Source organism: Agelaius tricolor, unplaced genomic scaffold, assembly GCF_023055355.1.
Source record: "Agelaius tricolor isolate 1412-34295 unplaced genomic scaffold, bAgeTri1.0.p SCAF_17, whole genome shotgun sequence".
NCBI classification, from domain to species: domain Eukaryota; kingdom Metazoa; phylum Chordata; class Aves; order Passeriformes; family Icteridae; genus Agelaius; species Agelaius tricolor.
In genome coordinates this window covers 794,432-1,025,044 of record NW_027269277.1, presented here as the reverse complement: position 1 = coordinate 1,025,044, position 230,613 = coordinate 794,432, and the positions used below count along the sequence as shown (strand labels likewise).

At 55.1% G+C, this 230,613-nt stretch overlaps 12 protein-coding genes across 33 annotated transcripts; 6 read left to right on the top strand and 6 right to left on the bottom strand.

The window, feature by feature from the left end:
* The first annotated feature begins 23,070 nt into the window (after positions 1-23,070).
* On the top strand, positions 23,071-31,769 carry TNMD (tenomodulin). The gene is made up of 7 exons (XM_071442952.1): positions 23,071-23,118; positions 23,239-23,373; positions 26,789-26,929; positions 27,724-27,825; positions 29,588-29,741; positions 30,958-31,130; positions 31,560-31,769. The coding sequence occupies exons 1-7, from the start codon at positions 23,071-23,073 to the stop codon at positions 31,767-31,769; spliced, it is 963 nt and encodes a 320-aa protein (XP_071299053.1).
* Positions 31,770-33,652: 1,883 nt separating this feature from the next.
* Positions 33,653-38,939, bottom strand: TSPAN6 (tetraspanin 6). Of its 2 annotated transcripts, XM_071442158.1 has the most exons (8): positions 38,806-38,939; positions 38,523-38,711; positions 38,102-38,176; positions 37,445-37,543; positions 37,011-37,166; positions 36,292-36,375; positions 34,548-34,647; positions 33,653-34,339 (listed from the first exon to the last, which is right to left on the bottom strand). In XM_071442158.1, the coding sequence occupies exons 1-7, from the start codon at positions 38,890-38,892 to the stop codon at positions 34,579-34,581; spliced, it is 759 nt and encodes a 252-aa protein (XP_071298259.1). In that variant the 5' UTR covers positions 38,893-38,939; the 3' UTR covers positions 33,653-34,339; positions 34,548-34,578. The 2 variants fall into 2 exon arrangements, with proteins under 2 accessions (XP_071298259.1, XP_071298260.1); XM_071442159.1 differs by lacking the exon at positions 38,102-38,176.
* A 2,088-nt stretch (positions 38,940-41,027) lies between these two features.
* SRPX2 (sushi repeat containing protein X-linked 2) lies at positions 41,028-46,113 on the top strand. The gene is made up of 10 exons (XM_071442951.1): positions 41,028-41,329; positions 42,992-43,075; positions 43,162-43,353; positions 43,468-43,644; positions 44,053-44,179; positions 44,277-44,398; positions 44,505-44,684; positions 44,802-44,935; positions 45,006-45,127; positions 45,442-46,113. Exons 1-10 carry the CDS (start codon positions 41,269-41,271, stop codon positions 45,620-45,622), a joined length of 1,380 nt encoding a protein of 459 aa, XP_071299052.1. The 5' UTR covers positions 41,028-41,268; the 3' UTR covers positions 45,623-46,113.
* Positions 46,114-46,560: 447 nt separating this feature from the next.
* SYTL4 (synaptotagmin like 4) lies at positions 46,561-54,167 on the bottom strand. Its single transcript, XM_071442157.1, has 17 exons — positions 54,037-54,167; positions 53,208-53,355; positions 52,866-53,081; positions 52,242-52,351; positions 51,958-52,072; positions 51,690-51,797; positions 51,336-51,450; positions 51,139-51,229; positions 50,884-50,987; positions 50,706-50,792; positions 50,203-50,381; positions 49,913-50,015; positions 48,933-49,094; positions 48,408-48,513; positions 47,945-48,044; positions 47,499-47,707; positions 46,561-46,818 (listed from the first exon to the last, which is right to left on the bottom strand). Exons 2-17 carry the CDS (start codon positions 53,315-53,317, stop codon positions 46,676-46,678), a joined length of 2,058 nt encoding a protein of 685 aa, XP_071298258.1. The 5' UTR covers positions 53,318-53,355; positions 54,037-54,167; the 3' UTR covers positions 46,561-46,675.
* A 706-nt stretch (positions 54,168-54,873) lies between these two features.
* On the bottom strand, positions 54,874-57,939 carry TRMT12 (tRNA methyltransferase 12 homolog). 2 transcript variants are annotated; one of them, XM_071442156.1, is made up of 7 exons: positions 57,637-57,939; positions 57,391-57,538; positions 57,127-57,316; positions 56,898-57,018; positions 56,688-56,797; positions 55,937-56,094; positions 54,874-55,784 (listed from the first exon to the last, which is right to left on the bottom strand). In XM_071442156.1, the coding sequence occupies exons 1-7, from the start codon at positions 57,720-57,722 to the stop codon at positions 55,338-55,340; spliced, it is 1,260 nt and encodes a 419-aa protein (XP_071298257.1). In that variant the 5' UTR covers positions 57,723-57,939; the 3' UTR covers positions 54,874-55,337. The 2 variants fall into 2 exon arrangements, with proteins under 2 accessions (XP_071298257.1, XP_071298256.1); XM_071442155.1 differs by having other exon boundaries at positions 56,868-57,018; positions 57,637-57,937.
* Positions 57,929-65,356, top strand: CSTF2 (cleavage stimulation factor subunit 2). 4 transcript variants are annotated; one of them, XM_071442150.1, is made up of 15 exons: positions 57,929-58,069; positions 58,214-58,292; positions 59,378-59,547; positions 60,034-60,170; positions 60,285-60,404; positions 60,529-60,684; positions 60,799-60,922; positions 61,225-61,287; positions 62,384-62,443; positions 63,057-63,198; positions 63,564-63,715; positions 64,013-64,275; positions 64,639-64,764; positions 64,907-65,032; positions 65,158-65,356. In XM_071442150.1, the coding sequence occupies exons 1-14, from the start codon at positions 58,012-58,014 to the stop codon at positions 65,027-65,029; spliced, it is 1,773 nt and encodes a 590-aa protein (XP_071298251.1). In that variant the 5' UTR covers positions 57,929-58,011; the 3' UTR covers positions 65,030-65,032; positions 65,158-65,356. The 4 variants fall into 4 exon arrangements, with proteins under 4 accessions (XP_071298251.1, XP_071298252.1, XP_071298254.1 ...); XM_071442151.1 differs by lacking the exon at positions 62,384-62,443; XM_071442153.1 differs by lacking the exons at positions 62,384-62,443; positions 63,057-63,198; positions 63,564-63,715.
* Positions 65,357-65,860: 504 nt separating this feature from the next.
* On the bottom strand, positions 65,861-71,501 carry NOX1 (NADPH oxidase 1). The gene is made up of 13 exons (XM_071442147.1): positions 70,542-71,501; positions 69,429-69,524; positions 68,929-69,039; positions 68,761-68,845; positions 68,544-68,686; positions 68,286-68,467; positions 67,960-68,098; positions 67,782-67,874; positions 67,396-67,622; positions 67,154-67,316; positions 66,921-67,067; positions 66,585-66,709; positions 65,861-66,395 (listed from the first exon to the last, which is right to left on the bottom strand). The coding sequence occupies exons 1-13, from the start codon at positions 70,584-70,586 to the stop codon at positions 66,269-66,271; spliced, it is 1,683 nt and encodes a 560-aa protein (XP_071298248.1). The 5' UTR covers positions 70,587-71,501; the 3' UTR covers positions 65,861-66,268.
* Positions 71,502-71,652: 151 nt separating this feature from the next.
* XKRX (XK related X-linked) lies at positions 71,653-83,092 on the bottom strand. 2 transcript variants are annotated; one of them, XM_071442149.1, is made up of 4 exons: positions 82,799-83,092; positions 76,783-77,137; positions 74,427-74,686; positions 71,653-72,988 (listed from the first exon to the last, which is right to left on the bottom strand). In XM_071442149.1, the coding sequence occupies exons 2-4, from the start codon at positions 77,073-77,075 to the stop codon at positions 72,243-72,245; spliced, it is 1,299 nt and encodes a 432-aa protein (XP_071298250.1). In that variant the 5' UTR covers positions 77,076-77,137; positions 82,799-83,092; the 3' UTR covers positions 71,653-72,242. The 2 variants fall into 2 exon arrangements, with proteins under 2 accessions (XP_071298250.1, XP_071298249.1); XM_071442148.1 differs by lacking the exon at positions 82,799-83,092 and having other exon boundaries at positions 76,783-77,690.
* A 2,029-nt stretch (positions 83,093-85,121) lies between these two features.
* ARL13A (ARF like GTPase 13A) lies at positions 85,122-90,050 on the top strand. The gene is made up of 9 exons (XM_071442950.1): positions 85,122-85,284; positions 86,297-86,417; positions 86,688-86,896; positions 87,200-87,305; positions 87,656-87,819; positions 87,901-87,982; positions 88,074-88,260; positions 88,532-88,633; positions 89,070-90,050. Exons 1-9 carry the CDS (start codon positions 85,226-85,228, stop codon positions 89,144-89,146), a joined length of 1,107 nt encoding a protein of 368 aa, XP_071299051.1. The 5' UTR covers positions 85,122-85,225; the 3' UTR covers positions 89,147-90,050.
* Positions 90,051-98,923: 8,873 nt separating this feature from the next.
* Positions 98,924-154,215, top strand: ATP11C (ATPase phospholipid transporting 11C). Of its 10 annotated transcripts, none has more exons than XM_071442139.1 (30): positions 98,924-99,163; positions 117,143-117,262; positions 119,594-119,683; positions 122,800-122,880; positions 123,846-123,953; positions 124,540-124,668; positions 127,045-127,148; positions 127,710-127,760; positions 128,596-128,660; positions 129,192-129,273; positions 129,647-129,797; positions 130,578-130,775; positions 131,643-131,804; positions 131,902-132,059; positions 132,916-132,987; positions 133,839-133,912; positions 134,565-134,668; positions 135,208-135,389; positions 135,935-136,198; positions 136,526-136,700; positions 137,330-137,432; positions 138,641-138,786; positions 139,148-139,207; positions 140,239-140,366; positions 142,714-142,849; positions 144,634-144,699; positions 145,481-145,584; positions 146,990-147,143; positions 149,676-149,771; positions 150,919-154,215. In XM_071442139.1, exons 1-29 carry the CDS (start codon positions 99,137-99,139, stop codon positions 149,766-149,768), a joined length of 3,387 nt encoding a protein of 1,128 aa, XP_071298240.1. In that variant the 5' UTR covers positions 98,924-99,136; the 3' UTR covers positions 149,769-149,771; positions 150,919-154,215. The 10 variants fall into 10 exon arrangements, 9 of the variants coding, with proteins under 9 accessions (XP_071298240.1, XP_071298241.1, XP_071298242.1 ...); XM_071442140.1 differs by lacking the exon at positions 149,676-149,771 and adding an exon at positions 148,736-148,826; XM_071442141.1 differs by lacking the exon at positions 150,919-154,215 and adding an exon at positions 148,736-148,826 and having other exon boundaries at positions 149,676-149,697.
* Positions 154,216-159,017: 4,802 nt separating this feature from the next.
* On the top strand, positions 159,018-212,881 carry MCF2 (MCF.2 cell line derived transforming sequence). Of its 7 annotated transcripts, none has more exons than XM_071442132.1 (30): positions 159,018-159,215; positions 168,950-169,018; positions 169,527-169,641; positions 175,807-175,897; positions 182,358-182,477; positions 183,251-183,367; positions 184,045-184,194; positions 187,658-187,782; positions 188,244-188,358; positions 188,716-188,835; positions 190,473-190,664; positions 191,871-192,062; positions 192,713-192,884; positions 195,398-195,486; positions 196,076-196,164; positions 196,382-196,448; positions 197,070-197,185; positions 197,289-197,358; positions 197,654-197,746; positions 198,044-198,136; positions 199,109-199,234; positions 199,979-200,200; positions 201,898-201,990; positions 202,277-202,355; positions 202,864-202,930; positions 203,836-203,927; positions 204,003-204,115; positions 204,368-204,480; positions 205,865-205,965; positions 206,207-212,881. In XM_071442132.1, exons 1-30 carry the CDS (start codon positions 159,095-159,097, stop codon positions 206,257-206,259), a joined length of 3,375 nt encoding a protein of 1,124 aa, XP_071298233.1. In that variant the 5' UTR covers positions 159,018-159,094; the 3' UTR covers positions 206,260-212,881. The 7 variants fall into 7 exon arrangements, with proteins under 7 accessions (XP_071298233.1, XP_071298236.1, XP_071298235.1 ...); XM_071442135.1 differs by having other exon boundaries at positions 159,019-159,215; positions 211,025-212,881; XM_071442134.1 differs by lacking the exons at positions 159,018-159,215; positions 169,527-169,641 and having other exon boundaries at positions 169,001-169,018.
* A 932-nt stretch (positions 212,882-213,813) lies between these two features.
* Positions 213,814-226,178, bottom strand: F9 (coagulation factor IX). Its single transcript, XM_071442136.1, has 8 exons — positions 226,112-226,178; positions 224,048-224,211; positions 223,683-223,707; positions 221,908-222,021; positions 219,153-219,281; positions 216,791-217,029; positions 216,361-216,484; positions 213,814-214,361 (listed from the first exon to the last, which is right to left on the bottom strand). The coding sequence occupies exons 1-8, from the start codon at positions 226,176-226,178 to the stop codon at positions 213,814-213,816; spliced, it is 1,410 nt and encodes a 469-aa protein (XP_071298237.1).
* Positions 226,179-230,613: the final 4,435 nt, after the last annotated feature.

Here is a 230,613-nt window from a genome sequence, read left to right as displayed (position 1 = left end):
GGATTGAAAACCTGGCTGAGGGATCATAAACAAAGGGTAATTAGAAGCAGGGGGAGGTGTTTATGGGGTACTGCAGGGATCTAGGTTAGGGCTGCTCTCATTTAATACCCTCATTAATGACCTGGAAAGAGGGAGTAAACTACACATTAATGAATTTGGCAGATGATGCTATACTGGGAGGTGCTGTGAGCTCCAGCAAGCATAGAAAATTAACACAAAAAGGGCCTGGTGAGATTAGAAATGCGGGCAGGAAGCAGCGAAAGGAGCTGTGCCGTGCACAGATGTGAGCGAGCGCGGCTGGGACGCAAAGGCGAGTCGGAGCGACAGCAGGACAGGCAGTGATGGCTGAGCCGAGCCAAGCCAAGCCAAGCCAAGCCAAGCCACGGTGCAGAGCGACGCCCCAGAGAAAAGCCTGGGGCCAGGGGTCAGCAGGGGGACGCTGCTGTGCCCGAGGGCAGCAGGGACCGGGCGGCCCCCGGCGCTGCGGGGCTCAGGTGCGGCCGCAGCCCCAGCGCCGCTCCCTCGGCACAGACGGACTGGCGGCCGTTCACAGGGAAGCCGCACAAATGATCAAAGGCACGGAGAGACTGATTTCCGAAAGAAGATTAAAAGGCTTAAATATATATATTGCTTGGTTAAGAGCTGTCCGTGGGGAGACAAACTAAGAGCCTTACAGATCTGGTTGGAGTAAATAGAGAGGGAGGGAAGGAATTATTTAATAGAGTACAAGGGCCATCACCAGAAGGGATGACAGGAAATGAAGAAATGGAGCATTTAGGTTGAATGTCACAGGGGAAAAAATCCCCTCTGCTGACAGCGAAAATTATGAGACTGCAACGTGGTTCCCTGGAGGGAGAAAGTTCTGTGGCTTGAGATATTTAAAACCAGACAGGATCAGTCTGAATATAAAAGCGCCTGGGATCAGCTACTGGCAGGGGCTGGGCAAAGGAGCAAGAGCTGGGCAGGGATGCACCTCATTTCCCAGCTCTTTTCCTACTGAACTATTTCTTTATAGATCATACCTATGAAAGACCTGCATTTCTTTATTTATTGCATTGTATTTCTGCTGCTGTAAAGGAAATCATGGACAATGGATGCTGTGCCAGTCACCTCATAGCCAGGCAGGGCTGAAAAGGCCCTGGGATTAGAGGAACTTCACCTCTGTGTGGGTATGAAGGGGGATGAGAAGTGGGTCAATAACTGATAGGAGGTTGCTGAGTGTAGAACCTGAGCAGTTGATGTGCCCTGGAGCACAAGGTCTCCAGGTGTGCCCCCTGTAGAACATTTCATCTCTCGGTGCTTTCCTGCAGGGGCTCTCCAGCTGAGCACAGCTGTGGCCATCACCCGTGGCCTTGGTCACCCTCCTGCTGTTCACCTGCAGCTCCCGCTCGCTGTGTCAGAGGGATCCCTTGGAACCAAACAAGCATCGATTGCAGCCCCACCTCTTCCCCATCTCCTGCCTCACTGGAGGTCTGTGTGTGCTGTCAGCAGAATGGATTAATAGTCCTGTTATCAGTTCAGATGGATGGCCAGGGTGAGGAGAAAACATCGCGTCCCAGGGAACTCAAGTAGGCACATTAATAAAGATGCCACACGTTGGCTCTGGAATCTAAAAGCTTTGCTCCACTCCTTGCAACACAATTAGCTCATGCCAAGCCCAGCGCTCCTGTTGCAGTGCACCTGGTGATGCCCTTGGCATCACTCCTGGTGGCCTGGCTGGGAAGGAGCTGGTGACAGGGTGGTGCCCACGTTTCCCTTGGCCAAACTCCCTGCAGCAGCTGGCCCTGCAAGCCCCTTCTGTAGGAGCACCTCCTGCTGCTGCTGGGGAGCCCAGGGGCCACAGGAGGAGGCTGAGGAGCAGGATGGCACCAGACCTGTCTCTCACCCACCTCACTGCTGGGGCTGGGCAGCATGGAACAGAGATCCTGATCTGCCCACCCTGTAGAACAGGGAAAGCTTTGAATTACAAGCAAGAGGTGCAGCTTGCAGCCCTTTGTTTGAGCATTAATGTGACGACTCCCTTCCAGCCCTCATCCCTGTCAAAAAGTAAATCTCAGCATCTGAAAGATGTATATTTAAAACTATGGTATCAGGGGTTTTATTAAGCATTCCTTGTGCAGGGATCAGCTCACAGAAATCTGCTCCTGCTCACATCACTGCCTCCCCTGGGCTGTGGGGCTGCACAGCAGGGTGGGCTGGGGGATTCAGTGCCTGCCCTCATCCCTGCCAGCCCAGGCTCCCTCAGGTCCTGCACCAGCCCCCCTCATCCTCTGCTGGGGCCAGGGGGAGCCAAGGCAGCACCTCAGCACCCCAGCTCTCTGCACAACTGGGGAGAGAACACACAAAATAGTTTGAAAATTTGAAATCTGTTTTAAACATCAAAGAGGAACTTTATCTTTTTAATTTTTCAGAACCTTTCTTTTAGTTTCTCAGTTCTGAAGTGTTGTTTTTCCCCTTTCCAGCACCTTTTCTTTTAGCTACTAGGTGAAGTAAAATAAATGATGTAGGTTTATTTTTTCCTTTCTTTGCTTATCCAGTTCTGCACAACTTGAAAGCTTTTCAAAGTATCGGGTGTCAGGAGTTACACTTTAGGTTTGTGGTTTTTCTTCCCCTTGAAATGTTTCTAATATCACAGTGAAGTAGAAAAAGAAAAAACTTGTGGCATAGAAAAAGGAAGTGAAGAAATAGGAAGACTCAGAGCAAAATCCTCAGACCATTCAGCCATGAAACATCTACTGTGTGATGAGAAAGAGAAGCCCTAAACGGAGAAAAATACAAGTTTTTATATTCAGGGGGTGTTTGGAAAATGAGACAAAGTATTCAGCTTAGATTTAAAGACTTTTTTCTTTTCATCTCAAGGGAATTCAGCGCCCATTCTCAAGAGGGTTTGGAGTAAGGAGATCCTGGCCAGCTCTGCCCATCAGAGAGCCAAACCTCCTTGAGCATCTGCAGGACTTGCAGACATCTGTCTGTGTAACTCTGTTAGCAGTTTGCACATAATGCAGATAAGAGACTGCTGCTGTAAAATATTGAGTCTTTGGACTATAAAAAACTGTCTTTCTAAGCTGAAATCTAACTTTATTTGTACTCCTGCAATTCCACCCAAGTCAGCAGGGTTTCCTGGCTGTTAGCAAGGGCAGAGTCTGGCACACTCCTTGCACTGAAGAGGTTAAAGTGCCAAAGAGAGGACAACATCACTCTAAGGAATTCGATAAACTCCTATCACTCAATAGTTTAATTCACTTTTACTGATGCAGCATCTTTTATCAAAGATTACATAATGCTGAATAATCATGAAGAACATAATGTAGAGCCAGACAGGCAGCCATAATCAGATTTAAAGCCTATATTATAAAAGTGACAGGTGCAGGGCTAATTCTCTGCTCTGACACTGGTGTCAGTCTAGAGGAAGCCCGCTGGACCCACTCCCAATTTACACAGCCTGCCTGGCAGCACAGCGTGGGGAAAGAGGAGAAATAACCGTGGGCAAAGAGGAGAAATAATCGTGGGGAAAGAGGAGAAATAATCGGCTGGGGCTTTCTGAAGGTGCCTGAGGAGCCAGGCAGGCCCATCCTGTGTGAACAGAAGCAGCACAGGGCATAGCCAGGAGCTGGGAGGGAGCTGCCTCTCACCAGCCTGCACGGGGCAAGAGCAAGGCAAGGGCAGCCAGCATCACAGAACGGTGTGGGTTGGAAGGGGCCTGAAGGAGCTTCCAGTTCCAAACCTTCCCACAGCCAGGGACACCTTCCATCATCCCAGGCTGCTCCAAGCCCTGTCCAATCTGTCCTTGAGCACTCACAGACATGGGGTATCCATGGCTTCTCTGGGCACCCTGTGCCAGGGCCTCCCCACTCTCACAGGGAAGAATTTCTTTCTAATATCTCGCCTAAATCTATCCTCTGCCAGTGTAAAGTCATTTCCCCTTGCTCTGTCATTCCATGCCCTTGTTCAAATCCCTCTCCAGCTCTCCTGCAGCCCCTTTAGGTACTGCAGGGGGCTCCAAGGTCTCCCTGTACCCGAGACACGAAGCAAAGCATGCTGCATGGTTCAGGGGGCTGCCATAAGTGACACAGCCTTTTCCCCCACCTCACTGGGCTGTGTCCCGCTGGCTGCTGCAGGATCACACAAAAAACTGCAGCTTGCTCGATTCAATCCCATATCCTGCAAGGAAAGATGACCTGAAGGTCTGGAGGGGGCTGCTGATCACCCCCTGAGTGGCTCCCCACAGTGCAGTAGCTCACCTGCACCTGGCAGCCTGTGGGGAGACACACATTCCAGCCATGCTGGCTAAATATTTCCCATGCAATCAATTCCAGGGTATAAAACCATCAAACAGGATAACCTTGTGATCAAATGGCCAACAGAGAGAAGTGCTTAATATTCCCCACTCCAGGTAATGAGCCGTATTTCCAGCCCGGGCCCCAAACACACATCACCGCGCGCTAACTGCCCTGCGCTCGCCTGCACAACAAGTTAAGCAAAGATTAAAAGCGAGGAGGAGAGAGGAGGGAGGGCAGAAGGCGAAGCTCAGGGAGGTTGGGATGTGCGCCGCTGGCACGTGCAGGGGGCGGGACAGGAGCAGTCCCCGGGGCAGGGGCGGCTCCCGGGGCAGGGGCAGGAGCGGGAGCCGCTCCCGGGGCAGGGGCAGGAGCGGCCCCGCACAGCACACGGGCTCGGCCGCCTGCCTGCGGGCCAGAGCCGCTGCTGGCCCCGCAGGTGAGCAGCAGACGGCCCCGGGCTCCGCAGGTGAGCAGCAGACGGCCCCGGGCTCCGCAGGGCAGCCGTGCCACGGATGGATTAAGAGGCAGCCAAAGCTCTCCCTGCAGGAGATCCGCCTGCTGGTGAAGGTTATCCCAGGTGATGGGACAATCTCTGCTCTTTCTGCCCTGCTTACAAACAGCACATCTTAATTCAGGCTCCGGGTCCCCGCATGGACAAACAGATTGTGAAGGTCGGGGAATAAAGACACCTGGGGAAAGACAGTGATTTAGTGGAACAGAGCAGCGCAGTGTCTCGAGTCTGAACGGCTCCACAGATAACACAGAGAGCTCAGCCAACTCCGCACCGCCGCTCCAGCAACACCCAGCCCATCTTTCAAAACACTCGTGAACAGAGCTAAATCACTTGTTCTGCATTTCTCTTTCTGCTTTTCTCCCCCTTTATTCCTGCATGCTGCTTAGTCTGCTGCTGACCCCATGCAAGGGGTCAGAGACACTGCACATCTTCCATCTTCCAGCACAAACCAGATACCTGGCACTGGCAGAACGTTGAGAGCTCCCAAACGTTCATCTGCCTTTACCCCTGAGCCACAAGGCTCCTTCCCAGCACGCCAACAGGCAGGATTCATTTCTGGGATGTGCAGCCTCCTGCTGCAGCCCTGAGCATCAGCTGGGGCATTTCAGCAGCATTCCTCAGCCCGTGCAATTTGTCCTGGCTCCAGAGCTGCCGACAGAGATCCAGCACCAGCTGAGAAGCAGCCACAGGGCTGAGAGCAGGCTCCAGCTCCATCCCACCAAGGTGCCCACATCAGGGAATCTGGCTCTGGTTCCTCCCTGGTTTTGACTTTGGCATTTCAACGCTGCCTGCCCACATCCCACACCCAGCAACTGGCAGCCCAGGCACCAGTCCCGGTGCACTTCCCTCCTCCCTGGCATCCCCCACCACTCCTGCAACTGCAGACACAGGAGACTGCAGAACGCACCCATCAAAGCCCCAGCTCTCCCCCAGCATTGCCACATGGGTCATTTTCACCCATCAAACTGAGATTGGCAGGTTGTGGCTCCCCACCTGCACTGTCTGCAGTGAGCCTGATGTTCCTGCACCAAAGCACAGCCGGGTGAGCAGTGGTGTTTGAGCTGAGGATGTCAGGGAAAGGGATTCCTCACATAACATTACCTGGGAGAGAAGGCAGGAAAAGCTAGAAAAATGCCTAACAATTGCTGTAATTATGTCCTCTTGAAATGGCTACACGATGTCAGACAAGGGCTGGCATATCTTAGCACAACTGAACCTGGGTGGATGCTGTTCCAAGCCAGTGATTAATAGTCTGCAAGGATTTGTTTTGGCATGGTAGAAAAAAGGAGTACAGTGTCTCAAAAAGATGCCAGATGGATGGCCTGGAGCAGAGCCCCCCAGCCTGCCACCAGCACGCTGCAGAGCAAGGCCTTGCTTGCTTATTTGTGGGGTAAGGGCATCCTGGCAGGGACCAGCTCCTGCTGCTGTCCCAGCACTCCTCGAGCTGTTCCCAGTGCCTGGCACAGCAGGTGGGATGCTGAATACAAGGGGCAGCATGCAGGCAGGGGGCTGGCTCCACCCTCCTGCAGCTCAGGCATGGGGAGGCAGCTGTGTCACCATCCCTGCAGCAGCTGCACCTCCACAACAGCTTCCTGGGCCCCATTTCCACCAGCAGTGCCCTGACCAAGCCTTCCTTCCACAGCCCAGGCTGCTCTTCCTCCCCTTCCCCAGCAGGCAGCACTCATTTGCCCTGGGATGATGAGACATCCCCAAGTGTGCACCCAAAGCAGCAGCTGCTGCTCCAGCAGGCAAAAGGAAAAAGCACTGTCCCCTCGAGGCCACCCAGCTGCCCTGGAGCAGGGGAACAGGGTGCCCAGCCTGGGGAGGATCTGCCCTCTCCCCAGAGCCCTGGGACAAGGTGCCAGCACAGACCCTGTCCTTCAGAGAAGGACGTGCTGGGGAGGTGGCAGCAGAACCCATCCAGCAGCACTCATCCCTTTGGAAAGGAAGAGGCAGATCTTGGCTGCCGGTGCCATCAGGTACCAATCTCTCAGTGTCTGCTGATGCCAACATATCCTGATTGTGAGGCTCAGGATAAAAGTGAGCCCAGCTGGGCCACAAGATATATTGTTTGGATCAGGCTGAGAATCACTTATGCAGTGTTTTATTAACCATAATGGATAGCTGTGCCTGGTAAAATGAGTAATAATCTTGTTTAAGGGCTCGCTCCTGAATCACACAGTGTTGTTGCCAATGCTACAAACTTTCCTCTCTGCTCTGCAGGCCAAATCCTGTCCTGGAGCAAGCAATACCCTGGACAGAAGACCACAAATCAGACAGAAACAGCTTTCTGCCTTTTTTTCATAAGAAATAGAGATAATATGACATGCAGCATCTTCCATCTCCCAGTCCCTCTGATTTTCACACTCCATCTCATCACAGTCCATCAGCAGTGCTATCTTATCCAGCACTTACCCAGCCTGCTGCTCCACATCCAGCTTGGTGTTTCCCTGGCACAGAGCTCTGCCTGGGGTAAATGGCTGGTGGCTAATGGAAGGAAATAGAGGAAAAGATAATTTACATCAGCTAAGCATTCTGCACGCTGTTATTTTGTGATCATCTATAATTTTGATCTATTAACAGTAAAAGGTGCATCTGTTCCCTGGGTTCATCTTGTTTACAGGTGATGTAAACAAGACCCAGAGACTGGGTGTGCTGCTTGAGGGAGATTTTGTATTTCTGCAGGCAGGAGTCACCCCTGAAAGCCAGGGTGGCACGTGGGGAGGCTCAGCACCCACCTGATGGAGGAGCTGCCTTGAGAGCAAGACCTGCTGCAGTGGGTGACACCTCAGGAGTGCCACGTGGAGCCAGGAGGAGCAAGGAGACATCACAGCCATCACCCAGCTCTGGGGAAGGAGCAGCAGCAGGGACAGACACCCAGGCACTGGGCAGAGCTGGCACCAGAGACCCAGGCCTGGCACCAAAGGGGGACGCTGCAGGATCCCAGAGAAGGCCTGGCACCAAAGGGGGACACTGCAGGATCCCAGAGAAGGCCTGGCACCAAAGGGGGACGCTGCAGGAGCCCAGAGAAGGCCTGGCACCAAAGGGGGACGCTGCAGGAGCCCAGAGAAGGCCTGGCACCAAAGGGGGACACTGCAGGATCCCAGAGAAGGCTGTTGCCTGTAGCTCTCCCTCTACACCCTCCTGACATTTCTCTTCCCCAGGCAGATAGTGATGAAAAACAAGGGGAAATGGTTTTAAACTGAGAGGACAGATTTAGATCAGATGTAAGGAGGAATTTCTTTACTCAGAGGGTGGGGAGGCCCTGGCACAGGCTGCCCAGAGAAGCTGTGGCTGCTCCATCCCTGGAAGCATCCAAGACCTGGCTGGAAGTGGCTGTGGGCAGCGTGGAGCAGGGGAGGGTGTCCCTGCCCATGGCAGGGGGTTGGGTGACAGCAGCTTTAAGGTCCTTTCCAACCTTTCAAGCCATTCTGTGATTCCCTGGCTCTCTGCCACAGCCAGGACCCTCCTGTGGCTGTCACCCAGGGCACCGAGCTCTCCTGCAGCCGGGCAGCAAAGAACCATTGAAGTTCAGAGGGAAAACAGCAATTACAGCCGAGAGCCTGCGTCAGAGCTGCGAGTTACGCTGAAAACACACCCTTCATGCAGGGCTAACCATACCCTACCCGCCATCAGCATTTACCCTAATTAGCCAGCTAATCACCTGTCGGCGCCGTGCAGCCAGGGGTGGCCCTGGGGGACAGCTGAGGGTCCCATAAGGGACAGCCCCAGCCAGAGACCCCCGCAGGGCACCCCCAGCCGGGGCCAGGCTCAGCCCAGAGGGTGCAGGTGGGGCTCAGCTGTCCGTCCCTGTCCGTCTGTCCGTTGGGGAAGGCCTGAGCAGCCAGCCCGTGACCAGGATCAGGTTTCCAGCGCTGAGGGATGGAAAGGCAGCCGGCTGCAATGCCGCAGAGCAGAGCGCGGGTGTCCCCTGCACAGCGGGTGCCGGCTGGAGCGCACACAGCCGGGAGCGCGGCTCAGCCTCGGGGACAGCCAGGGACACGAACACCCACCGGCTGTCCTGCAGCAAGCGCCAGGGGCACCGCTCTCCTTAATGCGAGCTGGCTGCCCACCCCTCCGGGAGCCTCCTTTAAGCTGTTTTGTCCCATGCCCAGGAGCGCATCTCCCCTTTCCTGGCACAGGCGCTGTCCCCTGCTGTCCGCCCCGAGGGACGTTCCTGCCTGTCCCAGGTGTGGAACAGTCTCCCTGGGATGGTGAATTAAACCCCTGTCTCCAGAAATCACAGCCACCAGCTGCAGCTCTGGCTGCTCCTGTCATCCCAGCCCTCAGAATTTCATGGCTTTGGGCTCTGCAGAACCTGAGCTGGAATGGACAGTGCTGGTTTTGGTATTCAGCAAATTTGCAGCAAACAGCTTATTGGAAACATTTAGCCCTCTTTCTGTTCATTAACGAAGTTCAAACATACTTTGATTTTCTTCATATTTGCTCATTATTGGGAATTGCAGAGGGATGCTTTAATGGGGACGCTCCGGAGGGGGACAGGCTGCCCGTTGTTCCAAGGCAGGCAGCAGCCCCAGCACGTCCCTGCTCACCCTGACACACTCTGCAGGATGGAAACCTGGCAGGGATTCAGGCTCCTTCCACCACCCCAGCCCTCCCTTCCACAGGCTCTGCTGCGAGCAGACTTTGCTCCAGACGCTGAGAGCAATTTGAAAGGGTTTGCAAACAGCAGCACGGCTCTTATTGAAACAAATCTCCACCAGCCTGCGTCAGCACCCGACAGCAGCAGCCCTGGGAACCATCCTGTGCCCCCAGCTGCCTCGGACACGGTGCCACAGCAGCAGCCTTGGAGCATCCTGGCCACAGGCAGCCTCCGGCAGCCCTGCCATGCCACAGGGGACACCTCATGGCCAAAACGCTCCCTGTGGTGGGAGCACCCCAGCCCAGGCAGAAGGCCAAGCACACATTCTCCACCCCCACAACAATTCCTGCATGGATAACAGAGCTCCGTGAGCATGAGGCTCCCACATGGGTGAGGAAAGGCACAGCAGGGCCATGAGATATCTCCTTCCCCTGCTCCTTCAGCCCCTCTGACCTGGGCCAGGAGGTCTGGGTGACCCTGGCTGGGGTAATCAGAGGGCAGGGCTGTGGGTAAGGCACAAACCCCTCATTTATCCTCTTACACCAAGAAGTGTTGGAGCCACTGCCACATCTCCAGACTCAGCAGAGCTGTCCTGCCCCAGCTGTGGGACCAGCAGCCACCACAGGGACTTTCCAAACAAGAAGCCCACACTGACCACCAAAAGGGTTTTGTGTGAGTGCTCCCAGCCACCACCAAACCTCCTGCAGGCCAAATATTCCAAACCTGCTGTGACATCCGGGTTACTTCACATATTGTATTGCACAATCCCAGTTTATTTTGGGAATTACATGGTGATGGATAGCTAGATGGAAGGAAAGGCCATTATATGCTATAAAAAGCTGCAGAGTCTTCCTGACTGCTCTGTGACAAACCATCTGCTTCTCCTGCACCTCCCTTTGTTTATCCTGCTCAGCTCAGCTGAAATTAAAATTGACAAAAGCAATTTCTCCCGATCAAGTTAGGAAGATAAGGAGAGAGGCTGCTGCACACAGTGCCATAGAAACCTGGGCCACTCCAGTACTTCCTCCTCCTCCTCCCTGTGCAGCAGCTCAGGCTCTGAGGGAAGTGCCCAGCTGCAGGGGGAAGATCCCCCCACTCCTGCCAAAGGAGAAACACAGATGGATTTAGCCACGGGAGATCCATCTCACAAAGGCAGCGCTGAGAAGGAGTTTTGTTTTAGCCCTGCTCCCATCCCCTCCCCTTGGATTCAGATGTACAAAGTGGCCCCTTTGATTAGAAAAGCACATTTGGATGAAGTTGGAATTATTTCCCCTTCAAGGGAAAGGAAGGGGAGAGGCAACATATTTTCTTGGAGAATGTTTCTGGGGCATTTGAGAACCTTCTAGGTTATATTTGCACTGCTAAAGCACTTTTCAGATCAAAGCACTCTGAAAAATATGGGTCCAGGCTGCAGACACAGCTGTAGCTCAGCTCTGGCACCAAGCCCCCAGGACTCAGTAGCACAATCTCTCACAACACACCTGGCAGGGGGGTTCAAAAGCTGTGGGATGGAAGGGAGCCCCTCATCACCTCCTGGCAGCTCTCCTCAGAGGGCTGGGGTTCAGCACTGCCCCTTTCAGCCCAGCAGGGTCATCTCCTGGAACCCATTTGCATCCCACAGCTCTGCTCAGGCAGAAGCCAGGAGCCCGAGGCAGGGAGTGCAGCTCTTAAAGGATGAGGGACCTTCATATTTCTACATCCAATTTCTTTAGACATGTTAATAGCACGAGGCCTTTTTTCTCTGAGATGCAGGAGCAGCTGCTCAAGTCTCCACTGAATTAAGCTAAGGGCAAGTTTTACGTTTTGAAGAGAGATTTTTTTTGGGTCTGGTATTTTTCTTTCAAACCTGAGAGCAAAGAAAGACATCACAAAAACATCAAGCTGCAAGACATGCCATTCTCCCTGTGCTGGTATAAGTCAGGAATCGCTGAACAAAACCACAGTCCATGTTCCTGACAAATTCCCCAGTGGGCTCCGTAAAGGCTGGAGAAATTCCACCCCAGAAGGTAATTACTTGCTTTTTTTTTTCCTTCCTGAAGTTATTAGAGTGCAGGAAGGCATTGCAACAGAAGCACCTTGGATCACAGGAGCAGCAGCCCAGTGTGTGTGGAGCTCTCTGCGTGGGCTGCAGGTTCCAGCCTTTGCAGGGCAGCGCAGCAAAGTAACAGGACTGTCAGGTGTCACAACCCTTCTATTAACTAAATTTGGAGGTGGAAACCTGCAGGGCCAAGGAGGAGGCCAGAGAGCACTCTAGTGGGAGCAGGAGCCTCGCTGACACAGACTGCACCTTCTGCAGGCACCCCCGGTCACCTCTCAGAGCACAGGAAACCTGCCCAGCTCGGGTGAGAGGGAGCAGGGGAGCCCTGGTTCCCAGCCAGCACTGACCTCCTCCTCTATGGCACTGCACTGATGGAGGGAGTGCTCACACAGCTGCAGCAGGCACCACAGCCCTGCAGCCAGGGCTGCTGGCACTCTCTGCCAGCACTTCATCAAGATTCATCCACGGCTTTGATTGCATTACACATCAAGGGGCAGATAATGCTGATAAACCCCTCTGCAGAGGCCACAGCCAGCACATCAATAGAGCCACTCTGGATTTGCATGGGATGCATTACCCTGGGATCTGGATCTGCTCCTGGGCTTGTCCAGGATAAGCAAGATTAGATCTGGATCAATCCCAGCCTTAGTGGGGCTAAGCAAGATTAGACTACAATTAGCCTGGGTATTGATCCCATAATTTGTCACTCCTGTGCTTGGGGAAAGCATTCCCCCTGCAGGGGACAGAGGCTGCCCTGGCACAAGGGGGTGGCAGTGCCAGCCCCACTCCCCTTGCTGTGCTCATTAGATGTGTCACTCACTCAGCACTGCCATTGTTCCCTGTGACAACGTGCTTAAAATTCAGCACTGCACTCTTCCCCACATTTAAATGGAAACAGGGATTTACTCCAGGACATATATTTTGAATTAAAACAGTATTTTAAGAGTTGGAGTAAGGATTCACCTGGCTCCTCATTTATCTGCAGCTAATGAATCTCCACCAAGCAGCAGCCCTGGAGTGCTCAGGCCAGAGCGTGGCACAGGCAGAGGAGCAGCATGAAGCCAGGGGAGAAGGCACACAAAGAGAATGGGGAATGACCCACAGCACCACAGCCTGACAGCCTGTGCTGGCACCAGCCAGTGCCAGGTGACGTTTTGGTGCCTGGGAAAGGGACCTGACTTCATCCAGACCTTGCTAAATTCCCAGGGATTTTGAAGGGTCTGATGATTATAATAACTGATTGGGGTTTTTTTTGGTTTCTTTTTTTTTGCATCAGCTGCTTTTTATGCATCCCTGACTGTAGGAGTTAGAAGGATTCAAAGACTTTCAAACCTTCTGTCAGCTCTGGGGCCCACTGCAAGCAGGGGGGAGAGGGAAGAGCTCTCCTGGCCTCTGAAGTCTGCTGCTCCTCAGGGAGCAGTGGGAAGTTATTTCTGCAATATTGCAGCTGGATCAACCAAGGAGGAGATGACACGAGATGAATGAAATAATCGTGCTCTGTGGGCTGAGCAGAGAGCAGGGCAGGATATTGCCCTGGCAATGCTCCTGGCAGCAAGCTGAGCAAGGCAGGGCAGCTACAGGCACAAACCTTCTGCCCCTAGCAGCAAAAACTTCTTCTGTCGGCACCTTTCCTCTGCCTTGTCCCCTCCTGTGCAAGGGAGGGTCATTCCCAGGTGCAGAGACAAGTTACTCTGATCAGGAGCACTGAACCCTGCCTGATTTGTTCAGTGTGACCAGCCCAGTGCCTGGTTTTTATCTACCCAAGTGCACACCTCCTAAGGCGTCCCTGTCCTGGTCTTTTGGAAGGGTCACCTGCTAAAGACAAGCATTTTTCTGAGTGTGGCAGGTGACACCAATAAATCACTGGGTCCCACTGCTGCCAGGGAGACCCTGATGGGCCACCTCGTTTGTGGCCCTCTCAACCCCCATTGTCCTTTTCCACACACCAGGGTCTTGCTTTGTTGTGTGCTGGGAGTCCCTGGAGGGTTCAGCCACATCTGCAGACACCAGTTTCTGCAAACCACCCCTGTGCAGGTTTTTTCCCCCCTGCTTATCCCAGTAAATATGTTTCAGTTAATCCAATTTGCTCTTGCATTGAGTCACATCAAACACAGTGGCTGCCAAAGAAATATTCAAAAAAGCAGCTCCAGGCCCTTGCTCATGGTTTGGGAGAGGAGGCTCCGTGTGGGCATCGCCCATGGAGAGGGCAAACAGCTCTCATGGCCCTGAGACACAGCTGGGGTGCACCAGTGACCAGCAGCGAGTAACACGGGGGCAAAGGACCAAATCACATTTGTACAGCCTCCTCCACCATGTTTCCCTGCATTATTGAAGAGAAAACATGTTCTCTTCTAGTCTTTATTCTCTTTTGCACTCAATCCCCGCTGTGGGGGAGTGAATTAAATCAAGCGCTCCAAGCCCAGGTTTCATGAAGACTCTCTGATCACACTCTGGGTGTAGTGTAGGGCTAGAAAGGCATCCCTGTTCCTGCAGCAGGACAGAGCCAGCCCTGGGATCAGCCACACCTGGAGCTGAGCACACCTGGGCTTGGAGCTCTTGATTTAATTCCATGGCCAATCCCAGTCCAGCTGTCCGGACTGTCTCAGTCAGTCACAAGCCTTTGTTATCATTCTTTCTCTATTCTTAGCCAGCCTTCTGATGAAATCCTTTCTTCTATTCTTTTAGTATAGTTTTAATATAAGATATATCATAAAATAATAAATCAAGCCTTCCAAAACATGGAGTCAGATCCTCATCTCGTCCATGTTGGGGGTGCCTGCAAAACTCCCTCATCCCACAAATCCCCCACCCTCCAGCACCCTAGACCCTGCAGGAGCAGCAGGAAATTTCACCTGCAGGGCCCCCAGAGCCACCACGGGCAGGAAGGGCTGGGGGACAGAGGGCAGCCCCTCCACAGCCCAGTAAAGGCTGGGGGCTGCTCCCCCTGCTTGGCAGGAGGGGACTCTGGCCCCTAAGGGCACCCATGAGGCTGGAGCAGGCACCAGCATCTCCATGGATAACCCATCCCCTGCAGGGCAAAACTGATTTTTTGGAATTAATTTATTTACAGAGCTGGAGTTGAGCTACCTTTAGGTGCTGTTTAAGCTGCTTTCCCTGTGCCTCACGTTCAGCATTTGCATGGTGGGATTAAATGAGATGGGGGGAGCAGGAGCAGAGGTAACAAGCACCTCTGGGTGCCTGCAATCTGCACACCCAGAGCAGGGTCTGAACCTCCTCAGAGGCCTCCATCCTGCATGCCTAAAGCATCCCCCATGGGGCAGCAGCAAAGGAGCCCCAAAAGCTTCAGGATGCAGCATTGGAGGGTCAGACCCCACCAGCCTGAGGTGCTGCAGCCCAGCAGGACCCCCAGCACCCTCCAACAGAGATCCTTCATGCTTTGGAAAAAAAGCTTAGCGAGGAGGATTTCTCCTCTCTGTCATTAACCTGACATAATGTCTTTCCTGCTGGCAGCTTTCAGGCTCAGCAGGTTTGTTATAAAATTCATTATCAGATATTGCAATCACAGTCACCTTTATTGGGCTCTGCATTTACAATAATTAGGCCAATAAACACTGATTTATAAAAATGACAAACAGGAACTCCCAGTAAGCAAGAAAAATGTGCTTTCTTTAGCGAGCAGTTTCTCACAGGATGAAAAAAATTGTAGAAAGGTAGGAACCAATCACTGTAGGTGACAGCAAAGTAAAGCAGATTCTCCTGGGAATTTCCACATCCCAGCCAAGCCATCAGCAGGGACAGAGGCAGGGTCCCTTCCCAAGGGCTGCAGAACCAGGGAGCAGGGGAGATGCTGGAGGTGCAATGGGAAGAGAAGATCACAGCAGGCGGCACAGAGAGGGACAGAACAAGGGGGAAGCAGCAGGAACCAGGAGGGAGAGTGGGAACAAAGCAACAGCAGAGAGAGAAATCCAACAGAAGGGAAGAACCTTGGCAGGGAGGGAGGGAAAAAAATAAAAAAGAACCTGCCAGGTATAGCAAGGGAGAGCAGAGCAGTAGAAGAGAAAGAGCGTGAGATGGAGCTTCAAGCCTTAATGTCAAGGAAAAAATGAAAGAGGGAGGTGTTATCTGAGAGAGGGCACTGCAGATGCTCTCTGCATTGCCAGCCTGCTCCAAAGGCACAGGGGCTGCCTCTGTGGGCTTTCTGAGGCATAGCCAGGCTGGGACAGTGAGCTGGGCCCCCAGGGCCAGGCTGGGACAGTGAGCTGGGCCCCAGAGCAGGGCCACAGCCAGGCTGGGACAGTGAGCTGGGCCCCCAGGGCCAGGCTGGGACAGTGAGCTGGGCCCCAGAACAGAGTCAGAGCCAGGCTGGGACAGCGAGCTGGGCCCCCAGAGCAGGGCCACAGCCAGGCTGGGACAGTGAGCTGGGCCCCCAGAGCAGAGCCATGGCCACAGCCAGGCTGGGACAGTGAGCTGGGCCCCCAGAACAGGGCCACAGCCAGGCTGGGACAGTGAGCTGGGGCCCAGAACAGAGCCACAGCCAGGCTGGGACAGTGAGCTGGGCCCCAGAACAGAGCCACAGCCAGGCTGGGACAGTGAGCTGGGCCCCCAGAGCAGGGCCACAGCCAGGCTGGGACAGTGAGCTGGGCCCCAGAACAGAGCCACAGCCAGGCTGGGACAGTGAGCTGGGCCCCAGAACAGAGCCAGAGCCACAGCCAGGCTGGGACAGTGAGCTGGGCCCCCAGAACAGATCCTCAGGAATGGAAGGTGAGGGCTGACACACCATACAAATGCTGAACATGAGGCACAGGGAAAGCAGCTTAAACAGCACCCAAGCTAGCTCAACTCCTGCTCTGTAAATAGATTAATTTCAAAAAATCAGTTTTGCCCTGCAGGGGATGGGTTATCCATGGAGATGCTGGTTCCTCCTGCCCCCTCTGCAGCCCTTCTGCCACCACACATGGCCAAGGCAGAGAGAAAGCAGAGCAGGAGGAGGAGGAGGAAGGGACCAGCCCCTGCCATCACTGCCCTGTGGGCACACAGCCCAGCCTGGTGCAGTGCCCCACAGCAGCAGGGCTGGTCAGTGCCCACCTCACTGCTCCACGGCTCCCACCTCCCCTGTGTGCCCCAGGGCCTCCTCCCATCTCCCTTTCCTACCTTTTTGGTCTGTTTCCTCTAGCTGATGCTCAGCACACACTGCTGCTAGGAACCCTGCAGCCCCACTCTGCAGCCAAGGGCACAGCCCAGAGCCATCCCATCCCCTATATACCCTCCCAGGCAGCTGAGCAGCGTTGGCTCCAACCACCTCTGCTCATGAGGAGCACCTGATGGCCCAGGAAGGAGCTGGGCTGTCAGGAGTGCCCCCCATCTGGATCTGGGCACCCCCAGGCCCCCCCAGCTGCCAGCGAACATCCAGAGGGGAGCCAGCATCAGCTGATGAACCCCAAAAGCCAGGGGGATACAGAGCCCTCCAGCACTTTGTTCTGTTCGAGGCAGACGTGGGCAATCATGCTGACTTTGTTTCGTTTCATTTATTTTATTGATTTTTAAAATAGCTGGTTTTTTCCAAAAGCGCCCTGGGGCTGTGAACAGCTTGATGTGCATGGGAGAGCAGGGAAAGAGGCAGAGCTGGAGGTGCAGGGAAACAGGTGAGGCTGCATGGAGACTCCACGGAGAAGAACCAGGCAAAGCCCATCTCCTGAGCCTCAGAATCTCACCAGGAACCTTGGTGCACCCAGGAGAGCTGGGGAATTCACCCTCCCAGCACTGGGCTGCAGCTGCCTGTGCTCTCAAAGGACCAGGGAAAATGGTGTTTGCATCATCACTGGGCAATTAATGGCAAAAGCCGTCAATGGGAGAGTTAATGACATTCAAAGAAAAACTAACTGTGTTGAAATTCTTCAGTTTAATGGATCCTTTCTTGATTAGTAGCATGTGGGAGTAATCTCAACTCTTTCTTTACTTGCTTTAGAGTAAACAACATTAATGCATGTATCAGGTGACAGTAAAATAAGGCAGGAGACATTGTGGTGCTTCACGATTCAGTAGGAAATGTTCAATATGTTAACATTAAACACTTTAGGTTTGCTAAGCAGTGATAAAATGCTGGTTATTCTCCTCACACAATCCCAGAGCAATGCAGTCCCTTTCACCAAATTTTTTCTTCTCCCTGTGGGTTTCCCCCTGCCAAGTTCTCAGTTGAGGTAAGAGACTGACCTGGCAGTTCCTCAGAAGGGACCTGGTGCCTCTCCACGTGCTGATGAGTTCATTGCTGGTACCCAGAGCATCCCTGCATCCTGCACGGCACCCCACACCTGCACCCCACACCTGCACCCCACACCTGCACCCCACACCTGCACCCCATCCCTGCACCCCACACCTGCACCCCACACCTGCAGCCCATATCTGCATCCCACACCTGCACCCCACACCTGCACCCCACACCTGCATCCCCACACCTGCACCCCGTACCTGCAGCCCCACATCTGCACCCCACACCTGCACCCCATCCCTGCAGCCCACACCTGCAGCCCCATACCTGCACCCCACACCTGCACCCCACACCTGCAGCCCTACACCTGCACCCCACACCTGCACCCCACACCTGCACCCCACACCTGCACCCCATATCTGCATCCCACACCTGCACCCCACACCTGCAGCCCCACACCTGCACCCCACACCTGCAGCCCCAAACCTGCAGCCCCACACCTGCAGCCCCACACCTGCACCCCACACCTGCAGCCCACACCTGCATCCCCACACCTGCAGCCCTACACCTGCAGCCCACACCTGCACCCCACACCTGCAGCCCCACACCTGCACCCCACACCTGCATCCCCACACCTGCACCCCATACCTCCACCCCACACCTGCCCCTCTGTAGGTGACCAGGGCAGCCTCACCCAGCTCCCGCCCCTCAGACACAGCCATCCCCAAGCTGCCTGCTGCTAATGAAGCAGGCTGGCAATTAACTGCAGCCAGCAGAGCGCTGGCATCACTCCGAGCATCCGTGAGCAGGGAACCAGTGACAGCCCTGGTGGTTCTGAGGGGCAGATCCCTGCAGGGCAGGGGGACACACCAACCCATCGCCCCCAGGGCATCCTCTTCTTGCTCTCCTTTCCTGCACATCCCAGAGGAGCTGCAGACTCTTCCTCAACAACCCTCAAACTATTTTTTAATAAAAGGCTTTTCGATGTGGCACCAAAACACATGGAGCTCTCAATTACATTTTAGCTGTCCCAGAAGGAAGCAGCTCTTTATTGGGAAAAGTGACTGACGCTGGTGCAGGATTATGGGTTTGCTCTTTGCATTACAGGTATTCAAAGCCCGCTGAAAATAAAAACTGCTCAGCACACATTCCGTAGCTGAGCTAAGCCTCGTGCATGGGGAAGCATTTCGGGAGAAGTTAAGTGTTTGAAGTAAAACTGTGCAGTCATCTGGTAGAACAGAGACATGAAATTGTTATTTATCAAGATGAAACTGGCATTTGGATAAAATTCTCCGGCGCTGTTAATAACTTCTGTTGACGAGGGAGCTGCGAGAGCAGCGCTGAGGCAGCTGTCCCCAGAGCTCACAGGAGTGAGATTTTTCATGGGCTGTGAGCAAGGCAAGCGTGTGCCTGCTGTAATAACTTTCTGGGCGCCTCCGTCACAACGGCCACCACGAATTCATCTTTTTCTGCTCTCTCCCAAAGCTTTGTCAGTTTTGAGTAATTTGCTGTGAGTAGCAGCTGCTGGAGTGCCACATGGAGGCACGTGCGCCTCCGACATGAACTCCAGCTCCCTGAGCAGTTTTATCATCATGATTAAGTTTCTTAACTTGAATCAAGGATGTCTCTGGAGTTCCCTACGACGATGTGAACTTAAGATAAACAATGAATGATGAATAGGCCAATTACTGAAGCCTCCCTCACTGAAACCCTCGGCTGAGGCTGGCTGATAAGAGGAGGCACACGTCCTCTCATCTGGCAAATGTTACCGAAAATTGCACAGTTTGAAGCGAAGACAGTCCTGGGTAATCAGGCGCTGGCTAATGAGCACCTTTCTTTTATATGTGATTCTTCCCTTTCTCTGTTTGCTGCCCATAATGCTGGAAGTGGAGAGGGAGCCCTCAGCCTGCGCCATGTGCTGCCAATGCTGCACCTTGGTACAAATCCCTGCCCTCGGCCCCACATGCATCCCAGCACAAGGCACAAAAGCAGCAGCAGACTGTCGAGGGCTGTCTGGTGGTCCTGCACTTCCTCTGGGCTAAGGAAGCCTTTCCTGAGAGACCCACCCAAAGAGAGGAGCAGCCATTCCCAAAGCAAAGGGATACAGAGAGCACAGCTGAGGACGGAGGGAAAAGCACCTTGGAGCAGGGCTGCAGCTCTTCAGCCATGCAGCCAGCCAGCATTCATCATTTTGGGGCTGAAGCACCAAAAAGAGCAAAGCAAGAGCATTTTCCCTACTGAGAGATCTGCCAGTGGCAGACAAGGCCAAGGGCTGCTGTGGAGGGGGGCACAGAGGGTCCCTGGGGTGCTGTGGCTCTGTGCTGCCCCTCTGGCCCCATCCAGGAGCAGGTGTCACCACTGCCAGCACTGAGAGCTGCCCGGCACCACGTGCCACAGCAAATGATATGATTTACTTACTACCTATGGAATTGCCCAATTAATTCACTATCCACATTAATATTATGGCTCATTTTTAACTTTACTGTCTCCATCGTTCCAATTTAGTGCTGCTCAGAGATGCTGCCACTGACCTTAATGGGTTTTTCATTATAACAAAGAGCACGATATTAATCACGAGGGGCTTTCAGCTGGAGGCTGCTGCCCAAGCCCCACTGCTTTGAGGAGCTGCTTTTTAGTGGTTTGGGGACCTGTTTTATTTCTGCCAGGCTGCTCACCCCTGCTCACAGCGTGTACAATCCTTTGTGCTGTCCAGGAGGAATTTCTTGGTGTAACATTTCCAGGCACAGAGATTTTATGCGGCAGTCAAGCTACACTGCAGATATGATAGATTTTTCTGGGCAAATTGGAACACGGAGTAGAAAACTGAAAGGATGCACCAGTCATAGCCAATGAGCCTCTTATTGTCCTGAATAAAAATCAAATGCCTTTTAATCATTTCAAATGTTCTTCTGGGTATCAATTAGTCACACATTAATATCAGTATTGCTTCTCTTCCTCAGTTCACATCAGATTAAATTCTCCCCTGTCATATACACTCGCTCTCATTAGCTTCATGGAAAATTAGTAATTGTTCCCTCTCCATTGGCATTGATGGGAGATTTTCATCAGAACTGCTTTTTATACAGAGGACCTGCTTGTCATCCTAAGGACACTAAGAGGTTTTTCCCCAAAATTATTGTCTTTTCATAAAAAATACTTTTTTTTTTTTTTTTTTCCTCTCTGAAACTCTGAAGCCTGAGCCAGAGCATTAGGGAATGGGAAAAAAACCCAACATTTCACAAGTGTCATCCTGCAGTTTCTGCCCCTCTCTGCATCCCAGCCATGTGTCTCCTTGCCAGGATCCAGTGGCTGGAGCACAGCCTCAGGTGCAGATGGGGGGACACCAGGGCTTGCACAGGGGTTTGCTGCTCTCAAAGCCCCAGAGCAAGGCTGGATATTCAGAACACTCTGTGTGCAGAGCAGCAGTGTGGAGGGCTCTGATCCTGCTCCCTGCCCTCCTGGGGCCAGCCATCCCCAGCACTGCCAGTGCTGCAAGGGGCCTGTGATATTTATTGAGTTTTATTAACTCCCAGCCCTGGGAGCTCCTCACCTCTTGCAGCTAATTCAGACACCCGACTCCTGATGGAGTTACAGTGATTGCCATTAAAAGGCTTGACATTTACCTTACAACAGTAATAAAATAATAATGCCTAATTTGGTTTATGAGTGGTATTTGCAGTGTTTCCTGTGCCTTGAGTGGGGGATATGGTGAAGATCTGCTGATCAATTATGTCTGCTAAGCAGCACTGCTGTAATTCTTTCCTGTAATCAGAACCATCTTTCAGTAGAGCTGCTCCAAAGTTTTCCTCTGAAACTCTAATTTTGACAAGAAAAGAAAATGTTTTCAAATACTTGAGTTTCCAGTGAATAACAAAAGCTTCCGAGATGGAACTTTCTGGTGGGAAGTGGAGACAGACAAGGCTGGTGGCTGCACAGATTTGCTGCATTTAGATTTCCAGAACCCCTCAGATGTTTTCAAAGGCTGCCTGTGATTGCTTTCCATTAAAAAGGGTTTTTTTTTTTCTCCTCCAAATAACCTTGTCAGTACGATTCCCTTCTCTTACAGCCACCTCAATTATTAACCCCCCCCCCAGTGTGTTTTACACCCCTGCACTGCTGAGGGGCTGTGGGGTGAGGAGCTCCTGCTGCTCTGGGGCCAGGGAGCCCAAACCCCTTTGCAGGGAGCAGATACACACCAGGGCACACCCCCAGCACACACATGTGCACAGTGCTCTCCCCAGGCTATTCAGAATCTCCACTCCTGTCCCTCCAGGATTTACCCCTGGTTGCAGGCAGCAACATCCCAATGCTCACAAAGCCAGTGCCAGACCTGCTAAAAGCAATTTCTTTCTCCATTTCTCATCCTGAGCAAAATTCAATGTGGATTTTCTTTTTTCAGTGCAATTTTAATTAGTGCATGATGCACTTTGGGTTTTTATTAGAGTAAACAGCTTGGAAAAAAAGTCCATGCCAGCTCTTCTACACCAGGAAGCCTCATCCTGTTCAGACCAGAAACCTCACGCTGGATTTCTGAAAGCCTTTCTTAAGATGGGTTCATTTCCATGAAGGAACGCTACGATTTCAACAAATGGAAATTTTTGAACGTAGAAAAAAGAAAAAAAAAAAATTAGTCAGGAAATTCCTGGCTAGGCCAACATTGGGGTAGGGCTGTGCACGAGAGGGAGCTGAGGCCTCACCCCACACACAGCTGCACACATGGCAGACATGGGCACACTGCATGGCCAGGCACAGCCTGCTCACCTGGTGGCACATATTACACACACACACCTGTGTGTCACACTGTCCCCTGCCATGTCTGTGTCCCCTGCCATCCCGTGTCCCCTGCCATGTCTGTGTCCCCTGCTATTTCTGTGTCCCCTGTGTCCCCTGCCATACCCACGTCCCCCTGCCATCCCATATCCCCTGCCATCCCATGTCCCCCTGCCATGCCCATGTCCCCTGCCATCCCGTGTCCCCCTGCCATGCCGTGTCCCTGCCATCCTGTGTCCCCTGCCATCCCGTGTCCCCTGCCATACCCATGTCCCCTGCCATCCCGTGTCCCCTGCCATACCCATGTCCCCTGCCATCCCATGTGCCCTGCCATACCCATGTCCCCTGCCATCCCGTGTCCCTGCCATGCAGGGACCCCACTGGCAGCTCCCAGGCTGTTCCCACGCCCTCAAGGACAGTGCAGCAGTGTCCCTGTCCCCAGGCTCATGGGGCACCTGCAGTGTGGGCATGTCCAGCCATTGGCACAAGGGCCCGAGCTGGAGCAGAAGCACCGATCAGAGAGAAGCGTGGCCCTGGCCGTGTGACAGCCATCACACCGTGGGGCCAGCAGCGCTGGGGACAGCCGGCTGTCCCTGCGAGGGGGTGGCCGTGGCCCTGCCTTCCCCCCGCGTGTGCAGCCCGAGCTCGGTGACTCCACCTCGGAGCGGGCTGGCTGCTCGCACACGGAGCGCACAGACCATGGGAGGGACGGCGGGGCGCAGCCCGGAGCGCTGCCGCTTTCTGGACGTGAGTTCACGGCTGGCCTGCCCCCCGATCCCCGCGGGGCCAGCAGGGTCCGAGCTGTGCTGTCCCCTCCTGCTGGGACCCTCGGCACAGCCCGGCCATTGCCGCTTTCTCCTTCACCAGGCAGAAGCAGCCAAGCCGCGGGAGAAGGGCTGCCCCAGGTACCAGCTCTGCGGACTGCTCTTCAGCCTGCTGCTCCTTTCCCTTATCCTGATATTTTTTGGTGTCAGATACCTCTGGAACCCGGCACCCAGAAAAGTAAGTAAAAACTCTTTGATCCGGCATTTCAGAGCGCTGCTTCCCCAGACAGAGCTGTCCCTCTCCCCTTGACTCGCTGAAACTTTTAACAACTCCCCAAAACCCAGGCAACTTCACAAGATGCATTTTCTCAGACCACAGGTACTCCTGGGACTTTTAAAAATCTTTGTATTATTCATAACTAGCTTTTGCTTTATGCAGGCTGGTTTTCTCCCCCGTCACTGCGCTCTTTCCCCAGTTGACAATTACAGGGGATGGGAGCTACACCATGAAGAGTTAAAGTTTCTCTTATTTCACCAGCAGCAAATTTTATGACAAGTAAGAAAATATTTTCCATTTCATTTCAATTATCTTGCCAGAAACCGGTGGAAAAGTCATTATGCCACCGCATAAAGAGGAGAGAAAGCCAGGACGCAGCGGTGATTGATTGTCATGGATTATATTTCTTACTTTAATGTGTCTGCAATGTGAGGGACGGTGAGACGGATTAGCTTCTGCAGGAGCCTGTGCTAACAGGATTGGGCTCCTTTATTCCCAGCTGCAGCCCAGCACTGCTGTGAGTGCCGTGTCGGGGCGGCAGCGGGACTGTGCCTCCCCAGCCGTCTCTGCCCGCTGCTGCCCAGCGTCCTGACACTGCTGCCAAAACCCTTTTATCTCACACCCCCAGGGCATCGTTTAACCTTGAAACCCACAGCCTGCCTGCTGCCCCTCGTCCTCCCTTCCTTCGAATTTCCATGCTCATCCAGGAGGCCCCGCTTTGCACCCCATCACCAGTGGGGTTTGCTGGCTCTCAAGAGCATCTCCAAATTCCTGTGCACAGCCAAGGCAGCCTCTTTCCCACGCTGGCATCTCCAGTCTGCTCCCTGCACTGTCCTGGAGCCGCTCCAGCCGGCCAGGCCGCCCTCCTGCCGGGCAGAGGAAGCACCTTGCTCACTGGAAACTTTATCTTCTTATCAGCAAATAGAAATAAATACCCCCTGAAATAAAAGGAAAAACAATAAAAGCCATATGTTCCTCCAGAATCCTGCCAAGACGATTATAAAGTCTCTACTGTTCCTAGAAAAACAGGGGTCATGCCAGCCATGAGAGGAAGAGGCTGTTAACCCCTGGAGGGGCAGTTTTCTCCAAGAAGACAGTGCAGAGACAATGCACAGCTTCAGGAGGGACAACCAGAGCCCTTGGTGTCCTCACTGGTGGAGGATGGAGTCCATGCAGCACTCCCCAACACCTGATGGGCAGGCAAGCAGGGTGTGAGGCCAGGAGAAAGCAGAGCTGCTCCTGCAGCAGAGATGAACCCAGACACTCCCAGAGCCCAGCACTGCCCCATCCCTGTGGCTTCTCCAGCTGGCCCAGGAATCCTCAGGACAAACAGGCTGGAGGGGGCTGGAAGTTAGTAACGCTCAAAAATATCAGCCAAGGGGAATTAAACTCTTTAAAGAACATGAAACCCTTCAAGCTTCCTTCGTGTAACTGGAGAGTGGAAAAAAAAACTTGAAAGAAGAGTTGTTCCTCTGAGGGGTGGCCTTGGACACGGCTCTGCCCTCTGCACAGCAGCCTCCTCGCCAGCCAGCACAGCTGATGATTCAGCTAACGAGGGGCTCATCACAGCCTTGCAGAGGGACATATTTCAACCATTCCCCAGCAAGTGTCATTTTTAGCCCTATAAAACATCTCATAGCTCTCTGAGCAGCACAGAGCTGGCAAAGCCCAAGTGGGTTGGCTGGCTGCTGTGCTGGCCAAAGTCATTCTCTGTAAATGGAGAGGCACTTGAAGGTAAGGTGCCACCTGGGATCCTGCCCTCCTTGAAATGATTTATGGCACTGTGTGCATTTTGTCAGTCAAAACCAGCAGCCTTCCACCCATTTTAGGCTTCAGACTGTTTTACCATATCATGAAATCCATGGAGAGCTGTATATCTTCACAAAGTCTTCCTGCAGACCATCAGGAGATGTCCATGGCTGCCAAGGCACACATCACTCCTCTAACCTTTGAGCAGGGGTGAATGTTCCTATCAGTTCCCATCTGCACAGGCAGTTCTGCACCCAGTTGGGTGCCAAACAGGGGATACCAATGCTGGGAGCACTGCTGAGAGGCTCTGAACCCCCAAGGGGAGGGATGTGCAGCAACCAGGGGACTGTGAATGGGGGTTTGGGCTGGCACTAAGGGCAGAGCTCCTGCCCCTCACCAGTGGGGCCAACATGCTCCTGCCCTGGCTCATGGCCATGCCATGGGATAAACAGGGCTCTCCCATCGCTGTGCCTCCATCTCTGCTCCATGGCCATGCCGTGGGCTGAGCAGGGCTCTCCCATTGCTGTGCTTCCATCTCTGCTCCATGGCCATGCCGTGGGCTGAACAGGGCTCTCCCATCGCTGCGCCTCCATCTCTGCTCCATGGCCATGCCATGGGCTGAACAGGGCTCTCCCATCGCTGTGCTTCCATCTCTGCTCCATCTCCTGCCCTGGCTCATGGCCATGCCATGGGCTGAACAGGGCTCTCCCATCGCTGTGCCTCCATCTCTGCTCCCTGCCCCACTGGCTTGAGGGGATTTGCAGAATCGCTTTTACTTCCACGCGGCCCCGTTCGATCTGGGAAAGGAGGCTCCCCAGAGCCAGCAGGATCGTTTTTGTGCTTCAAAGAGCATCTGCCACTACTCACCCAGGAAGGGTCAGGCATCCGCAGGGACCGAGGGCTGCCGAGTGCGAGCGGGAGAGGGAGAGCACTGATGCTGCTGCTGCTGCTGCCGCTGCCGGCGCCGCGCCCCGGGGATGGGCCCGCCGGGAAGCGGCTGCTAACGCCCCGGAGCTCTGCAGCAGCCCTCCAGGAGGTCTTTGATCCGCAGGCAATCCTTGATCTCCTCCAGGCAGAGAGAGGCTCTTCCCTCTGCCTTTGGGGAGAAACAGAGGGTGCAGAGATGGAGCGAGTAAGCTGGGGGGGACACGGTGCAGCAGGTGAGCCGGGGACACCGTGATGGAGCAGAGCAGCCAGGGATGCAGTGGGCAACAAGCAGACCAGGCAGAAGGAGAGTAAAGTACCTGTGGATTCAGGAATTCAGTCCAGCCTGGGCTGTAACCAGGCTCAGGCCACAGAAAGCACCAGCAAAGGCTGAGCTGGGGCAAAGCTCCTGCTGCAGGTGTGTGAGGAGCATCTTCTCCCAGGTTTGACACACGTCCCAGGCTTGACAAACATTACCCCTCACCCCGGCTGCAGCTGCCCTTTCACCCAGCCCAGGCTCCTGCCTCCCCTCGGGCTGTCCTGGTGATTGCTCTGGCTCACAGCTGGGCTTGAGGGAGCAGCCAGAGCCATGGCAAGGTCCCCAGCAGTGCTGGTCACACACCCAGCACAGCCTGTCCACCCACTGGACAGCCTCTGAAACCAGAGGGTGTGAGCTGACCCCTGTGTGACTGTGGCCTCCCAGGTTTATGACATGGAGCACACGTTCTTCAGCAATGGTGAGAAGAAGAAGATTGTGATGGAGATTGACCCCCTGGCCAGGACAGAGACCTTCAGCAGCGGGAATGGCAGTGAGGAGATCCTGGAGATCCATGACTTCAAAAACGTGAGTGTGGCAGCTTGTCCCTGAGACCCTGCAGTCCTGCAGAAGGACTGATGGGCCCTGCAGGACACTGTGAAGCCCCCAGAGCAAGTCCCAGGACTATTTATTCCTGCATCAGGGAGAGCAAGACCCAGACACGCTGGGGATGCTCTCAAAGGAAAGGAGATGTGCTATCTACATGAGCTTCCACCTGTATTTAATAGTGGTGTGGTTGAGTTCCAATGAAATACATCTTGGAAGCCAGAGATAGCTATTGGATTTACCCTTGCAAAGGAAGGCAATGATCATCAGTCTATCTGAGCCCAGTGCATTTGTCTGTCTGGAGAGCATTAAAACCTCATGACACTGAAGAAAGCTCTCTATGAAACCTAATTAAAATTTGTAGGGAAATACCCTGTGCAGTGACATATGGCAAAAGTTTGAGCTAATAACCTAGCAGGAACTGGGGGCTGAATGTTCATATAACCATAACGGTCAGATGCTATTCTGCATATTTTTATTTATTATAATGAGAGCTCGTGATAGTTATCAGGAGAAGAGGAGCAGAGTAAAATTTTATGACTACCTGCCTTAAAATATTTGTAAAAAGCCCAGTTCTCCCAAACCATAAAATGCAATATCCCTTATGAGAACCTGTTAGTACGTGTTAGCACCGCTGCTGAACGGAACTGGCACAAAAATAGCAACAGGAAAAATATGACTGAACCTTCCTCGTCCAGCTGTACCCTGCCTCCAATGGGTTATTCATCCTACTCTCTGCCCTGACTGCTTTTTGGGTGTTTGCTTTGATCCTGTAGGGAATAACTGGCATCTTCTTTGTGGGACTTCAAAAATGTTTCATCAAAAGTCAGACCAAAGTCCTGCCTGAGACGACAGAGGCCAAGATCCCTGAGCTTGAGGTAGGTGAATAGAGCAGGGCCCCCCTCTGCCCTGTGAAACCCACTGATCTCCCTGACATAGGGGCTGCCATTCCTGCTGCCTTCCCATCTGCTCCAGCCTTCCCAGAGATGTGCAATAAAGAAATAATGAGTTGTGATCGCTTCATAAACTGATCTTATTTCAGAGGATTGCTTATGAAAACAAGTGAAAAGAGACGGGATTAGAAAGCAACAGACAAAAGCCTCTCAGCACAATACCAGAGATCAAGAACAATAATCCTGTTGTAGTCAAAAGGTCGTAAGGCAGCTCAGGATTAGCAGGCACCAAAAAGTCAATCAATTGTTTTCTCCAAGATTTGAGCCTCGTGTTTTCAAACAGAATGAGGCAGAAATAAGGGATTTAAAAGAGCAGCCACGTTTAAGAAATGCAAATTGAGAACACCCTTGGCATGCAGACCTGAGAGATAGGAAACACCAGGCTGGGGCCACTTCCTTGTCCCACATGGACCTTCATCCCACTGGTGTGCCTGATTGCTTCCTGCACCTGTTTAACTGCCCTGCATCCTGCTGCAAGGAGCCTTGCATGCTGCATGGAAAAGAGCATGGCCTCCATGACTGACCCCGTCCCTGACAGTGTGACCTGCAGTGACAGCAGTGGTCCTTTGTCCCTGTCCCCATCCCCAGGTCCTGGTGGTGGCACAGGGCACAGCCCTCCTGCCTCCCCATTTGCAAGAGGAGGGGTGTTGGCAGATTGAATCCCCCCCAGGGAAGCTGCTGCAGATAAAACGCCAGCAGGACACGTGTTTGAAATGAAGCGTGGGCAGAAACATTTCCCTGAATCATGACCCAAATTCCCAGACACCGATTCTTTGATTATGCCCTAAGAAGCTAATAGATCTTTCCAGCTACCGTCGTAAAAGGGATATAACTTCCCAGGCTTCAGCAGAACATTGCCCCGGGTAGAGAGCTGAGATGTAAAAGCCAGTGAGATAAATGTAGATTTAAGCTCCAGTCATGTCTTCTTGGAGCCTGCACGCTGCCAGGTCCTGCAGGCAGCACCTCCCCGACCCTGCAGCTTCCACCAGAGACTCCAAAAATGACCCAGTCTGGGTCGGGTTGTGTTGGCTCCTTCCTGTGACTTCCCAAAGCCGTAAGGAAAAACTCTATAAAAGAGATATACAGCTCTGGATGCCTTCTGGAGAGAAAAACACTTTTTGCCAGCTTGCTCTATGGGCTACCACCACCAACACAGACAATGTTGCCTTGGCAGAGAGCTCAGCGCAGACCCATCCCATAATCTTTATATATCTCCCTCCCTAAGTGCCTGCCAAAACACACCACAGACTAATGCAACGGCAGAGACATGTGGTATAAATTACTGAACACAGCCGTGCAAAGAATTTCTGTGAGGAGTAAATTAAAGTGTTCGATCAAAAAATCAGCAGCAGAAGGAGAGAGGAATTAAATCCTAGGAGCGAAGTAGAGCAGAGGTGGTTTAAACTTGGGTTTTAAATGACTTGGGGGGCTCCAGAAGGCTCTTCCAGATAGTGGGGACTGGGCAGGAAAAGGGTCTTGGGTGATGAACTAAGAGAGAGGAGAGCAGGATGGTAAGGGCTGTCAGGGTATTGTGTGTGCATCCCATGAACACCACGAGCCAAGGCAGGTGGAGCCCAGCTGCTCTCTGGGAGGGCAGAGGTGCCTCTAAGCCAAGGGGAGGAGAAGCAGCCAGTGCTGGGAGCAGGGTGTCTCACCACGCCAGGGTAATGTCTTCCTCTTCTTCCAGGGACAAGAAATCACCACCACCTACTTTGAGCAGTCTGTGGTCTGGGTGCCTGGGGAAAAGCCCATTCAGAACAAGGAATTCCTGAGGAGCTCCAAAATTTTTGACATCTGCAAAAACGTGACCATCTTCTGGATCCACCCCACGCCAATAGCAGGTACAAGGAGCCATCTCCTCCCCAAGGGGCTCATGAGCCCTCCTCTCACTGGGAACAGCCCTGCCTGTGGCCCCTGCCTTGTCCCCCCTGTGCCATGCTGGGAGCCCACTTTGACAGCCTCGTGTACATCTCAGGCATGAACACCGTGTTGCCCATGACCACAGGAGATCCTGGCCAATGTAATAGCAGGGGCTGAGGATTCTCTCTACAAAGCACTTGTTTCTGCCAGCTCCCCGCCGCCCTGCACTTTGCAGAGTGGCCACCCTCCTCATAACAAGGGAGAAAAAAAAAAAATAATCCCTTGTACCTGCAAAGAAAGCAGCGCTGCTGGAAACTGGGACGCCTAAATCCTCGACACCACATGAACATCAGAGTGTGAGCAGACATCTGCATCTAAATCACACGGCGGGGTTGCCACCTCCAGCTGCTCACTGCACAGCCCTCGCAGAGGTTGTGGCCTCTGAGATGTGCTGCTGTAATTACCTGCTCTCTCTAACCCACTTCCAGCCGAATGAGGCAGTTTAAAAATCCCTGCTGAGCAAACTCCCTCTGCTCTGCAGCCACAGAGGCACATGGCATTGCTCACAGGTACTGGCCAGCTCACCTGTGCTCTGGAGGGCAGGTGGGCACCAGAGCTCCCTGGTGCAGAGGGAGGCTGGTGTCCCTGACTGCTGTCCCCTTTCTGCTTCCTTGTCCCTGCTTTTGGACCACCTGCAGCAGTGTCCTGGCTCAGTGGGTCCAGCTGGGCCACCAAGGTGCATCCAAAGCCTTTGCCAGGACAGCAGTGTCCCAAGGCTTGTCTGGCACCTTCCCTAGCAAAGGAAACTATCGCTGCTGTGGTTCTTTCCTAAGCTAAGAGAGCTGAAACTGAGCATAATCTGCCCCAAACCATGTTGCTCTGATGGGGCTCTACAAATCCACCCCCAGCAGCAGAGCCCAGCAGGAGGATGTGCTTCTGCACACCCACAGCCCCATGCAGGAGATGCCAACAGCACCCACCCATGGGCATGGGGATGGAATGGGCCATTGTCTCCCTCAGCCCTGCCCCAGGCTGGGTGAGAGCAGGAGGCAATGGAGCACTGGCTTGCAGTGGGCTTTTCGTGTACCCTGGCACACGTACCCTGGCACCAAACTCTGGTAGAGACATTAATTCTTGCTGCTGCATTTGTGCCCTGTTCCGTGGTTATTGGCAGTGACATTTGGACTCTCCCTGTAGCTCCTGAGCTGGCCAACCTTGAAGGGGCAGAAGAAGAAGAGCCTGAGCTGCAGATGGACAGCCAGAGCTGGCTGGATGGGGGGAATGAACACGAGCTGGAGGAGGACACACAGGCAGGGCCCAAGCGTCGGGCACGGCAGCTCACCGAGGAGGAGCTGCCTGTCAATGACTACGTGAGTGAGAGAAACCCACCCTGGGCTGCCTGCCTGAGTGAGGGACCCCCACCCTGGGCTGCCCTGCCTGAGTGAGAGAAACCCACCCTGGGCTGCCTGCCTGAGTGAGGGACCCCCACCCTGGGCTGCCCTGCCTGATTGAGAGAAACCCACCCTGGGCTGCCCTGCCTGAGTGAGAGAAACCCACCCTGGGCTGCCCTGCCTGAGTGAGGGACCCCCACCCTGGGCTGCCCTGCCCACCGTCCTGGCCGTGGTCAGGAGTGCCCCCCCGGCTGTGCTCCTTGGGATGATGATGCCCTGTGCATGCCCTGGGGGTGTCCCCACGTCCCCGGGGAGCCCTGCTCCTCCCCTGGGGTGCCCAGGTGATTGGAAAGGTTGCCCGGGTGCCTCAGCCACGCAGCCCCCTCTGACTGCGCCTCTTGCCGGCAGTCGGAGAACGGGCTGGAGTTCCACCCTCTGTGGGATGAGCGGGGCTACTGCTGTGCCCAGTGCCGCCGTGCCCACCGCTACTGCCGGCGGGTGTGCGAGCCGCTGCTGGGCTACTACCCCTACCCGTACTGCTACCAGGGCGGCAGGGTCATCTGCCGCGTCATCATGCCCTGCAACTGGTGGATCGCGCGGATGCTGGGCAGGGTGTAGCGGGGCCGTGCCCGCTGCCAGCCTCCAGGAGCCCGCTGGCACACCGGCAGCACCGCGGGGCACGGCCCGGCCGGTGATCCCGCATCCCGCCCGGCCGGTGCCCGGTGAGCTCCCAGCCCTGCCTGGGCAGTGCCCGGTGATCCCGCACCCTGCCCGGCCGGTGCCCGGTGATCCCAGCCCTGCCCGGCCGGTGCCCGGTGATCCCCGCCGGCCGCGGCACCGCCCGGGTTGTGACCCCGCACCCTGCGCTGCCCCGCGGGGCTGCGGGAGCCAGGCTGAGCAGCAAGAGGCAAACAATAAAGGTCCTGTATGAGCGATTGCAAAGACAATGGAAAGTCGTTCAGTCTCAGTCTGATGCTCAAGGGGTCTGCGAAGGGATCTGAGTGCGCGGCTGCCTCCAGGAGCATCCACAGCTCAGTGCGGGCGCTGCAGCCTGCGGAGCGCCCTGCAGCTGCTGCTGGGGGCTGCTCAGCATGGCCTGACCTCCCGTTCCAGCGTGCTCCCATGTGCTCAGTTCAGCTGCTGACAGCTCAGGGGTGCCACCAGTCCCCGCTGCAGCTGTGGCAGCACAGGCACAGGGAGCTGGCACAAGGAGCTCCCTGAGGAACCGAGCACACACCCAGCCACAGCTGCTGCCAGCAAGGCTTCTGTCCCTGCTCAGTGTCCAGGCAGGTGACCAGGGTGCAGCCCATGCCTTTGCCAGGACATCCAGAACACCTCTCCAAATTCAAGTGAGTTGTCTATGGCAGTGCTATTTAACCAGGTAAGATCCACACCCCCTGATGGCTGCAGTACTTCTGCTGCCTGTGGGGATGAGTGGGCTTGCACCAGCCTCCACAACCCTTGCTGGTTTTCCTGCAGCTCCTTGGAAACCTCTGGGCTCCCTGTGCCAGCCCCTGCCAGAACCATCCCCGTTCACCTGGCATCACTGGGTGCCCCAGGAGGAATCTGCCTGCAGGGCACAGAGCAGGGCAGGGTCCTTCCCTCTGTGCAGGGTTGAAGATGACAATGGGTTTATCCAAACCCATTCCTGTCTCTCGTGTGTCCCTGCCCTGTCTCCATCCATGCATTCACTGCCCTTAACCAGTCTCCAGCCCAGCTCTGACACATTCTGCCTCACCATCCCGAGCCAGGAGGAGCTGACAACAGCCTGATTTACTCACCTGGGATAAATGAACACGAGGGTTTGGGGCGTTTCCCTCCCTCAGCAGCCAGGCTGGCCCACACCAGGGCATTGTTGGGGCAGCTCACCCAGCACCCAGGCAGCTTTGGCCAGAGGGGTGACACTGACAAAGGGCCACCACTGCTGGTGGGGGCTTCCCTGCTCTGGTTACACCTGCCTCCTCCCTAGCAACAGGACAGGCAGACACAGCTCGTTTGAGTTCAGTGCCCGAGACCCAAAAACCCCCCAAGCTTGGCAGAGGAGTGCTTCACTGCAGCACCAGGCTCACAAAGGCAGAGGCTTGCTGACAAAACAGCCCAAAAATGAGCAGTAACAAATTAATTTAAAAGCTTGAATGCACATTTCTTGCCCTGGGGAGCAGCTGGGGCCTGGCACTTCCCTGCCCTTTGCTCCAAGCCAGCTGCCAGCAGGCCAAGGATGGCTCACACTGGGCTGAAGTTACTCACCCTGCTCCTGGGCTGGGGTGCTCCAGGCCCTCTCCTCCAGCACTGTTACACAACCACTGTTATGAAGAAAATTCAATTACAGAAGTTATTTGCAGGCAGAAGTGCACCAGTGCACATTGGAGGAATGCAAACTGCAGTGGCCAGAGGTTCCTGGCTGGCCCAGAGTGAGCAGATCAGCCCAGGGGGCACTTGCTGCTCTTCAAGCAGAGGAATTTCCAGGACATGAAAAGAAAAGTCAAGGAGGTTTCATAGAGTAAAATATCTTAATATTTATTGTGTCTCAGGACAAAAAGAATTCTACTCAATACATAAAATGAGTTGAAGCAGCATATAATACTGACAATCAAGTCACAGCTGAATCGGTGCAAGGACACCTACCAAGGTAAAGGCACCAGGAGCTACATCACCAAACCTCACTACAGCTTAAAAGAACCACTACAGCCCGTCCTTAAAGAAGTACAACTATAAAAAAGTATATAAAACCCAGGGAGGGAGGAGGCAGCTTGGCAACAACCTTGCTGAGCCAAGGCTTCAGGCAGGCAGGACTGTGTTTAACAGCCCTGTCTCAAGAACAACTGTGTCTGCAGAGTGAGGGGATGTCCAGGGGCTGCCCAAGGCAAGGGGAAGCAGCCCTTTCCCAGTGGAGGCACTGAAGATGAGCACTGGGACACGTGGGAGCTGTGCTGAACCGGCACAGGCAGCTCAGCACAGTGTGGCACTCGGGGCAGCAGCTGGGGGCTGCAGCCACCACAGTCACACCAGTTATTCTCCCAGGCAGTGGCACAGCAGAGTAGTGTCAGGACAAGTCCCTGAGTGCAGCAGGACAGCTGCTGCACTCCTTTCTATGAGCTAGTTGAGAAGATCAGTCAGTTCAAAGCAAGATTTCACAACGTGGCATCCAGAGGAAAACTGGAGGTGGAGGCATCCTCCCCAGGCATTCCCTGCAATGCACACAGAGAGTGTTAGCAGGCAGGATGGATTTATATGGATTTATGCACAGGCTGAAATGGCACAGGGTAAAACGACACAGCAGACCTGGTCTTGCAGGCGCCCTCTAACCCTAAACCCCCCAGATGTGGTACCCCCACCCCATGGGTAACCAGCAGCAGCCAGGGGGGCAGAGGCAGCCCCCTAGACTTACAGACATACCCAAGCACAGGCACAGAGTGCTGGGGGCCAGCTACACCATCTCATACTGATTGTTGGTGATGTACCGGGACAGGCAGCAGGACAGGATGATGCCAATCAACTGAAAAAGAGAAAAAACAAACCCTGCATGTCAGAGGCAGCCAACACCAGGGAGAGGTGTTTTCAGGAGAAAACCTGACAAACTGATTCAGGGTTTTATGAAATGCAAGGATGGACAGTGGGATTTACAAACCACAGCAAGGGCTGCTGCACCCTGCTTCAGAATCACCGAAAGCGGCTGAAGCACAGGATCCTGGCAGCACCAACTAAACAAGCTCCTCACAAGAGATGCTCAAAGTCCCATCCCATTACAAGTTGCTACGTGAAGCATTGACTGTTTTATGGTAATTGCAGAGATTACACAGGTACCAGGAGTGTCACAGCCAATTACACAGCCACTGGAGAATGGCAGCACCTCTCCCTGCTGCAAGGACGCTGGGGAAGCAAGGCTGCTGCTCTCACATCAGGAAGGTACTGCTATCACACGTGCTCTGTTATCACAACACAGCCTCCCAGCACCCGTGCAGACTCCAGGGCCAGATCCTGCATGACTCTGACCTCCACGAGCCAGGTTAGAGGTACATCAGCACAATGGCTCCCTGGCTGAGGTGTGACCCAGCCAAGCTTGTCAAGGGGGCGATAAAAGCCAGGAACTGGTGGCAATGCCCAAGCCTGCCATCAGCTGAGATAATGCTGCAGCTGGGAGTGTGTGTGCAGGTCACCACTGGTATATGGGGCACATCTCAGTGAGCCCAGAGCCAGCCCAGCCCAGCCAGGGAGCAGCAGGCACAGCGGAGCAGCTCCGGCTCTCGGGCTCTCCCAAAGCACTCAGTACCACTCCCCAGTTCAGTCCATCTGTACAGAAAACACACAGTGACAAGCTCAGACAGCTGAGTATCTCACAGGTTCCTGCTCCCCAGCCTGCAGCCTCAGCCAGCAGCACCTTGCTGCTCACACCACAGCCACTGGGTGCTGGGTCAAGGGGAGGCAGAATGTGAGCCCCTCCAAAGGCAGGGCTGCCTGCTCAGCCCCAGAGCCCAGCACGCTGGCCCAGTGCAGCTGGAGGAGGGCCAGCTGCACATCCTGCAGCGTCGGAAAGCCCTCGGCACCTCGGGAAAGCCCCGGCCGGGGGCAGGGGCCTCCCGCTTCCTGCCGGGACACAGCTCTGGAGCTGGGGCTGGCCAGCACACTAATGCTGCTGCTGGAAGTGCCCTGCACGATAAAGTGAAGGAGACATTGCAGCAGAGGACATAGGGCAGGGGAGGGTGGTCAGCCACCAGCACAAGCGGTGCCACACCAGCACTCACGACAACCCCACCAGAGAGGAGCGATGCCAAGCACCCTCCTGATAACAGTGTGGGTGGGTAGGAAAAGGGAGGGCACAGATCTGATCCCTGCCAACAGCAGGCGCAGAGTTCGTCCATCTCCGTTTGAAAGAACAGGCTCCAAGCAAAAAACAGAGAGAAGATCTTCCCAAACAAACCTGGGCTCAAGGAAACAGAGCTGGGGCTTCAGGCCTGGGTGTGAGAGACTGGGGCCTGCACAGCAGTCAGAATGAATCCAAGGGGAATCCACAGAGTAGCTGCTCCTCCCTGACTGAAACCAACTGTGCCTTTTGTACACACCAGACTTTGCACTGAAATTAAATCCCTCTGGAGATGTGCTGGCTTCACCCTGCCCTCCTCCCGAGCCAGACAAGATTTACCTGGAAACAAGCGATGCCAAAGGAGATTCCGGCCACAACGCTCATCTTGGACTCCATTGTTGATGTTACCAGGAAAAAACAACCCTGCAGAGGAAGCCAAGCAAGCACGTGGATCCAGTGCTTTGCACCCCCAGGAGCACAGAGCAGCTCCTCCCCAAAGCTCCAGGGGAAGACCCCCCTGCAGGCAGCAGGGGGGTCCTGGCTGACCCCTCCTGCCAGGCCCCAGCAAAGCCATTTCCAGTGTCCCAGCCCAGATGCCTTACCAAGGGCAGCACTGCCCTTGGGCTGCTCCCAGCCTGAGCCAGGTGACTCATCAGAGGAACCTTTGCATCACCCAACCATCCCTGTGGATGAGGTCACAGGCCCTCAGCACCGGGTCAGGACTTTGCACCCAAGGGAGATGTCAGCACTGCTGAAACAAACTTTACTGGGAAGCTGCTTCCTTACTCACCTGTTCTTCAAAACACAAATCCCCAAAGCCCATGCTTGGGTCTGGCTGGGCCCTGATCTTGAAGCAAGGAGTGAGGCAAGCTCAGACAGAAGGGAGGATTCTATACCCTTACCCACTCCAGGGGAGCCCCTGGGCCACTGAACATCAGCATCAACAGGGCAGTTCTCCTTCCCAGCCTGCCAGGAACAAACTAACCCCCCTGCACACACCCATCCCTGGCCTTCCCACCTCTAGGGCCAGCAGGCAGGCTTTTCTGAGCTTAACTTACATTCACAAACACTTTCAGCTGGGCCTTGTTTGGATCTTTGAGATCTTCCTCCGAGCAGTCGTTCGGGTTCTTGCAGCAGCTGCTGGGGATACCCTTCTGGCTGAAGTACTCAGTCCTCTCCCAGTCAGAATAGTTCTGCACTCCACAGCAGTGCAGCTGGAGTGGGAAGCACATGTGGGGAGCCTGGTCACACCAGGGAACTGACCCCTGCTCCCCCACCACTGCCATGGCTCCCCCATCTCACCCAGCATCTGCCAAATTCCAAAGCCTGTGAGGGAATGCTGGTGCCACAGAGGCCAGAGGGGACACCCTGGGCCAGGGCAGCATTCCCACCTGGGAATGGGATGGCTCTCACCCATCCCCACCTGCTGCCAGCCTGGGCTCTCAGCCATCCCCACCTGGGGCTCTCAGCCATCCCCACCTGGGGCTCTCACCGTTCTCTGGATGGTGTCCACAGCCTCGCTGTGTGGATCTGCAGTCGCGTTGTAGTTCTTCAAGGCCAGGTCCAGGTTGCTCTCAAAGCTGGTCTTTATCTGTAGGACAGAGGTGTCAGGGCCCTGCTGTCCCTCCTGCCCTGCTGTCCCTCCTGTCCTGCGTTAGTCACCGCTGGGGATGGCAGCAGTGACTCTGGCCATGGCCAGCAGCCATTTCCCAGCACAGGCAATTAGAGGCTGTATTAGAGGGCAGGCTGGATGCACTGTGGCAGCAGGGATGCTGTCTGTAATAACAAGGAGCTGCACCGTGCCAGCTCCCTCCCAAGCAGGCACAGAAACCCTCCCAGGAGCTTTAATTACTGAAATTATTGCAGAAGATAGACCAAAGCCAGAAATTACAGTCCAGGGCTACTCTGCCTGTTCTGATGGAGGGACAACGTGCTGTGCTGGACTGACCCTGCACCCAGGCTGCTCCTTCTGGGTCCTTACAGGGACCAAGCTGCTCTTTGCGCTGGTTTAACCCTATCTTTGCCAAACTAAGCACCGCTCCCAGGCAGCCCCTCTGTCCCTCGGTGACATCTGCGACTGCACTGGGGTAAAAGCATCATCAAACTCACTCTGCAGCACTGGGAGATGGCAGTGGCCACCCAGACTCACCTCGTGCCTGAAGACGAACCCCACGATGGCGGCCACCAGGACGATGAGGAAGATGAGGGACAGGAGCATGGCATACTGCGGGCAGAAAGGATGGGACGGGAGGGGATGGAGGGGATGGGGCAGGACGGGAGGGGATGGGACAGGAGGGGAGAGTGGAGGAGGTGAGGATGGGACAGGATGGGACGGGACGCGACGGGACGGGACGGGATGGGATGGGACAGGATGGGGAGAGTGGAGGAGGAGAGGATGGGACAGGACAGGATGGGATGGGACGGGAGGGGGAGTGGAGGAGGAGAGGATGGGGTAGGACAGGATGGGACGGGGTAGGGCAGGGATGGGACCAGACAGGAATAGGATGGGGTGTTTCGGGATGGATCAGGAGAGGAGGGGGCTCCATCCCGCCCTGTCCCAGGCCACCCACCAGCTTGAGCATCCAGGTGCTGCCGCGGCAGGTGGCGAAGCAGCCGAAGGTGCCCAGGAGGACAACGACGGTGCCAGCGCCCACCAGCACGAACGGGACATTGGTGGCTTTCTCGTCCAGCAGGGAGAAGTAGACGGCCAGGCTCACCCTACCCCAGATGCCCACGGCCAGCAGCACAATGCCCGACACCTGGTGGGAAGAGGGGAAAGCCGCGGTGGCTCGCGACTGTCGCGACAGGGCGGCGCAGCCGCAGCGTGCGGCGGGGGAAAGGGCGGGCGCTCACCCAGAAGACGAAGGTGTAGGTGAGCAGGACGCTCTTGAGGCAGGTGATCACCGGCTTGGTCTGCAGCCGCCGCGACGGGGACGCCATGGCCGACACGGGGCGGCTGCGGGACGGGCGGGGCGGGGCGGGGCCTCGCGACACGCCCCGGACACGCCCCGGACACGCCCCGGACACGCCCCGGACACGCCCCGGACACGCCCCCGCGCGGGCCGGGCCCGCCCCCCGCCGAAGGAGCCCGAGCGCTCACGGAAACGGCCGAGCGAGCCGGCCGGCACCGTGCTCTGCGCCACTCCTCCAGCAGAGGGCGCCCCAGCCAGCCCTGCCAGGGGCCACCTCTTGTCCTGCGACACCCCCTGTCCTGTGACACCCCCTGTCCCCTGTCACCCCCTGTCCCCTGTCACCCCCTGTCCTGTGACACCCCCTGTCCTGTCACCCCCTGTCCTGTGACCCCCCTGTCCCCTATCAACCCCTGTCCCCTGTCACCCCCTGTCCTGTAACATCCCCTATCCACTGTCACCCCCTGTCTGCTGTCACCCCCTGTCCTGTGACACGCCTGTCTTGTGACACCGCCTGTCCCGGGCCACCCTCTGTCCCGTGACACTCCCTATCCGTTGTCACCCCCTGTCCGGAGCCATCCCCTGTCCTGTGACACCCCCTTGTCTGGTGTCACCTCCTGCCTGTCCCCTGTCACGACCTGTCCGGTATCATCTGCTGTCTAGCCCGTGCCACCCCGTACCTATCCCTGCTACCTCCTGTCCAGTGCCACTCCCTGCTTAGCCCGCGTCACCCTCTCTCCAGTGCCACCCACTGCCTCCCCCGTGCCACCGCCTGCTGGTGTCACCCCCTGCTTGCCTCATGCCACCTCCTACCTGCTTGGCACCACCCGCTGCCACCTCCCGCTTGCCCCGTGCCACCCGGTGCCACCCCTTGCCCGACCCATGCCATCGTTCCCTGCCTCCCCGGTGCCACCCCCTGCCTGTCCCGTGCCACCTCCTGCGCGGTTCCAGCCAGCGCCAGCCCCTGCTCTCCTGCTGCAGCCCTGCCGTGCCCCACCCCGTGTCCAGGTGTCCAGCGGGACAGCCACCCCGCGCCCGGCACATGGCACTGCCAGCACGCCAACAGCGCCGGCTGAGCCCTGCCGGGGTGTCCCGGGGGTGTCCCGGGGGTGTCCCCGGCCTGGGGCGGGCTGCGGGGGGCTGCGGGGTCCCCACCCCGGCAGCCGCAGCCCCTCCCGGCTGCCCTCTCCTGCCTGCGACAGTCATTAATTAGCGCTCTCCCAGCCTGGCCGACACATAATTAATTAGCCCATTGAGCCAGCAGCGCGTCCCCCCCGGCACACCCCACGGAGCGCTCCTACCTGGCCGTGCCAGCCCATCCCTTCTCCCTGCCCAGCAGAGGCCCGGGCCCGGCTCCTGCCCCGGCTCCTGCCCCGCCTGCCCGACCCCAGCGGCCCCGGCCCCGGCTCCTGCCCCGGCTCCTGCCCCGGCTCCTGCCCCGGCTCCTGCCCCGGCTCCTGCCCCGCCTGCCCGACCCCAGCGGCTCCTGCCCCGGCTCCTGCCCCGCCTGCCCGACCCCAGCGGCCCCGGCCCCGGCTCCTGCCCCGACCCCAGCGGCCCCGGCTCCTGCCCCGGCTCCTGCCCCGCCTGCCCGACCCCAGCGGCCCCGGCCCCGGCCCCGGCTCCTGCCCCGGCTCCTGCCCCGGCTCCTGCCCCGCCTGCCCCGACCCCAGAGGCCCCGGCTCCTGCCCCGGCTCCGACCCCAGCGGCCCCGGCTCCTGCCCCGGCTCCTGCCCCGGCTCCTGCCCCGGCTCCTGCCCCGGCTCCTGCCCCGCCTGCCCGACCCCAGCGGCCCCGGCCCCGGCTCCTGGCCCCTGACAAAGCGCTGCGGTCCCCGTGCCTCGGGGGGCCGGGCTGCGGCAGGGAACAGACCCCAGCTGGAAGCGCTTTTCTCGGCAGCGGGCTCGGAGCCTTCCGTCTGCAGCGGGGTCTCTCCTCCCTCCCTCCCTCCCTCTGGCAGGAGGTGGGAAGGGGGACCTGGCTCCTGCGGTTTGGTGCTCGCCCCTGCAGGCCCCGCGTTCCCGGAGCCCGTCAGGGCTGGCACGGGCTGGGCTTGGCTCTCTCCTGTGTCCAAACAGGCTCCTGGCTCTTCTGCTCGCAGAAGAAAGCCTCTTACAACTTTTTAAAGCCCCGGAGAAGCAGGACGCGCGTCGAAAAACGGGCCGTCCTGGGATTTATTATTTTTTACAATCTCATCATTTTGGGCCTGACTCACGGCTTTTGAATGTTTGGGATGGGCAGCCAAGGGGGAAAGTAAGTTTGCTCAGCAGAAGCGGAGCGGGCAGGCAGGAGCGACGGACATCAGGCGGCAGAGGGGGCCGTCCCCTGCCTCCAGCTCCTCTCCATCCTCGCCAGGGCCCGCGGCTGCTCCCGGCCCCAGCACGGCGGGAGGGCTGCCCAGCCCGGCATGGCAGCCCCCGTGCTGCTGCTGCTCCTCGCCAGGCTGGTGTCATCCACGTGGCACGAAGGTGAGCGCGGGCTGTGCGGGCACCGCGGGCTCCTGGGGGTGGCAGCGTGCGCCTTCTGCCCCTGCTGAGGGCTCCTGGTGGGAAGGGATGGAGGGAGCCCGGGAACGGCGATGCCGGGAGAGCATCGGTGCCTGAGGAATGGGGTGGCTGTGCGGGTGAGCTGTGGGTACAGGGAGGAACGGAGGGGGTGCTGGCAGGCACCCAGGGAGGAGCAGAAAGCCAGCCTGCCTTCCTCACACCCCCGCCCGCAGCTTCCCGCTGACTGCCTGCTCCCGCGGGGCCGCAGATGTGTGCTGGACCGAGCCCACACTCCTGACTGCCCCACGGCTGGGTCACAGGCTTTGTTTGGGGGGATTTCCCCTCCCTGCCCCATGGCTGGGTCACGGGCTTTGTTTGGGGTGATTTTCCCTCCCATCCCCTCCCCTGGCCATGCTGCCAGCACGCCTGGGGATGCTCCTGCCCCGTGCAGCGGGGCTGAGCTGGCTCCAGGTGAGATGGAAAAGGCAGCACTGGCAGTGGAAGGAACATCACCATTAAATGGCACATCTGCCTGCGGGGACACCCTGCACTCTGTCCCCAGAGCCCCGGCCGGAGTCTTGGCAGCCCCCCGGGAAACAGCTTCGTCTCCCAGGTCACGGATCCATCCCCACGGTGCCGTCCCTCCCCTCTGCTCCCCGAGGGCCCGTGGCAGCGTGAGAGGGCAGCTGGATAAACGCGCTGCGGAACGGGGGGGCTCGTGGGGCGCGGGGGCGAGCCGCTCCACAGTGAATGAAGTTCACTTTGGGAAGATCCGTAATGGAGTTTCCTCCCCGTGACGGGAGGGCTCCTGTTCCCGGCGGACACCCCCTTCCCGGAACCCGGGCCAGGGACAGGGGGACACGGTGCGGGCGCGGCTGCCGCCGTTGGGGGTGCCCGGGCCGGGCATCCCCCGTGCCCAGGGCAGCGCGGTGCGCTGGGCGGGCGGCGAGGAGGGGGCAGCGCCGGCGGGGGCCGGCGGAAACGCGGCGGAAACGTGAGCTCAGTGCTGGGGAATGCCGCGGCCGGCCGAGGCGCCCAGGGGCCGCAGCCTCTCCCCCTGCACGGCCCCCTCCCCACGGCGAGCACAGTGCCCGTGAAGGGCGCAGGGCGGCCCGCAAGGATGGCACAGGGCCGTTCTCACCCCGTCCGCGGGGCAGCACGGCTGGAGAGGAGCCAGCATCTCCGGCCGAGCCCCTCCAGCAGCTCCATCCTTCCCTGGAGCACGGGCACCCCCAGCAGCCCCCGGCCGGGCAGCGTGCTCGCCATCCCTTCCTGGGTGAGGGACGGGCAGGAAAGGGCAGGCAAGGGCAGGACAGAGCAGCTCCCTTCCCTCCCTGGGGATGCCCCGTGGCAGTGCGGTGCCATGGGAGGGGGTGGAAGGGCTTCCCGGCAGCAGAAGCTGGGGGTCGGTGCCAGCCCAGTCCGCGCCAGCGCCCGTTTCCTGCCACAACCGCGGCTGCCGCTGCCGCTGTTTAGTCTGCGGCTGGTGCCAGGCCCTCCGTGCCACCGGGGCTGGGCTCCTCTCTGCCCGCTTTAACCCTTGACAGCAGCCCCAAGGACAGGCTCTGCCCAGGGCTGGGATTGCTCCTCGGTTTCGCAGCCATGAGCTGCCCTGCAGCCTGCTCGTCTCTTCCTTCCTGCCAGGCTCTGGCTACTACCTGGAGAGCCACACCAACGAGGTGTACGCAGAAGAACCCCCGCCTGAGCCCGCCCTGGATTACCGCCGAGGTAACAGCACCCAACCCATCCTCTGTGTCCTCGTGGGGAAACCGAGGCGCGGCAGATTCCTCCGTCAGCCCCCTGCTCTCCCGCAGTGCCCCAGTGGTGCGCCACGCTCACCATCCACCGCGGAGAGGCCGCCTGCCACTCGCCGCGGGGCAGCTCCTACCGCAGCAGCCTGGGGACGCGCTGCGAGCTGAGCTGCGCCCGCGGCTACCGCCTGGTGGGTCCCAGCGCCGTGCACTGCCTGCCCAGCCGCCACTGGTCGGGGATGGCGTACTGCCGACGTGAGTGCCCCCGGCCCTGCCCTGCCAGCCCCCCTCAGCACCCAGCCCTGGGGGCTCTGCCCGCCCGCACGGCCGGCAGCCGCTGCCCTCCCCTCTCTGCTCTCTCCACCCCAGAAATCCGGTGCCACGTGCTGCCCGCGGTGCTGCGGGGCTCCTACGTGTGCTCAGCAGGCGTGCAGATGGATTCCCGCTGCGACTACACCTGCCAGCCCGGCTACCAGCTGGAGGGCGACCGGAGCCGCATCTGCATGGAGGATGGGCGCTGGAGCGGCAGCGAGCCAGTCTGTGTAGGTAAATCCTCCCCCTGTGTAGGTGAATTCTCGCCCTGTGTAGGTGAATTCTGGCCCTGTGTAGGTGAATTCTCCCCCTGTGTAAGTAAATTCTCCCCCTGTGTAAGTAAATTCTCCCCCTGCGCTGCTGGGGCACGCAGGGGCTCACCACCCGTGCCTGGGGTGTCTGCAGGTGTCACCCCACAGCCAACCCTGGCATTTCCTGCACCTCCCTCCCTTGGGACCCCTGTCCCTGTCCCCGCAGTGCCATTAGCCCTGAAACACTGGCACCAGCCCGGGACTGGGGCACTCAGCACTGGCTTTACAGCAGCTCCGGGTGGCTCCGAGGTGCCCGGGGTGGTTCAACACCGCTCTCACGGCTCAGCCAAGGCACCCACAGGTTCCATGAATCCCTCTCTCCCTCTGGCAGATCTGGAGCCTCCCAAGATCCGCTGCCCAGACTCCCGGGAGCGCATAGCAGAGCCGGGCAAGCTGACTGCCACCGTGTACTGGGACCCTCCCCGCGTCAGGGACTCTGCTGACGGTGTCATCAAGAGGTGAGGGCAGAGGCGCTGCGGCACTGCCAGCGGGGGCTGGGGGCCGTGCCGGGGCCGCTGCCCGGGGTGCCGATGCACAAACCCGTCTGTGGGTCAGGGTGATGCTGCGGGGCCCGGAGCCCGGCTCGGAGCTCCCCGAAGGAGAGCATGTGATCCGCTACACCGCCCACGACCAGGCTTACAACCGCGCCAGCTGCAAGTTCAGCATCCGCGTCCACGGTGAGAGCGCGGCTGCGGGCCCCCGCTGCCGCCCCAGCTGCAGCCTGCTCAGCCCTCGCTGCTGGGCACCCGGCACCCAGCCCTCAGGCACCTTCTCCCTCTGCAGTGAGGCGCTGCCCTGTCCTGAAGCCCCCGCAGAACGGGTACATCTCCTGCACCTCCGACGGCAACAACTACGGCGCCACCTGCGAGTACCTGTGCGACGGGGGCTTCGAGCGGCAGGGCACCTCCCTGCGGGTGTGCCAGTCCAGCCAGCACTGGACGGGCTCCCAGCCCCTCTGTGCTCGTAAGTGCTGCGGGCAGGGCGGGACTCGCCCAGAGCTTCGGGGGGTGCTGCCCTGTGGGTCCGAGGGGTGACGGGGGGCACGATGGCGCCTCCCCACACACTGGTGTCGTGCCCCAGCCATGCAGATCAACACGGACGTGAGCTCGGCCGCCAGCCTGCTGGACCAGTTCCACGAGAAGCGCCGCCTCTTGGTCATCTCGGCCCCCGACCCCTCGAACCGCTTCTACAAGATGCAGATCTCCATGCTGCAGGTGAGCAGAGCTGCCTGCCGCCCCCTGCCCCACCTGCACGGCCAGCACCCCTCACTGTCCCCCTCCGCAGCAAGCTGCCTGCGGGCTGGACCTGCGGCACGTCACCACCGTGGAGCTGCTGGGGCAGCCCCCGCACGAGGTGGGACGCATCCGGGAGCACCGGCTGTCCCTGGGCATCATCGAGGAGCTCAGGTAGGGCAGGCGGGGCCGTCCTGCACAGCCAGGTGGCTATTCCAGGGGACGGGGAACGGGAGTGCCACCAGCAATGGCAAAGCGTGAGGTGGCAGCTGGGTTCACGAACAGCCCCTTTCTGCTGCACCAGAGGGGCTCGTGCAGTGGGGGAACCCCTGCAAGTCTGAATGCAGTGGCACCAGAGCTTCCCAGAGCTCACAGCCCCCAGCAGGAGGTGGAGCCCGCACTGCAGGAGGACCTGAGCGTGGCTGCAGAGGGCGGGCAGGCTCAGCCCCCAGTGCAAGCCCTGAGCAGCGACCCCCTTGCACCTGCAGGCGCTACCTGCACCTCACACGCTCGCACTTCAACGCCGTGCTGCTGGACAAGGCGGGCTCGGACCGCGAGCGCTACATCGCCCCGGTGAGCCCCGACGAGCTCTTCGTGTTCATCGACACCTACCTGCTGAGCGAGCGTGAGGCAGCACGGCGGGCACAGAGCGGGGACCCCTGCGAGTGACCCCGCGCTGCCCTCCGGGCACGGACACCGCCCTTTCTGCTTCCCCAGCGGCCACTGTAGAGCAGGAGCAGGGAGCTCCGGGGAAGGGGAGCCCTCCCTGGCTGCTCTGGCACACAGAACAGAGGTGAGCAGGGACTGTGTGCCAGCAGTGTGCCCCTGCCCAGGGCCAGGAGCTGTTTCCAGCTGAGGCATGGTTCAGCCCAACAGGACCCTGCTGGGAGACACTGGAGGGCCCCTGCTCAAATCCAGGGCAGGGGGAGCCAGAGGAGCCTGGCAGGGCAGGCAGAGCAGGCAGGGCAGGCCAGCCAGCAGTGCAACAGCCTCTAGCACAGCAGCTTCAGCCTCCCCACAGCTCACCCTGTGCACGACCTGGACCCAATGCCTCCCACTCAGAAAGCCAATGGCCCCACACTCAGCAGAGCCCACAGCAGCCAGCCAGCGTGCAGTCCACCCTAAAGGGCTTTGCCATCTCCCCTGGCACTCACTCCCTCTCCCACCACCCACGGGGAACCCTTTCCGGGAACTGCTTTGGCAGTAGAATATTAAGTTGAAATAAATAGATTTGTATAAAAAGTCAGTGCTGGCACATGTGTCACTGAGAGACCTGGGAAACAAATGTTTCCTGGAGACCACAATCCCCAACCCCCCCAGGCTGACCCCACACAGCTCCATCCACCAGTGCTGCAGCTGGGGCTGGGCTGTGTATGGGGAACAGGGTGGAGAGGACAAGGAGAGAGCAGACTCTGGGACAGGGTGGTAGGAAAAAGAATGGGAAGAAATAAAAACACAATGACATTTAAAAGCATTTTGCCTGGGGGAGAAGAAGGGAGGGTTCACACGAACTGCAGCTCAGCCTGAAATCTGGTACAAGGCTTATGACAAGAGGAAAATTAAGCTTTAAATGAAGCTAGGCCAAGAAGACTTTCTGCCCAAGCCTGTTTAGAGAAGGTCATGTTTATTAAAGTATAAGAAAAAAACCCAACGCATGTTTGGCTGCCTTGCCTGTGCAGCGAGCGTGGCTCCCAACAGCAGTGCCAGCCCTGGGGCCACAGCCTAGGGCCCCAGCTTGGCCATGGTGGCACGGAGCTGCAGGGTCCCCTCTGCCCAGGAGCCCGGGTACTGGCACATCTTCTGCCACAGGTTCAGCTCCTCGCCCGTGGAGTCCATCCAGTCCACAGCCTGCCCGTTGCTCATGCCTGGGGAAAGGGAGGGCACAGGTGGCTGCTGGGGCAGCCTGGTGCCCGCAGCACAGCCCCCCAGCAAGGCTGCTGCTGTGCCCGGGTGTGAGGGGTGCAGCTCTCACCAGTGCCCATCCCCAGCTGCTGTGCCCAGGGTGTGAGGGGTGCAGCTCTCACCAGTGCCCATCCCCAGGCTGCTGTGCCCGGGTGTGAGGGGTGCAGCTCTCACCAGTGCCCATCCCCAGGCTGCTGCTGTGCCCGGGTGTGAGGGGTGCAGCTCTCACCAGTGCCCATCCCCAGGCTGCTGCTGTGCCAGGGTGTGAGGGGTGCAGCTCTCACCAGTGCCCATCCCCAGCTGCTGTGCCCGGGTGTGAGGGGTGCAGCTCTCACCAGTGCCCATCCCCAGCTGCTGTACCAGGGTGTGAGGGGCGCAGCTCTCACCAGTGCCCATCCCCAGGTGCTGTGCCAGGGTTTGAGGGGTGCAGCTCTCACCAGTGCCCATCCCCAGGCTGCTGTACCAGAGTGTGAGGGGTGCAGCTCTCACCAGTGCCCATCCCCAGGCTGCTGTACCAGGGTGTGAGGGGTGCAGCTCTCACCAGTGCCCATCCCCAGCTGCTGTACCAGGGTGTGAGGGGCGCAGCTCTCACCAGTGCCCATCCCCAGGTGCTGTGCCAGGGTGTGAGGGGTGCAGCTCTCACCAGTGCCCATCCCCAGGCGCACTCCCCCCAGGAAGTCGTTGCTGGACAGCGGCTCCCGGTCCCAGACCGTCAGCTCCAGGCACAGGTGCTGCAGCTCCTCGGCCTTGATGCCGTTGTAGACAAAGGTGTGGTTGTAGTGAGGGTTCAGTGTCTTCTTCACCACGGGCGTCTTCCTCTTGGAGGCTTTGTTTTTGTGTGGCAGGAGGTAGCTGGGGGAGCAGCCCTTGGGTCAGCAGCACATGGGCACCTGCCTCCTGCTCTGGGGGCTGGGGCACCTCAGCACCCCAGGACCTGGCCTGGAGCCCCCTTCCTGCCTGGCCTGGCAGGGCTCAGCAAGAAGGACCACGGCACCCTGCAAGGGCCTCCTCCAGGTCCCCCAGCAGCTTTGGGAGTACAGCCAGGGAGGACCGTGCCCTCCTCACCCCTGCCCCAGGGCCCTCACTCACCCCTTGACAAAGCTGTCTGAGGTCCCTCCAGACTTGGCTGCTGTCAGGTTCTTGGCTTCTTTGATCCAGACCTGGAGCTCACCACCTTCCCCTGTTTTGCCTAGGAAAAACCCAACACAGTAGAAATTAATCAAATTTAATTGCTACCACTGCAAACTTCTGGAAAGTTCCTGCTGAGCACCCTTCATCCCAGAGGTAGGTGCAGAGCCTGGACTGGCATCTCCTCTTGCCTTCTCCTGTATTGGCCCTGCCTGCTGAGGGCAAAGGCAGACAAAATTGCTTCATGCAGGGCCCGATGGTCCAGCCCCAGGGAAGAATGAGATGGTTCAGGCAGCCTGAGGACAGGCAGAGCAGCTTGGCAGAGAAGGCTGCAGTGACACCACCCAAGAACCCCATCCAGAGCCAGCCTGCATGGCCAGGAGCAGGCCCTGCAGGGGGCTGATCCCAGAGCTCCAGCACTCACCTTTCCTGCCATTCCCAGCCCCAGGATGCTTGGCAGATGGGATGTACTTCATGGAGACAACCAGCTCCCCCTTGTACTGGTGGAGACCAGCAGCATCTGCCCCAATCTGCCAAGAGGTGAGAATTACCAACCCCTGCAGAGAAGCCATGGCACACACAGTGACAGCCTGGTGTGCAGCGCCTCCCCAGGCTGGGACAAAGGACTTGGCCTCTCCTAGATGTGGCTGAGCTGGCACAAGTGCCTGAAAACTCTCCCCAGCATGACCAGTGTAACCCAGCTCCTCTGGGATCTTATTTTGGCCCAATCACCTGACAAGGAGATGGAAGCTAGGCTCAAGGCAGAAGATTTTCCCTTTTTTACTACAACAGCACTGCTGTCTGCATCTAGGGTTTTCATACCTCCAAATACTGGATTTGGCACAAGCCTTTTGGCAATGCTTGGCTGAGGTCTCCACACCCCTCTGCCCACCCAGGGCCATACCCCCAGCAGGACCAGGCAAGGGGGCTGTGGGCAGCAGGGGCACACCTTGCCATGCAGGGGCAGGAACTCCTCCAGGTGGCTCTCAAAGTTCCAGGCCCCCAGAGGGACCTCTGCCTCCCCCAGGAAGGTGTTGCGGCCGAAGCGGTCGTGGTGCCACACCGAGAACTGCAGCGTCCTCGCCAGCAGCAGGGACTTGCTAATCTCATACTGGGAGTGGGGAGAGAGAGAGAGAGAGAGAGAGAGAAAACCACTGGTGAGCAGGCAGCACAGCCTGGCAAACTCCATCAGCTACAGCCCACAGGCACGAGAGGACACTGAGCAGCAATGGGTGTGCACGGGAGCCTGCTCCTCTTTCCTTCCATGCCTGCAGAGTCCCAGGGCAGAGGTGCAGGAGCCAGGAGATGGCCCTTGGAGCCTGGATTCACGGCATGCAGCCATCCCACCACCAGCAGAGCTCTGCCAGACCACAGAGCCTCAGGTGGTCAGAGCACAAGACCTCAGCAAACCTGTCTGTGGGAGCCTGAAAACCAAAGCACAGCTCGCACTTCCTGCTGTGCAAGAGTGCCTGGCCCCAGAGGTGCACTGCCAGACTCAGGGACAGAGTCAGACAGCACGGATGGTGAAGGGCAGTGCCAAGTTTTCTGCCCTGGGGCCCAGAGTTTATCTCTGCCCCTGTGGTGTGCTGCCCTCCCTCCTGCCACTGTAACATGCCCCCGGGGCCAGGAAGCCTTCACCTTGGAAGGAAACATCCAGGGTAAGCAGGATGCCTCTGCTCTGGGGAATGCCACAGGAACCAGGGACATGTCCTGTGACACAGTCACATCTGCAGCTGTGCCTCCACCCCACCATGGCACTGGGGCTTGGCAGCACAGCCAGGGCACAGCTGGGAGTGCAGGGATTTTGCAGCTTTCAGGGCGCAGCCTCTGGACATGAGTCCTCTGCAGAGACCCCGCTGCAGGGTTACGAGCTCACCCCTCCCCTTGCTTGTTGCAGCAGCATCCCCTGAGCAGCCCAGCCCCTCTCACCTTCAGCAGCTCGTTGTACAGGGGGTTGATGGTGTTGCGTTTGATGGTTGTCTTGCGCTTCCCTTGCCGGGATTTGTCGGGCAGGAGGTAGGTCTTCACATAGCTGAGGGGAGAACAGGCAGCACTTCAGCAAGGCCCCCCACAATTCATCCTCCCAGCTCCCCAGGGCAGCCCCAGACCTCCTGCCTCACCAGGACCCTCCCACTTACAGCTCCCATCTCTGGTGGGCACCCACCACCCAGCTGGGCACCACCAGTGGTGGCAGCAGCCATCGCCCCCCTGGCTCTCACGGGTTGGAGCGCTTCCTGCCCTCGTCCCCAAAGGCCAGCTGCCGACACTCCTTCACGTGGATGAACAAGGTCTGCGTCTTCTGCTCGTAGCTCAGGGAGAAGGAGATGCCCCCGGTGACAGCCACGCTGCCGAAGTCACCGGCCTCGCTGTAAATGCTGACCATGCTCCCCAGTGTGCTCTGCAAGACAAGGCAGGGCTGAGTGGGCACAGCATCACCTGACAGTCCCTCCTCATCCTCAGCAAGGTTATTCCCTGTGCCTCCTCTGCACAGCCCCCCTCACCTCCCCATGGCTGGGGATGCCCACACACAGCTGCCTGGAAGAGAGCCGAGTCTCTGCATTTTGAGTCCCTTCTAAGGGAAGGAGCCCCCACACACAAGACCCTTACCCCTTCCCTCCAGGAGCTGCCTGCCCTGCGTCCCTCCCACCCAAGCCTTTGGCACTGCCTCCCTGAGCAGAGCAGAGCAGAGCAGAGCAGAGCAGGGCCATGCCCCGGGGCTCACCGAGGAGGTGCCGCTGCGCATGCTGCCCCGGGCCACCCGCTGCCGGTGGATCTCCACCAGGTTATCGATGTCCTCCTCCTCCTCCTCCTGCAAGGACAGGGACAAGCCGCCAGGGAGGGCAGCGGTAGGGCACAGCCAGCTGACACCTGGCAGCCATCCCGTGGGCTCAGGGTCTCACCAGCTCCGTGTTGAGGCCAGGCACTGACTTGCTCCTGTCCCCCAGAGAGCCACCTTCCCCCACAAGGTCCTCGGGGCGCAGGTCGATCACGGACTTGGTGTACTCTGCACGACAGGGGGTGAACAGTGGCACAGAGCAGGACCAGCAGAGCCCAGGGGGCTGCCCCAGGCTCTCCCAGCTGCACTGAAAGCCCTTCCCAGCCCAGGGAGGAGGAGGTGCCCACCCTGGCCGTGTCAGCACCCGCACATCTCTCACCCGCAGGCCTCACCACCCGCCGGGGGTTCTTCTTGAATATCGTTTCATGCTCGTCCACCAAGGTGCTGCTGTGGGTCCCCACGGCGGCATCCTGGGCAGGAAGAGTCCCTTCAGAGCAGGGCAGGGCTGGGAGCCCTGTGTGTGCCCAGCCCCACGCCCCAGGACAGGGCTGAGGCTGCTGGAGCAGCGTCACGCACCCGTCCTTCAGAGAATGCCTTCTTGGAGCACACGGGCAGGGTCAGGCTGGAGGAAGCAGGTCCTGCTGGCCCAACAACCTGTTTTCCAGGGATGGCTCTCTCCAGGGAGTTCCTCCTGTGGCAGACACAGAAAGGTCTGTCCCAGGCCACAAGCACTGCTGGCAGAGACAGTGCTGGCCAGGAAGTGCCACTTGAGCTGCCTGTGGCAGCCTGGGAGCAGAGGACAGGGACAGGCTTCAGCCCAGCCTGAGGAGCCAGCTTTCCCTCACTAGACAGAAAAACACACTTCAGATGAAGGTGCCATCCTCTGCCAGCCAGTCTTGCCAAGGACAACCCACCCCGGGATCCTCTCACCTGCCCCCCCCATCAGCAGGACTAGGTCTGTAGCTGTCCAGGCTCATGTTTTCCATGGACTCTGTGTCGCTTTTGCCATCCCGAGGCTCTGAGGCATCTGGAAACAAACTGCAGACAAGCAAAACCACAGGTATGTCCTGTTTGGCGAGGAGGTCGGTCTGAGAGAGCTTCTGTGCCACCAATGATCCACATGGGGCAGCAGATTGCTCTCAAACCTGCAGCAGATGAGAGCTGCTGCTGGAGCACGGGGGACAGCAGGGATTCTTACCTGGACCCCTCCCGGGGTGCAGGGGGGCTCGGCTGTCGGACTGCAGAGGAGCTTTTAGGCTCACTGAGCTGGGCTTTCTGGAGCAGGGTTTGTCCCACAGTCTCTCTTTTGTTGGCTGGAAGCAGAGAGGCATCAGGAGGAACACTGCTGCAAGCTCACTCATTGAGTGAGTGGGAGCAGGAATTGCTCCCATTCAGCTCCACGACGGGCAGAGGTGCACTGGGGAAAGCTGGAGCACCCCAGAAGGCTGGGCTGAGGGAGAGGGCTTTGCTGTGGCACCCTACCTGCTGGTCTGTGCCGCAGGGACAGCCGCACCATGTCGCTGCCCAGGTGGTTGGCAAAGCGGTTCACCCTCTGGTCATAGAACCAGTCACCCGTTGTCTTCTTCAGCTCACTGCAGGGCAGGGGTGGTGGGGGCAGTCAGGGGCAAGGGGGGCTGTCTGCTGTGCCCCAACCCACCCCGGGTGCTGCCACAACCCAACAACACAGGCACAATGGGCAAAATCAGCAGGTGACTGGGCAGGGACCATCCACCGGGCAGCTGACAGGCTCAGCTACATCCTCAGCAAACACGGGAGCAAGCCGAGTTTTGTAGGACAGGGGAGGCCAAAAGGGAGGAAACCTGGGATGCTTGAAACACAGGCTGTGCAAGGGGCACACTGCAGTCATCTCAGGAGGTGAAGGAGCAGGACATGTAGGAGACACAAAAGTGGGGTATGATGCATTTCTCCATCACCCAAATGTGGGAACCCTCCCCAGGAGTGACAGCAGAGCAAGCGCCCTGCACTGGGGAGGAGCAGCCAGGCTAGGAAAGACTGGCCATGGGGCATCAAGTTGAGGCAACTGAGAGGAGGAAGGAGACAGGAGGGATGTACAGAATGTCCCTGCCACTTGTCCAGGCTACTCACGCCTCCTTGGTGCAGACTTTGCAGCGCCAGGAGCCGCTGGGGCTGTAGGAGCGGCAGTCCCGACACACCAAGTGGTTGCAGCCCCGGCAGGTGTTGGCCTTGGGGCTGAGGCGGCCCAGGCTCTGCTGGCAGCGGGCGCAGGTCCGCTCGCTGTAGCGCTGGCTGCCCCGCTTGGCTCCCCTGCGCCGGATCTCCAGCAGCTCATTCTTCAGGCGCCTGCTCAGAGCCGACACCAGGAGCGGTCAGAGGGACCCCGGCGACACCCGTCACCCACACCGTCACTCACCCGCCCCAGAGCAAAGCGGGGAAGCAGCTCCTGCCCAGCTCCAGCCGCGTTCGCACCTGATCCTCCTCTCCTCTGCCTTGCGGAGCTCCTCGTCGCGCTGCAGGACCTGCAGGATCAGATCTCGCTCCACGTCCGACAGGAAGGACAGGTCCACAGCCTCCGACATCGCTCCACCCGGCCTGGCTGGCCCTCACCGGCTGCCAGCTAGGGACGTGCCAGCTGCTGAGGTGCCCCGTGCCCGCTGCCGGGGCTGGACGGGGCACCCGCGACACCGGCCCGCCCGCCGTCTCTCCGCCCTGCCCCGGGCCGGGCTCGGGCCGCCCGCCAGCCCCGGTGACCTCAGCCGGCTCCGTGGGACCGGGCTGACGCCCAGCACCCGCGGCAGCCCCGGCAGGAAGGAGCCGCCCCGGGCTGCCCCTCCCTCCCACGAGCGCACCGGGGCTCGGAGCTGCCCGCGGAGCCGCCGGAGGAGCCGCCGGGAGCGGACGCGCACCAGGACCCGCGGCAGGGACAGGACCCGGCTGCAGCGGCGGCACCGGGACGGAGCCGGAGCGCTCGCTCGGGGGCTGCAGCCGCTCCCCGCTCCCGCCCGGCTCGGAGGAACCGGCGGGAGGGACCTTCCCGGCCCCGCAGCCGCGTCCCTCGGGGAGGAGGGGGCGGCGGGACCGACCCCAGGTTCCTCTGTCGGGGAAAGGGGGTACGGGACCGGGAGCACCGTGTTCCCAGCGCGGCCACCGGGGCTGGGAATCGCCCCCGCCCTGGGACACCGCGGCTCGACCCCCGGACCACAGAGGGACCCCTGGCTCCCCCGACTCCCCAGCAGCCGAGGGATCCCCCGGTACCCCGCCAGGGGAGCGCCGCCCGACCCCCCGATCCTCCCGGTACCTGCGGCGGCTCCGGCCGGCGCCTCCCGGCAGCGGGAGGGGGAGCCGGGAGGGGAGGGCGGTGCTGGTGCCTTAAAGGAGCCGCGCCGGCCGCACCTGCAGCACCGACGGCACCGACGGGGCGGCCCGTGCGGGAGGCGGTGCCCGCTCCCTCCAGCCCCTTCCCGCCCGATCACCCCCGGCAGAGCTGCGGGCCCTTCCCCCGGTGCCCCGTGGCCCTAGCTGGGTGGGCGGCCTCTCCCGCAGAGCACAGAGGCACCGACACCCGAACTGCGGGGAACCCCCCGGCAGCCCCGAGGAGGAGCCCAGGCAGCGGCCGCGGTGTCCCCGCCGCAAGGCTCCAGCCGCTGCCCTTGTCCTTGGCGGCAGAGATACGGGCCCCGCAGGGCGCCTGGTCCCGGCCCCCCGCACACGGCACCGGGGACGCCGAGCACACGCGGCTGGCCGAGCCGTGGGGCTCCACCCGAGGGGAGGCGGCTTCTCGCCGCGCAGGACAGCAGGGGAGGCCACCTGGGTGCAGCCCCAAGGCAAACGGGAGGACGCGGCTCTGCCCACACTTTCGGCCGCACCCCAGGGATGGGAAGCGATGCGACACTGACACAGTGGAAAAAACCGCGGAGACATCAAAGGGCGAGCGGGAGCTTCCTCATGGGGCAGGGGTTTGCTCCGTTGGGAATACACAGTACAGATGTTGAAGGCTTTGGGCTAGCAGGCAGACAATGCCACAGAGGCTTTGCTCCCTGAGCCCCTCCACACACCACCCTAGGACCCAAAGTCCCCAGGCCAGACCCCCACGCTTGCACCAGTGTTTATGTTTTAACTGGACACCAACAAGAGGTGGTGAGAAATATCTTTATTTCTGAAAAAAAAGATAGGAAGGAAACAAGATGAACAGACTTGCTTCCAGTACATTAAAAAAGCATGCTGGTAAATACAAGCACAAAGCTTGTCCCTGACCTGCTGAAATGAACCCAGCAGGAACTCAAGGCTTCCCAGCACTGTGGCTCTCTCCTGTGTGAAAATGGGGCTCAAGGTGCTACCACATGTCCAAGACCTGGGCAGCGACTGGCAGAGCCAGGGTAGAACATTGGCACTCTGAGCCCCAGCTTGCTCCATCCTTGTCTGGATCCTGACAGGATCTGCTGTGGGGAGCACAACCCTGGGTGCCCCGGGCACGGGGAGGCACTGCTGGGCAGTGCTGCTGCCTGGGAACTAGGGGACACAAGGCACATCCTGCTGGCAGCAGGACACTGCTGGCCACCCTTCCAAAGGAGCTGGAGCCCCAGCAGTGCCCGTGCCTCACTAGACAGGCAGCACAGGCCGGCACTCGAGGTCCAGCACGAGGTGATGCACGTGTGGCGCGTAGGACTTCACCGGCTCGATGTGCAGGACGCTGCTGCGCCACGGCCGCCCGTGCAGCTCCGCCAGCAGCCCCTGGATGCGTGTGGCCGTGCCTTCAGCCCAGCTCTGCCACTCGGGCCTGAGCCTGGCCCCCAGAGGCTCCTCCCCACCGTGCTGTGCCGGGTCCTGTGCCTCTCCCCCGGGGCTGGCTGCCTCTGGAGAGCCCCGCTCAGCCAGCAGCACCGCGCTCTGCGGCGTGGCTGGCACGGGCCGAGTCTCCACGTTGTGGTGGATGTGGAGAACCCCACCCGTGTCCTTCTTCAGGACGCGGCAGGCGACTGGCCAGCCTTCCTCCGAGCTGGGGATCAGCCCCAGGTTCACCCTGTCTGCCACATCGCACAGCTGCAGCTGGGGACAGAGCAGAGGGGAGGGGATGGGGGGCAGAGCAGAGGTGAGGGGGATGCAGCTGGGGGCAGAGCAGAGGGGAGGGGATGGGGGGCAGAGCGGAGGGGAGGGGATGCCCGAGGGAGCAGCCCTGCCCAGCCCAGCACAGAGCTCACCTGCCGGCTGTCCCCGCTGTGGATGTGGCAGCGATCCCGCACCCCGTTCAGCACCAGGCTCCTGTGCAGGGCCTCCACAGCGTGGCTGTTCCACTCACAGGCATGGACAAAGGCGGCTCCGGCGTGCACCAGGAATGGCAGCGTGAAATAGCCAATGCCTGCAGGCAGGAGCAGGCAGTGGCTGAGGGCAGGGACCTCCAGAGACCCACACTCCTCCCTGAGGGCAGGGCAGGATGCACACTGCCACCCTGCCTCTCCAAGTCTGCTTTGCTCTGGGTGAGAGAAAGCCCAAACACTGGAAAAATGGAAGTTTATCCCTCCCTTTTCTGCAAAAGCAAAATCTGCCTTGGAAAATGTTTAGAGGGGTTTATTTTACCTTCAGTCTTTGGCCATCAGGTTGAAACCTGCCTGGCTCTGCAGAAGTGTCCAGATTACCACTTAGTTTGATTAATGTAGAGCAGTTTTGTGGGTGTGGCACAAATTGGAAGCACTAACTTCCTTAAGCACAAACAGTGGCAAATCTTTCCCCTGGGTCCAAGTGATTCCCCAAAGCAGCACTAGGCACAGAGCCTGAGAACAGGACATCCTAAGCGTCCAGCGATCCTGCTGCAGGGACACAGGCAGGACAGCAGTGCCAGCATAGCTGAAGAGCTCACAGACAAGACAGGAGCTCTAAGCTTGACTATTTTTTCATTCCAAACTGGAAATGACATTTCATGGGTGCCATCAGCACCTCCTCCATCCCTGTTACCTGCATAGAGATCCACCAGGACCTCCCCGGAGCAGGGCAGTGAGGCCACACGCAGCTTCTCGGTGATGTTTCCCGGGGAGAACATGCACTTGGTCACGTCAAAGGTGTACCTGGAAGACCCCACACAGACAGTGAGGGCAGTCCCTTCCCCGCCACCCACATCCCACAACTCCTGCCCACCTGATGCCGTTGTCCACGTGCTCCACCCACCCGTGCTGGCCCAGCAGCAGGGTGACCCTGGGGCTCCGCATCCCGTCCGGCATCACCCGTCCTCGCCTGGCCACCCGCCGGGCCCCCAAAGCCTTGGCGACCGTCTCCCAGAGCACTGAGCCTGCAACACAGCACCCGGGAGATGTGGGTGAAGTGGGCTGGGCTGGGGCAGGCTGCCCTGTTCGCCTTACCCAGCCTCTCCCGGGACAGGCAGCCCTGCTCTCCTTACCCAGCCTCTCCCAGGGCTCAGCCCTGAAGCTGTCCTCGCTCAGCAGCACCAGGTCCCCGTGCCTCTGCCAGGCGTGCGGCACGTCCCGCTCCAGCTCTCCCGACCAGCCGGCCCCCAGCAGCCGCCGCAGCTCCTCCCGCAGCCTCTGGGCCGGCGAGAGCCGGCGGGCGGCCCTGGAGGGGACAGGGTCCTGCGGCAGGGCTGTGCCAGGGGCTGGGCACCCCCCGCTGCAGGCAGGGCTCGGGGCTGGGCGGCTGCGCTCACCTGGATCCCGAGCAGCTCACACGGCACCTCCGCGGGCAGGCAGAGCTGGGAGAGCTTCTCCGGCAGCACCGGCACGGCCACGCGGCCCCCCGGCACCCGCTGCAGCCCGTAGCGCCCGTCCAGGAGCCGCTCCTGTTCCAGACACTGCCTGCACGGCCAGGCGCGCTCAGCCCTGCAGCCCCGCGGAGCCTCCGGCTGCACCGTCTGCCGGAGCGGCACAGGGCTCCCGTCCCCACTGCCCCTCACCTGAGGCGCTGGGCGAACCTCGGCTCTGTGGCCAGCGCGGGGACAGCCGTGGGGACAGTCGTGGGGACCTCCGTGCTTTCCATCATGCCGAGCCCCGGGCGGTGTTAGGCTCGCCAGGGGCTGTGCCTCGGGACCGCTGCCCGAAGCGGCATCCCTGAGGCCGCGGGGCCGCCCGGAGCCGCTCCCGGGGGATCCCCGAGGCCGCGGCCGCCCCGTCCGGGGATCCCGGGGAGTCCCGGCACCCGCACCCCGCTGCCGCCGGTGCCGCGTTTCTCGCCGGAGCGCTTTTTGAAAGCGCCGCTGCCGAGCTGTTGCGGGCGGAAGCGGAAGCGGGGGACGGCTGCGGCGCGGACCGGAAGCGGCGCGGGCGGCGCGATGGCGGGGCTGTCGGTGCGGGACCCCGCCGTGGATCGGTCCCTGCGCTCCGTGTTCGGTGAGGCCGCGGGGCGGGACAGCGACATGCAAAGGGAAAGGGGCACGGACGGGCAGGGGCAGGCGGGGGGCCGGCGGGTATCCCCCCCTCGCCGTCGGGGCCGGTACCCGCCGCGCTGACCGGCGGCACCGTCTGTCTCCGCAGTGGGAAACATCCCGTATGAGGCCACGGAGGAACAGCTGAAGGACATATTCTCGGAGGTTGGGCCCGTGGTCAGCTTTAGGTGAGAGCGGCCGCAGGCCTACCCCGGGTCCCCCTCCTCGGCGCAGACCGAGCCCCGCGGCCTCGGAACCGTGGAACCGCAAATCCGTAACGTTGGGAAAGGCCTCTAAAACCCTCCAGCCCAACCGTTCCCCCATCACTGCCCAGCCCACCGTGTCCCCAAGTGCCACATGCACACACACCTTTTGGCCACTTCCAGAGACGGTGGCTCAGCCACTGCCTCGGGCTGCCTGCTCTGGTGCTTGGCAGCCGCTTTGGCGAAGGAACTTTGTCTGAGATCCCATGTAAACCTCCTCGACCCCCTGAGGCTGGTTCCTCACAGAGCAGCAGCTGCAGGGGTTGTGAGGCTGTGCCAGGGTCACCTGGAGATGGAGCACAGTGTCCCCAGCACAGCAGGTGGATGTGGAGCTGCCCTGCTGTGTCTGCTGAGGGCTCAGGTGCTGGTCGGGCTCTGTGCTCCTCACTGCTGTCCCTGTGCCTCCCACAGGTGTTTTCCAGGCTGGACACCAGGCCCTGTTGCTCTCAGTTCAGCTTTTGGGAGTTCTGGGAGCAGCCAATCCCATCCTGTCCCTCGTGGGGTCACGGGAGGCACACAGCTGGCACAGGTGGGCATCCTGCAAACCACAGCCTTGGGAGCAGCCGTGCCAGGAGCCAGCAGGCCCTTTGGCTTGGGCATGGGCCTGACTGCTGTGTGCCTTGGGGAGCCCTCCCTATGCTGCCAGCACTGCTGGGGCTCTGTCCCTGTATCCCCCTGAGCTGTCCCCATGCTCCCAGCACTGTTGGGGCTCTGTCCCTGTATCCCCTGAGCTCTCCCTGTGCTCCCAGCACTGCTGGGGCTCTGTCCCTGTATCCCCCTGAGCTGTCCCCATGCTCCCAGCACTGTTGGGGCTCTGTCCCTGTATCCCCCCCGAGCTCTCACCATGCTACCAGCACTGCTGGGGCTCTGTCCCTGTATCCCCTGAGCTCTCCCCATGCTCCCAGCACTGCTGGGGCTCCGTCCCTGTATCCCCCCCGAGCTGCAGGAGCCATGGGCACAGTGAGATGCCCACACTCCCTCAGCAGCAGCATGTCTCTGCTCCCTGGCAGGCTGGTGTACGACAGGGAGACGGGCAAGCCCAAGGGCTATGGCTTCTGTGAGTACCAGGACCAGGAGACGGCGCTCAGCGCCATGCGCAACCTCAACGGGCGCGAGTTCAGCGGCAGGGCCCTGCGCGTGGACAACGCCGCCAGCGAGAAGAACAAGGAGGAGCTCAAGAGTGAGTCAGCCAGGATTCTGGGGGCTCCCTCATGCTGGGCCCGGCCTTGGCAGCTGCAGGGCACGGTGGGTCTCTTCTGCCAGGCTGGCTGAGCTGACCTGATCTGAGAGGGGTTGTGAGTAGTGCCCCAGAGGGATGCACGAGCTCAGCTCTGGGATTTCGCTCCCAGGTGATTGCAGAATCACAGAATTACGTGGGTTGGAAAAGGTTTGTAAATATCATGGTCCAGCCTTTGACCAAACACACTGCATCAAATTGTATTGCCCCAATAGATTGAGGCAGTAAATGCCACTTCCAGTCTTTACTTAAACGCTTCCAGGAGCAGTGACTCCACAACCTCCCTGAGCAGCCTGTTCCAATGCCTAATCACCCTTTCTGGGAAGAAATTCCTCCTAAAGTCTCCCTGGTTTTGCTGCCTCCTTTTCCCTCTGGTGGGCTGGTGCTCCCCTCCTGATGAGCCTGTTCCATGTGCTGTTCATGTTGCAGGCTTGGGCACGGGTGCACCCATCATAGAGTCACCCTATGGGGACCCTGTCAACCCAGAGGACGCCCCCGAGTCCATCAGCCGGGCCGTGGCCAGCCTGCCCCCTGAGCAGATGTTTGAGCTGATGAAGCAGATGAAGGTGAGTGCAGGAGGGCCGTGCTCCCTGTGTGAGCACAGCTCCTCCCGCCACTGCCTGCACCCTCCCAGCCGTGTCACAGCTTGTCAGAGCTCTGATCAGTGCCTGTCTCCTCAGCTGTGTGTCCAGAACAGCCCCCAGGAAGCCAGGAACATGCTGCTCCAGAACCCCCAGCTGGCTTATGCACTGCTGCAGGCCCAGGTGGTCATGAGGATCGTCGACCCGGAGATTGCCCTGGTTTGTGCCTTGCTGCTCGTCCAGGGTTGGGAGGGGAGGTGGGAGGATATCTTGGAGGATATTGGTGGTAGCCTTTGTGGAATGGCAGTGGAAAAGAACTCCTTTCTCCTTCTTCCTTCCCTAGAAAATCCTGCATCGCCAGACCAGTGTTCCTCCTCTGATCCCAGGCAACCAGCAAGCAGTGCCAGGCCCGGGGCCTGGGCCAGGACCGGGGCCTGGGCCAGGGCCCAACGCGCAGCTGAACCCCCAGAACACCCCATCGTCCCAGCCACAGGCCATAGTAAGAACCTGCACAACGCATGAGCTGTGCAGGAGGATGGGCAGTGCCAGCTCCCCAGCTGGGGCACGTGCCCAGGTGTTGGGGTGTCCCTGAGACCCAGTGTCTCTCCGGCAGGGCGGGATGCATGTCAATGGCGCTCCTCCTCTGATGCAGCCACCCATGCAGGGGGGAGTGCCAGCCCCGGGACAGATGGCAGCCCCTGTGCAGGGCCCAGGCCCTGGCCCCATGGCTCCAGGAGGTGAGTTTGGGCCGAGCTGCCCCACCGTGAGCACACGGGTCCTGCACACACCCCACTCTACCTTCCCCCTAACCAGAGGGCTCAGCCCTGTGAGAGCACACGTAATCCTGTGCTGTACATTGTGCTGCTGCCAGAGGTGGGCTGCAAAGTTGGATTATCCCTGGGGGGAACCAACACCAAGGGAATAAACCTCCAGATGCTCCCCCAGGAGCTGGGTGCGAGAAGGTATTTGGGACCAAAGGAACAGGTTAGTCATCAGGGATGGTTGAGGAGGGGTCTGATCTCTGCCTGTCCCCTCTCAGGTGGGATGCAGCCACAGGTTGGGATGCCAGGTGCAGGGCCAGTCCCCTTGGAGCGTGGACAAGGTAAAACAGACGTGTGTAGTGCTGTGTGTGGTGTGAGCCTCACTCCAGTGAGCAGTGCTGTGTCCCAGCTGTCTGCAGCCTGGCTGTGCCCAGCCCCGGGGCTGTGCCCAGGTTCGTTCACTGAGGCACAAGGCTGTGGTAGCAGCTCCCTGGCTCCCAGGGCTCAGCCCATGCCCAGATTGGCTCCCAGCTCGTTCTGCACGCTGTTGTGCAGTCGTGCCCTGGCAGCCAGGAGAGCTGCCTGTCCCCACCGAGCGGGATGTGTCTGTGTTTTCCACCTCTGCGAGCCCATATCTGTCCCTGTGCTTGTGCGGGCAGGCAGAGCTTGCTCCTCTCTGGTCCTTGTCCTACTCCTTCGCTGCCTGGGTGCTGGGGAGCAGCTGGTGCGGCCCCGCGTCCTCCCGCGCCGTGCCCAGCAGAGGGAGCTGGGTCTCCGTTTGGCTTGAGGCTTGGCAGGCACTTCCCGGACGGAGGGTGACGGCTCGGCTTTCCCTCCGCAGGCACGGTCTGTCCGGCCCAGCCCTGGGCCCCGATTCCTTACGGTTCACACGTGTCCATGTGTAGGTTAGTACGGCCCCGGTGTTCTGTTCTCCCAGGAACAGCACATGCAGACACTGTCACCTGTGTTGCCTTGACATCTATCACAGGCCTTGTTTCAGCAACATGCAAACCCAGTCTGAGATCCTTTGGCCTTAGGGTCAGCTGACTCTCATTTTCTTTGGGGTGGGCACTGTCTTCCTGAACGCTGTCTGGTAGTTCTTGGCACCCAGAAGGTTTTGGAGAGCAGAAGCTGGTGTGCGTTGTGGGGCCGGCGTGGCCCCACAGAATGCCACGTCTCTTGGCAGGATGTCTTCTGTGCCTGCCTCTGTCCCTGAGTGAGGGAAGGACTGTGCCATGCTGCCTGTCCTGCCTGTGCTGACAAACGGGGTGTGAACGGACCAGGTTGATAAACCAGACTTGGAACATTTTCTCTGTAGGTTTTCTGGGGACTTCAGGGTGCGTGATCCTGCAGGCAGCACTGTCCCCAAAGCCAGTGCATGCGTGCATACACTATTTACGTGTCTGCTCTTTCCCTCTTTTCCTGCTGCTTGCCCAGGGAACCTGCAGCTCTCGCCCGTGGGACCTGCCAGGCCTGCGTCTATCGAACGCGTTCAAGGTACCCCGGCACCAGCTCCCTCTTCCCATGGAGCTCGTTGTGGAGTGTGCAGAGAGCAGCTCTCACCCTGCTGTTCTCAGGGCCAGGGACTGGCATGTCACTCCTTGTAGCCTGACAGCTGTAAGAGGAAAGGAAGGAGGCAGGATTTCTTATAGGGCTACAGGAGAGAACAGGCTAGAACCATGCATGGAGCCTCCAGTGGAAAAGGAGAGCTTGTTTGGAAAGGGCTTTTGTCTCAGATCCAGCCCTCTTTGACACTGTGCTTCCAGGAGCCTTCCAGGTCTTGCTTTGCTCCTGGCCCCACGTCAGTCAGCAGGGTGTTGATGCCCACACTGGTAGGGATTGCCATGGGGGCACCCATGCTTGGTTTGGCCCCTGGTGCCATAAGGAACCTTAAGTAAAACCCGAGAAGAAAAGGAAAGGAATAGAATTGGCAGCCAGGGAAGGAGCTTTGGTGTGCTCCAGCCTCGTGTGTGGGGCTGTGTCCCCAGCAGACAGCACAGCTCAGGGGAGCAGCATGGCTGCCCCACGCCCGGCCTGAGAGCGCCGGGACAGTCTTGGCACGGCACTGGTCATGCAGATCCTCACGAGTTCTTGTGTGTCTCCCTGGCAGTGCCCATGCCAGACCCGAGGGCCCCTATGCAGCGTGGACCTCTACCTGCTAGTGGCCCGCCGCCCCGAGGCCTTTTGGGAGATGCCCCGAATGACCCTCGCGGAGGGACCCTGCTCTCAGTCACTGGAGAAGTGGAGCCCAGGTGAGGGGAGAGGGAAGGAGAGGAGCCCTTGGCACTGTCCCCTGCCCAAGGGTAGCCTCTCGCTGAGGACAGGGATGGCACCAGCCTTCCGGGAGTCACTGCTGCCTGGTCGGAGGCCTGTGTGCTGCCAACCGTGGGGGCCCGCCCGTTTCCCCGGGGAAGGGACCTCCCCGGGGTGATGGCAGCTGCCCTGTGGCATGGGGCCACCAGCACCCATCCCTGTGCCAGCCTCACCCTCCTCCCCTGTGGCCGGCTTCGGGGGCAATCCCAGCGCTCTGCCCAGACCGTGCCAAGCCAGTGTCTGATTCACACTCTCTCGCTTTTTCTCCTCCTCCTGCTTTGCTCTCCTCGTCTCTCTGCGTCAGAGGTTACCTTGGGCCGCCCCACCAGGGAGCCCCTATGCACCATATGCCTGGTCATGACAGCCGTGGCCCCCCCCATGAGATGAGGGGGGGACCCATGGGAGAACCCCGACCACTGATGGGAGAGCCGCGGGGGCCCTTGATGGATGCTCGAGGTGAGAGAGGGGGCATGAAATATGGGTGGCTTGGATTGTGCAGGCAGGAAGTCAGAGTGGAGCCGGCTGCCCCGACCCAAGGCATAGGAAGGGGGTTTGGGCAGTGAAATGACTGACTCCAGGCAAGGAGGGACAGTCCCAGGGTGCAAGGGACTTTCTCCAGGCATGTCCCCTCTGCCCCCCGCCCTGCACTTCTTGGGTGCTTGCTGGCCCCCAGACAAAGGAGGCAGCAGGCTCGCTGCCACACTCCTTGCAGCGCTGCTTCCTTCAGGAGCTGACCTTGTGTTTCCTCCGCAGTCGGAAGAGATCCCCGGGGGCTGGAGCCGCGAGGGCTGGAGCCGCGCGTGATGGAGGCGCGGGCGCTGGAGGCGCGAGGCCTGGAGCCGCGGGTGCTGGAGCCACGAGTGCTGGAAGCCAGGGCCATGGAGGCCAGGGTCCTGGAGCCCCGGGGCCTGGAGCCCCGAGGGCCGGGTCCCACCCCGCGTGGCCCGATGCCTGGGGGGATACAGGGCCCTGGGCCACTTAACATGGGAGCCAGTGGCCCGCAGGGGCCCCGCCAGGTACACACGGCTCTGCTCAGCTGCTCGGGCACCAGCAGCACCCTGTGGGCTGGGGCTGGGCAGGGGTGTGGGAAGCACCAGGCTTTGGTCACTGAGGGGTCAGGGCATCTGTCCCATTTCCCCAGGCACTCCCCATCAGCTGAGGACAGGACAAGGCTCAGGCCTCTCTTCACCTCTTCCTGAGACACAGAAAGGAGCACAGGAGTTGGGAGGGGAGAGCACATAAAATGCACTCTCTCTTTGTGCTCAGGCATCTTCAAGCAGCCCGTGAGGGCATCCATCTAACAATCTCTTTTACCTTCCTGAATTTGTACTGCTCAGTCCAGAAACCCCCAGTCCCTAACCCCTGTCTTTCTCCCCCAGGTTCCTAACATGGCTGGGGCAGGCATGCAGGGAGGAGGCATACCTGGGGCAGGAGTCCAGGGAGCTGGTCAGCCTGGAGGCTTTAGCCCTGGACAGAGCCAGGTCACCCCCCAGGATCACGAGAAGGTGAGAGAACAAAAGGGAAAGGGTGAGACAGTAGGAGCAGCACTTCCTGTGTGCCTTTCTGTGGCGGGGTCAGCCCCTCCCTGGCTCTGGTATGCTGTGGCTGCTCTGGCAGGACAAGTCTCTGACCCCTCTTTCCCCACAGGCAGCACTGATCATGCAGGTCCTGCAGCTGACAGCAGACCAGATCGCCATGCTGCCCCCAGAACAGCGGCAGAGCATCCTCATTCTGAAGGAGCAAATCCAGAAATCCACGGGGGCACCCTGACAGGTGATGTCCTTAACCTGGTCTCATCCTGTGCCTGCTCCCCTCCAGTAAAACAGAGCTGCCTAGAATGGGACTCTTCCCTGCTTACCTCTGTGCCTGGCTGACCCTCTGCTCCTTCTTTCTGGCAGGCACAAGATGGAGATGCCGTGTGCCTGGATAGAGGTGATGCTCCATGGCAGCTGCTTCCCATTGCTACCTGAGCTGATGGTGCATTTTAGGAGAGGTTATATCACCCTCAAGAGGTTTTTTCCTCCAGTTCATCTTTTTTTTTTTTTCTGTGTATATTTTATGGTGTTTGAAATAAAGTGGGAGGAGGGTTTGAGTAAATTCATGTCCCTGGCTGCCTTGTTTGGTCTCTCATGGAGGCCAGAGTGGGAGTGTTGGCTTCTGGGAGCAATGTGACCTGGCTCCAGTCTTGTCCAAACCACTTGCCATCCTCCCTCCTCCCCACACCAGGGCAAGAATTAATAATGGAATTTCTTGTAGTGTGCTGTTTACAGGGGTCTAGGGGAAGGGCAGGACAGAGAGCTTGGCTTTCTGTCCCTGCTGGCAGGGCAGGAAGGGCTCTGGATCCGATTGCAGTATCACTTTCCATGCCAGCCTGCTCAGGGAGCGGGGTTTCCCTCCTGCTCATGCTGGAGCAGAACCTGCTGGGAGCTGCAGTGGGAGCTGAGCTGTGTGCTAGGTGCAGGCTGGCTCTGGGGTGCCATGCAGAGGGGTGTCTGATCCTGCACCCCAGAGGGTTTGCTATCTACCAGCTCTTCTGTAGAAGCCCTGCAAGGGGCAGAGCATGGGCTTCTTGTACCTGCACAGCTGAGGCACCACAGAGGCTTTCATTACAAAGAAAAGGAAGTTTAATTTATTCTTATACAAAAGAGTGTTTAAACCCTGAGGGGCACATTTGGCCCCTGACACCTGCATGGATGCCCATGTCCCATCCCCATCCAGTGGTTCTGCCCAACCTGCTGGGCTCCCATGGCTTCCTGCTGCTCCAGCAGCATCACAGAACGTGGCTCTGCTTTCCCAGTGAGCTACAGGCCCACTTGCTCCATGAGGACCCCCTGAACACAAGGACAGGCAGGCAGCAGTCTTTGAACCTGGAATTTCTCATGGAGACAGAGTACCTTGCTGTGTTCAGCTTGGCTTCAGTGCATGCACAGATGTGTATTCCTGGCCTTGCTTTGGAAAGGCTTGAGGCAGTACAGTCCCTGCACATTGGGGCACCAGCCTCGCTGCCACTTAAAAGTTTTCCTTGTTGAAGTAGAATTTGACCTTCCTGGGGTCCAGGCTGGAGTACTGGTGACAAGACTTCTGCAGGCTCTTTGCCAGGGCCTGTGGCCCACAGAGGAACACACCAACCACTGACCTGCAAACAGCACGGGCATGTCAGTGGGGCAGGAGGGCAGGAGGGCAACTCAGGGAAAAGGGATTGAAAAGCTTTGTGGGCTCCCTGCCTGGGATAGCACCCCTCTCCCAAAGCCAGCCCAGTGCTGAGTGCCAGGGTAGAGGGCGTGCCTCTGACTCCAACATCCCGAATTCCCTGCTCAGCTCTCACCTGGGGTGGGCTGCAGCCACTGCTGCAAACTCCGTGTTCCACATGGGCCGCCCGAAGATGGTTTTGTGCCTGAGGCCCGTCACTGTGTCCGTAGCGGTGTCAAAGTGCAGTGCCACGTTGTTGGCCTGGGCAGGCAGGGATGGTGAGAACCCAGGCACCACCCACGAGCCCCCCTCCAGTCCCTCACCACAGAGGGGCATCCATTGCTGATCCCACCAAACACTGTGCCTGGACTTGGTGCCTAAAAGCCGTTGTCATGCTTGCCCTGCCCTTGTTGCCCAGCTTGGCCGCCCTGTGTCCCCCTCTTGCAGCCATGCCAGCCCATGCTTGACTCACAATGCTGGTGTCCCAGCCAGTGAGGAAGAGACGGTAGGTGAGGAAGTCTGCCTTGCCCGACTCAGCCATCTTCTGCTCCAGGGAGGCAAGCAGGTCGTTGAACCAGGCAAAGGCTCCTGTGTCCCGGCACAGCCAGTAGAAGTAGATCTGGGATGCAGGGGGAGAGGGATTGGTCAGGGCGGAGCAGAGCCAGAGGAAGAAACCCACAGCTGGTGCCAGGGGACGCTCCATACCTTCTTAGTCTTGAGGGTCTGGTCACCCTGCTGGAACTTGTACCAGATGGACTTGAGGATGGAGGCGAAGGGGGTGACACCAATGCCCGCTCCAACCAGCATGGCCACCTCGTACTGGAACACGTCTTCACTGGCTGTGCCAAAGGGACCATCCACCTCGACCCTGGCCAGAGCAGGGCCTGGGTGAGAGCTACGGCCTCCCCAGATCCCTGGCATGACCTGTTGGGCACTGCCCAGCCTACCTGGGCGTTTCCAGTTGGAAGGTGTTGATGAGACGCTCCGTCCAGTCACCGGCTGCCCGGATGTGGATGGAGAAGAAGTCCTCCTCGGGGGCAGAGGTGAGGGTGAAGGGGTGCCACTCCAGAGCAGATATGGCAGGGCAGTTGACAAAGATGTACTGCCCCACTTCCATAGAGAAACCCCTCTTCTGCATCTGCAGCTCCAGCACGCGGGCAGGGTGCATGACCACCTGGGGGCACGGGCAGGGCTCAGCCTGGCCCCTGTCCCTAGGAAGGGGCTGTGCCTGTGGCCCCTGCCCGCCTCCCCATGGCCACCACAGCGAGGGGCTGTGGCACAGGTGACTCCAAGGGGAGGAGCTGGCAGAGGAGCAGGCTCCTGCACCACCCACCTTTTTGATAACCACCTTCTGCTGCGCACGCCAGACCCGCAGGAGCCGCTCAAAGACATAGAGGATGATGGGGGCAAGAACCCACTTCCAGGACTGTGAGGATGGAGGAGAGCAAAGGATTGGGCAGGGCCAGGGCAAGGGAAGTTTCTCCCCCAGAGCCACCCCACCACTGCCCTACCTCGGCAGGGATGCTCCCGAACTCGGGGTCTTTGCAGCAGCTGTGGGTGCAGTTCTGCTCCCGCTGTGTGAGGTACTCTGCGCAGTCATAGGGGGGCACCTCTGCCAGGCTCTGCTCCGTCTGCCCACGCACCAGCCCGCTGCAGGGAGGTGAGGGATGAGCCCAGGGGCCAGCTCTGCCCCCAGCCAGGGCTGAGCCACACTGAGTGAGGCCAGCTGGGCTGGCCCGCCCTGGGAATGGCAGGTCACAGCCCACTGGGCTGTCCCACCAGGGTGTGTGCGCACTGCCCCTCGCTGTCCTGCCCTGGCACTGCTGAGGAGCCTTACGCGATGCCGTGGATGACGAGGCCAGCGAAGTAGACGAGGAAGAGGTGGTGTGTGTACCAGAAGAGCTCAAAGTAGTTCCTGCGGATGAACTCGGTGGAGGACGTGACCATGAGGATGAGTGCCAGTGTGATGATCACCCCCGTGAGCCCCGGGATGGTGGTGAAAGCCACGTACTCGACGGTCTGCAGGGGCAGCAGGGGGGTCAGGGGAGCAGGGGACAGGGGGTGCTGGGTTGCTGGATGCCAAGGCCACACTCACCGTCTGGTTGGAGTGGATGGGGTTCAGCCACTCGCTGCCCTGCAGGTGCATCTTGGAGAGGACAGCGGGGAGGCTGCTGTCAGAGGCTTGTTGGCTCTGGTTGTAGCGCTCCAGGTTGAAGAGGTGGGCGATGGTGTGCACAGCTGGACAGGGCACAGGCAGTCACCACCGGGCAGCTCCCAGTCCCCACTGTCACCCCATCCCAGTCCAGGGGTACCTGTGAGCAGGGCCAGTGTGTAGGCCACCAGCTTGTGGAAGGCGAGGTTGTGGTCCAGCTGCTTCCGCAAGGTCCGCCTGCAGCACTGCAGGGAGAGGCAGCAGGACGGTGTCAGGATGGGACAGGGATGGGGACGGCCACGCTGGCTGTGCCACCACGGACACTCACCGAGCAGGTCCCACGGAGGAAGGAGAGCAGGTTGCGGCAGACGGGCAGCAGGATCAGCATGCTGTTGAAGTTGAGGCACTTGGCTGATGCTCGAGCCCATGCCAAGGCAGACTGGGGAGGAGAGAGGGGTGAGCACCACTGTCCTGTCGTGGCTGGGCAGGACTGGGTCAGGGTGGGATCAGTCAGTGCTGAGCTAGGCTGGGAACTGGGATGGAGGGATGCTGGGCTGGCATGGGAACTGGGAGGGGTGAGCTAGGAGAGGACTGGAGGGGGAGATGCTATGCTAGGCTGGGCTGGGATGCTGCTGGGCTGAGAGCAGACAGGGATCAGGACAGGGACTAGCATGGTGCAATGCCAGGCTGTGGAGTGGGATGGAATGATGGTGGGCTGGAAGGGAACAGAACATGAGAGGGGCGTGGGATGTTGCAGCCCCCACCCCACTGCAGGAGACCCCGAGGGGCCCTGCCTGGGCAGGCAGGGTGCTGTGGGGAGCCCCTTACCCCAAGGATGGCCCTGGTGTAGAAATAGCGCTCATCCCGGTCAAAGAACAGAAAGTAGTAGGTGAAGAGGAAGATGTTGATGCCCAGCCAGGCTGCCTGCAGGGGAAAGTCACAGCCTTGTGAGGAACCCTGTCCTGGGAGCCTCCCACGCTGCAGCACTCAGGCTGGGTGCAGTCAGAGGGTGTCAGGACAGACAGCAGACAGTATCCATCCTGTTCCCTTGTGAGCTGCCCTGTCACACACAGGGCTGGGACACAGGGTCAAAGGTGGGGAGAGGTGTGGAAGTCTTGTGTCTTGTCACACACTGCCCTGTGCATCACCGAGCATGATGAAGGAGGAAAGGCAGGAGCAGGCAACACCCGTGTAATGGGAGGGAAAGCAGATCCAGAGTGTGGTCAGGACTGTGTGGGAAAGATTCTGGGAGAGGGAAGTTTCACAGAGAGCTGGCTCACCTGGCCCCACCGTGCTGCTGTCCCCTGCCTAACCCCACTGCATCCCACACTGCCGCCTCTCACAGCCACTGAATTTTTGCACAGGTCCCAAAAAAAACACCCAAAAAATTACACCCTGCTGTGTATTTGGTTTTTGGCTGTTTTCTTTTTCTTTTTTAAGTAACTTAAAAAATTAAAATAGCCCAACTGTCAGTAAACCCCATGTTCCCAGGCATTCACAGCTCCTTACACAGCTCTGAGCAGCTGATGGGTGCTGGCCAGGCAAGCTCTGTTACACCAGAGATGCTGCAGCACGGCAGATGGTCCCTATGGTGCCAGCTCCTCACCCTGCCACGAGTTCTCACAGGATCCTCCTCCTCTCACAAGGGGAGAAGAGGCACGTGGCAGGCCCCCAGCCAAAGTGGCCAAGCAAAGCAGCAGCATTTTGAAGTTTTCCAGGACCTCCTTTCCCATGAGCTGTGTTTCCCCCGAGACTTCAGGTTTCCAGAGCCCATCCCTCCCCTGGCTGCCAGGGTGTGTGGGTTGGGGAGCAGAGGGGATGCTTGCCTCTGCCCACAGCCCAGCCCCGGGGCAGCTCATCAGCCCCCATCTCCCCCATAAACCCCCAGGGTCCCCCAGCACAGCCCAGCACCCTGCAGAGCCCCCAGCCCCACAGACTCACGAGCACAGCAGCTGAGAACCAGTGGTTGACCAGCCAGTTGCCCATGGTGCGCTGTGCCCGCGCCCGCCGCTGCCAGCCGCTTTTATGGAGCACAGGAGGTGAGACAGCCCGGCCTGGGAACGGCACCTGGGGACTTTCCCCTGAGAGCACTTGGAGGAAATGCCGGAGCTTTCAAAGGCTCCTTCCAGGAAGGCAGGGCTGACCCAATAGGCCAACACCAGAACGAGCCCCTTGTGCTGGCCGGGGGATGGCCCCAGCTGAGAGATCCCCTGTTCCCCACGGCTGGGTCACACAGGGTGTCTGCCTGCTCCTCCCGGGGTTTTGCAACCTCTGAGGACAAAAATGGGCTTTTTTTGTAAGGCAGGAATTTCCTGGGAAGACGTTGTGGAGGATCCATCCTGTTCTGGCTCAACAGCTCTGTTTTCCCTGGCCTCTCTCCCCAGCCTGCACTGCCCATCTTCCAGGGAAACCACCAAAGGAAGAGAAGCCTCCTGGGGTCACAGTGCTGCCCTGGTGCCAGGATCCAGCCTGGGCATCCATTACAGGTGGGTGATTTAAGACCAAGCACCAGTAGTGCTGCACCTCCATGGGCCCCCAGGGCTGATGAGCATCCTCAGTCCAGCACCCAAACTGAGCTGACCCCAGAAATGGGTGCTGGGGTGGGGGGTGTCACACTCCTGTTTTGGGGCCAGGATGTCTGGGTCCCATCAGCACCCACTGCCACTGCTGTGCCAGCCACCCTTCCCCTCCTGCCTGCCCTCCACTGCAGGGCCCTGAGCCCTGGGGCGTCCAGTGCTCCAGCTGGGAACAGCAGCCTGTTCTGGGCCCCTGAGCCTGGAGGAACAGGTCAGACAGGCTTGCTCCTTGCTGGCATGCTGCTCTCTGCTGGCCTGCAGCCACGGCCATGCTCACAGAAGCACAGGACGAGGCCAGCCCCATCCCGCCGTGCTCCTGGACCTCCACAGAGGGGCTCCCCCATCCCCGCTTCCCGCTGGCACAGCCCCATTTCAGTGCCTGTAAAGGAATTTTACGTGGACAGCAGGTGTGTGCACCAGTGCCAGCCCCTGGGACGGGCCCCACCCTCCGTGTGAGTCACTGCCAGCACCCAGACTCGCAGTCACAGCAAAGTTTCTTTACTGCTTACAACAGTCCCAGTGGCAACCGTGGCCCAAGGTCACCGTATGCACCATAGCAGCAGTGGGGGTGTCGGGGCACCCCAGGGGCTCTGCACCATGTGGCAGCCAGCTGGCATGGGCAACTGGTTGGGGCACCCCATAAGCTGTAGAATTGTCAAATTGTAGAATAGTTTGGGTTGGAAGGGACCTCGAAAGGCCATCTAGTTACACTCCAGAGATGGGCAGGGACATCTTCAACCAGGCCAGGTTGCTCAGAGCCCACCCAACCTGGCCTTGAATGTTTTCAGGGACGGGACATCCACCATCTCTCTGGGCAACATGTGCCAGTCCCACACCACTCTCACTGCAAAAAACTTCCTTATGTCCAATCCAAATCAACCCTCCTTCATGTTCATGAGTGGTCCTGGGCAGACAAGCACACTCCTGTCCCCCTGCCCCCGAGGGGATGCACTGGGACCTGCTGCCACCAGGCAGCACTCAGCCTGTGCCACGGGCATCCTCCAGCTGCTGGCACAGCCCTGTGCTGCCCGTGCCATGTCCGAGGCCGGCTGGAGGAGCCGGGTGCTCAGACAATGCTGTGCCTCACGCCGGGCTCCAGGGGTGCCTCGAGGCACAGCGGGGTCCCTGCGGGGCGCCGGCGGCAGCACACGCAGTGCAGGAAGTCAGCCACGTTGTGCCTGAAGAGCTGGCGGCAGGGGTGCAGGTACTGGAAGAAGAGCAGCATGAAGTAGATGCCCAGGCAGTAGCCGAGGAGCAGCTGCAGCACCAGCAGCGCGGTGCAGACGTTCTCATAGACATCAGTCTTGAAGAAGTACCAGAGGATGACCAGGGCCGTGTTCTCGGCCAGCCGGGCCACGTAGTACACGGCCAGGCGGCCCCAGTTCTGGGACTTGTCAATGAGGTCCCGGTCGGCCAGCTTGAGCTGCACGGCCGACCAGCAGAACATGTTGATGCTGGAGTACAGCAGGGTGAAGGCGCACAGCACCACCACCGTGCCCAGGCGGCTGAAGTTCTTCTCGATGTTGTCGGGCAGGCGGCTGCCGCTGCGCCAGAACTGCACCCAGGGCAAGAAGAAAACCACCAGGAGGTTGGCCAGGGCGATGGGGATGATCCAGTGCTTGAAGACGGTGCTGAAGAGCACGAGGACGGCGATGCGGGTGGAGATCTCCAGGCTGCGCCACAGCACGATGCACAGGAAGGCCAGCGGCCGCAGCTGCACCTTGTAGTCGTCGTACTTGACCTGGATGGCCAGGATGTTGCAGACCAGGGCCCCGTAGGTGACTGACACCAGGCAGATGGCCATGAGCACGGCTGCAGAGGGACAGAGCAGGCCAGTCAGGCAGTGGAGGGACCAGGCTGTGTCCAGCCTCTCCACTGCCTGGGGTGCGGAGTGTGGGGTGACAGCTCCAGGTGGGAAACCTGGGGTGCCTGTCCTGGTGAGAAGCACAGGGTGCCCAACACCTGGGCTCACAGCAGAAGGTTCAGTGTGAGCACTGCTGGAACAGCTCATGGATGGTGGTGACAGTCCCCATGATGAGGAGGCTGCTGGCAGCAGGAGGCTCAAAACCCAAAGGTTCTCCCTACACCAATAAAACACAAGCCTTGGCCAAACTGGAGCCATTTCTGTGGTTGGACCATGCCCCAGCCCCCTGCCCTGTGCAGGAAATGCTGCTCAAGGGTGAGCAGGGCACAGTCAGTGCTGCGAGGGCCCCTCTGCCTTCACCCCAGCCAAGAGCTGCAGCACTGTAGCCCCAGAGGCATCCCAAGAGCCAGCCCCATCCGAGGGCTGCAGAGCCAAGGTCATTTGTAGGGAATGCCAGCAGCTGCTCACATTCAGCACTGCCAGGAATACCATGGAGAGAAATAGAAGAGTGCAGCTGGTCCCATCCACGGTGGCTGCCAGCTGCAGGGCTGAGCTGGCACTCCAGCTGCGAGGGAATCACCCAGAACACATCATTTGGTATTTACTTCATGCATCTACTGCTAAAGCAGCACTGGCACTCATTCTTCCTGTGCATCTGCAACTCCCCAAAATGCCTTTGCAGAGGGCTGTGGCAAATTAGGCGGTTTCTACGGGGCATCTCCTGTGCTTCCCTTTTCATGCACCTGCTGTGGGCACCGATGACAAGGTCTGGGCTCCCTGCACTGCTGGGTGAGGGCAGCTCTTCAGCCAGCACTGTAATTGGAATGGTGCAGAGCACACCTGCCTGCCCAGCTCGGAGCCAAAATGGGAGTTAAAAGTTTGCTCTGGCATATCCACCCCCAAGCACATAAACATCCTGGGAGCAGGCAAGGGAGCCTTGGAGTGGGAGTGCTGGGCTGGGAGCTCTGGCTGCTGGAAAATGTGCAGAAATAGATACAGTGGGGGGACTTGAGGGAGCCAGAGCCTGTCGCTAGATGGAAAAAAACGAATGGAGACTGGAGCAGGCTAGGACAGGGACCTGACCCTCTTATGAGACATGGCACTGAGTGGATGGCTTGGCTCTGGAGGGCAGATACTCATGAGCACGGGGCTGGGAGCAGAGCCTGGCACCTCAGCTATGCCTGCTCTTTCCCACTTTGCATCACTGCAAGCAGGAAAGCAGAGAGCTGATGAGTGCCCAAGATTTGTGGGTCGTGCTCCACATTTCAGGGAGTCCAATGGAAGCTGTGCCCAGGAGGGACTTTTTGAATTGCCTGGGGATGCCCCATCAGCACAAGCAGCTGAGGAGCTGCCCCGGTGCCCTGGTGGGGTTCTGGGGAGCCTTACCTCGGGCAGCGGGGACGTACTTCTCAAGCACGCTGATGTAGAGCTGCAGGGTGAGCTGCGGGGTGGAGCCCAGGAAGGCCTGGATGACGGCCATGCGCTTGAAGGCGTTGCGGTGCGTGGCCAGGCGCCGCTCCGAGTGCCCCACCTCCTGCTCCAGCTCCAGCTCGTAGCCCTGCCGCAGCCGCCGCTTGCGGGTGATGGTCACGTAGGGCTCCTCCTCCCTCCCCGACCAGCAGTACACCACCAGGGCCTCCACACACCTGTGGGGACACGGCAGCCGTCACCCCAGCCCTCCTGATGTCCCATTCCAGCACCTGCAGCCCCACCCTGCCGCTGCTGCCCAGAGCCCACTCCCGGTGAGTGCAGCCCGACTGCTCTGGGCAACTGCCCAAAGTGCTGTGGGCACACCAGGACCATGGGCATGGCCCGTGGCTGCTCCTCTGCTCCAGCATTCAGGGGGATCATGGGTACCAGGGGGGCAACGACTGCTCCAGAGAGCTGCTGGAAGAGGTGCAGCATCCAGGGTACAAAGCAGCGACCCTGCTGGGAGCTGCAGCTACAGGAAGGTGTTAATCACCCTTGGGTTCTGTTTTTCCCAACCGGCAGAAACCTCTTCCTCTAAGCAGAGGCAACAGAAACTCTGAAGTATCAGAGCTGAATATCAGACTTCTCTTTGATCTCTCATCTTGAGCAGAAGAAGGCTTCTACACTTCCTGCTTGCTGGGGACAGCAGGAAGGAGGGCGCAGGGTGAAGCCGTGTGTGGCATGGGCAGATAAGGGAGAGTTTCCTCAGCCCCTTCTCTGCAGGCCTCACTGTGGGCAGGGCTGGACTCTCTGCCATGCCTGCAGGGACAGGGGACCCCCAGCCCCTCCACAGAGCCATGGAGGGGTGTGCATGGCCACAGGGGATCAGCTTGGCTCTGCCTGGGGCCCAGCTGGACACCATTGTTTATGGGTGCTTATCAGGACAGCACAAATTGCTGTGTACCAAACCCAAAAGGAGGGAGGGTTTAGGATAAATTCTCTCGACAGATCAAGCCAGCACTCATGGCTCATTGCAAACTCTAATGGGAAAAACAGTTTCATCCCGAAGGTCCAGCTTGCAGGGTAGTCCCAGCTGGCTCCCAGTGCCCTGCCAGACCTTCTCAGCAGGCTGGGCTCCAGCTCCAGCCCGAGCAGCCTGGCCCGGGCAGCCCCGGCTGGCTCCTACAGCAGCTGGGCAGCACCCACCCAGCTCAGCCAGCCTCGCTGGTGTGGTGACAGTCACAGCACTGCTGTGGGCCAGCACAGGCTGGCAGCACCAGGCAAGGGTGGCTCTCAAGTTAAGCCATGGTGACAGGGACACACATCTGGTGCACTGCTTGTTTCCGGTGGCAGAGGAAGTGCGGAGCGGCCGCGGTGGTTTGGGAGCCTGTGGTACAGCGAGCCCAAAGTGTGGCTGCTGGGCTGCCCTTGGGAAGGAGCCCGTGGAGGTGGTGGCTGTGCCATGCCCCCTGCATGCCAGGGCTGTGCCATGCCTCCTGCAGTGCCTCCTCATGGAGCAGGCTGCCCGGTGATGACAGCCCGGGAGGCACCGCAGCATTCCCAAGGAATGAGGGATCGGCTTGTGCAACATCCATCCACCCCCTCATCGTCCTCCTCCCAGCACAGCCCGGTGCCCCACAGCTCCCATGCCAGCCCCACTCCCGCACCTAGCTCTTCTCCATGTCCCATAACCCCACTGAGTCCCACTCCTGGCCCTATGCAGGACACCCCCAGAATCCCACTACGTGCCCAAGAGTGTTGTCCAAAGGTTTGTTGAACTCAGACAGGCCAGGTGCTGTGACCACTTCCCTGGGGAGCCTGTTTGAGAGCTGCACCACCCTCTCTCTGGGTGTAAAGCCTTTTCCTGATATCTAATGTAAACTTCTCCTGACTCAGCCCCGTACCATGTCAGTATTCACCCCGGAGCACCCACCGGGGATTCCCAGCACAAGCACAGCCAAATGATGGCAAACCCGAGAGGCTGAGTGAATCGCTGGCTGGCTCCGGGACCTCGGGCAGAGCTTTCCCAGCAGCTGGGACGCAACAGGCTGGCAGAGTCGTGTCCTGCCCGGAGCGGGCTCCAGCAGCGGGAGCACCCGCGGCAGCACCGGCGGGCACGGGGTCCCCGCGGGCCCGGAGCAGCAGGGCCGGGGCGGAGGGACGGGGAGGCGGCAGGAGCAGCTCCGGGCAGGTGCCCGCTGACACACGGAGCCGGGGTGCCCGAGCTGCCCGGCGCTGCTCCCTGCTCCCACCCGGTGCCCACGCCCCTGACGGAGGTGCCAGGGGTGCCGGGGGTACCGGGGGTGCCCGGGCGTGCCCAGGGTTCGCTCACCTGATGATGGGCCCGAGCTGCAGCAGGTGCATGAGCAGGACGAGCGGGCGGTCGCGGCTGAGGTCGCGGTGCACGAAGATGAGGGTGAGCTGCACCAGGACGGAGGGGCAGAGCACGAAGAAGACGGTGAGCGCCAGCCAGAAGCGGTCGTCGGAGTGGCCGTAGGAGAGGCAGAGCACGGCGGCCGCCGCCCCCTCGCCGCAGAACAGCGCCGTCGAGAAGACGATGCCGAGCGGCAGCTTCGCCCGCGACGGGGCGGCGGCGGGCGGGCAGCCCCCGCTCGGAGCGTCCATGGCGGCCCCGGCCCGGCCCGGCCCGGCCCGGCCGCTCAGCCCCGCCGCGGCGCCATCCCGGGCTGCAGCGGAGAGAGAGAGAGAGAGGAGCCGCGCTGCGGGGCGGGACGGCCGGGGCGGGGCTCCCCCGCCGCACCGGGCCCCGACGGGCGGCCCCGCACCGGGACCCATCCGGGACCGCTCCGGCACCGGCACCGGCACCGCTCCGGGACCGCCCTGAGCCCCGCGGCACCGGCCCCGCACCGGGACCACTCCGGCACCGGCACCGCTCCGGGACCGCCCCGAGCCCCGCGGCACCGGCCCCGCACCGGGACCGATCCAGGACCGCTCCGGCACCGGCACCGCTCCGGGACCGCCCCGAGCCCTTGGTCCGGGCTGCACCGGCCGGATCCATCCCCACCAGGTCCATATCCTCCAGCCCGGGTCCTCCGGCTCCCGGTGCCGCAGCCCTGCCCTGGCCGCCACCCTCCTGCTCCGGGACCCCCGAGCTGCTGTGCCCTGTCCCCATCAGGTGTGCAGGTCCCTGCCCCAGGACAGCCCCACCTGCCTCTCTGCCCCCACATCCTTGTCTCGGACCAGGACCTTCCGCCGAGGGCTCCCCATCTCTGCAGGGAAGAGCCCCATGGCCCCATGGCCCCACAGCCCAGAGCCCCCCAGAACCCCCCTCAGGACTCCCCCTCCCCAGATACAGCGGGACAATCCCCATGCTACCCCTCGAGTGTGCCCTTGAGACTTTGGAGCCCTCCCCAGGACCCCCTGTCGAGTCCAGGCCAAATCAGTTCCTGGTAGGTGCCAGCACCCCAAGGTGCAGCAGCACAAGGAGGGTCCCTCCAGGGCAGAATTGTCAGGTAGCCCCAGGGACACTGGGGTCTCACTGTGGGGCAGGAAGGATGCCAGTGTGGGTGCCAGGCTTGCCTGAATCACACAGCTGCCAGAGAGCTGCCTGCACCCAGCAGCACCTCAGATCTGGGGCCTGACCCCAGCTCCAGGCCCAGAAATGGCCCCACATGGCCCAGAAATGGCACCACATGGCCCTGTGCTCAATGGGCAGCGTGTGGGAGGGAGGGTGTTGTCAGGGCAGGAGCATTCTGGCATCCAGCAAGACAAGCTGTGTCAGGGACACGGTCCAGGTGCAGTGCCTGGCGTGTGTATGGAGATTTGGGAACATTGTAACACGGGAGATGTGTTTCCTGTACCTTGGATGTTCCTCATGCCTCCAGCTGTGACCTTGTGCTACAGCTGAGCAAGAGTGCTTTTCCCATCACCTTCAATAATGGGATATGTGGACTCACTGACAGAGCCAAACCCCCGCACTCTCAGCCCCCCTCTGTCCTGTCTGTCCCCCCTTGTTCACCTGCCCGTGGTGGGAACACAAGGCTGGCTGGGCTGTCCCCATGGGGTCCCTGCTGTGCCCGGCTCACGCTGCCCCCAGCTCCAGCCCTGCCCACTTTTCCCCAGGAGGGCTGGGGTGGGCACAGGGGGATGAACACACCCCTGAGCACCCCCTCATTCAGCCTGGGCACACGCTGCCTGCCTGGGACACCTGGGACAAGGCAAAGACTGTTGGACACTGGTCAGTTTTCCCCAGTTCAGGCAGACCAGGAATTTTTAGGTAACTTGTAAAAGGCTCTCAGTGCTCAGCCCTGAGCCTCTAGGCCATCTCACAAGGAGGTGCCCACATCAGGAACAGAGACACTGTCCACTCACCTGCCCCACGCCAGCCAAAAGCACAAAACCTCCCAAACCACATGCACCAGGCTTTCCCCATTGCACCAGGCTGGAAGCGTTTCCAGGGCTATCAGGCTTATCAGCAGGAGAGCTGAGAATAAAACTGCCTGGGACTTTGGAGGCCATACCTCCCCCAGCAACTGCTCCCACACAGAAGCAATCCCTGTCCCTGCAGCTGCTCAGAGCTGTTCCTTCCAAGCTGAACAGCTGCTTTGGGAAACCACAAACGCCATGAGCTCATGGGGACTGGCCTGACTGGCAGGGATGGGAGATCTGTGTGTGACCACTCAGCTCTGGTATGACAGTTACATATTTTCAAGCTGTTTTTGGAAAACAGCCTCTCCAAAAAAATCCTCTGGCAGGGCAGAGGGTGAAGGCAGCAGTGTCCAGGCTGAGTGGTGACGGTGGCCAGCCAGGCTGGGAGCTGTGCATGGGAGCAGCTGTGCCTGGCTGGGTGCTCAGCCAGCGACAACACATCCTGTGGCACTGCCAACTGCACCCACGGCTCTGTGTGAGCAGCAAGAGCAGCGTGCCGTTTGTTCCATTTGTGCAACTTCCACTCATCCAAATTAAAAGCATTCCCCAGGAGTCTGGCAGGTCACCAAGCCCTCGGCTGAGCAATGCCTGGGCTTCGACTCATCATATTTTTAATTTCAGCTTCCCCTGCTTCATGACGAAATCCTTAAGAGCAACTGTTTAACAAGCAAGAATTCCAGTCCTGTATCCATAAGCCCCAGCAGCCACCGAGAGGAATGGACAAAGCCTCACAGTGCTTTCCACACCAGTTATTATCCCATTTTCTGTCCCAAGCACGGAGCAGCAGGAGCTGTTCCAGCTGTGAGTCACCTCTCGAGCCTGACCCCACCTGTCCTCTGTGCTGTAAACAGCAGACAGACCATAAAAGTGATGTGGGTCACAGATAGCATCAGCAGAGCTCCTGTCCCACTGCCACTCCCTGTCCCTGCCAGCCCCACACCCACACCTCTGCCTGCCAGCCCAGCACAGCTGGGGCTGCACAGACACCCTGGGACACCCCTGTCAGAGACACTGCCTGAGCCAGAGCTGCCACAGGCCAGCAGGGCCAGGCCACGCACTGGGACATCCTACCCTGGTGTCCCCTCTCCAGAGTGGCTGCATTCTGGACCAGCAGAGCTGTGGCTGCTCACTGCCCCTCACTCTGGAACCTCCCAGATGCAGAACAGCCCCTGGGCTGGGGGATGTGAAGTGACATGGAATCACAGAATCACAGAATAACAGAATCACAGAATCATGGAATCACAGATTCAGAGAATCACAGAATCACGGAATCATGGAATAACAGAATAACAGAATAATGGAATCACAGAATCACAGAATAACAGAAACACGGAATCACAGATTCAGAGAATCACAGAATCACAGAATAACAGAATCATGGAATCACAGATTCAGAGAATTACAGAATCACAGAATCACAGAATCACAGAATCACAGATTCACAGAACCACAGAATCTCCTGAGCTGGAAGGGACCGGACCCACAAGGATCATTGGGGATGCCCAAGGCACCAGCCTGAGTCTCACTACCAGGTGCAAATGTCAATTTTCCTGTCTCCAAAGGTGCCTGCCCTGCCCTGGACAGCATCCCAGCTTCATTAATTTCTTAATCCCAGCCTCCATAATTTATTTTTTATTAATCCCAGCGTTCACAGAGCACATCTTGCACCAGGGGCAGTGGCGGTGGTGGCTGCCCACTGTGTGAAGCCTCAGGGTTTGCTGTGCAGCTTTCCCAGCCCCTTGGATGTGCCAGGGCACTTGTGTGTGGGAGCCTGGGCTGTATGTGGGGTGGGAGCAAGCTTCCTCACCGGCTCTCAGTCTCAAAATAGCCCTGTCTGCTTTGCACATGCCTGCCTGGCGGCTCAGCTCCTGTAAAAGGAGAAGAGAAAATTGTTTGGAAAAGACAGGGAGCTCCGAGCCAGGCTCTTAAAGAGCCCAGGTAGGGAGAGCTGCCAGCTGCTCCCCCAGCTCTCCTCTCTGGGACCCAGAGCAAACACCACTCCCAGGGTGCTCGCTGGAACATGCCCAGCACTCTGCTGCCTTCCCAAATATAGCCTGCACACGGAGGGGGAGGCAGCAGCAGGGCTGTGGGGATGGCCAGGCTGCCTTCAGGCCTGAGAGCTGCTCAGGAGCACGGGCTGTGCTGGCATGGGGCACCACAAACCCAGCAGGTGCCAGGCAGTGACACTGGGGACGGTGGCTCGGCCCCGTGGGCTGGGGGAAGTGGCAGCCACAAAGTGTCCCCCAGCCTGACGGGTGTGTGAGAAGGGGACACAGCTTTGTCCCCTCAGTGCAGCCACACTGCCCCCCTGGCAGGGCTGGGAGCTTCCCAGCAGTCTGTGAGCTGGGAATTTTTGACTTAGTTTGGAAATAGCTTTGCAAACGACTGGTTTCCACAGCCTAAACTGTTTGGATTTTGTATTGCTTTCACAGTAACTCAGCTGTATTTTTCCCTGCCCCAGCAGTCTGTGGAATAGTTTCTGGTTGGGGAAATATTTATTCCATTTGCTTCATCATGCGACTGCTTTCAGCACTCCAGTTCCTCGTGCAGCCCCACTCTGACCCTGCAGGGAGGGAATCTGGTGTCTGTGCTGAGCACCTCATCCCTCTAAAGCTCACTGGGGGCTGTGCTGAGCCTGCTGGATCTGGGCACGGGCTCAGTGCTGCCAGAGGGTGCTTGCAGGCACAGCACAGGCCATGCCAGCTGCCTCACAATTCAATTCTTTAACAGGAAAGCAGAGTTACCTTTGGGTGCATTTACAGATCTTTGTGGTAATTACACATTTTGAAGTCGTGCCTCCTTGGCTACAGCCCCAGCACAGGCAGTGGGTGATGCTGTAACACTAAACCAGGCAGGAAGGGTTAAAATTACCTTTAATTAACTGATTCCCCTGGTCCCTGCTGTAAGAGTATACAGCCCTGGCACAGTGCTACCCCACTGTGCCCTGGGCATCCTGGCAGGCAGGAGGAACAGTTTATGCTCGCCTCTCCCCCACGCAGGAAGAGAGCAGGAGCAGCAGAATGCTCCCAGCAAAGCAGTGCAGGAGCCTGGGTAGGGCCTGTGGCCATGGCAGGGGCTCCCTGAGCTGTGGCACGGGGCAGGGAATGAGGAGGGAGCTCAGCTCGTCCTGCAGCAGGGAGCAGAGCAAACAGGGTCAGATCCCAGCCTCTCCCAGAAATGTGTGTGTGCTTTGGCTGGGAAGCTCCGTGCCAGGAATGGGGTGAAAAGCAAACAGCTCCCTGCCTGCTTCCTGCCTGCCCCTGCCCCACCACCGGCCTGGGGGAGCAAAGAACGCTCTGGAGAAACCATCTCCCATACCCCAAAGAGCTCGGGGAATTGCTGCCCACGATGTTGGCATGGCAGTGGGGTGCAAACCATCCCCTGTCCCCAGTGCCCTGCCAGCAAACCCCCGTGGTGCCCCAGTTCCTCAGCAAGAGGTCTCGGTGTCACAGGCTGTAAATATCCTGTGTTCCCAGCCTGGCTGCAGGGCGTGTGCCTGTAATTAGCTCCTGGGATTTGGGAGCCGCTGTGATCCGGGGTTATCGTTAGCCACCAGCGCTGTGCTGGGATTTAAAGGGACAATGTGGCTGTTGGCATACCTGCCAGCTCAGAGCTGTCCTATCACACATTAAACACAGAGATGAGGCTCCCCTCAGAGCCTGTGTGTGTCCCTGCCCACCACAGGTCCCTTTTTGGGCAGAGTTGCTGCGGTTCCAGGCAAAGCAGAGCAGCTTGCTGATATTTCTGCCAGGACTTTTTGGTCTCTGCCATCACCTTGGCTCTGGTGTCAGCTCAGCTCAAGGCTCTGCAGGCTGCAGCAGCCCCTATTGCTCTGCCCTCTGTGTTCCCTTGCCAGCCCTCATTGCCCAGGTCCAAGGTCCCCAGCCATCCCCCCAGCCCTGCTGCTTGCCCGGGGTGCCAGGGGGTTCCCTTTTCCCCCCTGTGCCCCACGTACTCACGGGGTCTAGTGGAGCCCAGGCAGGGCAGCCCGCCAGCCCGCGGCCATCTGCGCCTCTGCGTGCTGCCCGTGGTTCCTCCTCACTCCCTTCCTGCGGCTCCCAGCGGGCAGGAATGGCCCCAGAGCACGTGCTGCCTTCTGGGCAGCGATGCCAGGGCAGGCACTGCCCTCCCTGGGGGCTGCTGGCAGCACTAGGGGCTCCAGCCCGGCTCGGGGCACGGGCTGCTCACAGCTCTGCTGGGGAACATCTTCATTCATCTGCCAAGATAATAAATTCTGCCTCAGAGTTTCTCACCTGGCAACAGTCACCAAGGAAACCAGAATGGCTGTGGCTGGTCCCCGCTGGCACCGCCTGGGGAGGCCCAGTGGCCCTGGCAGGGCTGTGTGTGTGGCTGCACCCTGGGCGGGTGGGTGGGCACGGGGCCAGCTGCCCGCTCCTAACCTGAGCTCAGCCCCAGCAGAACTCACAGCAGAACTCACAGCAGAACTCACAGCAGAACTCACATCCATGTGGGCTCAGGCCTCGTGCTGCTTCCCTGGAGCCGAGTGTGGCTTTCACCAGATTTGGGGTGGATTTTGAGGTTTTCCTGGCTGTTGATCCTGGTGTGTGTGCACTGGGAGGCATGACCTGGAGCTGCCTCAGGCTCCTGGGGGGTTTCCTGTCCCCAGTTCCAGTCTCACCAGGGATTTTGGACACTTGTTTTAAAAGCAGTGGCACCCCAAGTGTTCGGAGATGCCTGGAAATCCATTGGTGGCAGAGGGAGAGCAGATCCTGCTGCCCCTCAGGAAGCTGAGCCGCTGCCTCCAGGCTGCCTGACACACGGCACTTCCCTATTTATAGCACCTGTGGTCATGTTATAGCACATTCCTGTCCCTGCTGGGCTGTCCCCTTGCAGTGCCACCCCTAGACACAGAGGCAAGAGCTGACACTTGGAGCAGATCATTTCAGCCCTCAGACAGCAAATTCTGCAAAAAGCATCACAGCCCAAGCTGCGTGTGAACCTGCCCCGGCCGCTGCTCCCCAGTGCAGCCTGCTGGCACAGGCACAGACAAACTGGGAAAGGCACCAGGATGGGGACAGGGAGGTGCTGCCACTGCCCCAGCATCAGCAGCACAGGGTGACCAGTCACCCCAAATATGGCATCTGGCTGTGATATCAGAGCAGCAACTTCATCAACCATTAACCATGCATGGCTGCCTGCCCATGGCACGGCACTGGGGCCCCTCCCTTGCCCAGGACAGGTGCTGAGCTCCCAGCAGTGTGTGGGGCTGAGGGAAGGGCTTGGGGCCGTGCCCATCCTGGGCTGGCACCCCTGGGGCCAGGGCAGTGTCTCAGCATCTTTGGCTCATGGTTGGTGCCCAGCTGGTCCTGCTGGTGCTGGGTATTTGGCACAGACTGATGTGAGGCAGCAGGCTCCCTGTTTGCTCCTGGGCATGGCTTTTGAAGGATCCCTGTCCCCTTGACTCCACTGCCCCCACCCAGAGCTCCTGCAGCTCAGACATCCCAGTGTGACTTCTCCACACACATCAGTGGCAGCCAGCCAGGGAGGGCAGCTCTGGCTGGGAAAAGAAGCAGGAAACCTGAGAAGCAAGATAAGAGCTTCAGAGATGAAGATCGAAGGGCTGGCCTGTTTTTTCCTCCACTCTCTGCCCTGTGGTCTGAGGGTCTCCACCACTTCCCTGCTCCCAGCCAGGCTCCTGCTGGGGCTGGTTGCTGTTTCCACCCCTGGGAGCACAGGGCCTGCTGCCACTCAGTGCCCTTGCTAGGGCACAAGACTCACGCAGTGAGCAGTGCTGTCCCCAGCCCAGCTCACAGGGGACCCTGGCGAGCAGCAGAGCTGTGCACACATGCCCTGTGGAGGGGCTGCAGACAAACATCAGGGATGCTGCTCCTCAGAGGAGCCCCTGGCTCAGCCCACGTGGCTGTCAGGCAGTGTCCCCACCATGGGCCACGTCCAGCAGCCATGGGGACACAGGGCTGCAGCGGGGTGGGTGGGTCAGTGCCACCCAGCGTGGCAGTGCCACCACAGCCGTGCCCCTGCAGCCACTGGCCTGGCCCGACCCACCCGGATTAAGGAGCCTGCAGGAGTAAGTAACTTAAATCCAGATTAGATTTAAGCAGCTGCTACGCAAAGGGCATGTGAGCAGAGGGGATGAGCAGGTGAGAGAGTGAGTGGCACCCCTGATGTGAGGGGCACTGAGAGCAGGGGCTGTGCTCATGGGGTATTGCCCAGGACAGATTTTTCTGCAGGCTTGGCTTGTGCACAGCAGACAGAAGGCAGCAGTGTTGGCCATGGGACAGGGCACCGTGGATGAGACGTTCCCTGCTGTGAAGAGAGAGCCCAGAGGAGGATGAAGCACAGGACACGCTGGGCTGCTCGCTTTGTGGGTGCTGCAGAGGCCACCCCTCCGTGCAGGGCTGCAGACCATGTTCCACCTCTTCTCCCACTGCTGGTCGTGGCTGCAGGCCGTACAGGAGCCCGTCAGGTAGGTCCCTGTGCCCTCTCTGGGGCTCCCAGGGGTGACAATATTTACCCGTGTGTTTTGAGTGTCACCAGGGTGGTGACAGGGGAACACAGGTGCCTGAACCGTCCCCAGACTGCTGGGCACACGTGTGTCCTCGCTGCCCCTGCAGCAGGCAGGAGCTGGCAGGCAGGGAAGCAGGCTGGGCAGGGATGAAATGCAGGGATGGTTCCACCCGGCTCTGCAGAGTCAGCAGCTCCCCAGGAAAGCTGGGGAGGATGGACTGAAACACCTGCCTTGTTTGCATGTGTCAGGACATCCAGGCTAATTCCCTGGGACAGCACTGCAAGGAGGTTTATGCTCCTCTCCCTCAGAGAGGACACCTTACCTTACCTTCCCTTACCTGCTGTAATTCTGGAGGTGGAGCCGTGCCACCCCCACTGCCATGCAGCCTGCTCCATATGTTTAGAGGAGAAAATGGTATTGCAAATAGCTGTAGTGGCTGGTCAGTGGCAGAGAAAATGTTGCCTGTGTGGCTCTGGTGGACCAGGTTGCTGGAGAGTGGACAGGACTGTTTAGCATCAGGAAAAACACCTGAGTCCAGGCAGAAGCTCATAAAATCATCCTTGCAACCTTTCCCTACCTGTGAATACTCAAAATTTACTGCAAGGGAGGTGTAATCATTGACTGCATATAAGGAAGAATCATGCTGGCCTGTTCATATGATTGCTTAATCTTACATGCTTTGAAAATAAATCCTTGCCATAGGAAGCACCTTGGAGGCTCTGCAGCGTGGCTGTCCCATGGTGTTGGGGTGGCTCCAGGCACTTGTGCCTGTCCTCACCCTCTCCCGTGCGCCAGGGATTGTCCCTGCACTTGTCCCCAGCTGAGACAGAGCCTGTGTCCCTGTCCTGCCCCTCTCCTGGCTGCAATGTGGTGCCATGGGCAGGGTCCCCTGCCTGGGGCCAGCGGTGCTCACTGTCCCCAGGGAGCACAGCCATTCCTGGGGTGCTCAGCTGCTGTTGTTGCTCCCCAGGAAGGTGACCCTCCTTGTCATGGGGCTGGACAATGCGGGGAAAACCTCCGTCATCGCGGACATAGAGAGAGGTGAGGAGCGGCACAGCCCCGAGCCAGCCCCGGGCGGGGGCAGCAGCTTTGTGGTCCTCTGGAGCCAAGGGACCAATGCTCCCGAGCCCCAGGGCTGTTGTGGTCCTCTGGAGCCAAGGGACCAATGCTCCCGAGCCCCAGGGCTGTTGTGGGCGCAGGGCACGGCGTGTCCCGGGCAGCCCTGGCGGTGGAGCGGGGATGTGGCCGGGGCACAGGGGCACGGGGCACAGGGATGCTCCCGGGTCCCTGTGCCAGCGCCGTGCGCTCTCCCCACCCCAGCGCTGGCCGGGGAGGCGCTGCCCGGGGCGCAGCCCGGCCAGAGCCGCCTGCGGGTGGACAGGTTCGAGGTGACCCTGCGGGACCTGCCCGGGGCACAGCGCTCCCGCAGCGCCTGGCGCAGCCACTACAGCGAGGCTCACGGGCTCCTCTTCGTGCTGGACTCCGCTGACCTGGCACGGATGGAGGAGGCCCGCAAGGTCCTGGGCCGCGTCCTCAGCCACCCTGATGTCTCCGGGAAGCCCCTCTTGCTGTAAGATTGAGATGCAGGCCGTGAGCTGGGGCTGAGGGGCAGAGCGGGACCCTGCGGCGGGGGCTGCGGGAGGTGGCGCCCCGGGAGCTGTCGGGGGGCGCGGGGACACGAGCAGCCCTGCAGCGCTTGGGAGATCGGAGCATCCGTGGGGAGGAGGTGAGGTGGGGAGGGGAGGGGGCTGCGGTGCCAGGCGAGGCTGGGGCAGTGCTCCACCTGAGCGCAGCCAGACGGGATAAAGCACACAGCCTCCCTGGCGAGGCGCGGGGCCCAGGCGGCGGTGACGGCCGCTCTGCCGTGCCCCAGGCTGGCCAACAAGCAGGACGCGCCGGCCGCGCTGCTGCCCTGCGAGCTGATCGAGCGGCTGTGCCTGGAGCGCCTGGTCAACGAGAACCGCTCTCCGTGCCGCATCGTGAGTGCGGGCCCGGCCCCGCTCCCGTTCCCCGTTCCCGCTCCCGTTCCCTCTCCCCTCTCCCGTTCCCGCTCCCATTCCCGCTCCTGTTCCCCGCTCCCGTTCCCGTTCCCGCTCCCCGCTCCCGTTCCCGTTCCCATTCCCGCTCCTGTTCCCTGTTCCCGCTCCCTCTCCCGTTCCCGCTCCCGTTCCCGCTCCCGTTCCCGTTCCCTCTCCCCGCACCCGTTCCTGTTCCCATTCCCGCTCCTGTTCCCCGTTCCCGTTCCCTCTCCCCGCTCCCGTTCCCGTCCCGGCTCCCTCTCCCGGTCCCGCTCCCCGCCCGGCGCTGATCCCCGCTCTCCCGTCCCCAGGAGCCCTGTGTCGCCAAGCGGGTTCCCCCCGCCGGCCCGGCCCGCACCACCCTGCAGGGGCTGCGCTGGCTCCTCCGCGCCGCCGCCGCCGCCCCGGCCCCGCCGGACGCCGCCCCGGTGCCTCCCGCCCCTCGGGCCGCCCGCGGCCGCCCGCCCGCCCGCAGGTGGGTGCGGGTCCCAGAGCCCGTCCTGGCCCCGGCTCCCCCCGCAGCGCTCGGGCTCACCGCGCTGTGCTCCCCCCGCAGGGACCGGCCGCTCCCCGCGGAGGATGCTCGGGAGAACGGGGAGCCCCGGGCGGTGCGCCCCGTCTGCCGCCTCCTGCCCCTGGTGAGTGAGGGATGGGACCGGGATGGGACTGGGATGGACGGGGTGCGAGAGGGGCTCTGCCACCCTCCCCTCATCCCCCTTCCCTGCCCAGGAGGAGAGCGCTAAGGGCCCCAGGAGGAGGAAGAGGAAGGTGAAGGTGAAGAAGAAGGGCTTGGGGCAGCCAGGCCCAGCCGAAGAGCCGGAGGGGCCGGGAGTAGGGGCTGCCGGGGGGCTGCTGCTCCCCAACAGGGTCGGGCAGGAGGAGCCCTCAGCCATCGGGATGGCCACCGCACACCCAGGTGAGAGGGGCCTGTGGGCAGGCCTGGCAATGTGACCAAATACAGGACCACTGGTGGCCGCCACCTCCATCAGCTCTGCCTGCAGACCAGCTGAGTGCAGAGCCAGGTCACAGGGATCCAGAGGGGAAGAGGAGACACCTGAGCATCTCCACAGGGGATGGTGCAATGGAGGACTGCACACCCGCCACCAGCAGTGCTCTCAGCTGGTTTGGTGACAAAGGCACCCTTGCTCAGGTGTGTGGTGCCTGAAATTTTGTATTTCTCTATTCAGCACAGGGTATGAAAAAGAAAAAAAAGAAGAAAATCAAGAATAAAATCAAGTCACGGGAACCTTCTCTGGAGCAGCAGCGTGAGGAGGTCTCAAGCACCTTTGGTTGGTATTTCTCAGGACAGATTTTGCTGAAAGCACCAGGGGTCTGGCCTGCTGGCAGCAGGCTGTGCAGGGACACTGGCCATGGGGGGCCTGGTGTGGGGACATGGGCACAGACAAGTGCTGCTGCAGGGCTTGGGGCGCTGCTGTGGGGGCAGAGGCTGCTGCCTCTGCTGTGGGGTGGGATACAGGGAGGCCACCCATGCTGTGGGGTGGGATGCAGAGAGGTCACCCATGCTGTGGGGTGGGATGCAGGGAGGTCACCCATGCTATGGGGTGGGATGCAGGGAGGTCACCCATGCTGTGGGGTGGGATGCAGGGAGGTCACCCGGGTGTCTGTGCTGGGGTCTGGGCTGTCCCTGCCTGAGCACTGAGCACAGGCTGCAGCTGGGCCGTGCAGCTGGTCCAGCTCAGGGCCTGACTGCCCCCTTGTTCCCAGATTTGTACCGCCGGGCCATGCTGGCCCTGAAGATGAGGCAGGAGCAGAGGAAGCAGCCATCGGCCATCGCGCCCTGAGCAGGCAGGCACCGAGCACGGGCTGTGGTCCCGGGCTGCAGGGGCAGGGCAGAGCTGCCGGGTGCTTGGCCAGGGCGGGCAGAGCTGGGAAATCGGTCCTGGGGCATAAACTGCATCTTTGTCCCCTGCGTGGCTGAAAACCCGGGAACCACAGGGGCGAGCCAAAAGTCCCTTTGTAAGGCGCCTCTCTGGCAGCCGGGCTGCAAACCCGAGTGAAAAGGGAACGGCCGGCCCCTTGCTGCCCCCTGTTAGTATTCCCTGGAAGACTCCATCTAAACCCGGACTGATCTGTGTGGAGAGGGAGATCCGACAAACACCACGGGGAAAGCTCGTCTCTTTTATTGCCCTGTGCCCGGGGAAAGCTGTGTTCGCAGGGCAGGGCTGACCTGGCCCGGCACCCCCTGCCTGCTGCCCGGAACGGTCCCGTTCCCTGCTGGTGACCGAGGAGGGCAGCCCCGGGCGGTCTGCAGAGGAGCTCCACATCTGGCAGGGCTGTCAGACCCGCTTCCCACACTGCGGGAAGGCGATGTCGGCGTTTGTGCACCCTGCAGCCCGTCAGTGAACATTTAAGTTCAAAGGCAGCTGGTGGCGGAGGCTCCATCCCCAGGAGTGAGCCTGCCACCCTTCCAGGAGGGACACTGTCGCTGGCAGCCTGGTACTCTGCTGCCCCAAGTGACATGGGACAGCAGCAGCACACCTGTGTGAGCCCAGCCTGTGACACACTGTGTGCCAGAGCAGCAGCCTGTGACACCCCGTGTGTGCCAGAGCACAGCACACCTGTGACACACTGTGTGTGCCAGAGCAGCAGCCTGTGACACACTGTGTGTGCCAGAGCACAGCACACCTGTGACACCCTGTGTGTGCCAGAGCACAGCCCAGCCTGTGACACCCCGTGTGTGCCAGAGCACAGCACAGCCTGTGACACAATGTGTGTGCCAGAGCAGCACAGTCTGTGTGAGCCCAGCCTGTGACACACCGTCACTGCCAGAGCACAGCACACCTGTCCCAGCACACCTGTGACACACTGTGTGTGCCAGAGCTGTGCTTCCTGGGCACCGAGCCGTGCCAGTGGGCACAGCTGCCCTCAGCCCTGGAAACACTTCACCTGAAGCCTGGGCTTGGTGTTTTCCTCGTGGCACCTGCAGCAAGCAGCATTAGAAGCTGAGGTGTGCGTTAGTCACCTCTGCTCCCCTGTTACTCATTAACAGGCGCTGCCTCTGCTGTCCAGGGGAAGGCAAATCAAGGAAGCCCTTCCCTTGGCAGGGCTGGAAAGGGAAAGGAACAGAAACTGCCTGCTCTGCCGTGCCAGCCTGCCATAAAGCCCTGTCTGACTCTGCCGTGTTCAACTGTTGGTGACTACAGGGGTTATTTGTAAATAAACTGTAAATAGCAGCAGCAGAAGTTAATACTGCCCTGTAAATACAGCACTTCCAGTAACCCCCTGTCTCAGTCTGGTGGAGTTCCCTGGGGTGTGGGTGCTGTGGGTACAGGGCAAAGTGGGGACCAAAAACAAGACGGTGGCGAGGGGTACCCTGCCATGAATTCTGGGTTTTTTAGAAAATGCAAGCAGGAAGCAGTGCCTCAGCAGCTGCTCTGGAGGGACACATTTTCTATCTCTTGTGCATAGTACCAGCAGCACTTTCTACAGGGAGCCAGCTGGGTGACACAGCCCTGCTTTGCATTTCAGCACTTGAATGTTATCTAGCACACCCTCCCTTTCCAGTTTCCAGAGAAGCTGATGCAGGAGCACCAGGGTAGGCAAAATATTGTGTCTGGTGCCACCAGCACTGTGGTGGTGCCCCAGCCTGGGCTGTGGCTGCATTGCTGTAAAGTGGTGTGTGAGCTCTGCATTTCTGCAGCTCTTGGTGCTGCTCTCTCAGAGACCCACATCTGCCAGCAGGGTCACCAGCAGCTCTGCCCACAGCCTGGGCCCTCCTGAGCCTGAAGGATGGAGAGAGCCAGAGATGGAGGCAGAGATTCTGAGCCTGGCTGGGCTCTGCCAAAGTCGATGGCTGTTTGTGTGCTGCCAGGAGAAGATGAAGAGATGTTTCAGCAAGTGCCTGTGGGAATACACCTCCCACCCCCTCCTACCAAGGTTGCTTTGCACAATTGGACTGTTTCCTGGTGGCTGTGATCACTATCAGGATCTAAAGTTGGGTAGTGAGCCTGCTGCTCTTTTGTGAAGAGCACTGCCAGGTCAGTGTTCAAACCCTGCCGAGTCTCCTGTGGACACCCCAGTCCTGCCAGGCAGCACAGGAGAGGCCTGCAGGAGAGCCTGGAAGATGGGTCCATGTGCTGAGCCTGCCAGCCCCTCTAGTTCCACCCATGGCCCTGCTGTGCTTTCTCCAGTGTCATTACATTTCACTTTCTGCATGCTGCCTGGGCTTAGCCAGCAGCTACACTTTGTTACAGCCCCCCCAGAAGAGGATGGGGGTGATGTTGACTCTGAAACCTCCTCTGAGCCCTTGGTTTGCCCCACACACATGGGCAGGGCAGCAGGTTCCCCACTGCAAGCTCTTGCTGAGAGCACAGGCCCCTCTGCTGCTCTACATCCACTGCTGTGTTTTCTCAATAAAAACTACACTCTGTGGCTCTTCCCATATACATTAGAGTTTCCAGGGGAGTGGGAACTGTAGTATATGGTAGAGATAATTCATGCAATATATGTATAAAAATATTGTAGACTCCAAAGTGTGTCTGACCACCCCGGCTGGGAGCAGAGTCTTATTTTTATTCAATTAGTTCCCGACAACGTTAAGATAATATCAAGTCTGTCTGAATGGAACCTTCCTGGGCCATGATTGCTGGGACCTGCACCTGGGAGATTGCATCTATTGCATCTACCACACTCAAGCACTGGTGCCACTCTGCTACCTGTGAATGCAGGCTCTGCCCAAGTGCTCAGACATCCATCCAGACACCTGGACTCACTGTTGTCCATCCCTGCACATGTATGGCCCCAGTTCTGCATGTGAAGGGACACAAAGGAACATTCGGCCATCTCTGCCCCAGGCAGAATAAACTGTTTATAAGCTCTCATCTCTGCCTCAGGCTGAATAAACTGTTTATAAGCTGGCTGCATGAAGCACTGGGGTGAGCCACTGGGGAGATGTTGACACTTTGTCGGTCGGATCCAGGTTCACCCAGCACCAGCACCTGAGGCTGACGCTGCCTTGGCTGTGGTGGTTTTTTTCTCGAAATTCTATTTTGTTAACGACCTAATAAATCATTGCTAAATTTTCTTATAAATTTGGTTTGCGATTTGATCATTTATAACAGAACCATTGCATATTTCACAATAATTTCCAGGATTCTGATGGAGACACGCTTTGGGGATCAGCCTTGCTGGCAGCTGCAGTGAGGATGCCCCATGCCCGAGGGGCAGGACAGGGAAGGAGAGCCTGCTGCACACATCAGGGAGTGTGGGGTGGCAAACCCACCAGCAACCAGGCCTGACAAAGGAAAAGAACTGAAATAAGAGACAGAGATTTGTGACGTGTGAAAAACATGGCAGTTCCTTGTTCTCCACTATCCCAAATTTACAGAAGAAGGAGCCAGCGAGTGGTTTCTGAGAATATCTCAGACACTGGAGTGTGAACAGTGATTTAGAGCAATAAAGGGAATTAATTACAAGTGATGCAGGTTAATGGGTGTTTGGAAAGGCAAATGGAATGGGACACAGCCTGTGGGGTGCCTGCAGGTGACTCTCATTGCCCACTGTAAATCTCTAAATCCCATCACCTGCCCTGGGGCATATCAGCAGCCAGGGAAAGGGGAGGGCATTCCTGGGTATAGAGCCTGAGCTTTGGGCTGGTGAGGGGCTTTCACATGGAGCTCTGCCCGCCCTGCTTTGTGAAAAAGGTATAAAAATTAATTAAAATGGATCTCTTAGCCCAGCAGAGCAGCGGCTGTGGGGGAAGGCGAGCAGCCCCTTGGCTTTGCTGGGCTGTGGGAGGCACTGCTGGGCTGTGGGCTCTGACCTGTGTTGTGCTGCTCTCTGAAAGCTCCTTGGAGTATGTACAGACCTAAAGGAACACGTGTAAAGAAGGTAAGTGGATTTTAAACCTTGGCATGGGTGTCAGGGTTGATAAAAGCCTGGGGTGGGTGCTTTTTGTACTTGAGAAGCTGGTTGCTATGTACACTTTCTCCTGCTGGGTGGGCTGGGTGCCAGCACGCTCTTGTGGAAGTTCCCCAGTGAAACAGCGAGTGTTGGCAAGAGGCTCAGCTTTTTTCAGATGAGCACACCAGGGCCCAGGGGATTTTCAGAGATCATTCAAGAGATTGCAATATATGTGATAACAGGCAGCTCTCAATAAGCTCAATAGTGAGAATGAGCAACCATGCACAGAGTTTCTTTTGGGTGTTTTATTATCTGTTGTAGACCCTCTGTTGTGCTACACTAAAAATGAGATCTGGAGTGTTTGCTGTCATGTGTGCTGGAAAAATGTTAGAAAAAACAAGGCTGAATTAATTGACAATAACTCCCTAAGCTTCTTTTGATGGTCATGGAGGAGGTTGTTAATACTTTGTAAGGAGGGAGAGGACAAAGGACTGGAAAATGAGAAGCTATGAAAACTTTCCCTTTCTAGGTTAAAGGAGCCTTGTTGGAGACATTGTTGCTGGCAGAAGGAAGGATATAATCCAATTTATTTAGTAGATACGTTTGTCTTGGGGCACCAGGAAATGTGCTGGAGTCTGAGGTACATAAATTTGTCACGTCATGTACCAAATGTATTTGTTGGGTTTCCCCTCCTCTGAAAAAGAAAGTCTTCTTTGTAAAATGGGGGATTTTGTTAACTAAAATTAGTATTCTCTTCTGTAAATGGTAACCCTGTAAGTTGCTGCATATTTGAACAGGTTATTTCACACTGTAAGGACAAAGTCCCTCTTGAGGATGCCTATCAGTGTATTAATTAGGGCTTTGCTACAGGATATCTCTGGGTGTGGGATCAAGAGCCAATTTATTAACCAAATTTTTTCATTTGCAAGTCAGCTGCAGCAATCAGAGCTCGGGCCTTGTCTGTGAGAGATCTTTCACCTCCTTAAACTGCACTTTCATTTCAGTGCAGCTGAGTTTAGCAAGGCTGTAGCCCAAATCCCTGACCTGCTGGCATAAATCCTGCCTGCTACCCAAGCTCCCATCTTAGACCTTGCACCCCACCTTCCATGCACAGTGCAGCTGTAGGAGAGGCTTGGGGGGGACTTTGTGGGGTTTTTCTGTGTTTATTTTTTGGGCTAGCCTTGTGTTAATAGATTGCAGGCACAATTGCTGCAGAGGCTTGCAGCAACCAGCATCTGAGCTCTGTGCCCTGCTCCAGCAAAGAGAGCTGCAGGTGGAGTCATGAACTGACTGAAGATGCACTTGAGGGGTGGAGAAAAGGAGTGATGAACTGATTGAAGATGCACTTGAGGGGTGGAGAAAAGCGCGTGCAGGTCCCATGTGTGATGGACCCTGCTGTGTGGTGTCAGTGCTCAGTGCTGGCCCTGGACTTGCCTTTTCCTTCCTTTCCCAGGGTGGCTGGGGAAGGCCCAGGAGAAGTCCCTGCTGCAGGTTAGCACATCACAGGGACAGTCCTGCACCTGAAGCTGGTGCTTGGCACAGGCGTGAGGCAGGACTGGGGAGCTGGGGCTCAGAGCCGTGCCCAGCTGGTGCTGGCCAGCCCTGCTGCTGCAGGGCAGCTCTGGAGGCAGGGCTGCATGCACAGCACACCCTCTGCAGACAGCTCCTGCCCTCCTGGGTGTTTGTGAGAGTGATGCAATCCCTCCTGCAATCCCCAGCCTCGCTGGTTCTCCCAGGCAGGTGGGCATGAGGGGAGCATGGAACGGGCACCCTGCCCTGCTGAGGGGCTGTGGGCACTGCCAGGGGTGGCAGCAGCTCCAGGCCATCAGTAGGACTCCAGCAGATGCAGAATTTGGGTGGTTTTGGCTGTTTTCACACAGTGAGGTCCTTGTTCTGTGCCTGCTGGTCGCCTCGTGCTGGCAGGGTAGGTTTGGGAGTCTCAGGTGTGCACAGACAAGAATTCTCTGCTGGAATCGGCCGGCAAAAATATTCTCATTTCTTATAAAACCTGTTTCACCAAGTCAGTGAAGGATTTGTCCCGTTCAGGAGAAGTGAAGGAAAAACCTGATGTCAGCTTTTCCTTGGCATTCCCCCCATGATCCCAGCACGCTGTGTTGTACCTGTGCCTCACAACAGAGCCTGGGACTGAACAGCCCTGAGCATGAACTCCCCTCTGCAGCTGGAGATGGCCCTGCCGTGGCTGCCAGGGGACAGGTGGCCTCAGCAGTGGTGGCACTCAGCAGGCAGTGCCTTTCCCGGGTGCTTCTGCCCGGGCTGAGGAGCAGCGAGGCAATGGGCAGGGGATGCCCTGGCAGTAAGTGAGCTGCCGACCCACACGCTCGGATTAACGAGACCTGCTTCAGGCCAAGGACAAACCTGCAGTACCCGTCCGGCGGTGGGAGGGACTTGGTGAGAATTAATGCATCTCCATCGACTTCCTAGGACATCGGATATTATAAAATCCTTCCGATATTTGGAAGACGTGGAAAGCCGATTGCTGGTTTTGCCGACAGCGCTTTATCCTCCAACTGGCCACACGATGGCGGAAGAAGCAAACACTGCAATAATAAATGTTAAAAAGAAAAAAAACCCCAAAACCCTGACGATGTTAGAGTGTGTCCCGAGGCCGGAGGGAGCCCGGCCGCTCCTGCTGTGGCACCTGCCAGGGACTGAGCTCCGACACCCCCGTGGCCGAGAACAGCCAAAACACGGCCGGGAGAACGATGCTGTGGGAGGATTTCATGACTCTGCCCACGCTGCGAGGTTCTCCCTCGGCCGCTCCGTCCGTGCCCTGCTTGCAGCCTGCCCGGCGCTCGGCTGATGCTCCGGACTGGTTTGCGCTCATTTTTGTGCTAATCGAAGTGGCGAGGGACTCCAACCAAGCCGTGTGATGCTGCATTGTCCCTCGCGGTCCCTGCCATGGGCAGGGCGTGCCTGGGCTGGCCGCAGTCCGTGCAGGAGCTTTGGGCACGGCTCCGCCCGTGCGCGGCTGAAAGAGGCGCATTAACACAGATTTCCCTTCCGCAGACCCGGGAGCCGCTAGAATTGCCACCAAATCAGCAGCGGAACCGTGCGGGCGGTTCCAGGCTGTGAAAAAGCCCAGTCAGGGCTGTTTGCTTCCCCTGCGCAGGGCTGGTTTTGCTGAGATGGGGTTTTGCTGCCCCGCAGCCACTGTGTCAGCAGCAGGGGGGTGACAGCAGCTTAGTGGAACCCTGCGGGGTCAAGTAAGGAGATGGATGGATGGATCCAAACGATCTGGCTCACTGCAGGACGCTGTGGCTCTGCTCTGGCCGGGTTTGGGGACCAGACACTCACCTGTGGCTCTTCCCAGCTGTGATTGCACTTATTTCATCCTGGAGCTCCCTGGAAAAGGGTCTCTGTCCCTAGTGGCACTGCAGTAAAGCTAATAATCTCATTTTTAATTTTGTGTCATAGTCCAAGTCTTGCATTTTGCTTCTAATCCTAGTAAACTTAACAAAAATTAAAACATCATAATTTCAAACTAAACTGGGTAGGGGCTGCAATTTGTATGGCACAGGAGTTGTAAGGACAAGTGCAGTTGTAGGGATCCTTCTGCTGGTGAGGCCAACTCTCCTGATCAGTTAATTCAGGTGAAAGGTGAGGAGCAGCTGTACCTGTAGTGATATATTGAGGAGAAGACTAAAGCTGTTTTTCTGTGGGCCAGGTAAGCCAGATTGCCTTGGCCTTTGGAGACATGCAGGGGTCAAACCCTAAAGGCTGGGCTCTGGCTGGTCTGTTCAGCACCTGCCACAGGAAAAGTGTCTGAGAACAGCTCCCTCTTCTACCAACACAAACAGGCTAGAAAAACACCAGGAAAGTACCCAAAAAGCGAGGCAGAAGCTGCAGGGTAGCGTTGGTCTGACTTCGGTGCTCTGTTGCTTTGTGGGGGAGGGAACTCTACAGCCAAACTGGTTGGGCATTATTTAGAGGTGTTTAACAATTGCCATTCATTATTTTAAAGTGGCTGGCATTGTTTTCTGGTTTCCTCTGTTGTGGTGAGGCCTTTGTGTGGAAAGGTGAGTAAGAGCCCAGCTGCACAGGGAGCAGTGGGAGGCTGCCCTTGGGATGCAGAGCAGTGCTGCCCTGCTCTGCAGGGATGTGGAGCCTCCCTGATCCCTCTGCTTGCTGCCTTGGCAGAAGTGGGGTTAAAAACCCCCACAGCTCCTGCCTGCCCGACACCTGACTCCTATTTTGGTGCTGGGGCAGGCTTGGATGTGTCACACTGTGTGAAACTGCCAGACAGTGGGTGCTTATGCAGAGCAAATGTGACTGGGTTTAGCCTTAGTAAATCAATAGGATGCTATTTTCGCTTTAGAAATGCAAAGTGAAAAATCTGTGTTTTCCAGGCCTCTGGAAGCTGCCAGCTGCTCTCTAGGCTCAGTTGTGGTGCCACAAGGTGAGTTTTGCTCAGTTTCCAGGAAGAAGCTGGCTTTAAAATGGGAGCAATGCAAACTGCTGGAATGGCAGTGGCCCCTGGGCCCTGGGGTCAGGGAACCTGCCCACTCCTGGAGGTGCTTGGAGCTGTCAGCCCGGGACAGCCCAGGGAAGCTCCCTGCCCTCATGCAGAGGATATTGCTCCAGAAAAGGCTGTTTTACTACTAGGCAATAATGGTGTTGAAAACATAACAAAAACATGTAGATTTTGTTAGGTTATGTCTCGTCTTTTTCAATTTGGTGTTGAAAACAACTAAAACATGTACATTTTGTTAGGTCACATCTGGTCTTTTTCAGTTTTGGTGGTTTACATTAATATTCTCATGCTCTGTGCCTGCTCGAGTAGGGAGAAGGTTCCTGGAGGAAGCATTTCAGGTGAGTTTTGCTCCCCCGTTGCCCTGTCCCTGTCCGGGGCTGCATCACCAGGTGAGGGGAGGGTTCTGCCCCTAATTCTCCTGAGATCCCTGCCCTCAGTGCCATGGAAACCTGTTAGAGCAAGTTCAGAGGAGGCCACGAAGAAGCTCTGAGGGCTGGAGCATCTCTGCCATGGTGACAGGCTGAGGGAGCTGGGGATGTATGATTGTGGAAGAGAAGGCTCTGAGGAGGCATTGGAGTCCCTTCCAGTGCCTCAAGTGGGTGCAGGATTGCTGGACAGGGACTTTTTATGGGGCATGTAGTTATAGGGCCGGGGGAATGACGGTTGGGGCAGGTCACATAAGGGCTAGCTCTCTAAACTGAAAGGGGGCAGGTTTTGATTAATATTAGGAAGAAATTCTTCCCTCTGAGAAGGCTGTCCAGAAGAGGTGTGGATGCTCAAGGCCAGATGGGACAGGACTTGCAGAAGGTGTCCCTGCCAGGACAGGGGTGGGACCGCCATGGTCTTTAGGGTCGGTTACACCGCGTCCCGTTCTGCGCCAGTGACACAGCACGGGGGCCCTGCGGTGGGACACAGGGCCGGCGGAGGGGACGGCAGCGGCTCTGGCAAGGACGGCAGCGCGGCGGGGCGAGGCTGTCCCCGCGTGTCCCCTGTCCCCCCCCTCCCCTGTCCCCGGCTGTCCCCGCATGTCCCCCGTCCCCCCTCCCCTGTCCCCGGCTGTCCCCTCCCTGTCCCCGCGTGTCCCCTGTCCCCCTCCCCGGCTGTCCCCGCGTGTCCCCTGTCCCCTCCCTGTCCCCGCGTGTCCCCTGTCCCCCGTCCCCGGCTGTCCCCGTCCCGCGTGTCCCCGCCCGGGCTCGGTGGCTCCCCCTGGCGGCGGCGGCGGGGCTCGCCCTGCTCCCAGGCTGCTCCGGGGCGGCGGCGGCGCCGCCTCCAGCGGCGGGACAAAGCGGGGCCGAGCGGGGCCGGGCCGGGCCGGCGGCATGGAGCGCGGAGCGGAGCGGGGCCGGCGGCGCGGCCCGCAGCCCCTCTAGGAGCGGAGCCGAGCCGGGCCGGGCCGGGCGATGCGGCGGTGAGCGCGGCGGGGCCGGGCGCCGCCGCGATGCTCCGCCGCAGCCTCAGCCGCCTGGTGAGTGCGGGGCCGGGGCGCGGGCGGGCAAAGTTCGCTGTTTTCCTCTCTCTGCCGTGTGCTGGGGCTGTGCTCCCGCGGGGGCTCCCGCATCCCCCTCCCCGCGGGCTCCGCCCCGGCCCCGCCGCGGCGGCTCCGTCCGACCCTGCGAGCCCTCCAGAAGTTGCCTTTGCTGCCGGAGCCCAAACCTTGTTTTTTCCTCCCAGACCTGTCGGAGGGCGCTTCCCCCGCCGGCAGCGCTCCCCGGACCGCGTGGCTCTTCCTGCCCGGGGCGGGATGCGGCTCTGCCCCCGCCGGCTCCATCCCGATCCCTTCCCGCTGCCACATAGGCTGCTCGGAGATTTCACCGTGACCTCACTGCTTGGCCTGAGCTCTGTAATTACTCATTTTTTCCTTTTCCGCAGCAAATGTGCGAAAAGCGGTGTTTTACCGTCGTTCCCGGCGCTGCTGTTTGTTCAGCAGTGTCATTGATTGCGCAGTGCGTAGTTAGCGAAGTTCCTGGAGTTGGGGCGGTGTGTGTGCTGTGACACAGCCCGAGCACCCTGCGATGGAGCTGGGGCAGTGTGTGTGTGCTCTGACACACAGCCCGAGCACCGTGCCATGGAGCTGGGGCAGTGTGTGTGTGCTCTGACACAGCCCGAGCACCGTGCCATGGAGCTGAGGCTGTCTGTGTGTGTGATGTGACACTGCCCTGCGATGGAGCTGGGGCAGTGTGTGTGTGCTGTGACACAGCCCTGGCATTCTGCGATGGAGCTGGGGCAGTGTGTGTGTGTGTGTGCTGTGACACAGCCCGATGCTCCGGGCCGCGATCCCGGGTACCTGCCGCGATCCCGGGCTCTGCCCCGAGCCGCGCTCTCCTCTTCGCTTTTGCTTTGGAGCGAGATATTTGTGGCCGGTTTTCCAGGCTTGGAGCCCAAGCGACTCTAAGTCGCTTTGTCAGTTCTGGAGGTAGCTCTGTTTGGGAGGGAAGGGTTTGATTTTCGGGTTGGTTTTCTGTTTGTAGGCGGTGTTTCTGTGGCAGGCTCTGGGTTAGCCCTGTGGAGAACACACCTACCTCAACCATTGTTTTGCAGCCTCGGGGACAGAGAGATGAGATGGAAACTCAGTGCCCTGACTGTCTGGCTTTGATGCCTTTTGAGTTCAGCTCTGCCCTGAGTGCTTCCTACCCCACCCACCCCAGCGGCAGTTTTTGTCCCGCTCCTGTCAGAGGCGTTTGTGGTTTGAGGCACCTCCACCGGTTCAGTGCAAAGCTCCTTCACGTGGCTGCTTGCTGTGAGCGGTGAACTGGAGGTGCCTGCCCGGCTTCTGGACCCAGCACCCTCCTCCCTGGTGAGGAGCAGTCCCTGCCCTGCCCGGGCTCCCACGCAGTCCCTGTGTCACCGCTGAGTCCCTGGGCATGGAGAGGGGACAGTCAGTGCTGCTGGGGTGTGATGTCCTCTGGGGTGCAGAGAAACCCTCCCTGCACAGCCCAGGTATTTCCAAAGGCTCTGTGCAGGGCTGGGCTGTGGCAGCAGCCCTTTGGAAGGGCAGGGTGGTGCTCTGGCTGGAGGCGCAGCTCTGTTCAGGGCCCAGGACAGAGTGCCAGGTCAGCTGCAGTGTTGGTGTGGGGTTTAGCGCTGTTTGCCCCTCCTGGCTTTGTGAGCAGCATTTCAGCAGCAAGGAGCAGTTTATCAGGCTGGTGCAAGTGGTGTGGGTCCCCCCATATCAGCCTTGGCTGATGGAGCAGCTCGTGCCCTGCTGCTGTAGCTCTGCCGTGTCCTCAGCCCTGCAGGCTGCCAGGTATCCTTGGGCCAGTCCTCTCCCTCCTGCTCCATGGAGGAGAGAACAGCCTGTGCCAGTCACTGTGGAGCAGCCTGAGGTGCTGCCCGGCCCTCGCTCCTGCATGGGCAGTGCTGGGCTTCAAGGGATGCTCATCCTGTGGCAATGGCATTGCAGGAGTTCACTGCAGTTATTAAAGGCTGCAGATTTTCTGGCACTTAGGATCCCATAGGGCTGCTCAGACAAGCACTGTAACCTCTCCACTGTGTGGTCTCTGCCTGAGGCTCATAAATACCAACAGATTGTAAAAATCCTGTTTCCAGTTGTAACTCGAAGCTTAGGCACAATGGAGGTGACTTGCCCTGTCAGCATGACTGTTTGTGGCTCTGTTTTTCCCTCCTATGAACTCTTATCATGGATAGGGTATGAAATGGGATGGTAACAAGAGCAGGAAGGGTCGAGTGGTGCATGTGGTCTGCACAGCTACCTGGGGGTGTGCAGACTGATGCTCTCAGAAACAAATTGGATTCTGAACTTTGATTTGCACCACCAAAATAATCCCTGTCAAAGGAAGAGTGGGGCTGGGATCACTGCAGGGAGGTGGGATTGAATTGCCATGGTTAATCCACTTTTAGGAGATACTGTCAACTTGAAATACAACTTTAATTCTTTTTTGGAAACAGATTCTAGCACTGGAGTCTTATTTTTAGTCTCCTGCTGCTGGTACGGCTGTTGTGGGAGGGTGCAGGAGCGGGGTGGGGAAGTGTGGGGGTGTCCAGGGGAAGTTTGGGGTCACTCTGCTGGGCTGGGCTCCTCAGGGGCTGGGGTGAGCACTGTCCACTTCCAGCTGTGCTGCTCCCTGTGTCTGCATCACAGACTGGGCTTTTTCTCACCTGCTGCTCTCCTGCTCTTCACTGTACCCCGCTCTGGCCACAGCTCTGCCAGGGCTGGGGGAGAGATAAGGGAGGAATGCAGAAAGAGAACTTACTGATGCCCTCGGTGTGTTCACTTTTCCTCCCAATTTGCTTTTATTTAAGGCCTGTCTGGAATCGAGCCCTGGGAGCTGTGACCCTGCTCATGGGGCAGGAAGACTGGGGTGGTGGGTGAAGCACCCCAGGGTGTTCTCCCTCCTCTTGGGTGCCTGCTGCTGGCTGAGCCCCTGGGCTGGTGCTCTGTGCTGGGTCTCTCTGCAGTCAGTGCAGCTCCTTGCCCTGGACAAGTGAGAAAACAGCCAACAGTCTGTAATTGGGAGCAAAATTCTTCTGTTGGAGTGTTTATGTGGAGTGTAACAATAGGACCTTAGTTGTGTTATTCCAGTTTAATTAAATACCTTGGGGCCTGATCCTCTTTGCAGCCCATGTGCTGGTAAATCCCTGGTGTCTGGCAAGTGCTGGGCTCCTTGTGAGCTGCTGGCTCTCAGCACTGTGCCAGGTGTTGGGGACAAGGTGCCCCTTGGGTGGGTGTGCAGGCTGGACCGTGTGGCTCTGTGCCCTGTCACAGGCTGCAGTGATGGTCTCTTGCTGCTCATCCTGGGGTCTGCATCCCTCTGTCCTGTGCCAGCAGTGGGCACCCCAGCTTGGGCATAGGGCCCTCTGCATCCCTCTGTCCCGTGCCAGCAGTGGGCACCCCAGCTTGGGCATAGGGCCCTCTGCATCCCTCTGTCCCATGCCAGCAGTGGGTACCCCAGCTTGGGCATCCCTCTGTCCCGTGCCAGCAGTGGGTACCCCCAGCTTGGGCATCCCTCTGTCCCGTGCCAGCAGTGGGTACCCCAGCTTGGGCATCCCTCTGTCCCGTGCCAGCAATGGGTACCCCAGCTTGGGCATCCCTCTGTCCCGTGCCAGCAGTGGGTACCCCAGCTTGGGCATCCCTCTGTCCCGTGCCAGCAGTGGGTACCCCAGCTTGGGCATCCCTCTGTCCCGTGCCAGCAGTGGGTACCCCAGCTTGGGCATCCCTCTGTCCCGTGCCAGCAGTGGGCACCCCAGCTGGGGCATGGGGCCCTGTGGGGCAGGTCCTACCTGGAGCTCTGCAGGAAGATACCCACCCCACTGAGACCTATTCTGAAGAAGGGCCGTGGCCCAGAGTCACTCTTTAGATACGAAGTGAATTCCCCACGGGCACTGGGAATAGCTGAGAAGGGGCAGGGCAGGGTGGGGAGAGCCCTGGGTGCACTGGGCCCTGTGGGGCTGTCCCTGCCCTGCTCAGGGGTGGTGGGGCTGTGGGAGGTGTCCCAGGCTGTGGTGGAGGATGCTGATTTGCACTCCCATCTTTAGGATGTGCAGCAAGGGTGCTCTGTGTGCAAAAATAGATTTTATTACACATCTGTGATTTTCTTTCACACGTGTTTTTTTTTTTCCCATAGAGTGTGAACCAAACATTAGTGTGTGATTGCAGTTCCTATTCTAATAATAAAGATGGTTACAGTTAGGAGTTGGAAGCTGTAGGAGTTGTCTGTTCCTCCCAGTCCAGCCCTGTTAACACCTGGGGAGTGAGGCTGCATGTCAGATACCTGATGCCAGCTTCTGCAGGAAGTGTTTTACTTTCATTGCTGTGACAGAAACCTGTGAGCAGCCAAGGTTGGGGCTGGGGTCTCTGTGACACCAGGTGGCCGTTCTGCTGGGAGAAATCCCACACTTGAAAAGAGTATGGGTTTAAATGAAGCCACTTGAAATGTTCATGAAAGTTGCTGGAATTTTATTTTGTAAGATGTGTTTAGCATGACAGCAGCATTCCACGTGCTCAGGCAGTTCCCCTGTAGCAGCCACAGGGCAGCCCATGCTTGACCACAGAGAAGTCAGGGGAGGCTCAAATAGGGAAGCTGGGGCTGCAAAAAGCTTAGGGCTGCAATCCCCCATTGCTGCTCCTTCCCTGGACAATGGGGACACAGGGGTTTGTGAAATTCCTGTAACCATTTCGTCTTTAACTGTCTCCTAACTGTAGCCTTATTCCCAGAAATAGCTCAGCCATTTGGCTAAAAATAAATAAAAATCAAACAAAAAGCAAAAGCTTGGCCTGGGATAAACAGCTGCGTGTGTTCATGTGTTCAGTTAAAGTTTGGGAAGTTGGGACTTGCTCCAGGGAGGGCTGGAAAGCACCGGTCAAACATTAATGATAAATGATGCGTCTAATTAAACCTGGGGCATGCTGAAACTTTTCTGTGGAGAATAACAAGTCTTGGCTGTATTTTCTCCTTCCCTCCATGCCACTTTTGTCCCCAGCTGGTATTTTGCTGGGAGTAATGATGATTGTTTGGGCTGTGCAGGAGAGGTTTGGAGCTGAGCTGACTGGAGTTGCAGCTGAAGACATGGCAATTTGCTTTTAATAATAAAATTTGTAAAAGCAAACAGGACCTCTATTAATAACGAGCTTTTCAGCCTTGCCTTTAATTTCATCCTGTTGCCTTTGGTTTATGTGTTTCCATTCTGATTAAAACTGCTGTGTTCTGGCTGTAGCTGTCTCTAGTGGAGAGATTTATTTTTTTTTAGGTATTAGTTAAAAGCAGAGCTGATGGAGAGCATTCACGGTGTCTGTAAGTCAGATGAAGCCTTCACACCCAGATGAGTTGTTGCCTGCCAGTGATCATGTTTTTAGCAGTGCGGGTTTGGTCCCTGTGAGCATCTTCCTCCCATGGCACCGTGCTTGCATCTCCTGTCCCAGCTGTGTAATTCCTGGCATTGTGTGACTGTGCTCCCTTGGGAGGTGTAAGCCCATTGCCAGGAAACGCTGGGCTGGCCAGGTGGGGAGCATCTCAGTGGCTGAGGTGAGCCTGCAGAGGAGCTGCCATTGCAGGGACAAGGGAGGGGCCTGGCAAGGGGCAGTTTTCCAGGCAGCATGGACACAGGCTGTGCTGTCAACCCCTTTGCCTTTCCCTGAAAGTGTTTGCTGGGGGGTTTCCAGGGAGTTTCCTGTGTTTCTGGTGTGTGGGAGCGGGTGCTGGGGCTGCAGGGCAGTGGGGAGCTTTGCTGCATGGCTCAGGCAGTCACCCAGTGGCTCTGCCCACGTGTGTCCCCTGCTCAGGAGGGAGAGGGCAGCAGCCCTGTGCCAGGACAGACTGTCCCAGGGGTACCTTGCAGAATGCCTTACCTGTGCATCTGGACTGAGGTCTGCTTCTCACTACTCATATTGGAAATATTTCTGTGCTTTCTGAGGTCTGGGAAGGACAGGCTGCTTTTGGGTGTTGTGGGCTTCACCTGCCTGTGCTGTCCCAGCTGGCACACCTGTGTGCAGCCTGGGCCTGGAGCCCACAGGTGATGCTGTGGGAGCCAGGAGAGCCTGGCAATGTCTGCAGCTCTGCCCCTGCCAGCTCCCTCACTCTTGCAAGCAGACAAGATTTATTTTCCTACTTCAGTTAGCAAGCAATATTGAGGTTCAGTGGTGGGGTTTTTTAGTGCTGTGCCTTGTTTGCCTGGAGGTTTGCAGCTTTCTCTGACTCGTGGGGGCTGTGCAGATGGTGGGCTGCAGGCAGGGCTGGCCCCAGCAGTGGGCTGTGGCTGTTGGGGTGATCCCTGCTGCCCTGGGAGCTCACAGCCCTGGGCTGCTGCTGCCATGGGCACAGGGACACGGCTCTGCCCTTAGGGACACCCTGCCAGGCACAGGGGTGACTGCTCATTGCAAATAGGTAACCAGGGCACTGCTGCTCTGGGAGCTCACAGCCCTGGGCTGCTGCTGCCATGGGCACAGGGACATGGCTCTGCCCAGAGGGACACCCTGCCAGGCACAGGGGTGACTGCTCATTGCAAATAGGTAACAAGGGCACTGCTGCTCTGGGAGCTCACAGCCCTGGGCTGCTGCTGGCATGGGCACAGCAGGGAGGGCACAGGGACACAGCTCTGCCCTTAGGGACACCCTGCCAGTCACAGGGGCGTCCTGTCCTGCTCATTGCAAATAGGTAACAAGGGCACTGCTGCTCTGGTTGCTGATGATGGTAAGCCGTTTCTGATTTATTATTGACATGGTTGTGCAGTAATCTCGTGTAGTTTGGCTCCCTGCACCCGTTCCACAGGCTGGCTCCATGACCAGCTGCAGCCCCTGCTGCTCTGCTGGAACCAGCACGCTGCACTTTGCTGAGCTCCTTCAATTCTCCAATGTGCCACCAGTGCCTTCTTCACTGGGCGTGCCTGAACTGGCTCATGTTTGATTTGGGCCTCAGTATTCTGCTTTTTTGCAGTAAGCTTGACTCCAGGACTTGAGCAGGGAGCTGTTCTGTGGAGTGCCTGAGCCCAGCTGTGGGAGGAGGGCCAGGCTGCCTGTGTGCTGCAGGGGATGGCAGTGAGTGGCAAACTGCTTTAAAGCTTGATTTACTAACTTGTAGCCTGGGGAGACTGAAACTTGCCCCTTTGAAAAGGTCTCCTGTTTCCTGCCCTGGCCCTGGCAGCAGCAGGGCTGCTGGGTCAGGAAAAGCCTGTTCTGCCCCAGGCTGCAGTGACTTCAGTAGCTGTATGTGCATTAAATACACACGCTTGCAATAGATGCACATTAAATATGCATTTAAGCAATATACACAGATGCATTAAATATATATATATTTATCTTTGCATATGGGCTGTTTGTCAGGCTGGGCCAAACCCCAGGGAGCTGCTGGGCACTGACTGGCACAGGGCACTGTTCTGATGGCTGCAAAGTGCATTTGGATCCCGAGCCCCCGTGGGACAGTGGGGAGAGCAGCTGAGGCTCCCTGGTGCCAGGAGAGCTGCCCTGGGTTTTCTCCCCCTCCCCTCCGTGGTTTCTGTGCTCTCACAGGGATGCTCGCTGCCACCATCAGGTGCTGATCAGAACCAGCACTCTCTAAAGTGTTTAGCCCCTTGTGCCACCCCTTCTGCCCGCTCTGTGGGCACCTCCTGCTGGCTCCAGGGGTTTTTCCCCCAAACCTCAGCGGTGTTGGTGGGATGGAATTCCAGCTGAAGCCCGTTTAGTCTAAAAGCACATCTCCTCTGGCCATCCAGCCTAATTGATAGTGCTTCAGAGACGTTTGTCCTGCCCTCCTTAATGAGAGCTTAGTGCATGATCCAGTTGTTTGCAAGGAGCTTTTTGTTTGCCTCCTGCAGCAGAAGGAGGGGTAAGCTCCTGCAAGGCTGTTCCAGCTCTCAAATCAGGCTTTCCTTTTCTATTTCCCACCTTGAACCAGATTCCTGTTAAACTCCATTGTGGCCTTTGCTGAGTAATGCTTTGCTGCAGGCTTTTTGCTCTTGTTTTCAGCTGAATTTCAGGATCTGTAGGTGAAAGGACTCCGGCCTTGTTTATGGAGGGGCTGGTGATTTTTTGCTGTGTGTTTTCAGAGAATCTCTTCATCTGGCATGTCTTAAAGCATGCTGTATACCTTAACAAGATCCTGTGAGATGATTGAAGTGGGAAACAGAGGCATTGCTCTCGTGGTTGATGTGATTTGTTTGCACTGTTGTGGCCAATTTGCAGACCAGAGGGATCCTCTGTTTCTTGTGCTGTAAAGGACCTAGAAAAGCTGAGTAAGATGTGCAACAGGCAAGGCCAGACAATTTGAAGCGCTTCTTTGGTGCTGCCATCCAGGATCTCTTCAGCAGTAATACAAATTAAATACTGCTTGACTGCAGCGACGCTCTGCTCTGCTGCTGGAGTCTCAATTGGCTTAAGGGGGAAAAAAATAAAAAAAATAAATCTCACTGCCGGGAAATTAAATGCAGGGAGAAAAAAAAAAATCCACTTTTGTGAGCAGCCCTTCCATCTTTTATTATGATTTCTGTGTAATTCCTCCCCAGCATTCATACAAAGCCAAGCAGCTCCTATCTGTAGGGACTCAACTGCACTCAGGGGGCTAAAGCCAGCCTTGAAATGCAGTATTCATGAATTTTTTTTTCTGTTTGCTTTGGGTGGCGTTTTGCATGCCACTTCTGTTCAGTCTGAGTTGTGGAAGGCTTTTATTCTTTTTGTTTTTTCCTCCTTCCTTACAGCTCACCTTTTCTTACATTGTTTGCTCAGGGAGGCAGTGCAGTAAAATGAGCTGTGATGCCCTGAGGGCTTTTGTCCTCATATCAGCCAAACTGATGTTGTGGGGCACAGAATTTCTGTGGGGGGATTGAGGTTGTGGAGCACAGAATTTCCATGGGGGGATTGATGTTGTGGAGCACGGAATTTCCATGGGGGGATTGAGGTTGTGGAGCACGGAATTTCCATGGGGGGATTGAGGTTGTGGAGCACAGAATTTCCATGGGGGGATTGATGTTGTGGAGCACAGAATTCCTGTGGGGTGGTTTCTCTGGGGCAGTTGGATGGATGGAAGTGGCACTTTGTACTTGGCAGGTGCCACTGCAGTGAGTGCAGGGTGGGAAGCCCTCAGGCAGAGAGGAAGCCTTGGCTGAAGGCGCTGCTGTTGGTGGCTGTGAGAGCAGGAACGCCCTTGTCCTGGTGCCTGGCTAGGGAAGAGACGGATGGGCTGGAGATGGCTGAGTCATCCCCAGGGATGCTCTGCAGCTGCTGCTGGGGTGCAGCACGGGGGAACCCCCAGGCTGCAAGGCTGAGGGCCACTGCAACCTCAGCTCTGTGTGCCTGCAGCTCTGCTGGGCGCTGCTCACTCTGCCCTGCTGCCTTCCCTCCCCAGCCTGGCCACAACAGGAGCCAGAGGATTTCCTGCAGATAAACAGTTCTAGGCCCCATGGTGAGGATTTCTGTCCTGGCTGGGCGGATTTCACTGGTCCAGTGTCCTGGCATGTGCCTGCAAGCCCCAAGGATAAATCTGTTGGTCACTGTGGTACCCAGAGATGAAAATATTCCCAGTGTGGTCTGGGTCATGCAGAGCTGATTTTGGCTGTGGAGCAGGGGGTGAAGTGGGTGATTTCTGTCTCTTTTCCCTCTCATCTCCTGCTGCTTCTGTGGAACCATTTGTCTGTAGTACAGCAAGGGGCAGAGTTAGAAAACCACAGTTTTCATGGTTTAGGAGTTGCAGAGGTTGATCTGAACCATGAGTGAGGAGCATGGGGATGTGCTGGGGTCTCAGGTACCCATTGTGGGGGTTGAGGCACCCCAGGATGCTGGGGCAGGACTCTGCAGGACGGACCTGCCCTCCCCTCCCTCCTGGGGGCTGTGTCTGGGGGACAGGACAGCTCCTGTGGGGACAGGCTTGGTCTGGGGATGGCTCTGGGCAGCCCTGGGTGCCAGCCCTGGTTTCTGGGGTGCTGGGGTGAGGCACATCCTGGCAGGGCAGCCTGCAGCCTCTGCCCTGGAGCGTGCTCAGCCAGGCAGCTTTGCTTCCCAGGGGAAAGGCAAGAAACTGCCCTGGGAAATGGGCTTCTCGCCAGCCAGCTGGCAGCCTGGCTCTGAAATGCTGGGAAAACTTAACGAGGGGCAAAATGTTTGGAGGTGGCAGAGGTTACAGTAACGTCTGGCCCAGCTGGGATACATAACATGGTATTTAGGGGTTTTTTCTTTCCATAACTGAAGAGCTCAGGCTTTCAGAGGACCAGAAAACAACGGGAAAACCAACAAATTATAGCTCTGCTGGGTGGTGCAAGCACTGACAGTTGCAAACTGGGAGGTTTTTTCCATTTTGCTCTTATTTCAGTTTTTGCCAGGCCAAATCACTGCTCTGGAGAGCTTGCTGCCCTGCTAAAATAGCTGCTGATGAACAGACATATGTGCACAGCTTGAGCCGGGGAGAGGAGGGAGGAAGAGTTTTGAAGACAGGAAGACCTCGTTGTATTTGCTTTGTGACCTCTGCAAAACATTTGGCTCTTACTCAAAGTCCTTTTTCTGTTCTCGAGCCTGAAGTGTTCCTATGAGCCTGGATTTTATATGCTGGCGGCATGCTGGTCGAACTTTTCTTTTGGACTGCCAAAAATAAAGATCTGCTGCCTGTATTTCAAGATGAGCAATGGTTTCATAACCCTGGCTGCCAGCAGGGGAGGGAAGAGAAGAATTGAGATGCTGAAAACTTGCGAGGGTCGGTGGTTGTGTTTGAGCAGGAGCAACAGATTCTGGACTGAGAGCAGCACTGGAGCGATGCTGCCCCAGTTGATCCTCCCTGGCTTTGGCTTGCTGCATCCCTGGGGAGCTGACTCTGTGCAGAGTGCTGCTGAACAGGAGCTGTGCTTGCAGCCATTGTGCCATGCTTGCTGGCAAGATGCAGTGCTGCCTGCTTTGAGGGTAGGCTGCCTCCAGAAGGAAAAACAAAATCCCTGCCAAAAAAGGTCTGTTCAGCTGTCACCCCTGTCCACGGCACTCCTCAAGTCCAGGATAGGGCTGGGCTGTCCTTTAAATTTATTACATAGGGAAAAAAAACTTCTGTATTTCCTCTCTCCACCCTTATGAAATCTTTCAAGTAGCCTTTTCCCCTGTTCTCTCCACCCAGCCATGTCTCTGTTGGTTTTTATCAGTGGCTTTGTTGGCCAAGTCAGCCTTTGCAGGAAATGCAGCCTGGCTGGTCTCTGTCCTTGCTGAAGGTGACCTCCCTCTGACCATAGGGTGAGGCAGCAGCTCTGGGGACAGAGGGGACATGGGGTGGGCTCTGGCTGGTGCCCCTCACTTGGCTGCAGCCCCCCTGGCTTTAAGGGTGCTGTGCTGTGGTAGTGGTGCTGTGCTGAGCTCACCTGTACTGCTGGATCATCCCCAGGGCCAGGGCTGTGTGCTGAACCCCACCACGTGCTGACTGCTGTGAAAACCCCCCTGGCCCTTTTCCCAAGGCTCCCCTTCTGCTCTTGCCTTTTCTTTGGGTCTGGGGGCTCTCATGGCTGCCCCTGCTGCCCCCCACCCTGGCTGGAGCTGGGTTGACCCGTGGTCCCTCCTTGGTGGCCGTGTTCTGTCCCTGGCTGAAGGGTCAGTGGGAGCTCCAGCCTGGCGCAGAGGAAGGGATCCTGGTTTAAATTTCAGCCTGCTGTTTTCCCAAGGGACCAGCCTCCCACCCTGCCCAGGAGTGAGCAGCAGAGTCCCATCCAGTGGGAAACGAGGTCGGGCAGTGTGTGCCTTCAGCCCTTCCCCTGGGCCTATGAGCTCCCAGTGTTTCGGATGCCCTGTTGGCTGGCTGTGTTCCCAAGGTCTGTGCTGTTATTGACCCTCTCGTGCAGGCACAGGGAGCTCGGGGGGTGGTTCTGATCCATGGAGCTCTCCCTGTGAATCAGGAGATCTGCTGGAAGATGTGCTCGGTGTGGGTAAGCACAGTCTGAGCTGCTGAATTATTGAGGCTGTTCTCAAAGCATGGCTCGTGTCCTCGCAGAAGTGACTGAGGACAAAGAGTCATAGGAAAATTGGCAAGAAGAAATCTCAATTAAAAATATATCGGCTGGGCAGTGAGGCTGATGGATGTTTTGGGGAGGTTACCGTAAATTTATGGAGGCTTTTTAAAATTGTGGCCGTGTTTTCCTTTGTTCTTCTGAGGCTAAATGAAACAGGAGCTGGAACAGGCTGTTTTGGGAGGTGCTGTTATTTTTGCAAGCTTTTTTTGTAAATCAGGTCGCCTTCTCCACAACTTTTATCATAAATGGAACAATACAGGAGCAATTAGACTTTAAACTATTCATGAGATTGAAGCCAAGTAATGTGATTTAATCTTTCTTTTGCGTCTATTTAATATAAGCTGTGCTTTCATTCAAGTCTTTGAGCTTTGTAGTTGTGCTGGTTTGGCAGATGATTTTTTTAAAATGCCTGTGGTTTTTATTAGATCTGTTTTCTATGAGTTATTTGTGTTTACGTTGTGGCTTACAGTTATCTTCAGCAAACATGAAAGAAGTTTTTTTTACTAGTTAGTTCAGGTTTTGGTGCTCTCTGGAGCTGTAGTAAATGAAATGCTGGTGGTTTTTTTAGTTTTACTTCTGCTGCTGGTTTTTTTCTGGAAATAGGGCCAGAAGGTAGCACAGACACTTGCTTTCCATATGGGAGATATAATTAAAGTCTCTGTTTGCAGCTGCCCTAGAAATAGTCCTCTTGAAGTGGCTCCTTGTCAGCAGTGACTGCAGGGCACAGGTTCCCCTCTCCTGTTGGACTCAGTCTAACTCCATTAATTTTTACCCAGGCTTGCTAATTTTTACCCAGGTTTGCAGCTTTTATCCGGTGCCATCAGGGTGCAGTGCGTGGTGCAGGATGGATGGATTCCAGACAGTGAGGAGGGGCCTCTCCCCAGGGCAGGGGCAGGTTGTGCTGGGGAGGGATATTCCTGTGGCAGGGGGCACAGATGGAGAAGGGGAAGGGGGCACAAAGGGACAGTTGCCCAAACTCAGGCAGAGAATCTGGGGACTGCTGTGGGCTGCAAATGTAATTGTGCCGCCTCTATGTAATGCTCCAGCAGCTTCAAGTCATCAATATGTTTGGTTATTAATTGCATCCATGGGCATTTTTACTCCTGGCCTGGTACCTTCAAATCATACCTGTTCTTGTCTCCTCAAAGAAAAATTTATAGTGGAATGCCAAGCCTCAGGTGACCTTCCATGGGCACACAGATGGGCTTTCTGAGTTTGGCCAATGTAAGAAAATAGCCATGATCCCCCCTAATGCCTTGATTTCAGAACTGCTGCTTCTGGCAGAACGTGGGCTTTATAGAAGGTGCAAGTATGGGAAGGCCGGGTCACACCAAAGCATTTTCCAGAACACACTCACGTGGGTTTCTGCCTGGCAGAGAAGGGTGGTGCTGCAGCAGCAGCCCTGTGTGCCATGGCAGTGCAGCTGGGCACCGGGACCTGCCCCGGGGCAAAGCCAGGGTGGGCAGCCAGCTGTGAGCCTGGGGGGGCTGTGTGTGCCCCTGGCAGGGCTGCCAGCCTGGGGGGGCTGTGCCCCTGGCAGAGGTGCCAGCCTAGGGTGGGCTGTGCCCCTGGCAGAGGTGCCAGCCTGGGGGGGCTGTGCCCCTGGCAGAGGTGCCAGCCTTGGGGATGCCCCTGGCAGAGGTGCCAGCCTGGGGGGGGCTGTGCCCCTGGCAGAGGTGCCAGCCTTGGGGATGCCCCTGGCAGAGCTGCCAGCCTGGGGGCTGCCCCTGGCAGAACAGCCTCACCTCACCTTTACCTGCTGGGATTTGTGTCTGGCTCTCGGGCTGTTGGCTCAGGAGGAATCTGGTTTGGATGCCCTGCTGAGGGACTGGCTCACTGGTTAGGCTTGGTCAGGCACCAGGGGAGTGGAGCAGGAGCTCTGAACTGAAGCTTGAAGCATTGCAGGAGACTCCTGCCTCTTTGGGGCTGGTCCTCAGGTGGTGCAGACAGGATGGTGGCTCTGCTCAGAAACACCTCCTTCCCTCCCTCCTCGCCTCCTTCCCTCCCTGCTCGCAGTTCCTGGTGTCTGCAGGGTCCCCCTGGTGCTGCTGTGAGTCTGCCAGCTGCAGGGAGGGAGCTCCTCTGGCTGGCAGGGACACGTACAGCAGGTGGCTCTGTGGTCACCTACTGCATCCCCACGTCCTCCAGGCTCGGTGGGGGAACACAGGGTGGCTTCCCTGGCACTGTCCCCACACCATGCCCAGTCTGGCACTGCTGATCCCTACAGACAGCTCTGCTTCTCCCAGTGCTCACACAAACACCTCTGGCCCAGGGAGGTGAGAAAGTGCCTAGGAAGGGAATGCAATTGTTTATTTTCTTGAATAATCCTTTTGAGCCCCACCAGGCAGCAAGGCAGCTGCTTGAATTGCATCCAAGTAATATTTTCTTTTTTTTTTTTTTTTGCCATCAGAATTAAAATTTTTCATGAAAGACAGTTGGAAAAAGTCCTGTAAATCCTCTCCCTGCTAATCTGCATATTTTATAATTTTCCCAAAAGCTTGGCAGTTATTCCCTAAATCTGCCTCTAAGTCTCTGTTGAGAGCTGTTATTAAGACGTAGCAATCTATTAAGGACCCACGAGGGCTGGGCTGGGCTGCTCCAAGGGAGAGCCCTGGTGGCTGAGCTCAGGCAGCCCCTCCTGCTGCAGCCTGGGCTGTGCTCACCTTCTGGGGCTGCACAGGGATGGGCTGTGACACCTTCCAGCTCCTGCTGTGGCTGTGGGCAGCTCTGACACCGTGGAGGGAATGGGAATGAAATGCTGGGAGTGGGGGGAGCCTGGTTAGACCATGGAGGGAGGGAGGGCTGGCATGCACCATGGAGTTACAGTGCCTCTGTTAGTTACCCTGGCATTGCACTCGCTGTGAGGTGATGCTGCAGGTGAACAATAGAGGATGGAGGGTGAAATCCCCCCTGGGATTGCTGCTGAACTCGCTGTGGTCAGCCCACACACCACACCTGGGTCTGGGTTCTCCTCTGCTCTGAGGCTTCACATGCACCAGGCTCTCCATGGGTAGTCAGGAGATCCCTGTGAGCACTTTTGGGAGATCCCTGTGAGCACTTTTGGGAGATCCCTGTGAAGGCTTCCCCAGCAGTGCTTTAAGCAGAACTCGGTGGTTTCCGTGCAGTGTGTGAGTGGCAGACCCTGACCCTGCTCCTCCCCAGCTCCGTGCCAGCGGGCAGGGGAAGCTCTTCCTTCCTCCCTGGGCTGCAGGGATGCTCAGCAGGCACGCCTGGCTCCAGAGCCTGCTCGGGCACACGGTGGGACCAGCGTGGGGACGTCTGCCTCAGCTGCCTGGTGCTGCTGTGGCGTGGATGGATGGCTCTGCCTCCTGCTCCTGGGGCACAGGTTGGTCAGAGCGTGGCTGGCACCTCTATAATGCAGCAGGTACATCAGGGAACCGTTTTGGGTCTGGCTTGTGGTTTGAAGAGGTGCAGTTTGCTGCTGTGGTGGTGCTGGTGTGGCTGGGAGCACGGTGGCATTCCCCCACATGGTGCTGGTGGCTGCTGCTGGCTCTGTCGGGGTGCAGGGACATCGTGTGGGCCATGAGGATCCTCCTGCTCTGAGCATCAGCCACTGGAGCTGTGAGCATGGCTGTGGTATGCACACCTCCCCAGGTGTGTAGGCATGGTGTAAAAATCCTTCTTTAGTTACAGGTGTGCACACATGGGTGGGAAACAGAGGAAGGGAAGAGCTACTGCTTCCTTTAGGCAGATTCTGCTCCTGGTGCAGCAGGATCCATTCAGTTGTTGCTGCTCCAGGACCACTGGTTTTAATGTTAAATTTTTGGTTTTGACACCTTCCCCAAAGCAGCAGTTAGTCCCAGGCCTTCTGTCTTTGCATGTTTTTATTCAGAGCACCTTTTCTCTAGCTGGGTTTTGTTTGCACCTTTCCAAGCTGCCTGTGCCGAGCCCTTTGGACAAAGGATGCTGAGATGGATTCATGGATGCTCTTTCCTGGAGCATCCATGAATCCATCCTGGAGCGTTTGGCAGTTCTGGCTTTGCTCTGGGGGGTTTCAAAGCAAGCAAGTGCAGGGCTGAGGATTAGTGTGGCTGAGTGGAGTATGCAGAGTGTCTGCTGGTGTTTCAGCAGCCCTGCTGCCTGGTAATGCCCTGAGCCATAGACTGTGACCAGCGTCTTCCCTGTTTTAAACCTTGAAAACTGAACTCTGAGGAAATCTTACCCTGATCTAACACCACTCCTTCCCCCTCACCCCTCTTCCCCCATTTGCTCTTAGTGGGTATTTTAATTTCTCTGTGTAATTTTAAGTTCAGCATCACAAAATGCTTTGTGGTGCTGGCCAGGTCATCTCCCTTAGCTGTGAGCATCTGTGGCAAGGACACTTTGTTAGATGAAAGGGGGAACCTGGACAGAATGAAAAGGTGATTTTTAAACTGGTGCATAGTTCTGGTGTTTTTGAAAGTAAGGTTTTCTGGTTCACTGAGGAACTTGTGTGTGCTGGGCTGGCCAGAGCTGGAGGCTGCTGGGGACAGAGCTCACAGTGCAGCCTCAGCCCCTGAGAGCTGTGGGGACCTGCCTGGCCTCACCTCTGTCACAGACTGGGGAAGGCTTTAAGAGAAGTGACAAGAAGTTGGAAATGCTGAAGGGTTACATTGGAATAGAGGAGCTCTGGTGCTTTAGGTGCATTCGGGTACTTTGTTCACTGTGTGTTAACACCCTCTCTTTGGCTGGGGGGGTCTGTCTGTGCTTTGCAGGGGCTGTCACTGCCCGAGGGGTGGCTGGGCTCTGCTGGAGCCCCATGCTGCTGCTCACAGGTGTTTCTGGCTTTGTGCAGGGGCTGTTCTCCTGCAGTCAGCCCTGCTTCCCTGCTGAGGTTATTCTGCTGCAGCTCCCTCATCCTGCTGCTGAGCAGTGGGGCTGACATTCACTTGTGACATCTCATTCTGCTTTAAATTAAACCCCCAGCAAGCCCAGCTGGCTTCCCAGCACCGTGTGTGTCATCTCGAGGAGTTTGTGCTGTGAAGCTGTCTGCTTCATCATTCGTGATTTCAGCTGAGATTTTTAAATAGCAGAAGCAGACCCTTTTGGGTTTTTGAGCTGAGCACTAAATCTGTGTGTGCCAGTGTGGTGGTGAGACATCCTGCATGGGTTTGAGGGTTGGACAGAAGAGTGAGTGTAAGGGAGGGTGCAGTTGCCATCTTCCTCATGTAATGAATAAACCCAGAGCTGAAGGATTCTCCAGGTCAGGACTGGGAAGAGATGTATAGATGCTAATTATATTCCCAATTCCTATAATCCTTAATTCTCACACTTGCCTCGAAGTGCTTGATAAAGACACGTTCTCCTTCAAGAAGGAAAAATGACCTGGCACAGGCTGCAGATGCAGGCAGCAGTGTCCTGCTCAGGGCAGCAGTGCAGGAACCTGTCCTGGTGGGGTGTAGGGCTGTGGTCCTGAGCTGATGGCTGAGCCAAGGTGTGGTTCAGGCTCAGCACATCTTTGCTTTTGCTAGATGAACTTGGTGTTCTTCATTCTCAGTGCTTTGGCTGAGGCAGTGAGGTGAATCTCTGAGTTCCAGCTGCCTTACTTCCAGTGAGCAGTGCAGTGTGCTGAGGAGCTGGGAGCTGTGAATGCAGATATTGGGGTTCTTTGGAGCTAACAGCTCTTTCCCTTTGCTGCCCTGCAGTGTGCTGGGGAGGAGAAGCTGTGAATGCAGATGTTTGGGGCTCACAGCTGTCTCTCTTTGCCTTGCAATGTGCTGGGGAGGAGAAGCTGGTTTTACCCAGATATTTGGGTTCTTTGGGGCTCACAGCTGTCTCTCTTTGCCTTGCAATGTGCTGGGGAGGAGAAGCTGTTTTTACCCAGATATTTGGGCTCTTTGGGGCTCACAGCTGTCTCTCTTTGCCCTGCAGGGTGCTGGGGAGGAGGAGCTGTTTTTACCCAGATGTTTGGGCTCTTTGGGGCTCACAGCTGTCTCTCTTTGCCCGCAGTGTGCTGGGGAGGAGGAGCTGTTTTTACCCAGATATTTGGGCTCTTTGGGGCTCACAGCTGTCTCTCTTTGCCTTGCAGTGTGCTGGGGAGGAGAAGCGGGTGGGCACGCGCACCGTGCTGGTCGGGCACCGGCCCGTGGCGGACACCGAGGCGTACGTGGCACAGAAGTTCTGTGACAACAGGATTGTCTCCTCCAAGGTGAGCCCCCTGCCCACCCAGGGCATCCTCACTCAGCCTGGGTGCCCCCCCTGGTTTGCTCTGGTGCTGGGTTTGGAACCTGGGAGAGCCCAAATTCCCCGAGGATGGAGGCGAAGGTGCCTCTGCAGGTGGAGCAGCCTGGCACAGCCCTTGCACACAGCTCCAGCTCTCTCTGGGGATTTCTTTTGCCACTGGGGATGTGGACAAGCTCCTTTCTTGTAGGCTGGATGAGAGCAAAGTGTGTGGACACGTTGATTTTGTGGGGTTGGGGATTTTTTTGGTGTGTCAGTCAAGTTTTCTCATATCCCCTTTGGGAAGAAAAGACAGGTGTATAATAAAACATGAGATAACAGCAGCTCAAATTTTGATTTTATAAAGGGCATTATTTTATAAAGGGACATAAAAATACAATTCCCCTATTTTTTTTTTTTTTTATTCTGTGGGATTTTTCTTTCTTGAGATAGGACAAAAATAACCATGCTCTGTTTATCCCTTTGGATGAAAGGGGGGGAAACATTCATATGGTATTAATGCAGCTTTTGTTTATGGTGCAAAACTGTGATGACACCCATCTGCCTTCTGCTTAGCTTTTCTCCATGACATTCATGAAGCTATTTCAAAAGATTTGAAGCCAATTCGAGTAAAATACCAAACAAGTGGCATTCCATATTGTCAACACAGCTGGATACGTATGCCAGTGCTCAGCATTGCTGATGCTCAGCATGCACTTAGGCTTCAGTTTTGCTGTACTTGAGCTGCAGAGGGGTTTTTCCCTCTCCTTTGTTTCTTTGTACATCTTGGATCTTATCTGTTTTTGTATGTCTGGGTTTATTTTTGGGAAGAGCTTTCAGTCTGTTTAGCTGGTGTAGCATTCCCATTGATGTTTCCCTGGCATGCAGGAGGGGCCTCAGTGAGGACACCTTCCCCCAGCTCAGTTCCCTCACTGACAAATGGTTTGCTTTAGCACTAATTTTAGTTCTTCCTTGATTTATTTTTGAATGTTATGTCCTTGCTCTTTTTTCCTTTTATATTTGCTAGGCCTGGGACCTGTCCAGTCTTTTATAATTAAGTGGACATCAGTCTTGAGACTTGACTGCTTATTTTTTTTTTATTCCAGACAGACTGAAAGATAGATATGAGACCCATTATTTTCCATGTTCTTAAATTCCACATGCTTTCCAAAGTAAATGATTCAGCAGCCTTCTTAAAATTATAATGAAGCACAACCTAATGCTGAATCTGTATGGGCAAGCATGGCTTTTTTTTTTCTTTTTTTTTTTATTTTAACAAAAGCAGCTCTAAGATGGTTTCAGGAATTTGGAAAAAATGTATCCACTGTGGGTTATGTGGTAATGAAATCACCTGTGTCCAAATGCCTTTTTATAAGTTATCTCACTGTGAGCACCTCTGATTGTTCAGTGCTCCAGCAGAGAGAGCTGGAGCAGGAATTTGGTGGGATCTCAGCCCCAGCTGCATTGTGGGGTTTGGTGGGATCTCAGCCCCAGCTGCATTGTGGGGTTTGGTGGGATCTCAGCTGCACTGTGGGGTTTGGTGGGATCTCAGCTGCACTGTGGGGTTTGGTGGGGTCTCAGCCCCAGCTGCACTGTGGGATTTGTGGGGTTTGGTGGGATCTCAGCTGCACTGTGGGGTTTGGTGAGGTCTCAGCCCCAGCTGCACTGTGGGATTTGTGGGGTTTGGTGGGATCTCAGCTGCACTGTGGGGTTTGGTGAGGTCTCAGCCCCAGCTGCACTGTGGGATTTGTGGGGTTTGGTGGGGTCTCAGCTGCGCTGTGGGGTTTGGTGGGGTCTCAGCTGCACTGTGGGGTTTGGTGGGGTCTCAGCTGCGCTGTGGGGTTTGGTGGGGTTTGGTGGGGTCTCAGCTGCACTGTGGGGTTTGGTGGGGTCTCAGCTGCGCTGTGGGGTTTGGTGGGGTTTGGTGGGGTCTCAGCTGCGCTGTGGGGTTTGGTGGGGTCTCAGCTGCGCTGTGGGGTTTGGTGGGGTTTGGTGGGGTCTCAGCTGCGCTGTGGGGTTTGGTGGGGTCTCAGCTGCGCTGTGGGGTTTGGTGGGGTCTCAGCCCCAGCTGCGCTGTGGGGTTTGGTGGGGTCTCAGCTGCACTGTGGGGTTTGGTGGGATCTCAGCTGCACTGTGGGGTTTGGTGGGATCTCAGCTGCACTGTGGAGCTCCTGGGCCTGGCTCTGGAGCTGCTCGGGCCCCTGGCTGTGCTTCCCTGCCATGTCAGAGCAGAGCTGCTCTCCCTGGGTGCTGCCCATTCCCGCTGGGGCTCTGCTCCCTGCCAGCCTGGCAGTGTCTCAGTGCCCCTCTCTCCCCACAGTACACCCTCTGGAACTTCCTCCCCAAGAACCTTTTCGAGCAGTTTCGAAGAATTGCCAACTTCTACTTCCTCATCATCTTCCTCGTGCAGGTAAGAGCTTTGAGGTTGAAGGTGAGTTTGGTTTAGGCTTAACTGATGTTAAACACGGCTTGAACAAGAGCTGAGCTTTAAAACTGTTTGTGGTTATAGAAGTTTGGAAATGTTGAACTTGCAGGCTATGTTATAATTCTGCCACACCATCCAAGGCATCAAAATAATTAAAATATCTGGGCCTGTCTGAGGTGGGGTTTGAATGACTGCTGGGACACTGAAAAACCATCTTAATTCTAACTGTTAAGATCGTTCAGCCACTGAAAATACACTTGATGCTACACAATTAAGATCTGTTTTTTATCCCATTACTACTTTTGTTTCTTATCTCTATATTTCCCCAAGTGATACGATATTTTTATGTCTCAGATATCATAAATTTCAAGGCAAGCAAAAGAGATAGGGTGTACTCAGTAAAATCCAGAAAATGCATAGGATGAGTTTTGGAAACCCGAAGCTTGAGGAAGTTGCTCTGCATGGGCAAAGCAGCAGATTTATTACAGGCACAAGGATGAGTGCAGTGAGGGCTCTGGTTCCAGTCCCCTGGCTGTGCAGGAGCAGGGATCCCGAGCCATGGCTGTGTGTGGCTCTGCTGGCAGTGTGACATGAAAGGCCAATTTGCTCTGGCATCAGCTGGCTTGCCTCCATCTCTTCATTTCGCTGGCGTTGCTCCATTTTGTCAGACCCAATTTGTAATTTGCCTTGAACTGAAGCGATACCCTGGAGTCAGGATGTCCTTTTTGTGTAGCTGGCCACTTAGTGACGTGCTATTACATTTTATCTATTGACCCTCTGGCCGTGGAGAACGTGGAATATTCCTGATTATAGCTACAAACTGGGCTTGTCTCGCTGCTTGCCCATTTTAGGCACAGGTCTGTGCAGGTGAGAGAAGAGCCTGGCTGCTCCTCCTTGCCTTTGTTCTGTGGGCACCTCTAAAATCAGGAAGCAGTGCTCGTGGTGGATTAGAGAACAAACAAACCCACCTGAGCAGAGCCCAGCCCTGCTCCTGGCTGCTGTACAGAGCAGCCCCTGCCCCACGTGCTTGTCATGCTGAGGCAGCACCTGCCTCAAAAAGGCACTCAGGGCCACTCTGTTCATTTGCAGCACCAAGGGTTATACCTTGGAAAATGCCACCTATGTCCTGAATGTCTATGCTTCTGTTTAAATGGCTGTAAGTTACTGGGGCTGTCCCCCCTGAGTGCTGCATGGGGAGTGAGGGGAGTGTCACAGTGCTCAAGGAATTACCTGAGGCATCTGCCTTACTGTTGTGAAATGTTTTATCAAACCTTCTGTTTCTCTGGGGCTGCAGGTCCAGCTCTTTGTAAGACAAAGTGGGTGCATTCAACATAAAGCACACTGCACACAAACAGTACAAAGCTCTTTGGTTCATCTGCTGCAGCTCTCACAGGAACCTGCAGGGAATCTCCTGGCAGAAGGGGCTGGCCTGGAGTGAGCACAGCCCCATGTGTTTGTAGGCAGACCAGGCTGGTGGCAATAAGCTTCTTTAGGAACCTGCAGAGAGTCCCTTTGAGGAGGAAAGTGGAGATAACTTGGAGTGTGGTCCTTAGCATCCTAAGGAACCCCCTAAGAAGAAACTATTAAGTAACAAGAGGATTTTGTCACTTTTAAGTGGATTCAAATTAAGCTGTTGAAGTCCTAAACCAGTCCAAAATAGTTTCAGGGGAGTCTGCCTTTCTCCTGCCTTGTTGCTGGTGTGTCCCTCAGCTTTTCACCAGCCACAAAGGGGAAGAGTGGTGTCCAGCCATGGAGTTTCTGCAGGGAGTCCAAACTCCAGATGCATATATGAGCTATTCCAGGCACTTAATCTGATATTGTGTTCCTATATCTGTAATCCTCTATCTGTGTGGACAGAAATAGTGCTTTTTTAATACAAATACATACTACTATAACTTGTCCAGAGCAGGAAACTCTCCTGCTGGGCAGCAGGAGGTCCTCCACTATGCCCTTCTCAGCAGAAAGCCAAATTCCTTCTTGGATTCCCAAGACCTGTCCAGTTTTACAAGATAACTTTTGGCTAACTGGCCTAAGCTCTGTGGCACTGCCCTGGTGAGTGGCCATCACTGCTGTGTGCAGTGTCTGTGTGACACTTGGCACTGTCCTCACTCACAGCTGTTCCTCCACAGGGCAGCTTCCACCAGACTTTCTGCTTGGGAACACTTTACACCCATTTGAGTGAGCCAGGGCTTTGTGTATCTGGAAATAGTTTTGGTGTTTATCTTGGTTTACCCTGCTGCTGCTTAACTCATCTGCCATTTATCTGGCTGCTTCTTGTGGTGTCTCTCTTCCACTTCAGAATCTTCTGGCTTTTCTCTCTGGGTTCAGTGGGGCAGGGTAATATTGCAGTGCACAGCATTTCATAGTCAGCTGATAAGAGGAGTCCTGTCCTTAGCACAGCTTTTTGCAGGCAGCCTGAAACAGTAAATACCCAAATGCTGCTGTTATGTGAGCGTGCTGGGGAAGCACAAACAAGAGACAAAGTCCCTTTGTGGGGACACAAAGCCTTTCTGCTGAGCCTCCCTGTCCCTTTCATCAGAGCCACTGGTGCTCCCAGTCTCTGCAGGAGCAGCAGGGAATGACCAGGTTGTGGTGTATGGGAAGGTGGGAGTGCTCCCTGCTGCCCCTTAGGAGCCTGCCCTGCCATTCCTACCCTTTGGGCCACGTCCTGATCCAGTCAGAAGGAACAGCAGTTCCCCACAGCCCGGAGGTTTCAGTGCTGATCAAGGGTTTGGTGTTTCCTTGGTGCTGGTTTGAGTGAGCTCAGTAGGACCCAGCTCTGCCCCAGGGCCCTCTGCAGCCATGGTGCCTACAGCGTGCTCTGAGCTCCAGCTTGGAGAGCTTAAAGACAGAGCCTGGGTTTCTGCTTTACTTAAATATTCATGTTCTGTTCTGCAGTATATTTCATAGGTAATTTGGGCTGATGGGTGTTATTTTTAGCCTCCCAGTGTCAGTGGTTCAAGATGACTGGTACTGCTCTTCCTTCCCTTTCTCCTCTGCTAGGCTCTGACCTGCCCTCAGTGGGATGAGCACCCTTTTCCCCCATAGCCAAAGGTTTGGTTTTGAAACCCAGGGCTCAGCAATCCATTTTCCTCCTGCAGGTGATAGTGGACACCCCAACCAGCCCGGTGACCAGTGGCCTCCCGCTCTTCTTTGTCATCACTGTCACAGCTATCAAACAGGTACAGCTGTCACTGTGGGGAGATGCTCTTTGAGACAGGCACAGAAACGTGTGTTTAAATATGCTCAGAAGCCACCAGCGTGCGCTGGTAGGTCTGGTGCCCCCTTTAGAGGGTGAGTCGGGCGCTGGTGCTTTTCAAGAGAGGCTGCGCTTTGGTTGTGGGCTTGGTGTCTGCTGTTCTGGCAATGGAAAGCAGCCCTGTGCTGTTGGAAGCAGGCCATGGGGGTCAGTGAAGCTTTCTGCTGTAGGTCTGGTGTTACATGAATGTTTTTCCTCTTCTTGGAAACACTCCCCGAGTCCTTGCAGAGACGTGCTCCAAACACAGCCCACGCTCTGCTCCCGTGTTGGTGGGTGGGAAGGACAGGTTCTGCTCAGCCACTCACTAGTCCTGGAAACGTGTACTCCTCATCTCATTGCAGTGCTCAAAGACCTTTTGCCTCCCATCACTGGCACACGTGACATTTAAAATTTCCTGAGTGAATAATAAAAGAAAGAAGTTTCATCTATGGGGGCTGGAAAGGGAGAGCTGGAATAAAATCTCTCTGCTTCAGATCTCAATGCTCGTTCCTCCAGTAAAGACTGAAGAGGAAGAGCCTCATCCTGCGTTACCATAGGAAAGAGTTGCAGGCTGCTGAGTGTATTATTCATTTATCAGTCTGTTCTTACCACAGCTGAGAATAATAGAAATGTGTTACAGTAGTTGAGCTGCTTGTTGCATGCCCCGCATGTAGATTATTTTTGTGTTATTTTAATCTGTTCTGAATCTGTCAAATATGCATATGGAGGTTTTTTAAATGAATTGATTCAGTCTGAGCAACTCTGGTTGATGTTTTGTCAGGCATGAAGGAGGTCTGAGGACGGTTGCCTTATTCATTGTTTCCATGTGTCCCTGTGATCCTCACTCCTCCTTTTTCATTAGTTTACTCGCTTTGTTATGAGCTTGTGTTGCCTGTGTCTGTGCCTTAGGGGTACGAGGACTGGCTGAGGCACAGAGCTGACAACGAGGTGAACAAAAGCAACGTCTTTGTTGTGGAAAATGCAAAGCAAGTGCGGAAAGAGAGTGAAAAAATCAAGGTAACTGTTACCTGAGAACCTGCATGTGGCTCTCACTGGGGCTGCTGGGAGCACAGAGCTGTGTGCTGAGGGCACAGGGGCAGGGGAGGAGGCTGTCCTGGGTCAGAGCTGCCCCAGCTTGCTCACTTTCAGCTGAGATGCTCCAGAGCTGTTCCCAGTTAAGGAGTGAAGCTGCCTTTGATTTCTTTTGAAAAGCTGTCTCACAAAAGCTGTACTGGGGCTGACAGGTGACACATCTGTCAGCATTTTGCACTTGTCCAGGACAGGCAGTCCTCTTCTATTTCCTACTCTCCCAAGGACACCAGGAAAGTACACTTAGCTTTGATGTTAATTTATCACACCGCTCTCCAGGCAAGTACAGGCTCTTGCCCCATCAGGATTTAGCAGAGGAATAAACACTGCCTGTGCCCTGTGGGTGCTCTGAGTCAGTGCAGGGCTGGGTCACCCATCAGGCTCTGGAGTGATGGTCAGGGATCTGTGCACCTCCTGGACCCCAGCTTGCCTCTTAGGCCTTGAGAGAAGCTGAATCATACTCACCTAAAAACAACTGAGAGGGCTTTTCATGGGAGTGCTTCCTTTCTCCTAGGTTGGAGACATAGTAGAAGTGAAAGCAGATGAGACCTTCCCCTGTGACTTGATATTTCTGGCCTCCAGCAGCACTGATGGCACCTGCTACGTCACCACAGCCAGCCTTGACGGCGAGTCCAACTTCAAGGTGAGGGCTGGGAGGGGCAGCTGCTGCTGGGTACCTGGGCATGGCCCTGCTTGGGGGGCTGGGGCTGTGCTGGACTGGATGGAGCCCATCCCTGTGGCTGCTTGGCTCTTGAACAGCTCCTGCTCTTGTCTGCCTCCATGCCTCAGCAGTGAGCCCTGGGGCATGGTTTGTGCTCAGCTCAGCCCTGGGGAGTGTTTGTGCTCTCTTTGTCTCCAGGGGCCATTTCTGCCCTCCCTTGGCCAGGCTGGCCTGCCATTTCCCAGTCCAGCCCTGCTGCCCACCACAGGCAGTGTGTCAGTGCTCCTTGCTCCAGCCACACTGGGGGCTCTGCTGTGTCAGGGGAGCACTGCCTGCAGCTCTCCAGCCCCTTCCCAGGCCCTGCCAACACTGCTGGTACTTACCCAGGCATTTCCAGTGACATTAGGGTCTTCTTTGAGGCAGCATGTCCAGATTCATTTGGGGAATTTTTCACCAGCATGAGAAAAGCATCACTTCTGGGATTTTCCCTCCCTTTCCGTGGAGCAAGCAGTGAAACTTAATATTGTCTTGCTCAGGATGAGTGTCTCCAGTTTATTTTCTTTCTATCTCCCCGTCTCTAAACTAGGGAAAGAAGCAACAACAAAGAACTTACATACGTCAGAAGACACGAATGTTTGGTTTCTCTTGAGTTTGATAAATATTTGTATAAGTATAATGCAGACTATAATAATATTACAACGATATAATAAGTATATGATAAATATACAGATACTAGCAGCTGCAGCCAGCAGTAGGACTGGAAGATACTTTAACATGACATGATTCATTCCAGCACACTCTGAAGTCAGTGGGAATGCCACTGTGGATCTGATGTGCTGTTCTGGGGTTTGTGGCTGTTAGCTGGTGCTGGATCACCCGAGTGGGAGCTGGTGGCACAGTGCTGGTTCTGCCAGTGAGAAGGAGTTGGAGCTTTGAAGTGGCTTGAGGCTAAAAATAGCTAACCCTGTTAAAAGGCTATTGCTTGTTTGTCAGGTGTATTATATGTGTGAGTTCACGCTACTTTTGCAGAGTCTTGGCTCTTACCAACTTGTGAGCCTGGAGATGTGATGCTGAGTTTCTATATCAAGCACTGTGGTGGTTTTTTCTTGGTTTGTGGATTCCTGTAGGTGACTGGGAGCTGTCTCCTGTTTCATGAGGAGGTGAAGATGAGTTTGAAGGGGGAGAGGGAATAGAAAAGCCAGCTCTGTTTGGGGAAATAGATCTAACATTAGGAACCAGGGTTTGCTGTGAAAGGGGAGTGAGGGAAGCACGTTTGGGTAATCACCAAACCTCATCTGCAGGGGTATCTGCTGCCTTCCTGGTGGGGATTTTTCTGCTATTTGGAGCATGTCAGGTTGGGGTGTGGGAAAGGTGTCTGAGTGAGGGAAACTGGAGTAAAAATGTAAAAGAGATTTTTTCAGGGCTCTGTCTTTGAAGCACAGATCTTTGGCCATACGTTAGCTAACAGAACATGTGTTTTCTAAATGCACTAAAGGATATAAAGATCCTGGAATTGATTTGGAGGTGGCTTTGAAGTATCACTCAGTAATTGCACAGTGTCTCTGCTGATGGGAGCATTGCAAACCCCCCACAAGGGCTGGCTTTGGGCACTGCAGGAGCAGCTTGGACAAAAGCTGTGATGTGTCCATGTGTGCTGAAGAGGCAGGCAGGTCAGCAGAGCACACGGAGGAGGGGATGGCTCATGCCATGGCTGCAGTGTGTGTAACTCCGGGGATGCACAGGGAGGGGATGCACACGTCAGGAGCGGAGGAAGCGCTTTAATGAATTTGTTTATGAAGATGGATTGAGGCAGCCTGCCGTGAGCCCGCCGTGACTTGGAGCTCTGAGCAGCTCCTATAAATAGAGCCTGAAAGGCAGCGAGCAGATCCTTTGTGGGCTTTTCAGTTAATTATGAGAGATGAACCTTTGCAGCAGCAGCTGCTAAAAATAGCTGGGAGTCTGCCAGTGCTCTGCCTGCTCCCTGCTGCTGGAGCTGCTGTGTGGTTACCGTCAGGAGCCAGGGCAGGTGGTCAGCCCCTCCTTCACAGCCCCACCTGCAGCCTCCCCTCCGCCCCAGCCAGGGCAGGTCCCCGGGGAAAAGCCAAGGATGCTCTGCTTTTGGTGGATGCCTTGCTGAGACAGCCAGCAGCTGCTTGCTGCTGTGGTTTCCCTTAGCATTAGTGACTTTGCTCTCTCTCTGAGATGCTTCAGCCGCTTTGTGGGAGCGTGCTGAGGGCTCTGGGGAGCTGCTGGTGCTGACAGGCTTGTGCACAGTGGCATTTGAGTGACGGGGTGTAAAACTGGGGGGGTGGGATTGCTGCTGGGGCCTGTGGTGACCCTGCCTGTCTCCTGTGGCAGACTCACTACGCCGTGCGGGACACCACCGTGCTCTGCACTGATGAAGCCATCGACACCCTCACGGCCACCATCGAGTGTGAGCAGCCCCAGCCCGACCTCTACAAGTGAGTCTGGCCCTCCTGCCCCCTCCCCTGCCTGGGCTCATGCCCTGCAGGCCCCTCAGCGCTGTCACTCGGGGATCTGCAGCTCAGCAAAGCACAGTGCATCTTCTGTGTGCCAGAGCCCAAAAGGTGGCTCAAGGCACTGATAAGCTGCTGGGCCTCCTCTGCATGAGCATGGCAAAGTCTTCAAAGCTCAGCAGTGTCTTTGCAGAAGAGCCTCCCCTGTGCAGCTGTTTGTGTGGCACAATGAGCTGGTTTGTTTTTGTCAGCTCAGCACCAGGAATGGTCCCTGTACCATTTTTAGGCCATTTCCCTCCCCAGTAAGGTGCATTGGGCTGAATGACTTGCAGGAGTAAGTGGCCTGTGTGGCTAGAGCCCTTATGGGGATGTGCTGGGCTGGGTAAGCACCCTGAGCGTGGGGACTGTGGCTTCTCCCTGTCCTGAGCACAGCCACCCCTCTGGAACATTAAACTCTCAAATCCTCTTGTTTCTGGATTTGCTTCCATTTCCTTTGTAGTGTCTATAATGTGCTTGTAATACAAGTTTCTCATATTTTTATCACAGATTTGTTGGAAGAATTATCATCTATGGAAGTAACCAAGAGCCTGTAGCCAGGTTGGTCCTGCAGCTGCCTGTTGGCCCTCCTCAGAGGGGTTGGGCATCTACAGAGAATTTACAAGATCTGAGCTTGTCCTGCCATCATTTGGGAATTTTTTTTCTTTAACCATTCCAAAGATTTCATTCTAAAAGGAGGCCTCCCTTCTGCCATCCTGTGGTTTGTTTGAGCCCCTTTTGGGGAAGCAGTGCAGGACCACCTGGTAATGTCCTGCCCTGCTGATGGGGCACAAATTTATCAGGCAATGGCAAAATACTGTCATTAGAAGGTAAGCAAGAACTCAAACATCAATCAGAATGTTCAGTGGAAAAAATGAACATAAACCATCCATGTCCATAACATAGGTGATGTCCATAAACCATCCAAAACAGCTGACTATCACCAGAGCACGTTGGGGGGGTTTTTGCTCTGCTGGGGCTGTTCATACCCTGGGAGCAGAAAACTGGGGGTTTCAAAGAGAAATAAAAACACAAATGGGGCTGCCAGCATTGACTGACTGGGCTGGAATGGACAGGCTTCTGATGATTTTAACATTGCATTTTTGTATAAGTACTGGAACGTACTGAATCTGAACATTTTGCAGTTATTCCTCAAAAGCCTTACTGAAAATCCCCCAATAAGAGTGGAATCTTGCATCAGGGACTGTATTTGTAAGATGAAATGGAAATGTAATTACATAAAGAGACAAACTCAGGCAAGGCCCCAGTTTAACAAATCATGTAATCAGACGTAAGGAAACTTTGTTTATCTTTCTATTCTATTTCTAATTCTAATTTATCAAGTAGTTTGGATGTTCTTTGAGGGATGTAATGTTATAATTTCTTTTCTGTTTAGGTCTTTGGGTCCTGAAAACCTGTTGTTGAAAGGTGCTACCCTCAAAAATACCAAGAAGATTTATGGTGAAGTTATTTTTGTTTGTTTATTTAAATAGTTCTGATAAGTAATGACAAATGTATTTGTTCACTACTGAATCTGGAGAGGGAACATCTCTGCAGCCTGCCTACCTGGGCTGTACAGCTGCAGTTTTCATGCAAGCTGGTTGCAGAGTGGCCAGGTGAAATTGGGAGGCACTGGTTCCATCTGCAGGGCTGCCCAGGTGTGTTAATTCACCAGAGCAAGCTTTTCCTTTTGCCTGGGACACGCAGGGCAGGGAGCTGTGCCCAGATCCTCTCTGGGAGCGCAGTCTCAGACGTGGATGGTGGAATGTGGAGGCTGCTGGCTCTGTGTGATCCAGGGGCTCCTGCTGGTGCTCTGGGGTGCAGCAGTGGCATTCCTGGGCAGCCTCAGAGGTTTCTGGAGCTGAGCAGTCCCTGGGTGATGCCTCCTGCTCCAGCTGGGCTTTGGTGTAAGCACTGGTGCCCCTGCTGGCCCAGTGCCCGCTGCCTCCCTCCAGGCCCGGTCCCTTACGAGCCCTGCTCTGGTTCCTGCAGGAGTTGCAGTCTACACTGGCATGGAAACAAAAATGGCTCTCAACTACCAAGGGAAATCTCAGAAACGCTCTGCAGTAGAGAAGTGAGTATTTATGTTCAGGAAAGAATCGGTAAAACCTGTTGGGTTTGGGTTGGTTTTTAATGGATGGCTTGTGCAGAAGTAATCCCCTAATCTGCTGCCTTTTGTTTCAGATGCTCTCTGATTGCATAGAAAAATCTGGGTATTTGATAAAGCATATCTTGCAAGAAGCAGCATCATTTAGTAACTTTTTTTATTTAAAAACAAAATTAAGAAATGTTTAAATATATGAACCTGACCCTGAATATCAGCTGTGTCAAAAGCACTTGTTCTGTAATTCCCTTCTTAAAAGTAAGGAAGTCTTGTTCTTGCCTATTTACATGTTTTTCTCTATAAAAATAGCTGCAAGAATTTAAAAAAGAAACGTGTTTTTCAGATCCATCAACGCTTTCTTGATAGTGTATTTATGCATCTTATTGGGCAAGGCCACTGTGTGCACCACTCTGAAATATGTCTGGCAGAGTAATCCATTTAATGATGAGCCTTGGTACAACGAAAAGACTAAAAAAGAGAGAGACACGTTCAAGGTAAGTGGATTTGTATTTCAGCACCTCCTCCAGCTTTACTTGCTCTGCCTGTTTAGTTTAATCTGATCGTGCCTGCTGCCAGCCCTGGGAGTCCTGTTTGCTCACACTAAGTGCTGTTGTTTCCTTTGGTCTCTCCTGCTGTTTGTGCTTCTTTGGTGCCTCTCTCGTGCTTGTGCACAGTGGTATTTGTTTGGAACAGGGGCAGAGCATAGATAAATACTGTATAATGCAGAAATGCAGCTGATGTAACCTGGGTCCTTATCTGAACTCGAGATATCTTTCAGCTTTGAGTAGGTAAACTTAAATTGAGGCCATGTCAACCAGTTTGTTAAACCTGCCCAGACGTGGGCAGTCAAGCCTGAAAGAGTGAGTGTAAGTGTGCAGAGATCTTCACTGGATGGGTTATTGAGTTGATGGGTTATGTACAGGGATGTCACTGCACACTTGTACCCCTGCCACAGCCTGACTGCTCTCAAGCCACCTGCTCCTTTTTTCTGGTTACCTTGGGTCAGGATGAGCCTGTAGCAGTGTGTTCTTGAGAGGAAAATGCTTATGAAACATGGTTTTGGTCCTGTTCCTGGTAGATCTGCAGAAGACAGTGGGGTTTTCAGTGCCAAAGGAAATGGGATTTAGCCCTGCATCTCAGCTGTATTCATCTTCATGTTATTTTCCCCTATTTAACCTTTTCTGAGAAGCTGTCTAGAACCCCTGAGGTGTTGCTGCAAACTGCCCTTGTGCCCTGACAGCCACAGGCTGCATCTTCTCCTCTTTCCCGTGCAGGTCCTGCGGATGTTCACGGACTTCCTGTCGTTCATGGTCCTCTTCAATTTCATTATCCCTGTCTCCATGTACGTTACAGTGGAGATGCAGAAGTTCTTGGGCTCCTTCTTCATCTCCTGGGACAAGGAGATGTACGATGAAGAAATCCAGGAGGGAGCGTTGGTGAACACCTCGGACCTGAATGAGGAGCTGGGGCAGGTCAGAGCGTGCTGCGTTTGCATCTGTCGGGATGGGGATGTGGCTCAGGGTGCCCTCCCTGCGAGGAGCCCTTGCTGTGGCAACCCCTGGCAGTCCCCTGGGGCCAGAGCTTCCCCAGGGCTGTGGTGGCACTTTCCATTTGATGTGATTCCACTGGCTCTGCCAGCCAGATAAGGTTATAAATAGTGCATGAAAGAGCAGGAACTGGGTCACGCCAATTGTTTCCATTTTGGGGAAGATCAGGCGCAGCGCTCTGCGTGTCAGGGTGCTTTGCTTTCGCTGCTTCAATTAAAAATTAAAAGCCCTCTGTCTCTTTGAGGATTAGTGAAAATGTCTGCCCAGTCGTCTCCCTGGGCGTGCAGAGCACGTGCAGCTGGGGCACCCGGACTGCTCAGGCTTCCCTTTCTGCTCTGCAGCAGGAGAGATGAGTGCAGGGCACCTGAGTGCCTCCTGCTTTTGATTTTGCCTTAAAAACAAGAATAAAAATACACCTGGAGTAGCAATTAGCTAATTGAAGTACAGCTCCAAGATGAAAATCCCCAAAGGAGGCAGCAGACCTGCAGCAGCAGTTCTGCAAGCACTAGGGCTATAGCAAAGGACCCAAGAAAGTGAATGAGGAGAAAGTGAAGGGCCTGGAGACAGATTTTAAGTCTTCAGAAGCTTCCTCCTGCCACCTGTGCAACAGGCTGAAAAACAAAGGAGCAGAGTAGCAGAGCTACAGAGGGGTGCAGTGGGGCACCTGTGTGTGTTTGCAGTCGGGTTGGGATAGCCAGGGGCCCTGCACAGGGGCACAGGTACCCTGAGGTGCCCCAGGCTGTGTTCCTGGGGGCTCCTTGCCAGCCCTGAGGCAGCTGCCTGGTGTTGCAGGTGGAGTACGTGTTCACAGACAAGACAGGCACCCTGACTGAGAACAGCATGGAGTTCATCGAGTGCTGCATCGATGGGCACAAGTACAAGGACTGCATGGCAGAGGTGGATGGCTTCTCCCAGCCTGATGGGCCCCTCAAGTACTATGGCAAGGCTGAGAAGGTAAGAGATGTGTGTGCTGATGGCTGTGGGGGTTTGTGGCAGCTCCTGGCTGGGTGTTCAGCTGGTAATGAGCCCTCCCTCCCTCTGCCCTGCCCAGAGCCGTGAGGAGCTGTTCCTGAGAGCCCTGTGCCTGTGCCACACGGTTCAGATCAAGGAGGCAGACCAGGTGGATGGGCTGGTGGCACACCCAGAACGCAAATACACCTACATCTCCTCCTCCCCAGATGAAATCGCTCTGGTGAAAGGCGCAGAAAAGTAAGAATGTGAAGATGTTGGCTCTTTAATTCGCTCTCTCTGGTGGGAAGGAGGGAGGTGAGGGTGATCTGGAGGTGACAGATCCCTTTCCACAGTCTCTCTGGGAAGCATGTTGTGATAGCATTGCTGAGCCTGAGCTGCAGTGGGTTTAAATGAGCTCTGTGTTAAAGGGATGCTCTGTAAAGGATCTTCCCTGAGCAGCTCCCTGGGAGCCCATGGTTTGCATGCACTGAGAGCAGTCCCAGGCTGCTGCAGTGCCCAGCTGTGGCAGAGGTTTCTCTGCTGGAGCCCACCTGGCCTTGTGCTTTAATCCCTAGAAACAGAGACCAGTTACCATGTGCACATTGCAGTGAAGCTTTTTCCTTGCCATGCAGTGTAGGGTGATTACTTCTGTCAACCCCACATTTGAGCCCTGCCAGAGATGCTCGAGGGCAGGCTGGGTGGGGCTTGGAGCAGCCTGCTCTAGAGAAAGGTGTCCCTGCCCCTGGCAGGGGTTTGGCACTAGGTGGTCTCCAGCCCAAACCATTCAGTGACTGTGTGCTCTTGCCAGCCCCTAGGTTTAGCTGGAGGCTGTTGCAGCTGTGTGCACTTGCTGTGGCTTGTAAAGCTGCCAGAGAGGCAGTGGACCATGTCCAGAGCTCTGTGTGTCTGCGTGCTCCAGTGCCCAGGCTCTCCAGGGGATGGGAGCAGTGCCAGGACATCATAGCAGGCTCTGCATGGAGCAGACAAACATCCAGCCCTGCTCCTTAGCTCGGGCTCTCCTCTGCAGTGCAGGGGGTGGAATGAGAACATTGTTGTGTATGATATGTGCCAATGGGTGTTTTCAATGCTCTTCTGTCCTTTTGTTTATTGACAGGTATGGTTTCACTTTTCTAGGACTTGAAAACAATTTCATGAAAATACGAAACCAAAAGAATGAAACTGAGATGTAAGTGCTGCTGAGGAACAGGGCTGCTCTTCTGCACCACTCCCAGCCAGCTGATGGAGCTTGACCTTGCCAGGCTGACCAAAGCTGTTCCTTGGGGGCAGCCAGGCCGTGCTGACCTGCCCCAAGACTCCTGTCCCATTTACAAAGCACAGCACATCAAGGCATGGGCTAAAAGAGCCACTTGTAAAAATCCACATGTGGTTTTCTGATGTCTAAATTCAGGTCCCTCAAGAGCCTGCAGTCCTTTGTATGAATCCTTCATCTGCACCAGCTTGTGCAGGTGGCTCCTGGGATTCATGAGGTGGCTGCTGACCTTATGGGCCGTGGCTGGGGCTCACAGCAGGACACTGAGCCTAAACTTGTGACCTGGCTCCATTCCCTGTAACCTTTTCTTCCCCTCTGAAAATAGTTAGATTTTACCCTGTGCTCACAGCTTGGTGGACATCTGTGAGCCACTCACCCAATCCCAGCACTCCCTGAAAACTTGCCTTCACAAGCGAGTTTCACTTCTCCCCTCATGAAGAAACTTCTTATTTAACTGTGAGACTCAGTGTAGCTGCTTGTGGCATGTGGTGCCCCATTCCCTGCTGAGCCCCTGCCCAGCCTGGGGGCTTAGTGGCTGGTGGGTACCCACACCCTCAGTCCCATGCTCAGAGCACCACAGCACTACTGCAGTTTGGGCTTTTCCCTCCGTTTTCTTGTGCAGTAGCTGTAAAACTCATTCCCAGGTGGCTGATGCCACTTGTAGGGTGTATTGATTTCTGCAGCTCATTGTTAGTGATTTTCTGTCTCAAGTAGTTATTTTTCTATTTTTCCTTCACTGAGTCAAAGCCTTTCCCCTTTCTCTAAAGGTACCAACTGCTGCACGTGTTGAACTTCGACCCTGTCCGGCGCCGCATGAGTGTCATTGTGAGAAGCAGCACAGGTACAGGCAGGGAGCTCCCGTGGGCTCTGACCCTGTGTGCACAGCTGTGGAGCACATCCTCCTCCTTCCTGCCACCCACACAGCCTGAGCTCTTCGGTGTTCTAGGCTGGGCCAGCTAAATTCTGTCCTGGGACTGGCTGCTGTACAGTTAATTTTCCTTCATGGTAGCTGTTAGGGACCAGCAGCAGATGAGGGGATGAGAACAGTGACCCAAGGAGTGCTCCCTGCCTGCCTGCCTTGTTGCAGGCTGGAACAAGCACAGGGAAGACATGTGAGAATGTCCCCTGGGTGGGATGGGGTTTCATGGGAATAACAGACAACAATTCAGAGGTCACCATCCTTCTCAAGTGTCAGTCCTGCAAGGTTTGGGATGCTGCTCTTACCCTCCCTGGAAAGCTTGCTAAGGCTTACAGATACATTGTCCAGCCTGTTGCAGAAAACTTGCTCAGAGGCAGGTAGGGACACGCAGAGACTCAGCCAGAGGAGTTTCACACGCTGGTCCAAGGCCATTTTTGGTAGGCAGTTGGGTTTCTGGCAGTTCCCTCTTTAGTCCTCCCAGATTTCCTCCCTCTGCATCATTTGCTTGCTATTGGCATTGTTAACTCCTTCTGCAGCTTGTGAGTGCTATAAATTATTTATAATTTGCTTTTAGGAAAGTTGCTTCTCTTCTGCAAAGGGGCAGACTCCTCTATTTTTCCGAGGGTGCAGCAAGAAGAAATCCAGCAAACAAAAGTCCATGTGGACCGCAATGCCATGGTGAGCACACGGGTGGAATTTGGCTGGCTTCTGGGGTCAGGAAGGCCTTATTCCAAACATAGGGATGTGACCTTGCTTTGCAGTGAAGTGTTGAAAACGTGAGTGTCATTTCACATTGTTTTGATGTCAGGCTTTCCTTTTCTGTTTGGTTGGCTTCCACCTTTATTTGATATACTTATATGGTCTCCATCACAGTTGTCCAAGCATCTCCCAGGCAAGTTAAAAATAGAAATAACATCAGCAGCCTGGTCCCAGTGTGGTGGCACCCAGTGCTGCTCTCCCTGCTGGCTGCACACTCCCAGCCCTGCTCCTTCTCTTGGTTTCTTTCTGCACATAAGAAGCAGAACCACAATTATTACTCTGTACAAACACAGAAAATTGCTCTTTTGACACAAGCCAACAAATTATCCGTGCCCTCAGGGAGAGTACTGCCAGAAGCACTGATGGCAGACAAAAGCACCAACCACAAAGTGAGGAGCTGTAAAAAATCTGGGTTCAGGGCATTTGCCCACTTTGTTTTCTTTCCCTCCCCCTGCCAGGATGGCTACCGAACGCTCTGCGTGGCCTTCAAGGAGCTGACTGAAAAGGAGTATGACAAAATTGACAGGCAGCTCAATGAGGCCAAGATGGCTCTGCAGGACAGGGAGGAGAAGATGGCCAAGGTTTTTGATGACACAGAGGCCGACATGCACCTGATTGGGGCTACTGCTGTAGAGGACAGGTAAGGAGGTAGCTGCAGCACCAGCACTGTGGTGCCTGTGGTTCCTCTGTGACGTGGCCCTTGGCCTGGACTCGCCGTGGTGGAGCTGAACAGCCAGGGACGTGCTGGCAGTGTCCAGGACAATTAATTACACCATGGCACAACCCATTTCACAGTGCCCTAGTTGCTTAAATTGGCTGGTGTAGTAGGAATTGGGATTTATTAATGAAACTACAGAAATACTTGCACTTCTGGAGAGTGAATTAAGCACACAGCATTTATTTGCACATCAAAACAAATTCAATTCCACATTCAGTCATAGTAACTGCAAGTGTAAATTAAACTCTTACTGTGAGGCCTAAGAGTCAAGAGTATAAAGCAGCGATTTCTCTTTTTGTCTGCAAATAAAAATTTGGTATTGCTGACTTGTAATCCTTATTCCTGTGGCAGTGGTCTCCCCAGCAGGGGAAAAGTCGATTCCCTTCTCTTGAGCTGGTGTTTTTGGGTGCAGAGCCAGGCTCAGGGCTGTGTGACAAGGCAGAGTGATGCTGTGCTTCTGTTCCCAGGCTGCAGGAGCAGCTGGCAGAGACCATCGAGGCCCTGCACGCAGCTGGCATGAAGGTCTGGGTGCTGACAGGAGACAAGATGGAGACGGCCAAGTCCACCTGCTACGCCTGCAGGCTGTTCCAGACCAGCACAGAGCTGCTGGAGCTGACGGCCAGGACGGTGGGCGAGAGCGACAGGAAGGAGGATCGGCTCCATGAGCTGCTGCTGGAGTACCACAAAAAGCTGATCCAGGACCTGCCCAAAGCCAGGGGTGGCCTGAAGAGGTGAGTGAGCCAGAGGACCCAGCCGTGCCCGTTTCAGGTGCAGAGGTAGGACCATGCTGGGGCCCTGGGTGCTTTAGACACTGTGAGTGGTTCCTTTGCTTTGCTCATCATCTCTGCTATCAATTGGCTTTGAACTTCATTGCACTGTTCCTTTAGTGAGGGCACGTGCTAAGCCTAAGCCTTTTAAAATTGCTAAGCCCCAAAAAATGGATGGGAAGAAGATTAACCCAAAGCCAGGTTGTTTGGTTTTTTTTTCACTAAGATGATACCAGCAGCTAGGTTGAGTTAGTGTGTTGCAGTTTCAAACGTGTTCCTTGTTGTGCCCAGAAGCTGGACGTTGACTCAGGAGTATGGACTGATTATAGATGGCTCCACGCTGTCGCTGATACTCAACCCCTCTCAGGACTGTGGCTCCAGCAATTACAAAAGCATATTCCTGCAGATCTGCTTGAAGTGCACTGCAGTGCTCTGCTGCCGGATGGCTCCTCTGCAGAAAGCACAGGTATTTATTCACCTCTCACTGTGACACAGGCTGAATTCCTCAGCTGGGACTTCACCTGAGCATCCTAACCAAGCAGGACTTCTCCAGGCTGTGTGTAAGCCTTGTCTGAGCTTCAGGGCATGATGAAAGCACACCATTCTTTCAAATCTGAATGCAAACCCTTTGTTTAATGGGCTGGCAGGAACCCATAAACCCGGGCCAATTAGAAATAAACAAAACCTCCCAGTTTGCTCTTTTTTTTTTTCCTTTCCAAATTTGTCAAGTGGAGTTGGTGACTTCCTCACTGCAGCAGATGATGTCCCAGCCTGATAAGTGATGTGTTTCTGCTCCCTGGGATGCGTGAGAGAGCCCACCCTTGGGAGAACAGGGTCTGGCAGAAGGGAAGAGCAGGATGTTGCTGCTGGGGTTTGTTTTTAAATCTTGTCCTTCAGCCCTGCACAGCTGGGTTGGGCTTTTGCTCTGGTTGTGACTGCACAGCAAGTAAAGAGGGCTTTTATTAACCTGAGCTCTCCAGGTGTTATATTGCTGCTGTAAAAGCCTGATTGCTTGTCCTTGGAGCAGTGGGAAGATCTCTGGAGGCTTTTTAACAATTTTGGGTTCTGCTGCTGTCCTTTTTTAAAATCTCTTAGATTGTGCGAATGGTGAAGAACACAAAAGGAAGCCCGATAACGCTGTCGATAGGGGATGGTGCAAATGATGTCAGCATGATTCTGGAAGCACATGTTGGAATAGGTAAGAGTCCCTGGAACACCCATCTCACAGCCCAGACCTGTCTGCTCTGGCTGGGGCTCACTTCTGAGGTGCAGTTGGTGTTTCTGGTTGCACATGGCTAAACCAGTCCCACTGAAAAATGTGAGAAGTCTGCTCTTGCTTTCCTTGGAGGCAGAGTTTAACTCCAGATTAATGCTTGGGGTCACAGAATCATGGAGCAGTGTGGGTTGGAAGGGGCCTTTAAAGGGTCCAACCCTGCAGTGAGCAGGGAGACCTTCAGCTCCCTCCAGTTCCTCAGAGCTGTGTACAGCCTGACCTTGAGTGTGCCCAGGGACGGGGCACCCACAGCCTCTCTGGGCAGCCTGTGCCAATGTTTTACCATCCCTGCTGTGGAAGAGAGAGGTGAGATCATCACCTACTGCTCACCTGTGCTAGCACCATTCTCTGTGTCAGGGGCACACTGCAGATGGTGTTCCAAAACTCTGTGACCAGAGCAGTGGTGGGAAGGGTTGCTTGGGGCTCAGGGAAAAGGGGCACCAGCAGCAAACAGATGGTGGTTGGTGGCAGGGCAGTGGCAGGGCCAGGCTCCAGTGCCAGCTGGTGGCAGCAGCTCAGCACAGCAGCCACAGGGCTTTGTGGGGCTGGGGCCCAGTGTGCTGTGCCTGCCCTGTCCCTGTGACTGGCAGCAGCTGGAGACTCCTCCTGTCTGCAGGTGGTGTCTGAAATATGGGAGCCTCCTGTAATGCCACTGAGGAAGGGCCAGTGGGAGAGAAAGGGCACATTCTTCATTTGGGCTGTTGGAAATGCTGTGGTGCCCTCTAATGCAGGGAATCCAATGCAGTCCATCTGGATGTGGCTTTTGGGAGCAGAACAGCTCTGGGGGTGTCTCAGGAGGCTGAGCAGCTGCAGGGGAATAACTGAGCTGTGTGAGATGCAGGCCAGCCCAGGGGAGCCAATTCCTTCTCTTCCATCAGGTTTGCCCAGACACCCTTCACCAGCTCTTACAGGAAATCACAGAGCAGCCTAAATATAGCTTAAAACCTCCAGAGGCAGGTCTGAGTGTTGTGGAGCCAAAACCACACAAAGTATTCGTGTTTGGTCTCCTGGGGCTCTCAGGAGGGAAACTCAGCCTTTGTCCCTTTGAGGCACTGAGTGATGTGAGCAAACCCAGGGGGCAGCATCCAGATCCCAGCCCTTGGGATTAACCCTTGCCATGCTTCTGTCTGCAGGGATAAAAGGCAAAGAAGGACGCCAGGCCTCCAGAAACAGTGACTATGCTGTGCCAAAGTTTAAACATTTAAGAAAACTGCTACTAGCACATGGGCATTTATATTATGTGAGAATAGCACACCTTGTACAGTATTTCTTCTATAAGGTAAGGGGCAGTGTACAGCTGATTTCTTTGTTTATCCTGTGCATTTCTTTGGCAGTAGAATAAAATAATAAACAGGAAAAAAATGTGTGGGCTATTCTGTAGCTCTGTTTTCCCTCCCTGGGACAGGCAGTGCCTGCCATGTGCCTGTCCATTGAAAATAGTGCTCCCAGAGGAATGTGAGCATTCTAGTGTCTCCTGCAGGTACTAACACAGATTGGGTTTGTGCTTGATTGAACAAGTGCCCTACCTTGTCTGATGTTGTAATGTCAGACACTAACGTCTGATAACAGGAAAAACTACTTGGGTGTAGACTGAGAAGTCAAGTGCTTCCCTGCTGACCATTTGTCTTTTGTTTTCCCAGAACCTTTGCTTCATTTTACCACAGTTTTTATACCAGTTCTTTTGTGGATTCTCACAGCAGGTAACTTCCACTAATTTGTCTATAAAGGCAAGATAAAAAGCAAGTGGCAGGATGAGGCCTCCTAGCAGAGACTTGGCTTTTGGCATCCTGTCCCTTCACCACCTTGCTCTAGGGGACAGTAGGAGCTGGCCTCGTTGCTCAGCACCATATCTGGAACATAATATTTTGAGGCCATAACTGAAAAAAAAGCAATCTGCTTTCTTTCCTTTCCCATCCACCAGCTGTAAGCACAGGTGGACACCTTCCTGAAGCAGTGAGAGAAGGGTTTGGCTGGTTTGTCAGTGCCTGATTTTGCTACTTCTGCTTTTCTTACAAGAACGAGTTTTGAGCAGTTTCCTGATGTTGTCTCCTCTGCTGCATTTCAGTGCATTAAAAATGTCACTCAGAAGGAAGAATGGTTCCTTCTTTCTGTCTTTTAAAAGAAGACACACAATGGGTGTTAGCAGAGCTTTGTTTAATCCAAGTAAACATCAGAGGGGCAGATCCATGTGTGAGTGGGTTCATGTGCTTGGAGACAGGAGCTTTGGCTTTCGTGTCAACTTAAGGGGCTTTTGTGTCTATTGGGGTTCAAAAGTGACAGGAAGAGTGAATGGTGAGAGAGAATTCTCTGCTTGTTTTGGCAGAAACACTTGCCTTTTTTTAAAAAAAGGAGCTATAGTTCCTCTAAACCAGTCTAGTCTTTAGAGAGCCACAGGAGGCATCAGATGTATTAATAGAAATGGCAGCACAGGAGCAGCAAGAGGAAAGCTGTGACAGGGGCTGCTCAGCCCTGTTTTTCTGGGGATAAGCTGGAGATGAGACCAGCCAGTTACAAAACTTCTGCCAGTGGGGCAGGTTCCTGGGCACTGCAGGTGCCTTGTGCCCCCTTGCACTGCACAGAGCACAGCTCCATCCAATGAGGCTGTGCTGGGTGACCAAGGAGGGCATCTGTGTGACAGAGGGTATGCAGAGGCTGGTAATTTATGGTTTCATTTCTTTGTGGAGAGGCCTTTTTCTGTCTGTCTCATGTAACCCTTTGTTCCTCCTCCCAGCCACTGTATGATGCTGCTTATCTGACCATGTACAACATCTGCTTCACATCACTGCCTATCCTGGCTTACAGCCTCCTGGAGCAGCACATCAGCATTGACACCCTGACCTCGGACCCTCAGCTCTACATGTGAGTACTGCTGGGCTGGGCAAGCCTCTGCACACCTCTGTACCTGGGGTTTGAGTTGTCTGGGTGCAGGAGTGTAAGCAGGAGCAGGACAGGTGTCCCTGTCCTGGGATGGGGATCACCATGAAGGGCAGCAAAAGCCATTTCTGTCCCTCTGGCTCTGCTGTTCCTGCATTCAGGCTGAGCAGCCTTGTGTTTACTGCCTATTGCTGCTTGTTTATCCTCTGACAGTATCTGGTCTAGCAAACTGCACTGCTGTATCTCTGTGAAGGGTAAACTGTAGGTGGGATTCATCCAGAAGAAAATGGAGCTGTGAGTGTGGCCAGGCCATTCATTCACGTTACCTTTGAGCCAAGCACGTGATGGGGTGTGCAATGCAGGGAGGGGAGGTGCAGCCTTCAGGAGGAAAACAGATCCATTCATTTTCAGGAAGATGAATGTTTCTGAAGCCCAGCTCAGGCAGGTGGTTCTCAGCTTGTCTCAATGGATGTGGTCCCCCAGGCTTCCCCTCCACAGGCCAGGTCCCCTTGTCAGAACCCAGGGATCTCTGTTCATCAATCCACACACTGTGTCCTGCCACGTTGCCCAGGAAAAGGACAGCTTAGACTGTCTCCCTCTGCTTTGCCTGTTGTTTTCTCTCCTTGGTTGCAGCAGGGGGATGCTCCAAACTTGCCCAGGAGCAGAGATGCTTTCCATCTTCCTGCCAGCCCTGCCCACACACGTGCTTGGGGCACCCTTCAGCAAAGACTAAGGAAGATGTTTTCTGGAGGAAGCCCCTCTCCAGGCCTCCCTGTTGCCAATTCCCTGGCCTGGCAGTCAGCTCAGCCCTGGGGAAGAAGCCAGGTCAGGGCTGCTCTGGGCAGTGGCCCGTGCCAGCCCTGCCACTGTGGTGTGATGCTCCTCAGCAGTGGAGGAGCTGTGTGTGGCACAGCTGTGCTCGAGCCAAGAGTGACCTCTGTGCAGCAAAGGGAAGGGGAGTTACCAGGTGCCTGAAATACTGTGTGAACATTGCCTTAGGTATAGAAACAGCAGTGAATGCAGCAAGGGCTGTGAGGCTGGGAAGGGGCTTGGGTGGTTCTGAAGCAAACACTCAGGGCCATGATTGATTAGAGCTCTATATTCCCTCACGGTCTGGATATTTAAATAGCTTGGTAATTGAATATTGTGCGACAGAGAGCAGGAGCAGCAGCCCCTGTGCCTTCCCCTGGTGGGCTCTGGGGTGTGTGTGGAGGGGAACAGCCTGGCTGGGGTATTCAGAGTGTGCATGTGCTGCTGCTGCAGGAAGTGCTGAGCTGCTGCAGTGCAGATCCTGACTCTGGGAAATGCTGTTTACCACGAGCACTGCAGGACAGAAATGGGAATGCAAAACAGAGCTCACAGGGAGGAAGCTGCTTGTATTTTCTGTGCTTGCAGTACCCCACGCTTCCAGTCTGGTTTATCCTTGCTGGTCTCTCAGACCCACGTTGTGACATGTTAGAGTGTGGTCACAGCATCATCCTGGGTGGGTTTCAATAGGATCTCATTTCAGAAACTGCAGCTACACGAGCCCAGCACCCCCAGGCGTGCAAAGTGCATCTTGCTGAAAGTGGATGTATTGCTTTAGGAGTTAAGGAGAATAATGCAGAAAAGGTGGGGACTTTACAGAAAGTAATGTGAAAAAATAATGATGCAGGGAGCTGTTTTTAACTCCCTCCTGCCCTGACAGCCACCCTCCACTCCCCAGGCCCTGTGTGTGGCCCCTGCAGAGCTCTGATCATGGCCCATCCATTTGCTGCTGCTGCCTCCATGCCAGATCTCATCCTGCATTCAGCCAGGAGCCTCCTGCTACAACCCCTGTGATAAAAACACCCACCATACAACTCAGGAGGTTATTTTCAGCCTGTGCAGAAAAACACCACCTCAGGGAACGGGACTTGCAGAGCTTTTCTCAGAAAAGGACTTTGTGCTTTCAACAAAAAGAGGGAAACACACCACGGATTTCATGCATCCCATACAGCTGCTCTTTAGCCTTACCCTGCTTTTAAAATTTAGCAGAAAATGTCAGTTACCATGGGCAGCACAGGGGCTGTAGGAGAGGTTCAGGACAGCATTGCCTCTGTTCACTTTGTGCTTTTTTCATCCAAGTTTTACTAGAGGAGAAAGACAAAACAATTCATATGCTGAACCTCTTGTGATTTGCCATGATCAGCAGCTGATATTAGAAGTGTTCTTTATGTCCTGACAGGTATTTCTGTGGTTTCCCCCCTTGGCTCCTCTGCAAGGGCTGGCTCCAAGCCCCCAGCCCTGCTGTGAGGAGCCTGCAGCACAGCCTGGCCTGTGCTGATGGTGCTGTTACTCCATCTCTTGGCAGGAAGGTGTCAGACAATGCCATGCTGCAGTGGAGGCCCTTCCTCTACTGGACCTTTCTGGGCGCCTTTGAAGGACTCGTGTTTTTCTTTGGGGTTTATTTTCTTTTCCAAAACTCGTCCTTGGAAGACAACGGAAAGGTAATGGCCCCAGAGAGAGGAAGATGAGTGTTTGTGTTGTGTGCTGCCTCTGATGTGCTGGCAGGGAATATCTGCTTGAGCTGTGCACTATGTCTCCAGTCTTGTCCAACAGTGGAGCCTTGCTTATGGTGTGATCCTGCAGCAAATGCTTGAAATAAAACCTTTCCAGATCGCCATGGAAACGGGGCAGAGCTGGTTCACTCACTAGGTAAAAGGACTGGGCTCACACACAGCTCTGTTCAACACTCTGCACAGTGCTCTCCCCTCCTGTGTGGGATCCCAGGCACTGGCCCAGGGCAGGGCAGTGTCTGTCTGTCCTTCCAGCAGGGACAGCCTGGAACTGAGCACGTGCTGGGCTGGTTGTGAGCAGCTGAGTTAGCCCCCCTTGCTGAGATGATGGTGCTCCCTAGGGCAGCCGTGGTGCAGGGCTCCTTGTGTGCTGTGCGTGCCTGGGGCTCTGGTTTCAGCCTCTTTGCCCCAGGGAGGGCTGGGCTGGCCTTTTGCTCTCTTTTGGAGCCAGCACAAGTCCTCAGCTGCTGGTGGCAGCAGGGTGTTGTTGTCCCTGCTGCCTGCTTGCTTGTGCCTCTGCTGTGGGGATGAGCACTTGCATTGCTGTGGGAGCTGCTGGGGTTAACTTGCACAGAAAGAGGAGGAAAAAAGATGGAGGGTTTTTTTATTTTTCCTTTTTTTCTCATTTTTTCTTATTTTGCTGGTTAACTGAGTACAGAGCAAATCACTAGTGCAGGGCAGCTGCTCAGATGGCCTGAGTGGTTTCAGGACCCTTTCCCCAAGGGAATGTGCAGTGTGTTATTAGATCTTGGCTGATGGGAAACTTCTTTACACCATCACAAGTGACCCCTGAAAACATCAAAACTCCTTTTAGCGGCTAACACTTGGAGAGAAGCTGATGAAATTTCTATATGTACATCCATACACTGCATCACTGCCAGCACTTATGGCCCCAGTATATGCAGCCAAGCCCCTGTATTGTCAGATCAGTGCTCTTCTGTATCTGTAGCCATTCTGGTTGGATTGGAATGAAACATGAAGCACTGATGTGTTCTGCAAATGCCTTCAGAGGTCAAATCTATGTGGCACTACAATAAGATCTGTGGTTATGTCCTGTTCTGTAAACACTTATGCCTGTAAGAACTGCTACCAGCAATTGTTCATAATATCCATGTATGTTTGATTGACTCGTTTTTCACTCCTATTGACTTTAATTTTTTTGCATTTTTTGGAAACTTTTACATTTCACTTTCTGTTTTAATGTATGCATTCAGAACTTGACAGCCTTTGGTAAGCATCTCTCCCATTCATTGCCATCACTGGATTTATAGACAGTATCTGCTTTCCTTTGTGTGCATAGTCCCCAGTACCCACAAACAAACCAGCTGGGACAGCACCAGTACCCACTGGTGCCTTCTGCAAGGGGACTGCAGAGATGATGATGATGATGATGGGTGTGGCGAGAAAGCAGAAACTGAGTAAATGGCCAAGAAACCCTGAGCTGCAGGTGGTGCAGTGACTCGTGTCCTCATTGACATTGCTGTTAGTAGGAGGCTGTCCCTGTCACGTCCCAGCTCTGTCCCCTGTCTGTCTGTGGCACTGCATGGCTCAGGGTGGCGTGCGAGGCGCGTGCCGGGAGCTGCCGAGCGCCCGTGTCCCTGTCCCGTGGCTCTGTGGCTCTGTCCCTGCCCTCCCCTGCTCCCTGCCTGTCCCTGTCCCCGTGCTGTGCCTGCCCAGGAGGCCAGGACGCTGTGGCAGTGCCGTGTGTTTTGCAGGTGTTTGGGAACTGGACCTTTGGGACCATTGTCTTCACCGTGCTGGTGTTCACCGTCACTCTCAAGGTCAGCACCTCCCTCCCTTCCTTCTCGGGCACTCCTTGCAGGCCTTTCCAAGGCTGGTGTGCACTGTGAAACCGTGGGCTGGATGTGCTCAAGTGTCTGAGTATTTCCCACCACACTTAAATCTTCTCCCATAGAGGCAGAACCTGCTTATACTTTCCTTTGTGTAGTCTGTGCTCTTTTAGTGTTTGTTTTGTTTAAATTATTTTTCTATTTTTCCCCTCTTTTGAGGACTGCAGTTGGTTACGGTTGACTTTTCCTCACACTTTCACCTCTTGATGTTTAGTTCCAGCAAGAGGAGAGGAGCAATAGAGAATTTGGGTTTGTCCACCTTGTTTCAGACAAGGCTGAGTGCCAAAGTGATCACAAAAGCACATGTGTCAAATAACAATAGCAAATCTATTTTGTTTCATGGAGCTTTCCAGAACAAACTGTTTGCATAAGACCTTACAAAAGGTCTTTTGTGTTTGGTTCAGGACAGCAGGTGGTGACAAGAGGCAATTACAGTCCCTGTAACCTTTAGATGTTTCTTTCCTGTAGGATCAGGGGTTGCATCAAATTTATTCCATTTAAAAGTGTCAGTTACAATTAGAACGCCACTGTTTCCCTGCTAACATTGTGCCAGACTGTGGACATTGAAAATGTTTTTCCTGGTGCCCATATGCACAGAGGTAGCTGTTTGGAGAACCTTCAGCCTTAATGTGAAACCAGTCTGAAATGTCACGTCAATGCAATGCAATGCACTGTGCATCTAAAGCCTGTTTTTGTCTCTCTGTTCCCACAGCTAGCGTTAGATACCCGATTCTGGACGTGGATGAACCACTTTGTGATTTGGGGCTCCCTTGCTTTCTATGTGTTTTTCTCATTCTTTTGGGGAGGAGTCATTTGGCAAGTACCGTTCCCTTTCCCCTCGGTTAGGGCAGTGCCCGGTGCTGGCTTTGGCAGTGCAGCACCCCCTCCTCAGGGCATCCTGAGACTGGCAGGTGCCAGGGGCTGCTCCTTCCCCTGCTGGCTGGACAGGGCTGCCTCCCCCACAGCCCCAAGGGCAGGGCTGGAGGAGGGCTGCTGCACCATGAGAGCTGTGGGAGGAGGCTCAGCCCAGCAGAGGGAAGAGCCTCCAAGAGAGAACACCCTGGGCATCATCCAGGTGCTCGGCTTGGGCACGAGGTGTTTGCTTTTCTGCTGCTTGAGGCTCTTGTCTTTGTTGGGGGGTTCTAGAGGAAACCTTTTAGGGTCTGTTTGTGCATGTGGAGGAGAGAGACAGAAAGAACTTGTGGTGGGAAGAACCTCAGTGAAACAGAAGGAACAGGTGGGGCAGATGCAGGGCAAAGGGGACCTGGTCCTCTGGGACAGAGGGGAAAATAAGGAGGAGAAAGCCAGGTCCTGGTGTTGAAATGATGGATCTGAGTAGGAGAAATTCTCATTGATGTGAGTGCACCCAGGATTGTAGGTTTCATGTGTTGCAAAAGCAGGTGACATTAGTACATTACAAACATGACAGTTTTGCATTTCCTGTGCTGCAGTCAATGTTCAGTTGACATTCACAGCACCTCTGTTTTACACCTTTGCTTTGCCATGGGATATTGGCTGGATCCCTGATCCAGCAACCTGCTAATAAGGATGTGAAACAGATTTCAGTATTTTGTGTGGAGGTCACAAGCTTTAGCTCTTCAGTTAACTCTTGCTGACCAACAGATCCAGATCTGCAATCTGGCCACATCTCTATCCTAAATGTGAATTTTCTACTGAAAACTCTTCCTACTGTTTAACTTGCATAGCTCAATATTTTTGATCTAACAGTAAGCAAAAACAGCTTGGGGATCCTTGTCATGAGTTACTGATGAGGTGTTTTTCACAAGCAGCTCTTGGTTGCTCTCCCTCATCAAGGAAAGGAGGAAGGGGCAAATAACCTGTTGTGATTGGGAGACTCTGGATTTCCCCTGTCAAAACCAAACCAGAAGCTATAGCCAAGCCTGACACTGAAATAAAATGTCCTGATTTTTGATGAGGTGAATAATTTATCAGTGATGGTGGCTAAATTCAAACCCCTTCCCACCCTGAAAAGAAACAGATGTGGAAGATGCAAAATGGATCATGGCACTCTTCAGAAACAGTGCAGCTGGAGGCAGGAGATGCATTAGGAGAAGGATGGACAGTGTGTTTCTGTGCTGTATCCATCTGTGTCTGAAAGGGAGGCAGAACTGCTAATAGCTTTATCTGAAGTCTCCTTTGGTTCTGATCTTCTTGGAAAACCCACGTTAACCAGAATTTGTTTGTATCCTTTCTTTTTCAGGCCTTTCTTGAAGCAGCAAAGAATGTATTTTGTATTTGCTCATATGCTGACTTCTGTTTCCACATGGCTGGCAATAATTCTCCTGATCTTTATCAGCCTTTTCCCAGAAATTCTTCTAATAGTTTTAAAAAATATAAAAGAGAAAAATCATCAGGTAAGGAACGGAGGTGATGTATCACACTGTGTTTTTAGGAAGACTGTTCTTACCCTTAGGCACCAGATGTGAACCTTTAACAATAGCACATACCACTCATGTCTCAAGGAAGGCTTTCTAGAGTCTTGCCTTGCTCTTTCACATGTCCAAAAGTTATTCTAAAAATCCTGCCTAGATCTGCAGCAGGGAGAGAGTCAAGCTGTGCCTTCCCTGGGTGGGAATGTGGTGTCTCCTAGAGAAGAGCATAGGCCTTGTCCAGCCTGAACTGATCACCAGACACCCTTTATCTTGTCCTGGGAAGAGCTGTTTGTTTTTGTGTCAGAACAGCAGGGCTGCTCCCCTGGCTGTGTCCCCAGGTGCTGTGCAGTGGGAGCAGGGTCAGCTCTGCTCACACCTGGGGTTTTCCTGTGCCAGGGCTGCAGCAGGGCACAGCTGAAGGGGCGTGGGCTGGGCTCACATGCAGTCAGGTAACCCCCACCCCTGGCCATTGAGGAGTCACAGGAAGCTCTGGGTTGGAAGGCTCCCTGAAATCACCCAGTCCAGCCCCCTGCCAGGGCAGGGATGCCATTCCTAGATCAGGGTGCCCAGGGCCCCATCCTGCCTGGCCTTGGACACTCCTAAGGATGGGGCATCACTGAAGGTGAAAGCAGGGGAGATGGTGAGAGAGCTGTGGTTGTGTTTTGTGAGGATCCATGTACCTTCCACTTGGGTGTGATTTAGTAGTTTCCAGCTGGACACCCCTGTTGAATGGGCTGGGAGTGAGTTGCTCTCAACTGCAGACATAGGAGAGCTTGGGGCCAGTGTCCTGCAAGGGTGACCTGGGGATTTCTGAGCCCCAGCTCAGCTCACCTGGGAGGGTGACCCATTTTTGCCTTCAGCTGCTGAGCAAAGATCTGGCCCCTCTTGCAATACTTACTTTCAAGAGTGCTTTTTATTCATTTAACAAAGGCTCTTGTGAAATCACTTAGCAAAGCAAAGTGAGTGTCAACTAGAAAAGTCTCTTCAGATGTGCATCCCAAACTAAACATAGGCTGAGCCATATTTAAATGTACATTTTGAGTAAGAGCTTTATTGTAAGTGCCTGAAGGAGATACCAGCTCTGGATATCTGTGCCAGCCATCAGACACCAGAGTCAGCTGCCTGATTTGTAAAGGCATCTAGGACCAGGTCGATGATTTCAAATCAAAACCCTTGTTAAGAATCCTGACCTTAATATTGAAACAAAATAAAGATCAGTGTCCCCAGGGAAGCACACAGTGAAAACCAAAATTAGGGACGTTGTATGGGAGCCTGAACCACAGCTTGGTGGCCAAGGGTCCCTTCTGGAAGGGGAGGAAAGACTTAGGCCAGGTTGTTGGGCATTTGCCCTTGATCCCAGTCAGGGACAGGGTTTCACTCCCAGTGTCCTATAACAGCACATCAGCTCTGCTCGGCCTTTATTAAATTTTCTGTGTGGTAATGTGGTGGTTGTTTTTATTTTGTTTTGGTTCTGTTTGTTTTTTTAACTGCAAGGCGCATTTGTGTTTTCCTTGGTTTCTGCCTTTCTCTTTCTTGTACTGCAATTTTCTGTCTTTTGTGCTGTTGTGAACTAGGTAACGAAGCGCCTTCCTTCCTCAGGAACATCCACTATCTTCATGCTTTCTCAAACTTCCAGCAATCACAGCTTTTCTTGGAGTGAATAAGGTGATTTCCTTTCTGAGTCGCAATGTGTTGCTTGCTCACTGCTTTTTTCTTCCTTCTAATGCCTAACTCCTGAAAACGCCCCTTTAGATGTGCTCACACAGCAGAACCTCGCTTTCCCTCACCTTTTGCCTTAATTTAAATCTTCTGCTTAAATATTTTGTCTGTCTCTTGCCCTTGGGTCTCTTGCTGCAGCTCAGCTGGGTGAGCTGGTCGTGCTCAGGGTGTCCAGGTGAGGTGGACACAGACAAAGCTGGTTACGCTCTCCTTCCTTGCTGTAGTTTTGTCTCAGTGGACCAGACAGGAGTGGGACAAGGTGGAATTGATGCTGGTTGTCCTCTGGGTGAATTGTCCAATGGCTCAGGGCTGTCTGACCTAGGAGGAGCTTCCCCAGTCCATCCCACTTGTCAGTGCTGCTGTTGTGCTTTGTGTGAGTGATCAAGCCACAGCCCACCAGCCTCACATCAAGGGCCAGTCCTGGACCTGCTGGCTGTGGGACTGGTGGGGTCACCCACAGCAAAGCACCCTGACTGCCTGTCCCTGGTGTTTGGGTTCACTGCAGCTCTCCACCATTTCTTGCTGTTCTAAAATACCAGTTGTGAGGAGATCAGAGATGTCTTCTGCTCCCTCAAAAGCACCTGCAGCGTGAATCTGCAAACACTTTGAGGAGCAGGGCAGTTTCTGAGCACCCCCCATGCCTCTGGCACTGCAGACCCAGGCAGTGCTGGTCAGGGTGTGCTGCCCCATCCCTTGTGAAATGGGGGACTGTGAGAGGGGCTGTGTGTCCTGCACTGTGTGACCAGGCAGGCCCAGGGCTCGTGTGCTATAAGTCTCTTTGCCTCGCTGTTGCAGAGCAGCAGGAAGGCACCTGATTCATTGTCGGCCAGACCTTCTGTCAGACCTCTTCTTTTAAGAACATTCTCAGATGAGTCTAATGTGTTGTAACAGGTACCCTGTCCTGAGGATTGGGATGGTTTTAAAGGCATTGATTAACCAAATGTAACCCCCTCCAAATCAATTAAACCATGGTTCTTGTAATCCTCTTGACTCTCGGTGTGGGGCACCTGTCCTTGTGGAATGGAGATGCAATGCTTGGGATGCATTTTAATTTGGGAATGTTGTACTGTCCAACTTCAGAATCCCATATCTGTACAGATCCTTTCAAATATTTGGCAATATGTAAACAAATCTTTCAATCTAACTGCTGCTTCAGTCTAGTATTAGCACAAAATTTAATTTGAGTGCAGCCTGAATCGTGCTAACACTGGTTATAAAAGCTGATACGTTACTGTGAAGGATGGAAATCTCAGTTGTTAAAATGATTCCAGTATTGCATCTGAATGGTACCAAAATCCCTTTCTCTAGGGTGCATGCTGTTCTGTCAGATAGAAATAAGTATGTTTTAATTCATCTGCACAGATGGGAACTAAACACATGTACTTGTCTCTGTGTGTCAGCACATGGGACAGAGGCGTGGCTCGGTTCCGTGTGTCTGCACACACAGAGCATCCTCCTACGAGCTGATTGTCAACTCTGTAGTGAGCAAATAGCAGAATAAGAGAAGTAAAAGTGCCTAATTGAATTCACAATTCTGCACTTAGGAGAGATGTTATGTGTGGCGAGCTGCAAACATAAACCTGCAGACTATCTACAAACCTCTCACACCCCCGTGCCCACCCCTGCTGCTAAAGAAATCAGCTCTGTGGGCATGGCAGGGCCAGCAGCCAGCCTTGCCAGCCTCCAGTGCAGCTGGCACCCAGCCCGTGCAGCCAGCCCTTCCCCACTGGCATTAGGTGGTGCTCTCCACCACCACTTACTGGTGCAGACTGCTGTTGGGAGGTGGCTGGGCCAGCACAGGAGCTGCAGGGGACAGTGGGGCAGATGCCACTTCTGGACTTCATGCAGCGTTTTGCAAATTGTGAAAATTTATTTATCATCTGATTACTTGGTTGTGAATGATATTTGGCACTTTTATCATGGCCTAATCATTCTTCTCCTCCTATATATAATTTTTTTTAATAACCCAGGGAAAGGTTTATGGGTTTGGGAATGTAACAGTTGCAATACATGTTTGTTTTCCTTCTGATTTTTGCAGGCTGGCCCCTTTGATCTGCCTGTGTTAGTGTCATACAAACGTATAGAGAATGGTTATGTGAAGGCTGAAGATGCTGTTACTAATTTGGCAGAAAGATATCCTCTCAGGATACCTTAAAGTGCTCCACACAAACATTGTCATGCTGTAGGAACCCCATGGTTTTAACCTGGCAGTGACCTTTGATAGCACCAAGGACTGCAAGCAGCCTGCTGGGAGAGCAGCCAGGGCACTGGCCCCATGTTAGGCTTTGGTCTTGAGGCTTCCCTGCCCTCCCAGAAAAACCAGTTCTGCCAAATCCTGCATCATTGGAGGCTGAGACAGCATCGTTAGGAGTTCACCCAAACAGCATGGATCAAAGTGCAAGAGTGCAGTGCCAGCCCCATCTCACACTGTGGGGCTTCTGTGCCTGCTGCAGATCTGCCCGAGAGCAGCAGGGCTGCTCAAGCTCCTGCTCTGCCTGACCAAAGAAGTAGCACAGACTTCAACCCAGTCACATTCCCCTGCAGCCCCCCGAAGGCACTGGGAAGAGGCTGCTGCCCTCACACAGAAGGTGGATGCAGCCCTGGAGCCCCTCCCTGGTCCTGGTCCTGGTGCTGGGGCTGTGCTGCCTTGGCTGGCAGCTGCCATCCCCCAGCCATGGGTTCCCAGATGGGCACAGCAGGATCACTGAAAACTGGGGAGAAATCTTGGCCACTGTCTCCTCCAGGTGGAGCTGGAAACAGTCTGTGGTGTGTCCACAGCAGTGGTGTCCGTGTGAAGACCTGCAGTGCTGGAAGTGCCAGAGCATCCTCCCACAACCGGTTTGCTGATGGTTTATTCCTGCTGGAGAGTGAAGAAAAGGTTGTTCTGTGGCTGTTTGTGATGGAAGGAAGCTTTTGTGGGGGAAAAGGAGTCCCAGAAGTTGAGCTGTGCCAGACTCTGAGCCCCAGTGCCCAGGCTCCTGTGGCTGTGCTTGCATTACTGCACGGTGCAGTGGCTCCAACACTTGAAAGGGTGAGGGACACTGTGGTCCTTGGCTGATCCCAGGGACATGGGCTGTGCCTGTCAACCTGCAGCTGTATAAAACTGCATCTTGAGTTATTTGCACTAAGAAAAAAGAAGACAGATTAAAATTGAATACATGAACCTGATTTCATTTTACATTTTGTTTTTTAAATTGGCATGTTCTTTTTAAATCTACCTGTACCATGGTAGTAGGAACTTTCCTCTTTAGGTTCTGCACAGCAGAGGTGAGATGCCTGACTCTCAATATTTTTTTTTCTCTCTGATACTTCACGTGTGGAAAGAGCAGCTCGTTTTGTTGTGTTAAGTCAGGAGCAGTGACAGAGCAGGCTGTGTGCCCCTGCTGGGTGGTGAGACAGTCCCTGCCTCGTGCTGATGTCCCCCAGAGGAGCTGCTGCGAGAAGCTTGGGGGCTCCTTTCAGAAGCAGCCAGCTCTGCACTGCTGCTGGGTTTGGCTCCTGCTCGCTCAGCTTTGTGTCAACAGAGCAATTTGGGATAGACAGAACATTCCCCTCACCAAATTTGTTGAACTGCAGACTGTTAATTGTTGGAAGAATCAAGTCTTGCTCTCTGGCTGCCATCCCTGCGGTTCGGCTGCTGGCAAATCCTCTCGTGCATCATGAGGATGTTGGATGGCCTTACCTGAGTGGGAGAGGGCAGTGCACAGTCCCTGGGGCTGCTCTGCCCCTGCCCAGCACGGGAGGGATGGAGGGACAGGAGCACTGTATCATACACCCTGCACTGGCCTCAGTGCATGGCCTGCTGCATGCGGGGCAGGAGCTGCACTGCCAGCATGTGCCCATGGGCAAAGCTCTCATTTCCTGCTTCTCTTTGATTTTCCCATTTTCCTAGCTCATTTCACAGACCTAGAATTCGACTTGCAGACCTTGTCCCGTGCTCAGCTTTCCTTGCAGAAATGTGGTGCCTACAGATGAAGTATGTGATGAATGCAATGGAGATGTGCTCTACATGCCAAATCTAACCATTCTCCTTAAATACACGGTTGCTGACTTGTGTTTACATAACCTCTGAAAAACGGGCACTGAAATGCCTAATTCCTGTGATTCAGAGCCATTCCAAGCCCGAATGGTCCCAAGCTTGACACCTTGCTTCTCAGTTTGCTTTGTGTCGTGCTCTACTCCAAGGGTCAGGGTCTGTTCCCCTGGGATTCCATTGGTAGTGTCAGTGGGAGCAGTGGAACCTGACATGTGTGTGAACTGTTCAAATAGTCATGTAACCAGGATAATTTCTGCTGCCTGTCTCAAGACAGAGCCTTCTGAGAACCAAATCTTGGCCTTTCCAAGTGTCCTGTCTCCAGCTGGAACAACCCATTGCAATAGCTGTATGTTCAAACCCAAGGTGTGCAGGGTGGAATTCATGTGGAGTGTCTTGAATTGCAGCTCTTTTGGGGAAAATGCAGTTTTTCTTGGGCTTGGATCTGCAGGTAGTGCACTGGTGTAGGGCTGGGTGCCAGGAGAGCCAGGCTGCCCTGGTCCTGCAGGAGAGCTGATCCCTGTCACTCAGCAATGGCAAAAGCAGAGTTCTGGCTGTTGTGGGTGGCTCAGGGGACACAGGAGGCCCCTTCTGAGGCTGGAGAGAGGCAGAAGTGCTCACCAGGTCTGTGAGGTGTGAGGCAGCAGGACTGGAGCGGCAGCGGTGGCACAGGGATGCTCTGGTGGGTTCCCTGGTGCCCTCACGGTGCCCCCAGGTACAGTCAAGGTCAGTACAGGCTTTTCGGTGGAGAAACTTGAAGGAAAAAAGGCTGGGGTTTTCTCATAATAATTTGTTGAAGTTTTATCACTGACTAGTGACACTGAAAGATAAGGAAAGTAATTAAGATTCCCTCTAAAACTCTTACGTGATAACAGTGGAGCTTGGTGTAGTCATAGCGACTTTTCAAAAACTAATCCTAATCATTATGAGAATATTATAAATGACTTGGAATTGCATAAAAGCTTCAAATTGAATTTGTATACACACAGTTGAAAAACTTTCCTAATACTGCACCATTTATCCAATTTCCCAGCTATGAATTTTTTTAAAAAACCATGTAGTGTATAGAAAATGTAAATTATATACAGGCAATGAGCAGATACATTTTCAGCTTCTTGCAAAAAAGGACTGCAACCTTACATTTTTTTCACTTAAATGCAATTTTATACATTTATGTTGCTTTATATCAAGGAAATTGAATGTGAATGTTACCTTTTATGAATGCAACTTGCTCTTTTTTCATTACAGAAACTTTTGTTTGAAGTAATCAATAAACTTTGGTATGTTGTTCTGATTAATATATATTTATTGTCTCTCTCATCTCCTTGGATACTTCTCGGGGGTAGTTGATTGTGTGGACTTTTCCAGGGCAGTACCAGGGGCACAATCAGCATTTTCACAGTGGGGTAGGTGCCAGCAGGGCCATGCTTGGTTGTCTGATGTGGAGCAGCATTTGCCTAAGGAAACACTGCTTGCTTCTCATACATTTTTTATTTTTCCAGCAGTGTATTAGCAGTTGTGGGTATCAGCTGCTGCACATAGCTGGCCTGTGTGCTCTCAACTCCTTTCCCTCAAAATGAATGTTTAATTATGAAAGTGAGTCCTGTGAATTAAGTGAATAAATTGATTTAACTTTCTAGAATAGGTGAACCCGGGGCTTCAGCTGGCATTTAGGAGCTGATGTAGGTCCATGTGCCTGATTTCCATTCACAAAGTGTTTTCCTTACTGCTGTTTTGGTTCTTGGTTCTGTCTCATGGCTGCCTGTTATAAGTAATTTTTAGTTCAAAGCCTCGAAATACACAAATGAGGTTTGCAAAGTGCCTGGTGCTGGTGAGGTTCAGGCCCAATATTTGCATTGATCAAATTCAAACAACACAAGGAAACTGCGAAAGCACGACTCACAGTGTTTGTGTAATGCACAAGAAATTTATAGGCTTAACTTTCTTTTTAAGGACACGGCTCTGTTTCAAGCTGAAATGTTTGTAACGAGAACCTGACAGTTTGAAAAATTCTGTTTTGGCTGCTTGGATGCCTGCAGCTCCCATCAGGCACCGCAGGACAGATGGCTGAGCTATTTAAAACAAACTCTAACCTTTCCCGAGTACTATTGGAAACCAGATACACGCATTGAGAATCTGAACAGTGCCAGGAGTGATAGTGAAAATGTCTGCAGGGTGGAGAGGAGCTCGCTGAGCTGGCTGGCCAGGCTGGCAGGACAGGAGCTGTGGATGGGGGCTGGCCGCAGGTCACCAGTGCTTCAGAAAGCACCAAAATTAGCATTTCAAACACCCGTGTAGCCCTTCTGGTCGGAAAGGAGAAGCAGTGTCGTGCTGTACGGTGATTTTTACAAGGACAGCAGGTTTTGAAGGCCGGGCTGTTGGCCTGTGAGGGCTCTTGGCACGTGGAGGGGTCACGGTGTCCCTGTCCCCGCTGTCCCCTGCAGCTGTTGCAGGACATGCAGCCACTGCTGGCATGGGGCTTTGCTTTACATTTTCACACATCAGGATAACCTGCTAAGCTGGAAAATACACGGTGGCCTGGAGAAAGGGTGTGTGTGTGTGCACCTGTGGGTGTTCCTTCCCAAAAGCAGGAGCTGTAACAAGAAACAAGGCAAGTCTGACTGACACGGGGGAAAGTGAGAGTGGCAGAACAGAGTGGAGCCCCTCGTTTTTATTTCACATCCAAGTAGGAGACACAAAATCCTCCTCCTGATTAAACCATGCAGGTGTGGCTGACTCCAGTGGGGCCAGGAATTCTGCCAGGCTCTGGAGGATCTGCTCAGCCTGGACCAGCTTGGGAGGAGCCTCACTGGGCAGTGCCCCTGGAGTGGGTGATGCTGCAGTCTGCACAAGAAATCCTCCCAAACCCCTGCTCATGAAACCAGCCCGAGGTTAATTACTCTTCTGCACAAGTAGTTTGCTGTGGCTGTGCTTACTCCAGAGGTGAGCAATTCCCTTGGACATCGCTTTGACTCTAACCTGTGTTTAGCCAGCTCTGTTTTTCCAGTTCTCAGCACTTGACTGAACAGGTATTTTTGAAGGGTGATCTTTCAAATCCAAATAATGGCTCCAGTCTCAACCCAACCTTCTAGCCTTAATGTGGGAAAGGGAGAAAAAAGTTGGGTTTTTTTTTCAAATTTAAAAGCTTTAGAATTTTGTTTGAGTGGGGCTTTTTTCAGCCCCTGATCTGGAATTAATGAAATTAGTTGGAGTTCTTCCTACACCTTCTCCCTAAGATTAGATTTAAGGATGAGGCATTGCACCCACATGAAATAAATCTCTGCAAACAGGTGCTGTCAAGATTTTCCACGGCTTTAAAGAGCCCTTGCCCCTCACACACCAGTTTGTATGTGCCACCCTCAGGGTGCTAACATTGCTATGGGGCCTGGACAGGAGATCCCTGCAAAAGAAACAGCCACGTTTCTGGCTGTCAGAATTTCCTTTTAATCTGTCTCCTTGCTGCTCCTCTCTCAGGTTATCAGCTCCTGGGCAGGCAGAGGGTACCACAGCTCTGGAGGAGCCCAGGGGCTGCTGGCAGTGTAAAATGTGGGCAGCTGGAGGATGCAGAGTGCCTTGCTGGGATAACTGGGCATTGAGATGCCCCAAAGTGAGCAGCCAGGGCCCCAAACTGTGAATCTCAGTGGCCATAAGGGAAAGCCATGAGCAGCTGCCCCATAAGGGAAAGCCATGAGCAGTTGCCCCATAAGGGAAAGCCATGAGCAGTTGCCCCATAAGGGAAATCCATGAGCAGCTGCCCCATAAGGGAAAGCCATGAGCAGCTGCCCCATAAGGGAAAGCCATGAGCAGTTGCCCCATAAGGGAAATCCATGAGCAGTTGCCCCATAAGGGAAAGCCATGAGCAGTTGCCCTCCAGTCTGAGCTAACCCAGCTTTTCCAGCTGTGAGGCTGCCTGTGTCAGCTGAGCTGTCTGCAGCAGTGCAGCTCTGTCTGGCTGTGCAGGGTTCCTGTGGCTGTGCAGGGTTCCTGTGGCTGTGCAGCTCTGCCTGTGCAGGGTTCCTGTGGCTGTGCAGGGTTCCTGCAGCAGTGCAGCTCTGTTTGGCTGTGCAGGGTTCCTGTGGCTGTGCAGGGTTCCTGCAGCAGTGCAGCTCTGCCTGTGCAGGGTTCCTGCAGCAGTGCAGCTCTGCCTGTGCAGGGTTCCTGTGGCTGTGCAGGGTTCTTGCAGCAGTGCAGCTCTGGCTGTGCAGGGTTCCTGCAGCAGTGCAGCTCTGGCTGTGCAGGGTTCCTGTGGCTGTGCAGGGTTCCTGTGGCTGTGCAGGGTTCCTGCAGCAGTGCAGCTCTGGCTGGCTGTGCAGGGTTCCTGCAGCAGTGCAGCTCTGGCTGTGCAGGGCTCCTGCAGCAGTGCAGCTCTGTCTGGCTGTGCAGGGTTCCTATTCCTACTGGCTGCACTGGGGCCAGCCCAGCCCACCTGGGGCTCGAGCAGGGGCTGGGCTGCAGAGACCTCACCCAGATCCTGTCTAAATGACTTTCCCTCCATTCAGAGAGCAAGAAATTGATTGATTGTGAAACCTTGGGGGTGGCAGCTGCATCTTCCTGGGGTGGCTCCATTCTCCCCAAACCCTGTGTCAGAAGCGGGTGTGTGACACTGGGGGATGAGCCCCAGCTCCAGCAGAGCATCCCCTGCACTGAGGTGGGGCAGAGCAGGGACTTTCAGCACCTGGATGGGTCCCGTTCTCCCTGGGCCGGGGCAGTTTGGGACAAACAGCATTCCAGTGATAAGAACACAGCAGGAATGTGGCAAGGCTCTTTCTTGGCTTGTAGCCTTGTGTATCAGACGGATTTTTCATGAGTACCTGCACATGAACTGTCCCTGTCTCACAGATAAAGAAGTGCTTTAAGACCAGACAGAAGGTCATCTGTCCAAACTGTTTGGTGGTGAGAACCTGCTGTGGCACCAACAAGGAGCACTGGCTGATTGTTTTTCCTTGAAAAATTCTGTATCAGTGTGAGAAGGGCCTACCAAAAGATGCTGGATTTTATATTACCACTGTTAGACCACGGCTCTTTAATTAATAGCCCTGCCTGCTGAAGTGTTGGAAAAAGGCTGCTATTATAGTAAAGAGCATAATTAAAAGGTTGTTTTGGAAAAACAGGAGCATCTACTTTTCCATGCTGCCTTCCTGGGCAGCTCAGGCTCCTGAGAGAATGAGCTGGCATCGTTGGAGCCTCAGCATCAGGAAAAGTGAGACTGATGGGTCAGCCCAGTGCTGTGCTTGGAGCTCTGGCCAGCACTGGCTGGAGTACAATTTAATGTAGTGCTCATAAATCGTTCAAGGAATTTGCTAGAATGCTGCTTGCAAAGGATGGAAATGGTTTTTTGTTTGTTTTTTTTTTTTTTTCCCCTCCAGAAGTGCTGTAGGCACTAAGGCAGGGAGTAAATCCAGCTGCAGGGTGGTTTGCTGGGGTGCACTGGGTATATGGTGAATTAAAGAAAAAAAAAGGACTAAAAGGGGAGGGAAAGGAAAGGAGGGGGGAAGGAAGAAGAAACAAAAGAAGGAACAGAAGGAAATACTGGAAAAAAAGACTAAAAAGAAGGGGCAAAAGAGGAAAAATAGGGGAATGGAAAAAAGGGGGAAGGGGGAAAAGAAAAAAGGAAAAAAGAGGGGAAAAGGGAGGAGAAAGGGGGAAGGGTCTAAACTAAAGAAATAGGGGAAAAGGGCGAAAGGAAAAAAGGGGAAAAAGAAAAAGGAATAAAGGGGAAAAAGAAAAATGAATAAAGGGGGAAAAAAGGGGGAAAAGAGGAAGGGGTGGAAGAGGGAAAAAACGGCAGAAAAAGGGAAACAAACAAACAAACAAACAAGCAAACAAACAAACCAGAAAGGAAAAAGCGGGGTAAGGAGCTAAAAAAAAGGGAAAGAAATGCCCGGGGGCGGCGGTGCCGGTATCGGTACCGGGGCGGTGCCGGGGGCGGTGCCAGTACCGGTACCGGAGCGGGGCGGTGCGGAGCGGTGCCAGGGGCGGGCAGAGGCGGTGGCGGTGCCGGTGCCGGGGTGGTGTCAGTACCGGGCCGGGGCCGGGGCGGTACCAGGGCGGAGGCGGTGCCGGTACCAGGGCGGTGACAGTACCGGGCCGGGGCGGGGCCGGGGCGGGCAGAGGCGGCGGCTCCGCCCGTCGGGCCCGGGGCGCGGAGCGGGCGCTGCGGGCGGGGAGCGCTGCCCGCGGCATGGCCCTGGCCCCGGCCCCGGCCCCGGGCGGGCCCCCGCCGGGCGGCACCTCGGCGGGGGACATGGAGCGCTACTACCGCCTGCTCCGCGCCGCCGCGCTGCTGGAGGCCGCCGCCGCCGGTGAGTGCGGGCGGCCGGGCCGCGGGGCTCGCAGGTGCCCGGGCGGCGGGGGGACAGCGGCTTTCCCGGGCACCCTGGGGCAGCGGCACCGCGGGCAGGGGTGCCGGGGGTGCCCCGGCCCTCCCGCCACATCCCTGCACGGTGCCGGTGCCGGGCGCGTTCTGCGCGCTCGGTGCCGCTGCCCGCGGGAGCCCGGCAGGGTCCGTCTCTCGCGGCTGGCCCAGGGTTGAGCTGCTGCTCTGTTATTCATTCACGGACGGCACGGTGGGTGCGGACGGCCCCAGGGGCTCAGCAGAGCCTTGTCCCCGCGCTGCCGGCGGTCCCGGTGTCACCGAGTGCGCGCCCGGAGCGCCCCGAGTGCCCGGAGTGCCCGGAGCGTCCGGTGTGCCCGGAGCGCCCGGTGTGCCCGGAGCGCCCCGAGCGCCCGGAGCGCCCCGAGTGCCCGGAGTGCCCGATGTGCTCGGTGTGCCCGGAGTGTCCGGTGTGCCCGGAGTGTCCGATGTGCCCGGAGTGCCCGGTGTGCCCGGAGCGCCCCGAGTGCCCGGTGCCGGCGGCAGGCGCTGCCCGGGCCCGAGGATGGATGTTCCCCCGTGCGAGCCCCGGCGCGGCTCCCGTGGCCACAATGAAGAACTCGTCCGTGGAAGTCGTAGCTCAGCTCTGGCCGTGGCTGCCCGTCCCCGGGTGGGAAGCAGGGGATAGATGTGTGTGAGGTGTGCTCCTCTGTCAGACACCTCGGTCCCCTCCCGTGTCCCGTGTCCCCAAGCACGCCCGAACGCCCGGCTGTGTCGGGAATTCAGCATTGTACTGAAGCCGCTGTGCTTTTGTGCCCGCACACCCTGAACGTGAGAAGCAGATGCAATCTGATCCCTTATCTCAGGCCGTAGCTGCCTCAGCGATGTTTCCTTTGGTGGACGGTGATGTGCTCAGAAGTTGTGTGGAGCCCTCACTTTTTCATTATTTTCATGATTTCCCGAGGGGAGTTACAGGTGTTTTTGCAGTGAGGGAGTTACAGGTGGTTTTGCAGTGAGGGAGTTACAGGTGTTTTTGTTACAGGTGTTTTTGCAGTGAGGGAGTTACAGGTGTTTTTGTTACAGGTGTTTTTGCAGTGAGGGAGTTACAGGTGTTTTTGTTACAGGTGTTTTTGCAGTGAGGTCTTTCCCAAACCAGGAGGGGAAGGGGCCCTTGGGTGGCTCCAGGCTCACTAGAGGATGCCTACCTGGGCAGGACTGGGAGCAGGCAGAGCCATCACTCCTTGTTGGTGTGCAGCTGGTGGAGTGCTTGCAGCTGTGCTGGGCACAGAAAAGACACACGGCCCCAAAAAGGCTCCCTGTCTAGTGCCAGCCTTCTTGACATCTTTGCAAGGCACAGCTGGGGTGCAGGAGGAATCTGCCAGGGGTAGGTCACAGGTGAGGGCTCTACCAACGTGTCCCCTGCTCCCCAGAGCTGCTGTGTCCATGCTCCTCTGAGGTGGTGCCACAGCACCTGCTGCTCTGCCTGCCCTGCCCAAGGCCTGCCCTGTTCCCCTCCCTGCACCCTCAAATGGGGCAGGTACGTGTAGGCAGGGGTTAGCAAGGGATGCTGCTTGAATGGATGTGGGTAAATGCTCCTTGTGCTGCTGTGGCATGGAACAGCATGGATGATGGATGTGGGTAAATGCTCCTTGTGCTGCTGTGGCATGGAACATCATGGATGTGGGTAAATGCTCCTGTGCTGCTGTTGGTATGGAACAGCATGGATGTGGGTAAATGCTCCTTGTGCTGCTGTGGTGTGGAACAGCATGGATGTGGGTAAATTCTCCTGTGCTGCTGTTGGTGTGGAACAGCATGGATGTGGGTAAATGCTCCTGTGCTGCTGTGGTGTGGAACAGCATGGATGTGGGTAAATGCTCCTTGTGCTGCTGTGGTGTGGAACAGCATGGATGTGGGTAAATGCTCCTGTGCTGCTGTGGCATGGAACATCATGGATGTGGGTAAATGCTCCTGTGTTGCTGTTGGTATGGAACAGCATGGATGTGGGTAAATGCTCCTGTGCTGCTGTTGGTGTGGAACAGCATGGATGTGGGTAAATGCTCCTGTGCTGCTGTTGGTGTGGAACAGCCCCGCTGCTGGAGCAGGAGCTGGTGCCACGGCCATGGGGACACAGCTGGTGCATGTCTGCTGTGAGCTGTGTACTGGGAACCAGGTGAAAGCAGGCAGTGGTTTCTTCTGAGCATGAGCCTCCCCTCCCAACCAGCTTTTGGCAGATGACCTTTGTGTAATAGTCATACAGAGCCAAAATACCCCCACAAAGGCACACTTGTGTGGTTATAGCTGCAGGATCCGGACCCATGATTTGGCATCCACACAGGTTCTGAAAATAAAATGTTGAGAAAAAGACAAAGTTGAGTAAGGCTCTCCAAATCATGAGATTAAAAATAAATCAGAAGCTTTTTTCCCTTATTGCCAATTTCTGAGCGTTCAGCCTGATCTGAGACCATGTTTTAACCATTTCCCTACATGCAGCAGTCCTGGAAACTTGTTGGTTGTTTCTGGTAGAAACCTGTACCTGCCTTAGATAAAAGGCAATAAAAATGCCAAGCTCTTCATGGCCATTCCCATCTCTAAGATGGCTTGGGCTCCCCCAGAGCATGGCAGAACCAGGGCAGCCCCCAGGAGCTCTGTGCTGGCATCAGCCAGGCCCCCGGGGTGGCCCACGGAGCAGGAGCAGTCTGGAGCACTCAGTAGTACGTGGGATGTGCTTCCTCTCCCTGCAGCACATTTGCTACAACCACTTTAATGGTTATCATTCATGTACCAGGACAAAAGTGCAGTGACAGCAGGGCTGTGTGGGAGGGAACAACTGAGGTGTAAAACATGGTGAGGGAAAGAAAGAGCTTCCCAAAGAGCTCTGTTTGCCACTGAACGAGAGGATGCCCGGGACACAGAGTGCCTGGGGATGGGGGTTAGAGCTGGGACCCTGCCCCTGGTTGTGCTGCCACGGGAGCCTTTGTTAGCCTTGGTTCTGGCAGGTGGGACTTGCAGGGGAGTGCTGGAGCCCCAGAGCAGCCCCAGAGCAGCCCCAGCCTCTGTGCACAGCCACACTGTGGCAGGGGCTGTTGGGGCCATGCTGAGCACAGGGCAGGGCCCTGCCCAGCCTGCTCTGCTGCCAGCTGCCCTCACGCTGGGCAATGCCAGGCCAGTGGAGAGCGGCTGGGCACAGGAGCTGATGGTGGCAGGGTTGTTTTCTGAATCTCTTTTTGCTCCCAGGCCATGCTGGATTTGGTTTTAGGGCCGGGATGAGCCAGGATGTTGTGGGCAGAGCTGTTCCCTAGCCCAGCACAGTTTTCTGCTGCTCTGGGGGTGTCTGTCAGGGCACACAGGGGGTGACAGCCAGCAAGCACCAGCAGTGTCCTCCCCACCTCCCTCTCCATTGCCCAGGCCTGCTCTGCTGCAGGAGCATCAGCTGGATCTGCAAATGTGCTTTGGCTTGGAAATGCCAGAGTTGGGCATTTCCACTCTCAGTTCAGGAAAAATTGTGTTTATTTTCCCTTGCTTTACAGTAGAGTTTCCAGGTGATGCCATTGGGGGAACCTGGCTGCACAGTGTAGTTTCCTGGCTGTGTCAGCTGTGAAAGGAATTGTTCCAGTGTCCTCAGTGAACTTCATTCCAGCTTCTCCAGGCAGCCAGTGAGGCCCCAGGATTTACTGCTGAAATATCTCCCAGGAGTTGCTTTGTGCTGCAATTTCTCTTTGAAAAATCAGCGTTTGCATGGTGCTGAATGATGATGGGAGGGTTACTGATGTCTGTGTATTTTTATTGGGTTTTGGAAGTCTTTTGTGCTGAATGGGCTCTGGTTTAGGGCCGATTGTTTGGACTGGGAAGATGTGTGCTAAATGCTAAATGTGCCTTTGCCTGCACAGCTGGCAGGGGTGCCCTGGTGCTGGTGGGCAAACACATGGACTGCTCTCTTTGGTAAGGGAGGAGTGCCTGAAGCTGGGAAAAGGAGACAACTAAAGTACATTGGAGCTGCTACATGTTAGAAATGCAGGAAACTAGATTTTCTCAACTCCCACACCGAGGCTGAATCCAAAAGAGGGGGTGTTGGGAATCTTTTATTACATTTCTGCAGCTGACGTGAATCCATGTATGGTGGAGCTGGCTTTTATCATTCCCAATTTGTGCTTCCTTCGGTGTGCTGGGAGAGTGGGGTTTCTCTGATTGGCCATGAAAACATCACAGCAGAGCAGGAGGCAACAGCTAAGCCTTGCTGCTGCTTAATTTGCTTTTGCTTCACCTTTTCTTAGCAAAGCCTCCCCAGTTTCTCAGCTGCTAAATATAAACTGGAAGAGATTCCCTCCCCACCAGCCCCAGGCCCCAAAACTCCATGGTCTCCAGCAGAGGGGATCTTTAACCTCCCCTGAAGATCCTCCTCTTCCTCCTCTTCCTCCTCTTCCTCCTCTTCCTCCTCTTCCTCCTCTTCCTCCTCTTCCTCCTCTTCCTCCTCTTCCTCCTCTTCCTCCTCTTCTTCCTCTTCCTCCTCCTCTTCCTCCTCCTCTTCCTCCTCCTCTTCCTCCTCCTCACGGGCAGTGTGGCTCAGCCAGGGCTCCTGCAGCCCCTGTGCTCCCTGCAGCTCCCAGGACTGTGTGGCAGGATGGCATTTCCATGGCTCTGGGCTCCTTGGCTGGCTGCACCTCGTCCTGTGGCAGCAGTGGCTGCCCAGCAGGAGTGGGGCTGTGCTGGTTTGGGTGTCAGCAGTGCTGCAGCTGTGCCACCCCAGTGCCCTGGCTGCTCCTGCTGTCCCACTGCAGCTCCTGGGGCATGCCTGGCACTGGGATGCTCTGTGCTGATGTGGGCATGCCTGGCACTGGGATGCTCTGTGCTGATGTGGGCATGCCTGGCACTGGGATGCTCTGTGCTATTCCTGGGGCATGCCTGGCACTGGGATGTCCTGTGCTCCTGTGGGCATGGCTGGCACTGGGATGCTCTGTGCTGCTCCTGTGGGCATGCCTGGCACTGGGATGCTTGCCCCAGGCTGGCACTGGGATGCTCTGGAGCCAGAGCCCTGGCTCAGTGCACTCCTGGCTGTGGTGGTTGCTGCCCTGTTTGGGCACAGTGCTGGCTCCTGCTGGAGGCTGGGGTTGGCTGTCCCATGGGGACACTCCTCCATGGGTCACTCACACTGCCTGGGTGATGGCCCTCAAACCTGAATTGCACCCAGTTAACATTTTCTATTTCCTGTCTTCTTTTCCTTTCACAGCATCTTTTTTTTTTTGCCTTTTTCCTCTTATCCTCAGTGTGTCTAAATCTAAGCCTTTTGAAAAGGTCATTGTGGTTTTTCAGGAGCTTTCCTTTTTTTGCTGTGTGGTTTCTGGGTGAGCACACCCCCAGGCTGGGTGCTGGGGATGTGCCTGCACTGAAGCTCTCCTGCACACAAGCCCTGGAAGGCTTTGAGGAGATGCACAGCCCTGGGTCACAGGAGAGAACCATCTGCTGCTGCTTCCCACGCCGTGCTGGAGCAGGTGCTTGGGGACAAGGAGAAGAAGGAGCTTGGAAATAGAGTGAGCTGTTCTTAACAATCCCCCCAGTCAGAGAAAAGAGAGTTCAGGGAGTCCCTGAACCTGGGGAGGTGACCAAGGCACCACTCCTGGGGATGGGCTAATCTGGTGGGGCTGTGATGCCACGTGCAGGACTCAGGCCTTGCAGGGGCCATCCCCCTCAGGATCAGCCCATCATATCTCCCAGAGGAACAGCCATCCATAAACCTCCCTGCTGACCTTTCCCTTGGCATGAGAGCTGCCTTTGGCTGGCTCTGGGCAGGCAGCAGTGCCTGCAGGCTGAGCCAGGGCTCAGGGGGGCAGGTGAGCCCCTGGCCACAGAGAGGGGTGAGCTGTCCCCAGGGGCTCTGGGGACAAAGGCACTTGCAGCAGTCACAGGCGTTGAAGCTTTCTGCCATAAATATTTGAATGTGTCTTTTGTGTCCCTGCTTGGCACGGGGAGTGGCACACCAGCTGGAATTCCAAGGGATTCCATGGTTCACCCTGGTGCCCAGGTTAGTCCAGCACCTGCAGCAGGGCTCAGCACTGCCCTGGGTGCCAGTGTCCCACACACACCATGGGCACCTGCAGCAGGGTTCAGCACTGCCCTGGGTGCCAGTCTGACACAGCCATGGGCACCTGCAGCAGGTGCTGGCTGGGGGCTGCAGGGTCCTCCCTGCCCTTGGCATCAGGGTGCTCATGGCCCTTTGCCAGCCCTGCTGGCACTGCCTGTTCTGTCCCAGGTGGGCACCTGAAGCCGCTGGGGACACCATTTGCTGCTGGCTCCCCAAGCATTGGCTCTCACACCCAGGAAGCAGCCCCAGGAGCTTGGCTGTCTGTTCTCTGCCCCAGCCAGGCCCTGTAAGTCACCCTCTGAACAGAGCAGGCTCTGCTGGGAGCACAGGGAGCTGCTGAGTGCCACACGTGCCATGGGCTGGCTCCATCAGCCTCGTGCCACCTGCGTGTGCCAGCCCCTCCCAGGGCTGGATCCCATGGGTGCTGTGCAAACACCTGCTCTGCCTGTGCCCAGCAGGACAGTGTCCTGGGCAGGACAGACTGACACAGCCCAGCAGAGACAGTGTCCTGGGCAGGACAGACTGACACAGCCCAGCAGGGACAGTGTCCTGGGCAGGACAGACTGACACAGCCCAGCAGAGACAGTGTCCTGGGCAGGACAGACTGACACAGCCCAGCAGAGTGTCCTGGGCAGGACAGACAGACACAGCCCAGCAGAGTGTCCTGGGCAGGACAGACAGACACAGCCCAGCAGGGAGAGTGTCCTGGGCAGGACAGACTGACAGCAGCCCAGCAGGGACAGTGTCCTGGGCAGGACAGACTGACACAGCCCAGCAAGGAGAGTGTCCTGGGCAGGACAGACAGACACAGCCCAGCAGGGAGAGTGTCCTGGGCAGGACAGACTGACACAGCCCAGCAGAGTGTCCTGTTCTGGGCAGGACAGACAGACACAGCCCAGCAGAGTGTCCTGGGCAGGACAGACTGACACAGCCCAGCAGAGTGTCCTGGGCAGGACAGACAGACACAGCCCAGCAGAGTGTCCTGGGCAGGACAGACTGACACAGCCCAGCAGGGACAGTGTCCTGGGCAGGACAGACAGACACAGCCCAGCAGGGAGAGTGTCCTGGGGGCAGGACAGGCTCTGCAGGGCTCCTGGCTGAGCCACTCTGGTTCCCTCAGGGGCTGCAGAGCCCCGAATTCCCCCTTTGTCTTTTCCCTGCTTGGCCTCATGCAGCCTCCAAAGCTCTGTACCAGGGCCACAATCTCCCCCTGCAAGGAGCCTCTGGATGCAATAACTGCAGCACTTTGTGAATGGCCATTTTAGAACTGTATAAAAGTGGCTCTCCACTGTTGTGACCATTTCCCACCCAGGTGCTGCTGCTGGCTTTCAGTCAGACCCTAAACCTGTGGGGACAGCAGTTTGTGAGGTGCTGTGTGGGGAGTTCAGGCTTGGTTTTGTAACAGCTGCTGGGCACAAAGGCTCCTTTTGGCTTGGAAAGAAATGAGTGGACTTTGCTGAAGCCCTGCCTTGTGCCCCTGTGCCAGGGCAGGCTGTGCTGCTCACAGGGCAGGGCCCTGGGCTCTTCTCTGTGCTGTAAATAAATAAAAATCCCCAGTTTGCCACAGAGCATCAGCTGAAGCCTTGTTTGAGAGCCTTTGGTGCCTCCCTGCCTTCCTCTGCCCTTTCTGCAGAGATTAATATCAGAGGACAGAGGTCTGTGGAGGGTTTAGAGCAGCACCCACCGAGTGCCTGGGGCACAGCAGCGCTCTGGGTTTGGTGCCAGCCCTGGATTTGCCCCAGTGTTTGCCCAGGAGGCTGGGCTCAGCGGGCAGCACAGGGGGTGCAGGGATGAGCTGCCCAGGGAGTGGCTCTGATCAAGCACAATCAGGCTGTTGTTGTGCCTGGCCTTGCCCAGGGGCAGCATCCTGCTCCTGTGTCCTGTTGGGCTGTCCCAGGGCATGGGCACAGGCTCCCCCTGCCTCCCTTGGCAGGGTTCTCAGGGAGACCATGCCCTGTGGAACCCTTCAACCAAGAGATGTTTGCTTTAAAGGTGAGCCCCTTTCTGCAGCCTTTCCTGCCCAGCCTCAGTTGCAGGCCCATCCCTCTGGTGTCAGGGCAGAGCCCAACCCAGCCCACGTCTGCTGCCAGCCTGGGGCTGTGCCTGCCCTGGGGGTCCCAGCACAGACCAGGCCTGGCTGCTGCTGCTGCCTTTTGGGGCAGCCAGGGCTGGGCAGGGTGGGCTTGGGGGCCAGGCAGCCACAATGGTTTGTGACAAACACATGGGCACAGCATGGGCTTTTCTCTTGTGTTTGCAGTGGCACATGTTTGGTGTCATCTGGTTCATGTGTGGGAGCTCATTAGGTTGTTAAATGTGAATTTTATCAGTATGAAACCACTGACCTGGTGAAAAAAGGAATCCACAAATGGAGAAGAAATCTCTTGCTGCTGCTTGTCCTCAAGCTGGGTGAAGAGGTTGAATGAGAGACAAATATTTGAAATATCTTTGCAAGACAAACTTCTTCCTCACCAAGACCAATTCTAGGGCCTGTTAAAATCAAGAATGTTTCTGTAGATGCCAGTGGGACTGGGGCTCCATCCTCAACAAGCACAAATCCCATTTTTATCCACAGGAGGGGAACCCAGCAGTGTGTGTGCCTGGGAGCAGCCCTGGCTGGGAATTTGGGAGGCACAGTGACCCCCAAACACATCTGGGCTGCAGCACCTGACAGCCAGAGCGGGCCTGAAAACCCTTCAGATAAAGGAGAAGTGACCAGAAAGCTTTTGAAAAAAGGGGAAATAGAATAAATATTGATTATACTGGAGTGTGCTGAAGTATGCAGCCTGTCTGATTTAAGGCAGCCAGAAGATTATTCCCTAGGACCAACTCTGGGAAATAATCAGTGTTTAAAATTTGATTATCAGAAAGCCCAAGGATTTTAATCTGCATAGATGTGCTTCAAAACATTTATTTGCAGGAACAAGGATGTTTGATTTTTAGCTGTCATTCCGTTTATAGATAATCCAGAAAAATGTCTGCCAGCTTTAAGCTCCTGTTGTGTTTAGTCAGTGTGGTCTTTGTTTCCTCTCCCAGGGAGAGGTGAAGTTGTGTGTGTTGTTCTGATGTGCTTCATTGCCTCTGAGACGATCCTGGTGCTAAATATGGCATTGAAACAGCTCTGCCATGGTTTAATTAGGAAGAACTCTAGTAACTGACCATAAGAACAGCAGCTCTGCAATGGCTGTGGCCCCGTGCCAGGTGGAAGCACAATTTCAGGGGGTTATTAGTGCAAAATTAAGGACTGGCACAGCCTGAAAGGGCAGCAGCCTTGGGTGCTGCAGCTCCCAGCAGAAACCTCAGCCCATTGCATTGCCAGGGCTGGGAGGCACTGGGGGACTTGGTAAAACAGGGAGAGGGATTGCTGACTCCAAAATATAAAAATTTGCACTGGACATGGCCCACTGAGGGGAGGGCAGTGCTCCCTTGGTGCATCTATGGAATACATTTGTTGCTGACTCGTGGCTTTCACCCTGTCAGAGTCATTAGAAACATTAGAAATAACATCTCTAAGATCCACATATCCTTTATTACACAATTTCATGTGTAGTTTAGGGAAGTTCGGGTTCCACCTTTGGATTAACTCATAGATAAATGTGTTTGCTTTGGATCTGTGCTTTATTTTGATTGCTGCTTTTCCCTTTCTCCAGAAACTGCAATACCCATCTGTGCAAAGGACATCAGTGATGATCTGATGAAAGAGTTTGCTTTTCTGTCTGGTGAGTACGAGAACATCTTCAGGGTCTCTCTCCCCCTGTGGTAATTAAACACTCCAGAGCAAGTTCTTTGCTGTTTGTCAGAGTGATACTTCCCACAGGCTGTTGGCCATCAGGTGGTATCCAGTGCCATAGAAATGCTGTTAATAAAACATGGAGGCACTTTGGAGAGCAGATCAGGTTTCTGTCCCGTGCCACTGTAAAATATTCTGACTCCCAGCACTCCATGCATTACAAGCACTTTGCTGTGAAATGCATTTCTGTAGGTTCCAGAGCAGTATGTTGGTTTGCCCTTGTATTTTTGATTTCTTCTGCTGTGCTGTTTTAAAGTTCACTCCGTGAGTAAAGGAAATGCCTGGTACTGGATGCATTTGTTTCCAGCACCTGCCCCCGTGTGTTGGACTCAGAGGCAGATTTGGCCTTGTTTGGCTCCTCTGGCGCTGTGAACCCCCTGTGCCAGGGGCAGGGAGCGCTCTGAGCAGCCCAGGGCAGCATCCCTGTGTGTTTGCAGGTGGAAGGGGCAAGGACAAGGCCTGGATCATCACCCTGCCTGACAACGCTGGCTTCAACCAGGTGCCCGAGGAGAGCGTGGCCAGAGTCCTGAGCTACCTGACCTCAGTGCCCAGGTAGGAGCTGCTGGCAGCCCTGCCCTGGGGCGGGTGGGCAGGGGGGTCCTGCCTGCCCTGGGCAGGGCTCTGCAGGTGCAGCAGGGCAGGTGTTCTGAGTGCCAGCAACTGCAGGGCAAGGAGTGGGCATCATCCCTGTGACCTGTCAGCTGGGACGTACCACACATTTCCTTGATTAAGTTTCTAATTAGCAACAAGCTTTCCTCAAGCTTTGGCGTGTGTCACTGCTTAAATATACCATGCCACTGCAAAATAATATTTTGACGTGTACAAATGGAGAGTCATTGCTGTGGAAAAAGAGAAATGAAACCAGAGGGAGAGGCTAATTACAGAACAAAGCCTTTGGGGTCCCTGTGGCAGCTGATGGCTCAGCAGAGAGCAGCAGCTCCCATTGCCTGCCTGTGTGTCAGGGCTGAGCTGCTGACAGCCTGCCTGTGCCTCACACAGGGCTGTAGGCTTGGATTAATGACCCTCCTAATTCTGGCTGCTGAGCCTGTGACTCACTTACCTGGAATCCTTCATTTTCTTGAATAATGCCTGTTTTGGCAAATTCTGTCCTGCAGGGAGAGCAGGCTGACAGCAGCTGGATGGGAGCTTTCCATCAGCAGCTGCTTTGGAAGAAGTATGGGGTGTTTAGGCACCTCTGTTCAAAATAAAAAAAAAAAACCAAAACAAAACCAAAAGGAGCCTCTGGTTCCTCTGTCCTCTTTTTGATGGACTCTGAGGGTTCAGGGGCTCCTGGCCCAGCAGGAACAGGACCCAGCCCTGCTCTGTGCAGCTGCACTTCCCAGCTCTGGCTGCTTTCTCCAAGGCTTCTCATTCCACCCTGGCATTAGCATGATGAGCAGTCCTGAGTCCCTGTAATAGGTCAGACTCAATCAAGCAACTAATGAGAGCTGCGAGCTTGCTGGTGATTCAAACACGTTCAGCATGTTTTTAGTAAAAGCACTTTAATCATCCTGCTCTGCTCCTCCTGCCCCGGTGTCTGATCAGCTCAGGAGCGTGTGCTCCCCAGCACTTTGGGGCTGCAAGGCTCAGGGCAGCAGGAAAGCATCAGGAAAGCATCACCTGGGTGAGGGTGGCAGGTTCTGTGCCAGCCCTGGTACACATCCCCCAGCAGCATCACATCGTGGGGTTAGAGTCAGACCTTGGCCAGAAAGCCCCTAAAAGAGGGAGATGTTTCCTTGCTAGAGGAGCTTCACTTCCTCAGTTATCAGGGTTAGGTGGGTGCACCAACTCCTGCTTACCTGGATGTGCAGGGGCAGATGAAAACCACCCACCTGTGCCAAGGAGCTGCTTGGTGTCCTGCCTGTAGGGCCTGGGAACACCTCAGGGCTGTCAGCTTGGTGGTGTTTGGGCAAGCTGAGTGGTTTGGAGTATTTTGGGAAGCTGAATTTCACGAGGCACTCTTCTCCTGGAAATCATTGTTGGGTAAAGGAGGTGGATGCTGAGAGCTGCTCCCGAGTCCTCAAGGCAGGTGCATTTACAGCAGAGCCAGGAGCAAGGTGAGTCTGTAGGCAAGAGAACTTTTAGTGTTCCTGGGAACTGCTGCAGGCAGGAGGCAGCTGCAGGGAGTACTTGTGTGCATGAGCTGGAAGGGAAAATAAGGAATAGGTGCCCACTTTCTATTCTGTGCACATGCAGCTGAAAATGCTGCCTGCCTTCAGGCTGGCTGTGCTGAGCAGCAGCTGCAGGGGGCTGCTGGAGGCAGGGAGGTGACACATCTGTGTTTGCAGAACAGGGACCTGAGCAGTGGGAAAGCAGGGAGGTGTGCTTTACCCAGGCTTGGATTGAGCACTGTGACAGTGCAAATTACAGCAAATACAAATCTTTTCTCTAGCCTGAAGGAATTGATCTCTTCCAAGTTAAGCCAGAATTCCAATAGAAGCTGAAAAAAAAAATAAATCAGTTGAAGTCAGTTATGGTATCTGTAAGATTGTTACTACAGAAAACTGACTTAATTGCCATTAAAGTAAAACTTGAAAACTGAAAGAATCCCTGTGTGTGTAGCCTGGTGTGGTGTTACCTTCAGGCCTGTGTGCAGGTCTGGGTGCCCCATTGCAAAGGATGTGGAGCTGTGCAGAGGGACCAGGTGTGGCGAGAGGGCAGGAAGAATGAGAGCAGCTGCCCTGTGGAGGGGGAGGCTGCAGGGGATCCCTGCTCCTGGCCTTCCTGAGGATGCCAGAGGAGGGTGCTGGGCTCTCCTCCTGGCCTCCAGGGCATGTGGGAATGGTCCAAAGCTGCCAGGGCAGCTTTAGAGCAGACATTGGGAAGCATTCATTTGCTGAGGGGGTGTCAAACACCAGAACAGTTTCCCTGGAGATGCCATTGATTCCCCAAGCTGTCAGCGTTCAGGGGGCATTTGGACAATGCCCTGAGCACATCTTCTAGCTTTGGTCAGCCTCAAGGGTCAGACATTTGGACAGGTTATCACTGTGGGTCCCTTCCTACTGCAGTGTCACCTCCTGTTCTGTCCTGTTCTGTTCTTCCTTTGACTCACAGCTGGTTGGTGTTTGGACAAGCTTTGCCTGTTTGCTGTGGGCTGGAGGTGAGCTGCAGAGTGGCTCAGGGCTGTGACACTGAGTGTGGCACACTGGAGGGTGCTGGTGCCTATAAATATCCCAGGATTCCAGCACTGGGCAGGTCCTGGTGCTCTGATCCCACCAGCAGCCAGGAGCCTCTGGGGGCTGTGCTCAGCCTCACAGCTGCAGACTCCAGGGTCCAATTTCAAGTCCTGCAAAACATCCCAGGCCTTTATTTTTAGTCTGGTGCATCAAAAAGTGACAAGAAACACCCAGAGAGAAGCAATCCTTGCCCTGGTTATCTGTCTCCATCTCCCTGCTGCTGGGTGCAAACAGAGAGCCCTCACAGCCCTGGTGGAAAGCACTCATTTATTTTTATTGTCACTCTAAAAGGTACATCATGGGCCTGGAAATCTGACAAACGTGCAAGGCCTGGGTTGCAAATAGTCACAGAGTTTCTCCACTGGCCTACAGTGACCAATTTCTCACAGTAGGTGCAAGGCTGTCAGAGTGCTGGGAGCTTCCCTCTGTTTCTGTAAGGGCACTGGTAAAAGTCCATTTTCTGTAGGGCACTGGTAAAAGTCCATTAGCATGCTCAGAGGTGCTCTCTGAGCATAACCTTGTCCTGAGCTAATGACTCCAGCTTTTCCTAACTGGCACTGCACTGCAGTCTGGCTGCCTTTTCTGCATTCTGGGGGTTGTACTCAGGTTTTATTATGATTACAGCAGTTCTGTGTAAACACAGTTTATTTTTTTTTTCACTTGCAGGCCCTTGGGAAACACCAGGGAAGTTGGGAATTGTTCTTTATAGCTCAGAGACATAGCTTTTAAAATTCTAGAGTGTGCTGAAAAACCAAAGGGTTTTATTTTTGCCTCAAACCAAAGGATCCTTTGGCCTGCTCTTACCCACCTGGGTCACTTAGCTCGTGGTGGGGAGGAACAGAGCTGACAGAAACCTGCAGAGTTGTCTCACATGGCCCAAATCATTCTAAGCAAATAAAGGTTTTGGCTGAAAAGCCAGACTCACAGCCTCAGACTTTATTCCATGTGTTCTGTGTATGACCCATTTGTAAAATTTGATGTTCATTTTCTCTACTCTTTTCTTCTACACTTCAAAGCCACTGAATGAATTCAAACCTTTGCACTGTGGCTGTGAAGGTGCAGATCCATAGGATGTGGCACAGGGTGGCTTGGGAGCCTCTCCATGCCTTCAGTCAGCTTTTGTGATGAGTCAGAGGGAGTTGTAGTCCTCATCCCTCTGAGCACCACTGCTAATTCCTCCTAAATGTGTTTGTCAGAGCTGTAGCTGCACAGAGCAGAGCAGCAAGATGTGCACTGAATGAAGGCTCCTGCACTGCCTTCAAGTGACTTTTTTTCCTTTCCTGTAGCGAGTTGCCAAGTGTTGTCTGCCTTGTGATACCTCTGAGCAATCCCCTTGTGTTTGCCTTGCCAAACACAGGGATTAGCAGGGATGATGCTGGCACAGGGCTGTGCCAGGGCAGCCACCTGAGCCCTCTGGGGAGCCAGCAGTGTCCTGGGAGCCTCTCCCAGAAGCAGGGCAGGCTGCTGTGGGCATGGCTGTCCTGTGCCAGCATCCACAGGGTAAACACTGCAGCCATTGCCTGGCTGTGCTGTAAATACACTCCTGGAGAGGAGGAGGTTCCAGGCTGGCTGTGTGCAAGCACAGAGAGAGCTGCTCCAGCTCAGCTGCCTGCTGCTCCCCAGCCTGCCAAGGAACCTTTGAGTTACAGCCAGGGCAGCCTTGGGCCCTGCCAGAGCAGGCACCCCTGGTGCAGCTGCCTGGCCAGACTGGGCATCTCAGAGCAGCTCAGAGGCTTTGGGAGTTACAGGGACTCAGGAGCCTGTGCTTGCTGAGTCAGCTGGGCAGTGCTGGAAAACTCCTTGGGGCAGTGGCAGTGGCCCTGCAGGACGGGCTGGGGGATCCACCACAGCTCCCTGGCCCCTCTGCCAGGCTGCCACTGCCCTGCCCTGCCACCTTGGTGTCCCCTCTGCTGTCTGCTGCCCTATTGGTGTCCCCTCTGCTGTCTCCTGCCCTGCCACCTTGGTGTCCCCTCTGCTGTCTGCTGCCCTCTTGGTGTCCCCTCTGCTGTCTCCTGCCCTATTGGTGTCCCCTCTGCTGTCTGCTGCCCTCTTGGTGTCCCCTCTCCTGTCTCCTGCCCTGTTGGTGTCCCCTCTGCTGTCTCCTGCCCTATTGGTGTCACCCCTCTGCTGTCTCCTGCCCTGTTGGTGTCCCCTCTGCTGTCTCCTGCCCTATTGGTGTCACCCCTCTGCTGTCTGCTGCCCAAACAAGGCAGGAGTCCCCACTTGGCTGCTCTAACCTGGGCAGGGAGGGCAGAGGGGTTTGGGCCATCAGCTGGGGGAGCCTCTGGCCAGGGCACAGCTCCTCTGCAGGCTCCTTCTCAAGGCCAGTTTGGGTTTCAAGAGCAATCAGCTGTCACCACCTCTCACAGAGCCACAGGTGATGCTGAACCCTGGGTAGCACAGTCAGAGGTGATGCTGGACCCTGGGTAGCACAGTCAGAGGTGATGCTGGACATGGGTAGCACAGTCAGAGGTGATGCTGAACATGGGTAGCACAGTCAGAGGTGATGCTGGACATGGGTAGCACAGTCAGAGGTGATGCTGGACATGGGTAGCACAGTCAGAGGTGATGCTGAACGTGGGTAGCACAATTAGAGGTGATGCTGATCATGGGTAGCACAATTAGAGGTGATGCTGGACCTGGGTAGCACAGTCAGAGGTGATGCTGAACCTGGGTAGCACAGTCAGAGGTGATGCTGGACATGGGTAGCACAGTCAGAGGTGATGCTGAACGTGGGTAGCACAATTAGAGGTGATGCTGGACCCTGGGTAGCACAGTCAGAGGTGATGCTGGACCTGGGTAGCACAGTCAGAGGTGATGCTGGACATGGGTAGCACAGTCAGAGGTGATGCTGGACATGGGTAGCACAATTAGAGGTGATGCTGGACATGGGTAGCACAATTAGAGGTGATGCTGGGCCTGGGTAGCACAGTCAGAGGTGATGCTGGACATGGGTAGCACAATCAGAGGTGATGCTGATCATGGGTAGCACAGTCAGAGGTGATGCTGGACATGGGTAGCACAGTCAGAGGTGATGCTGGACCTGGGTAGCACAGTCACAATCACAGGGGCTGGGCTGGGAGGGGAGCTGTGGAGATCACAGAGCCTGGGCTGGAAGGGATCTTAAAGGTGATCCAAGCCCCCAGGAAGAGCAGCCTCACCTGCAGCAGGTTGTGCTGGAATAGCTGGAGATGTGAAAAGCCCCAGGTGGGTTTTTAAAATATCCAGAGAAGGAGATTTCCCAATCTCTCCTGGCAGCATGTCCCAGGGCACTGTCACCCTCAGGAAAAAGACGTTTTTCCTCATATTCAGATGGAATTCCCTGTGGTTCAGTTTGTGCCTGTTGGCCCTTGTCCTGTTGCTAAGCTCCACTGGAAAGAGTTTGGGTGTTCAGGAAATTTTTTTCAAAGGGAATTTCAGGAACTGCAGAAATACTAAAATGTGGTTTGCACTCTGAGTTCTTGGATTTGGGTTTTTTTTTGGGAACAGAGTCACTTTTCTTGGAACATTATCTGGTTACTGGTATTTTCTTATCTTGCAGTCAGCATGAGTCTGACACTAAATTTATCCTAATCCTGGACAGAAGACTGGACACCTGGACATCAGTCAAAACAACTCTCCAAAAAATAGCAGTAAGTCCTCTTTATTGTGGATTGCTTTTAGTGCACTGTCACCCTGCCTTTGTGCACCTCCTTCAGAAAACAGTGGGAACCAGAGCAATGGTGCTGCTGCTTCCTCTCTAGGCAGCACTTTGCTTTATAGCCCTGTAATTAATTGCAGTGTGTAAATGAGCTGTTTGTGTGTTAATTTGCTTGCTTGATCCATTTCCTGGGGTTTATGCTCTTTTGCACTGGTTCAAATGTGTTTTGTGCCGTGTTCTATGCTTTTGATGGGTGGAAAATGTTGCTCCATGTATGTTCTTTCTTGACACTGGTTATAAGTTTATTTTACCTAATTGTTGGTGACTGAAAGTTTTAGGTTCTTTGAACAGGCTTCACAAGGATTTGTATGTGGGCATGGATGGAAAAATCTATTAAACAGTGTATGGATGCATTAATGTGTTTTAAATAATCTGGTACATGCATTAAGCATTGGCTGGCACCTGCTCTGAGCACAGCTCACAAGGGGGTTGTGCAATTCTGCATTGCTCTGTGTCTGGGAACCAGAGCCTGGATTTTCAGCAGAGCGTGCAGCTGTAGGGAAGTCACAGCTCTGGGTGCATGGGGAGGTGGGAGCTATCAGAGAAATCCTGTCCCAGCCACACCATGCCATGGGGTGGGTCAGGGGAGGTATTCTGGGTGTATTGTGGTTGTTGTGCTTGTTTCTGCTCAGTCATTGAGGGGTTAAAGACATTGGTCCATCTGAGGAAGGATGAAGGGAGTGTACTGAGACAGAAAATGCTTGCCTGGTTCTGATAAAGTTAGATTTATGGTATTTTAAATGGTTAATGCTGCTACAGCTGAAGTTGGTGTTAAAAACACCTGGCTTTGCTGGCAGTTTGCTGTCAGCATCCCCAGGAGGCAGAGAGGGCTCCCTTTTTGCAGTGTGAATGAGATCCCACTAAGAATATTCTCGGTTCTTATTTTTCTGAATGTTAGAATCTGAACTTGCAGGTGTGGTTACCATACCACTAGAGAAGAAGCAGCATTTAGAAAGTAGTTCTTTAAAGTGATCATCAAAATTCAGTTCTGCTGCCAGCGTTTGAACAGGTGCTAATACCAAGAGCATCCTTTAAGGATGAAGGACTTGCTTTGCATAGTCTGGAAGTGTCAAATGGGAAAAAATCCTGTCCTAATTTGTAGCTTCTACAGAAGTGTCATTCATTTTGTGTTTAATAAGAAAATGGAATTATTTGAGCAGGCACCCTGTTTGTGCCATGTGTCCATGTGGAGAGGTGACTTTGCCTGCAGGATCAGGGCTCTCCATGCAAAGACTGGGAGGTGCTCTGTGCAAAGAGGGATGCAGGAAACCTGTGTCCACTAAATCTTAAGACTTGGGAATATGATCTTAAAAACCAGTCAGGTCCTAAATGGCTGTGGCTGTGTCCAGGAGGTGTAAGGACAAAAATTTAAGTCTTGATTTTTTTCCCAGTCACGCATCATAAGCCCTGATGCAATTTTAAAAAAATCTTTTTCTGATCTTTGTACAATTTTGGAGTAAAGGAGTGCCATGAAGCTGAATTTAAATCACAGACTGTGTCCTATTTTTTCCAGCATATGTATATGCAAGTGCAGCTCTGCGGTTGTGCATCTGATCTTGAAAATTTTTCTATCACACTGCACAGATTTTTGTTTTAACTCTTTCTGTATGTCTCTAACTGCCTGGGCAGAGCAGGCTAGCAGTGCTGTGGGAGGTGATGCCGGGCAAGCCTCGGCTTTTGGCCGGAGCCTCTTTCCTTGGTTCAGCCCCAGAACCCAGAGCAGCTGGAAAGGCACCTTGGAGACAGCGGCGGGGGGAAAGGGAAGGGTGAGAGCTCCGAGCTGGGAGCCCAATCCTCGCAGCAAAGAGCGGCTGCAGCATGATTTTTGGCATTCCACCTTAAAAGCAAAGCCGGCGCTGGGGAGGAGAGCGGGGCTGCCAGCCGGGAGCCGGCAGGGCTGCTGCCTGCCCGAACCGAGCCGAACCGAGCCGAACCGAGCGGCTGCGTGCCGGCCCCGGCAGCGGGGAGAGCCGGGCAGCGCCCCGCAGCATCCCCGCAGCATCCCCGCAGCATCCCCGCAGCATCCCTGCATCCCTGCATCCCTGCATCCCCTCCCCGCAGCATCCCCGCATCCCTGCGGGGCCATGGCGGAGGCGGGCCCGCGGCGGGGCGGGCGGCCCGCCCGGGATGCGGTAAGGCTCGGGCCCGCCGTGCTGCGGACAGCGGGACAGGGGACAGGGGGACACGGGGACAGGGGACAGCGGGACAGCGGGGGAGGCCGGGCAGCCGCTGCACTCGGCCCGCAGCGCTCGGGCTCCGGCGGCGCGGGGGGAGCCAGCGGCGGCATCCTCCGTGCGGGAGCGGCCGGCGCTGGGCACCGCTGGGTACCGCTGGTACCGCTGGGTATCGCTGGTACCGCCGGGTATCACTGGGTACCGCTGGTACTGCTGGGTATCGCTGGTACCGCCGGGTATCACTGGGTACCGCTGGTACCGCTGGGTATCGCTGGTACTGCTGGGGCCGCTGGCACCGCTGGGTATCACTGGGTTCCGCTGGGCACCCTGGGCACGGCCGGCACCGCTGGGTATCACTGGGTTCCCCGGGTATCAGTGGGTACCGCCGGTACCACCGGCTATCACCGGGTTCCCCGGGTACCGCCGGCCCCGCTGCCCGCAGCGCTGCTGCCCTGGCTCTCCGCCCGCAGGAACGGCTCTGTCATTGCTCCTCCAGGGCAGGAGAAGCCGCGGCACGGAGCGGCCCCGCACGGATCCGTGCCCGGTGGTGCTGACAGCATCCTCGGGTCAGTCGTGCCGCCGGCTGCAGCAAAGGTAGCAGAGCTTGGGAGTTTGGCTCTGGCTCCGGGGGAAGTCAAAGGCTCGGATTAGCAGCACCTGGCATTTTGTTGCATGGCTTTTCCTTCAAGGGGCAGCAGAAAGTCATCAAGTTCAGTACCTGTATAAGGACTCCTGGACTCTGCAGAGCTCAGAAAGAAACTTACTGGCACATAATACTTTGGGTTTAAAAATTATTTTTTTATATATTGATTTCCAGCCTCATGGATACCCCAGTGAACTGCAGGGGAGAACAGTGTCTGAAAACAGAGTTCCTGAAATGGGCGGAAATGTTGAAATACCACTAAATGTGTGAGAGTGAGATATCCAGTAATGAGGCAGTGACTGTGATCCTTTCAGTGCACGTCCTTTCTTGTGCTTTATTAGCCCAGTTTGTCTGTATTGATTAAATCAGGGCTCTCTGTTGGTTCTAGTTAAATGTGCATTTAAAAAGTTGCTGAAGTGGCCTGAAGGTGTCCGTGTCTGCCCTGGGAAGGAGGGATGTGTGAGCAGCCTGTGGTCAGTGGGACAGGTAACAGCAGTGAAGTGCTGCCAGCTGCCTGCTTTAGGGGGACTGTGCTGGGAGTTCTCTGCCTTTCCTGGTGAGCTGCAGAGGGCAGAGGCTTTAGAGGGTTCTTTAGGTGTTTTGTTACATAACCCCAGGCTTATCAAGTGCACAGGATTCTTTTTAGATTTACAAATGATAACATAAAGCATGAGGCAATGTTAAATATCCTTTTGTCTTTGCTTTCTTTAATATATTGTGGGGAAGGGTCTTTTGCAGCAGTATTTTCAGTATCATTAGAGATTAGTTTTTAGGAAACTTATCTACACTTCAGCTCTGAGAAAAACTAAAATTGTTACATTAACTAAAAAAATACAGTCCTTACAGTAATGTTATATTGAGGAATTACTGGTCTATGTGGGGTTTTTTTCTCCTAACATTTCATCCTTTCCCTTAAGTCTCTAAGAGGGGACAGGACATGGTTTGTGGGTGTCTGTCTTTCTTACAAGCTTATTTCTTGTCATGTTCATTTTTTCCCATGCTTGGAATACATTAGGTGTCATTTGCAAAGCTGTGCTTCCTGTTTTGTAGCTACTCCTAAGTGCTGACCTTGATCCTGTATGTATAAGATCAGCTGAAAAATCCCCAGACGCTTTCTAAACTGAATGGAAATCCAATCATCTGCCCTGGAAACTCAGGGTGAAACTCAGGCATTTCACTTTTGAGGTGAAATACCAAGGAGCAGGAGGGATACAATGGTGTGTGTATGGCTGTCCCTGGGGTGCAGGAGGGCAGTGCTGGGGTGTCCTGGTGTGGGACACCTTGGCCTCCTGCAGCAGAGGTGTCCTGCAGCCAGAGGTGTCCCTGGGGTGCAGGAGGGCAGTGCTGTGCTCTCCTGGTGTGGGACACCTTGGCATCCTGCAGCAGAGTTGTCCTGCAGCCAGAGGTGTCCCTGGGGCGAAGGGGGACAATGCTGTGCTCTCCTGGTGTGTCCTGGTGTGGGACACCTTGGCATCCTGCAGCAGAGGTGTCCCTGGGGTGCAGGAGGGCAGTGCTGTGCTCTCCTGGTGTGGGACACCTTGGCATCCTGCAGCAGAGGTGTCCAGGGCCATCCCTGCTCCCAGCCAGGCTGCTCCCTCTGGTCCCTGTGAGCTGGGTTTTCTCCTGCCTCTGCTCCCCTTTCCTGTCCTGCCCAGGGGCTCCTGGGGCTGACATTCAAAGCCTGCAGGTTTCCCGTGGGGAGCTGGGTTTGGACACCCAGGTTTGGACACCCAGGCTATTGCTCCAGGGAGATTGCTCTGCACCCAGAGGGTGCCTGTTCAAAAGGACTTGAAGGAGTAGGGGAGGCTGAAGCTCCAAGTGGCAGCAGGGCTGAAGGGCCAGGGGATGAAGGGAGTAATGATGTCAGGGTGAGGGAGGATGAATTTCTGTGCTCAAAGACATTCCTGCAGCGTTTTCCAGGGCAGGGCCAAGGTGGGAGCCCAGGGTTCACAGAGGAGGCATTCTGTGCTGCCCAGGGCTGGAGCAGGAGCACAGCACCAGGGCCTGGAGCCAGCACCAATGTCCCTGTTATTTAATGGTTTGCTGTTGTTTCCAGTGCCAAGTCTTTGTCCCTGGCACCACTCTTGTTGACTTCCAAAGGGTATGAGTTTGTCATTTCATTCACAACCTTTTTTTTTCTGCTCGTACTTAAAATAACAGCAGATCAATATATTGGATTTATGTGGCTTATATGATCCTAAAATTCACTGTCCATTCCTAAGGGAAGCTGTGGGCAGTGGAAGCCACAACCTGCCCCTTCCTACCCAGAAAACAGAGCAAATGAGTGACAGTGCAGCTCAGGGATGCCAGAGCTCGTGTAAATCCTGTTTCAAACAGCACTAATGCATGCTTGTGGGATGATCTTTGTTTTGAGGGCATGGATGAAGTGCCCTGCAGTGCCAAGTACCCAAACACGTTCATTATTCTCACCCTTGGCATAGAGGTTACTATCATGTTTCATGGAGGAGGATGCTATAAGGAGGAGAGAAATGTGACCTGGCCTGGCAGGATCTCGGAGCAAATATTGTCTTAATTAACTCAAGGCTTTGCATCACGTGCTTATCCATAGTTTAATGATGCAACTTCTACTTTCCTAAAAATTCTTTTTCATTCTCAAGAACCCTTTTCACAGATCTATTTAAAAATGCACCTGCTAACCATATGCTTGAAAAAGGGCTCCAGCAGTGTAGACAGGAAATTCCAAATTCTTGCCACAAATTAAATGTTGCCTGGTAATTACCAAGGACAAGACGAGTGTGCTTCATGCAGTTATGGGATGATTAGCAAGTTTGGCAATAAATTTTGCTTCCTCAATCTGTCATTCCTCTCAAAGTTCCAGCCCTCTGCTCCCTGCTAAGTTGTAATTTCATTCCCCAAGTTATAATGATGAACAGTATCTGCATTATTAAAGTTTATAACAAGTGTGCCTCTGAGGAGCAGGGCTGACCTCCTGCCTGCTCCAAGGGGAGGTGGGGCTGGACAGCCCTGCTGCAGTTCCATCCCATATCTCTGAACCACCCCCAGCATCTCCCTCCTGTTCTATTTGCGGGGTGCCCCAATGAAGGAAGGAAGGAATGATGAATCTGACTCCATGTTCTCAGAAGGCTAATTTATTATTTTATGATAATATTATATTAAAGAATTCTATACTAAACTATAGTAAAGAATACAGGCAAGATACTTACAGAATGCTAAAAAGATAATAATGAAAACTCCTGACTGTCCCAACACAGCTTGGCACCAATTGGCCAAAGAGTGCAAACAACTCCCAGCAGAATCCAATGGAACAATCACCTGTGGGTAAACAATCCCCAAACACATTCCACATGAGCAAAACACAGGAGAAGCAAATGAGAGAATTATTGTTTTCCTTTTTCTCCAAGGCTTCTCAGCTTCCCAGGGAAAAAATCCTGGGCAAAGGGATTTTTCAGAAAACGTGAATGCCACACCCTCCTGTTTTGAAAATAAGAAAGGCCCCCTAAAACTGAACGATTCCCCTGCTTTCAGTGCGTTGGGAGCTGCTGCAGGAGCTGCCTCTGCCCAGGGTGGTGAATGCTGTCTGTGTTTCCTTGCAGGCATCCTTCCCAGGGAACCTGCACTTGGTGATGGTCCTGCGGCCCACGGGCTTCTTCCAGCGCACCTTCACCGACATCGGCTTCCGCTTCAGCCAGGAGGATTTCCTGCTCAAGTTACCGGTATGGAGCAGCCTGGGCACGGCTGTGTGTGCCCAGAGAGGCCTGGGCACGGCTGTGTGTGTGCCCAGAGGAGCCTGGGCATGGCTGTGTGTGTGCTCAGAGCTGCCTGGGCATGGCTGTGTGTGCCCAGAGAGGCCTGGGCATGGCTGTGTGTGCCCAGAGCAGCCTGGGCACGGCTGTGTTAAGCCATAAGTGTTAAGAAGGAAGCCCTGCTCCAGAACAGGATGTAGAGCAGAGTTTGAGGTGCATCAGGGGTCGGTGTAGGGCAGGAGGGTGACCCAGGGCCCTGTGTGTGTGTGTGCAGGTGGTGATGCTGAGCTCAGGGGTTCAGTGTGCGGCAGGAGGGTGGCCCAGGGATCACACAACCCCTGTGTGTGTGTGTGTGTGTGTGTGTGTGCAGGTGGTGATGCTGAGCTCAGGGGCTCAGTGTGGGGCAGGAGGGTGGCCCAGGGGTCACACAGCCCCTGTGTGTGTGTGTGTGTGTGTGCAGGTGGTGATGCTGAGCTCGGTCAGTGATGGGGCAGGAGGAGGGTGGCCCAGGGGTCACACAGCCCCTGTGTGTGTGTGTGTGTGTGTGTGTGTGCAGGTGGTGATGCTGAGCTCAGGGGGTCAGTGATGGGGCAGGAGGGTGGCCCAGGGATCACACAACCCCTGTGTGTGTGTGTGTGTGTGTGTGTGTGTGTGTGTGTGTGCAGGTGGTGATGCTGAGCTCGGTCAGTGATGGGGCAGGAGGAGGGTGGCCCAGGGGTCACACAGGCCCTGTGTGTGTGCAGGTGGTGATGCTGAGCTCGGTCAGTGACCTGCTGACGTACATCGAGGAGCAGCAGCTGACCCCCGAGCTGGGGGGCACCCTGGAGTACTGCCACAGCGAGTGGGTCATCTTCAGGACGGTGAGTGGGGCTGGCCACGGGTGCTCAGCCAGCTGGGGCTCCCTGGGGAACGTCTGCAGTCAGGCACTGAGCACTGGGGGCTGAAGGGAGCCCCCAGAGCCACTGCACCTCCCAGATCACACGTGCACAGGAGCCAAGGGGTGCTAGGCTTTGATGGGTTTGCAGGATTGGCTCCCTCAGGCTCCTATTGAAACTGCTCCCAGAAGATCTGTCTTTAAAATCTTTATTAGAGTTCCCTTAATGGGAGATACCAAATAGGCTTTTTTGTTAATAATGGTTGCTTAATGTGATTAATATCAGAACTGTGTTTGGGAAGCAGGGTAATGAGACTGCCTACTGCATACTGACCAAATGCAGAGAATTCAGAGAATTTCCAGTTCGGTTTGTTCCTTTCCCTTTGCAAGAACTTTCATATTGCCAGGAATCAGGAGTTGTGCCTTGCTGTGTGTCCTTGTGCTTCCTGTGCACTCAGTTTCCCGGGGATGCTGTGTCCCAGGTGATGGCAGCTTGGGTTCCCAGTGGGATGTTCTCCCTGTGTGCCTGCACATCCCACCCAGCCGTGTCAGAGCTGTTGGGCTGCCCCGGCCCAGCCCAGCCCTGGCTCTTGGGGTGCCCCTGAGGAGCTGCAGGAGGATGGTGGTGACCCCGGGCCGATTGCAGCCGCTGTGTCCCTGCAGGCCATAGAGAGCTTTGCCCTGACTGTGAAGGACATTGCCCAGATGTTGCAGTGCTTCGGCACGGAGCTGGCGGAGGCGGAGCTGCCCGAGGACATGTTCTGCATCGAGCGCCTGCTGGCCGTGCGCACCGAGAGGTACCTGCAGCTGAAGGTACGGCACAGGGCACTGCCAGCTCGGGGTGTGGCACAGGGCACTGCCAGCTCGGGGTGTGGCACAGGGTATGGCACAGGGCACTGCCAGATCAGGGTATGGCACAGGGTATGGCACAGGGTATGGCACAGGGCACTGCCAGCTCGGGGTGTGGCACAGGGCACTGCCAGCTCGGGGTATGGCTCAGGGTATGGCTCAGGGCACTGCCAGCTCGGGGTGTGGCACAGGGTATGGCACAGGGCACTGCCAGATCAGGGTATGGTACAGGGTATGGCTCAGGGTATGGCACAGGGCACTGCCAGCTCGGGGTGTGGCACAGGGTATGGCTCAGGGTATGGCACAGGGTATGGCACAGGGCACTGCCAGATCAGGGTATGGCACAGGGTATGTCTCAGGGTATGGTTCAGGGCACTGCCAGCTCAGGGTGTGGCATAGGGCACTGCCAGCTCGGGGTATGGCACAGGGTACGGCACAGGGCACTGCCAGCTCGGGGTACGGCACAGGGCACTGCCAGCTCAGGGTGTGGCTCAGGGCACTGCCAGCTCGGGGTATGGCTCAGGGTATGGCTCAGGGCATGGCACAGGGCACTGCCAGCTCGGGGTATGGCACAGGGCACTGCCAGCTGAAGGTATGGCATAGGGTACGGCACAGGGCACTGCCAGCTTGGGGTATGGCACAGGGCACTGCCAGCTCAGGGTATGGCTCAGGGTTTGGCTCAGGGCACTGCCAGCTCAGGGTATGGCTCAGGGTATGGCTCAGGGTATGGCTCAGGGCACTGCCAGCTCAGGGTATGGCTCAGGGTATGGCTCAGGGTTTGGCTCAGGGCACTGCCAGCTCAGGGTATGGCTCAGGGTATGGCTCAGGGTATGGCTCAGGGCACTGCCAGCTCAGGGTATGGCTCAGGGTATGGCTCAGGGTATGGCTCAGGGCACTGCCAGCTCGGGGTATGGCACAGGGTACGGCACAGGGCACTGCCAGCTCGGGGTATGGCTCAGACACAGGGTATGGCCCAGACAGGGGCACTGCCAGCTCAGGGTATGGCTCAGCACAGCCCCAGGCACTGCCAGCTCAGGGTGTGGCTCAGGGTATGGCTCAGGGGCACTGCCAGCTCAGGGTATGGCTCAGCACAGCCCCAGGCACTGCCAGCTCAGGGTGTGGCTCAGGGTATGGCTCAGGGGCACTGCCAGCTCAGGGTATGGCTCAGCACAGCCCCAGGCACTGCCAGCTCAGGGTATGGCTCAGGGTATGGCTCAGGGTATGGCTCAGGGGCACTGCCAGCTCAGGGTATGGCTCAGGGTATGGCTCAGGGCACTGCCAGCTCAGGGTGTGGCTCAGGGGATTTGTGATTAATATTATCCTAGGGGTCAATGGAAGGTTCAGTGCAGCCAGCTGCTGCTTTATCAGCCTGTTGTCTTTGGTGCTCCTGCACCTTCCAGGGAGCAGCACAGGCCCCCAACCCTTCCTTCAGAAGCAATCACTGTGTTCATAGCTGTTCTGTGGGGCTGAAGAATGAGCTCCTTTGCTTTGTGACAGGTTTCATTTACCTAAGTCAAAGAATTGTATCTATTTTAATTTATAATCCTTTGTCATTCATGCGACAGCAAGTTCCCAGAAAGATGCCTCTAAGAAATACTGAAAATGTCATCCAAGTTGTGCTGTGTGTAGGCATAATACATGTGTGCATGTTTAGAAAGTATCATTATAGATACTGTCAATGGGCCTCCATCTCTTTGAAAATGAAGAGAGTAATATGAAATAGCAGCTACATGTATTGCAACATGACTCAGTGGCTTCAGCTTTGTGCTCAGGACTGTGGCCACAGTGCAGGGGGCAGATACCAGCCCCACAGGGTGGGTCACAGTGTAAAACCAGCCAGCAGTGCCCACTCTGTGGAGAAGTCAAACACATCACGTGTTTTCATTTGCGTAGAAAGCACAGCAGCACTCAGTACAAGCCATCTGTTGCTTTTAATTCCTCATCTATTAATTTCAAATATCAAAATCACTCATTGGCTTTTGCCTGAAGTGAGGTCTGCTGGCTTTTTTCTTTTGTTCCTTCTAAGACCATGAAACACAAAAGCAGATGAGAAACTGTGCACAGATTGTGGTGACAGCAAGGCATGGGATCCGTGTCTCTCTCATGACAACCCCAGGACTGGTACAGTCGATTCCTGAATTCAAATACTCAATAAATCAGAATAATTTATGTAGCTGTGATGCTGCACAGAAACTGGCATCAAGCACAATGAAAAAATGACAGAAATTAATTAAACAGCCTAACCAAGAAATTAACCCCACTGATATACTGAACAGAAAAAGTCAAGTCACCACCTGTTTGACAGTCAGGCCACTTTGCTTTATGGATAATGAATGGCTTTGAATCAAAGGAGGACCATGGCTCTGTGCAGAGTGAGGGCTAAGAGGATAAATAACAGCCCCCTGCAGTCTGAAACACGCTGCACCATTGCTCTGCTGAGTCTCCTGCCTGGGCAGTGTCAGGAGATGGGGTTTGCCTTGTGTTCATCCCCAGGGTGTTTCAGTGACAGGGCTGGCACTGCACACTGGGACAGGGGAGGCTCCTGCAGCTGTGTCCTGCTCCTGGGGCTGATGCTGTGTTTGGGCTGCTGTGAGCTCTCTGGGGCAGGCAGGCACTGAACCCACTCTGGGCTTTCTGAATCCTCTCCCTGAAGAGATTTTGCCATTGTTTCTCTTGCAGTAGAGACCTGGCCATCTCCTGGGAGGGCTCTCACCCTCCAGGGCCAGGCTCTGCAATGGAACCACAGACAGGTCACTCCTTCAGGGCCTCTGCCACCTCAGCTCCTCAGCCACATGTGTTTTCTCCCTCCTCACTTCTGTCTTTGGCCTCTTTGTCCTGAAAATAGTTGACTCAATGCACATGTTTGCTTTGGGGCTGAGCCCAGCCAGCACAGAGCACCTCAGCTGGTGCTGATGAGGACCCCAAGGGTTTAAATTTCCCCTAAGAGAGGTTGTATTGGGTGTGTTGGCTTCAGATGTAGGGGTTGTACTGAGTGCTGCTGTGTGGGCTCACAGCAAAGTACTGGCTTTGTTCCTCCATGGGATGTTCCTCTTACAACCTCCTCTGCTGACCTTGATGGAGAAGCACAGCCTTCAAGCTGTGGAAAACACTGCTTGAAGACACGAACTTGTGGACAGGTGTCTCACACCAGCACCACTGCTCACCAGGAGAGAGCTGGGGCTGTGCTGGCCTCCTGAGTCACTTTGTGGCCTGCTGAATTCATGTGTGGCACTTTCCACCCAGCCTGGTGCCCTGTCCATGGCTCAGCCTCGTGCAGCTCCCGGGGTTAATTCCGTGTGAAGAGGACTGAGACATCTGCTGGGAGTGCTTTGGTCTGTTGGGTGTTGCTGCTTTGTTTCACACAGGGAATGCCTCATCCTTACCTCACAATAAGCAGCCTGAACGAGAAATGTTTTGTGTTATACAGGAGGAGATCACGGCAGTCACAAAAGAGGGGAAGTTGCTTTTGAGCAGTTTTGAAGAGCCAGACTCAGGGGAATGCAGTCAGGAACAGCAGCAGGAGAGGCCTGGGGACTGGGAGACGGTGAATCGGTGAGTGCACTGTGTTCCTAAATCCCCTGATTTTCAGTGGAAACACTCAAATTACTGAGGCGTGGATGTGTTCTTTAGGTCACCTGTCAAAGACAAAGATGCCAGAATTTTGCTCCATCAGGTTGCTGGGTGACTTCTCTCATGATGTTGACTTGCTCTGATCGTTGTCCCCACTGTTGTGATGAGGCTGTGGAGCACGTGCAGGGCTCTTCCCTGCCAGGCCCCCAGGTTTCACCCAGATAAATGGAGATAGTGACAACTGCTTCCCACAGATGTGTGATCACACTGCTCTGCAGTGCTGGTTTCATTAAATCTCTCCCTGGGATCATCTCAAGCCACGTGTATATGTCTGTTGACTTCTTCTGAGACCTTGGGTCCCTGTGTACGTCATCTCTGGGTCTTGTCCATCTCTGTCCCCTGTTTGCAAATTGTCCCAGTCTTGTCCTTTTTCTGTGCCCAAGGTTGCTTGGTCAGCTGCGTGAGATGGAGACTGCTTTTGATGGCTTCTGGGAAAAGCACCAGTTAAAAATGGAGCAATATTTACAACTCTGGAAGTTTGAGCAAAGTTTTCAAGAGGTAGGATCAGATGTGCTCCCATTGGCAGAAGGGAGAGGTGGAGATCTGTTGGATAGAAGTTCTTATGCTTTTTCTTTTGAGAGTGTTTAATTTATGCTGCTGTTCCTTGACTGTGGCAGGGCTGGCTAGCCTGGGGAGACGGCTGTGCTTCCTCCCTGAGAGCTAATTTAACCACTGCCCTGCAGTCGCGTGGATTCTGCTGATGGAAGCATCTTTCAATTTACAAATTAGTTCTTGGACACTAGTTGTGTTATTGGATTTAGCAATCGTAGCTCAAGTGTGATTAATTTTGGGCTCAGACTGCTTTCCTGCCTGTGCTTTGTATCCTTTTACAGCAATTTTCTTCTCTTTGTCCAGGTCAAGAGTGCCATTGAATTTTTAATGGGGCAGCAGGCGGAGCTGCCCGACACCGGCGACAGCATCCCCCAGGTGAAGCAGAGGCTCAAGGAGCTGGAGCACTTGGATGGCCTGGCTCAGGTGAGGTGGCCTAACATGGCTCAGGTGAGGTGGCATAACATGGCTCAGGTGAGGTGGCATAACATGGCTCAGGTGAGGTGGACTTGCACAGAAGCAGCACCCACGAAACACAGGAGCCACACTCTGTATTTGTGGTAGGTCTTTGAAATCACCTGGCTCTGTACTTTGTTGGTGAGTGCTGCATGAAGGATTGATTTCATGTCTCTGCTCTGAGCAGCAAGGCTGTGATCACTCTGAAAGCCAGAAACAGGCTGTTTAATTATCAGAGTTAAAATAAATTGCTGAGCCACCGTGAAGATCCAGAACAGATAAATGTCTGAACATGGGGGAGGCGTGGGATTTAATGAGCTGGAAGAAGAATTATTTATATTTTAAGTGCTTTAGCTATGCTAATAGGCAGAAACTTGTTACCAGGCACATGGAGTTGCAAAAAAGTTGTATCCTGCCATGTCTGTGAGTTGAACATAACATATGGGTGAAGACTAAGAGATGTAGGGGAAACAAGAGTGAAGAGAAATGATTCACAGGAGCCCAGCTAAGGCTGTGACCTTTGCAAAGGGATGTGCTGGGCACCTGGGCCAGGGTCAGCAGAGAAATCCTGAGGGGTCTGGTCACAGAAGAGAAGAGTTTAGAGAAAGGTCTGAGGCTTGCTGGCCATTTGGAAGACATGTTTGTGGAGAGAGGGAGGAGGATCAAAAAGCCAGGCAGGCAGGGAAGCCATCCCAGTGGAAAGCCATCCCAGGGGAAAGCCATCCCAGTTCCTCCCAGCCCTGGAGAAACCAGAACCAGTACACTGACTGGGGTGTGCAGAACAGCTCCTGTGTTCTTGGCATCAAGATAAACCTTAACTACTGCAATTCCCTTTGATGCCTGGAGCACGGTGGGCCTGAACTGGAATCAGCTCAGTGTATTCAGGGTGTGGCTCCTGGAGGGGCAGAGATGCACTGACTGCAGGCACTCATTGCTCTGCTGCTTTGGTGAAATATTGTTTTCTGCTTCATCCTCTGTATGGATAGGAAGGTTTTCTCCCCAGATGGTGGGTACCATTTTCTGCTGTGTAAGCCACCCCTGCTGGCTACTCCTGATGGCAGCCATCCCCAAGAGTGGCTGTGTTTCAGTAACTTCTTTGAGCTGGGTCTAATAAGCTGTTGGAGGCCTATAACACACCCAGATAGCTCAGCTACCCTTGGAGGCATAAAAATCAGCAGGATGGCTTCTGTTGCAGTGTTGGAAACAAAAAGGTTTAATAAAAGGCAAAATAACAAACAAAATACCGAGCCAGGTGCAAGAGGTCCCTGCTCCTGGTGAAACACTTCACAAAATCCATTAGTTTCTTTGTTCTATTCTTTTCCTACTTAATTGCCTGGGTGGGACTTTTTGGCTTCTGTCCAATTAGCTATCCTTACCTTTGAGGTGAGGACCCCCAGGTCCTATGAGGTGTCTTTTCACTGAATAGAGGAGAGAAACTTGTGGGCTTATTTCCTTTTTAGGGGACAAAGGGTAATTTTGTCACTCTCAGCAAAGAGCTCAGTCCTACGTGGCTGAGCCCTGGTGAGCTGGGAGGGCACTCTGGTGTGTCTGGGCACTCTGGCACCGTTTCTGCGTGTGTGCCAGCCTGGGCTCTCCCCTTCCTGCAGGAGCTGATAGGGAAGGCTCAGGTGGTGATCCTGCACGGGCACCAGCTGGCAGCCAACCACCACTACGCCCTGAACCTGATCTGCCAGCAGTGCAACGAGCTGCGGCACCACTGCGACCTCCTGGCTGAGCACGGCAAGAGGAAGCAGCTGCGCCTGCAGAGGACCCTGGAGCTCCACAGCCGCCTTCAGCAGGTACCGCTCAGACATGCAGGGCTCTGAGGAGATGCTTGGTGAGCTCCTCCATGGGGCTGGCCTCTCCTCTTGGCTGGAAGCATCTGGAGTCTGCAGCTCTTCCTCACAGTTAATGGCAGGGAGGTGTCCCCAGAGGCTGGGGGAGCCCCTTGGCTGGGAAGTCAGCACGCAGGTATCTGCTGCTGCTGCTGTGAGGGCAGCAGAAGGAGGTGGGCATCTCCACAGAGCACCAAGCTCAGCTGCTGCTCTCGGTGGTGCTTTCATGCTACATCCATGAATTCACTGACTTTGGAGGTTTTCCTGCCCAGTGTGACAGAGGTGATGCTCTCACATAAACTCCTGCCCCTTTTTCTGAGGGGTTTATTAAGAATGAACATGGCTGAGTGTGAAATGAGGTGACAGATTGGTAGATAGACACAGCTGCTGTGTGCTAGCATGGAAGTGGAGTCATGTGGCTCCAACGCTCTTTGATATCTTAATCAGCATCAAATATTCATTTAGGGAAATTCACACTAATTAGGCCAGAAGGCACACGGCTGTAATGTGCTTGAGGCCAATTAAGAGAAACAGTGAATTTTGACCCTGTTCCATTTCCCTGTTTCGGGGAACTGGGGAGCTCCTTTTTCCTCTCTGTGTGCTCCACTTCAGCACTGTGCTGATCTGTGGGACACAGTTCCTCAGCCTGCAGGACAGGGGCCTCTCCTGGGCTCCTTGCAGGCCTGGCTGGTGCCTGGGGTCTGGCTTGGGGCCGTGCTGGAGCACAGCATGGTCCTGCTCTCCATGTCTCCTGTCCCATTCACAGCACTGGAAATTCTCTGTTGTTCTTGGCTGGAGCATCCTCTTACCCCTGAGTGTGTGAGTGCCAGTATCACACACACTCCACAGTGTGCCAGTGAGCCCCAGTCCAGGTCTGCACTGAGCCTCAGAAACCTGCCAGCCTCCCTGTAGGCTGCAAAGTGCCCACTTCAGCTTTCCCAGCTGGAGAGAGAAACACCTGCTTATCCCTGTGCCCCATGGCAGGCACAGCTGAGGGCTGCAGCCACCTTACAGACAAAGTGTGGCTTTGTGCTTTCTGCTGAAACACCAGTAAGTGCTGAGCCCTTGGGGATGCTGCTGGCTGCACCCAGGGCCAGTCAGTGATGTTCTCATGAGGGCCTCGTGCCAGTGGGGGTTCCTGGGGGCTCTCACTCCCTGTGCTGTCCCCAGGCTCTGCAGTGCTGTGATGAAGGTGCCTACCTGCTTGCCAACCAGCAGATGGACAAGTGCCAGTCTAAAGAAGGCGCTCAGAAAGCACTCCAGGACATAGAAAGATTTCTTGAAAGCTCTTCATCCTACTTGAACTATGATCCCCAAGCCCTGCAGGATGATTTTGAGTCGGTTTTGACACCTGAGCTGAAGGTAAGCAGTTCCCCAGTGAGGAGTGAGGAGCAGGGCTGGGGTGTGTGGCAGTGCTGGCAGCCTGGCAGCCCTGTGCCAGCTCAGGGTGAGCAGGTGCTGACTGTGGCTCCCTTGGCTCTCTGCTGTGTGTCAGGGTGAGCTGGTGCTGACTGTGGCTCCCCTGGCTCTCTGCTCTGTGTCAGGGTGAGCTGGTGCTGACTGTGGCTCCCTTGGCTCTCTGCTGTGTGTCAGGGTGAGCTGGTGCTGACTGTGGCTCCCTTGGCTCTCTGCTGTGTGTCAGGGTGAGCTGGTGCTGACTGTGGCTCCCCTGGCTCTCTGCTCTGTGTCAGGGTGAGCTGGTGCTGACTGTGGCTCTCCCCTGGCTCTCTGCTGTGTGTCAGGGTGAGCTGGTGCTGACTGTGGCTCTCCCTTGGCTCTCTGCTGTGTGTCAGGGTGAGCTGGTGCTGACTGTGGCTCTCTGCTCTGTGTCAGGGTGGGCTGGTGCTGACTGTGTCTCCCGTGGCTCTCTGCTGTGTGTCAGGGTGAGCTGGTGCTGACTGTGGCTCCCTTGGCTCTCTGCTGTGTGTCAGGGTGAGCTGGTGCTGACTGTGTCTCTCTGCTGTGTGTCAGGGTGAGCAGGTGCTGACTGTGCCTCTCCTGGCTCTCTGCAGGGCCAGGTGCAGGCGCTGCAGGGGAAGCTGGACAGCGTGCGCAGCATGTTCGAGAGCAGGCAGTGCTGCTTCAGGAGGCTGCTGGACAAGCACGTGAGGCCCGTGCAGCTCGTGGCTCCTCGGCCAGAGACCCCACCCCGGGCCAAGTCACCCCTGTTCTCTCCTAAGCACGGTAAAACGTCCTGCACTTATGGATTTCCAGCTGGTAACTTTGCTGTGAGGCTTAGGGTGGTTTTGAGAGGCTAACTAAACCTTGCTGGCAGAGAAAGAGTTATTGGAGAGTGTTAAATACATATCAGGGGATTTACGAACTTCCCAGTGTTTGTGCTCCCATACCTATGTGAAGGATGAAGTTGGCTCCTTGTTATTTATTTCCAGTCCCCACTCAGTGAAAAAAGAGCTGTAAGTAGTGCACACCCCAGTTACTGGCATCCTGCTGGGCTGGAAACTGGTGAGTTAATACTACAGGGAAAAAAGAGCAAGGTTTATCAATTTCTTGGCTTGCCTGTTCTCTGGGGCTGTCTCGAGCTGGAACTGACACCAGGTTAGACTGATGTTTGCAAAGGAGCTTGGAGAAATGAGCAGCTCAAATCTCATGAGCAGAAATGAGTTGGATGCTTAACTCCTTTTGATTCCTTCAGGGTGTCTTCCCTAAATCCCAATTGTGGAATAATTATGCCCATAAAGTTACAAATTCTCATTGAACTGAGGTCACTGAATGTTCTGCCTTGGTTTTGGTAATGGGATGTGGCACCATGTTAGCTTTAAATGATAACATTAAAACTTTCATCCCTGGTAGCCCTGAGTGTAGCAGGCAGAATTAAAAGAGATTCCAAAGGAACATCCATGTATTTTCAACCAGCGACTTGCTAAATTGTGTCAGAATATTAAGTTCAGTGATCTGACTACATAAAAGCAATTAAACATTTGTGTTTTAACACAAGGGTTTATGATGAATTAACAAATAATGGTTATGGTGAGTTCTAGCAGGTGTCATACAGCAGCAAAAGCAGCTTCAGTTCAGGGAATGAGACATGGAAATAGCCAAGTGAGGGGTGGGAATGAAGCTGGATGCAGTGAGGGAAATGAAGCCCCTCAAGACTCAGGCCAGTGCAGTGAATAAACCCCAGATTTCCTGTTTGCAGGCTGATGCCACCCTCTCCAAAGCACATCACCCTCTGAAGCCCTTTCCTCCATCAGTAAAAGCTCTGAGTCTCCAGACTAGAGCATTCCCCATTTCACCCAGCACAGCTCTGCCAGCTTTCTAGAAAGAGGAAAGGGTCAAAGACAAATTATTGACCTAAAGAGTGGGTGAGTGGGTGGCCAGCTCTGTGGCTGTTGTGAGAGCACCATCCCTCAGCTGAACTTTTTCCATGCCTTTGTGGGACACGGGTGTTTCTGCAGAGGCACCAGTCACCTGCAAAGCACAGGTGTGCTGCATTAATCCTGCTCCTGGAGCAGGGCTCAAGGGTGCCAAAGACAAAAGGCTCCTCTTTGGAGACATCATGACAAGAGAGCTTTTGAATCGAGTCTGTTTGATAGCAAACATCAAACTGCTGCAGGGCTGATGGGCACTGAGCTCTGCTGGCAGTGCTTTGGCATGGATGTGTTTTATGGTGGGGCTGGAAACCAAACCAGCTCTGAGCACATCATTTTGTCTCTGTTCCTTTCTTCCTTATGTTTCTATGCCCCATTCCCCCCTCTGTCTCTGTCTGAGGACAGATGCTTCCTCTTTTATCTTTGCCCTGGGTTTGAAGCCTGTCTGAGAATTGTGGTTCTAATTTTTGAACCATTTTTTTGGGGGGTGGGGAGAAGGGAAGGGTAAATCTGTCCCACCTGAGCCCTCAGGTGTAGTGGGATGTGCAGAAGTGGCACTGAGAGCAGAGTCCCTCTTGCAGGAGGAGCTGGTGCCCATGTCCCATCCCAAATCCGTGTGCCCTTCCTGCCAGGGCAGTGCCAGGGCAGTCTCTGAGCAGGACCTCTGGCAAGTCCTCCCCTCCTTTGGGTGCTCCCAGGTGTGGTGGGGCAGCCGGGCTCTGTGTGCAGCAGGCAGAGCTCTCAGGTGACGCCTGCAAGGCCAGGCTGTGCTCCCCTCCCTGCAGGCTGCCCCCAGAGCCCCTCCAGCATCTCCACAGTTCCTTACAGAGTGTTTGAATGATGCCACACAGCTCACTGCAGAGACTGATGCTTTATTTTTGAGCTTCCAGTTTACCTCTGTAGCCCGACTGCAACTTGCAGTTATTTACTGACAGTATCAATGCATTTGTGCAAGATGGAGAAGCAGTTTATTACAGCTGAGCATCTTGCCCTGTGTTCACCAAAGGACTTTAAAACAGTGTCCTGGCAGGGGGTGTTCTTTTTTGTAGTTTATTTGCTTTTATTGTTTTTGCTGTTATCATATGCTCAGGCTCCAGAGACTTTGTTAGGTTTTGATTACTGTGTTCCCTTAGTGAGCATTTTGTTTTTCCTAAATATTTGTACTTTATGACCGTGGGCTGTGCTATGTGGAATCAGTATTGTTTGGGATAAATACCCTTTATTTTGTCAGTCTGCTATTAGTACTAGCTAACTAATTATTTGTTCTTAAAGTATGTCCCCTTTTTCTTCCTGACTTCTTCGTTTCTGTCTGAGGAATCCCCTTCACCATAGATATACATTATGTAATTCTGCTTTCTTCTATCCAAGGTGTAGATTTTAATTCCAGTTTGAAATTTTCATTTGATCTCTCTCTCCCTGGGAAGAAAACTTCAAGAAAAACTCCAAGTTCTCGCAAGGTAAAAATTATTCATGGAATCTGAGTTAGTTTTATGGAAAAAGTGAAACTGCTCTAGAGATTGAGTGTACTTTCGATTTGGAGGTGCCCTCTTTATTTTCTTTTTTTCTTTTAAAAAACTGAAGCAAACCCAAACCCTTGGATGCCTGTGGTTTAGTTGGATTAGTCCAACACCTGAGCTCTGGCCTGACTGATTTTACAATATCTGGGTACCTATTTCCAGTGTGTTGTCCCCTGAAGTTATTTCTTACATAAGAGAGGTGTGCATTAGGAAATATCCCCATGCATAGATATTTCCCCTGTGGGAACTGTTCCCTGGCCTCCTCACTAATGACTTATGTTACCAGTATTTCAGATTCATGTAGCAGAGTAATTTCTGGGAATTTTTTGCTCCCCATTACATTGTTCCCTTCTGAGGTTTGCTGCCCAGGGGTTTTTATAAGGAAGCACCTTTCATCCTTCCCCAGGGAGCTGCAGCAGGGCTGGGCTCCTGCTGCCCCTGCAGGCCCTGCTGCAGCTCTGAGCTCTGCCCAGTGCATCCCTTTCCCCTTGGTTTTTTCCCTTTTTTTTCTTTCCCCTTTTCCCCCCAGATCGAGGTCATGCACGACTACCAGGAGAAGAGGAATTCCTTGCAGTACTTCATTTCAGACAGTGAGGACAGCTTGGATGTGCTGAAAGGGTGAGCACTCGGCCCCTTCACACCACCTAAAGGATGTTTGTTTCTGCCCAGTCCTTGCCCCATCCCTGTGTTCCTGCAGCCTGACCCAGGAGTCCTCTCCTGTGCTTTTACCTCTTGGTTATTAATGGGATCACACGATGGTTTGGGCTCCTTGAACTGCACTGATCACTTCTCATAGACACTCAATAATATACTTCTATTTTTTTCTTCATTTTAGGCATGTGATAAACGAGCTTATAGAAACAGAGAGGGTGTATGTGGAGGAGCTGTTCACTGTTCTGACGGTGAGTGAGCTCTGCAGGCTCCCATTGCTGTGCCCTGGTGACTTGTGCAGAAGGGCACCTGCCACTGTCAGGCTGAGCCAAGGTGTGACAGGGCAGCCTTCCACCAGTCTCACAGATCCCAATCCAGTCATAAATGCCTAAGGTTGCTCCTTAGCTTTTCTTTGCTGGAGGCATCTGCAGGAACAGTTGGTGTCAGGATGAGCTTTTCATCCGCAGTGAAGGAGAACCCTTCTGTTTGTACACAAAAGCACTGGTAATTAGCCTCAGCAGTGCCTGTAAAATATACAAAAAGCTGTTTCTCTTGACTGTTCCCTAATTTCCTTTACCTTTAGGAGACAAAAGGAAGCAGCTTGTGTTTTATCCTTGGAGAATCCTGTCTCAATACTGTGAAATGGTGACTGTATGAAGCACATTGCTTTAGAAAGCAGATCATGATTTCTCATGCTGTCGTTTTAGACATTACTACTTTATTCCAAAATAACTCTTGCTGATGGCCAAAACAGGGAATAAAAGGGATATTGCACTTAGGAACAGGGGGATCATATTGAAAGTCTGTTCATGTTCCCTTTTCACCTGCCTTTGGGGAGATGGCAGCTAAGTGGGAGCCCTTTTCACTGGCAGGGCTACAGAGCAGAGATGGATAACCCTGCCATGCTGATCCTGCTGCCCCCCGTGCTGAGGAACAGGAAGGATGTTCTCTTTGGAAACATGCCCGAGATCTACGACTTCCACAACAAGTATGGGGCTGCTCTCCTCCCTCCCTCCCTCCCTCCAGGCTGATCCCTGCTGGGACCCCCAGAGCTCACTGCTGCTTCTTGTCCCTTCTCCCATCTCTTGCAGGATTTTCCTGCACAGTCTGGAAAGCTGCCTGGGAGCGCCCGAGAGAGTGGGATGTTGTTTCCTAGACAGGGTGGGTGAATCCTTGTCACTTCAAAGCAGACTCCCAGGCCAGGCTTTCTCCTGGCTGTCACACTCTGCAACAGCTCAGTTACGTTGGTGGGGTGAGAGGCTCCTGGCCCTCAGCACCAGCAGCCAGGCCAGCAGAGATGGCAGAGCCCCAGCTGTGACCCCAGCTGTGCTTTTTCCACCCAGACTGTCACTTGCAGACACTAAAGCTGGCAGCAGAGGTGAAAGCACACACGGTCTGGGTGCTGGCCTGGCAGGATCGGTCCCTGAGGGTGACCTGCCCCTGGCTTGCCTTGCAGAGGGAGGATTTCCAGATGTATGAGAAGTACTGCCAGAACAAGCCCCGCTCCGAGTCCCTGTGGAGGCAGTGCTCCGAGAGCTCCTTCTTCCAGGTGAGCTGCTCCCACCCCCTGGGGCACTGCCTTGTCCTGGCAGCCTCCTCACAGCCCACAGTGCTGCAGAATGCTCACAAAATGCTCACAAAAGGAGATGTTGGTGTTTCTTGTACCCCAGGAGTACAGGGCAGACCCACAGGTTAATTTGCATGTAATCATCATATTTCTTTAGATGTTGGTACCATTCAATGCCTGGACATGAAACCTTTGGAGTCATCAAACCCCACAGCTGTGCTGTTGGAATATCTGCTTGCAGATGGTGCAGAACTGACTTGGTCTGATTGTGTGTTGCAGGAGTGCCAAAGGAAATTGGAGCACAAGCTGGGGCTGGACTCCTACCTGCTCAAACCCGTGCAGCGCCTGACCAAGTACCAGCTCCTGCTGAAGGTATGCCACGTTCTGCTTCCCAGGGCCATCAGCAGAGAGGGGACATGAAAACATCTCCTGTTTTTCAATTAGAGTGACCTGTAAATCAGCATCAAGCTTTGGGTGACACACTGCTTGTCTGGGCCTCTCCTGAACTGCCTTTCAGTGCAGATGAATGTTCACATACCTGGAAAAGGAACAGGGGCTTGTGACAGGCTGTTCTTAAGGAGAGCAAGACTTTGAATCTGTTCAGAGATGCAGAACTACAGAAGTACTTGTGAGAAAACAGAGCCAGAGATGATCATGAAGATCTGATGAATGAAATAAATTGTTGCATCTCTTTTCCATGGGTGTTGACAGCACCTGTAAACTTTAATGCATTTATTCTTGTGGATAAATCTTGTGCATTTATTGTTCCCATCTGAGGCAGGGCAGTGCAGTTATTCTCACTGTGTAAGGCAGGAGTTACACTTGGGTAGTAGCTTCTGAACCTCCTTCCAGCCTCCTGAATGAGTATACATGCAGCTGTAGGTGGGCACAGGAGATCTGAAATGAAACCAGTTTCATCTCAGTGGTAAAATTCTGTCCTCCATTCACTGACCTGAAGGCTCTGGGTTTTATAAATTCTGTTCCTTGTGCCTGCCAGTCTGAAGACAGGCATCTGCTGCAAGCTCCTTTGAGGGCATGTTGGCTCTGATGAAAACCCCAGCCTCATTTGTCATATCTTACCAAGCAGGAAAACACAGCACAAAGGATTCAGAATGTGGTGCTGCTCTGTGCTGACTCCATCCTTAAGGAAACATTAAAAATAGGCCATCCCTCCCTGGCCTGTCCCCACCACATACTGACTGTGCTTCAGAGAGAGCCCTTTTTCCAGGGGCATGAGAAAAGAAACTCAGTGTGGGTCACTTCTGGGCATTGGACACTTCGGGCAAGGTGGAAAAATCTGCTTTGTTCAAGTGCAAACATGTGCTCTCCCATTTCTATTTTCAGGAGCTGCTAAAGTACAGCACGAGCTGTGATGGAGTTCAGGAGCTTCAAGAAGCTCTGGTTGCAATGCTGGATTTGCTGAAGTCAGTCAATGACTCCATGCATCAGATTTCAATCACAGGATATGATGTGAGTAGCTCTGGGCACGGAGAGCCCTGGCACAGGGCTGGGGGTGCTCTGGGCATGGGTTAGGGTGTGCAGAGTGTGAGAGCTGGCCCAGAGGAGAGCCTGTGCAGGGGTTTGGGATCAGGAGCCCTCACAGGTGACAGTCTCCATCTGATTTCAGGGTTTGGGATATCCTGAGCCCACACTTTGCCACCTTGTGGTTTTCTGGAGTATTTTTCCAGTGTGACCCTCTGTGTTCTCATGGCTGACCTAGTAGCTCTCCTGGGCTGTTTCTGTAGCATTTCCCATTCAACATTTAATAAATGACTCTCCGAGGCTGAGTTTGAGCCTTCCCCATTGGAGTGGTTGTATTTCCTAGGGTTTCAGGGGAGCTGCTGATCCCAGGCCTGGCCTCCTGGAGAATTCCATCCCCTGGTACCTCAGTTCAGGCTCAGATCTCACTTCCCTGTCCCACTAAAGCAGCCAGAGCCCTTGACATGCTCTTCCATAGGGCTGGATGGTTTTCTGTTCCTTTTAGTCCTTCCAGTTCCTGCCCTCCTAGGCCAGCTGCAGCCCTGCATGAGAGCTGTGCTCCCCTGGCACCAGGCCATCATCCCAGGGATCCCCTGCTCCTTCCAGGAACAACCATCCTTAGAGGGACGTGCCTTGGAGCAGAGCTGGCCCCGTGTCCTGGCATTGTTTGGAGAGACCTCTCACATTTTAATTCACCTCTTTTTCATTCCTTTTTGTCTGTCATGCTCTCCCCAGGGCGACCTCAGCGAACTGGGGAAGGTATTGATGCAGGGATCTTTCAGTGTTTGGGCAGGACACCGAAAAGGGCCCACAAAGATGAAGGATCTGGCCAGGTTCAAGCCCATGCAGAGGCACCTGTTCCTGTATGAGAAAGCCTTGGTCTTCTGCAAGAAGAGAGAGGAGCACGGAGATGGATATGACAAAACCTCATCTTATAGCTTTAAGCACTTTCTGAAAGTAAGGGGTTCTATTTTTGTTATGAACCTTAAGGTGTTTTACACAGCCATGTATGCTGCAGAGCAGTAATTCTGCAGAGCCAGGGGCTTTTTCTCTGACATGGGGTTTGTTTTCTGCTGCTGAGGGCTGTGGTGCCCCACAGGGATGTGCAGTGATCCAACAGCTGACAGTAAATCCTGGCCGGGGGAGGAAATGGAATTTTCAAATCCACTAACCTGGATGAACAGACCTTAAATCTGTCTCTTCCTGGCACTTGTTCTGGGCATCATCATGGTAGATCATCTAAAATGTCTAATGTCTTGATGCCTGGGTAGTTTTGTAGGAGCCTCTATAAATTGCCGAGGTAAACAAGGTGCACAGAACTGGGAATTGCAGTGCCTCTGTGGATGAGGCTCTCCAGGCTGCTCTTCCAACAGCTTTCATCAATTTTAAGTTTTTATAAAACTGAACTGGAGCCTCATCCAGCTTTCTAAAGGGGAGATGGCCTCAAGCTGTGCCAGGAGGTTCAGCTGGGGTATGAGGAGTGGGCAGCCCTGGCACAGCTGCCCAGGGCAGGGAGTCCCCATCCCTGGAGGGGTTTAAAGCCCCGTGCCTGTGGCACTTGGGGACAGGCTCAGCGTGGCCTTGGCAGTGCTGGGTCAGTGGTTGGACTGGATGGTCTTGGGGTCTGTTCCAGCCCCAGTTTCTGTGCTGTCAGGGGCAGCTTGGTGCCTGCTCCTGTCACTGGAAAGGGGCACCACCACGGGAATCCCTTGGAGCAGAGCATTTGTCCATGGCACCTGTGCTGTAAATCATCCAGGGCTTTCAGACCTGGGCACGCACTCATTGTCAGGAGGAGCAGCCCTGGTGAACAGATGTTATTTCTAAGGGTTTGTTTGTGTTTATAGTGGATTTGTCTGATCCAGTCTGCGTGAATAATTTATGATAGATGATACCTTTATTATTACATCTGTTCCAAGACATGCAAGTGGGATACTGGAGCTATTTCTGGCCATCCCTTAATCAGTGAATCATTGCCAGCAAGCCCTGCCTTGAGGGAGAGGATGGTTCATGTGCTGTCAGGTACTACAGCAGCTTTCAGCTTCATGGCCTGCTCAGGAGGGAGGGCAGAGCTCTCCTGTTGCTGAAGAGTTTCTTGTCTCTAATCATGGTTTGAGCTTGGTTCAGGTGGGTCACACTGTGCAGGTCCTGAAGGATTTGGGCCTTTGGTATTTCATCCAAACTGTCAGAAGTGGATGGGGATGATGAGTAAAGCAGCATTCAGCTGCAAGCCAGGCTTGGGGCATGCCAAAAATTAACCCTGCTTTTGGAAAGAAATAATCTGTGTGGATAAATAATGTGTATTATAACATGTAACATATTTACAAAATAACACGTATTATAACGTGTCAGGTATTTACAAATCTTCATATGCCAAATCTGAGACATTCTGTGCAGAAAGAGGCAGCTGAGATGATGCTTCAGTTGGTTCCACTGGTTCCCAAATGAAGTTCCCAAAGGTCCATTGATTTGTTTTGGAAAGCTCATCCAAAATGCAGCTGATAGGAAGTCAGGAGGAATGGGACAGATAATGACTTCCAACTGCTGTGTAAATTGAAATTGATGAAATATGTTAAATTCAGTGCAAACAGGTTTCACTTGCTGCCACTGTCTGCATTCCTGGGTGTGTTTAATTTTCTGTTTGTTTGGATTTGCAGATGAATGCAGTTGGGATAACCGAGAATGTGAAAGGCGACCATCGGAAATTTGAGATCTGGTACAGTGGCAGAGAGGAGGTGTACGTGGTGCAGGTTTGTCCCTTCAGAATCTGGGTATTTGCACATCCTCAGAGCTGTGGGAAGAAAATGTCCCATTGATCTTCCTGCTTGTAGTGATAGCTCTACAACTGCCACTGTGCCTTGCCTGGATCTAATGGGAATCATCAATTTTAAAAGATCAAGAGTGTTTAAAATTTAGTAGTAGCTTTGGGGAAAAAGGGGATTTCAGATAATTACAGCATAGAAAAGTAAGATTTTTTTCCTACATTATAATGGATGACTCTTAATTCAAAATTCAGACAATTTTCTCTTCTTCCAGGCCCAAACAGTAGATCTGAAGATGGCATGGCTGAATGAAATAAGAAAAATTTTGTTCAAGCAGCAAGAGCTTATAAAAGGTACATTTGCTCAATTTCTCTGTGGCTTTCATTCTGCAGCAGAAGCTCTCCTATTGGCACATTGCTGATCTTCAAGTCCACGAATTCTCTCTGGAGAATTAATTTTTAGAGCCTGGTAGCAAAATGCTGGAGTGAGGCCTTACATTGTAGGGAAATAACAGAACTTGAGGCAGTAAAAACTGGGTGCTCGTGTGAAAATGAATCACAGAAGTACATTTTTTGGTTGTCATTACCTTGGGCATTATTTCCCATTTGTTATAGGTTTAATGCAACAAGATCCAAACCAGGTGCCTAACTGGGAGCATCTCATGGTGCTGCTCAGTGTTGGGTTTGTGCTAACATGCCACCTTAATCATAATTGACTCTGTGCTTTCCAAGAGCCCATAGGTCTGTTTTCCTCTGAACAGAGGCCACTGGGGTTGTACAAAAGGTCTCATTTTTAAAGCAATGATTCAAGTGTGGCAGCTGCAGTGGAGAACTGGATTTGAATCTGTGCTTGCCCTTGCAGCAGGGGAGAAGCAGCAGCCTGGCTCGTGCTCGGAGCAGCTCCCACTCTCCTCCCAGCTGGGGGACAGGTGAGTGCTGGCCTGGCCTGGGCTGGGCTGGGCTGGGTGCCCTCCCATCGGGGAGCACCTCCCTGAGCCTGCTGCTGGCCCTGGCCCTGTCCCTGTGTCTGTGTCTGTCCCTGTCCTGGGCAGGGGACAGCAGGGGTGTGCTGCTGCTGGCTCTGTTCCTGTCCCTGTCCTGGGGAGGGACAGCAGGGGTGTGTTGTTCCTGTCCCTGTCCTGGGCAGGGGACAGCAGGGGTGTGCTGTTCCTGTCCCTGTCCTGGGGAGGGACAGCAGGGGTGTGCTGCTGCTGGCCCTGGCCCTGTGTCTGTCCCTGTCCTGGGGAGGGACAGCAGGGGTGTGCTGTTCCTGTCCCTGTCCTGGGCAGGGGACAGCAGGGGTGTGCTGTTCCTGTCCCTGTCCTGGGGAGGGACAGCAGGGGTGTGCTGCTGCTGGCCCTGGCCCTGTGTCTGTCCTGGGGAGGGACAGCAGGGGTGTGCTGCTGCTGGCCCTGGCCCTGTGTCTGTCCTGGGGAGGGACAGCAGGGGTGTGCTGTTCCTGTCCCTGTCCTGGGCAGGGGACAGCAGGGGTGTGCTGCTGCTCACCCTTGGTGCCCATGGCCTGGGGACAGGTTCTGCAGGGACACCCTTGAGCCTGGCAGCTCAGCCTGAGCTGCAGCCCCTCTGCAGATGGAGCAGAGCAGAGACAGGGCTCTCATTCGGGGCAGAGAGACTGCAGCAGCTTCATTCCCCTCCCAAAAAGATTGGGAACTGGGCACTAAGTCCTTAATCTTCACAGAAACCCACACTGAGAGGTCAAACCTACACTGAGGGCTACCAGGATTGTTTCTGGCCCTGTTTGACAAACCCTCGTGGGGTTGGTGCTCACTGGGGAAGTAAAGCTGGGCCTGGTTCTGTTCTCTTGCCCCCTCAGGAAGCAGCAGAGAGCCTCCATCAGCTCGGAGGAGAACGACTCAGAGCGCACCAGCCCGGTGCTGCTGTCCCCCCAGAACAAACCCCACAGAGGTAGGGCCCCTTTCTACTCCCCTCGGGGCCTCCCTGGGGCTGCTGGGCCCAGGCTGAGCCGCGGGTGTGTTGCAGGCTGGCCGGGAATGTCCCAGTCCCTGGAGATCTGCGAGGGGCTGGAGGAGTGGGCGGGCCAGCAGGAGCTGTCCAACTGCTCGGACACCGAGGAGGAGGAGGGCACCCAGCTGGTAGGTGATGGGCATCCTGGGGGCTCCCTCTGCCTGTTCCCCTCACTGATAATGCTTGTGTCTTGGCCATGTCCCTCAGAAATTCCATACCTCGGTGTGGGCAATGAGAAGATGTCTCAGACAGAGTTTCTTGAATAATCCTGATTCAGGTGGCTGGCAGCGCTCTGCCACATTCCCTGCAGCAGTCAGACTCACAGCTGCATGATATGAAATGCAGCTAAATAATAATGCAGGCTTTTCTCTCTGCCACAGTCTCCAGGAAAGTACAAAGCCCTTGCAGACTGCAAGAGGAGAGGATCAGAGGACCTGCTGGTGAAAAACGGGGATGAAATTCAGCTCTTGCATGAAGATGGTGAGGGACAGTGGTAGGTATTTCAGGATGACTTTGCCTTATCTCCAGGAGCCTGCAGGGCAGTCCCTTGAAATGTCACTTGCCTGGTGATACACTGACTGCAGCTCCTGGCTGAGCTTTAGGCCATTCCAGAAAGTGGAGAATTCACTCTCCTGCCAAGACCAGACCCATCCCCACTGGCATGGCTGGGGGAAATGAGTCAGGACTCCCCTGGCCATGGGTCTCTGCCTGAGCTGGGTTTTCCCAACACCTTCTCAGCCCCTCTTGCCATGCTGTCCCCACTTCAGATGGTGCTTCCCTCTGTCCATCCCAGCTCAGCTCCAGGCTGTGTCCCTCGGGGTTACTGACAGCCACAGTGAGTGACTGCAGGGTGTTTGCCTCCCTCAGACAGCTGTAGGAGGGTTCCCTACACTGGGGATGGCTGCAGACTGTTTCTGCTGTGTGTAAAGCTGCAAAGGCTCACAGAGGAACACCTCAGAGCTGCCTCCCTTCTGGGGCTGGGAGGATCCCTGGGAACCCCCCTGGGCCTGCTGGACCCTCCTGAGGCTCACAGCAGTTTGGCTGAGGGTTCTGGCTCTTCCCTTTCCAGGATGGTTCTGAGCAGCTCTCAGCCAGCCCAAGGGAGCCCAGTGTGCCAAAGTCCTGTTTGGGGTGTGGGAAGGGTGAGGCTGGCAGGAACCTGGGTCAGGTTTGTGCAGGATGCACAGATGTCAATGCCCTGTGCAGGATTCCTGGCTGAGAGCTGCAGCCCCTGCACTTCAAGGGAAATCAGAACAGGATAAAATAGAATATTTCAATTGCAAGGGATCTGCAAGGATCATCTAGTCCCAGTGCATTTTGAAGAATTCAGTTTGTTGTTACCAAAGCAGATGCAAAGCACCTCAGGTTTGCTGACAGTTCACCTCTCCTGGGGGCTGTAGCCAGCACCAGTCAGAGATTTCTCACACCAAGCTTTCTGTTAGCACAAATTTCACTGCATGAGTGGGACAGAGGGTTGTCACTTATGAGCATGAGTATTTCCAGCTGCCTAAAGCTTGGCTTGAATTTACTTACAGTACCCTGGCTAAAATCATCCTACCAGTCTAAATGGCAGAGGAGTGAGAAAAATAATTGCCCTTAACTCCCTCAGTAGCCAGATTCCCTGAGCTGGCATCTCTGGAGGTCTGGGGCAGGATGACTTGAGAGGGAGTCCTGTTCTTCTCCATTGTCTACAGAGGTGTAGGCTTTTAAGTGAGGTTCCTAAATTGAGGTGGGAGGAATGCTTTAAGCACATGGCCAGGCCCTGTTAAAATGCTTCCCTGCCTGGGGCAAGCTGCTGCTTGCAGCCCCAGCTGTGTGCCTCACCAAGCTGCTTTGGGTGGGTTGGCTTCTGTTCCTAATGCTGCTGTTGTCCCAAGGCTGGTGAAGAACCTCAACAGAAGAAAAGAAGGCTGGATCCCCGTGCACAGCCTGCAGATTGTAGTCGGGGACTGCAGGTTTCGGAATGCCAAAGTCGCAGGTATTTGATAGCACGCCTAGCAGAAATATCCCATAGCTCAAACCGGGTCTTTTAAGCCATTTGCATTACACTTGATCTACTAAATCTGGCTGCTTATGCCTCTGCTGGAAAAATAGGAAAGCAAGCAGCTATTCCAAAAAGCCTGCAAAAGTAGTAAATTAAGCTTTTTTGGTTTGTTTATTTAAGATGTTTCTGAGACTTTAGGCACGAGTAAATTAAAACCAAGCATTTAAAAACGTAGATTTCATTGCAAGAGCACTGGGTAGAAGACCGGGGAGAAGAGACGGAGTCTGACCAGGGATTCCAGGACTGTTTTCCTCCTCCCTGCTGTAGCTCACAGCCTCCTGTGGGAGCAGGAGGTACCTAAGCCAAATCTCCTCCTGCTGCTGCTGCTAAGGACACCGTGGCCTGACCCCAGCACTCTAAGGCAACACTTCCTCCCTGCTGCCTCACTCCTGCCCTCACTGCTGCCTGCTGGTTCCTCCACCCTTAGAGAAAGCTCATTATAAACAGGTTTCAGCCAAAGGCTTGGAGTTCTCATTTTCTAGCTGTAACTGTACATAGCAATAGACAGGGAAGCATAAGAGATGACACAAGAAAATGCCTTAAGAGCAGCCTGTTGCCCTTGCCATGTCACTGCTCCATGTGTTGCCTCATCACCACGCTGTCCTCTGAAATGGGACACCAGGGCTGGAGATGGAACAGCTCAGGAAGCCCACAGAGACTTAGTCCATTAAAAAAACTTAAAATTACTAGCTATAACTGTATGAAGCAAATCTTGCAAGGAGATTTCTCTTTAAATAATTCTTTCTGTCAGAATACATTTTTTGATGAAGGTGAAGGAAGCCATCTGAGAGGCTCAGAATTCCAGTCAGCTCTTGATGGTTTTTTGGTGTATTTCAGTGAAATCCTTCCTATACAGGAAGGTATTTTTATCCCCTTTGTTGCAGGGCAGTCAAATCTCACCGGTTGAAGGTTTGCTGATTTTCTGTGAGGGGTAGTTTGCTAACCACTGTTCAGAGTTTACTGGCACCCTGCAGTTAGGGCTCCCTTGATCTTCTCTCCATGTGTACCTACCCCATCTCACCAGGTCCTATGCAGAAGGGTTTTCCATCTGAGGATGCATTTCAAAAAAGGTGCTGGGAAACTTTGAACCCTGGTTTTCCCATTGTCAGTGGTCATAACCCAAAAGCCTAGAGACTGTCAGCTCTGGACTGGTTTATAAAGTTGCTGAGTACAAAGTGAGGGGAATTGCACAGAAAATGCCTCCTGTGGGTCCCACCCCCCTGCCTAGGTACTCCTGAGCCCTGTCCCAGGCTCTGAGAGCACTGGGGCTCTGTTTTCCCTGTGGGGGTAACTGTTCTGTTTGCTGCTTCTGATGGTGCCTGCAGTCCCAAGGCAGGATTCTAACCTTACCAGGAACCACTGGGGGATGATGGAGGATGTCCTCTTGCCATTTCCTAGAGCTATCCCTAGAGCTTCCCAGCACTGTGTCCTTACAGCCATAAGCAACTTGCACTCTGAAAATTGATTTTCATGCAGTTCTTCTGCACTCAGCAATTGCCTTTACCCTGGGCTGGTCCCTTCACCCTGCAGCGACTCTGGGCTGTCTGGGCTGGGCTCTTTCCTGCTGTTTCAGGAGATGGAGCTCTTGCTCCAGTCAGCAGAGGAGATGAGGCAGCCGGGCTGGTGGAGCCAGGCAGGGGCAGGAGCAGCCTCAGCTCCCTCCCTGAGCTGCTGCTTTGCCTGCCAGCAATGTAAACTGGATTAACACTGTGGGACCCCGGGGACTGCTGGGGGAGAGGCACTTCTGGCATTTGTGGGGGCACTGCCTGTCTTACTGCTCAGCTCCAGCTTCCCCTAATTAAAACTCTCTGGCCAGTCACAGAATTTCACAGCAGAATTCACACAAATCTGGGGTTTGGGATGTTTTTCAGGGCAAAGCCTTTAGCTGAATAGAACAAATGGTTGCCTTGCCTTCACATTTCTCCTTGGATTTATCCTGTGGCCCACCACAGGATGGCTGATACCTGCATGCCCACAAGCTGTTCCTCTCCCCTCCTGCTAATGATTCCAGTGTTGAGCCAATACAGATCATCATGAGGTTACAGGGAACTCTTTGCTGTCCATTTTAAGTTAGCAGAGGGGTATTTGGTCAATGCTTCACTTCCCAGCTTTGCAAATCCATGGTCCTCTTGTAAATCTTGGCCTGGATATGAGCCATGAGTTCTCTGGGAGGAAGGTGGCTGGCTTGGAGATCATTTTGGAAATGAGTTTTCCTTCTGCTGTGCCTCCAGCTGTAAGTTCTGAGATTAGTCCTTGCTGCTTTCTTCCAGACAGATTTATTCTCTCTGCTGTGCAAACCCATGGTGGATTTCTTTAATGTGCATGATGAAGGAGCAGTTTTGTATTGCAGGTGGTAACATGCAGAGCTCAAAATGAAAAATATTTGGAGAGGACTGAGCTCAGAAAGAGCAATACTCAGAATGTGGCTGCTGCTGAGGCTCACCCATGTGTTGGTGATTGCAGCTGCCTTGCAGGTGCTCAGGCATTGCCTTTTCCATGAATTAACACGGGGATGCAAGATTGTCTCCTCGTGTCAGGGAAGGCTGGGGCTCCAGCATTACGATCCCAACTCCCCTTGTGCACAGGAGCAGGAGACAAAGCATTTCTGCATGTGCCTTGGTGGGCAGTGTGCCAGGGTCACAGAGGGCAGCACTGGCAGCTCTGTGCCAGCCAGGAGGAGGCTCTCACCTCTCAGCTGCACTGCAGGCCTTGGAACCAGGTTCCTTTTGAACTCTCGCCCTGCCCAAGCCATTCTGGTGATTTAAGGTGGGCACAGCCCCTGTTCCACGTGCCAGACCCTCTCCTAGTTTATTTAACATCCTGCTTGCCAAATGCTCTCCTCCAAGCCTTAGGGGGATCCCCTGTGCCTGCTCTCCATGCCATAAAGCTGAGCAGAGTTCCCCCCTTGGGCAGGGCCTGAAGGACTGAGATTGCATGTCCTGTGTCCCTTGGGTAGGGCACTGGGATTGTGCTGTGTCCCCTGGGCAGGGCACTGGGATTGTCCTGTGTCCCCTGGACAGGGCACTGGGATTGTCCTGTGTCCCCTGGGCAGGGCACTGGGATTGTGCTGTGTCCCCTGGACAGGGCACTGGGATTGTCCTGTGTCCCTGTTGGACAATGCCTGGGGATTGTCCTGTGCCCCTGTTGGGCAGGGCACTGGGATTGTGCTGTGTCCCTGCTGGGCAGGGCACTGGGATTGTCCTGTGTCCCTGTTGAGCAGGGCACTGGGATTGTCCTGTGCCCCTTGGGCAGGGCACTGGGATTGTGCTGTGTCCCTGCTGGGCAGGGCACTGGGATTGTGCTGTGTCCCCTGGGCAGGGCACTGGGATTGTGCTGTGTCCCCTGGGCAGGGCACTGGGATTGTGCTGTGTCCCCTGGACAGGGCACTGGGATTGTTCTGTGTCCCCTTGGGCAGGGCACTGGGATTGTCCTGTGTCCCCTGGACAGGGCACTGGGATTGTCCTGTGTCCCTGTTGGACAATGCCTGGGGATTGTCCTGTGCCCCTGTTGGGCAGGGCACTGGGATTGTCCTGTGTTCCTGTTGAGCAGGGCACTGGGATTGTCCTGTGCCCCTTGGGCAGGGCACTGGGATTGTGCTGTGTCTGTTGGGCACTGGGATTGTCCTGTGTCCCTGTTGGGCAGGGCTCTGGGATTGTCCTGTGCCCCTGTTGGGCACTGGGATTGTCCTGTGTCCCTGTTGGGCAGGGCACTGGGATTGTCCTGTGCCCCTTGGGCAGGGCACTGGGATTGTCCTGTGTCCCTTGGGCAGGGCACTGGGATTGTCCTGTGTCCCTGTTGGGCAGGGCACTGGGATTGTCCTGTGTCCCCTGGGCACTGGGAGTGTCCTGTGCCCCTGTTGGGCACTGGGATTGTCCTGTGTCCCCTGGGCAGGGCACTGGGATTGTCCTGTGCCCCTGTTGGGCACTGGGATTGTGCTGTGTCCCTGTTGGGCAGGGCACTGGGATTGTCCTGTGTCCCCTGGGCAGGGCACTGGGATTGTGCTGTGTCCCCTGGGCACTGGGATTGTGCTGTGTCCCCTGGGCAGGGCACTGGGATTGTCCTGTGCCCCTTGGGCAGGGCACTGGGATTGTCCTGTGTCCCCTGGGCAGGGCACTGGGATTGTCCTGTGCCCCTGTTGGGCACTGGGATTGTCCTGTGTCCCCTGGGCAGGGCACTGGGATTGTGCTGTGTCCCTGTTGGACAGGGCACTGGGATTGTCCTGTGTCCCTGCTGGGCACTGGGATTGTCCTGTGTCCCTGTTGGACAATGCCTGGCGATTGTCCTGTGTCCCTGTTGGACAGGGCACTGGGATTGTGCTGTGTCCCTGTTGGGCAGGGCACTGGGATTGTCCTGTGTCCCTGCTGGGCACTGGGATTGTCCTGTGTCCCTGTTGGACAATGCCTGGCGATTGTCCTGTGTCCCCTGGACAATCCCTGGGGATCTCTGTGCCCCTGGCCACTCTGCACCTCCCTGGGCAGCTGTTCCTGTGTGTTGCTGGAGCTTTGGCAGGCTGCTGTGCCACGTTGGCTGGAAGGTGCCACCACAGCTGGCAGCTGCAGCACAGCTCCTTCCCTGCCCCTCTCACCCTCAGTGACTGCAGCCGCAGGCTCTTGTGTCCACTCAGGGTCCCTTAGAGGCAATGCTGATATTTTTTTTTTAGCCTTTGAAGCATAAAGCAGGGTCTCTCCTCCGCCCTGCAGCTCTTTAGTAACCCAGAAACCATCTCCAGCCTGACAAAATAAAGAGCCTGGAGAAGATTTCAGCTGGCCTTGGTGTGATAATGAAGTGATAGATGATGGAAATGACTCAAACCCTGTGGTCCTGCCTTAGTCAAGGCTCTCACTGAAGCCAGTGGGAGTTCAGCTTTTAGGGAGAAATGCAGGAGTGCATTTATTTTTTTTTCTGTTATACAAATGTTACATGATTACGGGGAACAATGTCTGTCTTGGAATAAGATGCTTTAATATTAACACCATTCTCCATTACTTTATAGATGCTGCCCTGTGTAACACCAGAAAATTTAGTTCCCCTTGAATTGGGGGTGAACTAGCAGCATCCATTTCCGATGCTCTTTGGAGGCTCTCAGCTCAGTGTTACAGAGAAATAGCACAGTAGTTGGAGCTGTCCTGTCCTGTTCATCACATTCACAGACTCCACAGCCTCATCTGCACTGAGTGGGACCGGGGTCCTAAGCAGCTTCTCATGCTCATAAAGGAAGCCATTCTCTGCTCTTTGGTTTTTTTTGCCTGTGGAAATTGTGGTATTTTATTCATTTTTCCTGCTGTTTTTCCATGACATACATCATGTTTCATCAGAGAAGTACACTACAGTTTCCTGACACTTTGTTTAGATGCTTGAAATCTCCTCTGCAGGTTGAAGTAGGTTTTGCCTACTTACTAGCTGACAACTGTTGAAGTTGCAAACGAGAGTTGAGTTTTGGTAAACCAAAAAGAAAAAAAAAACCAAATCAAGAAGCTGTATGTCCTGCTTAATTGATTTTATGGGTGGATTTTTCTTCAATATCTGCTTCAGCTATGTGAATGTAATGTTCTGTAGGAGCATCATCTGGCTGACTCCACGTGAGGAAGCAATAACACAAAGATCCTCTTTTTGCACTTAGGGTCTGACTCCAGCCCACTGCAGTCAGCCTCCCTGACTTCAGTGAGGTCTGGGTCAGGTCAGACTGACACCTCAGGGTTGTCACCGATCACTTAGGGTCCCAAAGCGTCCCAGGGCTGAAACCTGTATCTAGCAAGTGTTGAAGTTTACATTAATGTAGGTACCTTTGGAACACGTGCCATAAATCCAAGCTAAATGTCCATGTTTGCACTAAGGATGTTCTTGTGATAAGACTTTTTCAGCATCTTTAACAATAATGTATCTATTGAATTTTTGAGAAGGGAAAAAGAATGTTGGAGACTGATAATTTAATTTTGTGTTTCTTTGTCTAGTTTTGCTTTTGTAGAACATAGGTTGGTACAGGTGGTTTGAACTTTGAAGCAGCTGTGTGCAAAGAGCACCTGAGTGTGTGGAGAGCAGGGTTAATGGTGTGCATGCAGTAGTGAGTTTGCTCTGCCCCAGCCAAAGGAAATGTTTATTCCATGGACTAAAGGGGGACCTTTATGATCTGAGTTTGATTTGTGAGCTGGCCCTTGGACAGTCCCAGGTTAAGTTAGAGCGTGCTGGGTTTGTTTAGTGCCTGTTGCTGTGTGGAGCAGTTGCTGAGCTGCTGGCTGGGCTGGCCTGGGGCTCCCAGCCCCCAGTGGCTGCTCCTGCAGGACTGGGTGAGCCCTGAGCCCCTCAGAGCCGGGACCAGCTGAGCCTGAGCTGAGCAGCACCAGAGCCCAGCCCGGGCCCTTCACTGGAGCCACAGTGCAGAGCTGTGCAGCCACTGAAGGCTCTGTTCCTCTGCTTCCAAATCAATCACAATGCACTAATGAGGTGGGGAAGTCTTAATTACTGTTGGGGCTCTTTATAGTGGTTACAATTCTTGTGGTAACAATACACATTTTGAGGTACAATGTAAATATTTGTCTGAAACATAGCACACATGGCATATTGAATGATTTTAATCTTTTTTGTCTTCCATAGTTTTAAATCTAAGCTTTTATTAATTTATGAGGTTGATAAGTTCTGCAACTCTGAATGTACAGTCTGAGGTTTTTAACATTTGAAACTTTGCACACATGGTATGTTCCCCTGAGTATGCTGTTGAACTAGGCTCTCCATGTATATGTATAAATTACAGTAGAGAATTTTCTCTGACTGCAAGTTTAAATGAACTATATTGTATATGTACCTGTAAAAATGTGTTAAATCTATATTTAAAGATTAAAACTTGTTAAATAAATCCATCTGAGAATATGCTATTCTGTTCAAATACACATCTGCTATAATTCCAGAGGGGAAAAAAAGTGCTCACAGTGTTGGTTTTATTTAATTTCCTTGGAAAAACTTAAAACCTTCTTACATGCATTTTGATGTTAAGGTAAGCAGTGGCAGATGATCCAATTAGTTTCTTGCTGGATGCAGTGGCAATGAGAGTGGGAGAGGCACCTTAGCACTCAGACTGAAGTCTGAAAGAGCAGCTGCTGCCAGCCTGCCCTGGCTCAGGGTGTCCCCAGTGTCCCCTGGCTCCATCCCGGCAGGGTCACGGTGTCCCCAGTGTCCCCTGTATCAATCCCAGCAGGTCAGGGTGTCCCCAGTGTCCCCTGCCTCCATCCCAGCAGGGTCAGGGTGTCCCCAGTGTCCCCTGGCTCCATCCCAGCAGGGTCAGGGTCTCCCCAGCCTCTCCTCCATGTGAAAAGCTCTGTTTGGGAGCCCTGTGGCTGCACTGCTCTGTGTGTTCACCTCCCTCGTGGGCTCCTGGGGTGCTGCTGGGGCACCAGTGCCTGCTGGGTGTCCCTTGCCCACACTGCTGTGTGCCAGCTGTGGGCAGTGCTGGTGGCACAGTGGCCTGGGACATGTGTGATCCATCCCCCTGCCGATCCACCAACCTCTGCATTCAGGATTTGGGGACTCACCCCACTCCAGCAGCGGCAGTGCATTCAGAAATGCAGCCGTGGGTCATTAGAGGCCTTTTTATTTCCTTATTACCACATTTTCATCGCATTCTCTCAACTTCAGCCTTCCAAGAGCAGAAGTTATTTGATCCAGAAACGTTTATTGAAATGCCACGATCTCTCCAAGCCACGGGCATTGCCGTGGTCCCTCTGCACATCCCCAGTCCACCCTCCGGCGTGGAGCAGCCTCCCCAGCAGGGCGCCGTGCTCCTCCCCGGGGTCAGGGGAGCCTCGTGGTTTGCTTGATCCACTTGACGTACTTGGAGACCCTGGTGTAGATGCCGTACTTGCCGGGCAGGGCGCACTCCTCGCCCCAGCTGGTGATGCCCGTCAGGAACCAGGTGCCCTCGATCTCGGTGGTGTAGGGCCCGCCGCTGTCCCCCTCGCACGTGTCCCTGCCCCCGCTGGGGAACCCCGCGCAGAACATGTTCTGCAGGATGCTGGTGGAGGTGCTCTTCAGGCAGGTGGGCCGGTCCACGAAGGGCACCCTGAGCACCTGCAGCGTGGTGGCCGTGCGGCCGCGGAACAGCACCTTGCCCCAGCCGCTGACGGTGCCCACGCCCTGCTTCAGGAGGGCGTTGGTGAACTCGCGGCTGCCCAGGCACACGGGGGTCACGTAGCTGCTGAAGGTGAGCGGCTGGTCCAGCTCCAGCAGGGCGATGTCGTTGTGGTACTCGTTGATGGAGGCGTTGTAGGTGGGGTGGGGCAGCAGCCTCACCACCTTGCGCAGCTGCTCCGTGTGGTCGTCGCTCCTGACGTCGTGTTCACCTGCACAGAGCAGCGGGGCCGGGCAGCACCAGGGACTGTGCCCTGCTGGAGCCACTCCAGCCCAGCCCAGAGCCTGCACCAGGGACTGTGCCCTGCTGGAGCCACTCCAGCCCAGCCCAGAGCCTGCACCAGGGACTGTGCCCTGCTGGAGCCACTCCAGCCCAGCCCAGAGGCTGCAGAGGGCTGTGGCAGCACCAGGGACTGTGCCCTGCTGGAGCCAGCCCTGTGCCACTCCAGCCCGGCCCAGAGGCTGTACCAGGGACTGTGCCCTGCTGGTGCCAACCAGTGCCACTCCAGCCCAGCCCAGAGGCTGCAGAGGGCTGAGCCCTCAGGTGCCTCTGAAGCTGTTCTGGCCAGGCTGCTGGCTCCTCGTCAGAGGCACCTGCAGGTTCCCTCCCATCTCAGGCCCCCAGCACTACCCAGGTGTGACACTGGGCACCCATCATCCAGCCAGGCACCAAAGATGCAGATGCTTTTGCCAGGGCTAGCAGCAAAGTGGCTGTTCTGGGGATTTAGCACCCACAGAGAGAGGTAAGGGGATGTCACCCTTGCGGCAAAGGGGGCAGAACTCGCTGATAAAAAATACTGGTCTAAAATAAATAATGTATTAGTGAAAAGAAACCTTAACCTCCCTTCTCTAGACCCCTAGAGAGCCACGGGGCAGGATGGGGCACGGGAGGGCAGCGGTGCCACCGCTGATGCTCACAGGTGCCCCTGAGGCAGCCCGAGGCTCAGCTGCTCTCGGCCTCTGCCGGCACCTGCGGGATGCTGGGATCCCGGTGCCGGTACCGGCAGCTGTGGGATGCTGTGATCGCGGTACCGGCAGTTGCGGGATGCTGTGATCCCGGGGCCGGTACCGGCAGCTGCGGGATGCTGTGATCCCGGTACTGGCAGCTGCGGGATGCTGTGATCCCGGTATCGGTACCAGTACCTGCGGGATGCTGTGATCCCGGTACCGGCAGTTGCGGGATGCTGTGATCCCGGTATCGGTACCAGTACCTGCGGGATGCTGTGATCCCGGTACCGGCAGTTGCGGGATGCTGTGATCCCGGTACCGGTACCGGCACCTGCGGGATGCTGTGATCCCGGGGCCGGCAGCTGCGGGATGCTGTGATCCCGGTACCGGTACCGGTACCTGCGGGATGCTGTGACCCCAGTACCGGCGGCTGCGGGATCACAGGTGCCATAGCATCCTGCGGTGCGCGATGCTCTGATCGCGGTGCCCGCAGCCCTTTCCCCCGCCGTGTGTAACAGGTGGGGAGGGCAGGGCAGAGCTCAGGTGGGCGAGGGGGCAGCCCCTGGGGCCGCATCCCCCGCAGCCTGAGCAGCGTTAAGGATGGGTTTTGCCGGGCGCCGTGCGGCAGCCCCCGGGCCGTTCGGGCCGTGCTGCGGGGGTTTTGCTGGGCTCTGCTGGCCCTGCCGGGCTCTCCGGAACCGGCGGCACCGAGCAGCACCTGCGGAGCCGGCCTGAGGTGAGCGGGTGCTGCGGGCTCGGCGGGGGCTCTGTGGGCACGGCGGGAATGGAGCTCCCAGCTCCCAGGCTGCTCCCGCAGCCCAAACGCGGGGGACATTCTCGGCTGGCTTCTCTTACCTTAGAGATGCTGGCTATTGCTGGGGACACGAATATGTGATTCAGGGCTGAAAGCGGAGGAGCAAAGAAGCCTAGGGAGGGGAATGCTTCTTCCACCGGGCTTTAAAGCCGGCTGGATGAGCCTCTGGCTCAGGTGGGCTCGCCCGTGGCCAGGCTGATCTGTGCTCACACTGTGGCTGTGGGACCAAGGCAGACCAGGCTCACTGCCCCTGCCAGAGATGGTGGCACCTGCAGGACCAGGCTGGTGAAGCGTTGTAAGTTCAGCTGGGCCTCTGTGCCCCCAGCAGCTCGAGTCAGACCCCACAGCAGCTCATGTCCTGCTGCTGCTGCCCCTCAGTGTGCTCAGAGCCCTGTGCCCTGCCTTGCCCAGCCCCGTGCCCATCCCTCCCCTCGTGCCCAGGCGCTCACCTGCCACAGCAGTGAGGTTGTGGGTGTAGCCTGGCTTCAGGCAGTGTGCTGCTGTCACCAGCCACTTCTCGTTGATGATGGTGGCGCCGCAGAAGCCCACGCCTTGGCTGTTCACCAGCAGAACCTGTGGGAGCAGGGCACATCACACTCGGGGGTTTCTGTAAGCCTGGACCAGTGGAAGGTGGCCCTGGAACTGGCAGGGGGTTGGAACTGGCTGATCTTTAAGGTTCCTTCCAACCCAAACTGTTGGGTGATTCTATGATCTGCAGCAACCGATGGAGCCAAAAAATGAGTTGCATTGCTCCTAGCCCTGCTAGGCCTGGGCTGTTGCCAGCCTAACCCCAGAGACAGGCTGTGGGTGTTTAAAGGCAGGATGCTCTGTGCTCAGGAGGGCCTGCTGGGGTCCCAGAAGGTTTGCAAAGGTCGGTACCTGCCAGGGCACCTCTCCCTTCATGCTGTCCGAGCCACCGACGACGCGCGTGCCCGTCCTGAGCACGGGGGTGATCCTGGCGGGGGCTGCGGTGCTGCTCTCCGTGGCGTTGTCCTGCCCCTCCTCAGGGCCATCCTCGGGCTCCTCCCCCGTGCTGTTCCAGTGCTCAAAGGTGTTCATGGAGCGGGTCAGCTTCCTCCTGGCCTCAGGAGCCGTGATCCTCCCGCAGGGAAACGGCACTGGAGAGGAAAGGGCACACGGGGGCTGGCTGTGGCACACGGGGGCTGGCTGTGGCACAGCGGGGCTGGCTGTGGGACACCAGGCCTGGCTGTGACACACCGGGGCTGGCTGTGGCACACCGGGGCTGGCTGTGGCACAGTGGGGCTGTTTCTGGCACATCAGGCCTGGCTGTGGCACACGGGGCCTGGCTGTGGCACAGCGGGGCTGGCTGTGGCACACCAGGGCTGGCTGTGACACACCGGGGCTGGCTGTGGCACACCAGGGCTGGCTGTGGCACACGGGGCCTGGCTGTGACACACCGGGGCTGGCTGTGGCACACCGGGGCTGGCTGTGGCACAGTGGGGCTGTTTCTGGCACATCAGGCCTGGCTGTGGCACACGGGGCCTGGCTGTGGCACAGCGGGGCTGGCTGTGGCACACCAGGGCTGGCTGTGACACACCGGGGCTGGCTGTGGCACACCAGGGCTGGCTGTGGCACACGGGGCCTGGCTGTGACACACCGGGGCTGGCTGTGGCACACCGGGGCTGGCTCTGGGACACCAGGGATAGCTGTGGCACACGGGGCCTGGCTGTGGCACACGGGGCCTGGCTGTGGCACAGTGGGGCTGGCTCTGGCACACCGGGGCTGGCTCTGGCACACGGGGCCTGGCTGTGGGACACCAGGGCTGGCTGTGGGACACCGGGGCTGGCTGTGGCACACCGGGGCTGGCTCTGGCACACCCCACAGCCACCAGAGGGGAGGCAGGAGGGAAATCCTCACCTCAGCACAGCTTGGGACCAGCTCAGGGCTGTGGGCTGAGCACGGGCACCCTGGGCACAGCGCCTTGGAGCTCCAGTGCGAGCGAGATGGAAACATTGCAAAAGCATTGATTGTTTCTGGGGTTTGGAAATGACATCTGAGCCGCTTTAAAAGTGAAAAAAGCTTGTGTGGGGCAGCTGTGCCTGCTCTTGGCAGGATGTGTGCTGCATATCCGGGAATCCTGTGCTGGGCATTGCCAGAGCAGTGACCCCAGAGCAATGAACAGCCAGCTGGGACAGGGCAGGAAATAACAGCTGCCAATTGTACAGATAATCCTGCTTGGCACCAAGGTGAGGAAAACATTAATCAACTCTTCCTAGAGTTGTATATTTCCTGTTAATGAAGAACTCATCTGCAGGCTCGTTTCAGACGAGCTCTTCCCATTGCTCTCCCACGCAGCGTGTGCTGAATTCCTGCTGGTGGTGGCAGTCAAAATAGTAAATAGCACCAGGCATTGTCTTTCATCTGAAAAGCTCTCAGAAGCACCGAGCAAACAAACATTAGTGTAAAATCAGATGTGAGTGTGGCCTACGGAGACTTCATCCTGTATTTCTAAACAGTTCACTTTAGGGACAGGACTCAAACGAGTGCTGAGTGATGGAAAGTGGTACCTGTGGGCTCAGCCTATGAAATTAAGGTTTCAGAGCCAACAAAACAAAGCTTTTGCAGGAAGGACAACCACACAACCTGAAAGACAATCTTTTGCTAACTGCAAACCTTTCTGGTCCAGTGAAAGTGATACAGCATTGTTGGGCAACACAGGATGAGATCCTCTGTTCACAGGATTCCCAGCCCAGGATCCTTCCCAAACTGATTGCTGGCAGCCAGCCCTTTCAGGAGGCCACTGCTCCCTGCTGCAGCTCACAGAGCTGCCCTGTGCAGGTACCTGTGCGTGAGCTTGGGTGTGCAAACCTGCTGCAGGTATCTGTGTGTGAGCTTGGGGGTGCAAACCTGCTGCAGGTGCCTGCGTGTCAGCTTGGGTGTGCAAACCTGCTGCAGCCAGCTGTTGGAAATGTCATAGCATCAAATGATAAACTGACTTCAGATAGCAAAATGTTTATCTGCTCAATCTCTTCTCTGCCAGGTGTGCTTCTGAGACGCTCGTGTCCAGTTAATTTGCTGTGTTGTGGTGGGCTGGGTCTGCATGTGTCAGTGTGTTTATAGGTACTGTCATGGTCTAGGGCAGGGTAGAGCTGGGGAGCACAAGGAGAACCAGCTATTCTTTAGCCCTTTGTGAAGCTGCAGCCTCAAGCACTGCACTAAATCCAGGACAAGGCCTTGCAAACTTGAACCCAAATCTCTTAAAAGCAGTTTAAAAGCTCACCTGTAGGTTCACAGGACTTTCCATCTTCGTGCAGTTTGTAGCCAGGGGCACAGGAGCACACAACCTTCTGTGGGGGCTGATGACTGCAGAAGTGCTTGCAGCCTCCATTTTTAATAGCACAAGTAAAGTCTGAAAGAAATGGAAATGAAACTGTGAGGGCTCTTTTGAAACCCAGCTGGTCAGAGATCTGTTGAGACTGGGGGGTTTGGGCTCAGTAACCCCTGTGGCTGACCCAGACTGTGGTAAGCAGATGGTGGTTTGCAAGGAGCTGGGGAGGCAGGGCAGTCCCATCCCTGCTCTCAGTACAGGGCAGGGCACTGGGCAGGTTGAGGAACTCACAGAGCCCCCCAGAGCCCTGGCACAGCCTCCTGCCAACAGCTGTGTGCTGGCTGAAATGTGGCACCTGACCCGACACGACTCATGCAAATATTTGGTGACAAGCCACGTGATTTCCCCACTTTTGTGCTTTTGGCAGTGGGGGAGAACACCCTGTAAAGACTGGAGCAAACCCTGTACCTGTATAAAATGGAACACCCTGTACAGACTGGAACACCCTGTAAAGACTGGAGCAAACCCTGTACCTGTATAGACTGGAACACCCTGTATAGAATGGAACAAACCCTGTATAGACTGGAACACCCTGTATAGACTGGAACAAACCCTGTATAGACTGGAACAAACCCTGTATAGAATGGAGCAAACCCTGTATAGTATGGAACACCCCATATAGACTGGAACAGCCCGTACAGACTGGAGCAAGCCCTGTATAGACTGGAACAGACCCTGTATAGACTGGAACACCCCGTACAGACTGGAGCAAGCCCTGTATAGACTGGAACAGACCCTGTATAGACTGGAACACCCCGTACAGACTGGAGCAAGCCCTGTATAGACTGGAACACCCCATATAGACTGGAACAGCCCGTATAGACTGGAACAGACCCTGTATAGAATGGAGCAAACCCTGTATAGAATGGAACACCCTGTATAGACTGGACCAAACCCTGTACCTGTATAGACTGGAACAAACCCTGTATAGACTGGAACAAACCCTGTATAGACTGGAACACCCCATATAGACTGGAACACCCCGTATAGACTGGAACAGACCCTGTATAGACTGGAACAGACCCTGTATAGACTGGAACACCCCGTATAGACTGGAACACCCCATATAGATTGGAACACCCCGTACAGACTGGAGCAAGCCCTGCCCCCAGGCAGGGCTTTGTGCTGGGGTTGGTGCTGGGCTCCAGGTCCAAGACAAGCCTTGTGCTCGTCCTGGGGCACCACCAGCTGTGCCAGCCCGGCCTGGAGGAGCCCTTCCAGCAGTGAATGTCTGTCCATCGGTGAATGCCTGAGGGACACCCCCAGCCCGGCACAGCCGGGTTTCCATCCCTTGCACCCAGCCCAGCCTCACTCCTCTGGGGGCAGCCCCTTGGACCTGGGGAACCACAGACCTGCAGAGGCCCTTGCAATTCCCAGGAGTTTTCAAATAACTCCACGGCAGATTAACTCCACTCCTACTTCCTCAAGGACACCTCCCTTCCTGTAGCCATTTTAATGCCATCATTTACTATTTTTACAGAGCTCTTCTTCACGCCTCACTTCCAGCTCTATTTTTGCTCCTCACTTCCCCAAGAAATCTGCAATGAAACTATTTAAATTTGATGCAACTTTGAAATGCTCTTTTTAACGTACACTCCTCTCTTGCCAGAGCAGAAATACAACTAGAAAGAGAATCTTTTATTAGTGCAGTGAGTCTAGCACATTATGTGAGCTGCACAGCCCCTGTTTATATTATAAGAGCTGAATATCCCTCTTGCTTAAATTATCAGCTGTTTGGTTTTCATAAACTCCTCAACCCATCAGGAAAATATTTGCCTTTTATTTGCCTCCAGAATCAAGGTCGCTGCTGATAATTGTAATTATGAATTAAGCAGAGTGCCATTGAGGGGAAGCCAGGACAGTCCTGCCCTGCCCAGCACCTGCTGCTCAGCCTGGCATGAGGAAGGGGAGTGGGAGAATGGGGATCCCATGGGGTCTGTGGGAGAGTGGGGATCCCATGGGGTCTGTGAGGAACTCTGCTCTCAGCAGGTGAGCAGGCTGTCCCTGGCTGAGCAGTCCCAGGCAGGTTTGTGCTTTGGGGACATAAAGGAAGGGCTCTGTGTCAACATTTGCCCTGGCAGCCATAGCTGGACGGGAGACCTTGAGCCTGAGTCTCCACTGAGCCCTGCCTAAGAGCAGGTGCCCAGCAAAGGGGAGCTGGGGCTGCTCTGGGGGCTGGGCAGGACCAGAGACAGCCCCTGCCATCCCCAGGCATGTCCCCCTACCTTCCCCAGTGCCTGCCATCCCCAGTGCCCTGCCATCCCCAGGCACGTCCCCCTGCCATCCCCAGATATGTCCCCCTGCCATCCCCATTGCCCTGCCATCCTCAGGCACGTCCCCAGGCATGTCCCCCTGCCATCCCCATTGCCCTGCCATCCCCAGGCATGTCCCCCTACCTTCCCCAGTGCCTGCCATCCCCATTGCCCTGCCATCCTCAGGCACGTCCCCAGATATGTCCCCCTGCCATCCCCATTGCCCTGCCATCCTCAGGCACGTCCCCCTGCCATCCCCAGGGCCAGCAGGCTGCATTTACACCTCCCTGCCTCCCAGCACAGCAGGGTGGGTGTCAGCCAGCCCCAGAGGGTGACCCTGACCCCGCTGATCCCAGGGGTTGCAGCAGGGCCCCTGGGGCAGCCCTGACACGTACCTATCTCACAGTTCTTGCCTTCATAGCCAGCTGGGCACCAGCACACGTAGGAGTTGATCTGGTCCTTGCAAACGGCTCCGTTTTTGCACGGGTTGGGGTTGCACTGATCCCCATCTTGGAGAGAGCACAGCAGAGTCAGCAAACACAGGGCCAACACCCACCACAGCCCAGCCAGGTCCTGGCAGCTGGGTGTGCAAGAGCAGGGCAGCAGGGCTGTGTGCCCTGGGCTGTGTGCCCTGCGGGTCACCCTGCCCAGCTCAGAGAGCCCCTCTGCAGTCACCATGAGCAGCACCTCGTGGCTTGGCCACGTTAGACAAGAGGAGAAGGTTTGCTACTTCAGGAGTGCTTTGAGTATCCTACCCTGGGTTGTTTGAACACTCAGGCTGCTCTGGGAAAGTTTGAGTCTGTCCATGGGGGTATGGAGACCTGTCTGGTGTCAGGATTGAGAACCTCCCTGTTGCTCTTCCTTTCTCAGTCCTGCACTGTCACCTGCCCTAGATTTCTCCCCATGTGCCAGGGCTTTAATTTTCCCAGCTCTCCAGCTGGGAACTTGAGGCTTTAATGAAAATGCTGATATTGCAAAGTTGGGGATGTACAGCTCTGGAGAAGCAAATCAGGGATGTTAAAGCATGGGGGATGCCCTTTGAATGTTTGTGCCAAGGCACGGAGAAAGGGCAGGGCCAAGCTGGGTTTGTGCCCTGTGAAGGGACAGGACAGGGTGGCAGCCCATGGGGCTTTTAGGAAAGGGCTGGAATGCAAAATGCAAACAGGAACAAAATGGTTTGGGCTTGTCTGAGTCCTGCTGGAGCTCTGAGGCAGGGTGAGGATTGCAGCTGGGGCTGTGCAGGGCTGAGCTCCTGAGGGCTGCACTCTGAACAGCAGAGCAGGCACCCCAGATGACAGAGGAATAGATGGCATTCCTTATTTCTGATGAGCCAATTTGTTATTGCAGTGGCAGGGAAGCAAATGCAGTGTGGAGTTTGATCAGTTGTTTTTTTCAGAGGACAGTCCGACAATGCAAATGTAATGTTTTTATTTTATAGTCCGGACTGAGTAATCTGAATTATTTAAGGCTTTTTAGTGAGATGTTCTGGGCACTCTGCCAATCTACCAAACAGTTCATTTATTGAAATGTCCTCAAAATTAGTTTCAGATGGTGTAGTGGGCATTGAAATCTTTTTGTTAAGGGACCAAGGAGTCGTCGGGGATGGAGGCTGAAAAGGAAGAAGTGGATGTGGAAAGAAAGCAGTGAAGCAAGGGTGTGAATTGCAAACAGCTGTTTGCTATGATCATGTTGAGTCTCCACTTTAATATGGCATTTCTAGGGATTCATGCTGTGCCTGCACAGGGCTGTGCCTAATCTGGGGATCTCTACTAGAGAGCAGAGCATTTGCTGGTTGCTGAAGGGCTGTTAATTATTGCTGTGGTATTTTTCTCTGTGGCACAGCCGAAACTGGAGCCAGAGCATGGCCTGGTCTCAATGAGATCCAGCACTCTGCCTGCACTGCTTTTGTTCAGTGGGGTTTTTCAAATTTGTTCAGAAAAACCCTGCTTGAACAAATAAAATGCTAAGGCATCCTTTTTTGTTTGGCTTGCCATTTCTGTACCAGGGGGACAGACCCAGGCTGGGCACTGCAGGATTTGGAGTGCAAGGCTCTGATGGCTCTGCCCTTACAGCTCCTGGATGCTGGAATACATTTGTTACAGACACATCAGGTCTTTATGCACTGAGACAGGAATACTAAACATTAGAACATGAAGAAAGCAGCTCTTACCAACATATGTTTGCCAAAACTGCATCTGCAAAGGGAAAAAAAGAAAAAGTTTCCTTTGTTTTCTACTTTCTGGGTGTTGTGTGACTGAAGCAGTACCTGGATGGCTCCAAAGCTGAAGGGAAAGACTTGCAGGGAAACCACCACCTCCATATCCCAGTGGTGACTGATAAAGCCTTTAAAGCCTCTCCCCAGCCCAAGTGACGGAGCACAGATGAGAACCTGCCATGCCAGAGGCTGCCCTTGCCCTGCAGGTTTTCTCCTGGCTGTTCCCTCCTCCTGCCCCTCTGTGCCAAGCTGAAGGGCTGGAGGGAACAGGGTTGGGGTTTGGTTTAGGTTAGGGTCAGGTTAGAGCAGCAGGCACTCACCGTTTTCTCTTCATTCTCAAACACCTCCCGGGCCTCCTCATAGCTGCACTTCTCCTCGATGCACTCCCTCTCCAGGTTGCCAGGGATCACCTCCTCCAGCCGGTTGGAGTTGGCTCTGCGCTGCCTCTGCAGCACCGAGCTGGCCTCTCTGCTGCCCAGGAACACTGGAACAGGCAGGGAGGGCAGGGCAGGGCTGGCAGGGCTCTCCTGCCCAGAGAATGAGCCCTGCCACGTGTGCACCCCCATTGTCCATGGACAGAGAAACAAACCCTGTCCAGGTGTGCATCCCCACTGACCATGGACAGAGAAACAAACCCTGTCCAGGTGTGCATCCCCATTGTCCATGGACAGAGAAACAAACCCTTTCCAGGTGTGCATCCCCATTGTCCAGGGACAGAGAAACAAACCCTTTCCAGGTGTGCATCCCCACTGACCATGGACAGAGAAACAAACCCTTTCCAGGTGTGCATCCCCACTGACCATGGACAGGGAAACAAACCCTTTCCAGATGTGCATCCCCATTGTCCATGGACAGAGAAACAAACCCTTTCCAGATGTGCATCCCCATTGTCCATGCCAGAGACAGTCCAGCAATGTCACTGTGGACTGAGCTTTCTTTATTGCCCCACCTCAGCCCCTCTGATCCAAAGGACCAAATCTGCAGAGCCAAATGTCAAAATAGTCAATAGAAATGGCCAATGGCAAGAGGGTGATTGGGAGGGCTGAAGTTTGATGCTTAAAATACCCCAAAGCAGATGGTGTGAGAATCTCCCATCACAGATGCATAGAGTGGAATAAGCTATTTGAAAGGGGGAAATAATGGGCTTTTTCCTGCTGCTGCTGCTTGGTGAGGTCTTGTTTGGCCACGGAAACTGTCCTGCCCTGTGTGGCTGTGCTGGCCATTGGCCCCTGCAGAGCTCTGGCCCTTGGGAGCAAGGGGCCATTCCTCCTCTCCCTCCTCCTCATCCTCATCCTCAGCCCTGGGTCCCAGCATCTCCTGCAGGCAGGAGGGGACACGAGCCTTCCTCACCCCCTGGGCCACCCCCTCATTGGGCTGTTGGTGTCCACCCTCCTCACGGGGTCCCACCTGCTGCCTTCACAAGCAAAGCTTGATTGGGACTGAAGGCTGCAGGGTCACTCTGTGGGGTGACAGGAATGGCACCCTGTGGGCTGGGAACCTCCTCCCCCTGAGAATGCACTCCCACACCACCCACCAGCTTCTGAACCACCACCTGAGACAGGCACACAGGGCTCTAGGCAGGTGCTGGCAGGGCACACCTGTCCTCTCCACTGTACTTTATAGGGGGTACACCTGGTAGGGGCTGGAAAAAACATGAGGTTCTGCTCACTTTTCATTGCTGAGCAAACATTGTGGAAAGAGCCTTTTTAAAACCTGTTCCCAGCTATGTGTTAATGAAAGAAGAAAGGGCAGCCTTGCAGGAAACAGGAGCTCACACCAGATGTGAAGCAGCCTCTGCTGGAAGTGTTGCTGCTGCAGATAAATCAACAGCCTGCGTTACTGTGAGTGATTGCCCACATCCACCAGCTGCTCTCTCCTGTCCCCAGCTCTGGCTGCATCCCACAGCCTTTGTTAAAGCCACACTGGGCTTGCCTGTAAACAATCCTGGCAGTGGCAAACCCAAGGAGTGTTTTATGGATGTGAGCACTTGTTTGCTCTCCAGGACAAAGGGATGGCACACAAAGAGGTGTGACTGTCACTCCCCCAGCAGCGCTCTCCCCTTTCCCCTTCTGTGTGTGCCTCCTAAAATGGCTGAATGGAGCTCTGAAAGCTGAAAGATGCAAAAACCTAAGGAAAAATCCATTCTGAAAATTAATCCCTGTGACACACGCTGTGTAAAACCAGCACAAAAGCCGTTATTTCATTCCCCCAGCAAAGAGCAGAGCTTTGGAGAGGAGCAGTGCAATGCAGCAGTGCCTCTGAGCTGCTCTCCCAGTGCTGCCCGAGCTGTCACATTCCCAGTGACAAACTGCAAACTGTCCCTGCCCGTGTCTGCGACACCTGTGCCCAAAGGTGAAGGGTTTGCTGTCTTTAGATGCACTCACCTGTGTTTGCAGCAGCCAGCCAGGCTCCCAGCAGCCATAAGGAGAGCGTGAGGGGGCCCTTTGCCATCTTCTCCCCCGGCCAGGCTCTGACAGCGCAGGGCTGAGCTCAGTCCATGGTTCAAAGGGCAGGGGTTGTTGATTTACTGCCCTGGCCAGCCCTGGGCTTAAGGTGGCCACACGTCCCCGTGCCCAGCACAGGCAGCTGCTGCTCTGCCACCTCAGGGCATGCTGTGCTCCCTGGCAAGGGGGGCTCACAGCTGGGCAGGGGCAGGGATGGGACAGGGACAGGGGCAGGAACAGGGGATGGGGACAGGGACAGGAACAGGGGATGGGGACAGGGACAGGGGCAGGGATGGGACAGGGGCAGGGGCAGGGACAGGGACAGGGACAGGGGCAGGGATGGGACAGGGACAGGGCTGGGCAGGGATGGGGATGGGACAGAGACAGGGGCAGGAACAGGGGATGGGGACAGGGACAGGGGCAGGGCTGGGACAGGGAGAGGGACAGGGGCAGAGATGGGGACAGGGACAGGGGCAGGGATGGGGACAGGGAAGGGACAGGGAAAGGGGCAGGGAGAGGGACAGGGGCAGAGATGGGGACAGGGGCAGGAACAGGGGATGGGGACAGGGACAGGAGCAGGGATGGGACAGGGACAGGGGCAGGAACAGGGGATGGGGACAGGGACAGGGGCAGGGATGGGACAGGGGCAGGAACAGGGGATGGGGACAGGGAAGGGACAGGGGCAGAGATGGGGACAGGGACAGGGACAGGGATGGGGACAGGGACAGGGGCAGGGACAGGGGGTACCCTTTGGACATGCTGCTGTCTCCAGGCTGCAGCACCACTCATGCTCTGAGGCCACAGCAGCCCCTGGGTGGCTGGTAAAGCTTCTCCTCGAGCTTATGACCCATACATTCTGTTCACTCAGTCTGGAAAATGAGGAACATCCCTTTGTGAGGCACAGGGCACGGACATTTATGGCTCATGGGTTTGGGGTTACCTCCATATACAACACACACCCAGCAGGTGAAGAGGAGATGCTGAATATGAGTTGCAGCCTCGTGAGATCCCTCTTGTCTAGGTGGAAAAAAAATCCTTTCTCTTCCTTTTCTTTAGCAAACAAAAAGTCCTGAAACCTATAATTCATCTTGTTTCTTCTTGCTGCATTTGAAATGATCTTTATTCATCACTGACAGTAGCTTTTGTTATCAAATTTCTGTGCTTGATAAATGAGTTAGGATGAGGTAATGTGCTGTTGATGTAAATTGAATGCAAAGTGAAGAAGGTAATGATCGCCTCTCATTCTCTGTGCATGTGGAAATGCAAATGTGAGAAAATAAATGGGGCTAAAATGCTGAAACAATACATCTCCTATCAACAACGAGGAGTGGGGAGAATGGCTGCCATAACAAAGGATAATTAGAATCTCATTACTGTAAATATTTTACTTTAGAACTTAGGTCAGTCAAATTATTTTGGGTTTATGGTGCATATTTCTCGTGCAATAGTTTTTGCAACATTATTGCCAATTAATCTTCACAGAGAATGCCAACATCATTAGAATAAGCACAGCTATTAATGCAAATAATTTCTATTGTGTACTACTATTGCTGTCAACTTCTGGGGCACTAATTTGAAAGCAAAGTGCTCCTTTTTATTTATTTTGCAAACAAATCCTGAGAACTGTGATCCCTTTGGAGATGAAAGCTTTGTTGTCTGGGTGGGTGACATGGATGGGATCTGGATCTATTCTGACTTGGTGTTCAAGAAGAGAAGTGTTTAAATAACACCCAGGTGATGCTCCTCCCTATTGAATGGTTGCTGTGGCCATGAGCTGTTGGGAGAGGTCCCTTCTGGTGTGATGTGGTTGTTTATGGAGCTATCCCTTTTTTGCTGGGCTGCCAGGGCTGCAGGGCAGCTTGCTCCTGGCAGGGGCACCCCTCTGACCTGGGGCTGCCCCTCCTTCAGGGGAGCTCTGCTGCCAAGGGAAATGAAACCTGTGAGCAGCCACAGCCAGAAATCTATTTCCATTTCAATCCGATAGATTTTTAAAAAATGTGCTCTGCCTGCACTGATCAATAATGTTAAACAGCCTGATGGCTTGAGATCTTGTTAAAGGATTGTTCATAATCTCCCTTGTCTCCAAATGCACTCTTTAAAGTGAAAAATCCTCATTCCAAACCTGAAGCAATTTGCCCTTGCCCTGTAGACATCTGTGGTAAGAAATCTTTCCTTAACCAAGAGCAAACAAGCTATTTCTAAAAAACACCCAAAAAGCCAGAACAGGGGAAGTGATGCTTGATCTTTATTTTTTCTTGCTCTTTATGTGGTGACTTTGGAGTGGCTGGTTTCTCTGCAGCTCTGGATGTGGGAATTCTGCAAACACAAAGGCAGCAGAGCACAGTCCCTGCCTTTCCCTGTAATGATTAACGTCCTGGAGAAAGTGCCAGCTCTGGGAAACATCTGTCAGACACTCAGGTGGGCCTGGCCACCCTCTCCTCTCCTCTCCTCTCCTCTCCTCTCCTCTCCTCTCCTCTCCTCTCCTCTCCTCTCCTCTCCTCTCCTCTCCTCTCCTCTCCTCTCCTCTCCTCTCCTCTCCTCTCCTCTCCTCTCCTCTCCTCTCCTCTCCTCTCCTCTCCTCTCCTCTCCTCTCCTCTCCTCTCCTCTCCTCTCCTCTCCTCTCCTCTCCTCTCCTCTCCTCTCCTCTCCTCTCCTCTCCTCTCCCTTGTGAGTTGGGCACTTTTCCTCTGCTTTTATGCTTCAATAATGGTGCCAAGAAGAGGGTCCCTTGCTGAATTCCCTCTAGATCCATCCATTACAGTTAGCACTTAGCTCCATCCCTCCCATTTTATTCTGGTTTTAATTAGACTCCTGAATGGGAGCACAAAGCAAACTCTGCTTTCATCTGGGAGGTCCTGTGGCTGTGAAATATTTACAGGAAGTAAATAACTGTCAGAAAGTAAATAAGTGCCTGACTCTACATGGGTGTAAAAGTGCTTTGAAATAGTCTCATTCAAATAAAAGCTCCTCACGTTGAGTGGCAGTAAGAAAACAGCAACACAGGCAAAAAATCCCCAATGCAGAAGATAAACACAATTACTAATTCATGGAGCAGCACGTTTCCCAGTAGCAGCTTTAGTATCTTTCCTTGCAGTTTGATTCAAAATAGGCCAGATTAAAAGGAAATCTGGATTTGGTTTGGTCATCATCTTTCAGAAGGCAGAGTGCAAGCATGGGCAGACACAGCGTGCTGCTGAAGCCGCTCTAAATTTAGCATTCCCCATCTCCACCTCAAAGTCTGATAAAGCAATGAAAGAGAGCTCAGCTCCTGCAGGTTTGGACAGGTCAGGAGGATCAGCAGGCTCAACCATCAGTGTGCAGAGCAAGAGCTGAATGAAACAGAAGCTGAGAATCTGATTTGCTGCTGTGCCCTGGCATGAGATGGCACAGCCCTGTCAGGCCAGGCAGGTGTGAGGCAGAGCCTGTCCTGCCCCAGGCCTGTGCAGCTGAGCCCGATTCCTCCTCCTCTGGCAGGGAGCACTCCCTGGGCCTTGCTCTGGTGCCTCTTGGAGGAGCGAGGTGTCTCTCTCTGCCCTTTTCTGTTAACTGGAAAAGCAGCCTCAATTGACAGGTCCCATGACATCAAACTTTACTCTTGGGGAGCTCAAGCTGGGCTGAAATGAGTGTGAACCAGCAGAGCCAAACCCTCCAAGGACAGAGCTCCTGCACCTAACCCTGAGCTCAAGTAACAGCATTCAGTGCTCCTGTTCTGCATTCAGTGCTCTTGTTCTGCATTCAGTGCTCCTGTTCTGCATTCAGTGCTCTTGTTCTGCCTGTTTTCTAAGGCAACATTTGTGGCTATTGCCTTGTTCCTTTTCATTGCCTTAATCACATTTCATCTGTAGTTTTTGTCCTCTCCTGGTCTCAGGGCATTCTTGTGTCCCATGCACTTTTCCCACCCCCCTTTCTTCCTGCTCTTTATAGTTTTCCATCTTGACTTTAGGGACAAATCTGTCTGTGGTATCAACAGTAAAACCCAAGGGGAGGACGTGCAGGGAAGAGAGAGGGTGATGTGAGTATCCTGCTGATGTGAGCATCTGCCAGGACCCTTGCAGGCTCCACTCTCTGGTGCAAAGCTGCCACCAAAGTTTGGGTTCATCCTCCTGCATTTAATCATTTGCACTAGTGCAAGGCAGGAGACAAAGCTGCTCTGGCAGCACAGGAATAAATAAAATAAAATAAAATAAAATAAAATAAAATAAAATAAAATAAAATAAAATAAAATAAATACCCCCCCAGGGGTCAGGTGAGCAAAACTGACCCTCAGGCCTCTCTGCTCCAGGTGTACACCACTGCTGCCAGGGGAGTGTGAGGAATGAAGCTCAGTGCTAGTAAATACTTCTGACCTGTGCCCTGGCTGTGGGTAATTTATGGCACACTTGAAAATCTCATCTGGGTTGTGTCCAAATCACAGAAGTTTATTTCCAAGGTGGTTATTTATA

Bases quoted from the DNA above. Each gene is read 5' to 3' on its own strand.
- TNMD (XM_071442952.1), top strand. From the start codon at position 23,071: ATGGGAGGGACGGCGGGGCGCAGCCCGGAGCGCTGCCGCTTTCTGGAC. The intron at 23,374-26,788 runs GTAAGTAAAAAC...GTGGCCTCCCAG, and splicing joins GGAACCCGGCACCCAGAAAA to GTTTATGACATGGAGCACAC. The intron at 31,131-31,559 runs GTGAGTGAGAGA...TCTTGCCGGCAG, and splicing joins AGCTGCCTGTCAATGACTAC to TCGGAGAACGGGCTGGAGTT.
- TSPAN6 (XM_071442158.1), bottom strand. From the start codon at position 38,892: ATGGCGTCCCCGTCGCGGCGGCTGCAGACCAAGCCGGTGATCACCTGC. The intron at 37,544-38,101 runs GTGAGTCTGGGT...TCTGTCCTACAG, and splicing joins GGTTCGTCTTCAGGCACGAG to ATAAAGACCAGCTTTGAGAG. The intron at 34,648-36,291 runs GTAAATCTTGTC...TCTCTTTTTCAG, and splicing joins TTGGCATCGCTTGTTTCCAG to TTGATTGGCATCATCCTGTC.
- SRPX2 (XM_071442951.1), top strand. From the start codon at position 41,269: ATGGCAGCCCCCGTGCTGCTGCTGCTCCTCGCCAGGCTGGTGTCATCC. The intron at 44,685-44,801 runs GTAAGTGCTGCG...GTCGTGCCCCAG, and splicing joins CTCCCAGCCCCTCTGTGCTC to CCATGCAGATCAACACGGAC. The intron at 45,128-45,441 runs GTAGGGCAGGCG...TTGCACCTGCAG, and splicing joins GGCATCATCGAGGAGCTCAG to GCGCTACCTGCACCTCACAC.
- SYTL4 (XM_071442157.1), bottom strand. From the start codon at position 53,317: ATGTCGGAGGCTGTGGACCTGTCCTTCCTGTCGGACGTGGAGCGAGAT. The intron at 51,230-51,335 runs GTGCGTGACGCT...CTTCCTGCCCAG, and splicing joins AGGCATTCTCTGAAGGACGG to GATGCCGCCGTGGGGACCCA. The intron at 50,016-50,202 runs GTGAGAGCCAGG...TTCTCCCCTCAG, and splicing joins GGCAGGAAGCGCTCCAACCC to CTATGTGAAGACCTACCTCC.
- TRMT12 (XM_071442155.1), bottom strand. From the start codon at position 57,722: ATGATGGAAAGCACGGAGGTCCCCACGACTGTCCCCACGGCTGTCCCC. The intron at 57,317-57,390 runs GTGAGCGCAGCC...GCCCTGCCGCAG, and splicing joins GTGAGCTGCTCGGGATCCAG to GACCCTGTCCCCTCCAGGGC. The intron at 57,019-57,126 runs GTAAGGAGAGCA...GCTGTGTTGCAG, and splicing joins TGAGCCCTGGGAGAGGCTGG to GCTCAGTGCTCTGGGAGACG.
- CSTF2 (XM_071442150.1), top strand. From the start codon at position 58,012: ATGGCGGGGCTGTCGGTGCGGGACCCCGCCGTGGATCGGTCCCTGCGC. The intron at 59,548-60,033 runs GTGAGTCAGCCA...TTCATGTTGCAG, and splicing joins GAACAAGGAGGAGCTCAAGA to GCTTGGGCACGGGTGCACCC. The intron at 64,765-64,906 runs GTGAGAGAACAA...CTTTCCCCACAG, and splicing joins CCCCCCAGGATCACGAGAAG to GCAGCACTGATCATGCAGGT.
- NOX1 (XM_071442147.1), bottom strand. From the start codon at position 70,586: ATGGGCAACTGGCTGGTCAACCACTGGTTCTCAGCTGCTGTGCTC. The intron at 68,468-68,543 runs GTGAGTGTGGCC...CTGCCCCTGCAG, and splicing joins CCATCCACTCCAACCAGACG to ACCGTCGAGTACGTGGCTTT. The intron at 68,099-68,285 runs GTAAGGCTCCTC...ACCTCCCTGCAG, and splicing joins CTCGTCATCCACGGCATCGC to CGGGCTGGTGCGTGGGCAGA.
- XKRX (XM_071442148.1), bottom strand. From the start codon at position 77,246: ATGGGTCCCGGTGCGGGGCCGCCCGTCGGGGCCCGGTGCGGCGGGGGA. The intron at 74,687-76,782 runs GTGAGCGAACCC...GTGTCCCCACAG, and splicing joins CAGCTCGGGCCCATCATCAG to GTGTGTGGAGGCCCTGGTGG. The intron at 72,989-74,426 runs GTAAGGCTCCCC...GTCCCTCTGCAG, and splicing joins GTACGTCCCCGCTGCCCGAG to CCGTGCTCATGGCCATCTGC.
- ARL13A (XM_071442950.1), top strand. From the start codon at position 85,226: ATGTTCCACCTCTTCTCCCACTGCTGGTCGTGGCTGCAGGCCGTACAG. The intron at 86,418-86,687 runs GTGGTCCTCTGG...CAGCCCGGCCAG, and splicing joins CGGGCGGGGGCAGCAGCTTT to AGCCGCCTGCGGGTGGACAG. The intron at 87,306-87,655 runs GTGAGTGCGGGC...TCCCGTCCCCAG, and splicing joins ACCGCTCTCCGTGCCGCATC to GAGCCCTGTGTCGCCAAGCG.
- ATP11C (XM_071442137.1), top strand. From the start codon at position 99,137: ATGCTCCGCCGCAGCCTCAGCCGCCTG. The intron at 122,881-123,845 runs GTACAGCTGTCA...TCTGTGCCTTAG, and splicing joins CTGTCACAGCTATCAAACAG to GGGTACGAGGACTGGCTGAG. The intron at 130,776-131,642 runs GTCAGAGCGTGC...CTGGTGTTGCAG, and splicing joins TGAATGAGGAGCTGGGGCAG to GTGGAGTACGTGTTCACAGA.
- MCF2 (XM_071442132.1), top strand. From the start codon at position 159,095: ATGGCCCTGGCCCCGGCCCCGGCCCCGGGCGGGCCCCCGCCGGGCGGC. The intron at 188,836-190,472 runs GTGAGGTGGCCT...CCCTTCCTGCAG, and splicing joins ACTTGGATGGCCTGGCTCAG to GAGCTGATAGGGAAGGCTCA. The intron at 197,359-197,653 runs GTGGGTGAATCC...CTTGCCTTGCAG, and splicing joins GATGTTGTTTCCTAGACAGG to AGGGAGGATTTCCAGATGTA.
- F9 (XM_071442136.1), bottom strand. From the start codon at position 226,178: ATGGCAAAGGGCCCCCTCACGCTCTCCTTATGGCTGCTGGGAGCCTGG. The intron at 223,708-224,047 runs GTGAGTGCCTGC...TTCCCTTTGCAG, and splicing joins TTGAGAATGAAGAGAAAACG to ATGCAGTTTTGGCAAACATA. The intron at 216,485-216,790 runs GTACCGACCTTT...CTGCTCCCACAG, and splicing joins AGGGAGAGGTGCCCTGGCAG to GTTCTGCTGGTGAACAGCCA.